At 32.7% G+C, this 288358-nt stretch overlaps 4 protein-coding genes and 1 long non-coding RNA gene across 7 annotated transcripts in view; all 5 read right to left on the bottom strand.

Annotated features, from left to right (window-relative positions):
- Positions 1 to 9351, bottom strand: part of LOC114329242 (uncharacterized) — a 112009-nt gene extending 102658 nt beyond the window's left edge. Inside the window, exons 1-2 of the mRNA XM_050647634.1 lie at positions 9000 to 9351; positions 3544 to 3871 (exon numbers count right to left, since the gene is read on the bottom strand). Coding sequence (XP_050503591.1) covers positions 3544 to 3871; positions 9000 to 9290 — 619 coding nt within the window. The 5' untranslated portion in view covers positions 9291 to 9351. The remainder of the gene's footprint in view (positions 1 to 3543; positions 3872 to 8999) is intronic.
- Positions 9352 to 63869: 54518 nt separating this feature from the next.
- LOC114329237 (glucose dehydrogenase [FAD, quinone]-like) lies at positions 63870 to 195729 on the bottom strand. Of its 3 annotated transcripts, none has more exons than XM_050647094.1 (5): positions 195563 to 195729; positions 90154 to 90332; positions 86810 to 87137; positions 70838 to 71714; positions 63870 to 64443 (listed from the first exon to the last, which is right to left on the bottom strand). In XM_050647094.1, the coding sequence occupies exons 1-5, from the start codon at positions 195672 to 195674 to the stop codon at positions 64077 to 64079; spliced, it is 1863 nt and encodes a 620-aa protein (XP_050503051.1). In that variant the 5' UTR covers positions 195675 to 195729; the 3' UTR covers positions 63870 to 64076. The 3 variants fall into 3 exon arrangements, with proteins under 3 accessions (XP_050503051.1, XP_050503052.1, XP_050503053.1); XM_050647095.1 differs by lacking the exon at positions 195563 to 195729 and adding an exon at positions 151210 to 151388; XM_050647096.1 differs by lacking the exons at positions 63870 to 64443; positions 70838 to 71714; positions 86810 to 87137; positions 90154 to 90332; positions 195563 to 195729 and adding exons at positions 106169 to 106588; positions 130680 to 131556; positions 144163 to 144484; positions 151031 to 151447.
- Positions 109887 to 117602, bottom strand: LOC126882262 (uncharacterized). Its single transcript, XR_007697249.1, has 2 exons — positions 117228 to 117602; positions 109887 to 116737 (listed from the first exon to the last, which is right to left on the bottom strand). It is a non-coding gene; the product is annotated as an uncharacterized LOC126882262 (long non-coding RNA).
- A 15019-nt stretch (positions 195730 to 210748) lies between the features above and the next one.
- On the bottom strand, positions 210749 to 214493 carry LOC126882660 (uncharacterized). Its single transcript, XM_050647633.1, has 2 exons — positions 213787 to 214493; positions 210749 to 213703 (listed from the first exon to the last, which is right to left on the bottom strand). The coding sequence occupies exon 2, from the start codon at positions 212078 to 212080 to the stop codon at positions 210749 to 210751; it is 1332 nt and encodes a 443-aa protein (XP_050503590.1). The 5' UTR covers positions 212081 to 213703; positions 213787 to 214493.
- A 21055-nt stretch (positions 214494 to 235548) lies between these two features.
- On the bottom strand, positions 235549 to 272268 carry LOC114332577 (glucose dehydrogenase [FAD, quinone]). The gene is made up of 4 exons (XM_028282399.2): positions 271746 to 272268; positions 256047 to 256374; positions 236085 to 236961; positions 235549 to 235967 (listed from the first exon to the last, which is right to left on the bottom strand). Exons 1-4 carry the CDS (start codon positions 272034 to 272036, stop codon positions 235601 to 235603), a joined length of 1863 nt encoding a protein of 620 aa, XP_028138200.1. The 5' UTR covers positions 272037 to 272268; the 3' UTR covers positions 235549 to 235600.
- Between the last annotated feature and the right edge of the window lie 16090 nt (positions 272269 to 288358).

The following is a 288358-nucleotide window of genomic DNA, read 5'->3' as shown; positions in this document are numbered from 1 at the left end:
ATAAAAAGTTTCTAGCATTAAATTTAAGCAAGTTACTCTCAAAATAAAGTTGGTCCTTTTGTTTTGGCAAAAAAAATCGGGAAGACCACCCCCTAATTAGCAACTTAAATGAAATTAATCGTTACCGCTCCACAAATTATTTTACTTATGTTGTGTTTATATGATTTGTAAGTTTCAGAGATTCAAAGTGCATATTTTTGAAAACATTTGGTTTTAAAGTAAAATTTTTAAAAATTTTAATTTTGAAAAATATGTTTTTTTTTCAAAATAACTTAAAAATTGTTAGAGATACCAAAAATCTCGAAAAACATAAAAAGTCAGAATTGCTTTTCTGAATACCATGTATTTTTTGTTTTTATGTTAGACAAAAATTGATTAAGATTTGGTGTTTCTAAATTTGCATAAATTCGTGATCAGTGACTCGTTCAACCCCTTTTAACTACAGGCCTTTCAAAAATAAGGACTTTGAACCGATGAAACTTACAGATCATATAAACAATACACACAGAAGTCAAGAAACTTGTGAAGTAGTAACGATTAAGTTCATTTAAGATACTAATTAGGGGGTGATTTTCCCAATTTTTTTAACAAAAAAAAGGACTAACTTTATTTTAAGCGTAACTTGTCTACTTTTGATGCTAGAAATTTTTTTTTATAAAACAAAAATAAAGCTTTTTTAAACACTTTAAATAAGTTGTAATGGGTTTTCCCCGAGATGTGCTTCATTTTTGGATATTTCACGTTAAAGTATTCCATTTGGAATTTGACGAATATGGACCTATTTTTCATTAGCTATAACTCTGCTTCTACTAGGTATAGAGACGTGATATATACACCATTTTTTTAAATTTTTTACAGGTTATATTTTTGCTAAAAATGTTTTTTCCACAAAATACTTACTATTAGAGTTATTTGCGAAAAACCGTCTAAAATCGTGGTTATTCTGTTGAAAAAATTAACATATTCACTGGCAAATAACTCGAAAAGTATTGATTTAGTGAAAAAATTCTATAGAACATGAGTTACTTAAAATTAGTCAGTTTATCCATTTCTCAACTTATTTTGGAAGAATATTTTTTCACCTACAAGAGGGGGTGGAAACCACCCCCAGGGCAAAAGCACATATGGGCACAATATCACTTTTTTTCTTTGACTTGTTAGCTATGTGTATGCCAAATTTCATGTCAATCCAAGCGGTTCTTGAAAATTTGGAGATTTTGTAATATTTTACCGTTAAATAACGTACCATTTCACTTATTTTGCAGTTTGTGAAACAACAATGTCTTTTTAATTTTCAAAAATCGACATTTTGAAGCTTCTTCAATGTTCTAAAAAATCAAATTTTGTAATTTTATGTCAACTATTTAGCTTTTTTTGTGCAAAATCGCGTTTTTTGCGCTAAATTGTTAATAATTAAAAAACGACCCCGAACTCTAGGCCGGAAACAGGAAGGTTTTCATCCTATAGGTCTACAATAACTAAAAAAGTTACATACATAGCCTATTTCTTGCTTATTTCCCTGGAGTATTTTTTATATGCGGTATGCTAATAATGATGTAGAATGTAGGTACTACTAGTACATTATTTCACGGTTTTTGCTGTAAATTTTAAAGAACCGCTTGGATTGACATGAAATTTGCCATACGCATAGCTAACATGTCAAAGAAAAAAAAAGATATAGTGCCGATGTGTGCTTTTGCACTGGGGGTGAGTTTCACTCCGTCTCGGGGGTGAAAAAAATATATGTCCAAGATAAGTCCCAAAATGGATAAACTGACTAATTTTAAGCAACTTTTGTTCTATAGAGTTTTTTCACCAAATCAATACTTTTCGAGTTATTTGCAAGTGAATATGTTCATTTTTCAACAAAATAACCACGTTTTTAGACGGTTTTTCGCAAATAACTCAAAACGTAAGCATTTTGTCGAAAAAAATATTCTTAGAAAAACTATCGCCTATAAAAAGTGAAAAAAAAACGGTGTATATATTAGGTCTCTATACCTAGCAAAAGCAGAGTTATAGCTAATAAAAACTAGGTTCATATTCGAAAAATTCCAAATAGAATAATTCAATGTGAAATATCCAAATAATGAAGCATTCTTGGGGAAAACACATTACAACTTTTTTAAAGTGTATATAAAAAGCTTTATTTCTGTTTTTATAAAAAATTTCTAGCATCAAGTGTAAGCAAGTTACGCTCAAAATAAAGTTGGTCCCTTTTGTTTTGGCAAAAAAAAATCAGGATCACCTCCCCCAATTAACAACTTAATTGAAATTAATCGTTACCGCTTCAAAAGTTACTTTACTTATGTTGTGTTTATATGATCTGTAAGTTTCATCGATTCAAATTGCTTATTTTTGAAAAAATTTGGTTTTAAAGTAAAATTTTTAAAAATTTTAATTTTGAAAAAATGCTTTTTTTCAAAATAACTTAAAAATTGTTAGAGGTGCCACTAAAAAAGTCGGCTTTACTTTTATGAATATTTTGTAATTTTTTGTTTTTCTGTAAGACAAAAATTGGTTAGGATTCGGTGTTTCTAAATTGGCATACACTCGTGATAAGTGGCTCTTTCAAGCCCTTTTAACTACAGCTCTTTCAAAAATAAGGACTTTGAACCCATGAAACTTACAGATCATAATATGATCAATACATACGCGAGTAAAAAACTTGTGAAGTGGTAACAATTAAGTTCATTTGAAATGCTAATTAGGGGGTGATTTTCCCGATTTCTTACCAAAAAATGGACCACCTTTATTTTGAGCGTAACTTGTTTACTTTTCATGCTAAAATTGTTTTTTAAAAAACAAAAATAAGCATTTTTTAAACACTTTAAAAGAGTTAAAATGAGTTTTCCCCAAAAAAGTGCTTCGTTTTTTGGTTATGGCACGTTAAAATATTCGATTTTGAATTTGACGAATATGAACCTATTTTTCATTAGCTATAACTCTGCTTCTACTAATTAGGTATAGTGACCTAATATATACACCATGTTTTTCACTTTTTTACGTGCTATATTTTTGATAAGAATTTTTTTTTCGACCAAATACTTACTTTTTGAGTTATTTGCAAAAAAACCGTCTGAAAACGTGGTAATTTTGTAGAAAAATTAACATAATTCACTCGCAAATAACTCGAAAATTATTAACTTGGTGAAAAAACTTTATAGAACAAAAGTTGCTTAGAATTAGTCATTTTATCCATTTCTAGACTTATTTCTGGGGCGAAACTCACCCCTAGGGCAAAAGCACACATCGGCACAATATCACTTTTTTTCTTTGACTTGTTATCTAGGTGTATGCCAAATTTCATGTCAATCCAAGCGGTTCTTTAAAATTTAAAGATTTTGCAATATTTTACCTTTAAAGAACGTACTATACTAATGTTGTTATTACTTTTACTTTTTATTATTATATTTTATCCCAAACTGCGACCCTTAATAAAAGACGATGTAAATAATGTTTAACAAAAATTAAATTGAAAACCGTATGAATATAAAATAAAATTTAAACTATTTTTAGTGTTAGACAAGATACAATACACACCTGAAATAAATCTATTAAGAAACATATAACCATCTCTTCCATACTGATCACTAACTCCTTGAACATGCATATTTTCTAGTTTCTTAAAATATTCTTTTACAGTGTCCCAACCCCATCCGGTATTTCCCAGAGCCTCCCAGGTTTCGTAATCTCTTTTATTCCCTTTGATGTACATCATGGCATTTAAAATGCTGCTGCCCCCTAGAGCTTTGCCCCTTGGCCATCTACACTGCTCGTCCTTGAATCCTAGGCAAGAATGTGGAGAGGGTTGCGTCCGATATTGCCAGTCTTCTTCTGTTCCTGATGCACTAAATAAAAGTGCTGGTATCTAAAAAGCCAAAAAGTAATTCAAAAATTAATTATTAGAAGCATGTTAAATTTGTTATTAAAGAGAAGAAAATGAAAACGGAAAACTAAGAATGAGATGATAAAAAAAATCATTGAAATATCAAGGATGCTATAACGAGGCAGTTAAACAGGTTATACGACATCCGAACTTTCGTTGATTATTTGAAAATAGGATTGTAGAAAAATCCTCTGACTTTATAACTGCGGCAAGAGCGTTGAAAATAACGTGTCATTAACGGAGAAAGTTACTACAAAATTTGATACGTCAGATTAAATTTAAAATTAAAACTGTCATGGCTTTAGTTCTCGACCACCTAAAGGCTTCTTTAAACGCTTATAATTTAGGATTTGTTATCCATTTTAATAATTCGTTCAGTTCTGACATTGCAGAAGAATCAAACAGATGCGAGAAATAATTAAAAACAATGTGTGTTGGCTTACTTGGGAAGCAAAAAGCTTAATTGTTAGGCGGCAAAAAAATAGTTAAAGGCTCGAGCCAAGAAATCCAATAAGTAGTAATTATTACATAGGGTGTCCCAAAAGTAGCAGAACGGACAAATTGTTCGCGTCATGAACATCGTATCGAAAAACTGAAAATATATTTGAAAAATTATTTTCAAAAATATATCGAATCACACTAAAAACGACCCCTCACTTCACACCCTGGAGGTGGGGTGGGGGTAACTTTAAAATGTTAAAGTTTTGAATTCCTCATGAAAGAATAAGTAACATGAGTTCGAAGAAACATTTTTTAGAATTGTTGATAAATAACGCTAATAAATCGTATTTTTCCGATCTATCAACAATTATTCTAAAAACTGTTTCGAATAAATGTTTCTTATTTTGCATGAGGAATCCAATTCTGCAGTAAAAATGGGGGTTGCTATTTAAGATTTTAAAGTTACCCCTACCCCACCACCAGGGAACAGGGAAGAGTGTCATGTTTGGTGTTATTCGATAGGTTTTTGAAAAATATTAAACAAGCATTTTTTGTTTTTCATTTGGAAGTGTATTTCTCGAGATATTAAACCGTTTCTATAATTTACCTATGGTATCACGATAAATCGTTTTTTCCGATTATAGCGCCATTTATCCAAATTTCGAAAAAATTTCTCGAATAAAGGTTGCTTACTTTTAGGTGAGGAATCCAAATTTGCAATAAAAACTGGGGGGTTTCCATTTAAGATTTAAAAGTTATTCCCCAAGAACACGTGGAACACGTGAACACGTATTTTTCAGTTTCTTGATCCGATGTTTATTTCACGAAATATTCGACCGTTCCTATATTTTTGGGACACCCTGTGTATTAAATCTTATTAAAATAAATAAATGTTATTAAAAAGTACATACTAGCAGTTTTCAAATGATAAAAAATGGGATTTTTTAAAGAACCCGTCAAAAATAGTTTTCTGGTTATTTAATTTTAAATATTTAGATATGAGTACTCGCCGAAATAAAATATAAATACAAAAAATATACTATAACCCACTTTTAATTAAAAAAGGTTTTGCTAGTAAGGAATTTATTAGATTTTTTATTAGCTTTAATTTTGATAATATGTAGTAACTTTTTTCACGAAACATTAAAATCTTTGAACTTTAATAACTCAAAATATTTTGATTTATTAAATTTTAATAACTTGATATACCTTTTAGCTTAGAATTTGTCCATCTATCGGTTTATGGTGTAATTTTTAATACAATAATTTTCACCCCCTGAGAAGGGGTTGCATCCACCCCCAGGGTAAAAGCGCAAGTTAGCAATGTCACCTTTGTTACCTCTATCTACTCACCATCTTTCATGAAAATCGACGGTTCAACGACATCGGAGATGAAAACCTTCAGTGACTCCACTATACAGTAACTCCGATACGTCTAAAGGTGGGAAACTATGTAATGTAATGTAAATTTATAGGTTCCTGTCGATAATTTTACACCTTTACTATACTAAATTTACAATTAAGATGCACTAGAAATAAAAAACCAAGACAGGTTAAATGTTATATTTACAATGTATATACATTTTATAAATCAAAAATCATTATTTGCAAATTTTATACATTGTAAATTATAATTCGGGAGTGCTCCTCGGAACATTCAACGTGTCTTGATTTGCTTTCTCCTACTTTCGTCGTCTCTTGTGATTATGTACAGGGTGGTTCATCTTATTCGCCTCGGTGTCTGTACGGAAAACCACTTGATATTTTAAAAAAATTTCTTCACAGTAATATACAGGGCCATTAATACTACAATCTAAAAATAATGTGAATTATACAGGGTGCTCCAAAAAAGAGTGGTATATCAAAGTTATATTTTTTCTTATGGAATGCCCTATATCTGATGGCATTACTGAATTGACCTTAAAAATAAGCTATACTTTTATAAGGGTTCCCTATACCTAAATACAGGGTGTTTTGATTTATTTCGATTTTTATGAAAATGTAAGGTTTTAGAAAAAAATAAATATCTACGAATCTAAGAATCAGTAACAAATTCCTTCTTGGATCTTAATAATAGACTATTTAGCATACTTAAACAGATACTTACTGCAACAAAATTTCGTACAGGGTGGTCAAAATATGAGATTGTTCTATTAACAGATTCAAGCTTTAATAACTTACTTAATTTAAATGTAACACCCTGTATCTTACTAGTCTATCGCGTAGAAAATATACTTATCTTTCAATTTGTATTAGGGTTTCCTACACCTATCTTTTTATAGGGTGGTCAAAATATTAGATTGTTCTATTAACAAATTCAAGCAGCAATAACTTACTTATTTTAAATAGAACACCCTGTATCTTACTAGCCTATCGCGTAGACAATTTATTTAGCTTTCAATTCTTATTAGGGTTTCCTATACCTATCTCCCTTCATTTGTTAAATATTTAAAGATTTCCTAATTTGCAAGCTTTAAAAATTAGAATTAAGTAAATATGTCGTGGTTACATATTATGTACAACACATCACCAACACCGGCAAAATACTTAGACATGATACTGTCAATAATAAAATTTTCATTGTTATCATGTAATCACACAGAGTGTTGTATTATTTTAGTTGATTTTGGCCTACAGGTGACATTGAATAATATGTTTATATTAAACTGCATACCCTATATTAGATGCCGTATTCTGGAAGATACTTAAATTATATTTCATTCCGTATAAGTATGTTCCATATCTTAAACCAATGGTTATTAAATAAATTTAAGAACACCACTTTTTGTTTGAATCTTTGAATCGCAATTACAGACAATTAAATGCAATGGCTACTATGACGAAAACGAGCCTATTGTACAAAAATATGTAAAAATGGGTATTTACAGAATAACATGGGAATTAACATTTACAGAATAACATGTGTATTGAGAATGTTTACATGGAATTGAAGTGATTTTAAATATCTTCCATTATAAAGAATAGAATATCGAGTATGTCATTTAAAATAAGAACACTCTGTGTGATTAAATAATAAAAATATGAATTTTATTAACGAAAGCATCTCGACTAAGATATTTAAGTATATTGCCGGTGTTGGTGATGTGTTGTACATAACCACGACATAGGTACTTAATTCTAATTTTTAAAGCTTACAAATTAGGAAATCTTTAAATATTTCAAAAATGAAGGGAGATAGGCATAGGTAACCCTAATAAGAATTGAAAGCAAAGCAAATTTTATACGCGATAGATTAGTAAGATACAGGGTATTCCATTTAAAATAAGTAAGTTATTACAGCTTGAATTTGTTAATAGAACAATCTAATATTTTGACCAACCTGTAAAAGATAGGTATAGGAAACCCTAATATAAATTGAAAGCTAAGTAAATTTTCTACGCGATAGACTAGTAAGATACAGGGTGTTCTATTTAAAATAAGTAAGTTATTACAGCTTGAATTTGTTAATAGAACAATCTCATATTTTGACCACCCTGTAAGAAATTTTGTTGCAGAAAGCATCTGTTTAAGTATGCTAAATAGTCTATTATTAAGATCCAAGAAGGAATTTGTTACTGATTCTTAGATTCGTAGATATTTATTTTTTTCTAAAACCTTACATTTTCATAAAAATCGAAATAAATCAAAACACCCTGTATTTAGGTATAGGGAACCCTTATAAAAGTATAGCTTATTTTTTAAGGTCAATTCAGTAATGTCATCAGATATAGTGCATTCCATAAGAAAAAATATAACTTTGATATACCACTCTTTTTTGGAGCACCCTGTATAATTCACATTATTTTTAGGTTGTAGTATTAAAGGCCCTGTATATTTCGGTGAAGAAATTTTTTTAAAATATCAAGTGGTTTTCCGTACAGAGACCGAGGCGAATTAGGTGAACCACCCTGTATATTGTAAAATCCGGAGATGCGGGATGCAGCCAGAAAGCAGTTTATTAACGAAAAGTCTTAGATTTAAAATATTGTTTATTATATTTTTATTTCAATTATTCTAATTGTTTAAAAGGTAGTAAACTTTGTATCTGGGGCTTTTCGTTGTTTTCCTCGTAATACGAGAGATGTCGCTAAATTGCGTCTCAGAGGTGGGTTCATTGCATTGCGATGGTTTGCCTTAAATTGGCAGAATTGTTTGTATTTACTTCAGAGCTGAGACTTCTGAGCTTCACTGATGAGGCATAAGGATGCTGAAATAGCTATATGGAGATGGTGGTCCAACTCTGAATCAAATATAAACAAAACCTGCCTTGATCTTTTTTATCTGTGTCTTGATTTGTTTATTTCTACTGCATCTTTATTATGATTTTAGTATAGTTTCATCTCTTTTTATTTCTCAACATATTATGTTTTCCAATCTTGTGCGTTATTTTGCCGGTTCTTAGCACACTGTACAACTATTGTATATAATTATTCTAGTTTAACACATTGAACGCCACGTGAGTTGTATTTAACTATTACGCCTTTTTTGGTCCAGGCGCTCAGTGAGTTAAATATAATTCGCATTAACATTGAGATTCTAGATGAGGAGCCTGAAGGCAAAATCAAAAAATTTTAATGTGGCGGTTAATGTGTAACTCAAAAGGGGATTTTAGGTCCAAATAATTAAATACCTTAATGTCTTAACTACAATATTTAAATGCTATACTTACATCACTAGTTGCTGATGGATATCCTCCAGCTTCCAGCACCAATACTCTCCAGTTGGGATTTTCACTTAGCTTATTCGCTACCACTGCTCCAGCTGAACCAGAACCTACCACTATAAAGTCAAACTCATCTCCATCTTTCAATCTGGGCGCATAGTCTTCTGTATAGTCGTTAGGGTTAGCTAATTTGCATTTGGAACTCATTAAACTGTTCAATAAAGTCATAAAAAAATATAATGACATGCCTTCTAGGTTTCCAGGACATGTGTCCTGCAAAAGAGACCCAATGTCCATCGTTAGCTTCTGTGTGTTTATTTTCTAAACTCGATAGTTTTCTATTCACTCTTCTTTTGATAAACAAAAGCTGTCTTTCTGGATTGAAATCTACTTTGCTTATATACACTGGTTAATGCGATCTTAATTGTAAAATGTTTTTATCGTTTTAAATGGATTTCTGTTTAATTTCTTTTATGATTTTTAATAAATTAATAACGATGAAGTTATAGTCCAGGAGTTGAACATTTTTGGTATCGTTCTGAGGAAAATGTAATCATTCAAATTTCTTTTTTAAAGTATTCTACACACTCAGGGCCCCCGTAACCGGGCGTGCAACGCGTGCGACGCACGCGGGCGCAACCACAAAAGGGCGCCAAACCGAAGGTTTGGTTAATACGAAATATTTATTTCAAATGAGGTAATCATTTTTTTAGACAATTTGAATTATAATTTTTTTATGAACACGTAGCAAAATCCCAAAAATGGAATATTGTGTTATTCTAAAAAAGTTCAAATAAAAGAGAGTTTTTAGCTTTCTACTTACTAGACACTACAGAGGAATCACTATTTAATTTTGTAGTAAAATTACAAAATTTAATTACAAGAGACATGAGAGGTAATGGGTATGATAACGTTGCCTATATGCGTGTATGATAAGGGTAGGATAACCCTCGAGCTTTTTTGTTCCACGCTCTGAAAATAGCTTAAATTTAGTAGTGAATGATGCAGAATATAAGTGTCAAATAAAATAGTAAACTTTTTTAATATTTTACAAGAACTTTACGTATTTTTCTCTTCCTCCACAAAAAGATAGGATATTATAAAAGTACATGTTCCTGGGATAAATCTAAAACCCCAAAGTGATACAAGATGTTCGAATAGGATAGAAGTTATAAATCCATTCAAATTTCATACAATGAAAATTTGTGAGAATCTTTTAGATATAGCAGATAATGATACCTTTAGCATAGAAAGTAGACAGTACTAGAATAATTGATCAATAGACCGGGAGATATTAGATAAAAGTTCACCAACGAATTTCTGAGTCCTGCCCTATGCAATACTACTGGAGGTGGTACTTACAATTTGTGGAAAAATCCATGGCTTTCCTGTGACATTTTCCTGTGAAAATTAGATTTTGCATGAAAAAAAGGGGCATTGCAAAGAATTTCTAAGTCCCTTCATATCCATAGAATTGCAACCCTTCTGTCCAAAAAATGTTCTTCATAAAATCGATAGTATCCTGTTATTCTATGGATATGGCAGGACTCAGAAATTCATTGCACCCCATTTTTTTTTATGGAAAATCTAATGTTCACAGGAAAATGTCACAGGAAACCCGTGGATTTTCGACAAATTGTAAGTACCACCTCCAATAGTATTGCATATGGCAGGACTCAGAAAATCGTGGCTGAACTTCTATCTAATACCTCCCGGGTACTAAGTTCGTTAAATAGTAGATCTGGTAATAATATCTATGATGTCTGGTTATGATAATGTTTTTGGTTTTTTAGTGATATTTTTACATTGAGTGACCATGATATTTAAAAAAACTGTCTTGTTCTTCAGCAAAAGCTAACGGATCCAGTAAAATCGGGGGCGGATATTGATGCAACTGATTTATTTAGTGAGATAAAAGCTTTCAAATTATTTTTATTACCTGACTCATCAAATTTCCTCTTAATAATCTTCAATATATGAAAATATCTAACTTCATCAGTCTTTGCCAAATATCACAATTTCATTAATAACACTCCTCACTTTAACTGTGTCTGTGGCTTCTGGTGAGGGATCCTTTTCAAAATTAAAGTTAATTAAAAATTATTTGAGGTCTACTATGCTAGAGGAATGATTATCTAATTTGGCAATATTTAGCTATATAGCAAAAGCTCGTCAATAAAATTGACTTTGAAGATATTATAAAAGAATTTGCTGCAGTCAAATCTAGAAACACACCCATTTAATTCAATTTAGATTTAAGGTATGGATTTCCAGATTTAACTAATTAGGTATATTGGTTTACTTGTTTTTTAAACGCTTTTATTTAGTTCAATAGTTTGCGTCAAATCTTTGGACGTTAATTTAACTGCCTTTACTCCAATGCAAATTAATGAAAATTTGCAGACATATGCATTCGAGGGAACAATTCACGAATAGTCAATAACATTTTTTTATATTTATTAATTGTTTAAATAAAAAAACGATTTGAATGGAAAATGCTTAAATTCTCTCGTTTTTTACAATGTAAAAACTTGAAACTTTTACGGATTATAGCTAATGATATGAACTATACATAATTTCACTTTTTACGTTAATTGTTTACGCTATGCTTCATAAATAAACAATAAAGTTTAAAATTTTTTGCCGATTCCGACTACTTTTCATGTTAATACACCATATGTTTTATACATATTTTAATAAACATGACTTCCTTTTTTTAACGTTTGAAAAGCGTAAGACTAAAAAGTAAAAATTAAAAAAATATGAAAAAAAAATTTTTTAAGAAACGCTTTTCTTTAGTTATGAGTGACTAAAATTAAAAATAGTAAAAAAAAATCAACCAAAAAGCAAAAAATAAAAAAAATTTAAAAAATCTAACACATTCGTTAAAGAAAAGCGTAGGGCGAAAACCGTTTATTCGGTGAAGACGCGCCGCGCCGCGCTTTTCTTTGACGAATGTGTTAGATTTTTTTATTTTTTTATTTTTTGCTTTTTGGTTATTTTTCAACGAAAACTTTTCGTTTATAAATTTGCAAAAGTCTGTGTGTTATTGCGTCGCCGCTCCTGCAATACTTAGAGCAGATGTATCGATGGATTCTTATGTAGTTTTGTCTTCTGAATCCAAATCTGAAAACGGCATTTCGATATCTCAAACCGTCTTCGAGATAATCGACCTCAAAATTTAAAATGTGACGTCACAATCCGGTTATCTCCTATCAGGCACTAAACGTCAGCTGAAATCTTTGATTAGGAAGTAGGCTACTTTTTTTTAATCTGAATTTGTTAAGCAATGGAAATGTTATTATCACAAACCATACATGTCATAGACGTTTCACGACCATGTTAATCTTTCGGATCGAATTAACGCCATCTCTTGATTGGAATGGGAACTAAATTAACAAATTTTAGTTACGTGGGAATTTCAAATTATAAATTTTGCGGGATTTTTGATGAAATTTCGCAGGAAATTAAAACAACAGAAAGACAATTCAATGTTTTATTCAATGTTTTACTGAAAACTTCAAATGTTCCAATTTGTTTTCAAAATGCTATAAACACTACTGCCATGTGTCACGTGAAAGCACTGATATTTTTATGTAATAGCGAGTTGAATGAAAATTTTTGAAAGAATCTTGTAGGATGATTGTTTAGATAAATACCTTATAATCTTTTACAAACTTCCAAAAATATATAGGCCCGAAATTTTGATGACACACTTGTCTATTGGAATAAACTGTTTCAGGATCTATTATATTGTTTTTTAAATGTGGAGAAACACAACACGGGATGATCAATGTAAACTAAAAATTCTACTCACAAAAACGTAGAGGAGGTTAATACAATTAATTAAAATTGTGGTTAAATCTAATTAAAAACGTAACACCACCATAAAACACCACGTAACACCATAAAATATTTAAGCCACAAACTGTAAAACATGCCCCGCTAACTCTAATAAAAAACATGTAATCGTATTTATTTTCCTTCCGTTTAGTCAGAGGCGCTGATGTCGGCATTGTGATTGGTGGAACATGACTTTTGACAAATCCTGCGCTATCTGTGAATCTGTAATTTGTGTTCGTGTTCGTTCGTTCGTTGTCGTTCACTTATTTTATAAGGTCGGTTATAAAATGTGTTTGGTGTTTGTGTTTGTGTCACCATAAAAAGCTGATATTCAGTCGTGTTTTTTGTTGATATTTTTGTTATTTCATAATCGAGTACCTTTTTAAAGGTAAGTTTTTCTGATTGTAGGTAGTGTTTATCCAACAGTTTTAAAATACACATTTTATTTCGCGTTTTGTTGTTGGGTCTAATGGCCGATCAGCTGTTGTGTGCAGCCGATAAATTCAACAAGTAAACATATATTTAATCGAAATTAAATACTCATATTTCTATGTAAAATGTCACATTATTCATTATTGTATAAATAAATAATTAAGAAACAAAAGTTGTTTGTGTTTTACCTTTATTGTCCACTTTAATAAAATATTAAATATTGGAAGTACCGTATGGAGGCTATGGTGTACCTAGCGTGGAGGCTAGATAACGCTACCCTTCCTATCCAATCAACAGCAAGAACGTTTAAAATTTCACACCTATCATGTCGAAGCTACAGACCACTTATGTGGAGGCCAGATTTGTAGTATCCTTCCAATTTCCCAGGTGCTGAAATACGTGACATATTTTTTGAAGGGTAAGATCGCATTCTACCAAATCAGACAACACTTTTTTCTATGCTGTAAAATAAAAAGTAAATAACAAATTAATTTAATTGTCAACTGCCAGTTGTTAAATATGACAAGAGAATTGACTGACAGCGACATCTCTGGATTGGAATGTTAGCTAATTTGCTGTCTTGACCTTGACAATTTACGTGAAACGTCTATGAGTATGTATGGTTTGTGGTTATTATTTATATTTGAGTTTGACACTTCGTTAATGTCAAACTAAATTTTAAATTATTTAGCTATTAATAAAATATAAATGACATTTTATAGTGAATTTAATTATTATAATAATATGTGTAATAAATGTATAAAAATACAATTTGAGTATATTTTGAAAGCAATAATACATATTATACTATATTAATAATGAATCAGTACAAACGATTATATTTAAATTTGGTAAATTCTCCACTCGACCAGCGACCAGCGCACACAACTCAAAACACAAGTACGCAAATACGGTTGCGTGAAGCGTGGCGCAAAGCCGTTGAATTTACGAGACTCGCTAGGTCTGTAGATCCAAGTAACGTTCATCAGTAAAAAGTATCTTTATCATGTATGTATTATTTATTTTACAATATTGGAAAATTGTTATTTAAAATGTAGTTTGGAATAAAAAAGTATGTTCTGATATATGAAATTACATCCTTCTAATAAAAAAAAATATTTGACGAATTTTCTCAAATTATGGATACCAACATCATTTTCATTTATAACTCTTGTATTTTTAATTTGACGAAGAAAAGTTATTCTTCATAAAAATCTCTTTTTGGTCTAAGATTTATGATGCAACCATCATGAATCAAATTTTATTAATTTTATACGAGGTATGTAAAAAAATATGAATTTCGAGTAAAGTATCTTTATAGTTCACAACATTTAAATTAGAATGATGTACTTGCACATTAAAACATAATTTTTAATTCTAAACAGTTTTTCGTAATAGCAATTTTCTATATTATGAATTTAAATAGGTATATAAACAAAGTTTTCGTTATGATAATGCTCGCAATTTCAGCTTGTTTATACTATTTTTAATTTTAGTAACTAAAGAAAAGCGTTTCTTAATTTTTTTTCATATTTTTTTTTTGCGTTCATCAACAAATCAGTTACAAGAAAAATAAAATTTGAGTTCCTGCAATTTCTGTTGTTTTATTACAAGTAAAAAATAAAAAATATAGATTTATTTCATAAGTGGATAATGGTAGATTTAAGGGGCGCTAAAATATGTGCCGCACGAGGGCGCCGTTCAGCCTTGCGGGGGCCCTGTACACACTCATCTGTCTGGCCGCTCTTACTTATCCAGTGTCCAGACGTTTCTTTTATTTTATGTCCCATTATACAGAGCACGTCATCAACATACCATTCATATTAGGTACTAGTTTTTTACATATTTGGTATTGTATGTATCTTATTTTAAAACGAACTAGGCATTTTAATGAGTGGAACACGAAGAACATGTCAAATGACAGGAATCATGTTGGTTACTAATAGCAGTCTGATTTTTGCATGACAGTTTAATGAAAGGGTAACAAATCAATTGGATGGTCTGTTCGGCAAAATACATGGGACGTTTTCGTAATTTGACGTTCCCAATTTTTAAACTGTTCCACAATTAAAACTTTCCCTGTTCCAGTGTTCCCGTGCATCAAAGTTTGTCCGACTAGACACCGTTAAGCTATTAACAAATTTTCAGCTTGCTATTAATCAACTTTTTTTTGGTACGCGGGATCCGGGCCTATTTATCTTTTTCCCTTTCGGAAATTATTAGTCGCTCTTCCTTCTATTCTGATTTTGCCGATTTTTGCAATTATTATAAATATATAATATCCTCGTTCCTCATACTTAGTTATGCCATTGTGAAATTCTAGCTATTCCAGATTTTCTATTCTAGCTCTTCCTATTACCATGTTTACTATTTACTTTGCTGTTACTATACGCTAAAACTTACGGCTACTTTTTTCATCATTGACTATCTTCTGGCTTGTTGGTTGTTTCGCGACTTATGTTACACTAACAGTGATATGACACTAAAGCTTGTAGCTCATTTATGAGCTGCGAAGCACGACAAAGCGCGGAGAAAAATGGTTGCTACGAATTTTCTTCAAGTAATTAATTGCTACGTTCATGTAGTTAAATATAATGGCAGAGAGAAAGTCACCAAATGGACGAAGAAGTATTGACAGACCAAGAAAAAGATGGTGCGATAACTTAAACAATTTAGGAGGCTAATATTGAAGAAAAAACAGGCTTTAAAGCCTACATACAAGAAGAAAAAAGAAATTAAATATAACCGCGCTTATCTGTGCGAAGCAACGCGCGGCGCAACGAAGAGAAGCGGCCGAGATCGCAACCGTAGAATCCTAGGCGAAGAAATTCTCTTCGGCGATTTGCGGAAGTCAAGTCAAGACACGTTATGACGACCGCGTTTACACTCTTTCGCCTCTTCACGGAATGGGATCAGTAGACTTTTTTGCGAATGGGGAACGTAGAAGACACTAAAAGTCCACTTCGACATCCAAAAGCCAAACCCCAGCTGCACCGAGCCCCCACAAGACGAGCTGTTCTTCTTCTGTTTTTCCTTGTTTTGGTTTTCAGTGTCGTTACCAAGCCTGGAACGAAGACCCAAGCTCATTTGAAGGAACAAACGGCTCTTTTCAGATTTTGGCATTTTTGTTTTTGGTAAACGCGTGGAGGTTAGCTATGGCTAGGTTCTCTCCCGTATAGGTAGGTATCATTGTGCAATGAAGGTAGGAAACCACAGAAAACTACCTTCCCCCTATCCTGTGTGGTTTGATTCGACTCTGAGATTTGCGGAAGCCACGCAGAAACTTTTGTCTGAATTTCGTTTGTCGACTGCTTTCGACATGTCTGTTACTAAAAAAACCTTCACTAACATCGCTAAAGTTGGTATTATACCTTCCTAAATTTAGGATCGCATGGGCGATTTAAATGGGCGTTTTAATGAGTGGAACATGTAGAATATGTCAAACGACAGGATTTATGACAGGTGATAACTAGCAGTCTGATTTTTGCATGAGAGTTTAATCTCTGTTCGGAGAGTTTAAGTCTGTTCTGTCGGACAAAATAAATGTGCCGTTTTCGTGGTCTGACCGTTCCAAATTTTTAAGCTGTTCCACAATTAAAACTGCCCCTGTTCCAGTGTTCCCATATATCAAAGTTTATCCGACTAGACACCCTTAAGCTATTAACAAATTTTCAGCTTGCTATTAATCAACTTTTTTTTCATACGCGGGATCCAGACCTATTAGGATGTTAGCATCCTAATTATTAAACGTATTTCGGTGACTGAATTTAGTGTCCTAAATCGTATCCTGAACATCGGATCCTAAATTTAGGAAGGTATAATACCACCTTTTAATGTTCATGTTCAGTTGTTCTATTGGTATTTGTATTTAGACCTGTAGGTACGATCTGTAGTGAAGAGAGTATGGATGACGAAATATTTATTTTGATTGTCCAAAATTATAAAGAAGTTTATGATATTCCCAAACAGAACTACCACAACCAGATGAGGCGTGATAATATTTGGGAAGAAACAGGCGAAAAATGTCAGCAGAAAGGTTTGGAAATTACAGTTTTAAAATGTCTTTGGTTTTAAAAATGACTCGTTTAGTTATTTGCATAATTAGCTATTCTAATTGGGAAATAAGCCACAATGTAACTTGAAAAAATGATTTTATTGACGTTTCGACTTCCACCTCGGACGTCGTTATCAAAATACAAAATATTAATGATATTTTTAATAATAGTATTATTAATTTTTCAAGTTAAATTGTGGCTTATTTATTAAATAGAACAGTTAATTACATAAATGCCTTCTATTCCAAACCGAACAACGTGCTGTACATCCCCATACGTAAGCGAAAAACCGTGCACATATTAGCGCACCTTTCAAAACTTTGCCGCGCCGTGCTTCGCTTCGCCGTGTTGCATAAATGAGCGACAAGCTTAACTGCGATTATCGACTTATCAGTTTAATGAGTCACACGCTCAAATTTTTTATGAAAATATTGCATTGTCGCATATGTAATCTTTGTGAGATAGACCGGACAGTATCCTTGCCCCCGTTAGCGAAATTATTCCGATTCGATTTTTTTGCACAAGCTTACTCAAAAAGAGGTCCTTATAACATATCCACAGGGTGCCGGGCGGTGCCGGGGTCGAAAAATTGTTTAAACAATTTTTTTTTAAACAAATTCACAAAAATAATTTTTTGATTTCAAACATTTTTTTTAGATAAATTAGGCCATTCTGAGCAAAAAACGTCACCTGGCATTTTTTTCTAAAATTGATTGTTGTCGAGTTATATGCGATTAAAAATTTGAAAAATGTGAAAATGGCCATTTTCAAAGCTTACTAACTCGATTAAAAATTATTATTATGAAATTCAAAAAGTCACCAAATCAAGTTTCAAACCCCTTGTTGAAGGTCCTGAAGAGATTTTTGTCAATATTTTCTTACTTATAAAGCTGTTATTTTTAATTATTAACAATTAGCGCTATAGTCCAGGATGTATCGTCGCCCCCGTTAGTGAAATCATTTTAATTCGATTTTTTTACACAAACTTACTCAAAAAGAGGTCCTTATAACATATCCACAAAATTGTTTAAACAATTTTTTTAAACAAATTCACAAAAATAATTTTTTCACTTCGAACAAATTGTTTTTACATAATTTGGGACATCCTGAGCAAAAAAGGTTTCTTGTTTTCTAAAATTGATTGTTGTCGAGTTATACGCGATTTAAAATTTGAAAAAATGCGAAAATGGCCATATAACTCGACAACAATTAATTTTAGAGAAAAATCACAAGAGACCTTTTTTGCCCAGAATAGCCCAAATTATCTAAAAAAATCGTTCGCAATGAAAAAATGATTTTTTTGAATTTGTTAAAAAAAATTGTTTAAAACAATTTTTCGACCACGGCACCGCAAGGCACCCTGTGGATATGTTATAAGGACCCCTTTTTGAGTAAGTTTGTGCAAAAAAATCGAATCGGAATAATTGCGCTAGCGGGGGCGACGATACAGTTGGACTGTAGCGCTAATTTTTTTAATAATTAAAAATAGCAGCTTTGTAATAAAATAATGACAAAAATCTCTTCAGGGCCTTGAAGAAGGGGTTTGAAACTTGATTTGGTCACTTTTTGAATTTCAACATAATCATTTTTAATCGAGTTATTAAGCCTTGAAAATGGCTATTTTCGCATTTTTCAAATTTTTAATCGCATATAACTCGACAACAATCAAGTTTAGGGAAAAATGACAAAAGACCTTTTTTGCTCACAATTACCCAACTTATCTAAAAAAATATTGTTCGAAATGAAAAAATATTTTTGTGAATTTGTTTAAAAAAAATTGTTTAAACAATTTTTCGACCACGGCACCGCCCGGCACAATGTGGATATGTTATAAGGACCTATTTTGAGCAAGTTTGTGCAAAAAAATTAAATCGGAATAATTTCCCTGGCGGGGGCGACAATACTGCCCGGTCTAAGAGAATAATTGGTGATGAACAGTTTGGTTTCCGAAACCATATAGGGACTCGGGAAGCTTGCATGCGAATACTCCTATAAAAGAGCATTGAGTTTAGGAAAAATAGTTACGTATACTTTATAGATTTCGAAAAAGCCTTTGCTAAAGTACCACATACATTACTATTTGAATGATTGGACTTAGCGAATCTGGATCCGTACAACATTATATTGCTAAAATATTTTTACTATAATCAGACCGCTTGTATTGTTCGTCCGCTATACCTTTTCCCATGCGTCACGATTCATTTTCAAACAAATTAAGCCAAAACATAAAGTGAAACGTACGCCGATGTGTGTAGTATATAGTATACAGTATACAAAATGTATATACACATCGACGTTCGTTTCACTTTATGCTTTGACTTAATTTGTTTGAAAATGAATCGTGACGGATGGGAACAGTTATAGCGGACGAACAATATTAAGGTGGATCAAGAAGTTTCAGCTAAACTTTATATTAAGCGTATGTGTTATGTTAAGGGATGTGTTATGTCACCAACATTGTTTAATGCCTACACCGAACCAATTTTTGAGGAAGCATTAAATAATCGTCGCGAAGTTGTTAAATCGGTGGTGAAAATATTAATAACATCAGAGACGCAGATGACACCGCCCTAATGACAGAGACTCTATGTAGAAGACCGACAAACCCTGTTGAACGCTGTAAACAACGAATTCACTGCAAAAGTCTCAACAATCAATGCAAAGAAAACAAAATGGATGGTGGTCGGAAAAATTAATATCGAAGACTCAGTACTAAAATAGATAATAACATCCTACAAAAGGTGGAACACTTTAGATATCTGGGTAGTTGGATTGAATGCACGGTTGAAAGTGATGAGGAAATTTTGATCAGAAGAGAACTCACACGAAAAAGCTTTTTTAGCTGGTGTTCTGTATTGTGCAGTGTATAAGTGTGTCATTGACCACACGTATTATAAGCCCGGCCGCACATCAAAGAAACATGAAACGTAAATTACGTTTATGGAAATAAACCACTGCTAAACAAATATTATATATCCGGCCATTTATGAGACTCTCCGAAAATAAAAATGTGTCATGAGCATGAATCACACTCGTTTCATTAGTAGGCGGACTTTGAGATGTTTTTAGCAGTGTTTTCTTTTCATGAAACATGTTTTTCGTTTCATGTTTCATGTTTTTCGTTTCATGTTTCTTTGGTGTGCGGCTTGGCTAAGAGTTGTGATGGTACACGACAACCCTCACGAAATTTTCCTAATTTATTTGTTATAAAAATAAGGTCATAATATTATAGTTGCAATTTGTATAATTTATTACGATAGTAGCAAAGTTCAAAGTATCGAACTCATTTGAAAGACTGCAAAGAAAGCACACGTCATTATTGGAATACGTATAGTACCTAACCATATATGGTCATACATATTGGCACTGTTTTTAACTATAACAGATATAAATAGGAAGGTCGAATACCTGAGACATCTTTTGTTGTCGTTGCACTCTGTCGCGCTAGTCAGGGGATCTAGTTACCGAGAAATGGGTTATCCGCGACCTATCTCAAGCTCAACGTAATGTAATTGTACATTTAATTATATAAGAATAAAGTTTCTGAAAAAGTTTAAGTTCGTTTGTTTGGGTTAGTGTCTTGTCTATCAACCCCCAACTTCACAAGTGCTACGTCAGGTCCGTTTTGTTATATGGATGTCAAACCACATGAGGATGTGAACATGAGGATGTGGACAACAAAAATAAAAAATCTTATATGAGAAGCGTTCGAGTTGTGGCGCTACCATCGCATGCTCAGAATCCTGTGGACAGAACACATATCTAACGAACGTGTGGTAGAGACCATGCACAAAGGGCGAGAATTGATCAACATCATAAAAATGAGAGAGATTCAATACTTTGTCACATAATGAGAGGACCTAAATAACGCTTACTGCGGTTGATCATTCAGGGCAAATTCGAAGGAAAGCGTTGGATCGGAAGAAAACATGTGTCCTGGCTGCGTAACATTAGGCCATGGACTGGTCGAACGATCGAGGAATTATTTTATACAGCTGCCGACAGAGAAAAATGTCATCAGCTTTTTAATACGACGGTAGCCAACGCTTGAAAAATAACACGACACACAAAGAACAAGAAGAACCGTTTTTATTTTAAAATATTTGTATAACATTACCACATACCTATGATATAAAGCTTAATTGAACTGTGTTTGGTGTTTTTAAATTTCTTCTTCTTCTTCCTTCCTTCTTGTATGTAGGCTTTAAAGCCTGTTTCTTCTTCAATATTAGCCTCCTAAATTGTTTCAGTTATCACACCATCTTTTTCTTGGTTTGCCAATACTTCTTCGTCCATTTGGTGACTTATCTCGTGCTATTCGTACTATCCTATTCTCTGCCATTCTACTAATGTGTTCGTTCCACTCCTGTTTCCGTTTTGTCACCCATCCATTTATGTCTTCTATATTGCATGATCTTCTTATGTTTTCGCTTCTCTCCCTATCCAACAGACTTTTCCCTGATATTCGTCGGAGTATTTTCATCTCTGTCGTTTCTAGTAGTCGTCTCGTTTTAGATGTGTCAGGTCGTGTCTCCGCCGTGTATGTCAATATAGGTCTAATTGCTGCTTTATAGATTCTTGCTTTTGTGTCTTGTCTTAGGTGTTCATTCTTCCAGATTGTGTCATTAAGAGATCCGGCCGCTTTACTTGCTTTTAAGCTTTGTTGTACTTCCTCTTCAACATCTCCGTAAGTCAGTGCATCAGTCAGTTTGTCTATTTCAAGCTTGTCAGTTCGTCGATTTCAAGATCAAATTGTGTTTAAGTCATAACATCCGAAGTAATGGAATCAACGATAAGTGTCAGTCAAAAGCGCAAACCTTCACTATCAATTGATGGTTATACATACTGTTTTCAAAAAATGTTGGCCAAAGATACAGTAAAACGGACGACATGTACTAAAAAACCTACAAAGCATTTGTGAAAAGAGAGAGATGTGAAAATACGATAATTGAATCAATATTAAATCATGACCACGAGAAGTTGTCTGCCGAAGTTTACAATAGAAAAGCCGTAAGCAACTCAATAAAAAGAGCAGCCGTGATGGAAGATCTCAGCGAAAAACCAATGAAGCTCATCTGTAAAGAACTTAAGAAGACAAATTATATAGAGACATTTACTATCAATGATATTAATAGGGTTAGACAAAATTTATATTATGCTAAAACCACTAATTCTTTAATTAAACTTCCCAAAATATATCTCAATTTCATAAACCTCTTGATACATTTTCTATTATTACAAATAGAAACGAAAATTTTATAATTAAAAATGACACAGATAATCATATAGGTCTGGATCCCGCATATGAAAAAAAATTGATTAATAGCAAGCTAAAAATTTGTTAATAGCTTAAGGGTGTCTAGTCGGATAAACTTTGATATATGGGAACACTGGAACAGGGGCAGTTTTAATTGTGGAACAGGTTAAAAATTTGGAACGGTCACACCACGAAAACCGCATATTTATTTTGTCCGACAGAACAGACTTAAACTCTTCGAACATAGATTAAACTCTCGTGCAAAAATCAGACTGCTATTTATCACCTGTCATAATTCCTGTCATTTGACATATTCTAAATGTTCCACTCATTAAAACGCCCATTTGGTGATACATAGCAGTCTGATTTTTGCATGAAAGTTTAATCTCTGTTCGAAGAGTTTAAGTCTTTTCTGTCGGACAAAATACATGTGCCGTTTTCGTGGTCTGACCGTTCCAAATTTTTAACCTGTTCCACAATTAAAACTTCCCCTGTTCCAGTGTTCCCATATATCAAAGTTTGTCCGACTAGACACCCTTAAGCTATTAACAAATTTTCAGCTTGCTATTAATCAACTTTTTTTTCCTAATATCCAGACCTAATATTGTTATATTAACATGTTTTCCAAAATTCCGTTTTCTTTCGACTGTTTCCATTTGGTATGTTGACGGAACTTTTGAATACTGTCCTCGTATTTTCACTCAATTATTTAGTATACATGGCTTGGAAAATGGACATTATATTCCTCTTGTCTTTTGTTTACTTCAAGATTAAAGGTCATTTTCATATTATCTCGCTTTGAAATACAATATCATATCATAGAAGAATGTTTTTAAAATGAATTGTCCTGTATCCAAATGTATTGTCTAAAATAATACCTTTAGACTTTAAAATTTCCATTCATAATAGTATCCGTATGGCATTTCCTGAAGCAGATCTTCATGGATGTCGCTTTCATTTGGGTCAGGCATGGTATAGAAAGGTTCAAACACTGGGCTTAGCTCCAGAATACCAGAAAAAAGGTGTTGACTTAACTGAAATTACGCATTTTCTTATTTATATTTTTGTTCTTTCATTCTTACATCCTAAAGATGTTAGCGATTTTTGTGCTATAGATTTGGCAGAAATTAAACCAGTCGATGAAAGAGTCACCCAGTTTTGTGATTATCTTGTTGATAATTACATATCTGAAAATTCGACATTTCCGCCACATCTTTGGGCTGAGCACTTTTTATTCTTACAAAGAACCACAAACTCATGCGAAAGTTTTCACTCCAAGTATAATTCTTTATACTGCCCTCATCCTAACATTAATAATTTTATTGATATAATTTTACAATTTCAAATAAATACCTACATTAAAATGAATTTTGTTTCGACACCAAAAATAATTGTTGCGGAAAGTACAGCAAAAATAAATTTTATAAATAAAGAAATGTTAGAATTAAGAGAATGTAAAATAAATAAATTAGAATTTGTCAAAGTAGTATTCTTATAAATTTAGGAAAAATATTTGGTAATTTTATATTTCTAGACACATTTTGTAATATTTTCCAAATAAGTTTTTTGTGATGTTATTTTTAATAAAAAAATCTGTAAAATACTTATTATGTTCTTGTATTTTTTGTCAAATTATTAATAACAAAAAATAATGGTTATTATAAGGGAGCGTTCAAGTATTACGTAACGCGATTTTTGAAGATTTTTGACCCCCCCTCCCCCCTACGTAACGCACTGTAATGGACGTTTACCTATTGCGTAACGCTATTTTCTAGATGTTGAAATTTATAAATACTGCCTAGTGTCAATAATGTTTAATACATAAAAGTTGAAAATAAAATAAATCAAATAACAAATTACCAATTTTGCCAAAAATTTACAAAGGGACGAAGATGTGGCAACGTCTCACCTTCAAATAAAGATTAGAAGCATGTAATGTATTTAGGGCTTGGGAGGCAATTCGTATATGACCATTTTAGCGACAGGTAAGAAACCGTTCTTCGGGAGGCATTTCGTATGCGGCCGGTTTCACAACCATAGGTTACTACGGGTCTAATCAAGGTTCTGTAGATAGTCATTTTGGTTCTTTTGTCTAATAATTTCGACGTCATCAACCTTTTTATTAGTATAGTATGTACGATTTCCACTGGAAATACGTGCATTAATTTCGCTATTTACGGAATTCTTCTGATTGATTTCTGTGCCCAGATATGTGAAGGCATCCACACGTTCAATACTATAGTTGTCTATTGTTATATCATTTTCATTCTCAGGAGTTCTTTTGATGGTCATGTATTTAGTTTTTGTTTCGTTTATTTTAAGCCCTCTTTTTTGTGCTTCAGGATCAATTTCCTTAAACGTTTCCCTTAGTCGTGTCTTGCTTCTACTAATAATGGCGACATCGTCTGCATATGCAGTAATTTGTACTGATTTGGTGTTTATATGGCCAATTCCATTGGTTTTTCTTATGACTGCTTCAAGAACTAGGTTGAACAGCATGGTTGAAAGTGCGCCTCCCTGTCTCACCCCCATGTTGATGTCAAACAGGGGAGAAAGTTCTCCATCTACTCGAACTGCGGCTTTTGAACCCTTCAACGTCATTTTTATGAGGCTGATATATTTTTTTGGTATACCTAGATTTCGGAGGTCTTCCAGCATTTTGTCTCTTTTCACACTATCAAAAGCTTGTCTGAAGTCTATATACATATTATATAGTTCTATGTCGTATTCATAAGCTTTCTCTTGTATTGTTCTAAGTATGAATATGTTGTCTGTAGTGGCTCTATTTGGTCTGAATCCATTTTGATAATCACCAATTATATTTTCAGTAGTATATCTTCAGGAGTATTCTGACAATCTACTGTAGATAATTCCAGAAAGGATTTTGTATATTACATTTAGCAATGTAATTGGTCTGTAATTCTGGCATTCCCTCTTATCTCCTTTTTTATAAATTGGCTGTATAAGACCAACTGCCCATTCCTCCGGCATTTGCTCCTTGGTCCATACCAACTTTATCAGGTAATGAATTCTTCTCCAGAGTTCGGGTCCTCCATATTTCAACAATTCTGCCGTAACTCCGTCCGTTCCTGGCGCTTTACTGTTTATAAGTTTCTTTATTATTTGAACTACTTCTTCATAACTCGGATTTTCAATGTGCTGCTCCGCCGTAAAATATATTGTCTCGTTTTGATCATTTCCATTGTCTGCGTTTAGGTTTTCCTCAAAGTATTCTTTCCATCTCATTATAATTTTTTGTTTCTCTGTGAGTAGTTCTCCGTCCTTGTCTTTGCATATTGTCAATTTTGGTATAAATGACTGTGTGCTTTCTTGTATCCATTTATAGAATTTTCTGCTCTCGTGTCTGTTGTTATGTTCTAGGATTTCTTGTACTTGTTTTTTCAAAGCCTCTCTTTTTTTTCTTCTGCATATTCTAGTTGCTTGTATTCTCTTTTCGTTATAAATTTCTCTACTATTTCTGGTGTTTCTTTGGAGCTAGTTAAGCCTAGCTTGTCTTTTTTCCTCTACTGCAGTTCTGCATTCATCATCATCATACCATTCCGCATTTCTTTGCCTTTTGGCTTTTCCGACAGTTTCCTCTGCAGATTCCGTTATTATTCTTTTAATTGTCTCCATTCTTCCTCTGCAGTATCTTTCTCTCTGATTCCGTTGAGTTTTATTTGGAGAGTATTTTGACATTCTTGTGTCTTTGTTGGACTTTTGAATCCCTCAACATTCCATTTTTGAATTTGGCTATTTTTCCCTTTTGCCACTGTCGCGATTTTCTGCCGCAATTGTGCCCCCACAAGATAGTGATCTGAGTCAGAGTTCGCCCCGCGATACGTGCTGACATTAGTTATGTCTGTTGTCCATCTTTTTGAGATGAGGATGTGGTCAATTTGATTGGCTTCATTGGTTCCAGGTATTCTCCATGTTCTTTTATGGATATCTTTTCTCTGAAAGTTAGTGCTGACAACTACATAATTATTTGCTGTTGCAAATTGTGCAACCCTAAGTCCATTTTGACTGGTTTCATTATGCAAACTATGTTTCCCAAATATGTTTACGAAAGTTTCTTCTTTCCCCAGCTTAGCATTAAAATCGCCTAATGTTATAACAGCATCGTGTCTTTGAATTTTATCACATAATTCCTGAAGTTCTCCATAGAATCTTTCAACCTCTTCTTCATCAGCCTCTTCCGTCGGTGCATACACATTAACCATTGTCACGTTATGCAGTTTACCTTTTAGTCTTATGGTGCAAATTCTTTCTGATATTGGTGTAAATGCGATAATGGCTGTTCGCAGTCTTTTGGTTACTATAAAGCCTACTCCTCTTTCACCTTGTCTCATTTCATTTCCGGAGTAGTATAGTGAGAACTTATTTTTACGAATTTCTCCCTGGCTCTTCCATCTGATTTTCTGCAGTGCCAATATTTCAACTCCGTATTTTTCAATTTCTTCTGCCATACTTATCATAGCTCCTGCCTTTAAGAGGGTTTGCACATTTCAGGTTCCAAATTTTAAATCCATAATCATGTCCATTTTTCTTTGCTGAGTTCGTCGTTGTGAGATACGTCCGTTTGTTTCATTAACCATTGTATTCGCAACAATTGAGTTTTACAGGGAAGGGTTGTTAGCCCTTCGCTCAACCCCCTATTCATCGGAGGACCAAGGCTCCCTTCTTCGTCAGCCCTGACCCCACCTTCCACTGGGGTTGGTTACCCAATCTCCAGTGGGTTTGCTCAGGTTACCGGTGTGTACCAACTTGGAGGTGAAGATAGGAATTGAGTAAGAGGACAATAATGATCAAACAACAGAAATAAGGGCCAGGATAGAAATAGACAAAAATGTGTTTGTAAAAATGAAGACAGTCTGCAATAAAGACCTTAGATTAGAATTGAGAGTAAGAGCTTTGACATGCTACGTGTTTTCGATACTGCAATATGGACTTAAAAGTTGGACATTGGAGCAAGAACACATAAATAGCTACAGTCATTTGAAATGTGGTGTTATAGAAGGTTGCTTAAAATAGCATGGACGCAGAAGAAAATGAACACGGAAGTATTGAGAGAAATGGGTAAAGAATACGAAATAATAAACACAATAAAAATAAGAATAAAAATGTATACCATTTTGCGAAGGCAAAACAATCTTACTTTTCAATTAGAATACGAAGCGGAGTCCAGTCCTCTGAATCGCGATTTTCGGCTCTTATTGGAGCCTCATCGGAAAGAACGTAGGCATTGTTCTCCATACCCCAATTGACCAGCGCCGAGAGTTTTTCCCACCCATTGCAACCGAAGTGAAGGTATTAGGTGACTAGCATCATCTGGCAATTGAAAGGTAAAGTAGTTTTCAATCCTAATAGGAAAATTAATAATATTGAAAATATAAAAAATATTACTAAAAGATTTTTAAATTGAAAACTTATTGGTACATTTCCCTGGTGACATCTCCAAGGCTTCTACAATTTGCAAGCCAAATGGATGCTGCAGTGAAGACAAAGGGAAGGAATTCTACACTATGCAATTCACATCCCCCGTCTGCAGCTCGGTAAAGTTCCAACGGAAAATGCACCTGGTTACTCTACGGAGTAATACGACTATAAAATAAAAATGTATACCATTTTTATTCAGTTGCAATGCGAAGGCAAAACAATCTTACTTTTCAATTAGAATACGGAGCGCAGTCCAGTCCTCTGAATCGCGAAGCCTCATCGGAAAGAACGTAGGCACTGTTCTCCATACCCCAATTGACCAGCGCCGAGAGTTTTTCCCACCCATTGCAACATTGTAGAAGCCTTGGAGGTGTCACCAGGGAAATGTACCAATAAGTTTTCAATTTAAAAATCTTTTAGTAATATTTTTAATATTTTCAATATTATTAATTTTGCTATTAGGATTGAAAACTACTTCATCTTTCAATTTTCAGATGACGCTAGTCACCTAATACCTTCACTTCGGTTGCAATGGGTAAGAAAAACTCTCGGCGCTGGTCAATTGGGGGTATGGAGAACAGTGCCTACGTTCTTTCCGATAAGGCTCCAATAAGAGCCGAAAATCGCGATTCAGAGGACTGGACTGCGCTCCGTATTCTAATTGAAAAGTAAGATTGTTTTGAATTCGCATTGCAACTGAATAAAAATGGTATACATTTTTATTTTATAGGCGTATTACTCCGTAGAGTAACCAGGTGCATTTTCCGTTGGAACTTTACCAAGTTGCAGACGGGGGATGTGAACTGCATAGTGTAGAATTCCTTCCCTTTGTCTTCACTGCAGCATCCATTTGGCTTGCAAATTGTAGAAGCCTTGGAGGTGTCACCAGGGAAATGTACCAATAAGTTTTCAATTTAAAAATCTTTTAGTAATATTTTTAATATTTTCAATATTATTAATTTTGCTATTAGGATTGAAAACTACTTCATCTTTTAAAAATAAGAATGTTACCATATATGAGACACGTAATGAGGGGACGGCGATATGAAATGCTAAGACTGATAATACAGAGAAAGATAAGAGGAGGAAGCAGTATACGAAGAAGGAGAGTGACTCATGGTTGAAGAATTTAAGAGACTGGTTTAAATGCAGCTCTGTAGAACTCTTCAAAGTATAGCTGTAGATAGAGTAATAATGATGATATCCAGCCTTTGATTGGGAGCGGCACTTAAAAGAAGAATGTCAAAACAGCATTTTTTTTATTTTACACATTTGACTGATCTAAAACACACATATTTACTGAGTTGACTGATAAAATGTGTCAAGAGCTTATCGACGCAAAATAAATTACTATAAAAAATAATAGGTACTATTAATACCATACCTCAAAAACTAAATTTATTCAGAGCAATTATAATGGTTGTGTATTAGATGTTATAAACTTGGAATCAAGTTTAGTCATATATTACGTTGATGTAGAACGCAACTTTTTTGTTTACCAAGTATATAATACTCAGATCAAAGACTTATGGTTTTGATATAAAATTGTGAAAAACATTTAATAATTTATTGTTTGTTCAATAGCGGTGATATGAGAAGTCAATAGGATCAGTGATAACTCATAAAATTAATAATCAATTTATTATTTTTGTAAATATCACTTTTGTTATTGGCTAGTGGAACAGTATATTTTTTAATATAGTACCATTACTACAAAATCTAGTTGTCTTATTTTAGAAAAAAATGGCATCTTCTTCTTCTTCTTTAAGTGCCGTCTTCCAATCGGAGGTTGGATATCATCACCACTATCTTTAGTTTATCTACCGCTGCTCTGAAGAGTTCTATAGAACTGCATTTAAATTAGTCCCTTAAATTCATCAACCATGACACTCTCCTTCTTCCTATACTCCTTCCTACTCTTATATTTCCCTGTATTATCAGTCTTAGTATGATAAGCTTAAATATCGGTGAATATGAATTTGAAAAGGTAGAACATTTTAAATATCTTGGAGTCTCAGTTAATGGAACTAAATGATAGAAATATCGAAATTAATGAAAGAATCCAGGTAGGAAACAGAACCTACTGGAAATACAGTAACTTCCTCAAAGATAAGAAGCTTACTCAGAATACAAAACTGAAGGGAACTTGCATAAATTTTTAAATATTAAAATAATATTAAAAAACATAAGGTAACATGATCTTAAAACGCTTGCATGCGAAAAAAACAAATATTTTTAACCCGTACGCTAATTACGGCGCTTTGAAAATTCTATAAAATTCAAATATCTTAGGAGGCTCTTGAACGTCCTTCTATTGGTCTGACGTCAGAGGCCACAGTCATCTACGTCTACGATTAGGTATTACGGGTGTATTACATTTTAATCGTATTTAAATGGATATTACCAGCTATTATTTGTATTCTTGTATAGTTCTACAATCAGTTTATTGACTCTAATGTGTTTATAACGTATAAGTATTATTACTCACGAGGGGTTTTCAAAAGAAAGCGATTCAGTACAACAGTTCATTTCAATCGTCTTTAATTGAAAATTCCTACGTATTATTTATGTTCATCTTATATATTGTAAGTAGTTCCCCAATCAGCTTAGTTTCAAACTGAAATTGGTACCATTATATGTATTGGTACCATTATAGTAAACGGTTTTCCCCGTGGGTTTCATCTACCTAACTCTAATCGAAGGATTTCGTATATCCTGGAAAAGATTACGGTGTAATTTGCATAATAATAAAGAAACTAAATTTTTATGAAGTTTATTATATTTGATTGTAATGTTTATTAGTACCTACTGGAGCCTTTCATTATTGTGTTCAAAGCCTTCTGAGAAAAGATTATGGTGATTAGCAGACGTACCGATAGCCAACAAAACCCTTCTTTACAAAGTTAATAATACGCATAAATAAGAAGAATCATTACTGTAATTTTACAAGTTAATATCTTTATCATCTCAGCTTATATTGGCCATTCCACGAACATACGCCTGTTTTGGATTACTTCGACAACGAATATTTTACTGTACAACATAAGAAGTACGAAAGTAAATGGCGCTAATAATTATTCCAATAAACAACAATGTAATTTGCAATTTACTTTCGTTCTTCTTATCTTGCACAGTAAAATATTCGTTGTCGAAGTAATCCAAAACAGGCGTATGTTCGTGGAATAGGGTATACTCACACAGCATCCCTCAGTAGACCGCAAGCTATAGTAGAAACATGACTGCAGACCGCATACTATAGTCGCACCAATACTTTTTAGTTACTCTTACTTTTATTACTAAGTTTTGTTTATTTTTAAGTTACTTGTTTCTTTTTTCAACACAAGAAACGACAAAAGTAATTTCATAAAAAAGAACTTTTTGATGCATCCAGGTGCATCCAGGCACTATACAGTACTTATATTGCGCAGATTTGTTTTCCATTTTGATAAAGTATATTACACACTAAATACACTAAACTACACTAAATACAATAACATAAATACCGAGCAAACGTCACAGTTATTCGACACGCACAACTGGCAATGGCAAACTGCATTCAAAGCAAACGGGCGAAAACGATAAATGTGGCCTGTGACGTCAGACCCAAGCTCGCGCTTTTGAAGTTGTTTGAAACGGAAATTTTAGGCGCGGAACTTTGATCAGATGTGGTACGTACACTATTCATTGTTAAGACGTAATATTTTGAATATAACATTTTTAAACATAAATTAACAATTTTATGCAAAAAATTTTTTAGTGCAAGTTCCCTAATAGGCCAGTAATCACATATGGTGCTGAAGTAATGTGTCTGACACAGAAAGAGGAAGAAAGATTGAGGATCCTAGAAAGGAAAATAATTCGGAGGATAGCAGGACCACTAAACTTAGGTAATAATGAATTTAGAAAACTCATGAACCACGAAGTAAGAGAACTTCTGAAAGGAGAAGACATCGTCAGATTTATCAAGGCACAGAGACTCAGATGGATGGGACATATAGAAAGGAGGAATTCAAAAGCCGTTATCAAGAAAATTGCCAAATGGAGACCTGTATCAGGCAGACCACGAGGAAGACCCAAAACTAGATGGGACGACCAGATAGTGGAGGACCTTGAGAAGATGGGAGTCAGAGAATGGGTAACCAGAAGCAAAAACAGGAACGAATGGAGGAAAATTGTAGAAGATAAGTCACGCAACCAATTGTAAAACGAAAATGTTAATGCGGATTGATTCACCGCGACAAACGAATCGGAAGAGCCCAAAGAGGGCGGAAATCACTCCGCTAGGAGTGTACATGCCATGATGATGATGATCAGTCTTAGCACTACATATCGCTGTCCCCTTATTACGTGCGTTAAATATTGTAACTTTCTTATTTTTATTGTGGTTATTATTTCGTATTCTTCGCTCATTTCGCGCAATATTTCCGTATTTGTTTTTTTCTGTGTCCATGCTATTCTAATCATGTAATCATCCTTCTGTAACACTACATTTCAAATGACTGTAGCTTATTTATGTGTTGTTGCTTTAATGTCCAGCTTTCAAGTCCATATTGCACTATCGAAAACACGTAGCAACTCAAAACTCTTATTCTCAAATCTAATCTAAGGTCTTTGTTGCAAAGAATTGTTTTCATTTTTAAAAACGCATTTCTTGCTATTTCTATCCTGGCCCTTATTTCTGTTGTTTGACCATTATTGTCTGAAATTGAGATTCCTAGGTATTTGTATTTATCCACCTTTTCTATTGGTATTTCCCAAATATATGCTCGTTTTTATATTTGTTTTCTTAGTTATTATCATGTCTTTTTTATATCCATGGGCTGAGGCTGTCACCTTGTCCAATGCCGACATGGATTTTGACTTTTCTTCCGTGAGCCCGTCTGTGGTTCTTATTTTTGTTTTGTTCTCTCTTTCTCTCCCGCTCTCTCTCTCTCGTTCTCTCTCTCTCTCTACGCTCTCTTTCCATCTCCTTATTGGTTTACCTATTCTTCTTTTTGATTGGTTTACGTGATAGTACCATTTTTGGCATTCTTTCCCTTCCCATTCTTTCAATGTGTCCTAAATATCGGATTCTCTGTACTTTGATTGCCGTCGTTATTTTTGGTTCGTTATATAGTTCTTTAAGTTCCTTATTATTTCTTCTTCTCCATTGACCATCTATTTTCACGCCTCCATATATAGACCAGTAAGGATCTGTGAAAAAGCGTCTATTTTTGGATGTGAAAGGTGGCATTCGGATTTTTGCAGATAAAGTTAGGTGACACCTTCAGTAATAATAATTGACTTATGCTCCTTCTCAAATATGCCCGGAACATTAATAAAAAAATTAAAATATTTAAAAATTTCGATTTTTTCCGCTTTCTTTGCTTATTACTTTAAAACGATTCGTTTTGGAACAAAGTCGTAGAGAAATAAAATAAAGATAATTGAATTTTGTATGATATACGACTGGTCAAAAATGTCTTAAGGTATTACCTTTTCTGCAATATAGCAATAAATACAAAATAAGGGGGCAAAATACGCCTGTTGTTATTCAATGTTTTTAACCACTTTGGTGGCACCCAGAACCTTAGTAATTCGCTTAGGAAATTCTTTGTAATATACTTAAACCGTGTACCAAATTTCATTAAAATCGACCTAATAGATTTTGCATAATAAATTTGCAATCTAGCTGTTTTTAAAAAAGTTCAAATTTTTTTAAATCTTTCTGAACAAAAAGTAGACCCTTTAGAAGTTGTCTAATTTCTTTACATATAAAGAGGTGCTCTACCTATCTAATACACTTTACAGAATTAAAATCGGATTACTTAAGGGGCCTCAGCAATGTTTTAAGTTTATAAACAAATAGCTTTGTTTAGTAATAAAAAAATTAATTTTTAGCAATGCAAATAATTAAAACCGGTATAATTTGACTTAAACGTTCAAATGCTGTCAGCAGAATTGCTATTTTATTTTTTAATCAAAAGTTATTCGCGTTCAAAAATTGCAATTTTTCGAATTTTTGAAAGTTCCATTGCGTTTATCTCGAAAACTATGCATCCTACGAAAAAACTTGTAAGAACATTTTTTGCTTAGAATTACCCAAGAAATACAAAAAAATGTTTTATTTTGCGAAAAATCGATGTTATGTAATTCCTCAAGTTCTTTGTTTATAACAATCTTATCGACATCCGGATCAACTGTCACCCAAAAAAATCGTGTTCTACGGGTCAAAAAATACATAAAAATCTTGGTTAAGTCCATCTAAATAAAGGAGCCCGTAGCACCCCCTCCTGGCCACAGGACTAATTTGTTTATAAGCCAAAAAATTGTTTATAACTTTCAAACATTGCTGAGGCTGCTTAAACAATTCGATTTCAATTCTGTAAAGTGCATTAGATAGGTGGAGTGCTTCTTTATATGTAAAAAAATTGACAAATCTTTGAATGTTCTAGTTTTTGTTGTGCAAGATTTTAAAAAATTTTAATTTTTTAAAAAAAGTTTAGATTGCAAAATTATTATTCAAAATCTAGTAAGTCAATTTTAATGAAATTTGGTGTAGGGTTTTTTCTAAGCGAATTAGGAAGGTTCCAAGTGTAACCTAAGTGATGGAAAATCATTGAATAAGGACAGGCTTGTTTTGCCCCCTTATTTTATATTTATTGCTATTTTGCAGAAAGGGTGATAAATTAAGACATTTTTAACCAATCGCATCTGATAGAAAATTTAATTATCTTTGTTTTATTCCTATACGACTTTGTTCCAAACGGAATCGTTTTAAAGTTATAAGCAAAAAAAGTAGAAAAAAAACTAAATTTTTTGAAATTTTTAAATATTTTTTTTTAATTATGTTCCGGGCATACTTGAGAAGGAGCATAAATCAATTATTATTAACGAAGTTATCACCTATCCGCAAAAATCTGAATGCCACCTCTCACATCGACCTAAAAACAGATCCTTACTGGTCTAATATTGCTCTTTTTATTTTCCTCTCCCATTTTTCTAAAAGGTGTATTTCTGATTTTTTAAGCACCCATGTTTCACATGCATATGTAGCAATAGGTCTGATAACTGTTTTGTAGATTCTTATTTTTGTTTTTCTTGAGACATATTTGGATTTCATTAATGATGGCAATGCCCCATACTTTTTGTTTCCTTTTGCTATTCTTGCTTTTAAACGCGCATGGATTTTCTCCTTCTATCTCCAATGTGAAATTGTCTTCTTTTTCTTTATCTGTTTCTCCCATTATCATGTATTTTGTCTTTTCCTTATTTAGGAGGAGACCAAACCTGCCATTTTTAAAAATCGTTTCCTGTGTGTTTATTTTACTTTTTCTAATTATTTCTTCCAGTATTACATTAAATAGAGTCATCGATAGTGGGTCTCCTTATCTTAATCCTTCCTTTGTTTCAAAATTATTTGATTTATGCCCCTTCCACGTTATTTCGTTTGTGGTGTTACTCATAGTCATTTTTACCATCCTGACGATTTTACTTGGTAGGCACATCTCTTTCATTAGTTCGTACATCTGTTGCCGCTTTACCGTATCGTAGACCTGTTTAAAATCGACGAACAGAACATATACTGCTATTTTATGTTCCTAGCAAGTAGTCTGAATTTCTTTTAACGCAAATATTTGGTCTGTCGTCGACCTATTGCCTCTGAATCCTGCCTGATATTCGCCCAATATCTTTTCCGTGTATTGATTTAGCTTTTTTCTTATGATGTTTGTCAAGATTTTGTAAACGACTTCTAGCAACGCGATACCTCTATAATTTTCACATCTCATTGTGTCACCTTTTTTATGTATGGGGCATATCCTTGCTATGGCCCACTCTCCTGGCATTCATTATGTTTCCCATATGCTTTTTATGGGGTTATGTATTTCTTTGTGTAGTCTTTTTCCTCCTGCCTTTATCATTCCACCGCTGATATTTCTGTTATTCCTGGGTTTTTATTGTTTTTTAGTGCTCTTATTTCATTTTCTATTTCTTCCTTCGTAGGTGTTTCTATTACTATATGGTCATCTTCAATTTCCTGGATTATTCCCCTTTCTTCTTCGTTGTTGTTTAGAAGTTGTGTAAGTGCATTCATAAACTGTGAAAACAGTCTATTATCTCATGACTTAATTATTTTCAGAGTTAAAGCTCTGACAGGTCGATTTTTATTTTTAAATTATGGTTTTTTGACGTATATTCCATAATAGTGACGTCATCGATTTTGGCGTGATGACGTCATCGATGATTTTTTAAATGGGAATAGTGGTCGTGTGATAGCTCATTTGAAAGGTGATTCAATTCTCTATTCAGTAATATAAACATTAACATCATTGTTCTGAAGATATTTTCTTGTGGCATTTTAAACCAGTAACATATCGAGTTAGTACATATTTAGTATTTTAGTATTATTTAAAATTTAAAATATCAAGTCAGAATTTGTTATTAGTTTTGAGAGTAAACTAAATGTAAACCCAAATACTTACGATGTCGGGATAGTATCACTAGGTTTTTCCTGGTTTTCCCTCGTGATTTACTATGAAATCTCTAACGCGAGAGTTTCAGTGCCACCGTTGCATTTGGTTGTCTTTTTAAAGACAGATCACATGCTATGCTTTTTTGTGGCGGATATTCTTGAGTTGGGATTGATTTCATGTAATCGAATGAACTATCTTTTAGTAAAGTCGTCCCAGGAATGCAACTCATCAATATTGGCAATATCATTTTAAAGTCGTCTACTTTAAAATGTATAATACGTGTCTGAATTGCCGATATAAATGAGTCAGATTAAATAAATTATTAGAAGAATTTTTTACTAAGCAACAACATTTTTGTTTATTTAGTATTATTTTGTATTTTGACAACGACACCCGACTTGGGCGTCGAAACGTTAATAAAATCATTTTTAGGTAAAATTGTGGCTTATTTCCCATTTGAATATACTTGATTATTAACATCATTATTTATACCAGGTGACCAAAAAAATAATTTTTGAATTAAATTAATTGCCACAAAAAAAAGAATATATGTAATTTATTTAACTCAAAATACATTTTACTGATGTCAGAAAAGAGAAAAAAATGTTTAATTGACAAATAAACATTGCTTTTCGCTTAAATTAAATGTTCCAACTGCCAAGAGGCAGGTGTGTGGCTTTTTGACATTTAATTTAAGCGAAAAGCAATGTTTATTTATGAAATAAACATTTTTTTATATTACGTGGCATCAGTAAAATGTATTTTGAGTTAAATAAATTACATACATTCTTCTTTTTGCGTCAATTATTTTAATTAAAAAATTATTTTTTGGTCACCCTGTATAAATAATGAGGTTAATGTTTATATTGCTGAATATAGAATTGAATCACTTTTTAAATGAGCTGCCACACGACCCCTATTCCCATTTAAAAAAATCATCGATGACGTCATCACGCCCAAATCGATGACGTCACTATTATGTACTATACCTACTTCAAAAAATCATAATTTAAAAATAAAAATCGACCTGTCAGAGCTTTAACTCTGAAAATAATTAAGTCATGAGATAATAGACCGTTTCCACACTTTATGAATGCACTGTATAAGTGAATGAATCAAAAAACAGAATGTTAAGAAAACATCAGAATATATGTAGCTGGATTTTAATTTCAGTACCCGGTATCCGGTATACAATGACAATTTACATTTCTATCAACAATGTTATTACAGCGATATTGTTAAAGATTAAGGCTATATAATATTAAAAAGAAATCAGTTAAATTGGACAACAGGTTTAGGAAATTCAAAACCTCAAAAATTACGCATTTTTAAGGTGGTGCGTTAATTTCTTGGAGAATAGGCCAGGGTAATAAGACGAAAATATACCCTGTTCATGACAATTCAACAGCCAGGGTACTGAAACTTTTTTTGACGGGTAATACCTATAAGAACAAATTGTAACTATTTCCTGCGTAGGATCTGCGGGCCATTTTTATTTATAAACAATTTAGTGTCAAAAAACGGCCTTTCTTCCTTTTTTTTTCAAATGACATAATGGAAAACGGTAAGACTTATGTTTTTCTTAGTACAAACATCTTCGAGAGAATGGAAAAAGCTTTAAAATGGGCTATTAAAAAGTTTCATATACTCATTTATTGTTAATATAATTGCGAAAAGAAGGTCGAAATTGCAAAAAAAATTATTTCGCAATAACTATTGTAAAAATAAGTGTACAGCTTTAAAATTTTTGTCAAATGAGGGTGCTTAATACGTGATAAAAATTTCAAAGCGATTCATTCAATTGTTTAAATTTTATTCAAATTGTTTATCCCAGAGAGCTTTTTTTCTGTAATATCATAAGTCAGAAAAAATGATTTTAGAATCATTCTACAGGTGTCAAATGAAAGAGCATGAGCAAAACTTTCAAATTGGTTTAAAAAAGTGAATAAAAATGTATTTATTAGTAATAAATAATTATGCAAAAGTATCGTCAATTCTTCTGCATAAACTTTTTGAATACCTTTTTTCAAAAAAATCTATTTTTTACCGTGTTTTAGGTACACAACAACCAAGTAATATTATGTATATGATAGTTGATGAAAAATTGTAATAATATATAATTTATTAAATAAAAAAATAAAAAGTTTATAAGGTAAAATTGACCATACTTTTGCATAATTATTTATTACTAATAAATGCATTTTTTATTCACTTTTTATAAACCAATTTGAAAATTTAACTCATGCTCTTTCATTTGACTATGTAGAATGGTTCTAACATTATTTTTTCTGACTTATGTTATTGCATAAAAAAGCTCTCTGGGATAAACAATTTGAATAAAATTTAAATAATTGAATGAATGGGTTTGAAATATTTGTCACATATTAAACACCAAAGAACTCTCATTTGACAAAAATTTCAAAGCTGTACACTTATTTTTACAATAGTTATTCCGAATCTATTTTTTGAAAAAATTGTTTATGTTGTTCTGAAGCTATTTCCTTGTGGCATTTTTATAATTAACTATTTAGATGGGAAATAAGGGACAATTAAATTGAAAAGAATAATTTTATAGATATTGGCAATATCATTTTTAAGTCTTCTACTTTATATGTACTCGTATATTATATGTCTGAATTGCCGATATAAATGAGTCTGATTAAATAAATTATTAGAAGAATTTTTTACTAAGCAACATTTTTGTTTAATTTAGTAGTATTTTGTATTTTGACAACGACACCCGATCGAAACGTTAATAACATAATATTTTTTCAATTTAATTGTGGCTTATTTCCCATCTAAATAGTTAATTATAAATTATTAATAAATAAAAATGGCCGCCAGATCCTACGCAGAAAATAGTTACAATTTGTTCTTATAGGTATTACCTGTCGAAAAAACGCTTTAGTGCCCTGTCCGTTGAAGGATCATGGAAGAAACCTTACTATCCTGAAGGAGAAGTGTATAATTCTCGGTTCGACTGTGAAGACGCAACTGAGGAAGATGAATAATATTTCCGGTAAAATTAAATCAAGTGAGATATTAAAGAGTAAGTTTCACTCTGCTTGTGAAGCAGCTGACGTGCCATCAAATCTGAATCCCATACGCGACTGTCCAAGTGTCCAACCAAACGAGATGGAATTCCACACATGATATCATTGGATTTGGTTTAAAAATAAGAACTGGCATTAACATATTATGCACATCTGTCACCGAATTGAATGCTTTTCAAATCACAGATAACAAATGGCAAATAATCAGTAGTAATTGCACAAGAGCTCTAAAATTATTGAATTTTTCCCGAGTGACACTTTGACAGTTGACACCAAAGGCGAGTGAAATTGTCAAAAGTGTCACGAGGGCAAAAATTCTATATTAATTTTAGAGTTCGAGTGCAATTTGTTGCAATTATTTCATGAATGAAACTGTTCAAAACCAAAATTTTATTGTAATTTATTTATGTAAGTACAAATTAGTACAATTAAACACAAAGTTTTTATAAATATTTGACGATTGAAAGTCATCACTTTTATAATTTTTAAAACATTAATTGTCATTAATGTCACTGAATGTATTTTTTCGTAGCAACGAAGGGCATCTGACGTAATATACTTAACGACGGGCAATTATCAAAAATTATCGATTTAATTCAGATTTCTGTAGCTTTCTATTGGTCAGAATCTCCTATGAATGAAATAATTTAAAAAAATAGATAAGTTTCTAATAAACTTTAGTTAGTTAGAACGTAGGCATGGATCAATTAGATCATGGGTTCAAACCCCACCAGAAAAGTTCAATAACCTTCAATAACGGTTACGATCCACACATCATAGACAAGTTCATTCATAAAAGACAGCTTAAGGTCTTAAGACATGCTGCGTTCCCTAGGGATTTGACAACCAAACCTATTTATGCTTCTATACCTTTCCATCATGATAGGCTATCTGGGGATATTGCAAATATTATCAAAAGATCAGTAGATAACATTCAAATTTCTTTTAAAGTATTCAACAACTTAGGACAATATCTATCCAATTCCAAAGATAGTATCAACTACATGAATCGTAGTGGTGTTTATAGACTACAATGTTCTGACTGTAATGGTACTTAGATAGGAAGAACTTGTAGATCACTTTCTTCTCGCTCTCTTGAACACAAAAAAGAGAGAACACCTCTACCTTTTCTCAACATCTTAAACATAAAAATCATACTTTGAATATCCCAGATGATGTCTCTCTACTTCACAACATCCCACAGAAAGACTTCTTAAAATTTGACTTTAACGAGAACCTAGAAATAATTAAATAAAAACAAAACAGTCCTAACTGTGTCAACCGCCATGTTTCGTTCAATCGGGACTTCCAACCACTCCATCGACAACTGTTTTCTTAACACATTTACAATATTACTTTCCACCCCTTTTACTGCTTCCTTCACAAGTTCACATTCACACTTATAATTGATTTAGTACAATCCATAATAATCTTCTTTTCATCTTCACCCATCAAACCACTTTCATCTATCCATAACATACATATCCACATTATCTAAATTTTCATCTATATACAACCCACCCCCATAATTCTACATATGACTTTTTTCACCCCATCTATTCAATCTGACATTACCAACATGTAACACTCATCTATATTAAAACCAAATCAAAAGTCTTATTTTTCTTTCTGGGTCCGTTCATGTTCCATTCTCATTAATTTCCTCATAGACATCTTGTACCTCGACACCGTAAGGTACAAGAGGACGGCTTAAGAAAAAAAAGAACATCTTGTATTCCATCCTCTCTTCCCCCTACTGTCAACTACATCTTATGCCGGTTTGGTTTCAAACCCTTAGGGATCCGGGCAGCCTGTGGGGTCCTTGGGAATTAGTCGCCTAAATATGAGCTTATTTTCTAATGATATACCCCCTAGAAGACATTTTTACACTTCAGTCACCTCTACCGTGACCTCTTTTTAAACTTACATAAATTCCAACAGTTACCAGTAAGTTAAATAAATTCGATAACTTTAAATCAACACAAAATTGCTATTCTAAATCCTGGGTCTATTTACAATAGGATTTGATATTACTGATTTTAGTTTTCGAATAAAAATTTTTGTGTAATGTGGTTTGCCTACCACCTCCATTGAGAACATACGTGAATAGATTTTTATAACTACAATATCTAATTTATTTTATTTTAATTGATTATTTATAACAGTGGAGTGATTGTTGTTACTTTTCTTAATAGGGCTTTTCATTCACAGTCATTTGTTTCGAGCTTCTGTCATGTGTGACATAATATTAATATATCTACGTCATACGTTATTAGTAGATACCTATGATACAAACCAAAGACGTATCGCGTAGATATATTAATATTATGTGACACATGACACAAGCTCGAAACAAGTGACAATCGATGAAAAGCCCTACTTAACAAGCTTTACACCATAGTCTTCAAATTTGACAGATTAAATTTTCAACTTCCTTTGGAACTGCCACTTCTGTCATGGCATCGTTCAAGAGTCCCCCCATGTTATCGTCACTTGCTACCATACTGTCATCATGTGAACACGTCGAATTAGAGCTCAGATGGTGCCTAGAGCATATTACATGGAATATTTTGAACATCCATGTTTAAGTTCGCATATTTCATCTATGTTTCCTTGACGGATTACTTTTAAAGGGATTTTACCCATATATTTTTATAATATTGTATTTTGGTGGTTAGCATGTTAGATCGCGTGAGTATAACCTACAACTTTACTTAAACCGTAGTCAAAATTTTAAAAAACTTTGCATTATCTTATCAGGTTATACTCATTTTAGGTAAGCACTGATAATGATTGGTCATCCAATCGAAAACTAGTTCTGTGATGTAGCCCTTTTTAGGGATTTTTAAATATATACCTTTTATAAAGGATTTTATTCGTTTTTTCTTAAAATGTACCTTTTTTTGTTACGTTGTTTTAAGATATGCAAAAGGCCAATGGGCAACTGAGAGATTTGCAAGACTCTTGCTGCAAGACCAAGACTAAGACTGTCTAAGTCTCGTCTTGGTCTTGCATTTGGTCAACACTAGCTCACTTAATGTATTGTTACAAAACTGTCTTGACTGTTCTATGATTTTTTAGGCACTAATGTTTAATTTTAGTTGACTTTATATATTTTTAATAACTTACAAACTAAACAAATGAAAAACACTGAATTTATATCTTATTTTACAAACTAAGATATTTAATTTATTTATTACACCAAATCGACTAATTTATCTAATGACAAATTCAAAAATACCGTGCCCGTTACATATCAAAGTACACCGACGGTTTCAAATTCACCACTAAACTCTAATTCCAAAAAGTCTATTTATATAGTTATGTACAATTAGTCTACTGATTTCCAGAAACATCGAAAGGTAAATATTATTTACAGAGCAATAAAAAAGGTTTATCGATGGCTTTCGAGATACGCCGATTGTAAACAAGTTTCTCTCGCCCACAAAAAGGGTCAGAGACAGTTCGCCGCCAGAAGCTTCCGGAATTGAGAGGGCCGGCCTGGGACCGTGACAGTATTTATTTTGAATCGCCATTCGTTCTGCATTAACTGATAACTCTCTTATATACGATACCTACACTATACACAAAGCAATAATATATTCGACTAATTTTTAAGTAATTAGTTTCATAAGTATTTTAATTAATCTGATATCATTTTTTGTTTCAGGTGCGTATACCACACAAAATATTATAATCCGGTAAGAATTTAAATAATATTTATTTCTTCAACATCAAATCGCACCCTCAGTGCAAAACTGCAGTAACTCAAAAATTTTATGAAAATGAAGTAATCATGGAATTCGATTGTAAACATGCATATCTATCCCCTGTAAAACGTTAGTAACTTTCAAATGCTTAACCGGCTAAATATTCAAATTCAAATTCAAATTCAAATTTATTCAGAAATATTTGTGTACAACATTTTACATTTAAATCTTATATTATTATTAGTATCGACTGACTCAGCACCATGCCTAGGCAAGAGTTGCCTGTTTTGCACTGTACTATGTCAATCGAAACTGTATAAATTGTACATAAAAGTAGTATTAAGGTTGGAACTAAGAAGTAACCTTCTAACTATCGAAGAGATAATGCAACAGAACAAGACGGACGGTAAACCTCTCTAGCTGCTGAATACTTTGTTAATTATAATACCAATATACGCCCAAATTCTACTCTGTTTATGCTGTCGTTCATACATTAAGACATTGCGTCCAAAAATAATTGTAAGTGGGTTTTTAGATAGGTTTTTATGTATTTTTTAAATTTAAATAATTTAGGTTCTTGTTTGATATGTATAGGTATTATGTTATAAAATTTAGGTCCAAAGAACATTAGGGATCTTTGTGTTACTGATTTTTTGAACTGCTGAATACTAATATCCATATTTGTTACTGATCGAGTTAATCGGTTGCTTTGAAATTTAAATTTTTTTGAGTTTATATAAACATTTAAAACACAGTTGTAGATGTAGAGGGATTTAACACTAAATATCTCGGATTCATCATATAATTTTTTTGTTGGATGCAGTTTTCTTTTTTTAAAAATTATTTTTAATAGAGTATTTTGAACTGTTTCTAAAATGTTAAGAGTTTTGTTAAACGCGCCTCCCCATGCTACAATACAATATCTTAAGACTGATTCTACAAGCGAGTTATAAACCATGATTAATTTTTTCCTGGGTAGAATATCTCTTAAGATATAAAATTTATGCATTAGAGCCCTTATTCGTTTACTGACATGAGTGATATGGTCTGACCAACGTAAATGTTGATCTATGAAGACACCTAAATACTTTATAGAGAAAACTTTTTCTATTGAAGAACAGTCACAATTTTGTCCTTGACATTTTGCGTTATGCAATTTTATATGAAAATTTGTAGGTTGGTCAACAATTGTTGGGCTAAAGGCGATATATTTTGTTTTATTAATATTTAAAGTCAGTTTGTTAAATTTTAGCCATAAGTTTAGCTGTTTTAGGTTCATTTCAGAGCTGGTTTTAACCTCCTCCCATGTTTTCCCCATAAATAATATTGCTGTGTCATCGGCATAACAAACAATGTGGCCGTTGAAACTATTAATTCTTGTGATATTGTTCAGATAAATATTAAATAAAAGTGGTCCTAATACTGTTCCTTGTGGTACTCCGAATTTTATTGTAGTTTCAGAACTTAATTCTGGGCCAATTTTTACTCGTTGAGCTCTTTCCGACAAATAATCTGCTATTAGATTTAGTGCAATTCCCCTAACCCCATAATTACTTAGTTTATCTAAGAGAATTTTATGAGAGACCGTGTCAAACGCCTTAGCTAAATCAAGGAAAACTACTACGCATTTCAATGATTCATCCACAGCTCCTATCACTTTCTCCAGTAGGTCAACTACAGCCCTTTCTGTACTTGATTTTTTTACAAAACCAAATTGCTTATCTGAAATAACCTTATTTATATGAAAAAATTCAAGCAACCTTTCTTTTAGGGCCATTTCAAATATTTTAGCAAAATTATTTATTAAAGAAATGGGCCTATAGTTGTTCAGTTTACTCGAATTTTCGGATTTAAAAATGGGGGTGACTGTAGATTCTTTCCATTGTAGTGGTATTTTACCACTTTGAAAACACAAATTTATAATATGAGTTAAAGGCTGTGAGATTAGATCATGGATATTTTTTATTGTTTTAGCATACAATTTATCCGGTCCAGGTGCACAGTTATTTTTTAACTTTGATATTAGTATTGTTACTTCATTTTTAGTTACTGGTTTTAAGAATAAGCTACATTCAACCTTATCATTAGCAATAAAATTATCAGGTATACTTGTCACCGGTATTCTATTTGCCATATCAGCACCAATATTAGAAAAGAAATTATTAAACATATCTGCTTTTTCTTTGTTATTACTTACAGTTATATTGTCATTAACAATTGATATGTGTTCAATGTTTTTAGATTTTTGATTCCGACCAGAGATATCATTTATAATATTCCACATTTTTTTTGTGTTTCCACCAGCTTCATGAATTTTATTTTGATAAAAGTCATTCTTGGTTTTTTTTAGTAGACTATTAAGTTTGTTTCTATAATTTTTATATTCAGCATTAAGTGCTGGTGAAAATTGTTTTAATAATTTCTTTTTAAGAAAATCTCGTCGTTTGATTGACGATACTAGCCCCACCGTTATCCAGGGTTTTATTTTTGATATTTTTTTATTCATACTTTTTACCTCCGTAGAGGTTTGTATGTAATTATTTAAGTTATTTATAAATGTATCATATGCAACTTGAGAATATATTTTGTTTACATAAATATCATTCCACTGTTCATTTTTTAGAAGCTGTTGTAGTTTTCCGATATTAAGGTTTTTAATTATGACTGGAGATTCAGGTATAGGGTTTTTTTTAGTTTGATTATTTACCAAAACGGCTGGAGTGAAGTGATCAGTCATGTCAGTGTGAAAAACGAACGGATCAATACTAATTTGCTGTTTTAGATTAGCTTGTGTTCTTATAAATATATGATCAATTATTGATTTTGTATTTATTGTTACTCTCGTTGGCTTGTTTATATAGGAAACAAAACCATTAGAATTTAATATATTCAAATAACTGTTTGTATAAACTTCATCTCTTTTTTTTTAATCAATATTAATATCACCTGCAAATATTTCAATATTTTGTTTTTGTATTGTTCCAAAATATTCACCCAAATCCCCTAAAAATTGTTTAATATCTGTTGATGGAAGCCTATAAAAAGCCGTTATACCTATTTTGCAAATTGTATTAGATAATTTTTTACTAGAAAAGGTAACCCTTAAAAATTTACTTTCATTGATGGGTAATATATTTACCGAGGCACCTAAATTATTCCTAATATAAACAACAACACCATCACATTTATTAGCTAATGATTCATTATAATGAATAGTAAAACCTGGTATTATATAGTTACTAAGATCAGTTATTTCTCTAGTTTCTGACAAAATTATAACATCGAACATGTTTTTGGACATTTCAATGTACACTAGAAGTTCCTGAAAATTTTTTTGTATACTTCTTATATTAAAGTGAACGATGCCCAAAGAGTATCTATCGCCGTCAGTCCTGTTCTGCATGCTATCCTCACATGCACATCATATTACAACGACAGTTTAACTATTTTGCGTTTTTGAACATAAGTTCCGTGCAAAACTGTTGTAACTCTAATATAACAGAGTTACAACAGTTTTGCACGGAACATTGCAATGGCTTCGATAACAAGCAATGAAAGGCACGAAAAAAGTAAGATATTTGTTATTAAAACGTTTTTATATACTTGGCTTGGTCGTTGTCACCGTCTCCGCAAATTTTGTAATCCATTTTAAAAATAGTTCTAAGCTACCTAGTTACCTGAAATTTTCAGAATAGCTCAGATCTAGCTAACAATGTAATATTTAACTTTAACTGCTATTATACAAGGTGATTGATTAGTGGGGTAAAGCTCCGACATCGATCCGTTGTAGTAATGGATAGCGATAAAAGTTAAAAACAAAAATTGTAGCCAACTTTGAGCTTCACATTACAAAACTAGTTAGAATGTTACAGGGTGTTCGATAACGTAGTGGCAGACCAAACTTATGTTTTTTTAAATGGAAAACCCTATATTTTATTTTATATTCGAAATGTTCGTAACTTCTCCATTACAAAAATATAAAGGTTTGGTATGTTATACAGGGTATTTACATAGTTATAACAAATTTTATATGAAAATCGTAACAAGTTCAACTCCTTCTAGGCCAGGAACCGAAGCTTTTCACCTCGCAATTTTTACAGAATGGATAGATTTGCTTGAAAATTTGAAAATAAGTAGTAGATAGACCAATGATCAAAATCTACATGATGCCTACAGGCGCTTTTACCATGGGGGTGGTTGTCACCCCATCACGGGGGTGGAAATTTTTTATTATATTTTGACCGCAAAAGTTGATAAAAACATTCATTCTAAGCAAAAAATGTTGTATACATTTTTTTGATCAAATTAACAGTTTTCGATTTATTTGCCATCGAAAATGTTAGTTTTATATCAAAAAAATCAATGTTTTGATAGGTATACTCATTTACGATTCACTCAATTTTTGCCGTAGAAAAAATTTTTGCAAACCAAGTTCTTGAGAATTGAATAACTTACAATTTTATATTGAAACATTTTTTCGTATCTCTGATGCTAATCTTTATATTCTGAAGAAAATGGCATTTTTTACCAAGCTACAAAAATTCGTTATTCGCTTTTAACTCCTGTTTTTAAAAACTAATCATTCTAAGCCAGTCAAACATTTAGAATCTATTAATAATACATAAATAAATAAGAATGAATAAGGCCAATGACTAAAAACACCGCTAACTTACATTATTATGCTTCCAATTGGATTTCTCCTTTTTTTTTCAAAAAAATATATTGATTTTTTAACCCTAACATTTTTAATTTTGATTCTAGAAGTTTGGTAAAAAAAGAATTGTTAAAATCCTCAGTCGCAAAAAGAGGTGACTTTGAAAGGGTTGGTAAAGGTGGTTTTTGCATGTCATTACAGGTTTTAATTGTCGATAGCTCACTCAATTTTTGCCGTAGAAAAAATTTTTGCAAACCAGGTTTTTGGAAATTAAATCGGCTACAATTTCATATTTGAACATTTTTTCGTATCTCTGATGCTAATCTTGCTATTCTGAAGAAAAAGCAATTTTTTCCAAACTTCAAAAATTCGTTATTTGCTTTTAACTCCATTTTTTTAAAAACTGTTCATTCTAAGCCGGTCAAACTTCTAGAACCTATTAATAATACATAAATAAAAAAGACCAAATAAGGTCATTGACTAATTTTAATTAGGGTGGTGATTAGGGGGTTGCTTCCAATCACTTTTTCGCTGAAAAAAATAGGGACTGACATTCTTTTCATTATAAGTTACTTCATTTTTGAGCTAGAGACTTTTTTTATTTCTGGAGATAGATATTTGTAATACTTTAAATTAGTTTGAACAAGTTGTCCTCGAAAAATGCATAGTTTTCTCGTCTTTTGACTTTGAAACTAAAATATTTAGCATTTGACGAAGAGCCAATATATAATAAAGTATAGCTCGATTACTATTGGTCTTAAAGAAAATCTAAAAACACCTTTTTGTTTATTTTTTCAAAAGGTACATTTTTGTTAAGTAAAGTTGTTTTGATAAAACGAAAACTTTTGGAGTTATTAGCAGAAAACTTAAAAACATTGATTTTTTCGATATAAAACCAACACTTTCGATAGCAAATAAATCAAAAACTATCAATTTTATTAAAAAAATGTATAGAACGTTTTTTGCTAAGAATGAACGTTTTTACCTAGTTTTGTGATTAAAATATAATAAAAAATTTCCACCCCTGAGATGGGGTGAAAACCACCCCCATGGTAAAAGCGCCTTTCAGCATGATATAGATTTTGATCCTTGGACTATCCACTACTTATTCTCAATTTTTCAAGCAAATCGATCCATTCTGTAAAAATTGCGAAGTTTTGTCCTATTTTAAGCTTCATTACTTGGACTATTCCCTGTATAAATAAAAATAAGCACAACGGCAATGGTCGCCAATGGTTTATTGATGCCATATTTTTTTATTTTTGTCCAAATTTTCATAAATGATTGATATTCCTAATTTTCTTTATATTGAATACAGGGTGAGTCAAAACGCAAGTACATTATTTTCTCAGTAATTTTAAATGAAACAACCTGTATTTTATATCACTATCGAAAAGTACTATTACCGTACTTTAATTTTTTAATAACATTCCCTATGTCTAAATTTATTAGTTTTTGAGATATTTTCATTTTTCAGAGCAAATTATTAATTACGGGTCTAAATCTTTCTAAATTTTAGGTAAGCCATGACTAAATTGTCTAAAACTGACAGTTTACGATTACTGATTATCAATCTGTAATCAAAGTTGGCTACAATTTTTGTTATTAAATTTTATTGCTGTCTATTACTATAACGGTTCTACGGAGCTTTACTCCACTAATCAATCACCCTGTATGGATAAATCGATTTTTTTTAATTTCAAACTATTTTAAAAAATGTGACTAATGCAATGATATTTTAAAGTACATACGTTAATAAATCGATATCTACAAATTGATGGTGGGTCAGTGGCATTATACTGCAGATCGAGAGGTCCCTAGTTCGAACCCGGCTGTTGCGTATCTTTTTTTAATTTTTTTAATAAATAATTAAAAATTGATATACTTAAAATTCATATTTTATAAGTTAATTATTATATATAAATATTATATATTCCAACAACCGTGGTATTATAAAAAGTACTTTTCCGCACGCGTGTTATTTTCCGCACGCGTGTTACTTTTCCGCACGCGGTTTTTACTTTTCCGCACGCGTGTTAATTTAGATATGTTAATATGGCCTTAAAGTAATTATAATACATGCAATAAACTAATATTTAGATATTATTTACTAATTTATTTCAAATATATCTTATTGTGTTCCTGTTTTAATGAAATTAACGCGATAATTCGATGAAATAAAATTATTTTGACATAATATTCAAAAGTCAAATCGGTAGACAATAACAGTCGTTTTGAATCATCGTCATGGAAACCAAGATCGTCGTCATGCTAACTAATTATATTGAAAGTTTGGTTTTGACAACCTTGTCAAAGAATTAATTTGTGTATGTATTTTCATATTAATTAAATTAATTGATTAAGATTTGGTAATTTTTAAAGACTCTTCTTAGAAAAAATATTGTTCCTAACTCTTACAGAAAGTCTCTTTTCCGCACTCGACTGCTTGCCGAATTCTCGCTTCGCGTCGTTCGGCAAACTGCAGTCGCGTGCGGAAAATAATGACTTTCTGCACTTGTTAGGAAAATAACTATTTTTATACTAGTGTAAGTTTTGGAATTATAAAATTTTAACAGTTAATACACCTACTAAAAATTCACATTTTATTCTTTCGAAACATGTGTCCTGTAAATAACAAAACCGTGTTATTATAAAAAGTACTTTTTTATTATAGTGTAATTTTTGGAATTTGAAGCATTTTATTTCATCAAATTATTTTATATTATCTCCTATAAATAATAAAAACGTTTTATTATAAAAAAATTCTTTTTTATTACAGTGTAATTAAATGTGTAGGTATGACAGTGTGTTTAATTTTAATATACGTAATATCTACGTAATCCATTAACGGCCGAGACAATAAACAAAAGATTTACGAGACCAATCTACTCATGTAAATTTTATGTCCTTTGTGTGACATTATATTTGCCATAAGATGTGTACGATGTCGTTTGACCATTTTTATTTGTTAGATTGGATTAAAAACACATAAATTAAGACTAATTATTTACGACCAAAAAGTATTTTTTCTCATGAAAGGAAAAACAGTTATCTTAAAACTTGTGTATTAACAATACTGACAGGTCAAAAATATCTATTCTCAGAAAACTTGCCAAAGAACAGCCAAACATTCAACAGGCCAAAAAGAAAGATTTGGTATACTTATGCCATTTGGGTATGATACCAGAAGACCACCATAGTTTTTATAAAAATATTTTGGCACAAGATGATGTACGAGAAGAGGACAACAACTAATAGTAAATGTGTCTACACTTTTTACAATTTTCTTCGTGCAAAAGTGTTGTAACTTTGAAATTCTAATACTAAATGTGTAGTGATTAACAATTTTCTCCATGCAAAAGTGTTGTAACTTTAAAATTCCTAATTTTTTTAGCATTCATATTATTTTATTTAAATTTCTATTTTTGGTCAATGTAATATAGGCTAAAAAGCATCTTATTTTTCTTCAAGTGCCATCTCCTAATCGGAGGTTGGATATCATCATCACTATCTTTACTCTATCCACCGCTGCTCTAAAGAGTTCTTTAGAACTGCATCTAAACCAGTCCCTTAAATTCTTTAACCATGACACTCTCCTTCTTCCTATGCTCCTTCCGCCTCTTATCTTTCCCTTTATTATCAGTGTTATCATTTCATATCGCGGTCCCCTCATTACGTGTCCCAGATATTGTAACTTTCTTATTTTTATTGTGTTTATTATTTCACATTCTTTACCAATTTCTCGCAATACTTCCGTGTTCGTTTTCTTCTGTGTCCATGCTATTCGAAGCATCCTTCTGTAACACCACATTTCAAATGACTGTAGCTTATTTATGTGTTCTTACTTTAATGTCCAGCTTTCAAGTCCATATTGTAGTATCGAGAACACGTAGCATCTCAAAGCTCTTACTCTCAGTTCTAAGCTAAGGTCTTTGTTGCAGAGAACTGTTTTCATTTTTACAAACGCATTTCTTGCTATTTCTATCCTGGTCCTTATTTCTGTTGGTTGATCATTTTTCTCTGAAATCCAGGTTCCTAGGTATTTGTATTTATCAACCCTTTCTATCGGTACATTTCCCAAATGTATGCTTGTTTGTATGTTTGTTTTCTTAGTTATTATCATGTATTTGGTCTTTGTTATATTCATTTTTAGTCCATATTCTTCACAGAAATCGTTTGTTTTGTTTAATAGTAGTTGGAGCTGTTCAGCAGAGCTTGCCATAATCACTGTGTCATCTGCATATCTTATGTTGTTAATAGATCTTCCGTTAATTATTATTCCTTCACTTTGAGATAGCAGTGCTTCTTCAAAAATGGCTTCACTGTATGCATTAAAGAGTAATGGAGACATAATACATCCCTGCTGAACTCCTCTCCTGATTTCAATTTCTGGACTGGGTTCGTTATCTATTACAATTTGTGCTCTTTGATTCCAGTAAAGGTTTGTTATTATTCGTAAGTTCCTTTTGTATATGTTTTTGGTCTTTAGAATTTGGACTAATTTTTCATGTCTTACTTTGTCATAAGCTTTCTCAAAATCAACGTAACAAACATGCACATTTACATTCATGTCCATGCATCTTTGAGCTAACACATTAAAAACAAATAACGTCTCTCTGGTTCCTAGTCCGTTTCTGAACCCAAACTGACTATCTATTATTCCTTCTTTTTTTTTTTATTTATACGACCATGTATTATTTTCAAGAATAATTTGAGAATGTGACTTATTAATGATATTGTTCTGTATTCACTGCAATCTTTAGCGTTTGTATTTTTAGGGATAGCCATAGCACAAAAGGTTGAGAGTAACCATTGTTTTGGTATGTTTCCTGTTTTGTACACTGTGTTAAACAAGTCTACGATAATGTCTATAGTGTAGGAAACAAAGGTTGAACCTTGCAAAATGGACACAAGTCCGGTTTTATTTTTTTTTTCTGGTATATCAAGGGGTACTAACTTTTTCTGAAAAAATTTCGCCCCGGAACCCCCCTTTTCACCCCTTTAAAGGGGGTAATTTGTGGTTTTTGCGGAACGTAGCCCTTCCTGTACCTCTTACAAAAAATTTCTTTTATAGAAATATGAAGAGGACTACATTTTCTACGATTTATTTCCAACAGTATATGTCTATCATCCACCGTTTAGCGGGGGTGGCGCCCCAAAGTTGACAAGTTTTAAAAAAAGATGTTTTTAAAAAAATATATATTTTTCCCTAACTGTAACGGAAATTAAGAAGAAATTCTACCGCAATTATTCACAAATAATATTATATATATTATATATATATAGGTTTCACTTAGGGTTATTTGCCCATTTTTAATTACAGGGTGTTACATTTTAAAAAACCCCTTTTTATACCATCTGAACCGTTTATGCTAGAGTAAAAAGACTTTCAGCGATTACCCATGTATTGGTGCTATTTACAAATTTGTATAATGCACCCCCATTTTTTCCCCGGAACCACCCCAAAAAAGAAAAATAATAAATAAAATGATTTTCTTGGAATCCTTCACACACAATGCCCTTTATTAATATGCTTCATACATCATTTTGTGCACGTTATTATTACCCATACATGGACACCAAAAGCGATTTCCTAGTGCAACCCCTGTAGCCAAAAAAAAATAAATAAAATGGGGGGTTCAAAATTTTTTTCTGTTTTTTGCTTTTTGATCCATATGGGCATATGCTTCATCAATAGTGCTTTTCAAAAATATATATGGTTATTGCAACATCCCTGCGGAAACCACCCCTATCCTTGAAAATATACTGCAGAATCTACCCCTATCCCTTGGCGAGCATGTTTTTACGATTTTTTTTCTCATTACCTATGCATTCTTTTTAAACAAAACTTATTACAAGGTTAAAGACCACTATTTACTCTAAAAATTAGGTCCTATTCATTTTTTTCGTATAAGCAACCGTTACGGCACAGTGGCGCCGTAAACCTCATATATGCTTTGGCGGGCTCCAGTTTTTGTTTTTTTTTTTCGTCATCTGTTCGTTTTATTGATAAAGTATTTATGTAAAATAAAACAACACAGTGTAACCTACAAATTATGACTTATGCACATTTTACAATCTTTGCGCCCCAAAGCCACAGTGGTGGCCCAAAATCAATTTTTGCATATTTTCGCCACCTACACGCATTTTATTGCCTTAATGATACCTTAATAGCACAATATTCACCCTTAAGTTGTTGCTAAGCAGTGGCCGATCCAGGGAGGGATGATCTGGGGGATTAGCCCCCCTCTCAAACCAAGTGATATTATATTTAAAGATTATTCATTTATTTTTATAGAAATTTAACCAATTGGCACCCCCTCTTAACGATGCTGGATCCACCACTGTCGCTAAAGCATAAAAAGTACGCCATTTTTATAAAAATAATAATATAATATAAGTATTTCTATAAAAATAAATGAATATTTTTATAATCTTTAAATATATCACTTGGTTTGAGAGAGGGGGGGGGGTAATAACCCCCATCACCCCTTCCTGGATCCGCCAGTACTTAGCGACCACTTAAGGGTGAATATTTTGTAAGGTAGCATTAATGCAATAAAATGCGTGTAGGTGGCGAAAATATGCAAAAATTGATTTTGGGGCGCAAAGACTGTAAAATGTGCATAGGTCATAATTTGTAGGTTACACTGTGTTGTTTTATTTTACATAAGTACTTTATCAATAAAACAAACAAATGACGAAAAAGAAAATAAAAACTGGAGCCCGCCAAAGCATATATGAGGTTTACGGCGCCACTGTGCCGTAACGGTTGCTTATACGAAAAAAATGAATAGGACCTAATTTTTATAGTAAATAGTGGTATTTAAACTTGTATAACTTTTGTTTAAAAAGAATGCATAGGTAATGAAAAATCGTAAAAACATCCTCGCCAAGGGATAGGGGTAGTTTTTGCAGTATATTTTAAGGATAGGGGTGGTTTCCGCAGGGATGTTGCAATAACCATATATATTTTTGAAAAGCACTATTGATGAAGCATATGCCCATATGGATCAAAAAACAAAAAACAAAAAAAAATTTCAACCCCCCATTTTATTTATTTATTTTTTTGGCTGCAGGGGTTGCACTAGGAAATCGCTTTTGGTGTCCATGCATGGGTAATAATAACGTGCACAAAATGATATATGAAGCATATTAATAAAGGGCATTGTGTGCGAAGGATTCCAAGAAAATCACTTTATTTATTAATTCTTCTTTTTTTTGGGGTGGTTCCGGGGAAAAAATGGGGATTCATTATACAAATTTGTATATAGCACCAGTACATGGGTAATCGCTGAAAGTCTTTAAACTGTAGCATCAACGGTTCAGATGGTATAAAAAGGGGTTTTTTAAAATGTAACACCCTGTAATTAAAAAAAGGGCAATCACCCTTAAGTGAAACCTATACCAAAAAATCAATCAATTATTTGTGAATAATTGCGGTTAGATTGCTTCTTAATTTCCGTTACGGTTAGGGAAAAATATATTTTTTTTAAAAACATCTTTTTTAAAAACTTGTCAACTTTGGGGCGCTACCCCCGCTAAACGGTGGATGATAGACATTATGCTGTTGAAAATAAATCGTAGAAAATATAGTCCTCTTTATATTTCTATAAAAGAAATTTTTTGTAAAAGGTACAGGAAGGGCTACGTTCCGCAAAAACCACAAATTACCCCCTTTAAAGGGGTGAAAAGGGGGGTTCCGGGGCGAAATTTTTTCAGAAAAAGTTAGTCTTATAATAAGCATCTCTTGATATACCAGAAAAAAAATAAAACCGGACTTGTGTCCATTTTGCAAGGTTCAACCTCTGTTTCCTACACTACTACAGCCTTATTAATAAAAATTGCTTAGTCCAACGTTAGTCTCGGACTACTTAGTCCGAGATTAAGCGAGTACTAACTTCATTTTAAGATTGTCATTAATAAACACGGACTAAGCTCGGACTAACTAAACCTTCCTTAGTCCTAGTTACAACAAATTTATGTTGGCAACCCTTGCGAAAAAGAAGAGAAATGGAGAGAATTTTGCGAAAAAGAAGAAAATGTAGAGGATTTAACCTCTCTTTCCTCTAAACCGAACAGCTGTTCGGTCGGTGCCATTTCTGCATAAATTTTAATTAAGTTTTGTTGGACTTCGTTCTGAGAAGGTGCTACTTGGTGTTTTGTATTTTATATTATTGTTTTGTATTTCATATTAACTGCTGTACCTTTTGAAAATCGGTATTTGACTTTAAATTTACCTTCTAATTCCTCTAAACTAAAGATTTTTTTATAATTTTGTATATTTTGATGTGACTCACAAGGGGAATATCGTTCCGCTGATTTCTATCCTCATTTAATTCGTCTATTAATTATCTTAAATCATTAATAAAATAATATCTCTCCATTATCAATAATAACATAATAATGTTATTATATATTTATTATACAAGCAAGCAAAAGCAAATAATGCATTTAGCAAGTTTGTAAGGTTATGAATACAAAATGTCAAGTTAGTCTCGGTTTAAACCTACTATTACCTCGGATTAAATTTTAGTCCGAGACTAGAGAGGGTTTAGCTTAGTCCATCGTTAGTCGCTGTTTATTAATAGGGAAAATGAATGGTATTGACTTAGTCCTCGGACTAAAGTTAGTCGGGCGTTAGTCCGTGTTTATTAATAAGGCTGCTAAGGTTTCCTCATTTATGCATTTTAAGCTTTCTACTGGGATTTGGTCTGGGCCTACTGCTTTACCATTTTTGCTCTTTTGTAATGCCGATTTATTTTTTTTTTTTAATATCTTGAAAAGCATGCAAAATCACAATTAAATGTTAATTTTTCTTAAAACTTGTGTCTTATTTCACCGATATTAGCACTAAAATAAACAAAATCGTCTTTATCTCGAAACTTACTTATTTTGACCTACTGCAGTCTTGCACTGAGAGTGAAGCGTTTTACGTGTCTGCTCTGATGGGATCAGGGATAGAACTAACTATAAAAATACTGGGGGGTCGAAATGGGGCTAGTAGAAGGAAGAGACACATAAAGCTTCTTTGCGAACGGCAGCTCATGGTTTGTGCGGTGGCGGGTCGTGGAATCGTTAGGGGGGATGAGAGGATTTTAAGATGACTAACTACCAAATAAACAAAGGATACTTACTCAGACTGGAGGACTTTCCTACTATTTAAAGAAATTTGGACGCCGTTTGAAAAATCCTCCGATACACATATTGGGTACTTACTGTGGTTCATTACAGTACTTACGAATACCAAATGGGGGACATTCATCTGAGATTCCTCTGTTGGGTCAAACTAGGCTACTTTTTACCATCTTTCTTTGGCTTCTATGCCATATTCCTTTTTTTTTTGTTACTCTAAAACTTATTTCACTTGTATTAGACATCTGGTAAATAATCTTCCAAAAAAAGGTTACATAAATAAAAATAGGTACATTTCAAAACATTTATATCAAACCTTTAGACTTTATTGTTACTTTGAGAATAAACATGTTCTCAAACTAGAAATGAATAATAAAAATATCTATAAATTTTTAACAAGACTTTTCCATGGACAATAAAGATTTTACAATCTTTTCTATTTCCAAAAATACACAAAATTTATTATTACACATGATTTTTACATAATATATTAAATTTCTATTTTATCGGGCAGTGTATTCAAAACAAGATTTGACTTATGGCTGTCAAATGTCACTGCCATTCTATCTAATTTACATCAAACTTTCCATGTTGAAAACAAACTATTAATATATTTAAAACCTTTACCAAATTAATATCCACTTGGAATTTAATCAAAAACAAATATTATTTCATACCTTTTTAAATGTCACACTTCGCACTTAACCAAAGATTTTCCATTCAGGACGGGGGAAGTATTCAATTCTAACGAAACAGGAAACAGGGCCAAGTTGAGACCAAATGACATCTCATCAGGAAACTTCAATACAGGAATTCATACGGGAACTGGATCATAACATCATCATAAAAACAGGAACACAAAAGACAGGAACCCGCACTTCTTTACCGGCTTAACTGCGTCATAAAACTCGTATTCTCGATTTTTACCGTAAATATCCAACAATGGATTGAAAAATTTCTACCAATATTCCATAATATTAACAGTACAAATTGCAAGTCCTGCGAGTCTGTGAGTTCTACGGGAACCAGTGTTTACCTTTCAAACACACTTTTAGAACTACTCTTTTTTTCGGCGGGGTACCTAACCTTCCGAAAATTCTCCTTGCGCGTCAAGCCGAAGCATTTCTCGACCGAAGATGTTGACGAATCGTCCGAGACAACTCAACGATCTTTCAAAATTCATACCAATAGTAACAAAGGATGCTTTGCGCTCAAAAGAGAGGGAAATATACTCGGGACTTTTTAACGAATTCTTCTGGAATAAAGATGTTTACAGAAATAAACAGGAAATTTCCTAACGTTTCCAAATGTTAAGCAATAATCCGTTGTACTTAGAAACAGGGGCGGTTCAGAATATTTATGGTAAACTACTTTATAAAATAAATGAGAAAAATAGATATTTTTCTTGAGATAGGATATAAAATTAATGAATGCTATTAACAAAACATTGTAGCAGAAATTTGTAATGCTACAAGGGTGCGAAATATTCAGAAAGTTTTGTTATTTTGTAACACCTCGTTGGTTTCATTCTTGTTAAATTACTCGCATCGTCATTGAAACTCCTAATTAATAATAATTTTCGTCTAAAATTATTAATGATTATAAAATTTATTTTTCAAGAATAAGGAGACAACTTGGTGGACTTTCCCAAATAGGTCTAGCTGTAAGTCGTCTTTAGGTATCAAAGAATTTTCATCTTATGGTTCCTTGCACCTATAATGCGTTGGCGAATTATTTTAAAGTCAGACGTCTGTGTTTTGCGGCATGCAAAAGCTCGCCAGTGTTTTTATGCCTGTCCAGTTCTTTATATTTCGTAGCCACGACATTTACTGCGACCTACTACCCTCTTGCCCTCAATCTTTCCTTGGATAACACAAGCCTACATTTTTATTTTCATGAAAAAGTGTTTTCCACCTACCTCTACCGAAAGTACACTTTTCCAGACCTGATTGTAGGGAGCAAAGTTGTACTTTTCCTCCCTAGGGAGGAAAAGTAAAAGTGACGTCAAGGTATTTCATTCATGAAATATAACTTATTGACGCCCTGTACAATATCTATTTTCTATTACGTAAGTATCTATACATTTTAACGTTTATTTAAAAACACTCTGTATTTTGCAGAATGGTAAAAAACAGTAAATTGTTATTCTGATTTAACAATGTTTACATTAATAATTTGACTTATATTTGACAGTTGACAGTTATATTGTACCTACTTGTTAGTTTTAGTTCTAATAAATTTTGTTGGTTAGTTACATAAATAAATTAAGTAAAAATGAAAAAATTACTTGTTATTTGAGGAAGGTGGAAAAACCATATGTATAACATGGGAGTAAAGTGCCTTTTCCTCCCTTGAATGATTACTGCCCTCCGCTACGCGTCGGGCAGTAAACTTCATTCTCGGGAGGAAAAGTAGCACTTTCCTTTCTTGTTATACAAATAGCTATTTAAGTTTGATAGGTGTCCTATAGTAAATGGGATGTGCTGATCACGAATCTGTGCTTAGTTTTTTTTCAGCACGTCAGGTTTTCAAGAAAAGTGTGTTTGAAATTTTTCATAGAAACTGTCAAAACTACTGATTAAATATTTATTGAAACTTTATTTAATACAAAGTTAAGCTCCAAAATTGACTTGTTTATACACAAACAATGCAGTATAACCTATGTTAGACAATCGTTGGTTTTTTGAAAAAAATAGTTTTTCTTTTTCCGTGAAAACTGCGTTTTGTAGTTTTCTTATGAATTTTTGTGGTCGAGTCCCTCTTCTAGGTCCAGAAGTAATCAGCCATAATTATTATTTCCCATCTTCCTTGGTAATGTCTTTCCATCTCCTTTATATGTTGATGGAACCCCTCTCCCTGCTCTTCTTCTGTCAACGTGGGAATCCAGAAAATGAAGCTTGACACTCATATGGCATCCCAGTTTTTATAATTTTCGACCATGTTGGCTACAATTTGTTTATAATTTGTGGACTTGTTGTTTCCAAGGAAACAGTCTACGCCTGCTACGAAAGAACTCCATGCTTCAGATTGATCCTGGGCCATTGTATTCTGGAACAATCTGTCCGATTTTAAGGTTCGAATTTCAGGGCCTACAAAAATTCCTTCTTAAAGTTTAGCTTAAGAAAATGCAGAAAATTTGTCGCTCAGATATTTAAAGCAGTCACCTTATTTATTTAAAGCTTTGACAAACTACTTCATCAATCCTAACTTTATGTGAAGAGGAGAAAAAGGAACTCATTGGGTCAACTAGAGTATCACGCTGTACATTTTTTTGTGGGCATTCTTTCTTAACATAAGCTAAATATTTCGTGCTCGTGCTCCCACTCACACAAAAAACACGGATACTTTGTGAATCCAGACTTCTGACCCAAAAGCATGGATATTATTTTGAGATCTCATAGAGATGCCAACAATATCTGTTATACTTTAATTTATTTCGGAACAGCTCAAGATTCTCATACTATGTTTCTTTTGGATGCACAGAGTGAGCAACAGGTACTGAGGCATTATTATCATTGTGCAACAAGACACCCTTCAGACTTCTCTTAGAACAATAAATAAATAACCGCCATGAGATGGAATCGTAATCAGCTCCCAGTTTCTCGACTACTCCAGGAATCTTAGTACAATACACCAGTGAGCCCTCTTGACAAAAATATTCCACGAAATCTTTTTCGCGATGCTTATACCATGAAAATGTGGTACCTGGAGCCAATACATTTTTATCCTTTAGTAGTGATTCTTAGATTTGTGCAGCATCCTTCGATAGGCCCAAGTCTCTCACTAAGTCATTTAGTTCAGCTTGGATGAACTTTAGAGGTTGGTCTATATCAGGATTGAATTCGTCTTCATCTGATTTTTCGTTTTAAATTTCATCTGATGATTGCTGTTGGATGGAGTAAAGAAAAGGTGGGGGAATGAGGAATTCAATTTACGAGATATCAATGAGGTACTTGTTTGCGCTAGTATATAATATCTCAAGGTATTTTTTTTAATTTTGTGAAACATTTTGACTTAATGGGCAGTGTTGCTATTCGAATAAAATTCACATATTGTATTAAAATATTTTCTATCGATCTATCAAGTATTTTAAAGAAATAATTTGAATGCAATTTACAAAATATCAATAAGGTACTTGTTTGAGCTAGTACATAATATCACACACGATTTTTTAATTTTGTGAAAAATTTTGACGTGATGGGCTTAAACCGAATTCATATTCAGAATCAGCGTACCCGTATTAGCTAAGGACACTTGTCAAACTCAAAACACCAAAAATCATGTCGGCCTGTGTAATTAGTTGAGATATTGCGTATTTTTGTCCTCTCAGAATATGGCCCAGGTATCCAATTTTTCGCACCTCGATCAAGTCGAGCAAACCTCTCTTAGTATTTGGTGTTCTTAAGACTCCTTCGTTTCTCATCATATCTGTCCATGGTATGCGGAACATTCTTCAGAAGGTCCACATTTCGATTACCCATTTTACTTACCCATTATTAGAAAATATTTTCAACGTTCGTGTCTCCATGCCGTATAACACTATGGACCATACATAGATAACACTTCCGAATAAACCATGAAGCTATAATAATATAATATATAAGAGTCGGTAATTTGGAATAAATTCAATATCTCAAATACTAATTGTTTTTTTGAAAATTGCTCAGACCTTGCGATTAGTATTTCAAATTGTCCTTTTTGACATACAATAATAATGTATACAGGGTGTTCCAATTTAGAGATATGACGTCATCGTTGATTTTCTTAAATTGCAACACTCATTTCGATAGCCATTTTGATTGGGTGTGTAAAGTTATACATAACTGCAAAATTTCAAATTTTTATTCCCTACCATATACAAGATAATAAAAAATAACAAAGTTATGTCTGTAATTTGGAATAAATTCAATAATTCAAATACTATTTGTTTTTTTGAAAAATGCTTGGGCCCGTCGATTTGTATTTCAATTTGTCATGTTTGACATATAATAATAATGTATACAGGGTGTCCCAATTTAGAGATTTGACTTCATCGTTGATTTTCTTAAATGTCAACACTGTTATTTTGATAGCTATTTTGATAGGGTGTGTAAAGTTACACATAACTGCAAAATTTCAAATTTTTATTCCCTACCATATACAAGATAATAAAAAATAACAAAGTAATAAAAAATAAGTAATCAAATAATAATTGAATTTAATTATTTCAATTAAGCAAATGCTCATAATGTTGCCCTCAATTATTGTCAAATGGTCAGTGGGCAATATTATGAGCATTTGCTTAATTGAAATAATTAAATTTCATTATTATTTGATTACTTGTTTTTCATAACTGTTATTTTTTATTATCTTATAAATGGTAGGGAATAAAAATTTTGAAATTTTGCAGTTATGTATAACTTTACACACCCTGTCAAAATAGCTATCAAAATGATAGTGTTGCCGTTTAAAAAAATCAACGATGCCGTCATATCTATAAATTGGGACACCCTGTATACATTATTATTTTATGTAAAAAATGACAATTTGAAATACTAATCGACGGGTCTGAGCATTTTTCAAAAAAACAATTATTATTTGAATTATTGAATGTATTCCAAATTACAGACATAACTTTGTTATTTTTTATTATCTTGTAAATGGTAGAGAATAAAAATTTGATATTTTGCAGTGATGTATAACTTTACACACCCTATCAAAATAGCTATCAAAATGACAGTGTTGCCATTTAAGAAAATCAACGATGACGTCATATCTCTAAATTGGGACACCCTGTATACATTATTATTGTATGTAGAAAAGGAAAATTTGAAATACTAATCGACGGGCCTGAGCAATTTTCAAAAAAACAATTAGTATTTGAGATATTGAATTTATTCCAAATTACAGACTCTCTCTGTATAATATGTATGGTCCATCCATTACCTATATATAATAATATGTATGGAATAAACCATGAAGCTATTGATTTCTGCTTACTGAAAACGATGGGAAATTAAAAAGACAAAATTGCAATGCTGAAACCATTAGGATATTCGCAATAAGCATTTCTTTACATAGAAATTAATTGATGCACGTATACTGGGTTTAAAGTTATATTTACTAAATAAAATGAACGTGGAGAAGCTCTATAGTCTAAGAGCTAGTGAACCCTCCGACTAACCGTCTTCCTCTAAGGCTAGAAATTTGTATAGTTATAATTCATAGCACACCAAGGCTAAAAACCATGACCTGGCAGGCATCAGCCCTGCACGCATATCTACCAGGTGAATCGAAAAGTGCATAGTTTAGGGGAAAAATAAACTTTCTCCTGTAAAGTTTAAATTTAAGTATGTGTTTGAGTAAATCATTTAGAAGAAATGTGTACAATGACAGACGATTCTGAAGAGCATAAGGCCTTGCCAGAAGAGGGGAAAGACTAGGGGTTTTTCCTTAAATTATTTTTTTTGCATCGAACAATTTTTTTTAGGTTTTTTGAATCATTCCAAACAAAAAATGTCTTTAGTGATTTTTCTCTTAGGTTAAGAGGCTACAGTAGCGATCAACAGGTAGCAGCAAACGCGTTTCAAGATTGCGGCTGTAATTTTGAATATTTTGTCGAGATATTTGGCACACATATTCGTAATATAATAAAGAATGGCGGTACAGAGCCCAAATTGAGAAATATATTATTATGTGGAAGTTACTCTGTAATTAAATAAACAAGAACAAAAAAATAAACTTTCTTGAAATAAACTTTTTTATCCCATGCCTAGATTTTGTGTAATCTTGGAACCACTAAACTTTTGTATTTCTAACAAGAAATCGAACATATTATATCTTTGATACTACCTACCTACTATGAAGACAATTAATAATTCGTCTATTCATAAAAGATAATTTACAGTTCGAGTAGTTTAAAATTCATGTGGACGTTATCTACTTCTCCCGAAAGTCCGACTAACAGTTAAAACAACCTTTTATGTAATATTACAAAAGGTAATCTTTTATATAATGTAATAACATTAAAAATTTAAACTAAAACTAAACTAAATACAACATTTGTGAAACATTTATAATTCAACATGTTTATCAGTCCAGTGTTTGCTAATCATTAGTCCGGCTTTATAACCAATCATCATAGAGGGCGCATGTGTATTACCACTGACTATATTTGGCATAATACTAGCATCCGCCACTCTCAAGTTGTTAATTCCAAATACTCTTAACTCGGGATCAACCACAGCAGTTCCATCGTCTGTGGGTCCCATCTTGCAGGTTCCTGTGGGATGGTAGACAGTTGTAGTGAGGTATCTTAGAGAGCACTTCCAGTATTCGTCTGAACGGAACTCAAACTTGTTACATTCTGGAAGATCGAACTTCACTATTTGTGGATCATGCATTTTCAGTGGGGAAGTTTCTAATAGTTTTTCCAAAAACCTGAAATTAAGATTTAGTTTTAATAGAAAGTTATATAATATAGAAACTACAAGGAAGGGTATAATAGTGCAGTAACTGTAGAACTAGATCGAGTACATCAAGATGACGCAAATACTAAAAGAAGCAGGAATTAACAACCTAGATCTGAAAATAATTATAATACCCCAGGCTGTGGGTGAAAAATAGGTCGATTTCAGGATATAATTCAGGAATTTTTGAAACCTATCAGGTGTTGTAAAGGACGATGCCAGGAATATCTTCTACTAAAATGTAACCAAAAATATTGTGCGCTTTTTTTTATTGCGATTTTCATTTGTTAAATCTGCAATTTTAATGATTTTTAATTTTGCAGCTTAGGATATTGATTTTAGAGAAAAACTTTTTAATAGAAAGTTATAGTACATTAAAAAACCTACAATTTGAGTTATGGTAAGTTTAATTTTGTTAATTGGTTATTCCAAAACAGCGAAAGATCCAAAATGGCCGTTTTTTACAATTGCTTAATTTATTGTACAAATATTTTTTTAAAACTTTAAAATGAAGATCTTTCAATTCCAAACATGAAAAAAAATTATAAAGCCAGATTAACGAATTTGTTGCTTAGATATTATAAATTGTTTATCTCAAGAAGTCAAATGTCGAAGGTTATAACTTTTTGAAAAAAAATCGTAGAGAGTAGTTGGTGAAACATCCAATCTCCTTCTATAGAGTTATATTTTCATATTCTGATGTAAATAAATGCGTAAAACATTTTTAAACCTCTAATTTTTGGGTTTGAAAATATGGGGGCAAATTTCGTTATAAACATTTAGAGCTGAAGCGGCCTTGTACATCCTATGAGTTTTTAACTTCAGATTATTGTTGCTGAAGATGAAACGAAGATTTATAAAAAAATAAAAAATTTCTACGACCAACTGAAGCCGAGATAATTTTTGGGTTTGAAAATAAGGGGGCAAATATCGTTATAAACATTTAGAGCTGAAGCGGCCCTGTACATCCTATGAGTTTCTAACTTACAGATTTGTTGCTGAAGACGAAACGAAGATTTATAAAAAAAATAAAAAATTTCTACAACCAACTGAAACCGAGATAATTGTTTTTTTTTCTTAAATCGTAGTGCCTTTATTTCTAACAATTAAGAAATTATTTTACAGTCATTGACTAAAGAAAGACTTATATTATCTTAAAATAAAAATTATTATAAAATATAATTACATTTAATTATTAAAAATTATTTTTAAAATCGGTGCTTTTGCGAGCGGCCGAATTTTGCAAATCTCCCGGCTCTCTTCAAATCCGCGCGCTCGGAAAATTTTTACGTAACTTGTATTACATTTTGTCAGAAAACAATTTAATAATATTACCATTATAATATACAGTCTATTTACCACTGTATTTGTTTTTCTTGATAAACTTTTATATGTGAAATTTCATTCCTGAAGAAATAATATTACAAAAATGATACACATATACATATATGAAATAGATAACTATATTTTTAATTTTTTCATTGTTATATAAATATAATAATAATGTTACTTCTTACTATAATATACAATATAAAACTTTTTCTTCTTGTAGTAACTATTCGTTTTGGATTTCACATATAAAAGTTTATCAAGAAAAACAAATACAGTGGTTAATAGACTGTATATTATAATGGTAATATTATTAAATTGTTTTCTGTCAAAATTTAATACAAGTTACGTAAAAATTTTCCGAGCTCGCAGATTTGAAACGAGCCGGGCGATTTGCAAAATTCGGCCGCTCGCAAAAGCACCGATTTTAAAAATAATTTTTAATAATTAAATATAATTATATTTTATAATAATTTGTATTTTAAGATAATATAAGTCTTTCTTTAGTCAATGACTGTAAAATAATTTCTTAATTGTTAGAAATAAAGGCACTACGATTTAAGAAAAAAAAAACAATTATCTCGGCTTCAGTTGGTTGTAGAAATTTTTTATTTTTTATAAATCTTCGTTTCGTCTTCAGCAACAATAATCTGTAAGTTAGAAACTCATAGGATGTACAGGGCCGCTTCAGCTCTAAATGTTTATAACGAAATTTGCCCCCTTATTTTCAAACCCAAAAATTATCTCGGCTTCAGTTGGTTGTAGAAATTTTTTATTTTTTTATAAATCTTCGTTTCGTCTTCAGCAACAATAATCTGTAAGTTAAAAACTCATAGGATGTACAGGACCGTTTTAGCTCTAAATGTTTATAACGAAATTTGCCCCCTTATTTTCAAACCCAAAAATTAGAGGTTTAAAAATGTTTTACGTATTTACTTACATCAGGATATGAAAATATAACTCTTTAGAGGGAGATTGGATGTTTCACCAACTGTCTACGATTTTTTTTTCAAAAAGTTATAGCCTTCGACATTTGACCTCTTGGGATAAACAATTTATAATATCTAAGCAACAAATTCGTTAATCTGGCTTTACAATTTTTTTTATGTGTGGAATTGAAAGATCTTCATTTTAAAGCTTTAAAAAATAAAAAAAAATTATTTGTACAATAAATAATCCAATTGTAAAAAACGGCCATTTTGGACCTTTCGCAGGCTGTTTTGCAATAACCAATTAACGAAATTAAACTTGCCATACCTCAAATTGTAGGTTTTTTAATTTACCACAACTTTCTATTAAAAAGTTTTTCTCTAAAATCAATATCCTAAGCTGCAAAATTAAAAATCATTAAAAATTGCAAATTTAACAAATGAAAATCGCAATAAAATAAAGCGCACAATATTTTTGGTTACATTTTAGTAGAAGTTATTCCTGGCATCGTCCTTTACAACATCTGATAGGTTTTAAAAATTCCTGAATTATATCACGTTTTTTCACCCACAGCCTGGGGTATAAATCATTACGGGGATGAGACCGAAAATCTCTTGATCTCTTGATGTCTCATCTCTTGAAGATGGACATACCGAAGATGTGAAAATCATGCGTGTAGTGAGGCAAGGCTGTATTTTGTCTCCTCTAATCTTCAATCCCTACTCTGAAACAATATAGGACTGGATCCCGCGTATGAAAAAAAAGTTGATTAATAGCAAGCTGAAAATTTGTTAATAGCTTAAGGGTGTCTAGTCGGATAAACTTTGATATATTGGAACACTGGAACAGGGGAAGTTTTAATTGTGGAACAGGTTAAAAATTTGGAACGGTTAGACCACGAAAACGGCACATTTATTTTGTCCGACAGAACAGACTTAAACTCTCCGAATATAGATTAAACTCTCATGCAAAAATGAGACTGCTATTTATCACTTGTCATAATTCCTGTCATTTGACATAGTCTATATGTTCCACTCATTAAAACGCCCATTTGGTGATAAATAGCAGTCTGATTTTTGCATGAGAGTTTAATCTCTGTTCGGAGAGTTTAAGTCTGTTCTGTCGGACAAAATACATGTGCCGTTTTCGTGGTCTGACCGTTCCAAATTTTAACCTGTTCCACAATTAAAACTTCCCCTGTTCCAGTGTTCCCATATATCAAAGTTTATCCGACTAGACACCCTTAAGCTATTAACAAATTTTCAGCTTGCTATTAATCAATTTTTTTTTCATACGCGGGATCCAGACCTAATATTAATTGAAGCTTTGCAGGAAACTGAAAAAGTATTGAAACTAAAACTGCAATGTGAATAAAACTGTATTCTACTACACGGGTACCGGCTAAACAGCATCATATATGCAGATGCCACCATAGTATTTGCGGATAACCTAGACTAGATGATCTACAGGTTCTTATGAACAAAAGCGCTATCATGGATAGCTAAATACGGTTAGCTATCATGGAAGATGATTTGAAAAGATGTTTGTTATGGCCAAAAACAAGTATCTTGTACTATAGTGAAGACAAGTAACATACAAGTCGAATATGTGGAAAGATACAGCTAAAACAAAATGGACAAAATTAAAACGCAAACATTCATACTTTACTATTTCATCATATCACCGCTTGTGGAAAAACGCTAAAAAAATCGAATTGATGATTTAAAAACTTTAGTACTATAACCTTATAATACTACAATCTATCAAATAAAAAACATATCTTCTAAGACATCATAGCGTTGAACACTTTCACCACGGGAAGTGATCATCGACTCTGAAGAACACGAATATGCATTGACCAGAAAAGAGAAAGAAATAAAAGATTTATAAAACAACCAATAATAGACCAACAAGGATTAAAAGAAAAAATGGTGAGGCGTTCAGAGAAATCATTAAGGAAACCTAATAAGGATACAACAGACATTTATGCGATTAACACTACATTAAAGAATAACCTTATACAAGCAGGAATAAAGGTTGCTAAGAAAACGAAACAAAGAGACAACAAAATAAGCAGAGAAAGGAGAAAACTTATGGAAACAAGATAACAACTTCTAGCAACAAACAGTAGATACAGCTCAGAATATAAAGAATTAAACAAAACCATTAAAAGAAAGGTAAGGGAAGACATCAGAAAATATAATGAAACAGAAATAGAGAAAGTATAATACAGCGGTACCGCGGAGTAAAATGTCTAAACCCATCACTAGGAAAAAACGTCATAATATCACTTAAAAACAAAAATGTAGAAGAGCAAAACCACTCAAGGAAAATAACAAATATATTAGAATCCTTATTTGGCGAATTATATGACACAAAACAAGAGCCTGATAATAACAAAAGAAAATCTAAAAAGGAAAATTAAAAATGTCAACTGTGAAATTCTATCAGATATAGACGTACATGAAATCGAAACCGCCCCATCAATCGAAACCGCCTCAATTGAAAAATACACAAAGCTGCCGGTCCAGATGGTATCCTTGCTGAAATGCTTAAAGAAGGTAACTAACCAAGCTATTATAGAGGAGCTAAAACTCCTATTTAATCGATGTCTGCACAAGGCAGAAATACCTAACGATTGGAATGAGAGTATTACAATACTATTATTCAAAAAAGGCAACAAAAAAGACTGAAAAAACTACAGACCTATCTCATTACTCTCACAAATGTACAAACACTTTATTAGAATTATAAAAAAACAGACTAACAAATATAATGGACAGTTATCATCCAGTTGAACAATAAGATTTCAGAAAAGGGTTTAGTAGGTACCATAGATCATCTCCTCACTATGAAAATATTGATAGAGAAAGCAAATGAATACAACCTAGATTTATGTTTAGCTTTTGTAGACTATGAAAAAGCGTTCGATAGTGTCGAGATATGAGCGATAGAAAAAGTCTAAATAACAGCAGAATAGTCTCCAGGTACAGGTAACTCTTACATAACATCTATCAAACAGCAACTATGACAGTCAAATGGGAAAACAAAACAAACAAAACTAATCCGATAGCAATCTCTAGAGGTGTAAGACAAGGAGATGTAATATCCTCAAATCTCTTCACCTTAGCTCTGGAAGACGTTTTTAAAGAACTGGAATGGGAAGACATGAGGTATCAACATAAACGGAAAAAACTCAATCACCTCAGATATTGCGATGATGTTGTTCTTATTACAACCAACCAAGAAAAATTAGCCACAATGCTGACTCAACTAGGACAAGCCAGAGAGATAGAATTAAAAATGAACAAGAGTGAAACATAAATCAAGTCAAATACAAATGACATAATAAATATAAATAACGTAAATATTGAGGTTGTTGACGAATACATATATATACCTGGGTCAAATAATCAAAGCTAATAAAGAGAACCAAACAATTGAAGTACAAAGAAGAATCAGATTGACGTGGGCAGCGTTTGGAAAGTTAAGATGGATATTAAAAAGCACAAAGATACAACAGTACCTAAAATGCAATACTCGCGTATTTGATCAGTGTATCCTTCCTATTCTGACGTATGGCCCAGAAACATGAACATTAACAAAGGCCAATATAAACAAAATATAAATAACTCAAAGAAAAATGGAAAGATCCATGTTGGGAATAAAACTGCAAGACAGAAAATCAAACAAATGGATAAGAGAGAAAACAAAAATAAAAAATGTAACTGAACATATAACAGGGTTAAAATGGAGATTTGCGGGCCACAATGCGAGACAGAAAGATAAAAGATGGAATGCTGAAATAAAAAACTGGAGACCGTGGACAGGAAGAAGAGGAAGACCTCAGATGTGATGGAAGGACGATATTGCAAAAGCTGCAGGAACTCACAGGAAGAGCGCAGCCAAGGACAGACAGATATGAAAAGATTTGGGGAAGGCCTATGTCCAAACTTGGATAGAAATGGGCTAAACAAGAAGAAGAACCTTATGGTAGTACTCAGTTATAACCTTATTGTGTCTTGGTCAGATCTCAGTAAAATAGTAGCTTTAGAAATATAATAGAAATACAACTTTATTGTATTTCTATTGAATGAATATTTTACCTTAAAGATTCTAGCATCACTGTCATATCCTCATCATTCTGATCTGAATAATATCCAGAATATATTAAAGGTTTTTCTTGGGCATTGCTGCTTTTTAGCATAATTTTTCCATGAGATTTTGGATTTAGTAGTGTAGAGGAAATTTGTAGGAGTGGCCTTTCTTTAATCCCATCATTTATATTTGCCAAGATCTCGTCTTTAAGTCCAATTGATGTTGGGAACGCTGATGCCGAATAACTATCGTTAATAGGGTACAGAATATAGTGATGTTGAATATTTGGATAAGGTGAGTCATGTTTGGTGTTTATGAAATCCATGAAATTGGTGATCACGATGGTTCCTAATATTCCTTCTTGGCGAGCAAAGTACTTATAGATCGTATCCAACTGATTGTCCATTGAGTGTATTTCAGGATTCAGCTCTACGAAATATCCGACGTGGAATTGATGATCTTCTAAGTGTTCACCAACTGGCAAATCTTTGATGAGATCGATTTTCACTTTTTGGAGATGATCTTTGGGGCCTACACCAGATAACATCAACAGCTGTGGTGAGTTGATAGCTCCACCAGAAACTATAACCTCTTTTTTAGCTTTAAGGTTTATTATTCTCCCGCCCACTTTGACTTGTACTCCAGTTGCTGATTTAGTTTTTGGATCTATTGTGACTTTCTGAACAAAAGAGTGTAGAGCAGTCAGGAGGTTTGCTCTGCTTTTAACTTGACCCAGAAATGCTCTTCCTGTATTAAATCTAATTCCATCTTTGATACATTGAAAAGCTATCAATGTTCCTAGGGGGTTCTCCGGGTTTTCCTCCTGTAGTTGAGGATATTTCAATTCTCTGAAGGCTTCGTGTAACGTATCGACAATTGGTTGATCTAAAACCAAAGGTATATTAGCGGTGATAAAAAATTAAATCATAAATAATACAGAGATACAACAATGACAAAATTAAAGGTTAAAGTTGCCCAACCAGCCGATTGGTATTATAGTGGAGTCACTGAAGGTGGATATGAGCTATTACCTCCGATTTCGTTGAACCTCCATCGATTTGCATGAAAATTGGTGAGTGGTTAGATGATATCTCAAGGAACAAAGGTGACTTGGTACCAACTTGCGCTTTTACCCTGGGGGTAGATGCCACCCCTTCTCGGGGTTGAAAATTATTTTATTAAAAATAACCCCATAATTCGATAGAGGGACAAATTTCAAGCAAAATTTGTTATATAAAGTTATTACAATAAATCAAAACTTTTTGAGTTATTAAAGATCAAAGATTGTAATTTTCCTTGAGAAAAATGCATGTTTTTGACCAATTTTTCATCAATAACTCAAAAAGTGTAAGTTTTTACAAAAAATTTATTATTATCAAAATTGAAGCTAATAAAAAATGAAATAAACTCCTTACTAGAAAAACCTTTTAATGTTAACTAAAAGTGATAATAAATAAAGTTAATAGGTAATTGAATGTATATTTTTTTCGGCGAGTAAAAAAGTCTAAGTATTCAAACTGAAATAACGGGAAATTGATGCATTTTATAACATAAACTTATTAAACATTTGTCAAAGTACTTAATAATATCTATCAAATGAGCCCCCGAACATGTTGATAGCGTTAAAATTTATGCTCCAAATTTTTTTCAAAATTTCTCTTATAAAATATTTTCCCAAAAATGTTATTGTTTTTTTTTTAATAACTTCGTTCATGTTTACGATATCAGGTTCATCTAAAAATTGTTTAAAAGTTAATTCCAAGTGCTATTTAAGCACGTTAAAACTAATCTTTTATACCCCTTACTTTTTTAAAAATAAAAGGTTAAATGACCCCGGTTGCATGGTTCCCACAGCAAAATTTAAGATTTAAATGTTTCTATCTCGGTTATTTTTTACCCTATAGAAATAGTAAAACAGGTAAAATATTTGGCACAGAAAAAAATAAAATTTGGTTATATATCATTTTTTACGAATATTGAGTATTTTTGGCGTTATTATCAAAAGAATATGAGAATTACAATAATTTTAAAAAGTATGATTTTTTTAAATTATATCTTTTTTTCAAAAATATGCATTCTAAACCGGTCAAAATTATCTAAAACATTACTTATGCTAATATAAAGAATTTCTTGTAAGGATTACTATAAATTTTCATTTTTGTGGAAATGGCGTATGTTTTATTTTTCACTTTTTCCTAAAAAATTCGAAACGGTGCTTTTATTTGCATTATAACTTGCTTAATTTTGACGCTGTTACCTTGTTCTGAAGCTTAATTGATAGGTATTTCGAAGTACTTTGACAAATATTTAGTAGGAATATTTTATACATTGCATCGTTTTTCCGTTATTTAAGCTTGAATACTTAGATTTGAGTACTCGTCGAAAAAAATACACATTCAATTGCCAATAACTCACTTTGAACTAACATTAGTTTAGTTCTCTATGTAATGAATGTATTAAGTTTTTTATTATCTTCAATTTCAGTAATAATAACTTTTTTGTAAAAGCTTATAGTTTTTGATTTATACATGAAAAATCGATTTAAAACATGCATTTTTTTACGAAAAAATAAAATCTTTGGTCTTTAATAACTCAAAAAGTGTTGATTTATTTTAATAACTTTATATGACAAATTTTGCTTATAATTTGTCCCTCTATCGACTTATGGTAATATTTTTAATAAAATAATTTTCACCCCCAAGAAGGGGTGGCATCCACCCCCAGGGTAAAAGCGCAAGTTGGCATCATGTCACCTTTGTTCCTTGAGGTATCCTCTAATTACTCACCAATTTTCATGAAAATAGATGGAGGTTCAACGAAATCGGAGGTGAAAACCTTCAGTGACTGCACTATTATAAGTTGTGTATTTTTTCGTATATAATATCACAAGAGAAAAAATTTTGCCGGCAATATTTTCGACTGGTATGAAAGTTTGTTGCCTGGCAATTTTAGCAATATTTTCGACTGGTATGAAAGTTTGTTGCCTGGCAATTTTCGCGAATTAAATTTTGACTTAAATCACGAGACGTCAGTCGAGTGATTTTGTCAAAATATCATAAGCGAAAATTACCAAAAGGCAACGAACTTGAATGAAACCAGGAGAAAATTTTGCCGGTAAATAATTTTCTCTCGAATGATATTCGACAAGACTATTTCACGAGACAATTAATGCACCATATCAACGAAATATAATCTTTATTTATTTGTTATTACCAGACACTTTCGTGACGGATCTGTCATAATTTTGTCGCTGAGAAATCACGTCGCTAAGGAGTTTTGTCAGTAGGAAACGATGCGTTGCTATGACGTTTTATCAGTTAAAAACAGTCTAGTGAAGTAGTCAATAACAAACTTTTCAGGGCGTGTCATGTAATGGTGCTCAATACCAACTTTCTTATTTTAAATACAACACCCTGCATATTATTAAATTTTTTTGTTTCGGACTAACTGTTTTGGAAATATTAAATTTTTTCAGATTTATTGCAATTAATTTGCTACAACATACTCAATAATTATTCTTATTTCTAAGTTGGTCTTAATAATGAGATACTAAGCAAAAACTATTTCAGCGTATGTTTACTGATATGAAATAAAATAACCGCATATAAAAAAGCAGTTGCTAATGTAATTGGCGATGGTGCCAAATTGGATACTATACTTGGGTTTGAGGAAAACCCACATACTTCTAGTCCAGCGTTTCCCAACCGCTGGGTCACGACCAACTAGTGGGTCGCGGGTAGATTTCAGGTGGGTCGCGGCGTGGTTCTTACAGTAGCTGAGTGAAGTACAGAGTACAGAATAGCCTATCATCATGGGTGAGGGATGGGTCGCGAATATGAAAAAACATCAGAAGGTGGGTCGCCAGACATAAAAGATTGAAAACCACTGTTCTAGTCGAGAAACAGCTCCAATGCTTGATGTCAACCATTTATGGAAGACGACTTTAATAGGAGAACAAATAATGATAGCAATGAATAGTATTTTTATGAACAAAGATAGCAATGTTACCCAATTAGAACATGTTTTGTTTTCTGATGAGTGTACGTTTATACTTCACGGGCATACTAATCGTCAGAATTTTCGCTATTGGTCTAGGGAAAATAGTCACTGGATGAGAGAAGAACATACACAATATGCTGAAAAGGTTAATTCATGGACAGGTATTGTTAGAGATCATACTATAGATGACCACCACACCCATAGGTTCCAGCGACTATGATATATATTTTCAGCAAGATGAAGCACCTCCCCATTACCAAATCAGTTCGGCAATGCCTCAGCCGAATATTTCCAAATTTATGGATAGGTAGGCGAGTATCTATGAAATAATCAGCACTATATCTCCTGATCTGACAAAAATAGACTTTTTTTTTATTATAATATCGCATCGACCACGCAGGGTCATTAGCGCATTTAAGTTAATGTAACAATAATTTATATAAACAATGTGTATATACATTTAATAATATGTTTGTTACAATTTGGGTTTTAGATCTTTTGAAGTATTTGACAGTCTTTAAGGTACGAAAGTATTTTTTTAGTATCTGTATTTTCTTCTAGGGCCTCTTTTAGGAAGTTGGGTATGTTATACTTCCATCGTTCACTGTTATATTTGGGACACTGGATTAAAAAATGTTTTACCGTTAGATCACTGTTGCACATTTCACACACTGGTTTATTTTTGCGTTGTAGTTAGTAGTCATGAGTAAGTCTTGTATGACCGGTACGGAGACGGGTAAGTATCACTTGTTCTCTTCTGTCTTTTATTCTTGGTTTCTAAAGATGTGGGTGTTTGTTGACTTTGTATAGTCTTGATGGGGTGTTGTTCCAAGTTTGTTGCCTTTTTTGAATTATTTTTTGTTTTAAGAGTGGTTTTAAATCGTTTTTCTCGGTTTCTAAAGAAACAATTGAAGTTCTTTAAGTTGTGAGTTTTGTTATTTTTGAAATTGGTTTCTTGTAAACATATTGAACTAGGTTTATGTTTTGAAATTAATAATTTTAACATTTCTAAATGGGTATAATACCCATTTATATTCCATTGAATTAGAGAGTTGAAGATGATGTATTAATAAGTGTCTGTTGATGCGTCGCTGTCTAAGTCAGTGTGAATGTCTTGCTTTACTATTTTATTTCTTATTCTAGTGCATTTGACTTTAATTTTTCGGTCCTTCAGGTAAGGGTATATGTCAGATAATAGATCTATGACTTCTGTTGTCTCTTCTGTGTACATTTTTGCGATATTCAAAGGGTCTGCTGCGTTCTCACCGTTTTCAAAAAAGTCTAATAACTGTTCGTAAGTTATAGGGTACTTGGAGTTTGGGTTGTCAAATAATATTTTAGTGTAACTTAGCATTTCCTCCAGTGTTTTTTTTTGTTGCGATATTTTGATCTGATTTTATTTTTTTTTTTATTTTTTGGTGTTATGAAAGTAGGTTCCTCTATAGATGTAGTAGCTGTTTGAGAGATTTGGCAGATTTTGCGTTTGTTTTGTGCTTTGTCTATGTTTATATGCTGTGTCTTATTTTCTAGGTCGATTTTAAGAGTGTTGTCTGAGTTTTTTGGATTGGTGGATTAGTTGTTATTTCAATCGGGCCTGCGTTTGGAAATTTATTTTTTGATGTTGGATTTATATCGCTTTCAGCTATTGAATCTTGGGATATTTGTGGTTGTGACAAAATCTGTCGTTCTTTGTTTGTTTGTGAGGAAGTAGTTTGGTCGTTTGTGGGTGATGTTAATTTGGGATTTAGTGTGGTGTTAGGTTCCGGTTTCTTTAATATCTGGGTACCTTCTTCGTGTTCTGTTCGTGGTTGTTCTTCTAGCTGACTATATTCTTCATTGGCAGAGTTATGTATGTTCGCTTGATGGTCAGTTTCTATTTGATTAATTGGAGTACTTAATGATGATAGAAGGACAGTCAGAATCTTGATGTCCGACCGTCTTACATCTGGAGCAGTTTAAACCGTCTATGGAAATGTATATTCGATATGATGTATGGTCGAAAGAAATTAGGAAAGAGTCAGGAATCGATTCATTTTCTAAAGGACTTATGAAGATTTGCCTTCTAAAGCTAAGCACGTGGCTGTATTCCGGGTCTTGCATGCCTACTCGTAGAAACGTCATGTTGGAGACGGATTTTATACCCATAGTTTTTAGGTGCTCTTCAATTATGCTATTAGGTATAGTATTAGATACACTAGATATGATTAATCTCTGGGCAGGAGTTATTAGTCTTCTTACTTCAATTTGGTTGCCGTCAATAATTACATGTTTGTGGGAGCTAAGAAATTGGTGAACTATATATGTAGACGAGAGGTAGATTCAGATGCGGTTGTTTGCGATTTTGGATGCCCAAATAACATTTTTGGGCTGTACTATTGATCCAACAGCTTTTACATATTCAAAAACTTGTATTTCTTGTATGGTTGAGAGTATGATACCTTGGTCTTTTAAAGGATGTTTAAAACTGTTTAATGCTTGAGAGTAAGAGGTATGTGACGTAGTCGGTGTATTTCATGAAGTAGTAGTCAACTCCGGTTCACCCATCGTCTCGTTGAAAATTTACATGCATTAGAACAGTGGATCCGAAGCCGGACCTGGCCACTAAACAAAACTTGACGGCAGCCTAATTACTTGAATCAGCAAAAAGTTGTTGTCGATAATCGATAAATTGGATTGAAATCGATAACATATTGCCTTTTAACTTCTGATTTTATGGTTAGATATAAATAATGTAATTTTGTATTTACTCACAGAATCGTTGGTTTTTTAAACACACTGTCACATTTAAACTTTATTTTGCAAACAGTATAACAATTAAATTATATTTCAACTTTTAACTACTTGAATTTATAAATTTGTCGGGACCGATATAAAGCTGTAAGATTTGCTCGCTATCAGGGCCGGACCTCGAAAATAGACTTCTTAGTCAAAAATATAAGTAAAATAGGAAGTGGTCGAATATAATATGAATTTTACGGAAATAAAAGGCAATTATCGAGCAGTGAGTTTTATTAAATCTCGCCCAATTATATTTTCACTCCTAGAGCATCTTCAGGGGCATTTCGTCAAAAAAGGAAGGTATCCTCGAATGTCATTAACATTTGTCTGAATGGTGGCAACTTAAATTAACATATAACAAATACTTAACATACACTAGACGAAGAACAAACAGATAAATTTGATTGCCGGTACTTGGGTACTTCTACATTTTGAAGATGGAAGTACAATTAATATATGTATGTCAAAAAAGCAATTAGCTGTTGCTTGACTATTGTTTTAAAAAGTACTATAAAATAATAAGACGTGTTGTCTATAGTATAGGAATTATTTAACCTATATTGTTAATATAAAGTGCTTTTATCTACTTTGTCATATTATGGTATAAGGTTTTAGTTTGTGAAAACTGTCATTAGAGATAGCAGTGACTAAAGGATTTAAAGTGTGCGTGAAGTAACAATGTATTTTAAACGGGATTTACTTTTTCGCACTGTTTTTGGACACTTTCATATAATCAAATATCCTTAACTTTCGCGTTGTCATGGTGATGACAATATAAGCAATAAATTACAACAAAGCTTTTGACAGTTTTGTGGTTTGAAAAAAGTTAGAATTTTTAAATGTCAAAGTTCTAAAAATTGTAGAATAGAAATGAATTCTTAAATAACTTTTGAACCACTGATTTTTAGAAAAAACGCAAAAACACGTCAAATAATACTTGAAGGGGGAGACATTATGCCATATTTTTAAGCTTGCCGAGAAAGGCACCCTCTAACCACCCGTATCATCTCTTAATTTTTTTAAATAACTACCACCTTTCTTTTTTTTATTTAGATTCTCCTTTTTGCACTGATTTCAAAATAACACTTGATGCTAAAAATGATTAGTTAATGAGAAAAATAAATACAAATTCAAGAAAACTGGATTGAAAAAAATATTTTTTTAACAATTTTATTACATACTAACCTCAACAAACGAGAGATCAAAACGGTCACTGAAATGGTGACTGGACATTGCCGTTTAAGAAATCACTTATACAAACTATGTAAGGTGAATGAACCATGGTGCAGAAAGTGTGAAATGGAAGAAGAAACTGCCATACACATACTATGCCATTGCAGTGTGCTAGGTGATGTAAGGCAGGACTTCACTGGTCAAATGAGGTTTGAACCAGAAGAGATCCTAAAACTACCAATAAGAATACTGTTGGCCTTCGTTGAGGCCACAGGACTTATTAAAGTTTAAGGAGAAGAACAGGGTTTGGTACAAAGGTCTTATGACCAAGTGCCAGAGACTAACGAGTCTTGCCTGAGTTAAGAAGAAGAAGGAGAAGATACTAAAATTTAGAATGAACATTTCACTAGCAAAAATTTTAACAATAATCATTCAAAATTGTAACAATAATTATTTAAAATTTCAGTTAGTCTTTTGTTGTTCAAATTTTTGGTAGTGAAATATTTTTTTCAATCCAGTTTTCTTACTTTTGTATGTATATTTCTCATAAACTAATCACTTTAAGCATCATGTGTTATTTTTGAAATCAGTACAAAGAGAGGAATCTAAATATAAAATAAAAAAAAAATGGAAGTACATTAAAAAAAAAGAATGTGTGTGTACTTTGTACGCACGTAAGAAGTTATACTTCTATTATATGATTATATGATTATAAACGAAATTAATATACTTTTTATTTATATTTTATTTAAATACTAAACTAATTTATACTTACTACTTCTCAAACATTTTTATTAAAACAGTGCCAAAAATTAAAATAATAAAAGAATAAAACACACACAAACACATTAAAAATGCCACAAATGATTTCTGAACATTAATTTTCGGAAAATTTTTTAACTAAATACGTATTTTCTGAAAATAGAATTATATAATAAATATACTTACAATCATAAAATGTATAAAAAAAAAATAAAAAATAAAAGTTTCTATTGGGATTCGAACCAACTTATCAGCGCGGTTGGTATTGGCGTTGTATTGGGGTTCATTCGCATTAAACGCTTCGCCACGGAGACACTGTGTCATTATGTGCGAAGATCGACTAACTAAACGGATTAAACTTTTGGCATTTTTGAATTAAATTATTTTGATTTTGAATTGAAATTATTTAGAATTGAAAAAATACAACAAAACATAGACTAAGAAAACAATATATTAGGTGAATATTGATAGAAATTTTGATGGTAATCAAATTATGTAAATAAAAGTATTACATACTATGTATTTTGGCAGGTTCAAATAGGTAGGTACCTATGATACATTTACAATTATTACGTACCTGTTGCTTTAAAAACTATTTAAAAATCACTACAACCACAATTATAAACTTTTTTGTTTCTGTCCTCACAACAATAAAACTAATATATTATACATTTGTTTACCTTCATATTGAACAATTATTTATTATTGACAGATCATTTCAACACCCAATCAGAGCCCGTATAACGACTAATATCATACTGTCGGTGTGCGCATGCGCCCAGATTAATATAAATTCACCCTCAATCTCAATCGCGGCTAAAGAAGTATAACTTCAAAAATTAAGGGATGGTGCCTTTCCTGGCAAGCCTAAACATGACATAATGTCTCTTTCTTCAAGTATTATTTGACGTGTTTTTGCGTTTTTTCTAAAAATCAGGGGTTCAAAAGTTATTTAAGGTAGATAGTTTTATCTGAACGTTCTACGTTCTGAAACGTTGGCCTAAACAAATATTTTAGGCCGCACCTACATTGGATCCGATTTTCTCCGATCAGATCAGATCCGACGTCGGCCGACGTCGGAATAGAAAATAAACCCATAGTATTAAATGGGGGTGCCTACATTGGATCCGTTTTTCTCCGATCCGATCAGATCAGATCAGATCCGACGTCGGCCGACGTCGGAATAAAAAATAAACCCATAGTTTTAAATGGGAGTGCCTACATTGGATCCGTTTTTCTCCGATCCGATCAGATCAGATCAGATCCGATATCGGCCGACGTCGGGAGTAGCTTCTCCTATTCTCATCGAGAAGTGTTTGGTTTCATTCCGATTGGTTGCAAGTTGAGTTGCAATTTTAGTTGCAAGTTGGTTGCAAGTTGGTTGCAAATTAGTTGCAAATTGGTTGCAAGTTGGTTGCAAAATGGTTGCAAACTGGTTGCAAACTGGTTGCAAACTGGTTGCAAACTGGTTGCAAACTGGTTGCAAACTGGTTGCAAACTGGTTTCAAACTGGTTTCAAACTGGTTGCAAGTTGGGGGTTGCAAGCTAACATGTTTAAATATATTAAATTCATCATCTCCTTAACACATCTTCATCGGAACTCATTGTCGGTGGTCGGTGGTCGGAAGATTACTGAACCAATGTAGGCACCCTCGCCGGAAAACCGGTCTGATCGGATCTGATCTGATCGGAGAAAGACGGATCCAATGTAGGCACCGCCTGTCGGATCGGATCGGATCTGATCTGATCTGATCTGATCGGAGAAAATCGGATCCAATGTAGGTGTGCACTTAGTGGAGACCAGACCACCAGGAAGAAGAAAGCGGGGTAGACCGCGAAGGTCATGGAATGAGAGCGTCAGGAGATCGATGTATGACCACAATTTACAAGAAGAAGATGCCTTGGACAGAGGGGTTTGGCAAAGGATGACGGGAATACGGCCAGATGCCGTTTACAATTGAATAATTATTGTACAATGGTACCCGTAAATAGATAGATAGTTTTATCTGAAAAGCACTGTATACAGTATGGTGAAAAGGTCTGGTAAATTCAATATTTCGTAAAGCGGCGACTTTAAGGAAAAATTTCAAAACAGGAAATTTTGGCATATATTTCATACGAGTAACGTCATCCGTATGGACGTGATGTCGTAATCGATATTTTTTTTAATGATACTAGGGGTCGTGTGATAGCTCATTTGAAAGGGTATTCAATTCTGTGTTCAGTAATAAAAATACCACTTAACATAATTCTTTACACGCAGTGTCGAACATTTTTTTTTTAAATTGAATTAATTGACAAAAAAATAAGAATGTATGTAAATTACATTTTACTATTGTTAGAAAACAGAAAAAAATATTTATTTGACAAATAAACATTGTTTTTCGCTTAAATTCAATGTTTAAACCAGCTCCTGCCAACCACCTGCCTCTTGGAAGTTTGAACATTTAATTTAAGAGGCAACAGTAGCGATCAACAGGTAGCAACAAACGCGGTCCAAGATTGCGGCTGTAATTTTGAATATTTTGTTCGAGATATTTGGCACACATATTCGTAATATAATAAAGAATGGCGGTACAGAGCCCAATTTGAGAAATATGTTAGTATGTGGAAATTACTGTATAATATTGGAAATAAATAAATATTGCAAAAAGGAGCATGTACCGTCATTAAGAAGCACAAAAAATACACTTTCTTGAAATAAACTTTTTTATCCCATGCCTAGATTTTGTGTCACATTGGATCTACTAAAAATCGATTTTCTATAACAAGAAATCGAACGAGACTGACTCGGCAACATTTAGCGAACCTATGAGTATAAAAATTATTGTTTTGATAGTATATTGTCACTGTCAGTGTCGAATTACCGACGAACTGTTGCCTCACTGTTGAAAGTTCGCAGAACTTTCGAAAAACAAAAATATTGATGACGCGCTGTTTACTCTTAAGCGATAAACAATGCTTTTTTGTCAAATAATCATTTTTTTTCTGTTTTCTGGCAGCAGTAAAATGTATTGTAAATTAAATAAATTACATACATTCTTCTTTTTTTGTCAATTAATTTAATTTAAAAAAAATTTTTGGACACTGTGTGTAAACAATTATTATAGGGGAGCAAAGTATGCTAAATGTGCAGTCACTCGAGCGTTATGGGGAACTATTGGGTTGTGAAGAGTAGGTCCTAAAACCAAAAAAGTTAAGTAAAGTTTTCCATTTTAGTGGGGACTTTCAATTTTGAATTTAGTTTTCCATTTCCAACAATCGTTTTTTTAGATTATAGCGCCATCTATCCATAATCCGAAAAAATGTTTCGAATAAAAGTTACTTATTTTTACGTAAGGAATCCAAATCTGCAATAAAGCATGGGGGCTCCTATTTAAGATTTTAAAGTAACCCCCACCCTACCTTCGTGGGGGGCTCGTGTATGGTGCCATTCGATACATTTTTCAAATATATTGAATAAGTGTATTTTTCAGTTTTTCGATCTGATGATCATTTCGCGAAATATCGCGGGATTCGTATTTAAAATATTAAATTTACCCCCAACCTCTCTCCACGGGAAGTCGCGTTTGGTATCATTCGATAGATTTTTAAAAACTATTGAGTACATATTTTTTAATTTTTCGATCTGTCATTCATTTCGCGAAATATTCGCTTTTTTCTTGTGAAACTTTGGGACTCACCCATTTCCTTTACGCCCCGCTCAAATCGTCAGATTTTTGAAATATCACTCTTTTACATGTATGTACTTAACTAACCTTATCTTAATCTGACAATTTCGAGTTTTTTTAAAGATAGATTTTTTTGGGTCCCCCTTAACGAATTCCCCTGTGTTAAGAGCCAATATATGGTAGAGGTACATCTGCAGGGTACCAGGTTTCTCCCCAGATGATACTCTAACGCGCTCGAGTAACTGCAAAAATCCCCGCTTGGGCTCCCGTACCATTATTATGTTAATTATTATGTTAACATCATTATGTTAATATTTATATTACTGAATACAGAATTGAATACCCTTTCTAATGAGCTATCAATCACACCACCCCTAGTCTAATTTAAAAAATTATCGATTACCTCATCACGTCCATATGAATGACGTCACTCGTATAAAATATATGCCAAAATAGGCAAAATATCGCAATTTAAAAATAAAAATCGACCTGTTTCATGATTTTTCCTTAAGGTCGCCGGTTTACGAAATATCGAATTTATTCCAGACCGTATGTTAATATATAAATATATTTAAAGTTTAAATTATGGTCTTGTTTGTTTTGTTAATTGGAATTTCGTACGTCGATTATTTATCTGGTTATCGACGATTTTGTTTATTTTGAATTAATCTCGTTTGACCATGCATGTGCCGGAAACAGAAAACGTCAGATAAATCTTTTGCACTAACACTATCGGTACCCTAATTTATTTTTATCAGTCTAGTTTATTTTAAGATTTTTTCCGCAGTGATAGTAGACTATTTTTTTTGTATGGTTCAGCGGGTCTTTATAGTTTGTTAAGTGTTAAGTTATCATTTTTAGCCTATTGAACAATTTGTATGCGTTTTAAACCTGATAATCATACATACAGGGTGAGTCATGAGGAACTGTACATACTCCTACCTCGTATAGAGGCTCCTATGGCGAATAACGAATGACCATTAAAAAGTGTCTGCTCCCATTGTTTAATAATATACAGGGCGAGTTTCGCATTTTGACAGAAATTTGTATTCGTCATAATTTTTGAACGGTCAGATCGATGTGTCTCTTGTTTTGGTCAGTCGTTACACTATTACCACCTAATCAACTGATTTATTCAACCTTGAAAAAAATCAGGTCCGGCTTCGAAAAAATTAGTTTGTTTGGGTCTTACAAAAAATTTCACCCTGTATACGCTTTTTGAAAACTATAATATGAATTTTACAAATTAGACAAATAAGCAATTAAAATGACAGATTTATTTTTTTCCCCACACGATTACTTAATTTTTTATAAAAAAATCAAATTTGACTATGAATTAAAAGTTTGGTAAAGTGAATCATAGATTTAAAAAAAATAACTTTTATTACAAAAATTAATTTTTTTTGAACAAATATTTAATTTATGTTACCACCCAATCAACTGATTTATACAAGCTAGAAAAAAATCAGGCCCGGATTTAAAAAATTAGTTCGTTTTAGTCTTAGAAAAAATTTCACCCTGTATACGCTTTTTGAAAACTCTAATATGAATTTTACAAATTGGACAAATAGGCAATTAAAATGGCATATCTATTTTTTCCCACACGATTACTTAATTTTTTATAAAAAATCAAATTTGACTATGAATAATTATTTTTAATCAAAAAATCTTTAATTCTAGTCCTCAATTCCGAAATGGCAGACGGTGACCCCTTCAGCATTCCCCATATGTACGCATCCGGTGGCGTTAGTTCTGGTGAGTTGCAACACCCAAAACGATCTCGCAGTATTCGAAGAGACTCACTGGCAGTGTGACAGATTGTCCCGTCCTGTTAAAACCATTGTTGATTTTAAGCTTGGACCGTCTTCGTGACTTTTTCCGTATGATCGAAAATAGTACTATAATAGTACTATAAAAAAAATTTCTGCAAAACTGAGAACCATCCTGAAGTACCTAACATTAACATGATATTCACAAACGTTATAACAACGTTCAGAAACCACTCAATACGTTTCGGCACATGACACATACAAATTTGAGGCATACGAATTTCAGTACTGTTTATTTTGCCGCATACCGTACATGTTATGAGAGCAACACAGAAAACATGGAAAGACTCATTATACAAGAAAAGGTGGAAGGCCGAAGGTCACGAGGAAGATCCCCAACAAGATGGATCGATTAAATTACAGGAATATGCAAAATACCTATGCATGAGCTAAAAGAAATGACCAGAGACAGAGATCTTTGGAGACGGACAATACACGACATCACGTCGACCACTACACTCCCTCCGGGGGGTCAGGAGTAAAGAGAAGGTGAACCGTTGGGAATACCTAGGACAGTACAGTAGTGGATTAAGTTAAATGTAAAATTCTGATTAGTCTTAGGATTAGGTGTATTGTTAATTGAATAAATAATAAAAAGAGAATGTGTGTGTACTTTGTACGCACGTAAGAAGTTATACTTCTATTATATTAGTTCAACGAAATCAATATACTTTAAACAGTTTATTTATATTTTAATTAAATATTAAACTAATTTTAATACTAACTACTTTCCAAAAAATTTTATTAAAATAATACCAAAAATTAAAAAAATAAAAGAATAAAACACACGCAAACACAATGAAAAATGAAACAAGGAAATGATTTCTGAACAATAATTGTTGACAAAAATTTTAACTAAATACCTACGTATTTTCTGAAAAAAAAATATAATAAATATACTTACAATCATAAAATGTATAAAAAAATTTAAAAAATAAAAATTTGCATTGAGAATTGAACCTGCGTATATAAAGTTGTTAGATTTTGAACTCACCGCACGCAGAACTTAGCTAGCGAGACATTTGAATGATGCGGGAAGATATAGCAACTAAACGTTTTAAACTTTTTTGATAGCTGCTTATTCTCTTAGTTTAATTAAATAAGTTTGATTCTTGCGGAATTAAAATATTAAAATACAACAAAATATAGACTAAAAAAGCAATTTATTAGATATGAAGATTGGTATAAATTGTATTGGTAATCAAATTATGTAAATCAAAGCATTACCCACTAGCTAATTAGGTACCTACATTTTCCAAATAGGTATGTAGGTCCTAATTTTTTTATTACAATACTGAAACATTTAAAACTACGTACCTGTTGCTTTTAAAAACTATTTAAAAAGTCACTACAATTATAAACTTGCTTTTTGTGTCTGTCCTCACAACAATAAAAACTAATATACTACATACAATTTGTTTACCCATAATCATTGACGTATTAATAAAATAACCGACATATTGAACAATTGTTTACAGGTCATTGTAATTACCCAATCAGAGGACGTATAGCGTTTAAGCTGTGCAGGGTACCAAGATTTTGATGATTTTGCGCACATATAAATTTACTCCCAACGCGCCTAAAGAAGTATAACTTCAAAAAATCTCTATCATATAAACTATCTTTCACTTTTGATTCAATATACTTTTTCTACTGTTCATTCTACGTATTTTTTGCTTACTATTACTTTTATTTTTTCTTTTAAATACATCTGAATATAAAATAAAATATAAACTATTTTTAGTGTTAGAGAAGATACAGTACACACCTGAATGATATCTATTTAGCGTCATATAACCATCTCTTCCATACTGGTCACTAACTCCTTCAACTTTCATATTTTCCAACTTCTTAAAATGGTCTTTAACAGTGTCCCAACCCCATCCTGTATTTCCCAGTTTCTCCCAGGTATCGTAATCTCTTTTGTTTCCTCTGATGTACAGCATGGCATTTAAAATGCTGCTGCCCCCTAGAGCTTTTCCCCTTGGCCATATACAGCGCTCGTCTTTGAATCCTAGGCAAGAATGTGGAGAGTGTTCCGTTCGGTATTGCCAGTCATCTTCTTGTCCTGAGGCACTAAATAGAAGTGCTGGCATCTAAAAAAACAGTTAAGCCAAAAAATAATTAAAAATTTAAAAATGAATAACCATTTTCAACTGCGGAACTTATTAAATATGGAGGTGCTACTCTGACTAATCAAATATATAAAATAATACTGAGAGCCTGGAATGAGGAACAAATCCCGGAAGAGTGGTGTATTGGAATCGTTTGCACGCTACACAAAAAGGGTGATCAATTGGAATGTAGAAACTATAGGGGAATAACCCTCCTTAATACAGCTTACAAAATATTTTCGAGTATCTTATATGGTCGCCTAAGTGCACATTCAGAGGAGCTTCTTGGAGAATATCAAAGTGGTTTTAGGCCTGGTCGATCAACAACAGACCAAATCTTTGTGCTAAGGAAATACTAACTTTGTGGAAAACACCAATGAATTCAAAATCGACACATACTATCTTTTCGTAGATTTTAAATCGGTCTATGAGAGTGTCCTAAGAAATAAATTGTATGAAGCCATGGATGAATTCCACATCCCTGATAAACTGATAAGATTGGTTAAGGCTACAATGCGTAAAGTCGTTTGCAAAGTCGAAATACAGGGCGAACAATCACAGGCGTTTGAAACGAATGTTGGGCTGCGACAGGGAGATGCGCTGGCGTGTCTCCTCTTCAACATAGCTCTGGAAAAGGCGGCCAGAGATGCCCAAATAGACAACAGAGGAAATATTTTTAATAAATCATCCCAAATTTTGGCATATGCAGATGACGTGGACCTAGTTGCCCGCACAACACGAAAACTAGAAGAAATGTATACCACCCTCTCAAATGCCTCAAAAGATATGGGCCTGAAAGTAAACGAGGAGAAAACTAAGATGATGGCATCAACACCCAACAATAGAGCCAGAAACATCGGTCACCAATTCACTGTTGATAACTCTACCTTTGAAGTGGTGGACAAATTCACATACTTGGGCTCCCTGATCAGCAAGGAGAACGTCATGACGGAAGAAATCAAGCGAAGGATAATCCTAGCGAACAAATGCTATTTTGGACTGAGTAGACATATGAGAAGCAGAAACTTAAATCAAAAAACAAAAATAACCATATACAAAACCCTTATACAACCAGTGTTGACATATGGATCAGAGACGTGAACCAGCTCCAAGGCAGATGAAAACCTTCTGCTTATATTTGAACGAAGGATCCTGAGAGGAATATTCGGTGGCATCTGTGAAAATGGTATTTGGAGGAGGAGGTACAACTACGAGGTATACCACAGATATAAACATATATTTGGTGGTAAAGACGTAGTATCTCTTATAAGAATAGGAAGACTAAGATGGGCAGGACATCTAGCAAGATCACAGCATAACAACTCCTAGAAGAATTCTTATGTCACAACCTGTGGGAAGTAGAAATAGAGGTAGGCCAAAACTTAGATCAAAGGGTGGTGTAAATGAGAATGGAAGAAAAATAGGCGCAGCAAACTGGCAACGGTTGGCAATGAATAGGACTGACTGGCGTAATAGACTTGGGAAGGTCGAGGCTCTTTCATAGGACTGTAGCACCATTGATGATGATGAACCATTTTCAACTAGAATATAATGCGGCTGTAGTTTCGTGTTGCAACGAAATTGAAAATGGATATTCATTTTTGATTTACATGTTTACTCTGATTGGAGTACGAAGGGAACCATTCTCGTTGGAACTTTACCGCGCTGAGCAGATGGGACGTGAATTATAAATTGTAAAATTCCCTTATCTTCTTTGATGAGACCATAAAACCATGGACGAGATGATCCGGCGTTTATAGGCTTTTCTTTTCTCTGTTTAAGATGTTCCTGACTATACAGGGTGTTCCAGACTAATTTAGCCACGCTATATCTCTTAAACGAATAGAGATTTTCGAACGGGACAAAAAGTGATCTATTCTACTTATAATACACCTTAATATGGCGTAGTAAAAAAATCATCCCCTAAATATTCATCCCTTAGTTAAACTTTAGAAAACTTTAATTTTTTAGTAGCACCCTGTATATTTTTTTATAGTTTTGGATGTGGTCTTCTGTCGTCTATTCAACAGATTATTATAGAAGCTTTCAGGTACTTTCGGCCCTCGGTAATAATGCAATCTTTCATTCTTCGTTTAAATTTTTCAAAAATACTTATTAGTTTTCTCAGGATTTGAAAAATTGGCATTTAAAACACATTGGCGCGAAATTGCGGACGATGTGATGGTAGTTGCAGAAAGTGAACAAGACCTTCAAAGTAATATGGAAATCTGGAATGAAACACTAAAAAGATGTGGAATGATTTTGAACAAAAAGAAAAACAAAGTAATGAAGATAGGAGACAATCAAAAAATGAGCATTTCTATTGAGGGAAGAAAATTAGAACAAGTCGACATGTTTGAGTATTTGGGCACTAAGATAGAAGATTCAGGAGATAAAGAAATGGAAATCAATTCAAGAATAGGAAAAGCTATGAAAACTTACTATTTAATGAACAAGGGTTTAATAGGAAAAAGGGAAATTTCACGGAAAACCAAGATGAATATACAAGACGATATTCAGACCAATCCTCACTTTCGGTTGCGAATCGTGGGTATTGACAAATAGACAGAAAAGTAAACTACAGGCCACCGAAATGAAATACTTGAGAAGAGTGAGGGGAGTCACAAGAAGAGACAAAATTAGAAATAATGTAATACGGGAAGAGTTAAACATCCAACCCTTGATTTCATTTATTGAACAAAAACGGCTAAGTTGGTGGGGACATCTCCAACGTATGGAAGACCATCGACAGGTTAGAAGAGTATGGGAAGCCAAAGCATGGAAGAAGGCAAAGAGAGGAAGGCCTAAAAAGACCTGGGACAAAACAGTTGGGGAACTGCTGATAAGAAGAGGAACCACTTGGAATGAAGCAAGACGAATGGCAATAAATAAGAAGAATGGAGAAAATAAAAAATATATCTAATATAACTGAAAAGAGGTTTAGTCCCAAACAATTAAATACAATGTTTTTACTAGAATATTTAAATCCTGTACTTACATCACTGGTTGATGATGGATAACCTCCAGCTTCCAGCACCAACACTTTCCAGTTTGGATTTTCACTTAGTTTATTAGCTACCACTGCTCCAGCTGATCCAGAACCTACCACTATAAAGTCAAACTCATCTCCATCTTTCAATCTCGGCGCATAATCTTCTGTATAGTCATTGGGGTTTGCTAACTTGCATTTGGAACTCAATAAGCTATTGAGTAAAGTCAGAAAAAAATATCCTGACATGCCCTGTAGGTTTCCAGGACATGTGTCCTGCAAAAGGGACCCTATATCCATCGTTAGCTTCTGTGCGTTTATGCTCAAAAATCAATAGTTAGTTGTCTATTCACTTTTATTTTGTTAAACAATATCGGTCTTTGTGGATTGAAATATACTTTGCTCAGATAGTTCGTACACTGCTTAATGCGATCTTAATTGTAAAAATGTTTAATAGTTTTAAATGGATGTGTTTAATTTCTTTTCCTATTTTTAATAAATAACGATAAAAAATTATAGGCCAGGTCTTGAACATTCGTAGCGTTCGTGGTAGCGTTCTAAAGAAAATGCAATGATCAAAATTTCTCTTTTAATGTGTTTTACAGACTTCTCTGTCTTGCCAGTCTTATTTATCCAGATGTCTCTTTTCAATCGCTTTTCGTATTTCATAATTGACGCATCGCATGCCTATTTTTTATTTATATTTTATGTTCCATTATACAGGGTGTAACGAAAATACAGGTCATAAATTTAATCACATATTCTGGGACCAAAAATAGTTTGATTGAACCTAACTTACCTTAGTACAAATGTGCATATGAAAAAAGTTACAACCCTTTGAAGTTACAAAATGAAAATTGATTTTTTCCAATATATCGAAAACTATTAAAGATTTTTTATTGAAAATGGACATATGGCCAAACTTGGACACCCTATAAAAATTTTATGGGGGTTTAGTTCCTTTAAACCCCCCCAAACTTTTGTGTACGTTCCAAATAAATTGTTATTGTAGTACCATTACTTAAACACAATATTTTTAAAACTTTTTTGGCTCTTAGTACTTTTTCGAAAATTCAGTTTTTATCGAGATATTTTAAATATTTGTCAAATCCACCACATATTTGTATATGGTTAAGTACGATTATGGAGACTTGGTAAAAATATGAAAATTTATGTATGATTTACATTTTTAGGTATATTTTGAACCGTATTAAAAAAGAAGCCATATCTCGATAAAAGTTGCCTTCTTGAAAAAATACAAAGAGGCAAAAATGTTTTAAAAACATTTTGTTTAACTAATGGTATCGCAGTAATAGTTTAATTGGAGCGTACACAAACATTTGGGGGGTTTAAAGGAACAAAACCCCCATAAAAATTTTATGTAAACATATTAAAAAAGAAGCCGCAACTCGATAAAAACTGCCTTAACGAAAAAATACTAAGAGCCAAAAAAGTTTTAAAAATATTGAATTTAACTAATGGTACCACAATAATAATTTAATTTGAACGTACAGAAAAGTTTGGGGGGATTTAAGGGAACAAAACCCCCATAAAATTTTTATGGGGAGCACAAATTTCACTATAATTTTTCTTTAAGATGCTCCTGCCGTAAGAATGCCACATATCTATTTTCAATAAAAAATCTCTAATAGCTTTCGATATATTCGAAAAAATCGATTTTAATTTTGTAACTTCAAAGGGCTATAACTTTTTTTATGCGCATATTTGTACTAAGGTAAGTTCGGTTCATTCGAACTATTTTTGGTCCCAGAATATGTGATTTAATTTATGACCTGTATTTTTGTTACACCCTGTAGAGAGTACATTATCAACATTGCATGTTGTGTTTATGTATGTGTGTCATGTTTAGGGGCGTAGTCGCAAAATTTCGCGAAAATGTGTTTTAAATGCATTCTTTTTTCGAATCCTGAGAAAACTAATAAGTATTTTTGAAAAATTTAAACGCAGACTGAAAGATTTCAGGGACTTTCGGCCCTCGGTAATAATGCAATCTTTCATTCTGCGTTTAAGTTTTTCAAAAATACCTATTAGTTTTCTCAGGGTTCGAAAAAAAAATGAATCCATTTAAAACACATTGGCGCGAAATTTTGCTCCTACAAAAGTGTTATGCGCCACAGCTAGTGTTATGCCACTGTTATAGAATTTTTATAATACAAAAACTTTTTTTTTTATTTTAGAAAAGTGGTCTTTTTTCAAAGTAACTTAAAAAGTATTATTGATATTGTTCGTCCGCTATAACTTTTCCCATGCGTCACGATTAATTTTCAAACAAATTAAGTCAAAACATAAAGGGAAACGAACGTCGATGTGTATATACATTTTGTATACTGTATACTATATACTACACACATTGGCGTACGTTTCACTTTATGTTTTGACTTAATTTGTTTGAAAATGAATCGTGACGCAGGGGAAAAGTTATAGCGGAAGAACTATACGAAAAATTTTAAAGAGTAAAAAAATGTTGGCTTTGCTTTTATAAATATATTGGTTTTATTTTGTTTTTCTCTAAAATAAAAATTGGGATATGGATGTTCAAGGTTTGCATATATGTACTCATGATTTGTGACTCGTTCAAGACCTTTCAACTATGTAAATACAGTGATGAGCGCGCTAATAACCGGCAAAATATCGCAAAAGTTGGAAAATATAATACATTGTGATATAAAAAGAGATGAAACTACTGGAGGTGGAAATTATTGCTATAAAACTATAAATGAACATTACATTACATAGTTTCCCACCTTTAGACGTCTGTGACAGGAGTATTTTATAAAATTCACCTGTCCAGTGACAGTCATACTCATCCGATACGTCTAAAGTTGAGAAACTATGTAATATAATGTTACTTTATACGTTTATATCGATAATTTCCACCTCTACTAGTTTCATTTATTTTTATCTCACAACTTAATAAATTTTCCATCTTTTGCGTTGTTTTTCCGGTTATTAGCGCGCTGATCCCTGTAGATCCCTTTTCAAAATAAAAGGGATCCTGAAAGGTCAAACATTTATATTATAAACAATACATTGTATAAAATAAATTGTAAATCTGTAACGATTAACTTCATTTGGGGTGCTAAATAGGGGGAGATTTTCACGATTTTTACCAAGAAAGGGAGCCAACGATAATTTGCTTAGTTTTGATGCTAAAAACGTTTATAAAAAATTAAAATAAAGCGTTTTAAAAAGATTTTAAAAAAGTTTTCCCTGAAAAGTGCTTAGTTATGGTTTATAAAAGTTTTGGTTATTTCACGTTAAAATATTCGAATTTAAATTCCAAATACACGATTTGGAATTTGACGAATAAGAACAATTTTTCACGAGCTACAACTTTGCTTTTACTGGGTCGGTAGACTTGATGAATGCACAATTTCTTTCATTTTTGTATAAGCTACATTTTTGCTAACAATAGGTTTGTTCTAGCATCAGTTTCAAACGGTTTGAAACCATCAGCGAATAGTGGACCAGCGCGAGTAGAGGGGATAGCACTGCTGACTGTATTATGTTCTCTCACTGACAAACTGTTTGCTGACGGTTTCTGACTAGTTTGACTGTTTGCTAGAACAAACGTAATATTTTTTCGATAAAATAATTTTTGGAGTTACTATTTCCGAAAAACCGGCTGAAAACGTGGTTTTTTGTTAAAAAATAAACACTCGCTAGTATCTCGAAAAGTATTGACTTAGATAAAAAGCTCTATATAACAAAAGTTGCTTATTAATAAGTCAATAGTCAAGTAGGATAATTTCCGGACTTCCTTTAAACCTATGTTTTTCACCCCAGCGCAGGGGTTATTTTCTATTTGCTGATAAAAACATAAATATAAGTGAAGTTAGACGCCTTTCTTTTCTTGTTTCTTCACATAATTTGACAAATTTGTCACATTTTTGATACGTTACGTCAAAATAAAGGATCCTTTATTAAAAGATTTTTGTCCTCTATTTTTCCTTAAATTCGGGCGGCCTGTATTTTATTACAGGACAAAAATAAAGGACGTGATACTGCGCTTGCGTATATGTCAAAATAAAGGATCTTTTATTAAAGGACGTTGTTAAATAGGGTTTCGATATCTCTCTATTAGAGAGATATCGAAACCCTAAGTTAAAACTTCCTTTATTACAGGATCTTTTAATAAACGACAAATACAGGATATGTCTAATGAGAGTTATCGGAAACGCAGTTTTGAGGAATCTCTTATTTTGACAAATGACACATTAAATATTTTTGTAAATATAAAAATAACATAAAATTCTATTTGTTGATAAAAATATAAATATAAGTGAAGTTAGACGCCTTTCTTTTCTTGTTTCTTCACATAATTTGACAAATTTGTCACATTTTTGACACGTTACGTCAAAATAAAGGATCCTTTATTAAAAGATTTTTGTCCTCTATTTTTCCTTAAATACGGGCGGCCTGTATTTTATTACAGGACAAAAATAAAGGACGTGATACTGCGCTTGCGTATATATCAAAATAAAGGATCTTTTATTAAAGGACGTCGTTAAATAGGGTTTCGATATCTCTCTGTTGTCACCGGCAAATAAAGGATCCTTTATTAGAGGATACTTTAATAAAGGACAAATACAGGACGGGTGTAAAAGAGTGGTATTGCAAACGCAGTTAAGGAATCTTTTATTTTGACAAATGACATGAAATATTTTTGCAAATATAAAAATAACTTATAAAATTGCATTTGTTGATAAAAATTAAAATAAGATAATTGAAAAGACTAAAACGTTAAATTTAATTATTTTGTCATTTAAAGATGTTTAGAGAACAACATCGCACCTTGAAAACAAAAGTGGCACTATACTGAAAACATCAATTTTTAGTTATAGCGATATCTGCATTACTTTTGACTAAACGCTCCTATTGCAGAGACTCCTGTTCTAATAGCTCGCATAGTTTCTCCTAGAAGTCGCTAGTGTCCCTTTTGACTTTTAGGTGTTTTGTCAATGTGGTAATTTAAAAAGTGGCACTCTATCGGTTTCGTGTCGGTTTCCGGCGGATTGTTGAGGGAGAAGCACGTTGTTGTAAGTAAAAAAGTGACTTTTTTTTAGTGCCGGTTTTCACGTAAATTTAAAATGTTAAGTTTCATTAAGTATAATTAATAGTTTGTTTACTTTTACCAAATAAACGATTTTTCTTTTTAATATGACACAATTTCGTTTTATTTTTCTCTTTTTTTATCATTTAGGTAAATATTAACTTGACCTTTTATTCTAATAATCAGAACTTTTATGTAAAACAAAAGTGGCACTATAAGGAATTTTTTTAAAGATTTTTTTCTAAATTATTAGGTACGTTATTAACTTGCCTTCTTCGGGAGAAACTAATTGTACCTTAATCAAACTGTTAAATAACATTAATTATAGTATTTAATTCGGTTATTTTAGTTTAACATCCATTACAGAACTGTTCGAAAAACTTTAAACGGTCATACTGAAATATCTAGATTTTGGGATAATGTCACTTTTGTTTTCAAGGTGCGAATATTATATCCCATAATACTCATCGTTCAATAATATGGAAGTGCAATTGGAAATACTATTTTAGGAGTTTTTAAATACTTTTGCATTATGGGTATTTAAAATGGGGAATTTCTGGAGAATATATTATTAAGGAATAGTGAATAGTGGATATCCAGTCCTCAAATATAACTACCTAATGACACCATTGCAGAATATTCAGACAGAAGTTGTGTTTTATAATCAATCACAAATCCCTTCAAGAATTGTTGTTGAAAGAACATTTGGTATTTTGAAGAGATTTCCCATTTTAACATATGTAATGAGATGCTATAATATCAGCTTGTTCAGTTTTACATAATATTGCAGTAGATAATAGAGAAAACGTTGAAATACTGGCAAATGAGTGTGCTGTTGATATTGATATATTAGAAGCTGTGGCAGTACATTTTCAACCAGGAGCTAATCTAATGCAACTAAATTGTGTGTGTGTTTGTTTAAAAATATTGTTCGACATTTAAAGCTAGCTTAAACTAATTTTATTTTTGTTGAACTGCAGTTTGTTAATAAATTTATAAATAAATATAAATATTATATTGGTGACTGATTTTAAGTATTTTATGATCATTAGCAGGTTTTAAATAATAAATTTATAAATATATACATGCTATTGGTGTTTGATCTTTTATCGTTTAAAATATGTTCATTACGATCCATTATGGCCCTCTCTTTTCACCTCTGGATAACTAGTTATCAGGAAGTTTATCTGACAGATTAGATACTAATAAATATCTGACAAAGAAAAACTAACTAGTTATCCGGAGCTGAAAAGACAGATACTAAGGATACTGTTATATAAACTTCCCAATAATTAGTTATCTGGAAATGAAAAGATCTTCTTCTTCTCTTCATTTGAATGGCCTTAGCTGCCAGGGCTATCCGGCCAGATGAAAAGATCTCTAATATCTAATCTGTCAGATAAACTTCCCGATAGACAAAAATATAGTAGAAGAATTAAGCTTTATGGTGGTTTTTTATTAATTTTTTGTCAGTGTTTAAATAGGGCTTTTAAATAGGGTCATATGTTAATGGTATATACCAATGATACAAACCAAAGACGTATGACGTAGACATATTAATATTATGTGACACATGACAGAAGCTAGAAACAAATGACATTCGATGAAAAGTCCTATAAACAAATACTGATGACTGATGGCATGAAATGGATCACAAACAAGAAGGTTCTAGGAAGAATGAAGAAATAATTAGAGATTGTGTTTACTATTAAACACATAAAACTGCAGTATCTGGGACACATAATAATATGAGAAATCAGCACCGTTACTCCCTTCTGCAGTACATATTGCAAAGTACAGTCAAAGGTAAGTGAAGACCCAGTAGAGGGACAATATCAATGGAACTGTTTCGAATCGTAGGCAATAGGAAGATTTCGATAGGAACCAAAAGAAGAAGATGGCATGAAAATGAAAGTGTATTAATACTTTTGATTAAAAACAATACAGGGTGAGGCAAATAAAGGGCCTATTAGAAATATCTCGAGAACTAAAGGCAACAGAATCATGAAAATTGGAATAAAGGGGTTTTGAAGGATGATCTATTAAATGAAAATATTTTCATCTCTTTGCAACTTCCGGTTATACCGGAAGTTGCTTATAACTTCGTTTTTTTAAATGGGACACCCTGTATATTTTTACATTTTTGGATTCTCTTTGATGTCTTCTTTCTTAAAATATCAGGTTTTGTAATATTATACAGGGTATTTTAAAAGATAATTACGATTTTTTATTAATTTCGTAGCAAAATTAACACCCTGTAGAATTGTAGTAGTTTGACATCTAAAACTCTACTTACGTTCAAATGATTTTTAATATACTCTACTATTGTTAAGAATCATTAGTATAGCTAAATTTTTAATTTTAGTATACAGGGTTGGTCGAAACTCGGAATGAGTATTTTCTGAGTTTTCTTAAATGGAACACCCTGTATTTTAGTATTGTAATGAAATGATATTTTATGGTACTTTTTTATTTCTTAAGCATTCCCTATACCTAACTGCTTTAATTTGTGCTTAATTGTTAATCGAACCAACAATCTTAACTACGTAGGTATTTTGATAGCTAAACCATTATTGGTAATTTTAAGGACCAGTCTGGATTAATATGTATTTATTTCTAAAAAATTATTTGGGATTGAGTATTTTCACGGCCAACCTAATAAAATAAAATTTTACGTATTTTTTGTTGCAATTAATGTTTAGCTTGATTCACCAATAACTCACAAATTAAAGCAGTTAGGTATAGGGAATGCTTAAGAAATAAAAAAGTACTATAAAATATCATTTCACTACAATACAAAAATATAGGGTGTTCTATTTAAGAAAACTCAGAAAATACTCATTCCGAGTTTCGACCAACCCTGTATACTAAAATTAAAAATTTAGCTATACTAATGATTCTTAACAATAGTAGAGTATATTAAAAATAATTTGAACGTAAGTATAGTTTTAGATGTCAAACTACTACAATTCTACAGGGTGTGAATGTTGCTACGAAATTAATAAAAAAAACGTAATTATCTTTTAAAATACCCTGTATAATATATTTTAAGAAAGAAGACATCGAAGAGAATCCAAAAATGTAAAAATATACAGGGTGTCCCATTTAAAAAAATGAAGTTGTAAGCAACTTCCGGTATAACCGGAAGTTGCAATAACCGGAAGTTGCAAAGAGATGAAAATATTTTCATTTAATAGATCATCCTTCAAAACCCCTTTATTCCAATTTTCATGATTCTGTTGCCTTTAGTTCTCGAGATATTTCTAATAGGCCAGTTATCTGCCTCACCCTATATAGATTCTAATTTATGTATGTATACACCGTTCTTAGGCGTCAACGCCCTTCGGTAGGGATCTATGGAGGAGTATCACCAAGCCGGAAGCCCTTATCCCTTCCCGTACCGCTCCTCCATAGGCCGATCAGACGCCAGTTTATTCCAGACCAAGCCGTAGACTCTATTGAGTTTTATACTACGGCGTTGGCCTTTTATAAATTTCATGACCTAGCTGAGGCTCGAACCAGCGACCGCAAATCGCAAATCCACTAAACTTGTCGATCGACTGAGCCCCAGCGAAGTCAAGATTCTAATTTATAAAAGATCAAATTTTCAAAAAATAAATACTTGAACCTTTGTTTTATTTTGTTAACCTGTTGTTATATTTTATTATTATATCTGTTGAATTGAACTCTATTTTGAATCTAGAATTTTAACAAATCCTAACCTTCATTAAAATTTATTGAAATTACCTCTTATATCTATAATAAATATTTATTTCTATACAAAAATGTAAAATATATTGAGTTTAAATGAGTTAACATATGTATTCTATGTCTGATCATTGTAATTAGGAACACTTTAAAATTATTTACATAATATTCCTTTTGACAACTTTTTGTAATCACTCAAGCTTCAATAAAATGTTCTTTTTTATATTCCTTTGGGTCAAAACATCAATAAATATATATCTGAGAATAATACTTAGAGTTCTTTTTAATAAATAAAGCCCAACATACAACTTTAATGATGAAACTTTTATCAAATATCAATTCCACAATATATAAATTATCAATACAAAGTACAAAAAAGCCACAAGATAAATTTAAAATACAAGTGAAGTTAGACCTTTCTTCACATTTTTGACACGTTATGTCAAAATAAAGGAACTTTTATTAAAAGAATGGTGTCCTCTAATTTTCCTTCAATACAGGCGGCCTGTATTTTATTAAAGGACAAAAATAAAAGACGCAATACTGCGCATGCTTATATGTCAAAATAAAGGATCTTTTATTACAGGCCGACTTAAAAGACGTTGGCAATAACTCTCTATTATCAAATATTGAATTTAATCCAAATAATATTTTAGTAAGTTTTGACATAAACAGTTTATTTACAAGTGTGCCATTAGATAAAACTTTAAACATAATCAAAACGAAATTAGAGAATGATAATGATAATACATTGACAACTAGGACAAGACTAAATGTATCAGCTATAATGGAGTTATTGACATTATGTACTAATAATACCTATTTTCAGCTAAATAATGAATTCTATAAACAAAATTTTGGTCTAGCAATGGGCTATTCTTTATCTCCATTATTGGCTAATATATGTATGGAGGATTTCGAAACTAATATCATTTCTAAACAAAATTTAAAACCCACAGTATGGTGGAGATATGTAGATGATGTGTTTTCAATAGGGCCTCATAGATCAGAATTATTGGATACATTCCTAAATATTATAAACGATCAAGAAGAGACAATAAAATTTACAATGGAAAAGGAATATGATAATAACACCCTATCTTTCCTCGATGTTTTAGTCTTAAAGAAGGATACTGGATATGAGACTCAAGTGTATAGAAAACCAACACATACCAACAAATATCTCAATTACAAACCAAATCACAACATCAACGTTAAAAAGGGAATCATTAAATCCTTATATGATAGAGGCAAAATTACTTGTTCTAACGAAAATTCATTCTTAGAAGAAAAACAATTGTTAACATTTGTTTTATTAAAAAATGATTATCCTTTATCGTTTATAAATAAGGAATTGTCAAGATTGGATCGAATCGAACAGAAAAACTTAAAACGGGATCCTATAGCATTTACAAGAAATAATACGAGGAAAATATGAATACCATATACAGGGTGTTTCATTGGGAAAGTAACATACGTTAACTGTAGAAAGAGGACACTTAGGCGGTCTCAAAAATACCATACTTAATGGGTCTTACTCCATTAATAACAAAGATACTGGGTGGTTTATCTACTTTGCCATTTTCTTAATTGGTTCATAACTTTTTAACCACACTGTATATTTATTTTATATTTGGCACGCAAATATCATTTAAGGTGTACAATAAATTAATTTATTTACAATTGTAAAAAATCCAGGTCCGGATTAAAAAATATTTGAAAAATGTTCCGACCCAAAAACAACACCCTGTACATTAAATGTTTTTAAAATCGATTTTCCAGTTGAAAAGAGGATAAAAAACCAAATTTGTGGTATACTTTGAGTTTTCGGCAAAATGATTTTTCTGGTCAAATTTTGAGTTTGAATTCTGAAATTATGTGAATTGCGAGAGCTCTAACTAGAAAAAAATTGAAATACAGCTTAAAACTTGTCAACCGCACTGTATATTGATTTTATATTTAACACGCGAATATTCTTTTAGGTGCCCAATTAATTAATTTACTTACAATTATAAAAAATCCAGGTCCGTATTAAAAAATATTGTATAAATGTTCCGACCCAAAAAAATACCCTGTATATTAAATTTTTTTTAAATGGATTTTGAATTTGAAAAGAGGATGAAAACTAAATTTAGTAGTATACTTTGAATTTTCGGCAAAATGATTTTTCTGGTAAAATTTTGAACTTGAATTCTGAAATTATGTCAATTGCGAGAGCTCTAAACAGAAAAAATTAAAATGCGACTTAATTTTTTTATTTAATACCATTATTTAATCTAAATTGGTAAAATGTTAACACTTCAGTGTTTTTTAATTATGTGCGACAAATAGTTTATGGCGAATATTCAACTTTAAATAATGAATAAATAATAAAGGGTCAATAAAAAATACATCAATTTAATCAACAAAGTATCTAAAAATTATAACAAACAGCGAAAATTTGCAGTATAATAACTATTCAAACTAAAGCACTTATTTAAAATTACCACCATAAGAAATTATTGTTATGTGTGCAAATGTTAATATTTTACCAATTTATAAAATAATGGTATTAATTAAAATTAAGTCATATTTTAATTTATTTTACTTTGAGCTTCGCAATGCACATAATTTCATAATTCAAATTCAAAATTTTACCAGAAAAATCATTTTGCCGAAAATTCAAAGTATACCCCTAAATTTAGCTTTTCATATTCTTTTCAAATGCAAAATCCATTTAAAAAAAATTTAATATACAGAGTATTTTTTTGGGTCGGAACATTTATGCAATATTTTTTAATCCGGACCTGGATTTTTTATAATTGTAAATAAATTAATTGATTGGACACCTAAAAGAATATTCGCGTGTTAAATATAAAATCAATATGCAGTGCGGTTGACAAGTTGTAAGCTGTATTTCAATTTTTTTCTACTTAGAGCTCTCGCAATTCACATAATTTCAGAATTCAAATTCAAAATTTGACCAGAAAAATCATTTTGCCGAAAATTAAAAGTATACCACTAAATTTAGATTTTCATCCTCTTTTCAACTAAAAAATCTATTTTAAAAAAATTTAATGTACAGGGTGTTGTTTTTGGGTCGGAACATTTTTCCAATATTTTTTAATCCGGACCTGGATTTTTTACAATTTTAAATAAATTAATTTATTGTACACCTTAAATGATATTTGCGTGCCAAATATAAAATAAATATATAGTGTGGTTAAAAAGTTATGAAACAATTAAGAAAATGGCAAAATAGATAAAACACCCAGTATCTCTGTTATTAATGGAGTAAGACCCATTAAGTATAGTATTTTTGAGACCGCCTAAGTGTCCTCTTTCTACAGTTAACGTATGTTACTTTCCCAATGAAACACCCAAGGACTATCCGAGAAACGTAAAACAATAGGAAATAAATTCAACATTTCAACAACATTTAAAACAACAAACACGTTAAGATCTATTCTATCTAAAACTAAACCTAACAGTGAACAAGAAAGAACAAAGAATTGTATTTATAAAATACCTTGTGAATGCGAACAATTTTATTTAGGTGAAACATCAAGACCATTAAACGTTAGAATAAGTGAACATCAGTCGTATATTAAAAATAGAGAATTTGATAGATTTCAGATATGTCAACACGCATGGGATAATGAACATAGAGTTCAGTGGAGAGATTCAAGTATAGCCCTGAAAGAAACAGGAACCGAATCGAATGAACTATCTTTCAATAAAGTCGTCCCAGGAACGCAAATCATAAATATTGGCAATATCATTTTAAAGTCTTCTTACCTTAAAATGTATAATATATGTCTGAATTGCCGATATAAATGAGTCAAACTAAATAAATTATTAGAAGAATTTTTTTACTAAGCAACAACATCATCATTCTCTTTGCCTTATCCCTATGCGGGGTCGGCTTCCCTAATTGCATTTCTCCACACAACTCTATCTTCAGTCACATCAATGTCAATCCCCTTTACCAACATGTCCTGCCTTATCGTCTCCCCCCAGGTCTTCTTTGGTCTTCCTCTCCTACTCCTTCCAGGAATCTGCACTTCAGCTATTCTTCGTATTGGGCGATTAACGTCTCGACGGTGAACACCAAACCATCTTAACCTATGCTCTCTCATTTTGGCATCAATTGGTGCCACACCTAGACTTCCCCTAATATACTCATTTCTAATTTTATCCTTCTTTGTCACTCCACTCATCCATCTAAGCATTCTCATTTCCGCCACATGCATTCGTTGTTCCTCTTTCTTTTTCACTGCCCAACATTCAGTTCCGTACATCATAGCCGGTCTTATGGCTGTTTTATAGAATTTTCCCTTCAGCTTCATTGGCATTTTTCTGTCACACAACACACCACTCGCTTCTTTCCACTTCATCCATCCAGCCCTAATTCTACTGCATGCATCTCCATCTATTTCTCCATTACTCTGTAATACCGATACTAGGTACTTAAAACTATTGCTTTTCACAATCGTTTCACCATCCAAAGATACCATTTTATTTGTTGTAACTCCATCTTTAAATGAACATTCCAAATACTCTGTTTTTGTCCTACTAAGTTTTAAACCTTTTTCCTCCAGAGCTTGTCTCCACTGTTCCAGTTTTTGTTCTAAGTCTCTTTCACTGTGTCCTACTAACACGACATCATCAGCATACATTAAGCACCATGGAATGTTACCCTGTAGATTCGCTGTTATCTGGTCCAAAACTAATGAGAATAAATACGGACTAAGCACAGAGCCTTGGTGCAATCCTACTTTCACATGAAATTTATCAGTCTCTCCCACACCTGTCCTAACACTAGTCGTTACTCCCTCATACATATCCCTCACAATCTTTACATATTCACCAGGGACTCCTTTCTTATTGAGTGCCCACCACAGAATCTCTCGAGGAACTCTATCATATGCTTTCTCAAGATCAATAAATACCATATGAGCGTTTGTTTCTTTACTCCTGTATTTTTCCATCAACTGTCTTATAATGAAAATTGCATCTGTTGTTGATCTACCCTGCATAAAGCCAAATTGATTCTCGCCAAGACCACCACCAAGTCTCTTTATCCTCAAACTTTTTCCTGACGTTTTCCCAAGTATTTCAATAGCAGTCTCTCTAATATTACTGGCCATTTTTCTCCAAATTGTATTAGGGCTTCCTTTCATGTTCCAACATATTTTTTCTACTATTCTTCTCCTGAATAGACCTTCTTTCTCATCTTTCAGCAGCCACCACTTGATTTTTTGTGATCTTCTCCGATATTTTTGTTGTTTCGCTTTTTACTTCGATGTCCAGAACAAGCAGCTTATGTTGTTGACTTACTGTCTCACTAACTATTGCCTTGCAGTCCTTGCATTCACGTATGTCTTCTTTCCTTATCATGAAGTAGTCTATTTGGGATTGATGTTGTCCACTTTTGTAGGTAATGAGTTGAGTTTCTCTCTTTTTAAAGAGTGTGTTAACAATCGCCATATCCAATGCTGTTGCTAATTCAAGCATGTCATCTCCAGCTTCATTTCTAGTTCCAAAGCCTAATCCCCCATGTATTGTTTCATATCCTGTCTTGGTTTGGCCCACATGTGCATTGAAATCACCTCCTATTATAACTTTCTCCTCTGCTGAAATATCACTCAGTACGTCTCCTAATTTTACTAAGCAACAACATTTTTGTTTAATTCATTAATATTTTTTTTATTTTGACAACGACACCCGATTTGGGCGTCGAAACGTTAATAAAATCATTATTTTAGTAAAATTGTGGCTTATTTCCCATCAAAACTAGTTAATAAATTGTGATAATAAACATAAGTATAATTCATTCATATTAAGATTATATAATTATATATAAGATTATATAAGATTATTTCATTCATAGGAGATTCTGGCCAATAGAAAGCTACAGAAATCTAAATTAGGTGGATAATTTTTGATAATTTCCCGTCGTCAAGTATATTACGTCAGATGCCCTTTGTTGCTATGAAAAAATACATTCAGTAACATTAATGACAATTAATGGTTTAAAAATTATAAAAGTGATGACTTTCAACCGTAAAATATTTATAACAACTGTGTGTTTAATTGTACTAATTTGTACTTACATAAATAAATTACAATAAAATTTTGGTTTTGAACAGTTTTATTCATGAAATAATCGCAACAAATTGCACTCGATCTCTAAAATTAATATAGAGTTTTTGCCCTCGTGACACTTTGACATAATTTCACTCGCCTTCGGCTCGTGAAATTAAAACTGTCAAAGTGTCACTCGGGAAAAATTCAATAATTTTAGAGCTCTTGTGCAGTTACTACTGATAATTTTACGATAATTTAATCCAATTCGCCTAGTCCGAGAATGTAAGGGAGCTTAGAGTTCTTTTAAGACGGCGCATTGTAAATAGTTTTTTTTAAATACCTTCAGAGAGCTTTTATTTAGAAAAACAGAAACTGGTACGCCTATTTATCTTCCATAGATCAATCGATTCCATCAATTGCGAATTTATAGTACCGGTCATAGGCGTCCGTTTTGGGTAAGTCGACGGTTATTTTATCGCGTAATTTTTTCTCTTTAATTTAGAGAAAAACGATTAGAAAACAAAAGTTGCTTAAAATTAGCCAGTCTATCTACTTCCGGACTTATTTTCAACGTTTTTCACCCCTGATAAGGGATGAAACTCACCCACAGGGCAAAAGCACTACTCTCTCAGTTAACTACAGGTAGTCAGTCAACTACTACTCTCCAAATATAATGGTTGGGTTTAATACCCATACCATGATCAAAATGTTTTGTGTTTGTACTGGTTAAGTGACAGTTTTTCATGTATTAATTAATTTTTCATCACCCGGAGTTGCACAGCAACAGCAGACAATTGAAACAGGTCTAGATATTGTAATGCAATTTTAACATCTAATATCCAATTTTCAACACGATGCACAGAACTCTAACTAGTGATACTTTTTTTTTATTCATTGACCGTTATCTCCGAAGATGACATTTTTGACGAAAGCGCTTAGCTAAGGATAATAAAATACATTTACACACTTTAATATACGAATTTTCTTCACTTCCTTTATTCATTCAAGTGTGTACAAAATTTATCAGTCTTTCAACTAAAGTTGTGGTGGATTCCTATATAATAGTGTAATCCTTAACAGAATAGTTGCCAAACCATATCCCAATGATAGTATTTCTCTCCAAATCAGGATGTTGTAAACTGAAAGTTGAACTAACAACTACTAAAACAGCCGTTTGTATAAAACTAAATTCTATATTTCAATAATTAAGACAAAATAATAATATACTATAATTCAGTGTGTTTATCACTCCAGTATTTGGTAATAATTAGTCCCGCTTTATAACCAATCATCATAGAGGCCGCATGCGTGTTAGCACTGACTATATTCGGCATAATACTAGCATCGACCACTCTTAAGTTATCGATTCCAAACACTCTTAACTCTGGATCAACCACAGAAGTTCCATCATCTGCAGGTCCCATCTTGCATGTTCCTGTGGGATGGTAGACTGTTGTAGTGAGATGTCTTAGGGAGCACTTCCAGTAGTCATCTGAACGAAACTCAAATTTGTCGCATTCAGGAAGATCTAACTGCACTATTTGTGGATCATACTTTTTCAGAGGGGAACTTTCTATGAGATTTTCCAAAAATCTGAAAATTGAATAGAAATTGCAAATAAGGCAAAATGATACCAGTCCCGACAAAGTGAAAGAATCTAAAACCGGCCACTCACAGTACTGCGGTGTCGTTCGACAATATCGTCAATTTCTGCAGTAATAATAGTATGATACAATTGATCCAAATAATGGCATAACCCAGACATCCAAAGTGAAAGTTATCTTCCAACATCAAATTGTTCTATATGGTCCACATAATGTTCAGAAAAAAGTCACACTATTTTGAGCGTCGGGTTTGGGGGCAGGTGGGGGAGAAACGGTAAATTCTTAGTTTTTGAAGTTATACTTCTTTACGTGCATATGAGGGTGAATTTTAATAGGATTAAAACCTTTGATCCCGGCGCAGTCGCATTACAACTTTGTTCTGATTGGATGTTCAAATGACATAACAAAAATTATCCAATATGGCAGCTGTGGAACTGTGGTTTGGTTATGTATGGTGTATGGTTGTTGCATTTTAAAATTTGTAGGAAGAGAAACAACAAACAAAAAATTAGTTAATGGTTATACTGCCTTTTTAAATAGTTTTCATATTATATTTTTGGACTTATTAACATAGAAGAGATGATTGTTGTATGTCAATGTGAAAACCCATCAAACTGTGACTAGTATGAGTGCCGCAAAATTACTGATAAAAAACCTATTAGCTCGAAGGCGTAAAGAACTGTGGATAACAACAATCAACCGGGACGATCTACGATCTCGCTTATTCAAAGCTAAAGAATCTTACACTGGTAAGTGTTTTAAAATAAGTAGATCAAATTTTGTTATGATATTGTCAAATTGTGAAACGTCAAAATATTTATATTTCATTTATTAACATTAATATTAATAATACAACTTGCGCAATTTGAAAAATGTGGTTTAAAAGGTTTTTTATTATAATTTTGTGTCTTTGGATTTGTCTTCCTTGGGCATAAAATAATAAAACATCTATTTTTTATTTCACTTGTCACCGTGATGTGTAAATATGTATATCTGACACGTTAACAGTATGTGCCTTGATGGTCTTGTTGGTAGAGCATTGGACCAGAGATTGAGAGTACGCGAGGTTGCGGGTTTAATTCCCGGACGATTCATACTTTTTTCGTTTTTTTTTTTAATATTTGGCATTGTTAAGTTTTGGTTAAATTTGTACGTGCGTACAAAGTACACACACATTGTTTTTTTACGTTTTTCGTCAATATTTTAAAACTATGCGGTTTAGCATGAACAACCTGTTATACCAAAGTGTTCTACATTTTTGAAATAAAAAAGGCCCTATACATAATCCTTATAAAATGAACGGTTCCAAAGTTACGGAGGTAATATAGTATAATTGGTCCAAAAAAACTCCTAACCCAGACATCCAAAGTAGAAGTTTTCCTCCAACACCAAATTATTCTATATGGTCCACATATTGTTTAGTAAAAAGTTACACCATTTTGAGCGTCCGGTTTAGAGGGGAGATGGGGGAGAAGTCGGTAAACTAGTAGCTTTTTTACGTTTTTCGTCAATATTTCTAAAACTATGCCTTAACGTAAACAATTTTCTATACAAAAATGTTCTACATAAAATTTAAAACAAAAAATGTCCGATACATATATACGTTTACGAGTAGACGTTTCGTCTACTGCTCAGTAGACATCATCAGTTCATCTACAAAAAGAGTGTTATAAGAAACAACATCCAAAAGAGAGGTAAAAAAAGCACTAGCGTTACCTTAAAAAGACATGTAGCAAAAGATAAGATATACATAGTAAAAAAACCTTATCCATGAACCAACGTAATGTAAAAGTGTATAACATTTAGGTGTATAGTTAATATTTAAAAAACTTTAGTACAGCCAAATACAAGACCATGTGGTAACAGTCACATATAAAAAACAAGTGAAAAAAAAAGCCGGCTTGATTTTTTAAAGTCAAGAATGAACCAAGAAAAAACCAGATTCACACTTCCAAAAACTTAGTAGTATTTAAGCATACTTCATTTTAACTTTAGGTAACATCATTAAATGACTTGAATGCTAATATGCAATTTTGAAAATTTTAAGTTAAATAGTTACCAACAGGTCATCTGAGCCCAACGGACACACAAAAGAAAATGGAGTTTGAATTATCAGGTGTAAACTGACATCTCGCCAAGAGGCAGGCAACCTTGAAAAATTATAACAAAGAGTGACTGACAACTGCAGTGCAGCGCGGTAAAATTTAAATTGATGTAATTAAAACAGTTATAAAAGTGTTTAAAAAGTGAAAGTAATATCAAGAAGTAATCAAGGGATGTACCTTATACCTCGTAGACAAGAATCACAGTTTATTTTAAACAAGTGAGGGCAATTCACACAATTATATGGAAAAGTGCCTACGTTAGTACTGGTTATCCAGTTAACTAACTAATATATAAGAGTACAACAGTATAACTCCCATATATCGCAGCTCAAAATGCAAGAAAAAATATGCAATAATCTAAGAAAATTTATAAATCAGTTTAGCAAATTGTAATTTATAATTAATATCAGTAATGCAAAATTTTATCCTATGGAAATTTTAAATTGTTCAATCTATTAAGTAAACTGTTATTATCAAAAAAAGTGGGAAAAGCTTGAAAAAACCACAAAAAAACTAACATACATATTGCAAAATTTTGACTGATATCTAATATATATCTGATAAACTAACATACCTAACTAACATAATTAACTAACATACCTAACTAACATACCTAACATACTGTAACAAAAATAAGAAAACTTCTGTTGGAGTGAAAGTAAAAAGAAAGATATACTCCAACAGAAGTAAGGAAAAAAAAAAAACTAAGTAACTAAATAGTTGGGATGAAAAGAAAAGGGTGCAGTGGCTTCTACGTTGAGAAGCCGCAATAGGAAAAAATACTACTTTGCAGTAGTACTGAAGAAAGGGGAATTAGAGGGGATAGAAGTAGAAGTGGGAAGAGATAGAGGCAAACTGAATAGAGTTGGCTAGCTATAGATGCAAGAGAGCAACTTGACACTCAAGGATGGATACGGCTCGTTTGCATGCCTGTCGAAGAACAGTAGCTCTATATAGATAGTAATGATGACTAGAAGATGAAATAATAAAATAAGAATTATATACTGAAAATGAATGGAGATGAATAATGACTAAAAACGAACAAAATAAATAAAACTAACTAATCATGGGCGCCATGAAAATGATCTTCGATCATTTTCCCAGGTACCTTACACTGCTTTCCAATATTAAATATATTAAACCTGTAATAATGAACATAAAGGAATAATAAAATAATTGATATACAAAATAAATACATATTTATTAAAAATAACTACTAGATTTTTGACAATCTCTGAGTTACACAAAGTGTATATCATGTGACTCTAAAATGACATAAGTTATACAAAAAGTCATCTCTAAGATAACAACAATAATGTTATCTGTTACAAAATTACAGGTATTAGTACCTCTTACTTACATATAGGGTACAAAATTACATAAGTCTTCTACCAAATGGTTATAGTACGCCTGCTACGTACAACTGAATTGAAACCGACAAAGATGAAAATAATACAAATAAATAGGCCCAAGCCTCACTAAGGGAAAATACAATAATGAATAAATAAAGTTAAATATACAATTGACTAAAGTAGAAATGAAGTTGAGATAAATACCGACGATGACCTAAATTAACCGAACAAATGGAATAAAGCGAATAACAGTAAAATATTTGGGAAACAAGCTAGTAATATTACAAAATAAATTTACCCGAATTACATAAACCAATATCAAAGCAATAATAAAGTATTAAAAACCTAATTTTCTCTAGGCTTATTCCTGTGCACAAGAAGTTACCGTAGATACAAAGTTTGGGAACCAAATAATCTAATATACAAATATGTCAAAAAAAAAACCAGAGGTAACCTAAATCTGGAAAAAAAACATAGTGTATTTAACAGATAGTCTGAAATATAAAAAAACCAATAGTTACTACAACACCTCACTAAATGTTCCCAAACAAGGTTGCGGTTGCATCCTAGAAAATGATGCACCAGGATGGTGCGACCCCATGACTCCTGTAGGCCCAGGTGCCAAGACGAAAATTGAGCTGGAACGCTCCCATAGCTTGTTCCCAAAAAGACGTATTCCCATGATGACTTGACTGTGGCTGTAGTGGTTTCCCTAGGTGTCAAAGGGCTATGAGTTCACCATGTGGTTACTCCAAAATGGCTAAAAAAATATTCCCAGTTTTATTTCTCATTTCAAACATGAGCAAAAAGTAAAGGGAAGAAGAAATAATTGAGGAACTTTTTAGAAGCAATAGTATAGAAAAACCGACCATTAAAAATGTAACAAAAACCAATCTCAAGTAACCTTGAACTATTTTGAGTGTGAATACATGAACAAATGACATGGAATTTGTAATTTGAATATGATTAATTTAAGGAAATATCTGTAAAAATATTGAATTTATAAAATATTGGATATTCAAAAACCTACAGAGAAATGATACTTATTTCCAATATTAATTTGAGGACTGCATATGTTTGGTTATGTCTAACCAAAAAAATATTAATGTATAATTTTCTTTGAATGAATACTCAATAATCGAATCTACATAAAATCCAAATAATGAGTTGACTAAGAAATTTTAACAATGGGACTAATATTTTAATATTCAAGGCTAACAAAAAAAATTATTATAAAAAGGTTTTATTACCGGTGATTTCTATTCCGATTCCAAGAGGGGTTGTTCTACCCACATGCCACCCTACTGTAGAAAACCATTTGTGGTAATTTTTTTCTTTTCACTGATGTTATAAAATAAAAAACCAACCGCCATTCTAATATTCTATGGTAGCAACCAACTTCACCTACAGCCACAGGTCAAGTGATGAACATTCGTCTCTCCTTCCAAGAGTACGACGTCAAACTCACCGAACGCGAAATAATTCTCGATAGGTGGAGTATGTTCCATCACCGAGGTATGACGTCACGTCAGTGGTCCTATACGAGGAATTAGAGAATTTAAATGGGAGAGCGAAGGAAAATAATTATAAAAATAATTAAAGAGTTAAGTTAGTAACGTGACCGTTACAATCCCCTTCTACTCGGGAAAAAAAAATGTATCAAAGAAATTTTTTTTTTAAACCTCAAAATATTAACAACTAAATTTACAATAGTCTAACAATCCACGTTTATTCGCAAGGTTACCACTAAGCATAAACTAATGGTCAAGGAAAAATAAATCAATACATGACTCAAACTCATACTAAAATGTTACTATGTTACTCTCTGCTACCAAATATTGACATAATATTGCTTAAAAGTCAAAACAGAACTAAATATTGCACTAAAGTTCATAATAATGCTAAGTGTCGAATTGGGCACCAAACCAAAATTGAACTATCCATGGACATCAGATTTATAAAGGATATATCCAAGGACGGAACAACCAGGAAAAGGTGTGAGCCAATTCGAACCATATCACAAGTAAATATATCAAAGTGAATAAAAAAAATCAGTAACTAAAATAAGTAAAGAATTGAACACCCAATCCAAAATTGAACTAACAATGGACACCAGATTCATAATAGTATATCCAGAGAAGAACAATCAGGAAGATTTAGGGAACAATTCTCACCAATGCCAAATAATACCAATACTGAACATACCAAAGGAATCCAAAACTCAATAACCAAAATAAATGTGGAATCGGACACTTAATCCAAAGTCGGACTATCAGTGGACACCAGATTCATAAAAGGAATATCCAAAGAAGAACGACCAGGCAAATTTATGGACCAATTCACACCAATACTAATCCACATAAACAGATCAGGTCTACGTACACCCACATCCGGTAATACGAACCTATCCAACCAAATACACAAAATAAATGAAGAATCGGACACTTATCCAGAATCGGACTATCAATGGACACCAGATTTATATAGGAGTATATCCAAAGAAGAACGATCAGGCAAATTTATGGACCAATTCTTACTAATACTAAATAAACTAAATTATTGGATCCAATGGTAACTAATACTGAACAAAATAAATAAATTAGGTCTACATACACCCTCATCCGGTAATATGAACCTATCTAAACTAAGTAATCCAAAATAAGTCAGAAAAAAAAATTACTAACAGACTAAGTAACACAGAGGTAACCAAACTAAATCAAAGGTAAGATAAATACCTAAAGTGTATTGACTAAAGTATTCTAGAAAATACATAACTTAATTCATGCTGGTATTCGCGAACTATAGCATGTTGCTACAACAGATGTATGAGAATAACCAGACTCAGATAAGGTACTAATAATGTAAGAATAAGTAAGAAAGAAAAAGAATAAATGATGAACTCATAAGTTCTATGACACTATGATAAGTGATAGGCAAAAAAAATATGTGATAGGTGATAGGAAAAAAAAATAGGATAAGTGATAAGAAAAAAAATTGACGAGAACAAGCACAATTTTAAATAAAACTGCAAATTCATGCGTTCTCACATACGTGGAATTATTCAGGAAATATTCCAGAATCTGAATAGCAACTAATGCCTAAGGAAAGAAGTGGGAATATACTCTGATGAACAACTCATTTGTCTAAACACTCCAAATACTGACTTAACAAACCTACTGCGTATAAGGATAGTCAACAACAAACATACTATGAAGTACGAGATAAAATATAAACTAAATACTTCCCTATCAAATTGTAAATATGTAACTGGAATAATTGGACTAATTAGACAAGAATAGTTAGGACATGCTGCAGGCATTTCCTGACCAGAAATATTATGATAAATAAACATCTGCATACTCAGCCATGAAAGACATAGATTACGAAATTTAATCGAACAGCACTGGCCACGTACCGAACAACAACTTCGAACCCACGTATTCACTAAATCCTAGTACACACAGACTAATTCTTAGAGGAAATAATATGAAAGACTTAAGAATTCACACATACTTACATCAAAATTCCAAACTAATTCCAGAATCATAATGTATAGGAAATAAGGGTCTGAATTATTATAATGTACTTAAGATATCTGTGACAAATGTCAATAGAGTAACCCAATAACAAATTAACAACCACATCTTTCCAATATGGCAAATGCAATAACAAGATATAAATATGATAAAAAATTAGTAAGTAATCAAATATTCAAAATAATATAACCTGAGATATGGTAGTGCAACATAGTTCCATAATAATATCCATATTAAACAAGAGTACTTGTATGAGTTCACCTATCCAAATATATATAAATATATAATAATCAACAACCCTTCTAACTTAAGGGTTAGGTGTGCAAAAACTAGACAAAAATACAAGTGAAGTTTTTATTAATTGGATAATCCTACTGACAGGATTAGCAATTAATAATATTGACTCATAATAATAATTAAAATGCACCATACCTAATACCAAAAAAAAATAAACTCATACATAAAGTACTACATAATAATTAAATTAATAAGTAATAAATAAAAGTCATCAAAACTAAGCCAAAGATGAAATCAAGCAATGTATGTGGGTACCTGCATTATCAGATGGTAAAAAAAAATCTGACTAAAATTTCTAACCATACTAACGATTGAGCTAAGCTAAAGACAAACAGAAGAAGAGATTAGCTTGAACGACACCGTTAAGTTAATCTTCTTCTGAGGATTGTTCTAAACTTAATAGAAAAAGTACCAATGTTTCTAACTAATAAAAGATTTATGTTTAAATCTCAACCTAAAGTATCTGATTTCTATGAGCATTATTTTATGGTACCCACATTGATATAATATTATTATCAACAATAATAAAACTAGAAACTGAGGTGGATAATGGAACTACTTTACTATACAATAATTATAATTGTTATGTTTAACACTACCAATTAAAGAAAAATAATTTGGATGACCATCTGTAATCATCCGAACCATGCGAATTCAACGTATCATGTGTAGAAGCTAATGTTGTGGACTGATTGTGCTTTATGGTGTGTGCCTGTCTTATCAAACAACCCAAATATCAAAAATAACAAATATAAAATATAATCTAAAGTTTGTGAGACAAAGATACATATGGAGAAAATATTAGCGACACACCAACAAATAAAAAATGCCAGCAAATATATAAAAATAATCAAATCAATAGCGTAAATAAAATACCTAAATACTGAAAATGATTTCTAGTTATGTATAAAATATAACCATACTAGAAAAAAAATGTATGCATATATTCAACGATTAATTGTACGCGCAAACGTACTACCATTGGTAGAAGGAATAAAAATTTAACTAATAGAACATAATGTCAGTTATGTATACTCAATCTAAATACATAAATAAGTTTCCAATAAAAATACAAAATCCAAACTAAGATATGAGCTGTACCACTAAAACTAAAAATGAGGTATCGAAATAAACTAATCAAAACCAAAAGCAGTATAAGTCTACATGTTTAGTATTAATAAAATTTTAAAGACCAAAAATAAATCAGAAATAACATGTATACAAAGATATCAAGAAGGTAATAATACAGAAAATTCCAATAAAAGAAAATTGAACTAAAAGAACTACTGTCTTAGAACCATAAAACGGTTGGCACCACGCATTGGGCAGCCAGTGTAACAAAATAAGAAAACTTCTGTTGGAGTGAAGGTAAAAAGAAAGATATAGGTACTCCAACAGAAGTAAGGAAAAAATAAAGAAAAGACTAGATAGTTGAATACTGAAGAAAAGAGAATGTGGGATGTGTAAAGAAAAGGGGGCAGTGGCTTCTACGTTGAGAAGCCGCAATAGGAAAAAATACTACTTTGCAGTAGTACTGAAGAAAGGGGAATTAGAGGGGATAGAAGTAGAAGTGGGAAGAGATAGAGGCAAACTGAATAGAGTTGGCTAGCTATAGATGCAAGAGAGCAACTTGACACTCAAGGATGGATACGGCTCGTTTGCATGCCTGTCGAAGAACAGTAGCTCTATATAGATAGTAATGATGACTAGAAGATGAAATAATAAAATAAGAATAATATACTGAAAATGAATGGAGATGAATAATGACTAAAAACGAACAAAATAAATAAAACTAACTAATCATGGGCGCCATGAAAATGATCTTTGATCATTTTCCCAGGTACCTTACACTGCTTTCCAATATTAAATATATTAAACCTGTAATAATGAACATAAAGGAATAATAAAATAATTGATATACAAAATAAATACATATTTATTAAAAATAACTACTAGATTTTTGACAATCTCTGAGTTACACAAAGTGTATATCATGTGACTCTAAAATGACATAAGTTATACAAAAAGTCATCTCTAAGATAACAACAATAATGTTATCTGTTACAAAATTACAGGTATTAGTACCTCTTACTTACATATAGGGTACAAAATTACATAAGTCTTCTACCAAATGGTTATAGTACGCCTGCTACGTACAACTGAATTGAAACCGACAAAGATGAAAATAATACAAATAAATAGGCCCAAGCCTCACTAAGGGAAAATACAATAATGAATAAATAAAGTTAAATATACAATTGACTAAAGTAGAAATGAAGTTGAGATAAATACCGACGATGACCTAAATTAACCGAACAAATGGAATAAAGCGAATAACAGTAAAATATTTGGGAAACAAGCTAGTAATATTACAAAATAAATTTACCCGAATTACATAAACCAATATCAAAGCAATAATAAAGTATTAAAAACCTAATTTTCTCTAGGCTTATTCCTGTGCACAAGAAGTTACCGTAGATACAAAGTTTGGGAACCAAATAATCTAATATACAAATATGTCAAAAAAAAAACCAGAGGTAACCTAAATCTGGAAAAAAAACATAGTGTATTTAACAGATAGTCTGAAATATAAAAAAACCAATAGTTACTACAACACCTCACTAAATGTTCCCAAACAAGGTTGCGGTTGCATCCTAGAAAATGATGCACCAGGATGGTGCGACCCCATGACTCCTGTAGGCCCAGGTGCCAAGACGAAAATTGAGCTGGAACGCTCCCATAGCTTGTTCCCAAAAAGACGTATTCCCATGATGACTTGACTGTGGCTGTAGTGGTTTCCCTAGGTGTCAAAGGGTTATGAGTTCACCATGTGGTTACTCCAAAATGGCTAAAAAAATATTCCCAGTTTTATTTCTCATTTCAAACATGAGCAAAAAGTAAAGGGAAGAAGAAATAATTGAGGAACTTTTTAGAAGCAATAGTATAGAAAAACCGACCATTAAAAATGTAACAAAAACCAATCTCAAGTAACCTTGAACTATTTTGAGTGTGAATACATGAACAAATGACATGGAATTTGTAATTTGAATATGATTAATTTAAGGAAATATCTGTAAAAATATTGAATTTATAAAATATTGGATATTCAAAAACCTACAGAGAAATGATACTTATTTCCAATATTAATTTGAGGACTGCATATGTTTGGTTATGTCTAACCAAAAAAATATTAATGTATAATTTTCTTTGAATGAATACTCAATAATCGAATCTACATAAAATCCAAATAATGAGTTGACTAAGAAATTTTAACAATGGGACTAATATTTTAATATTCAAGGCTAACAAAAAAAATTATTATAAAAAGGTTTTATTACCGGTGATTTCTATTCCGATTCCAAGAGGGGTTGTTCTACCCACATGCCACCCTACTGTAGAAAACCATTTGTGGTAATTTTTTTCTTTTCACTGATGTTATAAAATAAAAAACCAACCGCCATTCTAATATTCTATGGTAGCAACCAACTTCACCTACAGCCACAGGTCAAGTGATGAACATTCGTCTCTCCTTCCACGAGTACGACGTCAAACTCACCGAACGCGAAATAATTCTCGATAGGTGGAGTATGTTCCATCACCGAGGTATGACGTCACGTCAGTGGTCCTATACGAGGAATTAGAGAATTTAAATGGGAGAGCGAAGGAAAATAATTATAAAAATAATTAAAGAGTTAAGTTAGTAACGTGACCGTTACAATACCTAACTAACTAATTTGACTGATATCTGATAAACTAACATACCTAACATACATATTGCAAAATTTTTGACTGATATCTTGTCAAAATCTTATAACTACAATAATGATTACAACATTGTTGACTCTTTTCAATTTAGTGAATTTATTAATGACTTTAAGCTACCACATGGTTATATTTTGGTGAGTTTTGATGTAGTTTCATTTTTTACTAACCTTCCCTTGGCTAGTGTCCTTACTTCACTAAGAAATCATTGGAATATTATCCAACCTAATTCTCCAGTTTCCTGGGAAGTGTTTGCAGAATTGCTATAATTAGTGTTTGACACTAATTTTTTGGTCTTCAACGACAAGTTTTATTTACAAATTTTTGGGACACCAATGGGTTCCTCGATTTCACCCATCCTAGTGAATTATGTTTTGGATGATTTAGTCTCTGACCGTCTGGGTCATTTAGATTTTCAAGTTCCTTTTGTTAAACGTTATGTGGACGACCTATTATTAGCCTTACCACCAGACAAGACTCAGGCCACCTTGTCCATCTTCAATGGGTTTGATCCTCATTTGCAGTTCACATGTGAACTCGAGGACCCCATCAACCATAGTATCCCCTTCTTGGACATGCGTGTCACTAGAAGTGGAGATAACACACTTTGTACAAGTTGGTATAGGAAACCAATGGCCTCTAATAGGTTTCTCAACTACCATTCTTGTCATCCTTTTAAATATAAAATAAATCTTATTAAAGCTTTAAGCTGTGGGCTACATAGGTTGACACATCCGGTTAATCGAAGGGAATCCCTTCTGCTACTCAGAAGTATATTGGTAGATAATTCCTACCCTTCCTCCCTTATCAATAAATTTCTTTTTTCCCAAAGCTACGGTTCTTCTCTGAACGACATACCCAATGGTGACCAACTTAGATCAATATCGAATAATACTGTTAACATCACAATTCTGCCTACTACTAATCTTGGGACTCCTGTTTCCCAGTTTTCTTCACTTCCTTATTTTCCTCAGGTTACTGACAAACTTATTAAACTATACAAAAATAATAATATTCCTGTTAAGATTGCAATTAAGAACGCAAGAACAGTTAGAAATTTGTTCTCTAAGACTAAAACACCCTTATCCCCTTTGGAACAAGTTAATGTGGTCTACCACATACCTTGTGCTGAATGTGACGCATGTTATGTAGGGCAGACAAAGCGAGCTTTAAAATCACGTTTAATTTCACACCGTAGTGATATCAATTTGAAAAAACCAACTTGTGCCTTAGCCCAACATGCAATAGATACAAAACATAAGGTGGACTTTGATGAAACCAAGATCCTTTGCAATGAACGCAACCTCTCGAAAAGACAGTTCTTAGTGATGTGTTTCATATTAAAAACCTCTAATGTACTTAACAAGAGAACTGACATCAGTAACTTAGTCAAATATACCATGCATTGATTTTGTAGAATTAGTTGGTATTATTACACTCAAATTATTATATTGTAAAAAAGTTTTTGTGGTTTTGTCAGGCTTTTCCCACTTCTCTAATATTGATCTTGCGGAATCAGTCGATGTTATTACACTTAAATTATTTTATTGTAAAAAAGTTTTCTTGTGGTTTTTTCAAGCTTTTCCCACTTTTTTTGATAATAACAGTTTTTTTTTCTTCCTTATTGGCTTTGGATTACTTGATCCATTCAGCCACGATAGATAATAAATTACTGTTTGCTACAATATTCCAAATATAATACATTGCATTACATAATACATTAGGTACATGTGCGCACATATAATACTTATGCACGCACATACATACATACATACATATGTAGAAGTGGAAACATTTAATTGACCAGTAGGTATACTCCTCATTCATGGCCCTAACCAACTTAAATTAATTTACAAATAATTAAATCGACAAAAAAAAGATAATAACAGTTTACTTAATAGATTGAACAATTTAAAATTTCCATAGGATAAAATTTTGCATTACTGATATTAATTATAAATTACAATTTGCTAAACTGATTTATAAATTTTCTTAGATTATTGCATATTTTTTCTTGCATTTTGAGCTGCGATATATGGGAGTTATACTGTTGTACTATCTTATATATTAGTTAGTTAACTGGATAACCAGTACTAACGTAGGCACTTTTCCATATAATTGTGTGAATTGCCCTCACCTGTTTAAAATAAACTGTGATTCTTGTCTACGAGGTATAAGGTACATCCCTTGATTACTTCTTGATATTACTTTCACTTTTTAAACACTTTTATAACTGTTTTAATTACATCAATTTAAATTTTACCGCGCTGCACTGCAGTTGTCAGTCACTCTTTGTTATAATTTTTCAAGGTTGCCTGCCTCTTGGCGAGATGTCAGTTTACACCTGATAATTCAAACTCCATTTTCTTTTGTGTGTTCGTTGGGCTCAGATGACCTGTTGGTAACTATTTAACTTTACATTTTCAAAATTGCATATTAGCATTCAAGTCATTTAATGATGTTACCTAAAGTTAAAATGAAGTATGCTTAAATACTACTAAGTTTTTGGAAGTGTGAATCTGGTTTTTTCTTGGTTCATTCTTGACTTTAAAAAAGCAAGCCGGCTTTTTTTTCACTTGTTTTTTATATGTGACTGTTACCACATGGTCTTGTCTTTGGCTGTACTAAAGTTTTTTAAATATTAACTATACACCTAAATGTTATATACTTTTACATTACGTTGGTTCATGGATAAGGTTTTTTTACTATGTACATATTATCTTTTGCTACATGTCTTTTTAAGGTAACGCTAGTGCTTTTTTACCTCTCTTTTGGATGTTGTTTCTTATAACACTCTTTTTGTAGATGAACTGATGATGTCTACTGAGCAGTAGACGAAACGTCTTCAATAAATAGATGAAGTACAGTGGAACCCCGATAAGTCGGCCCTCGATAACCCGGAAGTCCGGCTAACCCGGACCGATTTTCATCAGATAAACATTTTGATTTTCAATATTTTGTATTTTGACAACGACCCGATTTGGGCGTCGCGAAACGTTAATAAAATTATTTTTCAATTTAATTGTGGCTTATTTCCCATCAAAATAGTTAATTATCAGACAAACCTTTCAACAATAAAAATGTATGTAATATAATATTTGAGAGATAATGTGTATGTGTGTAATTTGAACTATACGACAGTAAAAATGACTCATAGCACACGCCGCAGAAACAACAGGAACCTGTCTGTAGTACCTATTCCTTTTTATTTCAAACTGTCTTAGCATTGTTTAGGAAAGACTATTTAAAAAATTATTTTATAAACAATGGTCTTTAGTTTTCACTGTTCTTAAATAACATTACATCGTTGTGACTGTATTGTGTGTCTTGTATTGTTCGCTTCCGTTTGCTTACGTTTGTGTTTGGTGTTTTTTTTTTAGTAATTTTGATGTGTAGGTACTGTGCATATTTATAAATATATTTCATGTTATTTCAATTCTAACGGAGTTTATCTGTAAGTATACCGTATTTTATTAATTTTTACCATATTCTCCGGCTATCTCGGATTTTCGATAACCCGGATGGGCCGCGGTCCCGATTAATCCGAGTTATCGAGGTTCCACTGTAGCTGAATTCTTTGTCTCTTTTTTCACCCACTTGACCGATAAAACCCTACACTTACGAGTGCTCCTTTGTTATATTGGAATTGACGGTCGTACTCCTTTATGATATATACAGTGCTAGTCAAAAGTCCGTACCCCCCTCGTATCTTTTGATCGGTTATACCTATAATAGTGAAATTTGGAGGGAGGAAATAAACGGAGGTAAGCTTCTTAACTAGTCATGACAGGTGGCGTAATAGTGACAGATGACGTTACAGAACCACTGTGACCGATAATTTTAAATGGGATTTTATGGCAAGTGATACCTCATTTTAAAGGTATTCAAAATACCCATTCAATTATACTAATTTTTTTGGGTTTAAGTTGATTTTGATTTTGGTGAAAAAATTAAATAAATATCATATTGTATTTTCGCATTTAATTAATAAAAATTCAAATGTCCGCTTATGGGTTTTTTGTAAAAAAGATGACGTTTTTCAATTCTCTAGTAGTTTTTACGTCAACGTCAACCTTTTTGACAAGTGATCATAGGCGGAATTTTGAATTTTTTAAATTAAATGCGAAACTACAATTTTATATTTATTTCATTTATTCATCAAAATTAGCTTAAACTCAAACAAAATTAGTATGACTGAATAGGTATTTTCAATACCTTTCAAACGAGGTATCACTTGCCATAAGGTCCCATTTAAAATTATCTGTCACAGTGGCGCTGTAAAGTCATCTGTCACTGTTACGTCATCTGTCATGACTAGTTATGAAGCTTACGTCCGTTTATTTCCTCCCTCCAAATTTCACTATTACAGCTATAACCGTTCAAAAGATACGAGGGGGGGTACGGACTATTGACTAGCACTGTATATATATATATATATATATATCTATATATATATATATATATATATATATATATATATATATATATATATATATATATATATATAATCTTTATCCCTTCTACCCTGAGGTGTAGGGATCTGTTTCAGATTCTTTCATTATTTTTTGTTCTTCGCAGATTTCTTCCATATCTTTCTGTTCACTGTTAGTTTTTTGGCATCGTTCCATGTTGTTACTCTCTTTTCCAAAATATCTCTTATTACTGCATTCCATTGTTTTCTTGGTCTACTACGCTTTTTCCTTTCTATATTTCTACTTTCCCAGATTCTTTTTACAGGTATATTATCACTCAATTCTTTGAAGGTGTCCCACCAACCTAGCTGTCTTTCTTCTATATAGATTTCTAATGGTTCTATTTCTAATTCTTCTCTTATTTTTATATTCTTAACTCTATCTCTTCTTGTCACTCGCATTACTCTTCTTAGATATTTCATTTCTATTGCTTGCAGTTTACTTTTATCCCTTTTTGACAATATCCACGATTCACATCCATATGTCCGATACATAATTGTTATAAAATCTACGGTTTCAGAGTTACGGAGGGTGAAAAAAGGAGGTTTTCGATACTTTTTATATTATTTGGGCAATTGATGATGATTTTGGCTGGTGAGGTTGACGTTTCTTCAAGGGCTTATCACTAACATACCATCGACCACTGAATTAGCAAATTTTATTTACAAAACACAATCCTGTTAAAGAGAATTGCTATCATCAGCAATCATATTATAAATTGCCCAAAAATATAAAATGTATCGAAAAACTCCACTTTTCACCCTCCGTAACTCTGGAACCGTTGATTTTATATCAATTGTGTATAGGTAGGACCTTTTTTGTTTTAAATTTTATGTAGAACATTTTTGTATAGAACATTATTTACGCTAAAGCATAGTTTTAGAAATATTGACGGAAAACGTAAAAAAACTACTAATTTACCGACTTCTCCCCCATATCCCCCCCCCAAACCGGACGCTTAAAATGGTTTAACTTTTTACTGAACAATATGTGAACCATATAGAACAATTTGGTGTTGGAGAAAAACTTTTAATTTTGATGTCTGGGTTAGTCCTTTTTTTGGACAAATTATACTATACTACCTCCGTAACTTTGGAACCGTTCATTTTAGAAGGATTATGCATAGGGCCTTTTTTATTTCAAATTTAATGTATAACATTTTTGTATAGAAGGTTGTTCATGCTAAACCGCACAGTTTTTGAAATATTAACGAATAACGTAAAAAACTACGAATTTACCGATTTCTCCCCCCTTTTCTCACCAAACCCGACGCTCAAAATGGTGTAACTTTTTTTTGAACATTATGTGGACCATATGAAACAATTTGGTGTTGGAGGATAACTTTCACTTTGGATGTCTGGGTTTGGGTCTAGCTATATATATATATATAATAGCACTAAAGGCCTTAGAGGCCCATGGCTTGAAAAGTTTGTTCGTTCTTCATTTTTACTTTTCTTTAGGTACCTAGATCTTCTCTGGCTTGGTATGTGATTTTTCTCCATTCCTTCCTGTTATTCATTTTTCTTCTCTGACCTTCTAACCCCATTTTTTCCATATCTTTTTCGACCTCTTGCTTCCATCTATTTTTCGGTCTTCCTTTTCTCTTTTTGGAGGCTATGTTGTAGTTTAGTACCCTTTTTGGAGTCCTCGCGTTCGGCATCCTTTCTATGTGACCTCGCCATCTAAGTCTCTGTGCCTTTATCACTCCTATTATATTAGGTTGATTGTATAATTCCTTTAACTCATTATTTGATCTTCTTAACCATAAACCGTCCCTTATTATTCCTCCATATATCTTCCTCAGGATTTTCCGTTCCCAGATCTCCAGTAAACTTTGTTCATTTTTTGTCATTGTCCATGTCTCACTGCAGTATGTTACTATTGGTTGGATAGTTGTTTTGTATAACTGTATTTTTGCCTTTCTTGATAAAAACTTGCTTTTCAGCATTCCATTAAGCGCATGTACACTTTTGTTGCCTGCCATTATTCGAGCTTGTATTTCTTCTTTAATATTCGGTTTACGTGATATTATTGCTCCTAGGTATGTAAATCTTTCTACCATTTCGAATTCGTATGATGTTCCTTCTTCTACTTCTACTTTAAGCTTTTGTCCATTCCTGAACTGACCATCTGTCCATTCCATACATTTTGTTTTAGTTTCATTTATGTGGAGTCCCATTTTCTTCGCTGCTTTTACTATTCTCTGTACTATTTCCTGTAGCTCTTTTGTTCCTCTTGCAAGCAACACCACATCATCCGCAAATGCCAAAACTTGGTGTCGTTTTTGATATAGGAGTGCTTCTCTATTGATTGTTGCTTCTCGCATTATTTTTTCTAGGCATAAGTTAAAGAGTAATGATGACAAAGGATCGCCCTGCCTTACTCCTTCATTTACTATAAATGTGTCTGATGATTGGTTGTTTATTTTGACTCTATTTTCGGTATTTTCTAACGTAATATGTATCATGTTGCGTAACTTTCTGCTAACTCCCAATTCCTCAAGCGCCTGCTTTAAATTCTTCCTCTTTATTCTATCGTACGCTTGCTGGAAATCGATGAATAGCGCTATCGTTGGTAGGTTGTGTTCATAGCTTTCTGCTTGTAATTCTCTGATTACGAATATTTGGTCCGTTGTGCTTCTTCCTCGTCTAAATCCGCACTGATATTCACCTATTATATTTTCCGCTTCTTTTTCAAGTTTATCTTTTATGGATTTTGATAAGATTTTATATATGGTATTTAGTAATGCTACTCCTCTGTAATTACTACATTCTGTTTTGTCTCCTTTTTTGTGTAATGGGCAAATAATTGCTTCCTTCCAATCTTTTGGTATCCGTTCTATTCTCCATATCTCTTTTATGATCTTGTATATCCACTCGTGTAGCAATTTTCCACCATATTTCATCATCTCTGCTGTTATATTATCGCTTCCAGGACATTTGTTATTCTTCAAATCTTTTATGATTTCCTCGATTTGTTCTTTGCTGGGTGAATTATCTTCTATGTCTTCTAAGTTTTCATTTCCTTCTTCTGCTTCCATGTATTCTCTTTGGTTTGACTTATTCTTGCCATTTAGTAACTCGTCAAAATACTCTTTCCATCTCTCTACTATTTCTGCTTCACCGCTTATATTATTCCCCGCTTTGTTTTTAACGAATATTGGTTTTTGTTGGTATCCTCTTTTCTCATTTCTGGCACCTTGATACAGGTTTCTTATTTCTTTATTTCTGTAGTTCTCTTCTATTTCTTTTAGCTTATTTTCTACGTGTTTTCTCTTCTTTTCTCTCAGCAATCTCTTTACTTTATTTCTTTGCTCTATATATTTATTCTTCGTCTCTGTCGTTTCTTTCATTATCATTTCCATCCTTAATGATTTTCTTAGTTCTATTTCGTTTTGGCATTCTATGTCGAACCACTCCTTTCTCTTTTTATTCTCCTGTTTATTACACTCTTTTGCTGCTTTGTTCATTACTTGCTTTATGATGTCCCAGTTGTTTTCTGTTCGTTCTTCTGTTTGTATCTTTTTTAGTTCTCTTTCCATTGTTTCCCCATACGTTTCTTGCTCTTTCTTTGTTGCTAATCGAATTGGTTTATTTATATATTTCTTTACCTTTATTTTGTTTTTGTTTTCTGGTATCAGTTGTTTCATTTTGATGCCCACCATGTAATGATCAGAGTCGGCATCTGGTCCTCTGTATGTTCTTATCTTCTTTATACATTGCTGTTCTTCTTTTTCAATCAGCACGTGATCTATTTGGTTTTTAGTCTTTCTATCTGGTGATATCCATGTTTCCTTATGTATTTCTTTTCTTTCAAAATATGTGCTCATTATGATCATATTTTTTTCTCTTGCGAAATCTATGAGAAATTGTCCGTTCTCATTAGTTTCATTGTGTTTGCTATGCTTTCCTATTGTCGGTCTAAACACTTCTTCCTTCCCTATTTTGCCATTAGCGTCGCCTAAAATAATTTTCATATCATATCTGGGTATACTTTCGATTGTTCTGTTTAGTTCACTGTAGAAACATTCTTTAACATCATTATCTTTTTCTTCGGATGGAGCGTGAATATTTATGAGGGTGATTTTTTGGTATTTTCCTTTGATCCTGATAGTACATATGCGGTCTGATATCGGTTTAAACTCTACTATTGCTTCTTTTAGTTCTTTTCTTATCATAAAACCTGTGCCTAATATTCGATTCTTTCCACCGCTGTTAAAAAACAATGTATCTTCTATTTCTAATATATCATTTCCCAGCTGTTTCGTCTCCTGCAAGGCTACTATGTCAAATTGGAACTTTTCGATTTCTCTCGCAAGATGTTTAAGTTTACCTTCGCCATATGTGCCTCTTACATTCCATGTTCCTAAAAGTAAGTATTCTTTTCGACATGTTTTCTTGTTTTTTGGTCCGGTTTTTGTTTTTTTCCTCTTGTTTCCTTTTTTTGTATTATCACTATCCTTTTTCTGTGCTTGTTTCGTCAACGTTATTCCTATGGTACAGTTATTTGTTAGTTTTTTGATGCTGTTTTGATCATTGTGCCCTCTTTGTCGTTCCACTTCCATTCGATGTTATTTACCCATATTTTTTTTACTCCAATTTTGACTTCATTTCCTTTATTTCTTTCTTCCTGGGCAATGTTTCTAATTGTTTTCTGTATATCTCGTTCTTTTATGGTTGTATCTTCGTTGATATATACCTTGTGCTCTTTAATTTCTTTTAGCTTGTACTTTTTTTCCATTATTTTTCTTTTTTCCTCTTGGTTTTCTAATTCAATTAGACATGTTTTTTCGCCTAGCTTGTGAGCATTTCTTATTTTCACCTCTATTCCTAAGTGGTGTTTGATGAAATTGTTGATTTTTCCTTTTAACCGTGCTTGCTCATATGTGTCTATTGTTAGGCCGCTTATAACTACGTTGTTTATTCGTCGGTGTTTTTCCATAACTTCCATGTTTTTTGTTATTTCTCTGAGTCCCTCCTTGATCTCTTTATTTTCTTCTTTCAGTTCTGCATTTTCTTTTCTCAGCTCTCTGTTTTCCATAATGAGCTTTTCTATTGTTTCCTTACTTTCTTTTTGATTTCTTTTTATTTCCTTAATGTCATCGGTGAGGAGGCTCATCATTATTATTAATTGATCAATTTTTGACCCTCCTTCTGGATGTGTGTCATCACTCTCTAATTTTTCCATTTTCCGGCGCCAAACACTGTCTTCCACCTCAACAGTGCAGAGAAGACAGCGTCTACCGTATTTATTTTGTTTGTTTATTATCCGTTGTTATTTTCTGTGGTTATCCTGAAAGTCTACTCACAACGGCAACGTCGCAATTTCAACGGTCAAGGTTTCGTTTCTACGTTTTGATGTTAGACAAGCTTATCAATTGTAGCGATCTTACTTTTTATAGGTCCTTGGTATTATTCCGATGCTATTTCACCGATTTTAAAGTTTTTTCTTATCACTGTCCTTAACTTAATGTCTTATATTATTCACTAGATACTTCCAATAATTTATTTCCCGTTACAACTCTCAGAAATTGAGTTTATTGCAGACGACAAATAAAATATGTGTTTACGTTTTGACTACAGTGTTGCCCTGGGTCTAGCTATACCGTACTATAAAGCAGACTGGACACTTGGACAGTCTGTGTGCGGTCAAATTGTACGATTTGTGAAATTAAATTAAAAAGTTAGAGCTGTAAGGAAACAATGTCGATTAAATCTATCGAGATATGAGGTCTCTGTCTTTATCATTGACGATTAACGGTTATGATGGAAACATTTCTGTGTCTTCCGCTGTTCTAATAAGTTCCTCAAAACCTAGTCATGTCCAGTTTCTAATGTTGCGCAGCTATGACATTTTTTTTTATTTCAGTGTAACATTGTTTCTATATATTTTTTAAATGAACCAAATAGCGGGGTTTCTTATTTTGGTCATTTTAAATAGTTGTTTCTACATATTTAATATGTTTACACCTCAATTCGAATGCTTCTAACTCATCAAGGTTTTTCATTATTAGAGTCCATATTTAGTGTTCATATACATAGTAAACCAAGTTTCAATCCATAATCAAGATCCTTAATCCAGCTTGATCAATTGAAGAGTAACTGAGAAAAACGTATTAAATCCAAGATATAGATTTTTAGTGATCGACAAAAAACTAATTGAATTAAACTTAGTTAAACGTAAATATTTTATTGACTATAGAAATGTTGACATTATTTCTGACAGAAAGTTGAAGTGTTGTGTTCAATCTCGGAGTTTACAATTTTTAAAGCTTTCATTTTGTTGGATTTATCTCAATTTGCTTTAACATTGAATAGATTTATAGCATTTTTCTCTATATGAATGGATTTATTTCGTTTCTTTTAACAAATACTAGATCTTTTACACGAATAATAGATATAACGTCTTCTATTTTAGTAGATTAACATGCAGTGTCTGAGACAACTGCACAAACAACTCCCTCTAAAGTACGTACCTAAGTAAGCAAAATACACTCTTGCTCATAACAAAATGAGCAAAACATCTTTTTACTTCAAAAATGTCTGAAACTGGATTTATTGCTTTTTACTCAGTTGCTTCTCAATTACCGCTTTAATTTCTCGATCAAGGTCAACTTTGTATTGAATCCAGTAATCAAAACATTTGTAGTGATTTAACTGTGTTAATATATTTGCATTTATCATTATAGAGATAGATATAGAGTTTGACTGTTCTAATATTTTGATAGAATTACAGCATGGTAAAAATTTTCAATAGGCAACAACAAGTATGAATTTTTGGAACATCTTGTCATCACTGCCTAACAGAGTAATATAATATACAGGGTGATTCAGTGAAACGGTACGATTTGGCAACGCTGCTGACTATAAAATAGAGGAGCCGCTGGTTTGCGACGTAAGCGTTGTGAATCTTTTTTTTATTTATTTAACCTCATATTTTATTTACAATCTGTAAAACAAGTTACAATGAGTAAATGTTGTGACCACTAGTGTAGGTGACTTGGAGAAAATGATTCATTAGTCATTTTCTTTACAAATATTTTACATAGATATAAAATTGTTTGTCTCTGGGAATTACGGCACATATAACTGAAATCGCGATGGTAAATCACTAGGTGTATTTCGTCTAAGTCTTCGTCTGACTGGTTGTCTCATCAGGTTTCTGGCTAGTACATTTGGATGTTGTGTCAGTCTGTCTTCGTATTTCTGTGCGAAGTTAGTAATGTCTTCTTTCACTGTTGCAATTTCTAGATCGCGTCTAATAATATTATTTGCAACATACCATGGGGCATTTGTGATTATTCGAAGAACCTTCGACTGGAACCTCTCCAAGATTTCGATATTGGAGTTTGATGCAGTACCCCAAAGTTGGATCCCGTAACTCCATATTGGCTTCAAAATTGCTTTGTAGACAAGTACTTTATTATTCATCGAAAGTGATGATTTGTGACCAATCAGCCAGTAAAGATTGTGTAATTTGAGACTAAGTTGTTTACGCTTCATAAAAATATGTGTTCTCCAGTTTAATCTTTGGTCCAGTTGCATTCCAAGGTATTTGACTGTTGCTTGCTGTTTTAGTTGGTGGTTGTTGATATATACAGGAGGGCAGTGATCTTTACGGTTTGTGAAGGTAATATGAACCGACTTTGTTTCATGTGTTTGAAAAAGCCACCGTTTTAGCCAAGTTTGCATTTTGTTGAGGCTGGTTTGCAAAAGTTGAGAAGCTATCCGTGGTCCCTGATGTACTGACATCACTGCTGTGTCATCTGCATATGTAGCTGTTGTGGTTTGAAAGTTTGTTGGTAATCTTGTTGTGAATCTAGAGAGTGGGAAGTTTAGTTATCATGGAGACGTGGTCGGGTGAACAACGCGCATTTTTTGTGAAAGCTTATTACAAAAATGGAGAAAGTTTCCTGCGTGTACAACCAGCGTTCCGTTTACATTACCATTTGCCGCCCCGCGCTGCAGTTCTGTCTAACATGGCTTAAGAGTTGAGTTGGGAACTATGAAAGTATTAGATCAACTTCACAAAAAAGAGGTGGCAGTGTCAGAACTGTTCGCACACCACAGAATATTGAAACGATGCGAAATTTATTACACGCGAGTCGTCGCAGAGATCTTCAAGGACTCGCGTGTAATGAATTTCGCACCGCTTTAATTTCTGTGGTGTGCCAGCAGTTTTGACACTGCCACCTCTTTTTTGTGATGTTGAACCACTACTTTCAAAGTTCCGAACCCAACTCTTAAGCCATGTGAGACAGAACTGCACCGTAGGGCGGCAAATGGTAGTGTAAACGAAACGCTGGTTGTACACGCACAAAACTTTTACACTTTTGTAATAAGCTTTCGCAACAAATGCGCGTTATTCGCCCGACCACGTCTCCATGATAACTAAACTTCCCACAGTTCCCACTCTCTTAATTCACAATCGTCAGCAGCGTTGTCAAATCGTACCGTTTCACTGAATCAACCGTTACAATAACATTATGAAATCAAAGTAAAATCTGAATGGATAAAATATTATGAGTATATAATTTCCATTGAATGCATAATTTACCTTAAAGATTCCAACATGGCTGTTATATCCTCATCAGTTTGATCTGATAAATACTCAGCATAGATTAACGGTTTATCTTTGGCATTGTTGGTTTTTAAAAGAATTTTTCCGTGAGATTTTGGATTAAGTACAGTAGAGGTAATCCCTAAGACTGATTTTTTTTCAATCGCGTTATTTATGCTTGCCAAGATCTCATCTTTTAGTCCAGTTGATGGTGGAAACGTTGATGCTACATAACTGTCATTCATGGGATATAAAAAGTAGTGATGCTGAATGTTTGGATACTGCGAATCATTTTTGGTGTTAATGAAACTCATGATGTTGGTGATCATGAGAGTTCCTAAATCTCCTTGTTGATGGGCAAAGTACTTGTAGATCGTATCTAGCTGATTTTCTATCGATTGTATTTCGGGATTAAACTTCACGAAAAATCCGAGGTGCAATACATGATCTTCTAAGTGTTCACCAACGGGCAGATCTTTAATGAGATCGATATTTACTTTTTCAAGATGATGTTTGGGGCCTACACCAGATAGCATCAACAGCTGTGGAGAGTTGATAGTTCCACCGGAAACTATAACCTCTTTATTAGCTTTTAAGTTTATAATTTTTCCTCCAATTTCGACTTGCACTCCGGTGGCTGATTTGCTCTTTCGGTCTATTATTACTTTCTGAGCGAAAGAGTGCAAAGCAGTCATAAGGTTTGATCTGCTTTTAACTTGACCCAAAAATGCTCTTCCTGTATTGAATCTAATTCCATCTTTAATACATTGGAAAGATGTCAATATTCCTAGAGGATTTGTCGGGTTTTCTTCATCAAGTAGAGGTAACTTCATTTTTTTGAAGGCTTCATGTAACGCGCTGGCAATTGGTTGATCTAAAAAAATGTACATTAGCATTAAAAAATAATATATTACTAATAATATAGATGTAACACACAACAATAACGTGACACGACACGCATTTAAAAACGCGCTTTAAAATACTTGATACCCTTTGACAAAACTCCTGTGCGAGAATGGATTTTCCGAAATGCCAAATATTAAGAACTTATACAGAAACAAACTTTGTTAAGTATCTGTTACTGTAGATATAAAATCTAAAAATATAACCTAAAAAAATTGTAGGTACTCTTGCTGAATTTTATTCTATCCATTCCTTAAAATTCCAACACTGTATAAATAATTACACACACAACCAAACTTATATGGAATCATGTGATATTTCTTATTATTTCGTGCGAATTTAAAAAAACGAACACACGAACTCAAAAAATATTTATTTTAAAGCAATTTTGAACACGGTTAGAAGGCGTAAATTGGACTACTTTGGTCATATAATGCGTCACCCATAAAAATATGACATACGTCACCTTGTCATGCAAGGTAAAATAATGGGAAAGAGAAAAGTGGGTAGCCATACGTCTTCTTGGCTTAAAAATCTACGTCAGTGGTTTGGGAAAACTAGCACCGAACCATTTCGTGCGGCTGTAAATAAGACCATGACTGTTAATATGCTGGGAAACATGAGAGCCAACGATCGACAAGCGGTCTCGGCACCTTAAGAAGAAAGAAGAAGCAACAAAAGCCAAAAAAAAATTGGGTTACATGTTAGCACTAATAAAACCGAGTATATGAAGGTGTTAAGCAATAACCATGTAGCAAAACCCTAAGATCTAATGGTTGAAACATAACTTTCGAAGGCGTAAGAGAGCTGATATATCTAGGCTCACAAATCAACCAAAGTAATACAGTAACTGCAGAAATTAACAGACGTACAGTGCACAGATTATAAACATGCCGGTGGGGGATGGCGTCTATGCGCAGTATTATAGTCGGTGTGTGAGAGCGTAACGTAGATAGAGTCACGAATATAGAAGTGTTAAGGAGAATAGGCAGATAGAGGAAAATTGAAAATATAATAAAAGAAAGGAAATTGCAATATCTCGGACATGTGATGAGAGGCGAAAGATACAACATCTTGAGACTCATAATTTAAGGGAAAGATAGAGGGTAGGAGAAGCGTAGGAAGGAGACGCGTTTCCTGGTTGAAGAACCTGAGAGAATGGTTTGGTTGCAGCTCAAGGCAACTGTTTAGAGCAGCTGCCTCGAAGGGCAAAATAGCCATGATGTTTGCCAACCTTCGTCGCGGAGATGGCACTTAAACAAGAAAAAGTAATCCCCGAACAAAAAATCCCCACAATAAAATCCGGTCAAATAATCCCCACAAACTTTTTTGGACAGAATATCCCCACAAGAAATTCAGGACAAAAAATCCCCAAGAAATATTTGCTACCAAATAGTTCCAAAAAGTTTTACCGTAAACGCAATCGACGCAAATGTTTTTCACCAATTAAGATTAAGCATGAATTGTAATTTCGATTGCCAAATTTCGAATTCCAATTTCCTATTCCAACTGGTGTTCCCCAGTGCGGATTTATGCCAAAAAATTTAAATTTTACATGACAACAGACACAGAGTGAGTTTTTCAAAAATCGTAAAAACTATGGGGAATTAGCTAAGGCTGTGGGAATCATGTTGTAATTATTCGCTTAAATATTTTTCTCACTGTGCTTTGAATAACTCTGTTCAAGACATTGCCTATTCGTGATGATAACTGCTGGCCCTGAAAACGACAATCATTTTGATTGTAATGCAAAAAAACCTGTTCCTCTTTTGTAAATGTTACGCCAAAAATATTTAGTCGTATGTTTCAATTCAATGCAAATAAAATTCAGTGAAGTAATCGACATTTGCGTCGATTGCGTTCACGGAAAAACTTTTGAGAACTACTCGTCAGCAAATATTTCTTGGGGATTTTTTGTCCGGGATTTATTGTGGGAATATGTTGCCCAAAAAAATTTGTGGTGATTATTAGACCGGATTTTATTATATTACCGGAATATTTTATTGGGATTTTTTATCTAGAGATTATTTGTCCGTACACCAACCAGACCAATGAACTAGAATAGCTTTGACTTGTGCGACTTATGTAAAGCTAAGAGATGTTTTCAAATTAGCCGTTCCCTTCTGCTCAAAGAGAAAAGTATTTGATCAATGTCTACTGCAGGTTCTAACAGATGGTGCGGAAACTCTAACGCTCACTAAGACGTTCGCAAACAAACTTCGAACAACACCGAGGGCAATGGAACGGTTCATATCGGGATAACCCTGACCCTGAGATACCAAATAATTAACACCCGTGTTGAGCTGCCCCCCCCCCCAACACTTGCAAAAATTAAAAAACAAATCGCCCTGATTTATGAGCTTTCATATTGAGCTCGTTCCACTGAGCAGGAATTTAATATTTTAGTGGGGTGGGGGGGGGGGGTTGAGTCAGCCGCCCCCCACTACTTAAAAATAGGAATATTGAATCGATTTTTGCCGCCGAATTACGAGCTATTGATGAGCTCTTGAAATTATATAGTTTCGATTTTTGAGCTCATCCCCTTCACCCCCAAACAACCCAAAATGCTGAAAAAACTTAAAATATATCGTATTGCAGATATAATTCCTATAGCTTATATAGTCTAAGAATAAACTATAAATCACGTGCATTTCGATTATTGAGCTACAACCCCTTCGCAAGAAAACCACCCTATCTTCCCGGCTTGAGAGAGAGTTGTACTTAAAATGCATTAAATTAATTATTTGGCGACTACATATCATTTAATAATTTATGAGCTCCCAAATTACGCGCATTTAGATCAGTAAATTGCAATTTATTTTGTATAGTGCAGTCACTGAAGGTAAAAATAAACGATTACCTTCAATTTGCGGTGAACCTTCATCGATTTTCACGAAAATTGGTCAGGGGTTAGAGGATACCTCAAGAAACAAATGTGACATGGTACCACCTTGCGCCTTTACCCTGAGGGTGGATACCGCCCCTTCTCGGGGGTGAAAATTATTTTATAAAAAATAACTGCACAAATCAATAAAAGGACAAATTATAAGCAAAATTTGTTATATAAAGTTATTAAAATAAGTCAATACTTTTTAAGTTATTAACGATCAAATATTTTAATTATTCGTGAAAAAAAATGCATGTTTTGAAGCGGTTCTTCGTAAATCACTGAAAAACTGTAAGTTTTTACAAAAAAGTTAATAGTAGTTTAATTCGTATAGCTTATATTCTAAGAATAAACTCTTAAATCACGCGCATTTCGATTATTGAGCTACAACCAATTCGCAAGAAAACCATCCCATATTCCCGGCTTAGAGTGATTATTTGGCGACTACATATCGTTTAATAATTTATGAGCTCGCAAAATATGCGCATCTCAATGATTGAATTGCAATTTTCTTTCTATAGTGCAGTCACTGAAGTTAACAATCAACTATGACCTTCGATTTCGGTAAATCTCCATTCATTTTCACGAAAATGGGTGAGCGGATGATAGAGGATACCTTAAGAAACAAAATTAACAATACCAACTTGCGGTTTTAGCCTGGGGTATATGTCACCTATTCTCGGGGGTGAAAATTACTTTATTAAAAATAACCCCACAAATCGAGAGAGCGACAAATTCCAAGCAAAATTTGTTATATAATGTTATTAAAACAAATCAATAGTTTTTGAGTTATTAAAGGTCAAATATTTTAATTTTTTTGAACATTATTTAAAGCGATTTTTCATAAATAACTCATAAACTGTTAAGTTTTTACAAAAAAGTTTTTATCACTAAAATTGAAGCTAATAAAAAATATAATAAATTGCTTACTTGAAAAACCATTTAATGTTAATTTAAAGTAAGTTATAGGTAATTAAATGTATATTTTTTCTGCGACTATTCAAATTTAAGGATTCTTAAATAACGGAAAAGAGATGAATTTTATAATACTTACTAAATACTTGTCAAAGTACTTAGAAATACCTATCAAATGAGCTCCAGAAAAAGCTGATAGCATCAAAATTTATACTCCAAAAATTTTTCCAAAAAAAATGATTTTTTTTAATAACTCTGTTAATTTTTATGATATCAGGCACATCCAACTATTTGAAAGGTAATTTCAAGAGCTATAAAACTGTATTACATTTAATCTTTCAAATACTTTATATTTTTAGGATAATAGGTTAAAAGGCTCCAGTTACATTATTCTCGTAGTAAAATTTAGACGTAAACGTTTCTATCTTCGTTATTTTGATTCATACAGCAATCAAACGACAAGTCAAATCTTTGCTAATAAAAAAACTCAAATTTCGGTATCTATCATTTTTTACGTGTATCGATTATTGTTGGAGTTATTATCAAAAGCAAATAATTTACGAAAATTTGAAAAATTTTGATTTTTTTAAATCATATTTAAAATACTAACTCCAACAATACTCGATACACGTAAAAAATGATAGATAACGAAATTTGAGTTTTTTTTATTAGCAAAGATTTTACTTGTCGTTTGATTGCTGTATGAATCAAAATAACGAAGATAGAAACGTTTACGTCTAAATTTTACTACGAGAATAATGTAACTGGAGCCTTTTAACCTATGATCCTAAAAATATAAAGTATTTGAAAGATTAAATGTAATACAGTTTTATAGCTCTTGAAATTACCTTTCAAATAGTTGGATGTGCCTGATATCATAAAAATTAACAGAGTTATTAAAAAAAATCATTTTTTTTGGAAAAATTTTTGGAGTATAAATTTTGATGCTATCAGCTTTTTCTGGAGCTCATTTGATAGGTATTTCTAAATACTTTCACAAGTATTTAGTAAGTGTTATAAAATGCATCGCTTTCCCATTATTTAAGCTTGAATCCTTAGATTTGAATAGTCGCAGAAAAAATATACATATAATTACCTATATCTTACTTTAAATTAACATTAAATAGTTTTTCAAGTAAGCAATTTATTACATATTTTATTAGCTTCAATTTTAGTGATGAAAACTTTTTTGTAAAAACTTACAGTTTTTGAGTTATTTATGAAAAATCGCTTTTTAAAGCATGCATTTTCTTTCACAAAAATTAAAATATTTGATCTTTAATAACTCAAAAAGTATTGATTTATTTTAATAACATTATATAACAAATTTTGCTTAGAATTTGTCCCTCTCTCGATTTGTGGGGTTATTTTTAATAAAATAATTTTCACCCCCGAGAAGGGGTGACATATACCCCAGGCTAAAACCGCAAGTTGTAATTGTTAATTTTGTTTCTTGAGGTATCCTCTATCCGCTCACCAATTTTCGTGAAAATGAATGGAGGTTTACCGAAATCGAAGGTCATAGTTGATTGTTAACTTCAGTGACTGCACTATAGAAAGAAAATTGCAATTCAATAATTGAGATGCGCATATTTTGCGAGCTCATAAATTATTAAACGATATGTAGTCGCCAAATAATTAATTTAAATTATTTTAAGTGTAAAGAGCTGGGAATATTGGATGGTTTTCTTGCGAAGGGGTTGTAGCTCAATAATCGAAATGCGCGTGATTTAAGAGTTTATTCTTAGAATATAAGCTATAAGAATTAAACTACTATTAACTTTTTTGTAAAAACTTACAGTTTTTCAGTGATTTACGAAAAACCGCTTCAAAACATGCATTTTTTTTCACGAATAATTATAATCTTTGATCTTTAATAACTTAAAAAGTATTTACTTTTTGTAATAACTTTATATAACAAATGCTGCTTATAATTTGTCCTTTTATTGATTTGTGCAGTTATTTTTTATAAAATAATTTTCACCTCCGAGAAGGGGCGGTATCCACCCTCAGGGTAAAGGCGCAAGGTTGCACCATGTCACCTTTGTTTCTTGAGGTATCCTCTAACCACTGACCAATTTTCGTGAAAATCGATGGAGGTTCACCGAAATTGAAGGTAATCATTGATTTTTACCTTCAGTGACTGCACTATACAAAATAAATTGCAATTTACTGATCTAAATGCGCGTAATTTGGGAGCTCATAAATTATTAAATGATATTTACTCGCCAAATAATTAATTTAATGCATTTTAAGTACAACTCTCTCTTAAGCCGGGAAGATGGGGTGGTTTTCTTGCGAAGGGGTTGTATCTCAATAATCGAAATGCACGTGATTTAATAGTTTACTCTTAGGATATATAAGGTATAGGAGTTATATCCGCGATACGATATTTTTAAGTTTTCTCAGCATTTTTCTCTTAAGTTAAATCAATTAAAGGGTTGTTTGGGGGTGAAGGGGATGAGCTCAAAAATCTAAACTATATAATTTCAAGAGCTCATAAATAGCTCGTAATTCTGCCGCAAAAATCGATTCACTATTCCTATTTTTAAGTAGTGGGGGGGTTTTTCCCCCTCTAAAATATTAAATTCCTGCTCAGTGGAACGAGCTCAAACGGGTATAATTAACACAGAATTGCGGCGTAGATCGGGAGGAGTAACCGACGCAATGCACGTCTCGAGAACGAAGGATGGCAGATTGACAAAACGTATTCCACAAAAGTGGAGACCAAGACAAGACGCCTCTCGAAATAGACCACCAACAAGATGAACAGATGACCTGAAGCGGATCTACCAAAATTGAATAAAAGCGGCACAGGTCCGGGGTTTGTGGGGTGAACTACGGGAGGCGGACGTTCAGCAGTGGACAAGCATAGGCTGAATGATGATGATGATGTAGGAGAAGAATAAGGAAATTCTACAGTTTCCTGTTGTTACCAAATACTATTGGATCCATAAGGTATTGAATCTAATGCTTTTAGCATGGCACAGTTTTCTGAAATCCGTAAAATTTGTTCTCTGGTATTTAGGGTAACAGAGTTTGTTAGTTTTCTTCTACGAAGTAAAAAGTGAACAAGTCACTACAGTATAAATCAGTTTCCCCACAAGGATGTCTGATCGTTTAAAATTAAGAAAACGATTTTTCTGTAGTATGGTAAATCCATTCAGATGGATATATCATTGGTCCAAACTCCACATATTTATACTCTGGGCTAATAAGCAAAATACAAGGAAAAGTTGTTTATAGTCGATTCGCTAATTAGTCCTGTCGCCAGTGGGGGTACAACGGCCTCCTTAATTCAGATGGACTTACCCAAGTTTTTTTATGTATGTTATCCCGTAGAACACGAATTTTTTGGGTAACAGTCGATCCGGGTGTCGATAAGATTGTAATAAACAAAGAACTTGAGGAATCATATAACAGCGATTTTTCGCAAAACAAAATATATTTTTATATTTTTTGGGCCATTCTAAGCAAAAAATGTTTTTACAAGTTTTTTCGTAGGATGCATAGTTTTCGACAAAAACGCGGTTGAACTTTCAAAAAATCGAAAAATTGCAATTTTTGAACCCGAATAACTTTTGATTGAAAAATAAAATAGCAATTCTGCTTATCGCATTTGAAAGTTTAAGTCAATTTCTATCGGTTTTGATTACTTTCATTGCTAAAAACTAATTTTTTTATTGTTAAACAAAGCTATAAACACATAGTGATTGAATGGTGTTTTCAATGCATTTCTCATTTGAAATCGAAAGAGTAGGCGCGCATACATACAATCTCCACGTGGATTAAGTACATTAAAACGCATGCATTGGGCACGGGAAACACTATGTGTTTATGGCTTTAATCAAAACCGATAGAATTTGACTTGAACTTTCAAATGCAGTAAGCAGAATTGCTATTTTATGTTTTAATCAAAAGTTATTCGGGTTCAAAAATTGCAATTTTACGATTTTTTGAAAGTTCAACCGCGTTTATGTCGAAAACTATGCATCCTACGAAAAAACTTGTAAAATAATTTTTTGCTTAGAATGGCCCAAAAAATACAAAAAAATGCTTTGTTTTGCGAAAAATCGCTGTTATGTGATTCCTCAAGTTCTTTGTTTATAACAATCTTATCGACATCCGGATCGACTGTTACTCAAAAAATTCGTGTTCTACGGGTCAAAATACATAAAAAAACTTGGGTAAGTCCATCTGAATTAAGGAGGCCGTTGTACCCCCCGTGGCGACAGGACTAAATCTGAGACACAACTATCTACATTACAATCACAATAAAAATGCACTATATAGAAATAAACAAACCAAGACACGTTGAATATTCGAGGAGCACTCCCAAATCATAATTTGGGAGTGCTCCTCGTCCTTGTTTATTTCTAGTGCATCTTTATTGTGATTGTAGTGTAGACAGTTGCGTCTCAGATTAGCGAATCGATTATACATGGAATTGAATCTTATGATTCTATATATTAATAATATAGATATGCAAAGTCCACAGACAGTGTGCTACTTTTTTTATAAACAAAATGGCGCCTGAAAATCGTGTTTTTTTCAATATTTGCTCTATAACTCCAAATATTTTAACTTTACACCAAAAACGCCCAAATAAAAATTCACCGTAATTAAATTTTGCATAGAGACATGTTTTCCCGATTTACTTCGACGAAAACTTTCCTCGGAAAATGCAGATTTTTTCCAACAAAATCTTTCATTTTCAACTAAAATTTTAGGTAAGTAATTGTTTATCAATAATTAAATGACTTGGTAATATAAAAGCTCTTTTCGTATAGATTATAATTAAAGAAGCCAATGGAAATTGAATGAACAGTTTAGCAACAATTAAATTGTTAATTAAAAATTTACGGTCGCTCTAATAACCACAATAATAATTATGCATAAGAATAACTATGATTTTTGTATAAAAAGGCACTATACCTATCTAATGTACGTTACAGAATTGAAATTGCATGTTGGAGAAATAAATTCCCAACACTAATGTTTAGTAAAACTATACTTTATTTCAATATTTTATTTTGAATATTTTATTTAGTGGTTTGCGCCTTGTGTACACTTCACAAAGTTTTTTCTATGTTTTTATGTTCTATGATTCAGTTTACACAAGTTTACACAAAGGCGCAATATTCAAAACAAAAAAGTTCGTTGCCAAGGTTTTGTTAGATATAATAAAAGAATATAAAAACGGGAAAGTAGGGCTTGTGTCCGATCCGACAAAAATTATTACATTATGGTAAAAAGTTTGTATTATTGTAGTAAAGTAAATTAGTGAAAAGTGCCTTTAGTTATTCCTAGCTTCCGAAGTTTAAAACCAGTGAAAAATTATTTCTTGATGTTGAAAAAAAAACCAACATCAAATTGATCCAGTCGAGTATCTATGCGGCCTCAGGAATATTTTAAAATTATAAACAATTTTTTGGCTTATAAACAAATAGAATATCTCGGAAAATATTAAATTAAATTAAATCATGAAAACGGTATTGGAAAGAAGGCTGTAGGACTCATCTTAAAAGACAAAACGTTTAATTGTGATGAGTGGTTCCTGAGATATAACCGGTCAAAGTTGACCAGCATGTACGGCAAAGATATAAACAACAGGATCATAATTTTTTAACGATCACCTTTCTATTTCGATCGTCTTTCTCCACACCAATTTTCATATTTTTAAAATACTCATAACATATATTATTATGAAAAAACTATCGATATTGCGAGTGAAAAATGACAAAATTCCATTCAAAAATTGGGTTGGAGAAAATGGAATCTCAAAGTTCAAAATCGGTATACGTAAAAAAAACGCATTTTCTCGGCATCATATTGAGCAATTTTCTTCATTTTTTTCTTGTTCCCAAGTAACTCGAGTAGAGCCATCCAACTAACGCATTATTAAATGTTAAAGTTGCTTTTGTTTTTTTTTATTAGAAAAACAAGTCGCATCCACCAAAAGGTTATTAGCGACGGAACAAAATATAAATAACAAATGTAAACAACTACAGATTGTACAAAATGTTTATGGATCTTAGATAATTAACTATATTGTCACAGGAACAGGTTTGACCTAGAGCCTGTGGTAGAGCGTTTGGGATATTGTAGCGCTGTCTTTCTTGGACATATTTACTACAAATTATTAAAAAGTGTTCGACTGTTAATCGGACGTTACACTGATCACATATAGGTGGATTATTCTTTGTGATAAGGTGAGAGTACCTGGTATGTCCTAGACGTAAACGCGCAACCGCAATTTGTTCTCGTCTATTGCGCGACGATGGAAACCACTGAGACACATTATTTTTGATTTTATTCAGCTTAGAATTAGTTTCAGACCACTCATTTTGTCACAAACACAACACTTTATTTTTAAAATAAGCTTTTAAGTCACTGGAAACACACTTGTCTATCGGCTCCGAAAAATCACTTAAAATTGCCTCTCGTGCAGTCCTGTCAGCTTCTTCATTTCCTGTTATTCCGACGTGTGAGGGAACCCATAAAAATTGGACGCTTCTGCGATGTTCATGAGCTTGGGAAAGCTGGTATTTTAACAACTTTTCAAAAGGATGTTTCGGAAAAATGTGTTTTAATGAGTTTAGAGAGCTAAGGGAATCTGTTATGATCAGGGCTTTTGTGAGTGTAAGCTCGATAAGAAGTTTCACAGCACGGTATATGGCGTAGAGTTCAGCTGAATATGTGCTACATGCTGGGGGTAAACGGAAAAGAAGATTGTTTTCTGAAGAAACGATTGATGCCCCCACTCCGTTTTCGGATTTAGATGCATCTGTGTAGATTTTATGGTAGTCGGGGTACTTATTTATAAGGGCCTCGAACTTGGACCGAATCAGAGAATGGTGTGTATTTGATTTATCGAAATACTCCAGAGATGCATCACAGGTTGGTAAATCGATCAGCCAAGGCTCGGGGTATTTAATATCCGAGGAAAAATCAATGTTTAGGTTTTGAAGTACGGATTTAATTCTTTCGTAATATGGTTTTTTAGTATAGCGAATATCTTGGAATATGTTTACATATTTGTTTGTAAAAGTGTTTTGATATATTGGCTTTGAAATATTGCAAGCGACTGAGGCTGCGTGTGATTGAGCGAGGTACATGCGGCGGTGATGTAGCGATGGTTCTCCTAAAAGAGCATAAAATGCTGGATACAGGTGTAGTTGGGAAAGCCCCTAAGATTAATCTAAGACTTTTATTATGAATAGATTGAGATTCCATTTTCTCCAATCTAATTTTTGATTGGAATTTTGCTATTTTTGGCATTTTTCACTCGTAATATCGATAGTTTTTATTATTATGATATATGTTATTAGTATTTTAAAGATACGAAAATTAGTGTGGAGAAAAAGGACAGAATTAAAAAGGTGATGGTTCGAAAATTATGATCTTATTGTTTATATTTTTGACGTACATGCCGGTCAACTTTGGCCGGTTGTATCTCAGGAACCACTCATCACAATTAAACGTTTTTTTCTTTTAAAAGGACGAGTTCTTTCCAACACCGTTTTAATGATTTAATGTAATTTAATATTTCCCAAGATATTCTATTTGTCAAAGCCAAAAAATTGTTTATAATTTTAAAATATTCCTGAGGCCGCATAGATAGTTCAATTTCAATTCTGTAAAGTACATTAGAGAGGTATAGTGCCTTTTTATACAAAAATCATATTTATTCTTATGCATCATAATTAATGTGGTTATTATAGCGACCGTAAATGTTTAATTAACAATTTAATTGTTGCTAAACTGTTCATTCAACTTCCATCGGCTTCTGGAATTATAATATATACGAAAAGAGCTTTTATATTACCAAGTTATTTAATTAGTGATAAACAATAACTTACCTAAAATTGTAGTTGAAACTTCAAGATTTGGCTGGAAAAACCCGCATTTTTCCGAGGAAAAGTTTCGTCGAAGTAAATCGAGAAAACATGTCTCTATGCAGAATTTAATTACGGTCAATTTTTATTTGGGCGTTTTTGGTACCTATAAAGTTAAAATCTTTGGAGTTATAGAGCAAAAATTGAATTAAACACGATTTTCGGGCGCCATTTTGTTTATAATACAAGTAGCACACTATCTGCGGACTTTGCATACCTATATTATTAATATATAAAATCGTAAGATTCGATTCCAGCAATAAGATTGCTGGTAAATAACTTTTCCCAAAAATGGCCTATTCTCCGATAATCTGGCCAGACTATTAAGCGAAATTATGGTTTTGGTAAGACTGAAACACAGTATACAAGTCTTGTTTGCTTTTTGTCTTATACAAGCCTTGCGTGATATGAGTATTAAAGGGAAAACTAATTATAATCACAAACATTCTTCAGATAGAGCTAACACTCAATTTTTTTTAGAAATTTTTGGCGATTCAGCATGTAAATGGCAGGTATTGAAGGATATCTCATTACCTTCTAACCTTCTTTTGTTCGCATTAATAGCCACAGTAACTACAAAATCAGTAGAGCTTTTATGTTGATTTATAATACTTCCTGGGTGTAGAAATTTCGCACGCTAAGACATAGTCTGTGATGGCTTCTGAAACACATAACTGGCTCCTATTAACAAATACGTATGTTTGACGGCCCATTCCAGTATGAACGGAAATAAATCCAAATCTTTTGAAAAATTTGTTCGAATACGATAGGTAAAGATACCTAAGGCGTCATTTGTTTTAACCTATCTAAATGCAAAAAAGGACTTTTTACAGAGATAAAACATGTGACAACAGAAACGTGTGGGTATAACACTTACCTGAAGGATATCTGTTAAGCGTCATATAACCATCCCGTCCATACTGGTCACTAACACCTTTAGCTTGCATATTTTCCAACTTCTTAAAATATTCTTTAACAGTGTCCCAACCCCATCCTGTATTACCCATTTGCTCCCAAGTATCATAATCTCTTTTATTTCCTCTTATGTACATCATGCCATTTAAAATGCTGCTGCCCCCGAGACCTTTGCCCCTTGGCCATATACACTGCCCATCCTTGAACCCTAGACAATATTGTGAAGAGGGTTCAGTTCGGTACTGCCAGTCTTCTCGTAAGCCACTAAATACAAGTCCTGGTATCTAAAAGAGTAATAAAAGACAATACAGTCCAAAAGCAATTCAAAAGTTAATTATTGGAAGTCTTTATAGAAAACTCTCTGGAAGTTAAGAAAAGAAAAAGAAATGAGAAACAAAGAATGAAATTAATGAAACATAATAAATAATTGAAAGAACAATAATAATCTGACCAAATAGTGAAAAAGTTTATAATATATCCACTCCATTGCGAGTTGCATAAAGTCTCTGTTAAGAGCGTAGGCGCAAATATTTTACGGCTATCCCTACTTTTCTTTTTTTACACGGCAAATTACGTGTAGTAAAATTCTCACTGGTACGGAGATGTAAACATTACTTGACAGTGACATAGTCATCATTAACTTTTATAGCTTTTGAAAGTTCTTAGATAGCCGTATAACCTGTATAATCGCTTAAATTATTAATTCAGTTAGTTAATATGATTATTTTTTCACTACAATATACTATACAATAAAAACTAATAAGTAATCAAAAAAAGATAAAAAGTGATAAAGTGATTTTTTTAATAATATATTTTTAATTATGTATAACTGTTACTATGGAAAGCTTAGATAAATTTTAAACATATTTAACAACAAAATACTTGCATCACAGAATATATCCTGGTTGGATTTTCCATCAATAATAAACAATACTTTTTATTAATTTCACGTCTTAAATCAATTATGTATCAAATATAGTCGGAGAGATAGAAGCGGATTTTGCTCGTGATAAGTAATATGGACAAACTATACGGGGATATGTTGAATTAGTTGTGTACATGTTTTCCCCAACGGGCGGAAACCAAGTGGGGGACAAGGGTAGTTATAAGGGGTCAAAGTCGTGGTTTTTATTATATTTTTTTGTGACGCTCATGATCGAGATAGTGCACCAAAATTTGGGAATAAGGGTGAAACCAGAGGGCCACTCTGCAGCGCTACTCTGTGGATGCACAGAGTGGCTGAAACAGGCGATTTTCTAGCGCCGGCCACTACGCTGCGAAGTGGATCGTTTGGAAGGGTGCGGCGTTTAATGTAATGGGTGAGAAAAAACAGTAAGTTTATTCAAATGATAAAAACTTGCCCTCTAATATTTTTTTAAAAAAGTGTGTTCGTCAAAATCAGTGTTTGTAATGTCCATAGTTATAAATATTTTATAAAATTTCAACGCTTTTGAAAAAATACCAATAAACTTCATAAATGGAAGTAAGAAGAACCAGACCAAAACAACTATATCACAGAAAGAAGCACATAAAAAATCAAGCAGTACATCTGGTATCCTACAGGCGTAAAATAGTTTGATACAACCTGACAACTGAGTGAAAGAGGCCCTTAAGGAGATGATGACATTGAATATATCTAAAACACGACATCTCCATAATTGAAATGCGATAAGACTAAAGACTCCGTTAGTAATATTTTATGCCTAGAACTTAAAATATGTCGATGCTGAAATAATATTTTTAATGAACTGTATGCTTTTTGAATACAAGCCGACACATGTTTTTTAAATTTAAGATCAGAATCTAGGAATAAACCCAAGCTTTTGGACACATCAGTGCAATTAATTTTATTATTTTGCAACAAAATTTGAATATTTCTCCTAATACTATCTTTGTTTTTACCGAAAACCATAGCGGATGATTTAATAGGATTTAATTTTAGTTGATGTTTTTCAGATTCAATTACGAGTTTAGATAAATCACTATTAAGCTTTTCTGAAGCACTTGCCAAATCTGTAGGAGAGAATGTATAATACACTTGAGTATCATCAGCACAAAAATGAACACTAACATTATCTAAATTGGATGTTAAATTAGAAATATAAATACTAAAAAGAAGTGGCCCAAGGATAGATCCTTGCGGAACACCTCTAGATATATTTAATAAATCAGAAGCTCCACTGTTAGTTTCGACATATTGCTGCCGATTACTAAAATAACTTTTCAATAATTTAATCGCATCTAACGAAAATCCGACATAGTGTAAAATACCAAACAGTAATTCATGAGAAATAGTATCAAATGCCTTAGAAAAATCAAGAAGAATCAATACAGTACATTTATTCAGGTCTGTCCCTTTTAGAATATCATCCACAATATTTAGCAAAGCAGTGCTACAGCTGTAGCCACTGCGAAAGCCAGACTGGAAGGAAGGAAGTATTTTATATTTATCTAAGTGACTTTTGATTTGGAGATACATAATTTTTTCTAAAACTTTTGATAGTACAGGTAACAGACTAATAGGTCTTAATTCACCAAGCTCTTTTACTTCCTTTATTTTAGGAATTGGTAGAACTCTAGCAATTTTCCAAGCATCGGGAAAAACATTATTTGCCAAACAGGTATTAATTATGTCAGTTACATAACGAACAATGAGTGGGCAACACATAAGTATCATATCAATAGTGAGTAAGTCAGAACCTGTAGATTTGGATTTTATTTCTAATAGTAATTGATAGACGAATATTTCCCCAACAGTCTCAAACTTAAACACATGTGAAAAATTGTTTTCCACCTACCTCTACCGAAAGTATACTTTTCCGGACCTGATTGTAGGGAGCAAAGTTGTACTTTTCCTCCCTAGGGAGGAAAATATTTTTCCTCCCTAGGGAGGAAAAGTAAAAGTGACGTCATGGTATTTCATTCATGAAATCTAACTTATTGACGCCCTGTACAATATCTATTTTCTATTACGTAAGTTTCTACACATTTTAACGTTTATTTATAAAACACTCTGTATTTTGCAGAATGGTAAAAAACAGTAAATTGTTATTTTGATTTAAAAATGTTTACATTATTAATTTGACTTATATTTGACAGTTGACAGTTATATTGTACGTACTTGTTAGTTTTAGTTCTAATAAATTTTGTTGGTTAGTTATATAAATAAATTAAGCAAAAATGAAAAAATTACTTGTTATTTGAGGAAGGTGGAAAAACCATATGTATAACATGGGAATAAAGTGCCTTTTCCTCCCTTGAATGATTACTGCCCTCCGCTACGCGTCGGGCAGTAAACTTCATTCTCGGGAGGAAAAGTAGCACTTTCCTCCCTTGTTATACAAATAGCTATTCTAACATTATTATTATAAAAGTATAAAATATTCAGATCAAGTGGCATATTTGTTAGAGCATTAGACAAGAAATGAGAATTTATTTCATTGGGCCTATTCAAAAATTCTGGTAGAATATTGTTTTTCTTTGTACTGTTAATATTTAACTGATTAAATTTTTTCCACATTATTTTACTTGAATTACCCCCCAAAAAATTTACTTCTAAATAAGACTTCTTCTCATTGCGTAACATAATATTGGCTTGGTTCCTTAAAGTTTTATAATAATTCCAATGAGCTAAATTTTTAGTCCTTTTACAACGTGTAAATGCTTTATTTCTAAGTGTAATAATTAACTGAATATTGTCTGTGAGCCAAGGTGGCCGATTTTTCTGTATTTTAATTAATTTAGAAGGAGCTACAAAATCAAAAAGATCTGTTAAAATACTGTTAAAAAACATGACATTAAAACATTAAATACTGTTAATGAAAAACATAATATCTTAAGGGACCTAAAAGTGTCATTATTTGGCATTATCACAAGTTATTTTGATTTAAAACAAGTTTTTGATCAAATTTTATAGTGTAGAAAACGTTAAAATACCGTTTACATTTTCGTCCATTCCCAAAATACATCATCATCGATTTGGCTGAAAATTTGCCCACAGATAGCCAAAACATAGGACTTTAAGTGGTTAGAAGGATTTGAATTATATTACAATACCAAAAAATTACATGCAGTAATGTCAGACTCAAAAGTATATTAGTCCAGTCGGGATAGCATTTGACCTTGCATGCCGAGCTGCCCAAATTTTTTTTTTCTAATTTTTAGGGGAGTCCATAGTAGCCTAAATTTAAAATTACGAATGAATTCATCCGTTATGTTAGCCGCCATCTTGATTTTAAAGGAAAACCTGTTTTGCTCAATATCTCCGCCATTTTTAACTTTTCGACAAAAATGGTAGAAACTGAAATTGTTCCAAATAGATCGTATTTACAATTATTACAATTTTTTTTAACGATTTTGGTCGTGAGGTCGATATTTTCGAGTTAATTGTACTTACAGTAGACGCCTATATTTTTGACTATGATATTGCATGCAACTTTTTTGGTATTGTAGTATAATTCAAATCCTTCTCACCACTTAAAGTCCTATGTTTTGGCTATCTGTGGGCAAATTTTCAGGCAAATCGATTATGATGTATTTTGGGAATGGAGAAAAATGTAAAATACGGTATTTTAACGTTTTCTACACTATAAAATTTGATCAAAAACTTGTTTTGAATCAAAGTAACTTGTTATAATGCCATATAATGACATTTTTGAGTCCCTTCTATGAAAATATTATGTTTTCCATTGATACTTCATGATAGAAAATGCAAATTTGTTTAAATAAACACCAAATCACTGTAAAATCGCATAAAATAACATTTTAAGAAAAAAAGAAGAAGAAGATTTTTGACCTTAAATATCTTATTTTTACGTCCCGCAGAAACTATATACCAATTTTCAGACAAATCGGAGATCCAAAATTTTTTTTGCTCCAAAATTGAGTGATTTGAAATGGAATCACCCCTAACAATTTTTTCCATTTGTCTCTATCTTCAGCTGCTCTAAGAGCTTCGCAAAATGAGTTTCCAGCTGAATTCTTAATTTGGTCGGAACGTCTAGTGGTGATCGTCCTCTTGATCTTCTCCCGGAACGTTTCCAGAAACAATTAATCCCTCCAAACTATCATCACCTCTGCGAACCACGTGACCGAAGAATTGCAGAATTCGTCGCAGACATATAATTGTGGACAGCCCTTTTTTTAATTTCGAGTTGGTTTAGAATGGAAAGGTTTGTCCTATGAGATGTCCAAGATTTGCGCAGCATTCTTCTCCAGCACCACGTCTTAAAGGCATCAATTGTTTGGCGCTCTCTTGCGCGAAGAGGCATATCAATCATTTTATTTACAAGAAAGGATGACCTCAATGATATAGATTATCAAGAAGAAAGCTAATTTTGTTTGAAATTTTAGCGATCAATATATAAATAAACAAAAGCAGATGTACTTGACAATAATCAATAAGATCTCTAAAATACTCATTTAGTCCATGTGGTGAGACCGCTTCCGTCTGAAAAAATTTTTGATTCGGTTTCTTTGAGGATTCCTATTCAAAAATATCTCCTTTAAACAAATTGGAAGGTTGCCGGGCGGAATTTTTGGGCAGAAATTGTTTTATTGAAATTGTGAAACAATTTTTTTAAACAAATACAAAAGATCACCTTTTTTTGACCCGAAGAATATTTTTTTAGGTTTTTTTGGGTCATTCTAAACAATAAAGGTATCTTGTGATTTTTCTCAAAAATTGATAGTTTTCGAGTTATAGGCGATTTAAAATTTGAAAAATGCGAAAATACGCATTTTCAAGGCTTAAAAACTCTTATTTAAATTAGTATTTTTGAGGCTGCCAAGTACTTAAATTGTAGGTCAAACATTCATTTTCAAGATTCTGCAGACTGATCGGGTCTAACTTAAATTTACACCGTTGTTATTTAATTGTTAATTATGCGTGTCCATCCGATTTTTTTGCCGGTGCGGTGCGCACTATTTCCAAAAATCTCCTATTTTCCTCCGAAAAATATATTTTTTAGATTTTTCGGGATATTCTAAATAAAATAGGTTTCTTGTAATTTTTCTCAAAAGTTAATAGTTTTAAAGTTATAATAAGCGATTTAAAACGCATTTTCAGATTTTAAATCGCTTATAACTTTAAATCTATTAACTTTTGAGAAAAATGACAAGAAACCCATGTTATTTAGAATGTCCCGAAAAATCTAAAAAATATATTTTTCGGAGGAAAATAGGAGATTTTTGAAAAAAGTGCGCGCTGCACCGGCAAAAATATCGGATGGACACGCATAATTAACAATTAAATAACAACGGTGTAAATTTAAGTTAGACCCGATCAGTCTGCAGAATCTCGAAAATGATTTTTTAAACTACAATGCAAGTACTTGGCAATCTTAAAAATACTAATTTAAATATGAGTTTTTAAGCTTGAAAATACGTATTTTCGCATTTTTCAGATTTTAAATCGCCTATAACTCGAAAACTATCAACTTTTGAGAAAAATCACAAGATACCTTTATTGTTTAGAATGACCCAAAAAACCTAAAAATATATTCTTTGGGTCAAAAAAGATGATCTTTTGTATTTGTTTAAATATATTGTTTAAACTATTTCTGCCCAAAAATTCCACCCGGCACCCTTCAGATTTGTTTAAAGGGGACATTTTTTTTTAATAGGAATCCACAAAGAAACCGAATCAGAAATCTTTTCAGACGGGAGCGGTCTCACCACATGGACTAATTCTTCAATACACTGAATTATGAACCCCAATTGTATACAATTCACATTTGATGCCTGTGTAATGAAATCAAAAAACACAGTGTATTTTATGTTTGCAGAATTTAATGTCTTATGGATTTTTTCTATCAAAGCATTTTACTTACGTCACTAGTTGCTGATGGATATCCTCCAGCTTCCAGCACCAAAACTTTCCAGTTAGGATTTTCACTTAGCTTATTCGCTACCACAGCTCCAGCTGATCCAGAACCTACCACTATAAAGTCAAACTCATCTCCATCTTTCAATCTGGGCGCATAGTCTTCTGTGTAGTCGTTGGTATTACCTAACTTGCACTTGGAACTCAATAAACTGTTGAGTAAAGTCAGGAAAAAATATCCTGATATGCCCTGTAGGTTTCCCGGACATGTATCCTGCAAAAGAGACCCAATATCCATTGCTATTTTCTCTGGGTTTAGTATAAAAATTCAATGATTGCCTTTTTGGATAAAAAGTGCGTATCTTTAGTGTGTTGTACTAGCTCATGCGATTTTAACTATGTATTATTTTTCATAATATTTAAATAGCTTTTATTTCTTTGCGTACAGTTGGTACATACGATAAGGCAATAAGAATGATAAGAAAAAATAGGAATAACAATTACAAATAAAATAAACAATAATATTTACAGTTGTTGCTATCGCTGTAAATGTAATTGCAAATAAACATTAATACATTGCTCGTCAAAGAAAACAGGCCACCCACAAAATGGGTCATTTTTGATTTTTCGAATTTCGTAAACCTGTTGTCCGATTTATGTGATTTTTTTAATATGTTATATCCTTATTCTTTAACAATATCGTTCTCAGGTTTTTTTAACATTCTGTTTTTTGATTCATTCGCTTATGTTGGATAATAAAAATGTTAGGTAGTTTATTTAACAACTCGCCATTTTCTTCATCAATAAAGGGTGTTTCTAAATAAGTGCGAAATACCTTACGGGGTTCTTAAAGTCCCCTTAAATCCATCCTTTAATCCTTTAGTCCATCCGAATTACCCCTTAAAGTTTGTCGCACTTATTTATAAACTCCCTGTATTGATGAAAAACATGGCTTGTTGTTAAAATACCTAACTTTTTTTATTATCCCACATAAGTGAATGAATTTAAAAACGGAATGTTAAGAAAACCTGAGGCTATAGTTTGTTTCAATTTCAGTATTTTATAAATGCTAGAATATTCCACAGGGTGTGGTGAACTTTGAGCACAAAACACAGTTTGATTGGTATGCCTGGTATACCTGGTATACCTGGTTTTATTTTGAAAGATTTTTCTATAATATTTGTTAAATTTGAAGTAAAACGCGCCACAAAAGAGCTTCAAAATACAAACTCTATCAAAGTTACTCTTTTGTGGCCCGTTTTACTTCAAATTTAGCAAATATTATGGAAACATTACTTTTAAAATAAAACTAGAATTTTATTTTCCATCAAAATGAAAATACATTTTTGCGCCACGTAATATTCATATCAGCTGTTTTGTAGCAGGAATATTGTGTGCGCCACTCATTTTTACCGAGTGCAGTGGTTGTTTATTCTTGCATCAAGAGTTTTTCAAAGTTTTTTATAGATTAAATGGATGGAACTGAACGTAATGTTTCCACTGAAACATTAATTAATTAATTATTGAAATTGAAAAATTAATGAATTGAATGTAACCAATAAACCATTATCGCCCAAATGGTCTAGTGGTTACGACGCTAAACTTGTTATCTAGCAATTAGAGTTCATTTCCCAGCCATCGCAATATTTTTTTTGGATCTTATTTGTTTTGTGGCCATTGAATATACGAGATACAATACAGTAAGGTCTCTTTTTATGCGGATTTTTTTAATGCGATTTTGAAGTTGTGCAGCTTGTATTTCAATCAAAAATTTATATTATTAACAACTATTATAATTAATATTATTAACTATTTACATCCAGATATCGGTAAAGTGAGCGTTTGCAATTTGATTTGGGGATTTCACTTGTTACATGATGTCGCTATGACATCATTCTTAGTTTCACATTGAAAGGTATAACTTGTACCTAGTTGTTTTGAAATTAAATTTTCTCTTAGCGGTGCTTCGTTCATTTTTATAAGTGACGAGTTTAAATTTTGCTGATTTCAAGTTGCAGTATAGTATAAAGCTGCGTCCTCACTGGTAAAAATTTACAACGAACCAGGGCCTCGATTTTTGACCCTTCGCTTCGTTATCGAACGTATTCGTTTCGTATCTGTTTAGTATACGAAGCGAATACATTCGATAACGAAGCGAAGGGTCAAAAATCGAGGCCCTGCTGTTCGTCGCAAATATTTTCATTCTCGAGGTAAGAATTGTGCTCATTTTAGACGCACACAACACACACACTCCATCGGTTGTCGGTTTTTAAGCGAAGATAAAAGGATTTGCTTCGCATACGGTTTGCAGTGTGAAAGAACGATAAACAATTTCTCGATGGTCGTGCAGTTAAATTCGCGCCGCAAATTTTTGCGACAAACCATTAGTTCAATACGCACATAAAAATTTACCACTGAGGACGCGGCTTTATATGCAGCACATTTTTATTTCTAGATTGAAACGTTTAAAGCGAGTGTCGTCAAGCTTTACTTTTCATAAGAAGATGTTTTTGCCAACTCAATATCGTAAGTCTATTTTTTTTATTTCTTTTTTAAGATTTTATTTGAAATTTTGGTGGATAAACGTTTTGGTTTTATATGATTTTAGAAAATTACGGAACGTACCCCTCTTTTTTCAATGCAACTAAAGTCTTTTTTAATGCGATTTTTTTATATGCGCTTTTCTGTAGAACGTATCCACCGCATAAAACGAGACCTTACTGTATACAAAGATCTACAAGATCGTTAGTAATATTAAAATACTTTTATTCGGCTATTTTAATGACTTGAAAAACATTTTTGCCATAGGAAATCGATTTGATTACACTTATCTTATGACGCATGTAACTTACGATATTGAGTTGGCAAAAAGATTTTATTTGAAATTTTGGTGGATAAACGTTTTGGTTTTATATGATTTTAGAAAATTACGGAACGTATCCCTCTTTTTTCAATGCAACTAAAGTCTTTTTTAATGCGATTTTTTTATATGCGCTTTTCTGTAGAACGTATCCACCGCATAAAACGAGACCTTACTGTATACAAAGATCTACAAGATCGTTAGTAATATTAAAATACTTTTATTCGGCTATTTTAATGACTTGAAAACATTTTTGCCATAGGAAATCGATTTGATTACACTTATCTTATGACGCATGTAACTTACGATATTGAGTTGGCAAAAAGATTTTATTTGAAATTTTGGTGGATAAACGTTTTGGTTTTATATGATTTTAGAAAATTACGGAACGTATCCCTCTTTTTTCAATGCAACTAAAGTCTTTTTTAATGCGATTTTTTTATATGCGCTTTTCTGTAGAACGTATCCACCGCATAAAACGAGACCTTACTGTATACAAAGATCTACAAGATCGTTAGTAATATTAAAATACTTTTATTCGGCTATTTTAATGACTTGAAAAACATTTTTGCCGTAGGAAATCGATTTGATTACACTTATCTTATGACGCATGTAACTTACAAATTAGAATTTTCCCAGATATGAAGTATACATCTTTGGACGCTCCTACAACCGCTCAGTTATTGGCGTAATTCGTAGGTGGAAATTTTGAGTAATTGTCAAAAAACTAAAATTTTCAAAGTTGAATTTTTGAGTTTTTTGGCTATACTCAGCTGTGTATGTATATGTCTGATCCTGGCCATTTAGGCACCGTTTGGAAGCTGGATTCAAGCCGTATATTTTTTATGGGCGTATATTACTTCATATATTTGTGGTTTTCTTATCTTTTTCTGAACTTACCCCTCTTAAAACATAGAAAAAAAAATCCTAACGGTGTATCTTTTCCACGTATATAAACACACACCCACAAAAATTTGGGTCAAATTTCTAAGCTCGGTGACTTTTGAATGGTACAACTGATTTTCAAAATTAGACATGAGATATGTTCTCCTCCAAATGATATTAGCGTCAAACACGCCCATTCGTATATCAGAAAGTCGACAGAAAAGTGTAAACTTCAAAAGAGGGTCAGGCAGGGTTGTGTACTGTCCCCACTGTTGTTTAATTCAGATATAATCTTTAAACGTGCTCTGCCCAACGTGAAACATGGTGTAAGAATTAATGGAAATATACAGAGGAGTGAAAGAGCAGCCTAAAAAACATCTAGGCAGTGTTGCGGGACCAAAAATATAAATATAATAAAAGTTGATCTAATTCATGGCCGCATTTAATTGAACATTTAGTATATGTATTGTTTATTATACAATGTTAGTAATGTAATATTTTTTTTCTAGGTACGACATACTATTTAACTTTGATTGACAAAATTAAAACCAGTGAATGGTAAGTCATTCTAGATATCTTTATAATTTATAAAACTTGTTATTGGCTATAGTCCAGGTCGCATCTGTTTTGAGATGGACGTTGAGAGGTGACTCAATTTTTTTTGCAGAAATTGCTTTGAAAATAAATCAAATAATAATATTTGAGTTATCATCCCTCTCAAAAATGTTCGGAACATTGTTTAAATAGTCAAAATGTCAAAAAATTAAGGAAAAATTCGATTTTTTTCTTCGTTTTTTGATTATAACTTTAAATGTATTCATTTCTGAGAAAAGTTGTACTAACATAAAAGCTGCGTAATTAAATTTTCTACAATATAGAGTTGGTTAAAAATTTAAAAAATAGTCACCCTAGTTGCAAAATAGTAATAATTGCGAAAAAAACATACAAAATCAAGTATTCGCATTTTACGTTTTTCAACCATTTATGCTGCACATAGGACCTTCATATTTCACCCAGAAAAACTGTATGATACAGTAAAACAATACTGTAAATTTCATTAAGATCGGTTTAATAGATTTTGCAAAATAAATTTCACAATCCAGCTTTCGCAAAAAAAATTCATTTTTTCAAAATGTTACAGGACCGAAAATAAAGCAGATAGCAGGTTGAAATTTTTTTTGCTTATAGAAGTGTACTGTACTTTTCATTTGCAGTTTTGCAAAATTAAAATCGATTAATTACCACGGCGTCAGGAAATTTTTTAAATAAACATTAATTTTTGGTGCTACGCGCAGGAGAGCGGTGCTCGATTCACACAAGTTGATTTTCACCAAAATTTCTTCCAATCTTTATCTAATATATTATTTTCTTACTCTATATTTTGTTGTATTTTAATATTTTAATTCCACAAAAATCAAACTAATTTTATTATTGTTTGTGAAATATTGTCTAAACAATTGCATATGTTTAAAAATAATAAACTTTTATTCTCTAAGTTAAAATATATGAACAAAGAAAGTTTTTGTGAATAAAAGTGTTATTTCAAAGGATAGAGTATGTGTTTTTATTTTGCAATAAACAAATTTATTTATTTATATCGAAATATAATAAAGATTAAAATGTATCAATTATTATCAAAGGTCATTGGAATGCCCAATCAGAGCAAACTATCCGCTGTCCTGCGCGTAGCACCAATAATTAATGTTTATTTAAAAAAATTCCTGACGCCGTGCTGTTAATCGATTTTAATTTTGCAAAATTGCAAATAAAAGGTACAGTACACTTCCATAAGCAAAAAAAATTTCAATTTGATATCTGCTTTATTTTCAGTCCTGTAAAATTTTGAAATAATGAATTTTTTTTGCGAAAGCTGGATTGCGAAATTTATTTTGCAAAATCTATTGAACCGATCTTAATGACATTTACAGTATTATTTTACTGTATCATATAGTTTTTCTGGGTTAAATATGAAGGTTCTAAGTGTAGGATGAATGGTTTAAAAATGTGTAATGCGAATACTTGTTTTTGTATGGTTTTTTCGCAATTATTGCTATTTTGCAACAAGGGTAACTATTTTTTAAATTTTTAACCAATTCTATATTGTAGGAAATTTATATACCTACGCAACTTTTATGTCAGTACAACTTTTCTCGGAAATGAATATTTTTAAAATTATAATCAAAAAACGAAGAAAAAAATCGAATTTTTCCTTAATTTTTTGACATTTTGATTATTTAAACAATGTTCCGGACCTTTTTGAGAGGGAGGATAACTCAAATATTAATATTTGATTTATTTTCAAGCAATTTCTGCAAAAAAATTTGAGTCACCTCTCAACGTCCAAATGTACTAATATTTTTACAGATGCGCCCTGGTCTACTAGACTAGATCATGAATTGGTAAAAGAGATTAATCTATTAAATACTAGAATCCTAACTAAAATTGTTTTTCAGTAAATTAAAATATTCTCATAATTTTGTTACTGTTAAGGGGATGGGTACGTAGTTTCGGCTCTAATGCTATTTAAATTGGATTCATTTTTTTCAAATCCTGAGAAAACTAATAAGTATTTTTGAAAATTTTAAACGCAGAATGAAAGATTACGTTCTTACCGAGGGCCGAAAGTCCCTGAAAACTTCTGTAATGCTTATTTTAACAAGTTACAGGGGTGAAAAACTAAGAGAAAACGTAGTGATTTTTAATTTCAAATATCTCGTTCAAAAGAAACTTTTTATTTATTCTGAGGGACTTTCAGCTCTCGATAATAATTTAGTCTTTCATTCTGCTTTACATTTTTTTAAAATATTTATTAGTTTTTTCAGGATTTGAAAAAAATGGACACCATGTCCGTGGTGATATTTTCCAAATCGAAAATTCGCTATCTTTGTCATACAACGCACTGAGTCAAATAGAATATGAGGGCAAGACAGTGACAATTTTAAATATTTGACATGACATCGGGAATATTGTGAGTTGTTGATTAAATAATATTGATAGTGTATTTGATAAATAATTGATTTAAGACGTGAACTTAATAAAAATTTAATTGTTTGTTATTTATGGACAATCCAAGCAGATAATTGAAAAGGATATATTCTGTGATCCAAGTATTTTGTTGTTAAAGATGTTCAAAATTGTAAGCGTTCCATAGTAATAATATATTATTAAAAAATCACTTGTAACACTTTTCCTCTTTTCTCGATTGAGTATTGGTTTTTGTTGTACAGTATATAAACTATTACAATAACTGAATACATAATTAGTGAAAAAATTATCATATTTATTAACTGAATTAATAATTTTCAATTATACAAGTAACAGTTATCCAAGAACATTCAAGAGCGATATCGTTAAAGTTAATGATGACATTGTCAAGTAGTAATGTTTACATATCCATACCAGTGAGAATTTTACTACACGTAATTTGCCGTGTAAAGACAGAAAAAGTAGGGATAGCCGTAAAATATTTGCGAATTATGTACCGATGGCCTTAAGGGGAACGGAACAAAATGCATCATTTTGACGCATGTCAAAATTTTCACTGTGTTTTAAATGTATTCATTTTTCAAATCCTGAGAAAACTCTGAGAAGTATTTTTGAAAAATTTAAACGCAGAATGAAAGACTACTTTATTATCGAGGGCCGCAAGTCCCTTAGAATAAATAAAAAAGTTTATTTTGAATAAAATATTTGTATTTAAAAATCACACTATAATATAGTTTCTCTAAATATTATTTTCTCTTTTATTTTCACCCCTGTAACTTATCAAAATAAACATTATAGAAGTTTTCAGGGACTTTCGGCCTTCAGCAATAATGTAATCTTTCATTTTGCGTTTAAATTTACCAAAAATATTTATTAGTTTTCTCAGGATTCGAAAAAAATTAATACATTTAAAACACATTGAAAATTTTGACATGCGTCAAAATTGAATTGCATTTTGCATTTTGCTCCGTTCCCCTTAAGTTTGTTTTGTTCAGAAGTAGAGCTTTTATGACGATTAAGTTATTATAAATGTAAAGTGTAATGGCGGCACCACAGTTCGCTAGGTCTTACGTGTTATGCGGGTATGCTGTATGCGCCCAAATATTTGTCCTTTGAAGTGTGTAAAAAACCGACAACTGGACGGATAGGCGTATTTGCTATTCTTGTTTATGCGTTATGCGTACGAATAAAGCAAATATTGACGGATGAACCCTCCACACTTCGTGATATGTGGCCGAATAAGGTGCTTAACAAATAATAGCAAATAACAAATAACATGTAGGGCGTTAATTTGTTACACTACCATCCAAACATTTAAGTTTTTCACTTACTTACTCAATTATTCGTTGCTTCACACGTTTACCACATCCCAATCTGCATTGCTTTTTGTTGTATATGTTTCATCAGTGCGGTCTCTTTTTTTCATTGCTGTTTTTATTTGTCCATTCCACTGTAATCTAGGACGTCCTCTTATTCTCCTTCTATTTGGTTTTCAAGTTCTTAGCGGTATTCTTGTCCCGTTCATCCTTCGAGTATGTCTATAACAGAGTAATTTTCGTTTTTGAAGTTATACTTCTTTACGATCGAGGGTAAAATTTTATAATTCCCCGGCGCATGCGCAGACAGACAGTATGCAGTTCGTTGCTAATCTTTCAAATTATGTATGTATCATCGCAAATAAGTCATTAAAAGAATATATTAGTGTTCTTAGTAAATGTATTATTTATTATAATTTTTGTGTCGTTGGATTTGTCTTCCTCGGGCGTAAGATAATAAAATATCTATTTTTATACTTCACTTTGATCTATTTGTCACCGTGCTGTGTAATTATATCCGACATGTCAATAGCATGGGGCTTGATAGCTCGGGTGGTAGAGTATTGGACCAGAGATCGAGAGATCGCAGGTTCAAATCCCGGACGATTCATATTATTTTTTTTTATTTTTGGTATTGTTAAGTTTTGGTTAATGTTTGGTAATTATTGTTAATTTTTGGTATTGTAACTGTTAAGTATATTTATTTCGTTGAAATTATATAATAGAAGTATAACTTCTTACGTGCGTATAAAGTACACACACATTCTTTTTTATGTTATCATTTAGTGTCTCCTATATATTCATTAGTTCTCTAATTAGTTCACTTTGTCCATTAGTGTTAATCTGCAACATCTTCTCCAAAACAGCATTACCATTGCATTTATTACGTTTTCCATTCTTTTATCCGCAATTCAGTATGTTAGCATCCTACGACGTGGTTATCCAACTTTGCATGAGTTTCGGGAGCTTAGCTAAAATTAAACGGCTTGACAGGATAGTTTCAGAAAATTATCCCAATGAATAGTGTTTTTCTCCAAATCAGGATGTCAAGTGTAATCTCTTTTCTTTATCAAAATTTAAAAATTTACGCTGTTCCTCGTAGACTGGACTTGTTCAACAAGCAACTCAGATCTTGAAAACGCATGAATGTTCTCTACATTTTTCCCTGAAAGTTGAACTAACAACTAAAATATCCGTTTGTATAAAACTACATTCTATATTTTAACACTAAATACAAAATAATAATATACTATAATTCAGTATGTTTATCACTCCAATATTTGCTAATCATTAGTCCCGCCTTATAACCAATCATCATAGAGGGCGCATGCGTGTTAGCACTGACTATATTCGGCATAATACTAGCATCGGCCACTCTTAAGTTGTTAATTCCAAATACTCTTAACTCGGAATCAACCACAGCAGTTCCATCGTCTTTGGGTCCCATCTTGCATGTTCCTGTGGGATGGAAGGCAGATGAGGTGAGATATCTTATGGAGCACTTCCAGTAATCATCAGAACGAAACTCAAATTTTTCGCATTCAGGAAGATTGAACTGCACTATTTGTGGATCATACTTTTTCAGAGGGGGAGTTTCTATAAGATTTTCCAAAAATCTGAAAATTTAGTATTTTAATGAGAATTGTAAATAAGACCAAAATGATACGAAAGTCCCGACAAACGAAAAAGTTAAAGTATCTAATGGATTTCATAACCGATATTTGAACTTTAGTACAGGTTTTAAAGAGAAATAATTATTAAGTTTATCGTAACTGCACAAAAAGTAAGAATTATAATCTAGATCTAGCTTTACCAAAATCACAATAAAGGTATTCTCGAAAAACCCTCTTAAAAAAGTCGATTTTTTCGTCGAAAAACTGTTATTTTCAAGCGCGAATACCTCGAAAAATATTAGTTTTACGAGGAAAATGTAAAAAACATTTTTTTCTTAGAATCACATTTTCCATCGAATTACATGGTTAAAATTTAATAAAAAATTCCCACCCCCGAGATATGGTGGCAACCACCCCCAAGGTGTTAGCGTATGATAGCGGCATAATATAGAAAATGATCCTTGGACAATTCCCTACCTTCTGTGAAAATTTCAAGTAAATCCATGCTGTTCGAAAAAATTGCGAGCCAAAATGCTTCATTTCCTCAATCGACTATTGGGGCCGACCGACCGGCTCTGTCTCATCATACAGCTGACCGACTATATAATAATAACTTTTATTTATATTTAATTTAAAATGTGTGTACTGATTTTCAGCCTTAGTAAATGGATTTAATTACCTTCGTAGGAAAGCAACTTTGATACCCTCTTAGTAACCCCTGTTCTAAGTTTCGCTTGGCCGACCGCAGTATGTTTTTCTACACACTCACAGTAATCAACTGTGAAACATCTAGCTTTAGTAAATTCAAAGAGATTTTTCAGTGCTGCCTCTTGGTCTATTATGGAACTAAAGTATTTGAATTAGAGCTTCATTTTCCCGGCCCCTTTTGATTTCCCGGGAATCGGGAGTCGGTAATTTGGATTTCCCGGGAACCGGGAAATTTAAAAATAAAAAGAAGACATTGTTTTTGTTTTAGTTTTTTAATGTAATTAGTATAAAAACGGATAAATTTGATTACAAATTAAACATGTCTAGAAAAATTCAAAATTTTAAAGGAAATTTAAAAATAGAAAAATTATAAATTTGTGTTTAAGAGTACACAGTAGCGATCAACAGGTAGCAACAAAGGCGTTCCAAGATTGCGGCTGTAATTTTGAATAATTTGTCGAGATATTTGGCACACATATTCGTAATATAATAAAGGATGGCGGTACAGAGTCCAATTTCAGAAATATGTTAGTATGTGCAAATTACTCTATAATTAAATAAAATATTGCAAAAATGAGCCTGTACCGCCATTGAGAAAGACAAAAAAATAAACTTTCTTCAAATTAACTTTTTTATCCCGTGCCTAGATTTTGTGTCACATTGGAACTACTAAAAATCGATTTTTTTATAACAAGAAATCGAACGTCACTGATTTTCGCGCAACATTTCGCGCCTATATGTATAAAAATTATTGTTTTTGATAGTATAAACGTCACTGTCAGTGTCGAATTACCGACGCACTGTTGCCTCACTTTTGAAAGTTCGCAGAACTTTCGCAATCTTGGACCGCGTTTGTTGCTACCTGTTGATCGCTACTGTTTGCTCTTAATCTGAATTTTCGTTGTTTTTATTATTGAAATATGTTTTAAAAAACATAAATTGTGAAGTGTTTAATCTTTCAGGCTGGCTCTTTTTTTTGTACAGAAATTTGTTGAAATTGAAAACACACTTTCTTGTAGGTCTGATGCTTTTTAGTGCAAGGAGAAATTTTTTTAAACGTCCGGCTAGCTGATTTGCACCAATACAGGGTGTTTGGAAAATAATGGGTCATAGCTTAACCTTAGATTCCTGAGGTTAAAATAAGTCGATTTAAGCTAACTTACCTTAGTACAAAAGTTGATAACCGAAATACATGGTGTCAAAGTTAAACTTTTATTTTATTTATTCTTGAATACTTCCTAACAGACATGGGATAATAACACGAAATTTGGTAAGCGGAGGTTTTTTGGGATGAGAAATCTAAATTCCCCACCAAAAATGATGTATTAACCAGAGGGCGCCACATACGTCTTTCAGTACCTACTCATTTAATACGTTCAGTTTTTTTTAGCCCCCACACTACATACTATTTGAATCAAACTTTTTATTCTCTTAATATTTTTACTTAAAAAAGGTATACTACATTCATCTCGCTAAACTCAACTGTTTTCGAGATAAACGCATCTTAAATCTGCGTTACAACATTTTTTTGTGCATATCATTGTAGTTAGACCCGAAAAATAAACTTGAATAGGGAACTTGCATAAATTTTTAAATTCGAAAAAAATGTTATAAATCACAACAGAACATAATTTAAAACATGTATCAAAGATAAAAAAGTTTTGTTTGTCTTTCGTTTGGCCCCTAAAGACGATTAAAAATTCAAATTAAAACAGGTGGTCCAAAACGCCTCGTGACGTCACTTGGTTTTACATTTACATTTTTCCAATAAAGTAAACAGAATTTTAAGTTAGACGTTATAAACGTCAGTAGAAAATACATTTATGTGACGTTACAAGTGTTTTTGATCGTTTGAACTATTCATAGAAAAATTCGTACTTTTACAAAACGGTTTTATTTTCAATAGTAAACCTTCGTTCCTTTCCTTCAAAAACAGTATAAAACTACAATTTTAACAAACTGGTGTATATTATTACAATGCCATACGATAAATGTCATTAGAATATAAATATTTTTGATTTATTACACGACGATGAGCTTGCCAAATACCCAAGTAGGTGGAGGCCAATAAACTAAAGAAGGAGAAGAATAATATACCTAAATATAAGGTTGTGTCTAGGTATACGTTACCGTGTACGCAAATAAAAAAGTGTCAGTGATTTCTTATTTTTTATTTGTTTAGTGTTTGTTTTTAAATTAACTACGGATTGTGGACAATTATTTAGTTCTTTTAATAAGTTTAAGAACATTTTAAAACGGTACGAAAAAGATAAGAGACTATAAATTAATATATATTTTTTTTAATTATAAATGAAATAGTATGTATTACCGTAAAAGATTAAAATAAAAGGAAGACCTAAAGCTTTCACAATAATAATTAACTTGTTCTGAAGCTATTATCCTTGTGGCATTTTTGTAATCAACTATTCTAAATGGGAACTAAGCCACAATTTAACCAAAAAATGATTTTATTAACGTTTCGACGTCTAAATCGGACGTCGTTGCCAAAATACAAAATATTATTAAATTAAACAAAAATGGTGTTGCTTAGTAAAAAATTTTTCTAATAATTTATTTAATCTGACTAATTTTTGTATTTTGACAATGACATCCGATTTGGACGTCGAAACGTTAATAAAATCATTTTTTTAGTTAAATTGTGGCTTATTTCCCATTTAGAATAGTTGATTATAATAATTAACTTACGTATAAAAATTAGTTTAACAATATTTTGTACGTGTTATGTCAACTAAATACATATATTTATTTTGCTAACCTAAATATATACTTTAATAATATATACATTGATTTATTACAATTAAGTTTGAAACATCTCAATAGTTCTGCTTCCCTTCCTTTAACAAATATTTTTCTATCAAACACACGCTAAACATGTCAAAATAGCATGTACCAAAATATACAGTCACTGCGCACGCTAAATAATAACGTCACTGGCTTGATGAAGTTTAATTTGCGTGTACATACCTGACTTTTTATTTGCGTACACGTCAGCGTTTACCTAGACACAGCGAAATATAACCATAATAATAACTAATGTAAAACTATATGACGTCACGGGTCGTATGAACTATTTTATACCGCTGAAGACTTTAAATATGTATTTCTAAGTTATTAGGAGTTTTTGAAGCGTAAAATTTTGTAAATCTCATTTTTAAACAAAACTGAACATTATTAAGTAATAAAAAAAAATTGTGCAAGTTCCCTATTGTGTCAGTTCTAATATTTGTCATTGCATCGCAAATTATATTTGAAAAAATTTCCAATACATTTTTGTAAATTTTTATGGTTTTAAGTTATTTTTCGGGTGTAACTACAATGATAATATGCAAAAAATTATGTTGTCTCGCAGATTTAAACTGCGTTTATCTCAAAAACGGTTGAGTTTAACGAGATGAATGTAGTATACCTTTTTTAAGTAAAAATATTAAGAGAATAAAAAATTTTGATTCAAAAAGTATGTAGAGTAGGGGATAAAAAAACTGAACGTATTAAATGAGCACTGAAAGACGTATGTGGCGCCCTCTGGGCAATACATCATTTTTGGTGGCGAATTTAGATTTCTCGTCCCAAAAAACCCCCGCTTACCAAATTTCGTGTTGGTATCGCATGCCTGTCAGGAAATATTCAAAAATTAATAAAATAAAAGTTTAACTTTGACACCCTGTATTTCGGTTATTACCAACTTTTGTACTAAAGGATTGGTCCAGATGAGGTGGAAGCTGATCTTGATGCTTACAGATCCTTTCTCACTTCTAAAAGAATTATACACCTGCAAAAATCAAGGGAATGTCACCGAAATTACTATTCCGCTGCCTCTCCAAAACGAAATTTTTTAAACATCACGACGTGTTCTGAGGGACTAGAATCCTCAAATTGTTTTAGTGATAACAACTTTAGCATGGTTCTGATTAATATTCGTTCTATAAGATACAAAACTGATGAATTATTTTTGTTCCTAGAGGAATTAGGATTTCCCCCGGTAGTTGCGGTTACAGAGCACTGGCTTGAAGTCAACGAGCCTTTTTTTGTAGAAAAATACACCACAATTGCTAGGTATGACCGTCCAAGTTCAGCTTATGGAGGCACCCTAATTCTGTCTACGAGCAATGATTTTTCTTCGGTAACAAAATATGACTTTCTGCTAAGTGAAGCCTTCTTTGAGTTTTCGTTAATTTACAATAAGAATCTTAATCTTTATATTATTTGCATTTATATATCACCTAACTCTTCCGTGGAACTATTTTTTCAGAACCTGCTAAATTTGTTAGATGACCTGCCCCATAAAAGTAGAAAAATTTTATGCGGGGACTTTAACATTGATTATGCTGCTGCTAGTGCTACACAAATATCCTTGGTCAACATATTTGAATCGTATGGTCTAACAATGCACTTTGATTCTCCTACAAGGATTACAAAAACTTCATCTACCATAATTGATTATACTCTCTCAGATTTTTCACCCCTTGATGTCCACTCTACAATTATTAATGCTGGACTATCTGATCATGAAGCAGTTTATACGAAGTTTAATATCTTAAGCAAACCCTCCTCGAAAACCCGACGTTTAGGCAGGATTTTTTCCACCCGGAACTTTCGTAATTTCCAAAATTTATGCTTAACCTCTGAGTGGCGCTTTCGTGCTATGGACGTGGATAATAATTTCAGTGCTTTTTTAGATAAGCTTGTCTGTATCTTCAATAAAGCATTTCCTTTAATTGCAATTAAGCCAAAACATCGCAAACCCTGGACTACTAAAGGTATCCGAATATCTTCCAAGAATATGCGTTCTCTTCTCTATATCAGGAAATTTACTACGAACGTCTCTATCACTGAATATATCACCAAGTACAGGGCAACCTATCTTAAACTTATAAAATCAGCTAAAAAAGACTACTACCGTAACCGTCTGGGAAGCTCAAAAAGTGTTGCAAAAGATACCTGGTCCATAATAAACGATCTTCGAAATAAAACCCACACTGCTCAAACAATGTCCCTTCCAGACCCTGAAAATCTAAATGAATACTTTGTTAATGCGAGTAAAAATATTACATCAACTATTTTGCCACAACAAGATCCCATTCCCTATCTCCCAAATTTAAGAAAGGTCTCGAATTCATTCTTTATAAAACCAGTCGATAAATCTGAACTGCTCCAAACAATCAATAGTATCAAAAGCAAATCTTCCTGTAGTACTGATGGTCTATCGATAAAAATTTTTTCTAATCTCCCAGAAAATGTGTTAGAAGTCCTCATCTCAGTAATTAATGATTCCTTTGAGAAAGGTAAATTTCCAGAGTGCCTGAAGAGAGCCATCATTATTCCTCTTCATAAGGGTGGTGAAATATCTAATACCTGCAATTATAGACCTATTGCACTACTACCGGTACTCTCCAAAATTATTGAGAGGCTCATAAAAGCCCGACTTATGTCCTTTCTAGTTGAAAACAACATTTTATCACAAAATCAGTTCGGCTTTTTAAATAATAAATGCACCACTGATGCCATCTTTTCTGTACTACATGAGGTTTATCAAGCACTGAACAATAATCTTCACACTGCCACCGTTTTTTGTGACTACGCCAAAGCTTTTGATTGTGTAAATCATAACATTTTGATAAAAAAACTAAATTTCTACGGAATTCGAGGTATTTCTTTAGATTGGTTCCAATCTTACTTGGATGATAGGAAAAAACTGGTTAGAGCAAATGATACAGACTCTAGTCTCAAAAACATTGTATGTGGGGTACCTCAAGGTTCAGTATTGGGTCCTCTACTTTTCCTTATCTTTATTAATGACATCACTAGTTTAAAAATCGATGGAAAAATCTTTCTTTTTGCTGATGATACCAGTATCACTTGGAGCAACTCAAATATTGCAACTCTTCATGCTACTATAACTTCTGATCTACTTACAATAAAAACCTGGTCTGACTCTAATTTACTCTCGTTTAACGTAGATAAAACAGTAGCATTGTCTTATAAAGGAGCTCTTCAGCCCTTACATCTTAATAACAGCCAGATCAGTACCGTTGATTCTGTAAAATTTCTTGGTATTTTTTTAGACAGCAACCTTAAATGGTCCCACCATATCGATGTGTTAAGGAAGAAATTATCCTCAGCTTGCTATGCTATAAGATCGGTTTCGAATGAACTCATTTTAGCATCTTCCAAAATAACATATTTTTCTTTGTTCGAGTCACATCTTCGTTATGGTCTTCCTTTTTGGGGTTCTGGTACAGCTGCCCAATTCGATGTTATTTTCAAATTACAAAAAAGAGCAATTAGATATCTGTTTGGCCTCAGAAGAACAACACATTTTAGAAGTTACTTCAAAGATCACGGAATTTTAACCCTTCCATCTTTGTATATTTTAGAAACTGTTTGCTTAATTCGTAAATATCTACATGTCTTTCTACCAAGACCTAATCATGACTACTTCACGAGGAATTCTACGTTTGACGTCTGTTCGAAACTCTCACAAAATATTCATAAAATTCAAAGAAGTACGTTCCTTATTTATGTTATCGTTCATATGCGGCATCTCCCATCTCTGGTAACGTCAAAGTGACAATTACAGAACAGAAATATATCTCCCGTAAAAGAAGGTCAAAAATTATCTCGTTGAAGAAAAAATTAGAACAGTAGCTCCAGAAGAGACAAGTATGTGTCTCACTCCTCGTATAATATAGTGATAGTGGATACATAGTTATATCAGAAGACTCAAATACTCTCTCTCTCGTTAAGTATCACTACGAAAAACGACGTTAAAATTTTAGTCAACTTGGTTCCTCGTACAATTGGAGTGAAAGATTGCTGCATATCGAGGCAGAGGCAAGAGATATCCAGCTGGTGAGGTAAGGACATATTTATGAGCTCATAAAATAAAGGCCTAACGGACTATTTTCGTGCGCGGAACCATTTAAGAAACAATATCGTAGTTTTCTTTCATTCGTTCATTTTCATTAGTTTTAGTTTTTAATATATATGTATTACCGTTTTTTACTGTTCATAATTATTTATATTTAGGTACACATTATTTTATTTGCGTATATATCTTCTTCTTCTTCTTCTTCATCTTTTTTATATAGAGGGAGAATTAGTTATATATGTATATATTTTTCACTTTACTTTAATATTAATTGTTTAATTTAGAATAAATGTGTTGAAATTCTCGTCTCGTCAAATTCATTTCTCTAAATTTATCACTTTAAGAAGCAGTCTCGCTGGTACTTTTAGTGGTATCAGCTAATTACCTTTCTCAGCGAACCAGCACCTATAGAACCTGAGATTGGAACAATTTCATTAAAGTGGGGTCTATTTACCAGCCTCATGTGGGGTCTATTTACCAGCCTCATAACATGGTCCTTCGAGCCGGATCTGAGTAGATATTGGTGATTTGCTTATTTTGCTATTAATTTAACTCATTAAAGATCATATTAATTTTTCTCTCTCATTTTATTAAGTTTCTTTGTTTCTCTTATTATAAATTAACACATTTATTCTAAAGAAGGTACTTCTCTGAACTTTAAGAATGGATATTAAAACGGCTAAGGAAAATTGCAAATCCGCGAAAGCGTCTATGACCAGAATTCAGAAATGGGTTAATAGTAAATTAAACTCGGAAACTAATTTATTCATTGTAGAAAATAAAATGTCACTGTTAAAAGATGCCTTTGATAAATTTTCGGTAAATCAAGATATAATAGATTTAGCTACACCTGACACACAAGAACCTGTGGACAGGTCCCTTCAGGAGGATTTGTTTTCTGAGTTATCAGCTCGTCTAGCTGAGAAGATGAATCCTCAGAAGCACAGAGCCGTAATAGATTCAACTCAAGTACTAGTCAATAATAAGACAAGTACGGCACCTAGTGTAAAGTTACCCAATATTTCTATTCAATATTTCTCTGGTGACCCTAGTCAATGGTCAAATTTTTTCGATTTATTTTCTGCCCTTATTATAAATAATAATGAAATTACCGATGTACAACGTTTTATTTATTTAAAGTCATATCTTAAAGGTGAAGCTCTCAAAATGATTAATAATATAACAGTTTCAAATGATAACTTTCATATAGCTTTAAAAACTTTGAAAGATAGATATTCAAATAAATATAATATTATAAAAGCATTATTAAACGAATTACTCGATATTAAGTCTCTTAATAGTAATGCAAGCCATATTCAAGTACGCGAATTTTATATTCAGATAAAAAATACGTTGCAAGCTATAAATAATTTAACTCTCTCTGACTCTGAATTATTGCAATTGATTTTGATTAATTTTATTGATAGACATTTAGACTTTGGTACACGTAGGTTTATGGAATTTGAAAGAAAAGGCGAAAAAATAGACTCTCTTGATGAATACCTTAACTTTATAGATGAAAGATGTTCTCACCTAGAGAATCTAAACGTTAAAGAAAGGAATAAATCTCATTATAGAAAGGAGGAAACACAGGCCTCGTTTCATACAACGGTGGTAAATCGTAAAGCTAGTCCATCTTCGGGATATGTCAATAAATGCTCATTTTGCAATAATACGGGTCACAAAATTTACGCTTGTCACGCATATCAAGCACTCTCAATTCAAGATAGGTTGTCTTTTGTGAAACGATCGAAGCTTTGTATAAATTGTCTAGGACATTCTCATCTAATTGCTAATTGTACTTCGTCTCAGTTATGTGCTTTATGTCATAAAAAACATCATTCGTCCCTGCACCATTCGTCCAACAGTGAAGGCAACAGGAATATGGGAAGTAGAAGAGGCTTCGCTGATGCATCCAGAGGACAATCTCCTACAATTTCAGCTGACAGTCAGGTACAACGGAGTGCTACTATTTTAAATGACAATAGAGAAAATGATATTTCTCGAGCAGCGCTAGCTGTTAGCAGACCTCTAGTACAAAAGGGCTCTATTCTATTGGCCACATGTAAAGTAAAAATAGCAGATGCATTTGGCAATTATATCTCGTGTAAAATGCTGATCGATACGGCTAGTCAGCTATCCTTGATAAAGAGTAGCTTAGTAGAAAGACTAGGTTTTCAAACGTACGCAAACACAACTAGTGTTCTAGGAGTAGGGTCTCGGGTAGCTAAATCAACAGAAATGGTTGATCTCGTAGTTTATTCAAGTAATACAAAGAATAGTTTAAATATTAATTGTGCAGTATTAGAAAATATCACTTGTGAGTTACCTCAGGTAGAGATTGATATATCCAAGCTCAATATTCCTCTCGAGTATAGATTAGCTGATGATGAGTTTCACGTTAGGTCAGAAATTTCTATTCTCCTCGGAGCAGATTTCTGTTATAAACTTTTCTCGGATGGCATATTTCACCTAGGTAAAGGACTCCCGACTCTTCAAAATACCTTGTTCGGTTGGATTGTTGGTGGTTCTGTTGATAGAAAATATCATCGCCACAAGGATTATACTAATCCTTCTCGAAATTTGGGTCTAGTGAGTTATGCGTCTTGTGAAGAACAGGACCGACACGTATCGTTGCTAGTGTCAGAGGGAAATGATGAAAGCATTAACACTCTAGTGGAAAGATTTTGGAAGGCTGAAGAGATACCGATAATCCATACACCCGGGTCTGAAGCTGAAATGGCGGAGCGTATATTTAAAGAAACAACCAAGATATTGCCGGATGGCAGGTATCAAATCTCTATACCCTTTAGTTCTCAAAATGCGACGTCTAAACTAGGCGACTCTTATAGGATTGCGCAGAAAAAGTTTTTAAATGTTGAAAAAAGGCTGATTGCTAATCCCGAAGTATTTGCTCAATACCATTCTATTATAAATGATCATTTAAAGGTAGGAATTTCACAGATAGTCAAAGATCCTCATCCCGTGGTAGGTAAAGATCAACACTTCATTCCTCATTTTAATGTTTCGAAACGGAAACCGGACGGTAGTATAGGTATTCGTGTGGTTTACGATGGTTCTTGTCCTACTTCTAGCGGCATTGCTTTAAATGAAGTAATGTTAAATGGTGGCAATTTCCAGCCGTCATTGTTTTCAATTATATGTCGCTTCAGGATGTTTAAGTACGTTCTTACTGCCGATTTAAGTAACATGTATATGAACATTGCCATTGATCCCACACAACACGCATTATTGCGCATAATATGGCGCAATGATACCTCGGACCCATTTCAGATAATTGAGTATAAAAGGTTGTTATATGGGTTAAAATGCAGTTCATACATTAGTCAAAGAGTTTTAAAAGATATAGCGGACAATGCTCATGAAATTCCCTTTGCTACCAATGCGATTCTAAATCAGACATACATAGACGATATTTTAGCCGGTACCCAAACGTTAGGTGACTTGCAAGTGTTGTATGAACAATTGTCGTCTGTTCTGAATGCAACTTGTTTTTCTCTTCATAAGTTTAACTCAAATTCATCAGAGTTCTTGATGTCTAACAATCTGGTAGCTCGCGATAATGTAGAAATTCACACTAACGAATCTCAAAATAGTAAAGTGTTAGGACTGCATTGGAATCCGCAAGAAGATAGTTTTTATTTTTCTAGTCCTCGTCATCTAATTGAAGGTAAGCTTACTAAACGTCGCATATTGTCAATAGTAAGTCAGTGTTTTGATCCAATAGGCATCATTAACCCATTTGTTTTAAAGGGAAAGCTGTTAATGCAAAAATTGTGGAAACTGAAAATTGGATGGGATGACGTCATCACGGACGATTCCATCATTAAGGAGTGGTTAAGGTTGGTCAATGGCTTTGAATCATTGAATATGTGTAAAATTGCGAGATGGTATTTTCATAACAAGTTAATACGAGAACAGGAGCTTCATATTTTCTCAGACGCCAGCAAGGATGCTTACAGTACATGTGCTTATATAAGGTCCCTTTATCTAGATGGATCAGTCTCGTCAAGTTTGGTCGCAGCAAAATCTCGGGTAGCTCCTTTAAAGGAAATTACAATTCCTCGATTGGAATTAGCAGGACTAGTGTTAGCTGCTAGGTTATTTGCAACTCTAAAACAGGTTTTTGAGAATGGTTTATCCTTTAGCTCATATCACATATATTCAGACAGCATGATAGTATTAAGTTGGTTAGCCAGTGATTCGTCTAAATGGAAACAGTATGTTGCGAATAGGGTAGCATTAATTAAGGAATTGACTCCAGAGGTACATTTTCATCATGTACCAGGCTCAGGCAATCCTGCGGATATAAATTCTCGAGGTTCCTTTCCTCAGGAACTCTCAAATAATTCTCTGTGGTTTTATGGTCCTTCTTTCTTACAAGAAAGAATTATTGACTATTCAAATTTAAAGTTAATCCTACTAGACTCGTTACCGGAAGAAAAAACGGAACATTCTCGTTCACATCACGTCGCAATAGACGATGTGCTAGACTGGGTTGAATTTTTCTCGCGATTTTCTGAATATGAAAGACTAGTTAAGGCCGTTAGCTATGTATTTCGGTTCGTTCATAATGCTCGTTTCAAGGGAAGTAATAGTCGCTTGCAGTCAGGCAAGGTAGTAACCGCGGATGAACGACTAAATGCAGAAAATTTTATCGTTAAAAGTCTCCAAAGAAAATATTTCAAAGCTGAATACAAGGTTCTTTTAGACAATAGCACAAGAAGCTCGTCACGTATTTGGTCTCTATCTCCCTTCATCGATAATTCACGTGGATTTATATTGGTAGGTGGTCGGTTAAGCTCGTCTGAGCTGTCCTTTAACCATAAACATCCAGTTTTGTTGCCAAAGGACGACCACACAGTCTCGCTTTTAATAAAGTCTGTGCATATATCACTCGGACACGCTGGAGTTCAAGCTACTCTAGCTAATATTCGGCAACGGTTTTGGGTAATAAACGGTTTAAATGAGGTCAAGAAGGTTATTCACCGATGTATTCTTTGTCATAGATTTCGAGCAAAATTTGCTACTCAAATGATGGCCGGTATGCACAAGGACCGAGTTCAAATTTGTAGACCATTTTCTAAAGTTAGTGTCGACTATGCCGGTTACTTTTTGTTAAAAACCTCTAAGTTACGAAAGGCCGCTACTGAAAAGTGCTATATCGCCGTATTTGTTTGTATGGTGACAAAGGCTACACATCTCGAGGTTGTTACCAGCTTGTCAACCGATGCCTATCTAATGGCATTGAAAAGGTTTATAGCACGTAGGGGCAATCCTGCCCTTATATGGAGTGATAATGGTACAAATTTTTCTGGTGCAAGTAACAGATTCGTTGAATTGCACCACTTTTTTGCAAATAATGCAAACTCTAATTGCATCTTGGATTTCTGTGCAACAAATAGAATAGAATTTAAATTTATAGTACCTAAGGCACCACATTGGGCAGGTCTTCAAGAAGCCGCCGTAAAAAGCACGAAACGGCATTTATACCGAATAATGAAAAATCTCACAGTTACATATGAAGTTTTCTCTACAATCGTGACCCAAATAGAAGGAATTTTAAATTCGCGTCCTCTCTCCCCACTTTCTGAGGACCCAAATGATTATGGCTGCCTTACCCCTGGGCATTTTCTTATCGGAACTGCATTAACTGCTCATCCGGAAAAAGATCTCTCGCAACATAATTCGAATAGGTTGAATATATATCAGAAAATTTGTCAAGCTCGACAACTCTTTTGGAAAAGGTGGAAGTTAGAGTATCTTCATCAACTGCAACATCGACCTAAATGGTGTAAACCTGTTAAAAATATACAGATTAATGATCTAGTTATCTTACGCGACGACGATTCGCCTCCTCTTTGTTGGCCACTTGGACGTGTGATTGAGACATATCCCGGTAAGGATGGATTAGTCCGATCTATTAAAGTTAAAACTTCATCCGGGGAGTATGTTAGGCCCATTACACGTGTTTCACTTCTCCCGATTGATGATTCCAAACTCATGGAAGTTGGAATGTCATAGCCCAGGACATGATAGTCCAGTCATATTTGTAGTAGAGGTATTATGATTCAATTTTAGTTTTTAGCATTGTTACACAGTAGTATAAGATTTAGTTTACGTTTACATTCTGATCCATCTGGGATCTGGTCCTTCGAGATTTTTTTTTAGTTTATTAATTTATTTAGACATTTTGACAAGACATCGCCTTGTCAAGGCCGGCCAATATGTTCGAAACTCTCACAAAATATTCATAAAATTCAAAGAAGTACGTTCCTTATTTATGTTATCGTTCATATGCGGCATCTCCCATCTCTGGTAACGTCAAAGTGACAATTACAGAACAGAAATATATCTCCCGTAAAAGAAGGTCAAAAATTATCTCGTTGAAGAAAAAATTAGAACAGTAGCTCCAGAAGAGACAAGTATGTGTCTCACTCCTCGTATAATATAGTGATAGTGGATACATAGTTATATCAGAAGACTCAAATACTCTCTCTCTCGTTAAGTATCACTACGAAAAACGACGTTAAAATTTTAGTCAACTTGGTTCCTCGTACAATTGGAGTGAAAGATTGCTGCATATCGAGGCAGAGGCAAGAGATATCCAGCTGGTGAGGTAAGGACATATTTATGAGCTCATAAAATAAAGGCCTAACGGACTATTTTCGTGCGCGGAACCATTTAAGAAACAATATCGTAGTTTTCTTTCATTCGTTCATTTTCATTAGTTTTAGTTTTTAATATATATGTATTACCGTTTTTTACTGTTCATAATTATTTATATTTAGGTACACATTATTTTATTTGCGTATATATCTTCTTCTTCTTCTTCATCTTTTTTATATAGAGGGAGAATTAGTTATATATGTATATATTTTTCACTTTACTTTAATATTAATTGTTTAATTTAGAATAAATGTGTTAAATTCTCGTCTCGTCAAATTCATTTCTCTAAATTTATCACTTTAAGAAGCAGTCTCGCTGGTACTTTTAGTGGTATCAGCTAATTACCTTTCTCAGCGAACCAGCACCTATAGAACCTGAGATTGGAACAATTTCATTAAAGTGGGGTCTATTTACCAGCCTCATAACAACGTCTATATGCCAACCCCGTCCTCTGAGTTAGTAAAGAAATCTATATTATATTCCGCAAAAAAACTTTACAACCATCAACCTCTACAACTTAAATCTGCAGCATCTTTCCCCAAATTCCGTAAACTGACAAAAGCCTACCTACCTGAAAGACCATAATATTCAGTAGAAGATTTTCTTAATCAATACCTAAGAAATTACAGTACCCTTTGCACAAGTAGTATTTTTATTATCATTTTTTTGTCTATATTTGGGTGTCATATGCATCAGCTTAACTTTTAAACTTATTAATTACTAGGTAGACTATGCATTTGCAATTTACTTAAATTTTGCAATTGATTATTTCTGTTTAACTTCATTATTACTGTTGTTATTGTAAATATATTGACGATTTATGTAATTTTAGTAAATTGGATTGTTATTGTTTTGTTTTCTTGACTTTTATAAGCTTTGTCGATAAAATTGTACAATTTTTCATGACAATAAAGCATATTTCTATTCTATTCTATTCTAGGTAAGTTAGCTTAAATCGAGCTATTTTAACCTCAGGAATCTAAGGTTTAAGCTATGGCCCATTCTTTACCAAACACCCTGTATAATACGTATTAAATTTCCTATGTACATACTAATAATTATTCTTCATAAACATAATTTTAATTCAAAATAAATATTTATGTTATAATTCTGGATCATGGATGCTTCCAAATAAATCATATCGTTGCATAAACAAAGGAATGTTTATGCTGACGGATATAATGCATTCTTATTTAATTCCAAAATTGGAAGGCTTAAAATATAATTGAAAAATAAATATTTTAAGTGGAATAATTTAAAATGATTATTAAGCAGACAGAGATAATAATTTTATTAGAATCATTTATTCATTGTGAGTTTTAGGGCCGGTTGTTCGAACGTTAATCAACAATGATCACTATCAAATATTTAATTACTATCACCAACTGTCAATGTCAACTTTGATTGGGTTGCTGAAAACATAATTGATTATAATTATGAGATTAGTTAATCAATTAACATAACAATTATTAACATAATTGATTAACTAATTTCATAATTGTAATCCATAATTATGTTTTCAGCAACCCAAACAAAGTTGACATTGACAGTTGGTGACAGTAATTAAATATTTGATATTGATTATTTTTGATTAGCGTTCGAACAACCGGCCCATAGTCGAGGAAATGAAGCCGAAAAAATGGCAAAACCTCGCAATTTTTTCGTCCAGCATAGATTTGTACAAAAATTTGGGATTAGGATCATCTCACCCTGTACTTCATATTCTATATCATGCTTAAGGGCGTTGATTATTTTTAGGGGTGTAAACTACCCCTTATTGTCAAAAATTATATAAAAACATTGTAAACTTAATATGGGTAAGATTTGGTTTTGATTGGTTAAATATTGATTGTTTTATACTTTAGGATATATCATAATATTTCAACCCTTAAAAACCACCCTTAATAACATTACAGTTTTTATAAGTAGATATTTTAATAGGTCTATACAGAAAAAAAAAGTAGAATTAAAGAATTACAAAAACATTTATTTACACAAAAATACGAATTTACAAATATGTACAAATACAAATACAAATAGTTTTTTAGTCATCTTCCAGTATACGAACCGGTTCTGTGGTATTATACATACACTCAAAATTATCCATAAGCGAACTATCCGAAGTTTTTGAAAAAAAGAATCGTTTTATAAATATAGCTCCTTCATTTTTGGCGGTGAAAAGATTTTTCAAAAATGACTTTGTAGGATTTTTGAACAGTTATGAGACTGTGTAAACTAAATTCCGTAAGATCCCTCAGTTTTTAATTAGGGTGGGTTTAAAGGGCTCGAATAAGTGGGTGTTTGCTCGTAAATAGAGGTTTTAAACAGCTATATCTTACTAACTGTTCACTGTAATGAAAAATCTATGCACAAGAGAATTTTAGTTATTAAAGAAGCTACAATTTAGTAGTGTATCATTTTTTCGTATCTCCAGTATTTTCGGAGATATTTTGAAGTAAAAGGTAAAAACGCTGGACGGAAGGGCCGCCCGAGAACTTTATCGTATCGATCTATTATCGTTATCGTACTAGATACTGGCATTCTATAAAAATAACAAAGTTACTCGTTATTTTGATATTTTAGAAACACCTTGTATACTTGAAAATATTTTATGTTACGCATCATTAATTCCCGCATTTGAGAAAATGTTCGGGGACACACTATAGATTATTGCATAAATCAATAGAATATTAGTCATACTTTCATTTCAAATTAGTCCATTTTTCTGAGAAATTAATAGTTTACAATATTTGCATTTTACTGCATGGATTGTAATGAAATTTTGAGAGTAGCCCAAAGCCCAATCTCCTTATTCAAAGTCTATCCTATATACTATGGCGCTTTTATCATGGGGGCGGTTCTCACCAATTCTCGGGGATAGAACATTTTTATTTTCGAATTGCACGGAGAAAAAGGAAGAATTTTAATAAAATTTAAAAATGCGCTCTATAATTTGATCTTATTTTTTTCACCCGTCCCACTTTTTGAAAGTAGAAATAACACTATATTAAGAGGTATTGCAAAAGAAAAACAATGCATTTAAATTCTGGTGAATGAGGGGTTAAATGTATGTACTTCTCATTTTTCCTTAAAGTACATTAGTCATACATTTTTTTGCACCATATCTCGCTTAGTTTGAATGTAACCGACATTTAACGGTGCTCGTTTTAAAGGCCTTTTCAAACACTACAAAAGCATGAGCACTTTGAGCATGCACCAAAAAACAAACTCTTTTTACCTACCATATCTCTTTTTGTATTATAAATAGAAAATTTACGAAGGAACGAATCTCTTTGTTATTTATAATTAAAAAAAATATATATAGTGTTTTTAGTTTGATGCATAGTTTTTAAGGTATTCACAAAAAACCGTCCGAAAATGTCATTTTTACATGAAAATGGCCAATTTTCAACTACGCATAACTCAAAAAGTATGAGTTCTCAAAAAAAAGTATAGATCAGTTTTTGCTTAAAAATAGGTTCTCTAGCCACTTCCATGTTTATTTTGACCAATAAATTTTCCACCCCCTTGAAGGGGTGGGAATTGCCCCAAGATAAAAGCGCCATAGTATATAGGGTAGATTTTGTTTCTTGAGCTATTCCATACTTACTGTGAAAATATCAAGTACATCGATGTAGTAGGATGGAATTCGGAGCCAAATACCCTCATTGACTGCCCTATAATAATGCTCTGCTATGATCGCGTGAGAGGGGACACACACAAGATTCTAGCAAAATTTCAATTTTCTGTAACTTTTCGAGTTTTTGAGTTACAGCAACGAGTTTTATGTCATTGGAAAAATAATTTTACATTCTTTCAAAATATGTAGAAATATACAGGGCGTATGTAAAAAATTAAGATTTTTTTTTCATTTCCGGTTAAACCGGAAGCCATATTGTGGGTAAAATTTATTGTGCTAATAGATAACAAAGTACTATATATGTCTGCCAAATTTCAAATTTTAGTTTCTATTACAGAGGTAGTTACGGGCACTCGAATATTTTTTTATAAAAAATTCATAACTCCCCTCCTATGAGGAGTTAAGAAATCTGACCAATGTTATTCAATTTACTGATAGGATATCAAAAATATATCAAAAAATAAACAAATTCCTTGGAGTCATTTTTGAGAAAATTTAGTTCAAATTTATGTCAAATTTTGACCCCTTAAATATAGGCAACCCATAACTTTTTCTGAAAAACGATAATATTCTTGTTATAGCCCCATCTTTAGGCTATATAAATATTTTTTCAAATTAAATTTATCTTAAACAAGTTTTTAGATTGGTAGGGAAATGTATCGGGTGGGCGGTCGGCCATGCTGGCCGCCATTTTGGATTTGGAAATGTCAAATTCCGTATTTCTATTTACCTATCGATGAGCTAACTTTAAGTTAAATTTCATTCGTTTCGGTCAAAATTTGCAAAAATGGGCCCCAAATAACCCCCCTATTTCGGCCCCCCTTTGAGAGGTTTTTTTCAAAAGCTTAGTTTCTCGACAAAATTCTCTTAAACTTACTCATACCGAATTTCATCGAAATCGGTCCAGTAGTTTTTGCTGGGTGGTGGCGACATACGTACGTACAGCCGGTTCCTAAAAAAACTGATACGACTCTTAGTAAGATTTCATCATGTTGAGCAGTGTATTTGATTGATCTGACATTATATTTATTATGACAGACAAATAATAAAATAAACAAACAACAAACAACTGATTCATGAAAAAACTAATAAGTATTTTAGAAAAATTTAAACGCTGGATGAAAGATTACATTTTATTACCGAGGGCGGAAAGCCCCTTAGAATAAACAAGCAGTTTCTATTGAATGAAATATTTGAAATGAAATATCACACTTTTTTTTTATTTTCAGCCCTGTAACTTATTAAAATAAATATTATAAAGTTTTCAGGGACTTTCAGCCCTCGGTAATAATGTAGTCTTTCATTCTGAGTTTAAATTTTTCAAAAATATTTATTAGCTTTCTCAGGATTCGAAAAAAAAATGAATACAATTAAAATACATTGAGAATTTTGACATGCGTCACAATTTTGCATTAACTCAATGTAAAATTCTAAACTGTTGAATTCCAGCTTCCCTAATTATTTAACATCAAAAGACATTAGAAACTATTTGTAGATGATTCAAATCTGTATTGAAAACAACTGTTAAAATTGGTCTACGTAATTAAACATATTCCAAAATTTTGTAAAAATGTAATACATTTCAGTTTTCAGCCCAAACTTAGGCCACACACAATGCAATAATGTTCACATTTTTGAACTGTCAATATTTTTATTTTATCATCTATTGTTTAAAAACAATACAGTTAATAATATACCCTCAGTTGCGGAGAAAGTATTAATAATAAAGATTAATAATAAAGTCTAATAACCGTGGAACAGAATAAGCTATCTGACAAATTTTAATATTTGGCAGTGACATTGATAGTATGTAAATATTAAGTATTTATCCTTCAAAATACACTGCTCAATTTTCTACAAAATACGCGTCAAGAGTCGTATCAGTTTTTTTTGGAACCAGGTGTACATACGTAAGTACATACTTCCGACATGTTTTTTTTATTTGCTTTTTAGACTCAGGGGGACTCAAAACGTCGAAACAAAGTGAAATCTGAAAAAAAATTTTTTGCACGATCCTATAACTTTATCTATTATACTCATACTGCGTATGTAGTACGATAAAGTAATATCTATTATACTCATACTGCGTATGTAGTACGATAAAGTAATATCTATTATACTCATACTGCGTATGTAGTACGATAAAGTAAAAATGGGAAATTCCAAAAAATGAATTTTTCTTTAAACTCCAATTTTTCTAAAATTAAGCCTTTTAAATAGGTCAAACTTCTTGGGTGTATTGATAATACAAATATAAAAGGAATTACAGAAATGTGAAGACCAATTTTTAATCAGAAGGGTAGTTAGGGGGTTGTTTGCACTGATTTTTTCATAGAGAATAGCAGGTACCGACCTTTTTTTGATCATAAGTCGCTTAAGTTTCTGACTAGAAAATTTTTATTATTTTTTTTTGAAAGGTCTAACTGTATACTTGAAAAAAGATTATTTAAGTTTTCCTCGAAAAATGCAAAGTTTTTCCGTTATTTTAATTTGAATATTTCAAATTATGCATTTGACGAAAAAAGCTAACTTTTAACATGCCGTTTTTCGGTTTGTATTGGTCTTAGCGATATTACAGAAAAATAATTTGGTTTGTGTTACTAAAAGATACAATTTTGATATTTACAGTTTTTTTGATTAAATGCATATTTTTCGAGTTATTCTCAAAAAACCCTCTAAAAAAGTCGATTTTTTCATCGAAAAACTGTTACTTTCAAGCGCAAATAACTCGAAAAATATTAGTTTTACGAAGAAAATGAAAAACCATTTTTTTTCTTATAATTACTTTTTACATCGATTTACATACTTAAAATGTAATAAAAAATTCCCGCGCCCGAGATGGGGTGGCAACCACCCCCAAGGTTTTAGCGTACAGCGGCATGATATAGAAAATGATCCTTGGACTATTCCCTACCTTCTGTGAAAATTTCAAGTAAATCCATGCTGGACGAAAAAATTGCGAGCCAAAATGCTTCATTTCCTCGACTATTAGTAATATCTCCGCTCATAATTTAAAAAAATCCCAGGAAATTTGTAAGAATTGCTGGGAATCGGAATTTCCATTTTTTACTGATTTCCCGGGAATGCAACTTTAATCTGAATGGATAAGCTGTTATAAGTCAACAGCTTATTTCAGAAAGGTACTCGAGTCATGTTATGTAATTAACTTTCGAGAAATATGCAAAAAACTATCTGGATCTGAAGTCCTTTCTGTAGTAAATGAAAAGTACGCCATACGATTTCTCTATTATAATAGAATGAACCGGGTCCCTTTCTACCATCATAGAATGATGTTAGAATGTCGACACACATTATGTGTCGACCATCATAGTGAATGAATCCACTCGTTAACAAAAAAATAACAAAAAATTGACTCGGGTCCCTTTCTGAAATAAGTTGTTCAAGTGTATATTTCCACTGAATGTATAATTTACCTTAAAGATTCCAGCATAACTCTAATATCTTCATCATTTTGATCTGAAAAGTATTCAGGATAGATTAACGGTTTATCTTTGGCATTGTTGGTTTTTAAAAGAATTTGTCCGTGAGATTTTGGATTAAGTATAGTAGAGGTAATTGCCAGAACTGACTTTTCTTTAATCGCATCATTTATATTTGCCAAGATCTCATCTTTCAGTCCAATTGCTGGTGGAAACGTTGATGCTATAAGAGTGTCATTCATGGGAAATAAAAAATAGTGATGTTGAAGGTTTGGAAACTGCGAATCATTTTTTGTGTTAATGAAACTCATGATGTTTGTGATCATGAGACTTCCTAAATTTCCTTGTTGGTGGGCAAAGTACTTGTAGATCGTATCTATCTGATTATTTACTAATTGTATTTCGGGATTAAACTTCACGAAAAATCCAAAGTGCAATCCATGATCTTCCAAGTGTTTGCCAACGGGCAGATCTTTAATGATATTGACATTCACTTTTTCAAGATGATGTTTGGGGCCTACACCAGATAGCATCAACAGCTGTGGTGAGTTAACACTTCCACCGGAAACTATAACCTCTTTCTTGACTTTTACGTTTATAATCTTTTCTCCAACTTCGACTTGTACCCCGGTTGCTGATTTACTCTTTCGATTTATTATTACTTTCTGAACAAAAGAGTGCAAAGCTGTCATAAGGTTTGATCTGCTCTTAACTTGACCCAAAAATGCTCTTCCTGTGTTGAATCTAATTCCATCTTTGATACATTGAAAAGCTGTCAATGTTCCTAGAGGATTTGTCGGATTTTCCTCATTGAGTAGAGGTAATTCCATTTTTTTGTAGGCTTCATGCAATTCGCTGGCAATTGGGTGATCTGAAAAAATGTACTTTCGGTTTATAAAATAATATATTATGTATTACTAATAGAGATAACACACAACAACAACGTGATACGACTTTTGACACTGGTCAAATTCTTGTTTTTTAATAAGCTACGTATAACAGCAAATACGAATGGTGTTATTTAAAATTTATAACACGGGTTTATCCCGACCTGTTGGTGGAAGAGTGAGGGATGAAGCGTTGAATAGTCAGAACTGTATTGACAACTGCCTTTCCAAATTGCTTTATAGGCCTAGATCCCGCGTACCAAAAAAAAGTTGATTAATAGCAAGCTGAAAATGTGTTAATAACTTAAGGGTGTCTAGTCGGACAAACTTTGATGAAGGGGAACACTGGAACAGGCGAAGTTTTAATTATTATTGTGGAACAGGTACAGGTTTCGAACGTCAGACTACGAAAACGTCGAATGTATTTTGTCGGAGAGAACTTCCAATTTATTTGTTACCCTTTCATTAAACTCTCATGCAAAAATCAGACTGCTATTTATCACCAGCATAATTCCAGTCATTTGAAATGTTCTACGTGTCGGACTTATTAAAACGCCCAATATATTAGTCGGACAATTTTTTTTTCATACATTATATAAAGTTTGCTATTGTATAAACATAAAAACAACCTGCTAGATGCTGCTAGTTTTCACAGTCCTAAACTTGTCAGGATGACACGTTCCACAATTAAAAGTTTCCCTGTTCCATATAACAGAGTTTGTCCGACTAGATACCGTTAAGCTATTAAAAAATTTAAAGTACTCATGGTAGTGCCGACAGAAGTGAAAACTTATTATAGTGTCTAAATTATGGGCTCAATGCTTTTTCTTCATCCAAAAAAAAGTGCTAAACCTATATTATATACGCGTTGCGTGCGTTCTATGCTATTTATCTATACATATACATAATATATATATATATATATATATATATATATATATATATATATATATATATATATATATACGTACGAAATTTAGTTCGGGAAAGTGATGACGGTCGCAAACATAATACTCTTTCCCAATCTAAAAAGTGCAAAACGTCCCTAAAAAAGTTTTGGCTTCACAAATTTGTTTCGTCGAAGCAATGCCGGTCGCTAATTCAATACTTTTTCTCCATCTAAAAAGAGCACGACGTCTCTAAAGAAGTTTTCACTTCAAAAATTTATTTCGTTAAAGCAATGACGGTCGCTAGTTTAATAATTTTTCCCCAACGAAAAAGTGCAAAACATCCCTAAAGCAGTTTTTACTTCAAAAATTAGTTTGTCGAAGCAATTACGGTCGCGATGACGGTCGCTAATTCAATACTTTTTCCCCATCTAAAAAGGGCACAACGTCCCTAAAGAAGTTTCCACTTCAAAAATGTATTTCGTCGAAGCAGTGACGGTCGCGAGGACGGTCGCTAATTCAATACTTTTTCTCCATCTATAAAGAGCATGACGTCTCTAAAGAAGTTTCCACTTCAAAAATTTATTTCGTTATAGCAATGACGGTTGCTAATTTAATACTTTTTCCCCATCGAAAAAGTGCAAAACGTCCCTAAAGCAGTTTTCACTTCAAAAATTAGTTCGTCAAAGCAATGACGGTTGCTAATTTAATACTTTTTCCCCATCGAAAAAGTGCAGAACGTCCCTAAAGCAGTTTTCACTTCAAAAATTAGTTCGTCAAAGCAATGACGGTCGCGATGAAGGTCGCTAATTCAATATTTTTCCCCATTTAAAAATGTCACAACGCACCTAAAGAAGTTTTCACTTCAAAAATTTATTTTCGTCGAAGCAATGACGGTCGCTAATTCAATACTTTTTCCCCATTTAAAAAGGACAAAACGTCCCTAAAGAAACTTTTGACTTCAGAACATTATTTCGTCGAAGCAATGACGGTCGCGATGACGGTCGCTACATCAATACTTTTCCCCCATCTAAAAAGTGCACAACCTCCCTAAAGAAGTTTTCCCTTCAAAAATGTATTTCGGCCAAGCAATGACTGTCGGGATGACGGTCGCTAATTCAATACTTTTTCCCCATCTAAAAAGGGCACAATGTCCCTAAAGAAGTTTTCACTTCAAAAATTTATTTTCGTCGAAGCAATGACGGTCGCTAATTCCATACTTTTTCCCCATTTAAAAAGGGCAAAACGTCCCTAAAGAAACTTTTGACTTCAAAACATTATTTCGTCGAAACAATGACGGTCGCAATGACGGTCGCTACATCAATACTTTTTTCCCATTTAAAAAGTGCACAACCTCCCTAAAGAAGTTTTCCCTTCAAAAATGTATTTCGGCCAAGCAATGACGGTCGGGACGACGGTCGCTAATTCAATACTTTTTCCCCATCTAAAAAGTTCACAACGTTTCTACAGAAGTTTTCACTTCAAAAGTTTATTTCGCCGAAGCGATGACGGTCGCTAATTCAACACTTTTTCCCCATTTAAAAAGGGCAAAACCTCCCTAAGAAAGTTTTCACTTCAAAACATTATTTCGTCGAAGTAATGACGGTCGCGATGACGGTGACTAATTCAATACTTCTTCCCCATCTAGGTCGCTAATTCAATATTATTTTCCCCATCTAAAAAGTGCACAACGTCCCTAAAGAAGTTTTCACTTCAATAATATTACTATTATTATACGTAGATTATAATAATATACGTACAAAATTTATTTCGTCCAAACGATGATGGTCGCGATGACATGACGGTCGCGAAATCAATTCTTTTTCCCATCCCAAAATAGATTGTACATCTATTTTAAATTTAAATATTTCTGCACAATTTATATATACATACACATAAGAATTATACGTACAAAATTTATTTCGCCGAAGAGATGACGGTCGCGAAATAAATCCTTTTTCCCCAACCTAAAATAGGTTTTTCATTTATTTTAAATTTAAATACTTCTATACAATTTATATAAACCTACACATAATATACCTATATAATAGGTATGGTCACGAAATCAATCCTTTTTCCCCATCCTATAATAGGTTTTACATTTATTTTAAATTTAAATACCTCTACACAATTTATATATACATGCACATAATATATAACATAAGCGACGACGGTCGCAATGACGGTCGCGATGACGGTCCGAATTCAATGCTTTTTCCCCTATCCAAAAATCGAACAACGTCCCTAAAGAAGTTTTCCCTTCAAAAATATATATACGTACAAAATTTATTTCGCCAAAGTGATGACGGTCGTGATGACGGTCGCCAAATCAATCCTTTTCCCCCATCAAAAAATAGGATTTACGTTTATTTTAAATTTAAATACTTCTACACAATTTATATACACATACGTTATAATATATGTATACGTATAATTTTTATTTCGCCGGAGCGATGACGGTCGCGATGACGGTCGCAATGACGGTCGCGAATTCAATGCTTTTACCACATCCAAAAAGTGCGTTGACGGTCGCAATGACGGTCGCGAATTCAATGCTTTTACCCATCCAAAAAGTGCACAACGTCCCTAAAGAAGTTTTCCCTTCAACAAATTTTCAGCTTGCTATTAATCAACTTTTTTTGGTACGCTGGATCCAGGGCTATCAGTCTGTCCACGAAAATCCTGCTCATAACAATACATATTATGTTTTGGCCAGACCTAACATTATACCATTACTCAAGAGATACCCAAAACTGGCTTCGACAATACCACATACTCTTTGTTCCTAAAAACGATAATCCTCCACACTTGCCGCAGGCTCGCTCAATAGAGGATTTTTATCAGGAAAGTTTATCATGGAGGCTGGGAAGCCCAAGACGAAGAACAATTAAGACGGCGAATTTACGAAAAACAGCAAAATTGATCTGAATTCCGTCCAGGACGTCAAGAGAGACATTGGAAGAACTTTACGCCTAGTAGAACACTCCATATAATAATTCAATAGTACCTATAGTTTAGTTAACTGAAGCGTGCCATATGCAAAACGCTGTAAGTGCCACTTTTTCACAAATGCGGATTATAAGCTAAATAGGTAAGTAGTGTATGCCATGCTTTACTCGCACAATAAAATTTATATCGATGGCGCTTTGTCCAGCGGCGATATAACGAACTAAATATCAAAACGTAGTAAGTGCCAACGAACAGTTGCTTATTTAACATAACCTAGCAAAGCTTTTGGAGCGGTGTTTGGGTGTACTATTTTCGAAAAAAAAAAATGGATATTCCTAAAGATATACGTGCCAAAAAAAGAAAAATTACTGGAAATGTAAGAGAAGATGTAAAACGCAATAAAAACTCTGGAAGTCCATACCTATGGATTTGGTGCGTATAATGGCAAGTGCGCGTTTAAAAAATCCATTTGTAATTAAATGCACTACCAGATTTTTCAACTGGATGGAAATTGCAAAAACTACCCTAGTAGCCTCCACCCTGGGCATCTCTCAAGCTGTTATGCTGAAAATATCTAAGAACAACTTAGAGCAAATTGAAGTTAAAACGTGGTACTCGGAGGTCGCACCATGGCGCAAAGTGCGTGTGTTTAACGCAAACGCAAACGTGTTTAAACGGCGCAAAGGTTACACCACAATAATATTTTGAAAATTTAAACATTGAATTTGTGGAACAGGTACCCCGTAAATGGAACAAAGAAAAAATTAAGAAATTGGAAGTATGATCCCTTTCATTTCACCCGCCAATCAAGAATTTTAGCAAAAACTGGTGGAGAGTCAGGAGGCCCTACAAAGTGAATAAAAATAAGTTAGAACTTATAAGTTTATAATAAAATGTTTTGTATTAGCATTATAATATTAACATTGTATTTAGAAAACTGTTTTGTATAGTAAAGGCGTCAGAAAAACAATACATGTTCATCTTTTGTTTAAAATACGATTTTTACCATCCATTATACATGTGCAACTTTATTGGCACATACTGCGCTTTGGTAATTAATGGCAAATAACAAATGTTTTACCAATGTTTCCATTAAAGTATGTGTTTTATTACTTGCCTATATCTAAAATGATATCAGAAATAGCTACAAATATTTTGTATTTCTTAGTAAGCTAAAACCAGTGATGTGGGAGAGAGGGGATATGACATAAGAGATGCTCTGGTGTTTACTAAATGGGACCACTTGATTTGACACTTTTGGGGAAGACAATATGGCGGCGGGCAGGTTTTTTATGTTATACGTGGAATATATGTTATTAATTAATTATTAAAATTATTAATTATATATATATATATATATATATATATATATATTGTTATATTTCTATTTGATATGAAAATTAAAATTTGATAATTGTAAACAAAGTTCAATTTAATATAAAATATTTTCAATTTTCTCAACCACGGGCATATAAATTTAGAACAACCTGTATACAACAAATTGTTATGTTTAATTTTAAGAAGTGATTAGAAGAAGCTTACGAAACTCGGGACAATGCGTCGAGAATAAACAAAGTGAATGGCGCGTACCATTATCGTTGTTCGCGGAAGGTTCGATCATTAGCCTATGCTAAATAAGACTCAGTTGAAATAGATAATAGGTCATTATCGTTGTTCGCGGAAGGTTCGATCATTAGCCTATGCTAAATAAGACTCAGTTGAAGTAGATAATAGGTCATTAAATTTTGTAAATAGTAGAAAGTAATTTTAGAATGGGAATTAACTATTTTTTTTGGAAATCCATTAAGCATATTTAAAAAGATTAAAAATGGGTTTTGAGGAATACTGCGAATGAGAGTTGGTGGTGGAAGGTTGATTTGTGAATCTGGAAGGGATATTTAGAAAGTAGGAATGCATGAAAAATATAGATCAGAATGTTTTGAGCTGTCGAGAAGTGAAGTCCAGTAGTAGACGGTAGTGTACGGAGAGTGAGAAAGCCGGTGTAGTTCCGTGAGTGTGGAGTATTTATCGTGGAACGAGAGGTAGGCCAGGTTGAGAGTAAAGAACCTCCTTGAGCCAAGAGTGTCCCAGTAGCTGATTGCAGTTTCGAAAAAGGTAGAACACAGCATCACGACAGAAGCAGGAACGAGAGCTATACGAGCTAGTTTTTCAAAGGAGAACATTACTGAAAGCCAGGACGAGGTTTTGATCGCAGCCAAGGATAGCAGGAAACGGGTCTTGTGTGAAGACATTCTCAGTTCACCAGAAAAAGGTCAGTCTCATTTGTTTGGACATGAATGCATGGGTTTTTCGTATTAAATACCACATTATAAATTGAAGAACATAAACAATAATATCAGAAAAGCTTCATCAAACTTAAATAGAATTGTTGCTAATAAATCCTAATAGTTAAATGTTAATTTTAACTATTTAGAATGGGAAATAAGCCACAATATTATTAAAAAATGATTTTTATTAACGTTTCGACGCCCAAATCGGGTGCCGTTGTCAAAATACAAAATACTATTAATATAAACAAAAATGTTGTTGCTTAGTAAAAAAATTCTTCTAATAATTTATTTAATTTGACTCATTTATATCGGCAATTCAGATACATATGATACATTTTAAAGTAGATGACTTTAAAATGATATTGCCAATATTTATGAGTTGCGTTCCTGGGACGACTTTACTGAAAGATAGTTCATTCGATTACATGAAATCAACCCCAACTCAAGAATATCCGTCACAAAAAAATCATAGCATGTGATCTGTCTTTAAAAAGACAACCACATGCAACGGTGACATTAAAATTCTCGCGTTAGAGATCTCACAGTAAATCACGAGGGAAAACCAGGAAAAACCTCGTGATACTATCCCGACATCGTAAGTATTTGGTCTTACATTTAATTTACTCTCAAAATTAATACCAAATTCTGACTTTACTATAATTTTGTTTAAATTATAAATAATATCAATAATACATGGGTATATAAGTAATACTAAAATATAAAATATGTACTAACTCGACTATTGACTTACTAATTGTGGTATTTTCTTTCTATTGATATATTTTGTGACGGATATTCTTGAGTTGGGGTTGATTTCATGTAATCGAATGAACTATCTTTCAGTAAAGTCGTCCCAGGAACGCAACTCATAAATATTGGCAATATCATTTTAAAGTCATCTACTTTAAAATGTATCATATGTATCTGAATTGCCGATATAAATGAGTCAAATTAAATAAATTATTAGAAGAATTTTTTTACTAAGCAACAACATTTTTGTTTATATTAATAGTATTTTGTATTTTGACAACGGCACCCGATTTGGGCGTCGAAACGTTAATAAAAATCATTTTTTAATAATATTGTGGCTTATTTCCCATTCTAAATAGTTAAAATTGTAAAAATGCCACAAGAAAATAGCTTCAGAACAACATTAAATGTTAATAAAAACTTTCAATTGGAAACCAAAAGGAAATAAGATTCCCATTTGTAAATGTTATGTTTAAGAATAATAAGATCTAGCAAATATTAAGCAGTGATTGCCATTTAAATAAAATAAACAATACTTTGATTATAATTGTAACCCATATGTGTGTATTATTTTACTCTTTTCTTTCCTATCCCGATTAGGAACCATTGAGAAATACTTAGAAGCCACGTAAGTAAGTAATTAATTTATAATTCGCCCTGAGATTGAAAACATATTGATATGTGATCAGGTTAATTAATTAGATTATTATTAATGCATTGATTAAATTAAATGACATATAAGAATATTATCTCATATCAATAATCAAGATCACATCAATATATATATATATATATATATATATATATATATATATATAGTAATGTTTGAATAACGGCAATTCGGTCAGTTGAAAGAAAACTCTATTTGTTTTAAGTCTCAATATTTCGTCACTATTTGGTGACTTCTTCTTCGATAATATTTGTACAATATATATATATATATATATATATATATATATATATATATATATATTGTCATGATTTTAAGATACCAAATTGATAGAATAAGTTAAATAATAAACAATTTAATGATTTTGCACTGCCAAAGCAGTTAAGTAAATATTTTGATATAGGTTTTGTTCGAGAGACGTGATTGGTTTGGAGAGTTGAATAGAATGAGAGTACTAAAGGGAATTGAAGTTAAAGTTGCATTTTAATTGATTTAATAGTTATAGAATGAATTTATTTAGAGTTATACAGTTTAAGTAACAAGAAAGTTTGAAATAGACCGTACTATATAAAGGAAGCTATTTAAAAGGCATAGAATGTATGAATTTGTTGCTAAACATGCAATAGTTTGAAATTTAGTCTTACCAAAAGAATAACTTACAAATTTGTTCCAGGATGACCTTGTTTCTGTTTAATAATCATAAAAATTTATTTTTTTCTAAAGATCACTTGGAGAAAATGTTCATTGATGTACTACGGTCTCCATGATTTCGTTAAGTTTGTAAATTTATGAAAGTATCTTAGAAGAGGCTCCAATCTAAAAATTTAGAATAATAGTTAGATCAATTTTAGATTTTATTAATGTTAATTTGACCAAAATATTGAAAATAGCTCATTAAAGTTCTAGGTTTGGGAAATGTCAGAATTCGATATCAATTTTAACAAAGAAAAATGATTTTCTGAGATATGGCTAATGCACTATCGATTGGTAATTTATTTCTGAATAATATGAAAGTTATTTCAGTACTTTATATGTATTAATAGTGAAAATATTTGGACTTTAATTTGTAGAGGTAGTGATTAAAGGTATAGAAAGTGTACGGACAGTGTTCGCTTAAAGTAGCTATAAAAACTTATTGGGAGTATCCTCAGATATGCAAAATATATGAAAAAAATCTATAAAGTTCAATGAATTCAATTCCTTAATTCAATTTTACTCAAATAAGAGAATAAAATCACCATTTAGGCATATATTTCCAAATTTTAGATAAAAAATACCCTTTTGACTAAATGTCATAATTTGTAAAATTATCTTATTGGTTCATTTAAATTTCCAAAGCATGAATTATTAATTTATTTAAATATGATTGGCTGTAAAAACGACGCCAAGCTTAAAAATTTGAATTTAGCAGAAGGTTCGAGATTTTCAGAGGGAACAGACGCTTTGTGAAGCTATTCCCAAAAGATTTGGATTTTAAAATATAAATTTTCGGAAAATGTAATCAAAAAGTAGTAAAAAACAAACATTAAGAGTTACTTTTCGTATGGAAAGTGTTTCCAAGCAGATTTGACTTTCGAAAGTTACTAAAAATAAGATTGTAAGCTGAATGGACCTGGGGAGATCCGGAATTTCAACGTATAGCAGCATCTGGGAGTGTTGAAACAGTTCGAACATCTTCGATGGACAATTATCAGGTGACATTACAAAACTTTAACATGATATCATGATTAACAAAAATTTAAAGAGAAAAGCATGCATAATAAAAATAAAAATTTAATAAGTTTAGTATCATTTACCGCTTTGGTAAAATAAATTTAAGAGAGAAATATTCCTTACTTACATAAATTGGTTTATATTCCATAATCACACAAATTTTCAGAGTCATTGAACTTCCATTTTGTTTTCATATCCCTTCATGTGGCGAATTAAAAATATATAAACCAGAGTATGTATCATATACATGTTATAATATTAAACATTTAACACTATTCTATGTATTTACCGAGATTGATGTTGCATTAAGCGTATTTGTCTTTCATTTAAATATATTTACGAAATTTTTCATCACAGTGTGGTCTTCAATTGTTTTTGGTTACATATTTTTACAGTTTTGTCCTTAATCCCTCTTATAGAATTAATTTCATCCCACACCTCTAAAGAAAAGAGTTTCCTGCAATATATGGATTCAGACATTGACTGAGCTGGTAGGTACAACAATTTCTCAATAGATGGCGCCCAATAGATTCGATACAAATCAATAAATAAAAATTTCAATAATGATATAACAAAATGTGTTTAATAATAATAAAAAAAAAAAATTGTATAAATTAAATATAAAATAATTAAAATTATAAAATTAAATTAAATCTTTTAATAATTTTATTAAATCATTAAATAATAAAAACTAAATAAAAAAAAAATTAATTATAATAATTATAGTTATTATGAGTCATCATCATTATTGTTATCATTATTAAATATATAATAATTGGCTCAACCAACGTGAGAAGAAATAAATAAATAAATAAATAAACTATTATTATTAAATATATAATAATATATATATATATATATATATATATATATATATATATATATTTATGTAATATAAAATAATTTTATAATTATATACTTTATATACTTTATATAGAACAGAATATACTACCAAACAGTTGTTCCGCCATATTGACTTGACCGTGAAAGCTCCCTCCCACATCACTGGCTAAAACAAAACAAATTAATGCGCCTCCTGTAAAATTTTTAAAATTGCAACACCGGCCTTTTGCATTTGTCACACTTCAACTAATGAGTAATTTATGATAACTAGTTAGTTTTTAAATAAATTTTTTCATTAAGGAAAAATTCGATATTTATTCTGTGCCAAAAGTTTTAGGACATACTTTACAGGTAAAAAAACAGAAAAAAGTTGTAAATCTTTTTCGAATCCATGTCGTGAACCCTGTCTTTGTCCCTACTTTTCCATCTTTTCTTGAGCTTTTATAAGTTTTTGTGTCTTATTTTACCGTTTTTATAATTGAAATGAGTATACATCATGCTTGCTCCAAACAACGAAAATTGAAATTACAACCTTTGAAAAATTAATCTCTCTTGGAGAGTCTTCAATCAATGCAAGATGATGACATACATAAGATAAAATCATGAGTATAACTGAAACGTATTGGTATAACACTTACCTGAAGGATATCTGTTAAGCGACATATATCCATCTCTTCCATACTGGTCGCTAACCCCTTTAGGTTGCATATTTTCCAACTTCTTAAAATGTTCTTTTACAGTGTCCCAACCCCATCCTGCATTTCCCAGTTTCTCCCAGGTATCGTAATCTCTTTTGTTTCCTTTGATGTACATCATGGCATTTAGAATACTGGTGCCCCCGAGACCTTTGCCCCTTGGCCATACACACTGCCCGTCCCTGAAACCTAGACAAGATAGTGGAGAGGGTTCCGCTCGGTATTGCCAGTCTTCTTCTTGTGGGCCACTAAATATAAGTGCTGGTATCTAAAAAAATAATAAAAGACAATACAATACAAAAAGAAATTATTGTTCCAAAAGATAATTATTGGAAGTCTTTATAGAAAACTTTATCTGGAAGTTAAGAAAAGAAAAAGAAGATGAGAAACGACGAATGAAATTAATGAAAGATCAAAAATAATTGAAAGAACAATAATAATGTTATGATGAAATAGCGAAAAACGTTTAGGAATATAAGTATGCGCGTGTACAGCCAGGATTGTTACCTTGTTACTTGAGCGTTATGGGGACCTATTGGGTTGTGAAGACTAGGTCCTAAAACCAAAAAAATCTAAGTTAAGTATTCCATTTTAGTGAGGACTGTTTTTTAATTTAATTTTCCATTTCCAACAATCGTTTTTTCCAATTATAGCGCCATCTATCCATAATTCGAAAAATTGTCACAAATTAAAGTTACTAATTTTTACCTGAGGAATTAAAATCTGCAATAAAAAATGGGGGCTCCTATTTAAGATTTTAAAGTAACCCCCCAACCCACCTCCGTTATGGGTCGTGTTTGATGTTATTCGATAGATTGTTAAGACATATTGAACACGTATTTTTCAGTTTTTTGATCTGGTGTTAATTTCGCGAAATATCGAGGGGTTCCTATTAAAATTTTTAAAGTTACCCCCCACCCGTCTCCGTGGGGGGTTGTGTTTGGTATCATTTGATACGTTTTTGAAAAATATTGAACATGTATTTTTCAGTTTTTCGATCTGATGTTCATTTCGCGAGATATTCGCTTTTTTTGTGAAACTTTGTGGCTCAATAATTTCCTTGTCAGATTTTTTAAATATACAATGTTCTACATGTTACCTTATCTTAATCTGACGATTTCGAGTTTTTCTAAGGATAGATTTTTTCTGACCCCCTTAACGAACTAACCTATATTAAAAATGGAGGGGTACATTTACAGGGTACAAGGTTTCTCCCCATGTCATATTCTGATCCTACCTTCGACGTGCTTTGCAGCAGGTTCGCGCTTGAATGTAGTGAGCAACGGTCAACAGCTGTTCCCATTTTCTTTTGTATATTACTCCGCGATTCAAAAACATATTCCGGTGGGCATCACTTTACGATTTGACAGACAGAAGAGAAATTGAAAATATAAGTTGAAAATACTTTAAACGCGTTTTTCCCAAAAATGCTCTTTTCAAAGGCGGTAGACATTGTAACTCAAAAACTACTTGACCCTTGGCGTTTGGGAGTCGGACAACGATATAATCTAAACAATTTATTGTGAACCATAATTGTATTGTTAAATAAAATTCAGATTTGATGCCTGTGTAATAGAATGAAAAATACAATGTACATGTTAGCGCATTTCAATGTCTTAAGGATTTTTTTACTTAAGTCTTTTACTTACATCACTAGTTGCTGATGGATATCCTCCAGCTTCCAGCACCAACACTTTCCAGTTGGGATTTTCACTTAGCTTATTAGCTACGACTGCTCCAGCTGATCCAGAACCTACCACTATAAAATCAAACTCATCTCCATCTTTCAATCTGGGCGCATAGTCTTCTGTGTAGTCATTGGTATTACCTAACTTGCACTTGGAACTCAATAAACTGTTAAGTAAAGTCAGGAAAAAATATCCTGACATGCCCTGCAGGTTTCCAGGACATGTATCCTGCAAGAGAGACCCAATATCCATTGCTATTTTCTCTGGGTTTATTATAAACTCAATAATTGCCTTTTTACATAAACAGTGCTTATCGTAAGTATGTTGTACTAGCTTATAAAAACTATAAATTGTTTTTAGTAATGTTTAAATGGCTTTTACTTATTCGCCTACTTCATTTGGTAGATACGATAAGATAATAAGAATGATAAGAAAAAATAGGACACAGTTAAAATTGTCGTTATTCCTGTAAATGTAATTCTAAATAAATATAATTATTATTAAAGCAGCTTTTTATAGCTTTTTTCACATTGTTCTGCCTGTCACATCATTAACTTGAGTTCAATTTCCACCAATACATTATGGAGATCTCTACAAAGGTGGCGTATATTCATTTTTTACTTTTCTATTGAATGGTTCTAGTGCACTAATGCCTGTTTGCATTAACCAATCTTAAGCTCCAGCTTAGCCCAGCTCAGCTTACAAATAGGGCCGCCTTAAGTCTCACTTACGTTGCACCATAATTTTCGATTCTTATTTAAGCACGTCTTAAATAAGACAAAGTTTAACATGCAATCCACGTGGTAATCCATTGTGGCATGCTCAAAATTGATCTAAGACTCAATGGTGCAACGCGTATGTTTCGTAAGCTGATCTTAAGGCACGTCTTAGGGCGAAGTCCCATGTATCCGATCTCCGATATCCGACATACGGAATCCTCTTTTCTACGGATAAAATCGTCTCTGTTCGTAGTAGCTAGTATAGCAGCTGTCACATGGTTGCGATTATCGGATACGAAAATCCGTATGAACTCTCAACTGTTCATGGTCAAATGTCAATTTTTTTTATTGTTTGACCTTTGTTATTTGTTTGGTTTGGTTAGTAATGACAATATTGTTGTAATTTGTAATTGTTATTATGCTTGATACTATAAATATTATTTATTATATTATTTATAGTATCATTTGATACTATAAATATTATTTATTATATTATTTATAGTATCATGTTATTATGGATAACGTTGAATAAACAATGGAGGAGATGCAAGAAACTATGGAAGAGCTGAAATATTTATCAACATCATTTAGCTCCATTTCCTGCAATAAATTATTAAAAGCCCCTTGTAACTTTCTTTGTTTAAATATTTCACGAACCCAATATGTTATTGTCCGCATTGTACGTTTTGGTTTGGTTTGGTTTGTTTTCACGAATTAAAATAAGCAGACATAATAATGACGGATTGATTGCTAACATGACTTAGTTTGTATCTTTTTCGATTAAAAAACTAATTATAATTAATATCCTTTTTTCCTCTTATTTTATCCCTAATTTTTCTAGCCTCCATCACTTCCTCTTTCTTTTTTGTTTGTTTTGTTTCAAATTAGTTATAATATAATTTACTACATTACAGATGATATTTAACGTAGGACACGTTAATGTTCTTTCACTTGTACCTCATTTTCATGAATTTAAAAATTTGGTTGTTAATGCTGATTGTGATATTGTGGGCGTCACGAGACATGGTTTCACGATGGAATTAATGATATAATGGTAACTATTGATGGCTATTCTTTTGCTCGACAAGACAGACCAGCAAGAGCTGGTGGGGTGGGAATGTATACCTATTAAAAATAACTATAAATTCGAAATTATTTTATCAGAATATAATGAGTTGTTTGAATACATATGGATAACGGTTTATATTGGGAAAGTTTTGTATGCAATTGTTACCATATACAGGAAACCTAAAACTAATTGTTCGTTATTTTTAGAACACTGCGAGGACATGTTTTCTTCAATTTTTTCAAATTATGATAATATTATATGTGTTGGTGATTTTAACATTAATGTTCTTGACCTAGAAGGTAATCGTACTGCGAAATTTTATGATATTTTGGATACTTTTGATTTAAAGCAACTCATTAAAGAACCAACAAGAGGCATCTCCTTATTAGATCTTATTATCACAAACATTGATATTAAAGAATGTAATGAATATGTCGATATATACATGATTGCGGATCATGCGGCAGTTCTTTGTAAATTTAATGCCGAAGGTACCGAATCTCGTATTAAAAAAAGGGTTAACTATCGAGATATTAAAAATATTAATTATAATAATTTTTTGAATGATCTTCAGTTAATACCTTGGCATACTATATTTCGAACAGATGATATTGATGTTAAAGTATCGCATTTACAAACTTATATTCTGTCAGTTCTTGATGTACATGCGCCTTTAAAATCAATTTTAGTCAGTAATGTAAAGCTACTCTCCGTGGATTACTGGTAATATTAAACATTTGCAAAAGTTACGTGACAATGCATTAAATAGATTTAGAAGAACACAATTACCGGAACATTGGTTGTACTACAAACAATTTCGAAATTATACAACTACTGCTATTAAAGCGGAAAAAAGGGCTTACCTTAATATGAAATTTCAGAATTCGAACTCAAAGGAAAAATGGGCCGAATTAAAAAAACTTAATATATCCAAACAGAAAAAAAAATGAATTACCTAGGCATTTAAAATCAGTAGACGATATAAATAATTTTTTTTATTAATAATATAAATATAATGCCAGGTAGTAAAGAATTACTCAACTATTATGCTCATAACGTAAAAGAGGGTATTAATGATAACTTCAGTTTTTCGTATGTTTCTGAAGAGCTTATTAAGGATATCATTTTTTCGTCTTATCTAAAGCTTTTGGCAATGACCACTTAAATATTACAATTGTTCAGTTGTGCTGTCCTGTGATTATTCCTATTCTAACTCACATAATAAATGTTTGCATTGAAAAAAGTTACTTTCCTTTAGACTGGAAATTTGCAAAAGTTATACCTTTGCCGAAAATCACCTCACCTAAAGAGTACAATGATCTTAGATCAATTAGTATTTTACCTACATTTTCAAAAATTTTTGAACGAGTTATGGAAAGTCAGATTAAAAATTTTTTAAGCACTAATAAAATTTTGCCAGAAAACTAATCGGGTTTTAGACGTAATCATGGGTGTGCAACTGCACTTGTTGATGTTGTTGATGATGTTATTATATCTTTAGATTTGAACAAGGTTACTCTTCTTGTTCTTTTAGACTTTACTAAAGCCTTTGACTTAATTAATCATGATATATTATTAGCAATATTACAGTTCTATAAATTTAGTGTCAGTTCCAGGAATCTTCTTGCCTCTTACTTACATAAGCGTAAACAAATTGTTCAGATTGATGAAATGACTTCCTAGTCTAGTGAAATAAAGTCAGGTGTACCTCAGGGAAGTATTTTGGGTCCATTATTATTTAGTTTGTATACGTCAACATTTCCTGAATGTCTTAACTACTGCAACTATCACTTATACGCGGATGATATGCAAATTTATTTGTCATTTGAACATTCTAATGTATTAGAAGCTGTTGAACGCCTAAAAACTGATTTGTTCAATATTTACAAAACGGCTACTGACCATGCACTTAAAATTAACCCATCAAAATCTGTAGCATTATTGTTTTGCAATGAAAATATACGTGAATCTATTTTGGCTAACGTTTCACTTGAAATCAATGGTACAAATATTCCTATAAAATTAAATTCTAAAAACTTAGGCCTTTTATTGGATTCGAGACTAAGGTTTAAAGAACATATATCTCTTAAATTGAAGGCAGCTTATGCAACTTTAAAAATGATTTATGCACAAAGACATTGTTTATCACAGGACGTCAAAAAGCTTTTATGCGATTCATTAGTTTTATCACACTTTAATCACTGCGACGTTGTATATAGACCGTGTTTAGACAGTACTGATTCACGAAGGGTTCAAAAACTGCAAAACTCGTGTGTGCGTCTGATTTGCGGTATTAGAAAATTTGGCAGGATCTCGAGTAAATTCAAACAATTAAACTGGTTAAATATGTACAACAGACGGCAATTACATTTTAGTTGTTTATGTCATAAGGTATATTTAAAAAAAATCCCACCCTATTTATACAACAGGTTAACCTTCAGAACGGATATACTCAATTTAAATATCAGACGCAATACTATTCTTCGTGTTCCTAGACATAACAAGGTATTATTTCAGAGAGGTTTTTCCTACAATGTCGCAGTTTGCATTAACAACTTATTTAAATTAGATTCAGGTTTATTAACTACATCAGCATCATCATTTAAAAATCGATATAAGAAGCATCTGTTAAATTTACAAAATATATGAACAACTTTTGCGTAAAGTTTTAAACCAACTACTCTCCCTTCCTTTGTCCCTTCGTTCTTTGTTCCTTTCTTCCTTCTACTTTTCCACAATTCCTAATATCTTTTTAATTATCGTTTTAATAATTATTATATTTATTGTTAGCTATGCTCTCGTTTCACTAAATACGTGTTTTAATATGGTAGGCACTGGTGGAAGAACAGAAGTGGACTGGGTAACTGGTCCACGACTGAACCAGTTGTAGCCTTTTATCCACTAACTCAATGTATGTAATTTATTGTAAGCATGTACTATGTTATTGTGGATAATAAATGTATTATCCAGATTTAGCCATACGGCTCACACTCCCTCTAAGGGGAAAATTTACTCATCCCAGATACCTACGGTATCAAAAGGATTGAGCTGTGGTGGGACTCTTTCCGTGTTTTCGAGCCCTACGTGACTTGGTATGCTGGAGTTTCTCCCAGAAATTTTCGTACGCATCTGGCCGTCGCAAGTAGTACAGCTTTCTGCATGGTCTTATAAAGGTGTTCATTTAGACCCAGCTTTTTTATGCTTTCGAGGAGGGTCTTCGGAATGACTCCAGTAGTAGACATAATAATAGGTATCGTCTGGGTACTTTGCATTCTCCATTGCCTTCGTATTTGAATTTCCAGATCTCTGTACTTGGTGATCTTTTCAGTAAATTTACTACGTAGATTATTGTTGTTAGGAATCGCCACATCAATGAGGGTTGTTTGTCTCGTTAATTTATTGACTAATACGAGATCTGGTCTATTGTGTGCCACTGTTTGGTCTGTGAGCACAGTGCAGTCCCAGTATAGCTTGTAGTTGCCATCCTCAAGCATACTCTCAGGGACGTATTGATAATACGGGAGATGGTCCGTTTGGAGAAGTCCCAGCTTGATAGCTATCTCTTGATGAAGGATTTTCCCCACTGCGTCATGCCGTTCCTTGTATTCAGTTGCAGCAAATGCCTGGCAGCCCCCTGTAAGATGGCTGGATGGACATCCATATCGGCATCTGTCGTTTTGAACCTGAGGGTCTTTGATGATATATTTCAGGTAATTTCTGGTTGGTATAACCTGATCCTGAATGGCCAGTAATGAACCCTCCGTTTCAGGGAACATCTTTCCTGATGTCAACCAATAGTTCGACGCTGTATTGTCGACATAGTCTTGGCTGACCTCATTGGGATGTCGCCCGTGCAGAGGTTTACCCATCCAGGTGCGCATTTTTTCGTCTTTAGTGAGGTGGTTTATGAGCATTTCTGGTTCCCTCAGATTGATCGGTGTTGTGTCATCTACTGCGCAGATAGCGCGATGTAGAGTAGATGTCTTCAGATGTTCTTAAATTAGCAATTTGTTTATCTAATTGCTCACCTATATCCATAAATCCTCTTTCTTCTAAACTCCGTGGTAATGTCGTTCTTTCTACTGCACTTTTAGGATGGTGTTTTTGTGCCTTTGTGAGGTGTGTTCGTACTTTTCGCTGAAGATGTGTGTGTTTCTAGATCTATTTTTGTCCACTTAACAATACCAAATGAATAGCTAAGTGCGGAACAAGCGTAGGTGTTTAGTGCCTTAAACAAATTTTTACTGTTAAACTGTGAACGAAGCAGCTGTTTTATCCTTCGTATAAACTAAGTAGTTATTTCAGTTTTCATTTGCTTATGGTCAATTTTGCGCGCCTGCTTTACTCCAAGATATTTGTATATATCGTTTTCACCCATGGTCTCGATGTTCTGGCCATTTTGCATATCGAATCCACCGGGCTGTACCTTTCCTCTGACTATATTCAAAACTCGGCACTTGTCTAGGCCGAACTGCATATTAATATCATTAGAGAATGTTTCTACTGTTTTTAGCATCTGTTCTAGATTGTCTCGAGTAGAAGCCATTAATTTCAAATCATCCATATACAACAGATGATTGAGCTTCGCTACTACAGTATTGTTGTTTTTAATGCTAAAACCTGAGTCAGTGGAGTTTAATAGCTGTGATAGAGGGTTCATAGCCAAACAGAACCACAATGGACTCAGCGAGTCTCCTTGAAACAGGCCCCGGTTGATTGCGATATTTTCCGTTTCGATATTGTTTTCACCAGGTATTTGGAGGTGAATTGTAGTCTTTTAACTTGTCATTATATGCCTTAAAAAAGTCACTATATTATCATCGACTTTGTATATTCTTAATATATCTATAAGCCATTCATGCGGCACTGAATCAAAGGCCTTTTTGTAGTCAATAAAGGCAGTAAAGAGGTTCCTAAGAGGCAGTAAAGAGTCGATGATAAGTTGTTCTTTACAACCCATAGAACCCTTAGCGCATCCTTTCTGTTGAGGCTCTATGATATTGTTTAGAGCACAGTGTTGGTAGATACGCCGGGTTATACAGGATGTGACCAATTTATACAAAGTTGGAAGACAAGTAATTGGGCGGTACTTGGCTGGATCTTGGGTGTTATTTTGATCCTTCGGTATTAAATAAGTGGTTCCCTGAGTTAGAAATGATGGTATTTCCTGCGGGTTAGAAATAACATGATTAATTAATGTTGATAAGCACTCATGAATGCTCCAAAACCTCTTAAGCCAGAAGTTCTGAACTCCGTCTGGTCCAGGAGATTTCCAGTTATGAAGCTCTTTGATAATATTTGAGACCTCTTCAGTAGTGAATGGTTCGTAGTTAGCTGTGACGTAGTGGAGACAGTTGTGCGTCGTATCTTCTATCCAATCAGCATTGTTGTTAAGAGCAGCTGGTGTGGAAAGTTGATTTCCCCAAAACTCATGAATCTCTTCTTGGCTTGGATAAGACTTGTCGGCACTTTCTACGGTGGAGTTGAGTTTTCGGTAGAACGCCTTCTCAGAGTTCTCAAAAAGTGCATTGTCACATTTTCGGTTGTTACTAACTTTATACCTTCTTAATCGACCTGAATAGACGGAGAGTTTTTGTTTTAATGTATCCAGACACTGTTGGGCTGTGTTATTTTCTGGATCGTATCTCGAGTGTCTTGCAGTGCTCCGCATTATTTCTTCAGCTCTCTTAATGACTTTTCTACTTGTTACACCTCTTATATATTCTGTTACTTGACCAATATCCCTACGCAGTAATTCAATTTTTCCAAGCAGTCTTTTTTCCCAGGGTGCAGTTCTGTTACCAGTCCTTCCGTTATTAGTACCCCGTCGTGTTCTGTTCTTATTGTTATTATTATTATTATTATTATAATATACTGTTTTATTAACTTTACGAACATAACTTTTTCGATTAAAATCCATGTTTCAATAAATTGAATGCACAGAAATAAAATGAGGTTACGTTACAATTACAAAACGTCCGTTTTATCGGAAAAAGTTAAAATAATTTCAACTTTATCCGATGTCGGAAGCGTAGTTAAAACTTTCGGATGAAATTCGGCGCGAAAATATTCTGATTCAATTCTGACCAATGAGAATACATTCGTATCAACGTATCGTCGGAAATCGGATACATGGGACGTCGCCCTTAAGCTTAAGATCTGTTGGTGCAACCGTGCAACCAGGCATAAATCAAGTGGTCTCATGACAGCTCTTCCACAATGTTATTATGGCCTATCGCTAACAATTTTGTTATCTTGAGCGTCTATGCAAAATCCTTCTTTTTCTTTAGTTACCATTTCCTTTGGTGTCATCTTAACTTCTTTAGTGGCGAGTGGGATGGTTGCTGGAATTTTTTTTGTATTTTGGGCTGTTTGTCTTCGTTTTTCGAAGCTCTAATTATATCAATTCTTTTATGTTACGTAGCTAGGTCACAACCACGTTGCCTTCTATCTTCCTGTAGAAAGTTAATCTGTAATGCCTGAATATGTCCGTTTTGCGTTTTTTGAAGTTATACTTCTTTAGGCGCGATGGGAGTGAATTTTACATCAAGATCCTTAGTGCCGGACGCACGCGCGTTATACCTTTGCTCTGGTTGGGTGTTCAAATGACATGTCAAAAATTATCCAATATGGCGGATGTAGCACAGCTGTGGTTTGATGTGGTCTGTTTTTGTGGTTATGGCTGTTGTGTTATAAAATTTGTGAGAAGAGAAACAACAGACAAAAGTTAGTTAATAGTTATACCGCCTTTTTAAATAGTTTTCGTATAAATTTTTGGACTTATTAACATAGAAAAGATGCCAGGTGTGGAAGCCCATCAAACAGAGAAGTGGAGTTTTATTCTGTGACTGCGGTTTTCAATCACAAAATTACTGATAAAAACCGATTATCTCGAAGGCGTAGAGATCTGTGGATAACATCAATCAAGCGGGACGATCTCATACAAAACTAAAGAATCAGAGAGTCGAGTAATATTGTAGTGACTTTTTAAATAGTTTTTAAAAGCGACAGCTACGTAATAATTGTAAATGTTTCAGTATCCTAATAAAAAATTTCATAGGTACCTACCTATTGGGAAAATTTAAAAAGAACCTACCAAAATAGTATGTAATGCTTTGATTTACATAATTTGATTAACATCAAAATTTCTATCAATATTCACCTAATATATTGTTTTCTTACTCATGTTTTGTTGTATTTTCTTTCAATTTCATTCAATTCTAAATAATTTCAATTCAAAATCAAAATAATTTGGTTAAATTCAGAACCGTCAAAAGTTTAATCCGTTTACTTAGTTGATCTTCGCACGTGATGACACATGGTCTCCGTGGGTAAAAGTTTAAGGTGAATGAATTTCAATACTAAAAATTATCACCCTTCCACACTATCACAACGAATGTGGATGGAGCGACAAAAGCATTTGCGGCTAGCTTTTAAAGTTAACAGTGGAGACGGAGTGGGTCCGTTAGCTAAAACTATTTAAAAATGATGGATTTTAGGGCGCCAGTCAACTCGTACTACAAATGCTACAAGAGTTCCCCGATTTACCAGTTGACCAATAAATCTCGTTATAGGTTTACTTACATTTATTTATTAAACAGTTGCGACACAAATAAATATGAAAATAAACAAGTCCAGTCATTGGTAGCATAAAGTGGCTAAGGAAATGAATATCAAAATAATTTAAATTTACAGATTAGAAATATTTTAAACATTGGCGATGCTAGTGCCTACCCTATAGTTGCCGCATGAGCTCATGAGTGCCACTAATACAAATCTAAAAAGTAATGTACTATAATGACCTCTATAATAAGTTATATGTATATAAAGTTGAATGTATGACTATCCCCAATAAATTTTAATAATAATAATAAAAAAAAGGAACACGTTAATTTGTTAACAAAAAAAGAACCTAAAATATTTACTATCATTAAATAATATAAAATAAATAAGACAAATGAATTTAAATGTTTAACATTGTTATAAAAACCTGATATCCTCCATAGTCTGGTAACAAACTACAATTCGTTAGTAGAAATCTTCTTCACCACATATACTTGTATCCAATGACGACTCTTAGCATCCAAATGTAACCAAAAACATCCACAAAAAGTAAAACCAGAAACCATATACAAAAATCCAAAAACGAAAACTCCAAGTAAAACGAATCCACAAACTCCAAAAAGAAAAATAAAAATAAAAACCCCTAAAATAAAAACAAAACTCATTAGACACTTATTACAATCAATTTATTTAAACGTTTATTCTCGGTTGCTAAACCCATTGCCTACTCAATTCCCAATTGACAGTTGCATCCATCGAAGTAATATTGTCATCTCGTACGGTGCTATGAATCACTAAATCTGTTCCATATCAATAAATATATTTCAACTAGGTTCTTCTCGTAACCCCCTGGTATAATATAAATATTTCAATAAGTTTGTTACTGATTTTATTTAAACAGGCTTTTACCACTTATAACATAGCCTAGAAGTTAGCTTGCAATGTCATCTACATTGTAGGAGGCTTAGCAACAAATCAAGAATAAACCCCTAGCCAACGGGCTTCAATAAACACTAAATAAAATTAAGACACTGGTTGTCTGTCCCTCAATACATAAAGAATCTAATCATTGCATGAATTACTTACCGCTTAAGCCTATCGGGGTTTTTACTACGGTCAACCACGCTATGCTCTCCTATGGAGCTTCTCTAATCCAAATAATACTCCCTATATAGACCTCATACACAGCGCTAGAAAAATAGAAGACCCACATAAGTACACTGGGTTGATAGACCTTAAGATTGAACCAAAATTAATCGAAAATTATTCATACCTGCCTAGCGTGCGAAGTGACCACGTCTTTGAACAAATAATCCCTTTTCGGCTTGGGCTAAATACTAAAATATCCAATACACACTACATCTATTATCTAGCCCCACTATGTGTAATAGGTAAATTTATCCAGGAAAGCCAGATGCCTCAAAATAATTAGCATACAAATTTTACCTAAATTACACGATCCAAAGACGCGTCCCCATCAAATTCAAAAAAAAAGGACGCTCGCCAGTCAGCTATGAGAAACGCCAACTTCCTTCCGAACACAGAAATTCAAAAACATAGGTAGTCCCGTGAACCATAGAACAAAACTGCCTCGGTTTGACACTAGTCGTGACAGAATTTGAAACGACTTCAAAAGTAAAAGAAGCAGATTCTAACCTCAAATGATTAGTAAATAATATAATGAAAGCATAAACTATTTTACATTAAAAGGTGATAAAAAGTGAATAATAATTTCCTGGTTAAAACCAACAATTGAAATTGAAATTTGAAATTATTGGAGGTTTATTTTAACAAATTTATTGCAAGCAAGGATATTTATCTTTCTTATATTGAAAAGAGGAAAAAGGAAGAATGCAGTCTGGATCGGAAATCTTAAAATTGATCATGTTTAAATATGAAATACTTAAGGCAAGTAGTTTCTATTAACATTATTTATCAATCTGTACTAAATGAAGCGGGCTTGCGGCACAGGTTTGCTGGGTAGATTTTTAAACGTAACAATCCCCCCCTCGCTTCCAAGAAATTTAGCCCCTAAATTTCTTCACACGGACAAACCCTGCGACGACGGAACCATTGTGCTATTGACCAATGATACTAATGGTTAATGCAAGAGTGACAAACTAACCACGACTCAACAAAATGCCCATAAAAAAAATTCATGGTTACGAAATTAGTAACAAGCACGAACACGAATGCTGCTACAAAACCTACACCTAATCTAAAGAGTAATCCATCTTCTTCCACACCACCGTGACAGCACCCAGAAACGAAAACGTTCCTTTCAGATCTGAGGTAGAGGCCCTTTTCGCTGTCGGATGGAATTGGCTGCGCCGTTGAGACTCACACTACCGCCTCTCAGAAACTTTCAAAAGTTCCCTGAAAACAGACACCTCACAGAAGCGTGCCCAAGAATCCTTGGGGAAGAGATGACTCTAAATACAACTAAAAAAAATACAACTTAATACCTAAATCAATCAAAACAAAGTAAAAATAATTAATCCTCTGACTGCGCAACGCTCTAACGTAGAACAATATATCGATCAAAAATATATTCCGCAGTGAAATGTTGAAAATCAAAATCAAGCGTCAATGAAACCTAAGTTCAAAAACAAGGGCGATGTGATGTTTACACCAGGACGCGTGGCCGCATTGGGGGCTTTTACCCCACGAGGGATCAAACTCGGTACCGGGAATTCTTTTAGAACATGTGACCATCTAGAAAGTCCACATGTTCCAGCCCCCACGATACAGGGCAATAATTCACTGTTAAGTGACCACGTATGGTGGCTCAAAACGAACCGAAGTGACATAGTCGGGTACAAACGAATCTGGATCTGGACCAGGCTTAAGATCTTTAACGTGCCAAACCCCTTTACTATTACCTTGACCGTCTTTCAACTCATACGTCCAAGGAGAAATCTTTTTCTTGATGAAAAATGGTCCTACAAATTTAGGTGCTAACTTATACGAGAAGTGTTTAGCCGCATCTGAAAGAACATGGTTTCTCCTCCACACTGGCTGATGAGGAAAATACTCTACATGTCGACAACGCAAATTGTAGCGGTCACAACTCTTCTTGCCAGCAATCTCCAACCGATTTCGCACATCCGTATACATTTTCTTAAAGGCCTCATTCTTAGAGGTCTCTGCTGTCTGAGCACCATCTTCCAAGTCTAGCTTAGTGGCGTAGTCATCTCCAGAAAGCATCATATGACGCCCGAAATTTATGAAGTACGGGGTCAGTCTAGTTGTCTCGTGCACAGAAGTACGAAGCGCGCAGGCAATTTTATGTAGGTTGATATCCCAGGTCTGGTGATTGTCTGAGACATACATCGCTAGCATCGTCTTCATCGTACGATTCATTCTCTCAGTAGGGTTCGCTCTAGGATGGTAAACGGCAGTGAATTTAAGTTTACATTGATATAATTCCGCTAACTTAACAAATTCCTTACAGCGAAATTGTGGACCATTATCCAAAATTATAGTCTTTGGAACTCCAAATAACAGGAAAACCTCCTCCTCAAGCTTCTTAATGACGGTGGCACCAGTAGCTTTTCTAAGAGGGAACAGTAAGGTAAATTTGCTTAAATAATCCGTGACGTTCAATATGAAGTTATGGCCTAGCTTTGAACGTGGCAAAGGCCCTACTAAGTCCAGAGAAATCATCTCCCAAGGACGGTCAACTTTCGGGTGTGATACCATCTTGTCAACAGGTCGATCTTGAGGTACCTTGTGGGCGGCACAGGTGTCGCACCGGCGAACAAATTTGGCTATGTCCCACCTCATTTTAGGCCAATAATAGCGTTCAGCTATCCTAGAATAGGTCTTAAAAACTCCAACATGACCAGAAGTAGGTGGTTCATGAGCCGCAGAGATCACACCCTGTCTATCCTTCTTTGGCACCACTAACTTCCAAAAATCAGAAGGGGCCGACAGTTCTGGATATCGCAATTTTTCGTATTTCCATAATTTGCCGTCAGATTCCCTCCAGTTACTAAATTTAAGGGGACTATCCTGAACCCTTTTCAACATTTTATGGTATCAACGATCCTCGCCCCGTCCTCCAGCATGTATGTCATCATTGATATCCACTAAATCCACAATAGGTACCGATCTGGAAAGCATATCGGGCACAACGTTATCTTTGCCCTTTCGATGAATGATTTTGAAGTTGTATTGCTGAAGACGCACGGCCCAACGCGCCAGACGACCAGTTAAGTCTTTCAAGTTTTGTAACCACAATAAGCTACAGTGGTCCGTGACTACAGTAAACTCCACTCCTTCTAGATAAGGTCGCAACTTTTCAATAGCCCATAGCACTGCCAAACATTCTCTCTCAGTGGTAGAGTAATTACGCTCCTGACGAGTGAGAGACCGACTCAGGTAAGCAACAACACGGTCACCATCATCATACGACTGTGTAAGAACAGCACCAATGCCATAGCCTGATGCATCTGTTTGCACCACGAAAGGTTTCGAATAATCCGGGCATCTCAGAACTGGAGCAGCCACTAAGCATTCTTTAAGTCGCTTAAAAGACTTATTACACTCCTCAGACCAAACAAACTTAGAGTTTTTCTTTAACAACGCAGTAATGGGAGCTATGATCGATGAAAAGTCGGGAACAAATCTTCGATACTAAGAAAAAGTCCCAACCACACTTCGAACTTCTTTTACACTCTTGGGCACCGCAATCTCCACCATAGCTTTGACCTTATCAGGGTCAACATGCAATCCATTCCGATCTATGACATATCCTAGGTACTTTAATTCCGGCCGACAGAATTGGCATTTATCCATAGAGATGGTGACTTTGGCCTCTATGAGGCGACGAAATACCTCGTCTAAAATGGTTAGGTGTTGTTCAAAACTTTGGCTCACGATTATCACGTCATCCAAGTAAACAAACACATGTGGTTCGAGGTCGTGTCCCAACACATTGTCGATCAAACGTTGCCAAGTGGCAGGGGCATTATGTAGACCGAATGGAAGACGCTTAAATTGAAATAAGCCCCGATTAGGCACGGTGAAGGCTGTATATTGCTTGGATGACTCAGCCATTGGGACTTGCCAGTACGCTGACTTTACATCTAGACTGGTCAAATATTTAGCATCTCGCAACTTATCTAAGGTGTCAGCGACTTGAGGCAATGGATAACTATCGCGTACTGTTACCGAATTCAATTTACGATAGTCCACGCAAAATCTAAATTTTCCATCTTTCTTCTTAATTAATAAAATGGGCGATGACCAGGGACTATTACTAGGCTCAACTACATCCATTTTGAGCATCTCATCCAATTCCTGATCAATCTGTGCTTGTACTACTGGGTTGACTCTATAGTACCTCTGCTTTATAGGGGGTCCACTAGCGACGATCACGTGTTCAGTTCTTTCAGTGCAGCCCAGACCGCTACCCATCAAGGCTACATTGCGATCTATGATCGCCTGCAAACGACTCTTTTCAAGAGAGCTAAGTAATGTCCTACTACTCACGTGTTCGACCTCATTACCCACCACTGGTTCCTTTGAAAAGTACCATTCATTTGTACGTAAGTTAGGTACCAAGCCCATATTCCGCCAGAAGTCACAACCAAGAATTAGTAAGTGTGGCAGATCGGGAACAACCAGCACTTCCGTTAGTCGAAACTCGTCCTTCAGTTTTAGTGGTAGGTCTATAACACCAATGCTCTCGCAGCTAACACCATTTGCCACCCTACAAACAGATGCACGACTCCTATCCAATGTTAATCCCAACGATTGAGCAAATGCGTAACCCTTACTTCCTAAAACTGACCTGTTAGCACCCGAATCTAATAATCCTAATATCGGTTTGCCATAAACTTCCACACTGATGTAAGGTCTTGCATCATCTTCGCTAAACGATTCTAAAACATAATCTAATATAATCTTAAACTTATCGGTCGAAGATTCCTTCACACCACACCCATTTCGACCATCTGAACGTGATGTAATTAGTTTTCCGATGGCTTACAATTAGGGCAGGTTCTCATTGTCACACCCTCTTTTTTACAACGGTAACAAAACTTTCTACCAGGTTCGGTACATCCAACAGCACGATGACCTGGCTTGTTGCAACGGTAACAAACAATCTGAGCTTTCGAGGTAGACGGATTTTGTTGCCTCCCCTTCGATGAAGAAGTCGATGCCTGGCAAGTGTCCACACTGCTGCTCGACTGAACTTCGATATAGGCCAGATCTGGCTCCATGACGTTGCCACGACGAGTGGGCTGAACAAAATTCTCTATTGCATCCTTTCTGGCTTCCAATTTCTTCCCAAGTTCACGTAGATGCGCTATCGAGTCTATTTCTACCAGAGCGAGTTGATTTTGATAATACGGTGCTATGTTTCTTAGCAGGATCTTTAGTTTGGTGTCGTCAGATACGGGGCACGTCAGTCGATTAAAATATCCCAACATAACTGCTATAAAGATTCCCATTGATTCATCACTTCCTTGAGTTCGCCTTCTGATCTCATCGAAGAGTTTCTCATCGTAGTTTGGTGACAGATACTCTTCCCTTAGCAATATCAAGAATTCGTCCCAGTTACTGACTTGATCACGATACGCCAAATAAAACTGATATGCTTTCCCTGAAAATAGATCTATACCCGATTCCAGTAAAGTTTCCTTTGATACATGACGCGCAACACGCAATTCTTCAACACGCTCTAAAAAAGCACTAAGGGACATACCTTTACGATCACCAGAAAATTTCAAGTCCCAACGACTAGGTGGAACGGACTTAACGTAAGGAGAAGCAGCCGTCACCTTAGGAGAAGCCGAAGCTGCAACCGGGCTAGAAGCTTGCGTAATCTCAGTAGCAAAGTTTTGTGTCTGATCGGGGCTGAAACAGCTAAGTTGAACAGGGACTGTGGATTTCGCCTGCATATGTTCCGCTTTTTCCGTAAGAGAACCCATAAGAGCGTACGCGGAAGCAACTAATTGAGGTCGATCTTCCTCAATGTCCGGAATATTATCTATGCGGTTTAAGACATGGTTCAACTTTACCATATATTTAATAAAATCATTACTTGTTTTAGTACCTTCAAATGCGTTCACAAAAGTCTCCAATTCAGCCAATTTACCTCTGACTGCCTTTATGTCTTCCTCTGGTGTAAAAGGATAATCCGGGTATTTCACGCTATCGCCACTGCCTTCCAATCGTATCGCGCTAGCAAGGGCATGGCGCATCTGTTCTACTGTACCTACAGCTATTCCACGAATGAGAAGCTCATAGTTGAGCTCGTCTTGACTTAATCGATTGACTTGTAATCTACGCGACATGATGATGACAAAGTTATACTAAATTCAAACACAAGCAAATAAAAGATATAATCCAACCACTATTAGCAAAACAAGACAGACCTTGATTGCGCTTGCCAAACCTCACGAACAATAAAGAAGAATAGGAAAAAGGGACAATATTATAAGTAATATAACTACAAAGTTCTAAGTCTTCGACCGTTCCTGTAAAAAAAAGATAATTAAAAAAAAAAATTCAAAATATCAAAAACAAATGTCTCAAATCAATATCAAAATATTTTGTCAATTCGTCAAATAATCATGGGAGGAACTATAGCAACTAAATGATTTCTAAATTTACCCCACTGGTTATCTAAAACTAAATCGCGATTTTCAGATACCAGCCACTAGAAAGAAAAATCTATATACAGCTATAGCAGTTCCTCAATTCAAAGTCATTAAAATTAAAAACGTGATCAAATTCAACATTTCAGTTCAAATCTGGGTTTGGTGTTTTTCAAGAAGATAAGTCTAGTGTTACAACCATTCAAGAAGAAATATAAGCAAACCATGCCCCATATACGTTGGGCGCCAAAATTATCACCCTTCCACACTATCACAACGAATGTGGATGGAGCGACAAAAGCATTTGCGGCTAGCTTTTAAAGTTAACAGTGGAGACGGAGTGGGTCCGTTAGCTAAAACTATTTAAAAATGATGGATTTTAGGGCGCCAGTCAACTCGTACTACAAATGCTACAAGAGTTCCCCGATTTACCAGTTGACAAATAAATCTCGTTATAGGTTTACTTACATTTATTTATTAAACAGTTGCAACACAAATAAATATGAAAATAAACAAGTCCAGTCATTGGTAGCATAAAGTGGCTAAGGAAATGAATATCAAAATAATTTAAATTTACAGATTAGAAATATTTTAAACATTGGCGATACTAGTGCCTACCCTATAGTTGCCGCATGAGCTCATGAGTGCCACTAATACAAATCTAAAAAGTAATGTACTATAATGACCTCTATAATAAGTTATATGTATATAAAGTTGAATGTATGACTATCCCCAATAAATTTTAATAATAATAATAAAAAAAAGGAACACGTTAATTTGTTAACAAAAAAAGAACCTAAAATATTTACTATCATTAAATAATATAAAATAAATAAGACAAATGAATTTAAATGTTTAACATTGTTATAAAAACCTGATATCCTCCATAGTCTGGTAACAAACTACAATTCGTTAGTAGAAATCTTCTTCACCACATATACTTGTATCCAATGACGACTCTTAGCATCCAAATGTAACCAAAAACATCCACAAAAAGTAAAACCAGAAACCATATACAAAAATCCAAAAACGAAAACTCCAAGTAAAACGAATCCACAAACTCCAAAAAGAAAAATAAAAATGAAAACCCCTAAAATAAAAATAATAAAGAATAAACCCCTAGCCAACGGGCTTCAATAAACACTAAATAAAATTAAGACACTGGTTGTCTGTCCCTCAATACATAAAGAATCTAATCATTCCATGAATTACTTACCGCTTAAGCCTATCGGGGTTTTTACTACGGTCAACCACGCTATGCTCTCCTATGGAGCTTCTCTAATCCAAATAATACTCCCTATATAGACCTCATACACAGCGCTAGAAAAATAGAAGACCCACATAAGTACACTGGGTTGATAGACCTTAAGATTGAACCAAAATTAATCGAAAATTATTCATACCTGCCTAGCGTGCGAAGTGACCACGTCTTTGAACAAATAATCCCTTTTCGGCTTGGGCTAAATACTAAAATATCCAATACACACTACATCTATTATCTAGCCCCACTATGTGTAATAGGTAAATTTATCCAGGAAAGCCAGATGCCTCAAAATAATTAGCATACAAATTTTACCTAAATTACACGATCCAAAGACGCGTCCCCATCAAATTCAAAAAAAAAAAGGACGCTCGCCAGTCAGCTATGAGAAACGCCAACTTCCTTCCGAACACAGAAATTCAAAAACATAGGTAGTCCCGTGAACCATAGAACAAAACTGCCTCGGTTTGACACTAGTCGTGACAGAATTTGAAACGATTTCAAAAGTAAAAGAAGCAGATTCTAACCTCAAATGATTAGTAAATAATATAATGAAAGCATAAACTATTTTACATTAAAAGGTGATAAAAAGTGTATAATAATTTCCTGGTTAAAACCAACAATTGAAATTGAAATTTGAAATTATTGGAGGTTTATTTTAACAAATTTATTGCAAGCAAGGATATTTATCTTTCTTATATTGAAAAGAGGAAAAAGGAAGAATGCAGTCTGGATCGGAAATCTTAAAATTGATCATGTTTAAATATGAAATACTTAAGGCAAGTAGTTTCTATTAACATTATTTATCAATCTGTACTAAATGAAGCGGGCTTGCGGCACAGGTTTGCTGGGTAGATTTTTAAACGTAACAACTGCGCTGATAAGCGGGTTCGAACCCCAATGGAAACTTTTATTTTTTTTTATACATTTTATGATTGTAAGTTTATTTATTATATATTTTTTTTTTCAGAAAATACGTATTTAGTTAAAAAATTTTCCTACATTCAGAAATCATTTGTGGCATTTTTCAATGTGTTTGTTTGTGTGTGTTTTATTCTTTTATTATTTTAATTTTTGGCACTGTTTTAATAAAAAAATTTGAGAAGTAGTAAGTATTAAAATTAGTTTAATATTTAAATAAAATATAAATAAACTGTTTAAAGTATATTAATTTCGTTGAAATCATATAATAGAAGAAGTATAACTTCTTACGTGCGTACAAAGTACACTCACATTCTTTTTTTCTTGATATGTATGAGTTATCGATCGCTAATCATCCGCCCTAAAATTTCATGGGCTTATGAAATTGCTTTATTAATTTCGAAAAAGCTTTTTACAAGGTCAAATGAAAACTGAAAACCATTGACAGCCGTAATATCAAAGTAATTTCAAAACCCTACTGTAACCAGAAAGTCAAAATAAGAATTGATGACCAAACGTTGGAAGAAATAGAAATTCTTGGAGGTTTAAGACAGGGCTGTATATTGTCACCACTTCTGTTTAATATAATATATTATAAAGCGAAGCCGTCTTCCCAGATGCTTTAGGAGAGTGTAAGAATGGGATGATCATAAATGAGGGGTGTAAAATCAAAGTCGGCAATCTCCCATTTCCATAATTTTGGGAAACCGCGATAAATAACTTTATAAAATTTGGTTTGTGATCGGATGTCCAGAAAGAGGGGCTTAAGAAATTATTTCTTTTCCTTTTTTTTTTAATATTTTAGTTTGGAGATTGCCGTTTTTGTTTGCAATGCTTGGAGATTGACGAGTGTATAAGGATATTGCCAGTTTTGAAACTAATAAAACATGATTGTGCCGGCTACTTAGTGAAGAAAAATATATTTTGATATTGAACAATAATATAATATTATGTAAATGCAATTTATACATATGTATATCACTTAAAATAAAATATCCGGAAGTTCGGGTATATATTCACAGGTTTCGACGGAGTTCACGACATTCACAGTTGATCACATGCGAGCGCTACGTGGTTCTTATTGGCCGCAGCGGAGATTGCCGTGTTTGGTACGCACTCAGCTATGGAGATTGCCGCTTTTGATCCCAATATGAATTTTTCACTGCGATTTGTCTACCGCTTTTGGTTCTTACAAATAGTGTTATCTAACAGATAATAAAAACGCTGGACGGAAGGGCCGCCCGAGAACTTTATCGTACTACCGATCTATTATCGTTATCGTACTAGATACTGGCATTCTATAAAAATATCAAAGTTACTCGTTATTTTAATATTTTAGAAACACCTTGTATACTTGAAAATATTTTATGGTTCTACGCATCATTAATTCCTGCATTTGAGAAAATGTTCGGGGACACACTATAGATTATTGCATAAATCAATAGAATATTAGTCATACTTTCATTTCAAATTAGTTCATTTTTCTGAGAAATTAATAGTTTACAATATTTGCATTTTACTGCATGGATTTTAATGAAATTTTGGGAGTAGCCCAAAGCCCAATCTCCTAATTCAAAGTCTATCCTATATACTATATACTATGGCGCTTTTATCATGGAGGCGGTTCCCACCACTTCTCGGGGATAGAACATTTTTATTTTCGAACTGCATGGAGCAAAAGGAAGAATTTTAAGAAAATTTAAAAATGCGCTCTTTAATTTGATTTTTTTCACCCGTCCAACTTTTTGAAAGTAGAAATAACACTATATTAAGAGGTATTGCAAAAGAAAAACAATGCATTTAAATTCTGGTGGATGATGGGTTAAATGTATGTACTTCTCATTTTTCCTTAAAATACATTTAGTCATATATTCTTTTGCACCATATCTCGCTTAGTTTGAATGTAACCGACATTTTAACGGTGCTCGTTTTAAATGCCTTTTCAAACATTACAAAAGCATGAGTACTTTGAGCATGCACCACAAAACAAACTCTTTTTACCTACCATATCTCTTTTTGTATTATAAATTGAAAATTTACGAAGGAACGAATCTCTTTGTTATTTATAATCTAAAAAAATTTTATATAGTGTTTTTAGTTTGATTCATAGTTTTTAAGGTATTCACAAAAAATCGTCCGAAAACGTGTCATTTTTAAATGAAAATGGCCAATTTTCAACTACGCATAACTCAAAAAGTATTGAGTTCTCAAAAAACAGTATACATCAGTTTTTGCTTAAAAATAGGTTTTCTAGCCACTTCCATGCTTATTTTGACCAACAAATTTTCCACCCCCTTGAAGGGGTGGGAATTGCCCCAAGATAAAAGCGCCATATTATATAGGGTATATTTTGTTTCTTGAGCTATTCCCTACTTACTGTGAAAATATCAAGTACATCGATGTAGTAGGATGGAATTCGGAGCCAAATACCCTCATTGACTGCCCTATAATAATGCTCTGCTATGATCGCGTGAGAGGGGACACACACACAAGATTCTAGCAAAATTTCTATTTTCTGTAACTTTTCGAGTTTTTGAGTTACAACAACAAGTTTTATGTCATTGGAAAGGTAATTTTACATTCTTTCAAAATTTGTAAAATATACAGGGCGTATCTAAAAAATTAATATTTTTTTTTCATTTCCGGTTCAACCGGAAGCCATATTGTGGGTAAAATTTATTGTGCTAATAGATAATAAAGTACTCTATATGTCTGCCAAATTTCAAATTTTAGTTTCTATTACAGAGGAAGTTACGGGCACTCGAATATTTTTTTATAAAAAATTCATAACTCCCCTCCTATGAGAAGTTAAGAAATCTGACTAATGTTATTCAATTTACCGATAGGATGTCAAAAATATCTCAAAAAATAAACAAATTCCTTGGAGCCATTTTTGAGAAAATCTAGTTCAAAGTTATGTCAAATTTTGACCCCTTTATAGGCAACCCATAACTTTTTCTGAAAAACGATAATATTCTTGTTATAGCCCCATCTTTAGGCTATATAAATGTTTTTTCAAATTAAATTTATCTTAAACAAGTTTTTAGATTGGTAGGGAAATGTATCGGGTGGGCGGTCGGCCATGCTGGCCGCCATTTTGGATTTGGAAATGTCAAATTCCGTATTTCTATTCACCTATCGATAAGCTAACTTTAAGTTAAATTTCATTCATTTCGGTCAAAATTTGCAAAAATGGGCCCCAAATAACCCCCCTATTTCGGCCCCCCTTTGAGAGGTTTATTCAAAAGCTTAGTTTCTCGACAAAATTCTCTTAAACTTATACCGAATTTCATCGAAATCAGTCCAGTAGTTTTTGCTGGGCGGTGGCGACATACATACGTACGTACGTACGTATGTACGTACATACTTCCGACATGTTTTTTTTATTTGCTTTTTAGACTCAGGGGGACTCAAAACGTCGAAAAAAAGTGAAATCTGAAAAAATTTTTTTGTACGATCCTATAACTTTATCTCATACTACATATGTAGTATGTACTCATACTACGTATGTAGTACGATAAAGTAAAAAACAACAGATGGCGTCCCTCACTCAAAACAAGAAAAAGTGGAGATTGCCGCCTTTATGGTGAAATCGCTAATAATTTAAGAGGTGCCGATGACCCTGTCACATTTACTTCAACTCTACAAAGTCTGACAAACATACTGGAATGGCTAAACGAAATGTGTACATATAAATATGGTATTAAAATCAATTTAAAGAAAACAAAATTCATGGTCATTATAAAACATACAAAAGACAACGAGACGGATCATATTAATAATATCCAGATAGAAAAAGTCGACAAATCCAAATAACTAGGAACATTGGTTCGCAAACGCAAAAAAACACAAGCCGTACTGAAATAGCAAGGACAAACTTTGTGAAAATGAAACATCTATTATGTAGTACAGACCTAAAAATGGATCTAAGGTAGGGTTACCAAATCATAAACTTCAAAAAACGGGACACATTCAAGGAGCAGTAGCACACCTAGGATTTTTCTCTGAGGGGAGGGGGGTTGGCTTGGGCACCGATTTTTTTTTGTATTGTTTGTGAAAGACAAGTTACATTTTCCTACTATTTTTTATATTTCCTGAGGAAAAGGGGTTTAACCCCCAAACCCCTCCACCCGTGGGTGCGCCACTGCCAAGGAGGGTTTAGGGCTATACCCAAACAGGTGGGGGCGATTGAAACATGGTGTTTTAGCTAATTTGTACGATCAAGACATTGCGAAACAGAGAGAATACTAAAAACTCAGCCAGAATGACATGGATCAACAACCCGTCAGAACAAAACAGGAAAGAATACAAAATAGCGAGAAACAAAGCCAACTTAACAAATAAAAAGAAGAAAAATGACCGGTTTTGCTGGAGGATATTGAAAAAGGCCGAAAAAACCATAAAATAAAACAATTTTACAAAAAAGTCAGAGCAACAAAAAATTAAAACAAGAGGGATAAAAAACCAAAAAGGAGACATTGTATTTAAAGACAAACAGATTAGCAGAATATGGGAAGATTAGATATTACGAAAAAATGCTATTGACTATGAAGGAAACACACTGTGATGAAGAAGTAAGGCCGTACAAGATAACGACGAAGTAGAAATTTTTACGGAGGAAGTACAGAAACATATATTATATTAAAAACCTAGGAAACGGAAAAGCAGCAGGAGAAGATGAAATAGCAGTGGAATTAATAAAATACGGAGGAAGAGAATTACATAAAAAAATAAATCAGCTAATACAACAAATATATGGACAAAACAGACTACCAGATGATTGGAACACATGCACCTATTATAGTACCTATATATAAAAAAGGAGATCGGAGGAAGTTTATTAAACACCACCTATAACATTCTAATTAGCAAACATACTAAACATGAGACTTAAATCATGCGCTGAATGAATATTAGGAGAATATCAGAACGGGTTCAGATCTGGGAGGTCGACGATTAATTCCATACATGAAGTGGAGCAAATAATTCAAAAATCGAGAGAATACAACAGAGAAATACAGCTAATTTCATATATTTCAAAAGCGGTTTTGATACAATCAATCGGACGAAAATGATGGAGGAGTTAAAGAATGTTGGAATCCCAGAAAAATTAAGACACACTCTAACAGTGAGACTGTTAAACGCTAAAGAACACCAGAGCAAGCATCAGTTTTGACGGAACAACTTCTAAGGAGATCAATGTAAATAAAGGCGTGAAACTAGGTGACTCTATGTTCCCGAGAGTATTTTTTAATCTGGTATTGAAAGTAATTTATATGGAGGACCAACTTTGCAAACAAAAACAATATTACAGATCAACTTCAACTAGTAGCATATGCAGATGATCTAGTCATCATAGCGAAGACGAAGATGACACTTATAAAAGCAGTTGGAACATTAAATAAGGAAGCGAAGAGAATAGGAGTAGAGATAAACCAGCACAAAACAAAATACATGACGATAGGAAAAGATGACACCACATCTCAGAAATATCTAATAACACAGAACCATAAATTTGAAACTGTATCCACCTTTAGCTACTTGGGTGTAACAATAGGGCAAACCGGAAAATAGAGAACAGAGGAAAGAATTTTGAAAGGCGGAAAAACATATGGAATGAACAGAAATCTGCTGAGGAAGATAGCCTTCTGAAATTTGAAAGAAAAATAATGAGAACAATACTGGGCCACAATGTAACAAGAGAGGGAGAAATAAGAATGAAAACAAATGCCGAAATGGAAGAAGAATTAAAGAGAGAAAGTATAGTCAGATGCATAAAATCAACCCAACGCAAATACGGGACATTTAGGCGTCCCGAGAGACTTTTTCGGGACCCCGGGACAAATCGTTAAAAAACGGGACAATCCCGTTTTTGCGGGACGTTTGGTCACCCTAATCTAAGGATAAGGTTTTTGCGCTACTACGTTTTTACAACTTTGCTTTATGGATTTGAGGCCTGGACCATAAAGCAATTAGAACGTTAACGCGTTAGTGTTATCGGAGAATGCTACGAATATCATGGGTAGACAAAATTAATAATATTGAAGCCCTTGATAGGGTTAATAAGAGGGAAGAAATTATACAGACAATTAACAGGCGAAAGCTTGAATATTTCGGTCATAGAAGTAGTAGGAGTTCGTTATAGCGTTTGATTATAGAGGGAAAAATAAAAGATAAAAGAGATGTAGGAAGAAGACAAACTTCCTGGTCGGATGTCAATGGTTTAGTTTGGGATGTCGGATGAAAATGATTTAGTCTGAGCTCTAACCAACTATTTAGAGCTGCTGTAAGTACAATAAGAATTGCCATGTTGATATCCAACCTTCGATAGGAGATGGAACCTTATGAAGAAGAATGGGATTTTTTTAACTGGCAACGGAACACCCACATCTCCCCATGAATCCATGTTGGGTAGACGATATTAACGGTTGGGTGCTAAACACTATTAAAGAGTGGAAATAAGGTATTAACAGCAGCATAAATAAATTTGAACCATAGAAAGAACCATAAATTTGAAACTGTATCCACCTTTAGCTACTTGGGTGTAACAATAGGGCAAACCGGAAAATAGAGAACAGAGGAAAGAATTCTGAAAGGCGGAAAAACATATGGAATGAACAGAAATCTGCTGAGGAAGATAGCCTTCTGAAATTTGAAAGAAAAATAATGAGAACAATACTGGGCCACAATGTAACAAGAGAGGGAGAAATAAGAATGAAAACAAATGCCGAAATGGAAGAAGAATTAAAGAGAGAAAGTATAGTCAGATGCATAAAATCAACCCAACGCAAATACGGGACATTTAGGCGTCCCGAGAGACTTTTTCGGGACCCCGGGACAAATCGTTAAAAAACGGGACAATCCCGTTTTTACGGGACGTTTGGTCACCCTAATCTAAGGATAAGGTTGTTGCGCTACTACGTTTTTACAACTTTGCTTTATGGATTTGAGGCCTGGACCATAAAGCAATTAGAACGTTAACGCGTTAGTGTTATCGGAGAATGCTACGAATATCATGGGTAGACAAAATTAATAATATTGAAGCCGTTGATAGGGTTAATAAGAGGGAAGAAATTATACAGACAATTAACAGGCGAAAGCTTGAATATTTCGGTCATAGAAGTAGTAGGAGTTCGTTATAGCGTTTGATTATAGAGGGAAAAATAAAATATAAAAGAGATGTAGGAAGAAGACAAACCTCCTGGTCGGATGTCAATGGTTTAGTTTGGGATGTCGGATGAAAATGATTTAGTCTGAGCTCTAACCAACTATTTAGAGCTGCTGTAAGTACAATAAGATTTGCCATGTTGATATCCAACCTTCGATAGGAGATGGAACCTTATGAAGAAGAATGGGATTTTTTTAACTGGCAACGGAACACCCACATCTCCCCATGAATCCATGTTGGGTAGACGATATTAACGGTTGGGTGCTAAACACTATTAAAGAGTGGAAATAAGGTATTAACAGAATTGAATTGAAAACAGAACAATGATGAAAATAGCTCGAGATAAATTTCCAACATGACGATATCTACGGTTGACGTAATATCGATTTATAATATCTACTTTTTTCGGTGGGCCGACACCGAAAAAAGTAGAACGACAATAAAGAAGGAAGGAGAAGTTTTTTTATATTCTTGTAGGTATGACAACTAAAAGTTGTTTAAAAACATTAGACAAAATAAGTTCTCAATCCAGTAGCACAGAAAACGACAAGAAATATCGTCCTCACGCCACTAGACTGACAACAGGTGGAACTTTCTCTGGTTACAACCTCCTTTGATACAACCTCCTACAACCTTTGATTTTCAAAAATTATAAACCATACGGGTGCCGAGACGAACATTAAGATGAAGAAATTTTAAATAACTCACGTACCGTCTGCTCAACGTGGTAAAGTTCCAACGAGAAAGCTTCCTAAGTACTTCACAAAAGAGTAAATGAATTAAAAATGTATAAACATTTTCAATTTCTTTGCAAGCCGAAAATGCAGCAGCATTATACTCTAGCTAAATCGGAGAGTGCAGGAAGAGTCCATACCGGTTTCGGGGATTTTTTCCCCTTATCAGTAGTCCCATATCCTCTTCTCTCCAATCCAGCCAGGTACCTCGCTTTGTGCCTTTCCGGATTGCAAAGAAAGAAATGCCACGGATATCGTAGAGACATCTACCAAGAAACAAAATAAGTTCTCAATCCACTAGAACATAAAACGACAATAAAATATCGTTCTCATACCACTAGACTGACAGCAGGTGGAAGTTCTCTGGTTACTACTCCCGTGACTTTCAAAAATTATAAGCCATACGGGTGCCGAGACGAACATTAATATGAGGGAATTTTAAATAATTCACGTCCCATCTTTACCACGCTGAGCAGATTACATTTTTGAAGTTATACTTCTTTAGGCACGAGGGTGAATTTTTACATTCCCTGGCGCATGCGCACACCGACAGTATGGTATTAGTTGCTACATCTTTTAAGTTATGTAGCGCAAGTAAGGTGTGCGTGAAAAGAATATATTATTAAAGTTCCAACGAGAAAGCTTCCTAAGTACTCCACAAAAGAGTAAATGAATAAAAAAGAATGTGTGTGTACTTTGTTCGCACGTAAGAAGTTATACTTCTATTATAATATAATCTAACTTCATATTTTGATTTCAACGAAATCAATATACCTATCTACTTTAAACAGTTTTTTTGTATTGTATTTAAATATTAAACTAACTTTAGAAGAAAGAATACCAAAAAAATACCTTACCAAAAATTTAATAATAAAAAAAAGATATGACTTTGTCCGGATTTGAACAGGGGATCCCTCGATACCTAGGCGAATTATCTACCGATCAGCTACCACCGCTTTTGTATTCAGTCGATCATTTCTCGGACATAATTACAATCACGGTGACAGATATATTAATTGAAAATAAACATTTTCAATAATACTTATTAGGAGGAAGACAAATCCACAGACATAAAAATTATAATAAATATATTTACTAAAAACACTAATAATATTTTCTTTTCACGCACACCTTACTTGCGCTACATAACTTAAAAGATGTAGCGACTAATACCATACTGTCGGTGTGCGCATGCGCCAGGGAATGTAAAAATTCACCCTCGTGCCTAAAGAAGTTTTTATTTTTTTTATTTAGCGTATGGACTTTCTCAGTACGATAAATACACAAATATAATTTCCTTGCTTTTCTTTATCGTACTGGTTGCCAGGAGAGCTTAGCAGCTAGTTTGGCGTCCAAAAATTGATAGACCATTTAGCGTTACCCAGGGTGCACCACGTGGAGGCGATCTATCACTACACCCCGCCTAAAGAAGTATAACTTCAAAAATGTAATCTGCTCAGCGTGGTAAAGATGGGACGTGAATTATTTCCCTCATCTTAATGTTCGTCTCGGCACTCGTATGGCTTATAATTTTTAAAAGTCATGGGAGTAGTAACCAGAGAACACCTGTTGTCAGTCTAGTGGTATGAGAACGATATTTATTGTCGTTTTATGTTCTACTGGATTGAGAACTTATTTTGTTTCTTGGTAGATGTCTCTACGATATCCGTGGCATTTCTTTCTTTGCAATCCGGAAAGGCACAAAGCGAGGTACCTGGCTGGATTGGAGAGAAGAGGATATGGGACTACTGATGAGGGGAAAAAATCTCCGAAACCGGTATTGACTCTTCCTACACTCTCCGATTTAGCTAGAGTATAATGCTGCTGCACTTTCGGGTTGCAAAGAATTTACATTTTTTACAGAAAACATTTTTAATTCATTTACTCTTTTGTGGAGTAGTTAGGAAGCTTTGTCGTTAAAACTTTACCACGCTGAGCAGATGAGACGTGAATTATTTAAAATTCCCTCATCTTAACGTTGGTCTCGACACTCGTATGGCTTATAATTTTTGAAAGTCACGGGGGTAGTAACCAGAGAACTTCCACCTGTTGTCAGTCTGGTAGTATGAGAACGATACTTATTGTCGTTTTCTGTGCTACTGGATTGAGAACTTATTTTGTTTCTTGGTAGATGTCTCTACGATATGCGTGGCATTTCTTTCTTTGCAATCCGGAAAGGCACAACGCGAGGTACCTGGCTGGATTGGAGAGAAGAGGATAAGGGACTACTGATGAGGGGAAAAATCCCCGAAACCGGTATGGACTCTTCCTGCACTCTCCGATTTAGCTAGAGTATAATGCTGCTGCACTTTCGGCTTGCAAAGAAATGGAAAATGTTTATACATTTTTTATAAACATTAGACTTCTCAACACTGACTACATTATAGTAATATTTACAATTTTTTCTTTGGTCACTACATGTTTCACTCAAAAAAAATTATCTTAGAAGCAATCTCTCAAGATCCCAATTATTCTTTCAACAAAATACCCAGAAATGCATGCGAAGCATGCCTCTTTAAAAAAAACGGAAATTTACTAAAAATAGAAACAAAAACATTATACAATCACTCAAGATATGAATTTAATCACATTGTCCTGATTACTTTATTGTAAACAAAACAAAGAAAAACTATATTGATATCAAGGATTGATTAGAGGGTATACAGTTGAGTCCATGGTTTTTTACCCGTGCGTCATTAATACCTAGCGAGATAAACACAGCAAACCAACATTAAACATATGGTCTTATCAAAGCAGTCCAAAGTCCGTATAATCGAACGACTGCAAAAATTAAAACTGGATCAAGGATGTCTGAGGGATTTAAGGCCACGAATAGAGTAAAGCACGATTGGTGTATTTCGCCTACCCTTTTCAAAGTTAATCTGGATCAAGCACTTAAACTGTGGAAAAGAAAATGTAATGACATGGGAATCCCTCTCAATGACGAGACAATACTATACACTTTATGTCTCGCTGATGACCAAATTCTGATGTATTGGAGGGACAAAGCAGTCCATTACATTAGACGATGAGGTAGAAATTAAACATTGTCATGAATACAAGTACCTGGGCATGAAGATAGATCAAGATGGAACACTCGATGCTGCAATAAAATACAGAAACATACAGGGTATAAAAGCCATATTATTGATGAACGGCATTCTGTGGGACCAAACAATATCTAAAGGGAACAAGCAGCTCATATCCAATACCATACTTAAAAGTATAATCATATATGGTAGTGAAGTTTGGCCACTGAAAGAAAGAACTGAGAAAATGTTACTAGTAACAGAAATTGACTTCTGGAGAAGATCAGCAGGCAAATCAAGAAGAGATCGGACACCAAATTAGAGAATACGAGAAACGATGGGAGTAGTCTATTGTTTATGTTCAAAATAAGAGATCTAAAAAGAACTACAACGTTAACGGGATTTTATTGTCTCATATGGTCAATGGATCCCTAAATTTGAAAAAACCGCAGAGTGCTACCATTTAAATGGGTGCGTTTTTGAGAAAGGGGTGAACTAGTCCCTAGGTACAGGGAGAAGTAGAGTGAGTTCTATGCACTTTTGGTACAAACACCTCTACAGGAAAATTGTTCCAGGTTAAATTTACTATCGAAACATTACCTTTTAAAGTCAAAAATATTTTTTTTACAAAAATATATTAAAAAGAAAAGCAAGAAAAAAACACGAAAGAAAGCAATTTTGTTTTTTGCCACATAACTTTTTTCCACAGGGACATAGGTATAGGGATTGCTTTAGCGAAAAATAACTTCCATCCTTCCTCTTTAAAATGAAGTTTGGTAAAAGTCTAGCATTTACAGTTTACGAAATAGGATTTTTCAAAGTTTGCCGCTCACAGCATTTTTGGGCCATTTTCCCTATTATTTCGCAAACATTGTTCTGTAACTTATTTCCACGCATTTATAGGTATATGCAATGGTACATTTTGTAGAAAGAGAAGTCAATTACCTGTAAAATCGTCTATTGTATAAGATTATGCGGCTCTTTTTAAGCAAGATATGCTATTTCAAGGTTTTTTACTTTTAATGATTTTTGATATTTTAATGATTATTTTTTTAATTTCTCATTATGACTTTTTTTCTTGTACATTTAGGTATATACATTGTGCAATAAAAAAAGCTTATTTGCTTTACTTTAAAATGGTGTATTGCAAAAAATTCTTGGACTGTTTTTAAACAAGATATCCGTAGGATATCCAAGAGTATCCTTAATTTGAGAAGAATTGTTTTTATTTTTTTTTTAATTAGAAGAATATAATTGCATACTGTAACATAATTTTTAATTCCAAATCACTTTTCTTAATACATAACACTTTTCCATATTGTGAAATAGGTGAATTTGTGAAAAGGTACTGTACTCTTGAGCGAAATTCATATTTTGTGACACCTCGTACACTATTGACAAAATTTTATGTCTGATGATTGCATCTGAGGTTTTAGTCTGAGGTTATAACGAATATTTTTTTTTATAAAGTTAGTAATAAAAAGGTTTTCCATAATATGGTTCCAACTTAGTGGAACCTATTGCATGTGTATAATATGTCACATTTTGAAAAAGCCTATCTTGTCTAAAAATAGTCCTAGAATTTTTTCCAATACACCATTTTAAAGTAAAGAAAATAAGCTTTATTTTTTATTGTACAATGAATGTACCTAAATTTACAATAAAAAAGGTATAATGAGAAATTTAAAAATAATCGTAAAATATATCAAAAATCATTAAAAGTATAAAATTTGAACAACCATATCTTGCTTAAAAATAGTTATCCAGCCTTCTACAATATACCATTTTAAAGGTAATTGACTTTTCTTAATACTAATTGTAACATTACATATACCTAAATCTACGTCGCAAAAAGTTACAGAACAATGTTTGAGAAGTAACAAGGAAAATGGCCCAAAAATGCTATGAGCGGCGAACTTTGAAAAATCCTATTTCGGAAACTGTAAATCCTAGAGACTTTTACCAAACTTCATTTTAAAGAGGAAGGATGGAAGTTATTTTTAGCTGAAGCAATCCCTATACCTATATCCCCGTGGAAAAAAGTTATGGGGCAAAAAACAAAATTGCTTTCTTTCGTGTTTTTTTCTTGCTATTCTTTTAAATATATTTTTGTAAAAAGAAAATATTTTTGACTTTGGAATGTGATATTTCGATAGAAAATTTAACCTGGAACACTTTTCTTGTAGATGTGTTTTTACAAAAAGTGCATAGAATTCACCCTAATTCGCCCTGTACCTAGGGACTAATTCACCCCTTTCTCAAAAACGCACCCCTTTAGCACTCCGCGGGTTTTTCATACTTAGATGTCCATTGACTATATGAAACAATAAAACCCCGTTAACGTTGTAGTTCCTTTCTAAAATACATAATCAATAGCCTAGAGTCACACATACAATAATTGATGACATATAACAAAACAACTCATATGGTACGGCGATGTACAGAGAATGCCAGATGATAGAATCCCTAAACACATTTTGGCGTGGACACCACAAGGGAGAAGGAAAAGAGGAAGGCCGAGAAGGAGCTGGAGGGAGGATATTGAAAAAGAACTAGAGGAAAGAGAAATTGTCTTCCGCTCATGAAACTAAAGACAAATCAGCTACCGCCTGTTATTAAGTAAAGTAAATACGATGTTATTTTATGAACGCTTCAGCTAGACTCAGTACATCGAAATTAGATAAGTACAAAAGGACGCTTGGAGACGTTTTCAGATTTTAAGTATAATTTGTGACGTTTCTGGTTCATTTACTTGTGGCTATCTGTTTGTTGGATTTTTTGCTGCTTTTTCGGCGTCAAATGAGCCGAGCCTCGAGCCAAGCCGAGCTAAGCTCGAGCTTGTGACCATTCCTAGAGTCATTTAGTTCAGAGAAATAAGGAAAAAAATATCATGTTGGTGACACAACCCCCTCCAGGCCGAAACCAAATTTTTTGAGTAGTGTGGACATCTATAATAATATCCTATATGTTTCCTGCAGCCGATTTTGATGATATACATAGTTATAAACAAATGAAGATCAAAAAACGCTAAATTTTCGCTTTTTTCGTCTATTGCCAAAAGACTAACCATTTTAAACAAATTTGGAAGTAAGAAACTCATAAATCATATAAAAAACTTTAATATCGCGTCCGCTGAATATGTCTATCCTTATTGGTTGCTTAGAAAATTGCAAAATAATTCATAAATTTTGAGTTTTTATAAATATTCATAACTTATGTAAAAATTAAATTAGAACCTTCTTATTACACGGAATGCTGGGACTTCTGGTGGTGCTTAAATCATACACTAAATTTCATAACAATTGGTCGAATAGTTTAAAAGTGATTTAATTTGTTTATCCCAAATTTATTTTTTTTGCAACACTATAAGTCAGAACATGATGAAGTTACAGTAACACTTTGGATAGTTTATGAAAGAAGAAGATTTATACTAATAACTTAATAAAAAAAATTACAGAAAATAATTCTAAGTATCGCAAAATTATTTTGCAAGAACATGCCGATTTTTTGCTTATAAACAATTAGAATAACTTTTTAATTATTACCCGTAGAAAAATTATTTTTTCATATTTAGAAAGACTGAATTTTTATACAAATTTAAAAAAGAAAAAATTATTCTAGGACAATTAGGGACGAAGTTGCCCCCCCCCCTTTTTTAATTCACAGCAGCTTTCTTTATAACAATTACAAAATCAAATCAGTCACATTTGAAAGAACATACTTCAGAGTTTTAATGTACCAAATATAAAAAATATATGCTTTCAAACAAATCGTCCACAAAGCTTCAAAATGTGACCCTTAAAATCGGCCGGCCTTGAAACTTGGGAGATCGATGAGAAGTAGGAAGGAACTGTTAGCTGTATCTCTTGTTCTCGCCTATGGATTTCGACGTTTCTTTTTTTAATTTGTTTGTACTTTTGCGTACAGTACGAGTATGCATTATTTAAATAAATTAATTGTTATATACACCATCAAATTTGTTTAAACAATTTTTTTTCAATTTTTTTAAATAATATTTGAAGTAATTTTAATTACAAAACATAAATATTTATGAATAATATAATAATACATAGTTTTTTATTAAACTTAGTAATAATTTAAAGTATGAAAAACAAATTATCCCATTCAATTGTTTCTTAAAATAGTATTGGTCTATGGAAATCAGAAAATCTCAAATAAACTAAGTTTTATTTTTTTGGTAAACATGCTATTAGATGAATGAAAAACTGAAGTTACAGAACCACCAAACAAGAGATAAACGTAATTGATTGGGGTTGGAAATTAAGCTAAGAACCAGAGTACTTGTTAGTAGAGAGATATAAATAGTTTATAGTTTATATAACCAAAACCTCAATCTTTCTCTATTATCTATTTTGGAGTTTCTTTTTTTAATCTGTATGTACTCTTTGCGTACGTTACGGATATGTTTTTTGTTAATAAAGTGGTTATTTAATTTACTATGTAAATTGAGTAAACAATTTTTGGAAATTCTTTTACGATATTGTTAGGATAACTTTGTTGTCAATCATAGGAGTGGATCATATGCACTCGACTCTACAATAACTTATAATAAATAGGTATCTGATAATTGTTACTATTTTCATAAAAATACAAGTATTCCTAGATAAATCTCCTTTAATTTTATTTTAATAGTCTTGTTATCATACCAAAATGTATGAAATATCTTAATTTTTGTTTTTTTGCAATCTTAAAATTATAACTTTCAATGTTGTAAGATACAATTATTACACTATTGTAGAAAATTTCTGAAAATAATTTTGTTCTTTTTATCCTCTCTCTAATTTTGTTACATTTCATTTTTCGTTTATCTAGTAGCATGTTTATCAAGAAATAAAACCTAGTTTATTTGAGATTTTTTATTTTCAGTTCAATATTACATATAAGCCAATTTTAGATTTAGGAATAAGTGAATAGGATTAGTATATAATAATTACAGGGTGTAACAAAAATACAGATCATAAATTTAATCGCATATTCTGGGACCAAAAATAGTTCGATTGAACCTAACTTACCTTAGTATAAATATGCACATAAAAAAAGTTACAGCCCTTTGAAGTTGCAAAATGAAAATTGATTTTGTCCAATATATCGAAAATTTCTAGAGATTTTTTATTGAAAATAGACATGTGGTATTTTTATGGCAGGAGCAACTTACAAAAAAAATATAGTAAAATTTTGACACCTCATAAAAATTTTATGGGAGTTTTGTTCCTTTAAACCCCCCCAAACTTTTGTGTATGTTCCAATTAAATTATTATTGTGGTACCATTAGTTAAACACAATGTTTTTAAAACTTTTTTGCCTCTCAGTACGTTTTCGAAAAGTCAGTTTTTATTGAGATATTTTGAATATTAGTCAAATCCACCACATATTTGTATATGGTTAAGTACGATTATGGAGACTTGGTAATCGTATGAAAAATTTATAATTTACATTTTTAGGTATATTTTGAACCATATTAAAAAGAAGCCTCATCTTGATAAAAGGTGCCTTATCGAAAAAATACTAAGACACAAAATAGTTTTAGAAACATTGTGTTTAACTAATGGTACCGCAGTAATAGTTTAATTGGAACGTACACAAACATTTGGGGGATGTAAAGGAACAAAACCCCCATAAAATTTTTATGTAAACATGTTAAAAAGAAGCCGCAACTTGATAAAAACTGCCTTATCGAAAAAATACTAAGAGGCAAAAAAGTTTTAAAAACAGTGAGTTTAACTAATGGTACCACAATAATAATTTAATTGGAACGTACACAAAATTTGGGGGGTTTAAGGGAACAAAACCCCCATAAAATTTTTATGGGATGCACAAATTTCACTTAATTTTTCTTTAAGATGGAACATGTCATAAGAATGATACATGTCCATTTTCAATAAAAAATCTCTAATAGTTTTCGATGTATTGGAAAAAATTGATTTTCATTTGGAACTTCAAAGGGCTATAACTTTTTTATGTGCACATTATTTGTATTAAGGTAAGTTAGGTCCAATCGATCTATTTTTGGTCCCAGAATATGTGATTTAATTTATGACCTGTATTTTTGTTACGCTCTGTATAACTAATATGTACGTTTTACATAAAAGTTACATCAAATATTATTTAAAAATTGAAAAAAAAATTGTTTAAACAAATTTGATGGTGTATATGTTACAGTTCAAGTTGATTCTCAGTTAGAGTTGACTCCAACTAGTTGGAGTCAACTCCAACTGAAACGAGCAGTAAAAGTTGATTTTAAAAATTTAAATCAACTTTTACTAGTTGGAGTTGACTCTTCCTGGATCGATTCAGTAAATGTTGATTATACGAGAATCTCAAGTGCATTTTTAATGAGTGTGCGTTTTTTTGTTTTGACCGTTTCAACTGCATATTAGTATAGTCTGTAACGTCGCCCCCGTTAGGTAAATTATTCTGATTCGATTTTTTGCACAAACTTACTCAAAGAAATACATCCGTATAACAATCCTTATAACAAATACACAGGGTGTCACGCGGTACCGCGGTCGAAAAATTGTTTAACCAATTTCAGTAAAGTCAGTCAGAAAAGTGACTCTTTATCGAACGAGTCTGATATTACGAGCAGAGGAACAGACGCGTTCGATAAAGAGTATTGAGGTGGTGCGTACAAAATTGTATCTTCAATCATAAAAAAACATTAACACTTACTTACAACTTTGAGGAATTTTTTTTAATTCTTCAGGTAAAGTAACATTCTTCTTTCAATACAACAAAGTGTTACTTTACTGCCGAAAATGAGGGCAATAATGAATGATTTTAGTGACGTTTGGCGATAAACAATGATTTTAAACAAATTCGCAAAAATATGTAATTTTTTCACTTCGTACAAATTTTTTTTAGATCTGTTGGGCCTTTTTTCTCTAAAATTGACTGTTGTCGAGTTATTAGCGACTTAAAACTTGAAAAACACCAAAATAACCATTTTCAAGGTTTAATAACTCGGTTAAAGATAATTATTGTGAAAGTCGAGCGAGCGGCCGTGGAGTAACGGCATAATCGCTGGTCTCATACGCCAGTGCACGTGGGTTCGAGCCCTGCTAAAGACAAACCATTTTCATTTCCAATAATGACACGAGCCATGACACGAGCCGTCTCACCGTGCCTCGGAAAGCACGTTAAGCCGTCGGTCCCCCTGGGCTAGTGTAAATCGACACTAGTTACTTGAAACAGGGTTAAAGATGTAACTGGCGCCGGAACTGTCCGAAAGTTTTCAAATTTTAAATCGCGTATAATTCGACAACAATCAATTTTAGAGAAAAATCTCAAAATACCTTTTTTTTTGCTGAGAATAAACCAAATGATCTAAAAAAAAATTGTTCGAAGTGAAAAAATTATTTTTGTGAATTTGTCTAAAAAATTGTTTAAACAATTTATCGATCAAGGTACTGCCTGGCACCCAGTAGATTTGTTATAAGGACCTCTTTTTGAGTAAGTTTGTGCAAAAAATTCGAATCGGAGTAATTTACCTAACGGGGGCGACGATACAGCCTAGACTAATTTGAACATATTCAGTAACATTTAATTTCTAGAATCGGCTGTTTGTGTGAATCAGAATCAACTTTTACTAAATGGCATTGGGAAGAGTATACTTTTCCTAGTTGGAGTCTACTTTTACTAGTAAATGTTGACTATAAATCTTCATTTTATATTTATAATCAACTTTTACTGAAACCAGCCGTTAGAGTTGACTCCAACTAGTTGGAGTCAACTCCAACTGGATAATCAACTTGAACTGTAACATATATAACAATTAGTTCATTTAAATAACGCATATTCGTAATGTGTGTAAAAAGTACATACGAATTAAAAAAAGAAACAACGAAATAAATGATCGAGAACCAGAGATACAGTTAACAGCTCCTTCCCCCCTCTCATCGCTATCCCAAGTTTCAACGCCGGCCGATTTTAAGGGCCACATTTTTAAGCTTTGTGGACGATTTCCTTGAAAGTTAATCTTTTGTATACTTGGTACATTAAAACACTGAAGTATTTTCTTTCAAATGCGGCTAATTTTATTTCTTAATTGTTATAAACAAAGCTGTTGCGAATTAAAAATAGAAGGGGGTTAACTTTGTCCCTAATTGTCCTAGGATAATTGTTTTTCTTTCTAAATGTGTATAAAAATTCAGTCTTTCTAAATATGGAAAAATAATTTTTCTACGGGTAACGGTTAAAAAGTTATTCTAATTGTTTATAAGCAAAAAATCAACATGTTTTTGCAAAATAGTTTTACACTATTTAAAATTATTTTTTGTCATTTTTTTAAAATTAAGTTAATAGCACAAATCTTCTTCTTTCATAAACTGTTCAAAGTTTTACTGTAACCTTATCGTTTTCTGACTTATAGTGTTGCAAAGAAAATTAAATTGGGATAAACAAATTAAATAACTTTTAAACTATTAGACTAATTGCTTTGAAATTTAGAATATAATTTAAGCACCAGATGTCTCAGCATTCCGTGTAATAAGAAAGTTCTAACTTAATTTTTACATAAGTTATGAACATTTATAAAATCTCAAAATTTATTACTTATTTTGCAATTTTCTATGCAACCAATAAGGATAGACATATGCAGCGAACGCCATATTAAAGTTTTTATATGGTTTATCAGTTTCTAACTCTCAAATTTGTTTAAAATGCTTTACTTTTTAGTAATAGACGAAAAAAGCGAAAATTTAGCGTTTTTTGATCTTCATTTGTTTATAACTATGTATATCATCAAAATCGGCTGCAGGAAACATATAGGTTATTAATATAGATGTCCATACTACTCAAAAAATTTGGTTTCGGCCTGGAGGGGGATGTATCACGGGAAAAATCTTATTTCTCTGGACTAATTGGTCTAGAAAGTGTTTTGGTTTTATCAAAAGTGCCGGGTTTTAGATATAACGGTCAACATGCCGCGTCAACATATAAAACCCGGCCATCCGAGTGGAAATTTAGAAATTTTAAGAATTGCCGCGACTCAATCCATAAAGATGCCCTTCTTCTTCTTAACGTGCCCTATCAAGTCCCCTTGACGTTGGCGATTAACATGGCGAAACTGTCTCTGTCTCGAGCTATTCTAAATAGGTGTTCTGCTTTCTTTATTCCTGTCCACTCTCGGATATTCTTCAACCAAGAGGCCTGCTTTCTACCAATTCCTCTGCGTCCTTCGATTTTACCCATCATAATAAGTTGAAGAATATTATACCGGTCTCCCCTTACTACGTGTCCAAAAGAGGCCATCTTTCTATATTTGATGTTATCAAGCAGCTCGCGGGTAGCATTTGCTCTCTTAAGGACTGCCACATTTGTCAGCATAGCCGTCCATGGTATTTTTAGAATACGTCTGTGCAGCCACATTTCAAAGGCCTCCAAACGGTTAATGGTGGATATTTTTAATGTCCATGCTTCGACACCATACAAGAGGACTGACCAAATGTAGCATTTAATCATGCGCTTTCGAAGTTGAAGTTGCAAGGTATCATTACAGAAGAATGACCTCATTTTTAAAAATGTCGTGCGGGCTATCTCGATTCTACATTTTATCTCTTTATCTGGATCTAGTTGTTCAGTAATATGGCAACCAAGATATTTAAAACTGGGTACTCTTTGAATCATATGACCATCAACATATAACCGTGAATCTTGATGGGCCAAACGGCTAAATACCATGTACTTTGCCCCATAAAGATGCCCACAAACGTTAAACATATAAAACCCGGCCATCCGAGTGGAAATTTAGAAATTTTAAGAATTGCCGCGACTCAATCCATAAAGATGCCCACAAACGTTATGTATGCAAAAATGGGTATCCATCTTTGTACCAGCTTCGGGAGCTTAGCTAATATTAATCCACTCAACAGAATAGTTTCAGAAAATTATCCCGATGAATAGTTTTTCTCTTCGGATCAGGATGTCGAGTGTGCCACGTTAACTGGACTTGTTCAACAAGCAACTCAGATCTTAAGAACGATGAATGTTCCTACACCTTCCTCTGAAAGTTAAACTAACAACTAAAATATCGGTTTGAACAAAAATACATTCTTTATTTTAACTTAAACACAAATTAATAATATACTATAGTTCAGTATGTTTATCGCTCCAGAATTTGCTAATCATTAGTCCCGCTTTATAACCAATCATCATGGTGGGCGCATGCGTATTAGCACTGACTATATTCGGCATAATACTAGCGTCGGCCACTCTTAAGTTACCGATTCCGAACACCCTCAACTCTGGATCAACCACAGAAGTTCCATCGTCTGAAGGTCCCATCTTGCAGGTTCCTGTGGGATGGTAGAGTGTTGTCGTGAGATGTCTTAGGGAGCACTTCCAGTAGTCATCTGAACGGAACTCAAATTTTTTGCATTCTGGAAGATTGAACTGGATTATTTCTGGATCATACTTTTTCAGGGGGGAAGTTTCTATAAGATTTTCCAAGAATCTGAAAATTTAATTAAATTTAAATGGTAAATGAAAATAAGGCCGAAATTATATGGAAGTCCTGACAAACGAAACAAAGGTAACGTGAGTATGTATTTCCACTAAATGCATAATTTACCTTAAAGATTCCAGCATGGATGCCATATCCTCATCATTTTGATCTGATAAGTATTCAGGATAAATTAACGGTTTATCTTTGGCATTGTTGGTTTTTAACAGAATTTTTCCGTGAGATTTTGGATTAAGTACAGTAGAGGTAATTGCCAGGACTGATTTTTGTTCAACCGCGTCATTTATATTTGCCAAGATCTCATCTTTTAGTCCACATGATGATGGAAAACCTGATGCTACAAAACTGTCGTTCATGGGAAAGAGTAAATAATGATGTTGAATGTTTGGATACTGCGAATCATTTTTGGTGTTTATAAAATCCATGATGTTGGTGATCATGATAGTTCCTAAATCTCCTTGTTGGTGGGCAAAGTACTTGTATATCGTATCTAACTGATTTTCTTTTGATTGTATTTCGGGATTAAACTTCACGAAAAATCCGACATGCAATACATGATCTTCTAAGTGTTCACCAACGGGCAGATTTTTAATGAGATCGACTTTCACTTTTTCAAGACAGCGTTTGGGGCCTACACCAGATAGCATCAACAGCTGTGGTGAGTTGATAGTTCCACCGGAAACTATCACCTCTTTCTTAGCTTTTAAGTTTATAATTTTTCCTCCAATTTCGACTTGCACTCCGGTGGCTGATTTGCTCTTTCGGTCTATTATTACTTTCTTAGCAAAAGAGTGCAAAGCAGTCATAAGGTTTGATCTGCTTTTAACTTGACCCAAAAATGCTCTTCCTGTATTAAATCTAATTCCATCTTTAATACATTGAAAAGCTGTCAGTGCTCCTAGAGGATTCACGGGATTTTCCTCGTTGAGTAGAGGTAACTTCATTTCTTTGAAGGCTTCTTCTAATGCACTGGCAATTGGTTGATCTGAAAAAAAGATGTATTTATTAAACCTCACAAAAGAATATAGAGATACAGGGTGTTTCATTGGGAGACGGAAATACTTTAATGGTGAATAGAGGTCACCGAGGCCGTTCTAGGTATACTAAATTGTTTGCCCTACCGACTTTTATATCCGAGTTACAGGGTGTTTTATCGATTTTGCTCATTTCTTTCCAAAGCCATAACTTTAGAACCACCCTGTATATTTTTTTAATATTCGGTACACATATGTCTCATTCAAAACCCAAACGACCGACATACTAATCACAAGAAAAATCCAGGTCCGGATTAACAAAAAATTATAATGTAATTGTGACCTTAAAACAACACTCTGTATATTGAAATTTTGAAAATCTGTCTGCAGATTTGAAAAGAGCACAAAAAACTAAGTCTAATGGTTCGTTTCGATTTTTCGGCCAGACAATTTTTTGACTTTAATTTTGAAATTATATTGAATTTTTTAAGAACTCAACATTAAAAAGCAGGTGTTATTAACTTATAATTATAAATTATTAAAGTTATTGAATAAATACTTATTTTAAAATGAATCAATACTTATTTACCACATTGAAAGACCCATTAATCACAAGAAAAATCCAGGTCCGGATTAACAAAAAACATAAAGTAATTGTGACCTTAAAACAACACCCTGTATATGGACATTTTCAAAATTTGTTTACACATTTGAAAAGACCACAAAAATCCGAGTTTATCGGTTCACTTTGATTTTTTGTGCAAAAATTTGTTAACTTTAATTTTGAAATTAAATATATTCAAATTTTTAAGATCCCTGAAATTAATAAGCAGGTTTTTAATAATAAATCATTCAAGTTAATGAATAAATACTAATTTTAAAAATAATCAGGTATTATTTACTGCGTTAGAAGGACTCACTTACTAATCACAAGAAAAATCCAGGTCCGTATTAACAACAAAATACAAAGTAATTGTGACCTTGAAAAAACACCCTGTATATTGAAAGTTTTAAAATACGTTTGCACACCTGAAGAGAGCACGAAAAACTAAGTTTAATGTCCCGCTTTAATTTTTGTGCAGACAATTTAATGACATTACTTTTGAAATTATATCGAATTTTTTATTATGAGTTCCCAGAGTTCTTAAAAATTTCGACATATTTTCAAAATTAAATTAATTAAATTGTCTGGCCAAAAAATTGAAGCGAACGATTAAACTCAGTTTTTTGTGCTCTTTTCATACCTATGTGCAGATGGATTTTGAAAATTTTAATATACAGGGTGTTGTTTCAAGGTTACAATTACTTTATATTGTTTTACAAACTGGAACATGAAGTAAAAACCACTTCTATGTAAAAGGTATATTTACTAAAAATTTTTAGAATCCCAATGGATTCAATAAAATGAGTTCATCAGAACGTTTTCAAACCTATCGGTCCATCATCAGTGAATTTGAATACTTGCAAAATAGCCCCAGAACCAAACAATGGTTGTGTTTATAAATAAATCTACATTATGTTAAAATAAATTTAAAATGGCTAAACGCCAGTGTTCAGGGATTAAACCTCTGGGAACATGGTGAAACTCTACCCGAGGACCCAATCAACCATCTTCGGTCAACGATGACTACTAAGTCTTAGACTTAGTAGTCTTAGACTTAGTAGTCATCGTTGACCGAAGATGGTTGATTGGGTCCTCGGGTAGAGTTTCACCATGTTCCCAGAGGTTTAATCCCTGAACATCGGCGTTTAGCCATTTTAAATTTATTTTAACATAATGTAGATTTATTTATAATCACAACCATTGTTTGGTTCTGGGGCTATTTTGCAAGTATTCAAATTCACTGATGATGGACCGATAGGTTTGAAAACGTTCTGATGAACTCATTTTATTGAATCCATTGGGATTCTAAAAATTTTTAGTAAATATACCTTTTACATAGAAGTGGTTTTTACTTTATGTTCCAGTTTGTTTAACTATAAGGTATACAGCCAACCCAGGGAACTACCCCTTTTTAGTTTATATTGTTTTGTTAATCCGGACCTGGATTTTTGTTGTAATTTGTAAATGGGTCATTCGAATGTCGTAAATAAGTATTAATTATTTTAAAATTTATATTTATTTAATAACTTTAATAATTTATTGTTAAAAGTGCTTTAAAAATCTGCTTTTTAATTTCAGTGTTCTTAAAAGTATCAATATATTTAATTTCAAAATGAAAGTCATTAAATTTTCTTCACAAAAAATTAAAACAAACCGATAAACTCAGATATTTGTGGAATTTTTAAATGTGCAAACAAATTTTGAAAATTTCAATATACAGGGTGTTGTTTCAAGATCACAATTACTTTATGTTTTTTTGTTAATCTGTACCTGTATTTTTCTTGTGATTAATAATTGGATCGTTCCAATGTGGTAAATAAGTATTGATTAATTTTAAAGTGAGTATTTATTCAATAGCTTTAATAATTTATAATTAAAAGTTAATAATACCTGCTTTTTAATGTCAGAGTTCTTAAAAAATTCAATATAATTTCAAAATTAAAGTCATAAAATTGTCTGGCCGAAAAATTGAACCGAACGATTAGACTTAGTTTTTTGTGCTCTTTTCAAATATGCAAACAGATTTTCAGAATTTCAATATACAGGGTGTTGTTTTAAGGTCACAATTACTTTATAATCTTTTGTTAATCCGGACCTGGATTTTTCTTGTGATTAGTATATCGGTCGTTTGGGTTTTGGATGAGACACATGTGTACCAAATAATAAAAAAATATACAGGGTGGTTCTAAAGTTATGGCTTAGGAACAAATTGGCAAAATCGATAAAACACCCTGTAACTCGGTTATAAAAGTCGGTAGGCCAAAAACTGTAGTATACCTAGAACCGCCTCGGTGACCTCTATTCACAATTAAAGTATTTCCGTTTCCCAATGAAACACCCTGTATAATAAACGATGAAGTAGTTAAAACTAATCCATCTACAATTAACTCAATGTCCACAAAAGTACCTGTTTGGGCAGACATTTTGGAGAACCTCATAGTTGGGCCTGTTTTTCTCAATGCTTAACCATTAGAGATAATCCAGATGAATTCGGTAACATAAATAACGTTTCAACAATATGGTGCTCCTGTACATTATTATGGTGCAGCAAAATGTTACCTAGATGAAGAATATCGTGGTAGATAGATTGAACGACGAGGTTCGAGAGAATGACCAGCTCGGTCACCGGACCTCATAACATTAGATTTTTTCTATGGGGTACTTGAAATCTAACGTTTACGCTACAGTACCCGACAGTATTGACATTTTGAAACAACTAGTTGTTGAAGAATGTAGGGCAATTTCCTCCGACACATTTGAATCAGTGCGACAAGAATTTGGCAATAGGATGCATTCCTGTCATGAAGTAGGTGGGGCAGATTTTGAACACCTAATATAAGAACTTGTCTCTAAATCTTTAATAATTAAAATCGAAACTACCTACTAAATTATTCATCAAAATTTTAAAAATACCCTTAAATATACCCCTGAAATCGACCATTTCTCTGCTATTTTAAGCATGTCCAAAAAAAATCACTTGTCATCTACATACCATATCCCTTTTTGTGTTATAACTAGAATATTTATGACGAAACAAATCTCTTTAATTTTTTATAATATACAAAAATGTTTTATACACTCACCGGCACAAAATTCCGACACCCAATATTTTTGATTAGGTTTGACAAGTTATAACTTTATTATCTGTGTTCCGATTTTCAAGATTCTTGCACCAGTTTGTAGGTACATGTATTGATATCGTTTGGTATTATTCCGGTAACACAAAAATTTTCCTTGCATGGCATTATACAGGGCTGAATGGAAGCATTGTATTTTCTCCTAAATTTAAAAAATTCTGTGGAAAATTGGAAGAGCTGATTTTGTTTCATAGTGCTGTAGTGCATAGTATCCCGGAGGCATCACTAAAATTTTGTTTTTTGAATTATCCGCATATCTCTTTTCTTGTAAGAGCTGAACCATTTTATGTAAATAAAAACACTGATGGACTCATAAAATAGAGGTTGGATTGATATAATTAGAATGGCCCGCATGCAGCCCAGATCTCAATCCTATTGAGCATTTATGGAATGAATTATTCGCCGTCATCGCAGGCCTCCAGAAAATTTGGTACAGTTATGGCCCTGGTAGAGGAATATCGGGCTATTCTCCAGGCAAGGATAACACATCTTTATGCGATGCCAAACAGATTGCGAGCAGTTGTTGCTGCAAGAGGTGGACATAACCGCTATTGAATTGTTTTGTTTTGTTGTTAGTTTTTATTTGTTAATTTTAGTGCATTTGATACGTTTAATTAAAAAAACCTTCAAGCAGTGTTTTAATTTACAGCTCTTACAAGAAAATAGATATTCGGATAATTCAAAAAACAAAACCTTAGTGATACCTCCAGGATAATACAAAAAGAGTATGCAACAAAATCAGCCCTCCAATTTTTCCACAGAAGTTTTTAAAATTAGGAGAAAATACAACGCTTTCATTCACCCCCGTATAATGCCATCTAAGCAAAAAATTTGTATTACCGGAATAATAACAAACGACATCAATACATGTATGTACCTACAAACAGATGCAAGAATCTTGAAAATCGGAGTACAAATAAGAAAGTTATAGATTATCAAACTTAATCAAAAATTTTGGGTGGCGGAATTTTGTGCCGGTGAGTGTATAATATAGTTTCTTTCATTAGATGCACAAGGTTTAAGGTATTCGCAAAAAACTGTCCGAAAAGGTGTCATTTTTCAATGAAAATAGCAAAATTTCAACAACGGATGACTCAAAAAGTATGGAGTTTTCAAAAAAAATTAAACAGTTTTTACTTAGAATTAGGTTCTCTAGCCACATCTGTGGCTATTTTGACCAAAAAATTTTCCACCCCCGAGAAGGGGTGGGAACCACTCCCAAGATAAAAGCGCCATAGGTTATAAGTATAGGGTAGACTTTGTTTCTTGAGCTATTCCCTACTTACAGTGAAAATATCAAGTAAATTGATGCAGTGGGATGGAGTTATGAGCCAAGTGCCCTCACTGACTGTACTAGTTCCAGTATAAAGGGAAATAATTTTTCCACCTACCTCTACCGAAAGTATACTTTTCCGGACCTGATTGTAGGGAGGAAAGTTGTACTTCTCCTCCCTAGGGAGGAAAATATTTTTCCTCCCTAGGGAGGAAAAGTAAAAGTAACGTCATGGTATTTCATTCATGAAATATAACTTATTGACGCCCTGTACAATTAGTCTGGGCTGATTATCGGAGAATAGGCCATTTTTGGGAAAAGTTATTTACCAGCAATTTTATTGCTGAGCAATTTTATTGCTGGAATCGAATCTTATGATTGTATATATTAATAATATAGATATGCAAAGTCCGCAGATAGTGTGCTACTTTTTTTATAAACAAAAGGGCGCCAGAAAATCGTGTTTTTTTCAATTTTTGCTCTATAACTCTAAAGATTTTAACTTTAGACCAAAAACACTCAAATAAAAATTCACCGCAATTAAATTCTGCATAGAGATGTGTTTTTTCCGGTTTACTTCGACGAAAACTTTCCCCGGAAAAAGCGGGTTTTTCCAACAAAATCTTTAATTTTCAACTAAACTTTTAGATAAGTAGTTGTTAATCAATAATTAAATAACTTGGTAAAGTAAAAGCCCTTTCCGTATATATTATAATTCCAGAAGCCGATGGAAATTGAATGAACAGTTTAGCAACAATTGAAATGTTAATTAAAAATTTACGGTCGCTATAATACGACAATAATTATGATGCATAAGAATAACTATGATTTTTTCATAAAAAGACACTATACCTATCTAATGTACTTTACAGAATTGAAATTGGACTATTTAAGCGGCCTCAGGAATATTTTAAAATTATAAACAATTTTTTGGCTTATAAACAAATAGAATATCTCAGGAAATATTAAACTAAATTAAATTATGAAAACGGTATTCAAAAGACAGCGGCAGGACGCTTCGTTTAAAAGAAAAAACGTTTAATTATGACGAGTAGTTCCTGAGATACAACCGGTCAAAATTGACCGAAATTTACGGCAAAGATATAAAAAATAGGATCATAATTTTCAAACCATCACCTTTTTATTTTTGTCCTCTTTCTCCACACCAATTTGCATATCTTTAAAATCCTCATAACATATATTATTATAATAAAAACTATCGATAATACGTGTGAAAATTGCCAAAAATAGCAAAATTTCAATCAAAAATTAGGTTGGAGACAATGTAACCCTCAAAGTTCAAAATCGGTATATGTTAAAAAAATGCATTTTCTCGGCTTCCCATGGAGCAATTTTCTTCATTCTTTTTTTGTTCCCAAGTAACTCGAGTAGACCCATCGAACTAACGCATTATTAAATGTCAAACTTGCTTTTCTTTTGTTATAATAAACTAATTTATTTATTATAACACAATATTTTAATTTGTTTAAATAAAAATTGTTTAAATAATTATACAGCTTTCAAATGAGAATATTTATGTTTTTAACTTTAAAAGGTACACTTGTAGTAAGTTTATCTAAAAAAAGCCTACAACTGGAAAAAATATGTAATTTTCTGTTCTCCGGAAAAAGCGGGTTTTTCCAACAAGATCTTTAATTTTCAACTAAACTTTTAGATAAGTAGTTGTTAATCAATAATTAATAACTTGGTAAAGTAAAAGCCCTTTCCGTATATATTATAATTCCAGAAGTCTATGGAAATTGAATGAACAGTTTAGCAACAATTGAAATGTTAATTAAAAATTTACGGTCGCTATAATAACGACAATAATTATGATGCATAAGAATAACTATGATTTTTTCATAAAAAGACACTATACCTATCTAATGTACTTTACAGAATTAAAATTAAACTATTTAAGCGGCCTCAGGATTATTTTAAAATTATAAACAATTTTTTGGTTTATAAAAAAATAGAATATCTCGGGAAATATTAAACTAAATTAAATTGTGAAAACGGTATTCAAAAGATAGCGACAGGACGCTTCTTTTAAAAGAAAAGACGTTTCATTATGACGAGTGGTTCCTGAGATACAATCGGTCAAAGTTGACCGGAATTTACGGCAAAGATATAAACAATAGGATCATAATTTTTGAAACCATCACCTCTTTATTTTTGTCCTCTTTCTCCACACCAATTTTCATATCTTTAAAATCCTCATAACATATATTATTATGATAAAAACTATCGATAATACGTGTGAAAATTGCCAAAAATAGCAAAATTTCAATCAAAAATTAGGTTGGAGACAATGTAACCCTCAAAGTTCAAAATCGGTATATGTTAAAAAAATGCATTTTCTCGGCTTCCCATGGAGCAATTTTCTTCATTCTTTTTTTGTTCCCAAGTAACTCGAGTAGACCCATCGAACTAACGTATTATTAAATGTCAAACTTGCTTTTCTTTTGTTATAATAAACTAATTTATTTATTATAACACAATATTTTAATTTGTTTAAATAAAAATTGTTTAAATAATTATACAGCTTTCAAATGAGAATATTTATGTTTTTAACTTTAAAAGGTACACTTGTAGTAAGTTTATCTAAAAAAAGCCTACAACTGGAAAAAATATGTAATATTCTGTTCTTATAAAAAAATTAATCTATTATAACAAAACAAAAGCAAGTTTGACATTTAATAATGCATTAGTTCGATGGCTCTACTCGAGTTATTCAGGAACAAAAAAAGAATGAAGGAAATTGCTCCATGGGAAGCCGAGAAAATGCATTTTGTTAACGTATACCGATTTTGAACTTTGAGGGTTACATTTTCTTCAACCTAATTTTTGATTGGAATTTTGCTATTTTTGGCAATTTTCACACGTATTATCGATAGTTTTTATCATAATAATATATGTTATGAGGATTTTAAAGATATGAAAATTGGTGTGGAGAAAGAGGACAAAAATAAAAAGGTGATGGTTTCAAAAATTATGATCCTATTGTTTATATCTTTGCCGTAAATTCCGGTCAACTTTGACCGATTGTATCTCAGGAACCACTCGTCATAATGAAACGTCTTTTCTTTTAAAAGAAGCGTCCTGTCGCTATCTTTTGAATACCGTTTTCACAATTTAATTTAGTTTAATATTTCCCGAGATATTCTATTTTTTTATAAACCAAAAAATTGTTTATAATTTTAAAATAATCCTGAGGCCGCTTAAATAGTTTAATTTTAATTCTGTAAAGTACATTAGATAGGTATAGTGTCTTTTTATGAAAAAATCATAGTTATTCTTATGCATCATAATTATTGTCGTTATTATAGTGACCGTAAATTTTTAATTAACATTTTAATTGTTGCTAAACTGTTCATTCAATTTCCATAGACTTCTGGAATTATAATATATACGGAAATGGCTTTTACGTTACCAAGTTATTAATTATTGATTAACAACTACTTATCTAAAAGTTTAGTTGAAAATTAAAGATGTTGTTGGAAAAACCCGCTTTTTCCGGGGAAAGTTTTCGTCGAAGTAAATCGGAAAAAACACGTCTCTATGCAGAGTTTAATTGCGGTGAATTTTTATTTGGGTGTTTTTGGTCTAAAGTTAAAATCTTTGGAGTTATATAGCAAAAATTGAAAAAAACACGATTTTCGGGCTCCATTTTGTTTATAAAAAAGTAGCACACTATCTGCGGACTTTGCATATTTATACTATTAATACATACAATAATAAGATTCGATTCCAGCAATAAAATTGCTGGTAAATAACTTTTCCTTGTATTTTGCTAATTAGCCCAGAGTAAATATCTATTTTATATTACGTAAGTATCTATACATTTTAACGTTTATTTAAAAACACTCTGTATTTTGCAGAATGGTAAAAAACAGTAAATTATTATTCTGATTTAACATTGTTTACATTTTTGACTTGTATTTGACAGTTGACAGTTATATTGTACCTACTTGTTAGTTTTAGTTCTAATAAATTTTGTTGGTTAGTTACATAAATAAATTAAGTAAAAATGAAAAAATGACTTGTTATTTAAGGAAGGTGGAAAAACCATATGTATAACATGGGAGTAAAGTGCCTTTTCCTCCCTTGAATGATTACTGCCCTCCGCTACGCGTCTGGCAGTAAACTTCATTCTCGGGAGGAAAAGTAGCACTTTCCCCTTGTTATACAAATAGCTATTTAATATGTTTCTAAAAATTTTTTAGAATAAACGTTGTGTAGTTACCTGACTTGTTTTGACCTATCTGATACAAATACGGAACCTCAACTGTTTTTTACAAAGATCAAATAGATAATGATTTTACGGAAATGTTGAGTTTTCAAAAGTATGAGGCACCTATAAGATAAAATCCGTGACCAGACACCTCGTAACGCGACAGTTCGTAACCGGACAGTTGGTAACGGACAATTCGTAACAGCGACAGTTCGTAACGGCGACACTTGGTAACGGCGACAGTTCGTAACTATACAAATTCGTAACGGACAATTCGTAACGTCCAAATTGAGTTATTATGTTTATTTTTTTTAACGTGGAAACTAACTGTTATTACAGTTATAATTGAAATTATGTTTATCAATTTAACGAATCAGTACGGATAAACATGTTTAACACATTTTATATTTCGTGTTTCAGAATATTTAAAAGTCTTTAAACACAAACAAATATATTTAAATACATAGAAACTTTTAACATTATTTTTAAAATTTTATCACTCTTATTGTTCCTTAAATTTGCATATACCTAGACAAAGGAACAATGAAGTACTTAATTCCTGAAATCTTTTAATATGACAACCGTCTTTAGACATTCCAAACTTTTTAAATAAACATTTTGTAAAGGAAAGATTATAACTACCTATTTTTATAATAAACCTTGTGATTGGTAGTAGCTTTGTAGTCCAGAAAGCCACTGCGCATCCGCTAGGAAAAATATTCTAATTCGGATTTTTTGCACAATCTTACTCAAAAAGGACTCCTTTTAACAAATTTGCATGTTGCCAGGACCAAAAGGTGGTCAAATAATTTTTAAACGTTTTTTTTTTTTGTTTTTTTCCTAAAATTATTATCTTTTACATGGAAAAAAGTTTTTTAGGTTTTTTGGATCATTCCAAACAGAAAAGGTCTTTAGTGACTTTTCTCTAAAAATGATAGTTTTTGACATATAAGCGATTAAAAATTAAAAAATTGCGAAATCGGCCATTTTTAACCTTCAAAAACTATGTGAAAAACTTAAAATTTGAATGTTGCCAAGGTAGGTAGATATTCTTCAAACATCGATTGATGAAATCCCGAAGAGTTTTTTGCAATATAGCATAACCACTTCGTTTTTTAATGTTTAATCACGCGTGCGCGGCACTATTTTCCACCGTTTCATGTGTATACATTCTGGTGCAAATGAAAGGAATAAATTCGTGATTTCGTAAACCGGCGACTTTAAGGAAAAACCCCGAAACCGGTCGATTTTTATTTTTAAGTTATGATATTGTGGCATATATGGTATACAAGTGACGTCATCCGTCTGGGCGTGATGACGTAATCGATAATTTTTTTAAATGAGAATAGGTCTCGTGTGGTAGCTCATTTGAAAGGTTCTTCAATTTTATATTCAGTAATGTAAACATTTACATAAATATTTATACAGGGTGTCCAAAAAATTTTTATTAAATTAAATTATTTGACAAAAAAATAAGTAGAAGGACACCCTGTATAAATAATTATATAAATGTTTATATTACTGTATAGATAATTGAAGAACCTTTCAAATGAGCTAGCACACGACCCCTATTCTCATTTAAAAAAATCATCGATTACGTCATCACGCGTAGATGACGTCACTAGTAAACCATATATGCTACAATTTTATAACTTAAAAATAAACATCGACCTGTTTCGGGATTTTTCCTTAAAGTCGCCGGTTTATAAAATAACGAATTTATTCCTTTCATTTGCACCATACTGTCGGTGGAAAATAGTGTCACGCACGCTTGATTAGCAATTAAAAAACAAAGGAGTTTTGAATATCATATTGCAAAAAACTCTTCGGGATTTCATCAATCGATGTTTAAAGAATATCTACCTACCTTGGCAACATTCAAATTTTCAGTTTTTCACATAGTTTTTGAGGGTTAAAAATGGCCGATTTCACAATTTTTCAATTTTTAATCGCTTATATGTCAAAAACTATCATTTTTAGAGAAAAGTCACTAAAGACCTTTTCTGTTTGGAATGATCCAAAAAACCTAAAAAAACTTTTTCCATGCAAAAAAGTAATTTTAGGAAAAACAAAAAAAAACGTTTAAAAAATTTTTGACCACCTTTTGGTCCTGGCAACATGCAAATTTGTTAAAAGGAGTCCTTTTTGAGTAAGATTGTGCAAAAAATCCGAATTAGAATATTTTTCCTAGCGGATGCGCAGTGGCTTTCTGGACTATTGTGGCATTCAATCAACGATTATAGTTGATAAGAGGGATGGTTTGTAATACTTTAGTACTTGGTCTAACTACTTTTATTATATTCTGAAACACGAAATATGAAACGCCTTAAAAATGTTTATCCTGATACTGATTCGTTAAATTGATAAACATAATTTCATTTATAACTGTAATAACAGTTAGTTTCCACGTTAACAACAATAAACACAATAATTCAATTTGGAGGTTACGAATTATTGTCCGTTACGAATTTGAATAGTTACGAACTGTCGCCGTTACCAAGTGTCGCCGTTACCAAGTGTCGCCGTTACGAACTGTCGCTGTTCCGAATTGTCCGTTACCAACTGTCCGGTTACGAACTGTCGCGTTACGAGATGTCATGGAACCGATAAAATCATAGTCGTTATCATATACACCAGGGAAATAAGGCAAAAATATACCATGTTCGGGACACTTGAGCAACCAGGTTGCAAATGGGTTTTTGGGTACTATATATCTAATACATTATAAATACAAAAATGCCCGTCACAGTTTGGATGAGAAATTTAGTTATTAACAAACAAGGGTCAAAAGGGGGGTTTTTCGTTTAAATCGCTACAGGTAAAAATAGGGTGTTTAAATATCTTATTTATAATATTTTTCTTTTAGTAGATGAGCCAAGTTTTAAAATAGCGCTTTTGAATTTTGGTCTGATCATTTGTTGCTTCGGATATTGCAAAATAAAACTAAAATTTCGAAAATAAAAAATTTGCTATAACTTTTGCGAAAATGAATTTAAGACTTTCATATTGCATGAAAAGTTGAGTCAAACAGTCCGCACAATGCAAAAAATTTTTTAAGACGATTCGTCAATTAGTTTAAATTTTATTCAATTTGTTTATCGCAAAGAGCTTTTTTTTCGCAATGTTATTGTTCAGAAACTAATAATGATATAGCAACTCTGTGAAAACAATATGAAATAACAATAGTCATATTATGTTCAACGCATTTAAAAAAAATCATTAAAAAGTCATTTTTATCACTCAAAAAAAATATTTTAGTAAAATAGTCATTTTTGGCTTATAAACAATTTGAATAACTTTGTTAATATTGACTGTAAGCTAAAACTACACTGGGATTTGAAAAACTGGTATTTTTATACGAATTTTCAAAGAAAAACTTTTCGCCTAGGTTAATTACGGTCAAAGTTAGCCACTTTTTTTTATTTAATTGACGGCTACTTTGTTTACAACAATTAAGCAACCTAACTTGAGCTATTTTGAAGTTGAAGATATATAGTTTATGTGTAAAAGTTTGAGTAAACTTTGAACCTCAACAGAGTCGTTACTAAAGTTTTAAAAATGGCGTCCGAACGGAATTAATTCGTGGTCTGTGGAGGGGAATTAATAAAATCCGAGCACTCAAAAAATGAAATTGATTCTGCAAATATATGCTGCGATTAATATCGCCAGAGCTTGTTGATGAATTTTGATCATAATTTTTTTAATTTGTATGTACTCGTAGTCTTATAGAGTACGTTATGTACACACATCCCCACCTAACATTACAAAATGTTAGGGGGAACTCCCCTTATCACTCAGGGATATGAAAAATAGATTTCGACCGATTCTAAGACCTACCGAATATACATATATAATTTCATAAAAATCGGTCAAGGGGTCTCGGAGGAGTATGGAAACTAACACTGTGACAGGAGAATTTTATAGATGTAAATATATAGGTGACTATTAACAAATAGGGGTTGGTGATAAAAGAGTGAAAATTAAGGGTTGAATGTATTTTTTAATTCTACATCATATAAAATTAAAGTAGATAATTTTGTCAAAAAAAATGTCAGGGGGGCAGCCCCCTCATAACTTATTGGTATAAAAAATAGGTTAAAACCTCTTCTCCGTCCTATAGGATATACGTGTAAAATTTCATAAAAATCGGCCAAGCCGTTTCGAAGTAGTATGGTAACTAACACTGTTACAGGAGAATTTGATGTATATAGAAGTAACTGCGAATTAAATAATAAAAGTGGCTAACTTTGAGCCTAATTAACCTAGGCAAAAAGTTTTTTCTGAAAGTTCGTGTAAAAATACCAGCTTTTGAAATCCTAAAGTAGATTTACTCTATAGTCAATATTAACAAAGCTAGTCAAATTATTTATAAACCAAAAATGACTCTATTTTACTAAACTTTTTTCGGAGTGATAAAAACGACTTTTTAATGATTTTTTTCAACACTTTGAAAACATAACTATTCTTCTTGCATGTGGTTTCCACAGAATTGCTATGTCATTATTATTGTTGTTCTGAAGCTATTTCCTTGTGGCATTTTTATAATTACGTATTTTTTATGGGAAATAAGCCACAATTTTACTAAAAAATGAATTTATAACGTTTCGAAGCCCAAATCGGGTTTCGTTGTCAAAATACAAAATACTATTAAAATAAAACAAACATGTTGTTGCTAAGTAAAAAAATTCTTCTAATAATTTATTTAATCTGACTCATTTATATTGGCAATTCAGACGTATATTATACATTTTAAAGTAGAAGACTTTAAAATGATATCGCCAATATTTATGAGTTGCGTAAATTTATATTTAGTAAAATTGTGGCTTATTTCCCATAAAAAATACGTAATCATTATTATTTTCTGAACAATAATATTGCGAAAAAAAGCTCTTTTTTTGAAATTTTGAAATTTTAGTCTTATATTGCAATTTCCGAAGCAAAAAATGATCGGACCAAAATTCAAAAAGTGCCATTTAGTCTGGGCTGATTATCGGAGAATAGGCCATTTTTGGGAAAAGTTATTTACCAGCAATATTATTGCTGGAATCGAATTATAAGATCCTATATATTAATAATATAGGTATGCAAAGTCCTCAGATAGTGTGCTACTTTTTTTATAAACAAAATGGCGCACGAAAATCGTGTTTGTTTCAATTATTGCTCTATAACTCCGGAGATTTTAACTTTACAACAAAAACACCCAAATAAAAATTCACCGTGATTAAATTCTGCATAGAGACGTGTTTTTCCCGATCTGCTCCGACGAAAATTTTCTTTGGAAAATGCGGGTTTTCCCAACAAAATTTTTAATTTTCAAGTAAAGTTTTAGATAAGTAATTATCTACCAATAATTAAATAATTTGGTGACTTAAAAGCCTTCTTGGTTTAGATTATAGTTCCAGAAGCTGGTGAAAATTGAACGAATATTTTAGCAACAATTCATTTGTTAATTAATAATTTACGGTCGCAATAATAACCAAAATAATTATGATACACTGATCAAACTTTGAAATCTTATAAAGACGAGATGCCTATTTAACATTTTCTCGACAAAATATTAATTTTTAATTTTTTTGCATAATCTTTAAATGTTTAAAAAAATAGTTATAAACAAATTAACGTTTCTCAGAAAGTTTTTTTTTATATTATAATTTTAAAAAATAGCTAAAATGCTTATTTCAAACATCTTGAAAATGAATGCTTTAAAACTTTTTTGCAACCATTTGCAAAAAAGTTATGAAACAGCAAAGTAAACATACGATTACTACGGTGTTTATAATTTTTTTTAATTCTTTCAAAGCGTAGAAGTGAGTTTAAAGTACAAGCTAATTATTTACAAAAAAATATCGATTATAAGTTTAATGGTTATATTTTAATTAAAGATTATAAATATATTTTTTTGTAATTTAGACGCGCGAAAGTAGAATAGTACAGTACTGTAGTTAAAATTTTCACTCGGAGCGACGACCGGCGGCCGCGCGACGTACACTTTTAATAAATAATGTATGCTGCGTGTCAGTCGCTGCGAGTGAACATTTTAGCTCCGACTCTGTATCAGGCCTACTTTTGCGCTAAAAATTACAAAAAAATGCACTAATTTTTGACATTCTTTGTGAGTAATTAGATTGTACCATAGACTCACTTTTAAGCTTTGAAACAATTAAAACAAATTATAAACAACGGAGATATTGTATATTTACTTTGCTGTTTCATAACTTTTTTGCAAATGGTTGGAAATTTTTTTAAAGCATTCCTTTTCAAAACCTATGAAATACGCATTTTAAGTATTTTTTAAAATTAGAATATAATAAACAATGTCTGAGAAATGTTAATTTGTTTATAATAATTTTTTTTAAACATTTATAGATTATGCAAAAAAATGAAAAATTTATATTTTGTCGACAAAATATTAAATAGGCATCACACCTTTATAATCTTTCTAAGTTTGATCAATGTCTCATGATTATTTTGGTTGTTATTGCGACTGTAAATTGTTAATTAACAATTGAATTGTTGCTAAAATATTCGTTTCATTTTCACCGGCTTCTGAATTTATAATCTATGCCAAGAAAGCTTTTATTTCACTAAGCTATATAATTATTAATAAATAATTACTGGCCCAAAAAAATTATTTGAAAATTCGAGATTTTGTTGGGAAAACCCACATTTTTCGAGGAAAATTTTCGTCGGAACAAATCGGGAAAAACATGCCTCTATGTAGAATTTAATTGCGGTGAATGTTTATTTAGGTGTTTTTGTTGTAAAGTTAAAATCTTCGGAGTTATAGAGCAATAATTGAAAAAAATACGATTTGTCGGCGCAATTTTGTTTATAAAAAAAGTAGCACACTATCTGCGGACTTTGCATACCTATATTATTAATATGGAGGATCTTATAATTCGATTCCAGCAATAAAATTGCTGGTAAATAACTTTTCCATGAATTTTGCTAATTAGCCCAGAGTAATTTTAAACCTTGGCTGATCTACTAAAACACGAATACTCTATAATATATATATATATATATATATATATATATATATATATATATATATATATATATATATATATATATATATATATATATAGTTTGAGTTAGATTCTTGAACCTTAATATATTTTATTAATTTGGTTTCTTGGGTTTAGGTTCATAAAAAAGAGAGATGGCTATGATGTTATGTCATATTTATTCGACGTTTCGGCTAGATATCCATGCCTTTTTCAAGAATTATTATTACATGACTAAAAAAACAATTTATCAACGATACAATACTAAAATTTAATAAAAGATTTTGACTTACCCTGCATGCAAAGTTGGTAGTGAAACAAATACATAAATAGATAAATAGATAAATAGACGTCACAAAATAAAACAATTAATTACAATTAAATTAATTACAATTAAATTATAATTAAAATAAACAATGAATTAGTCAAAAGATGGGAAAAAAGTGCTAGATCTCACCAAATACCGCTAACTCACTTAAAATACATAATGCTGTAGGTCCAAAAATATACGGTCTACCCAAAACACACAAAGAAGGTATGTCTCTGCGCCCTATTGTCTCATGTATTCAGTCTCCTTTTGAAAACCTCTCAAAATATTTGAAGAACGTTATTTCTAATGTAATTAATAAAAATCCGCACTATCTAAAAGACGCTGATGACTTGAAATCAAAATGTCGTATCTTTATACACCAATGTTCCAAAAGCTTTAGCGAAAGATATTATTAAACAAAAATGGAATGAAATTAAAATGTTTACGGACATTCCTCTAGACGAATTTCTTTTAGCAGTTGAGACAACATTAAACTCAACATACTTTATATATAAAGACAAATTCTTCCAACAAACAGATGGATGTGCTATGGGTGCTAGCATATCTAGTGCTATCGCTCAACTAGTTTTAGAGCACCTAGAAGAAATTGTCCTACATAAAATAGATTTCGATATACCATTTTTCTACCGTTATATAGATGACTGTTTGACTGCAGCACCAGAGGATAAAATGGGTATTTTGTTAAACGAATTTAATAACTTCCACCCAAAACTAAAGTTTACATTGGAAATGGAAAAAAAATTGTCAAATCAATTTTCTGGACCTGACTTTACATAGAGAAAATAGCATCATATCCACTTCATGGTACACCAAAAGAACCTGGTCATCGAGATATCTGAATTTCAACTCTCATCATCCCCTGTCCCAAAAGAAATCAGTAGTTATCGGCCTCGCCGATAGAGCCATCAGATTGTCCGACCCTATCAACAGACCTCAGGCCATAAAAAAGGCAAAAACAGCACTGACACTTAATTCTTATCCCCATCAACTCATAGAAAACACTTTTAAGTCGCGACTACATACATTCTACAATAACCAGAATAACAATAAAACTAACAAGGTAAAGAAGAATTACACGTCTCTTCCTTATATAAAGGGGTTATCAGAACAGCTTGCAAATCTCCTATCTAAACACAACATCAGAGTTGCTCATAAAGGGTACAATCTACTGAAAAGGAATTTCACACAACTAAAAACAAAAACCCCTCAACTAAAAAAATCGCACGTGGTATATGAAATTCCTTGCTCAGATTGCGATGGGGTATACATTGGACAAACCAGCCAGCTACTCAACTCAAGAATACGTTCGCACAAATACGACAAAACTAACTCAACGGCCCTCACAAAACACGAAAACGAGAGGAAACATAAATTTGATTTTGACAACACCAAAATCTTAAAAACCGAACATAACAAAAAAAAGAGGGAGCTCCTGGAGTCTATAGAAATAAAAGAGAACAACAATGCCATAAATGACAAGAAGGACGTCCAAAATTTAAACCAAATTTATTTTAACTTAATTTGAACTATACAAAAGAAAATTCAGCACGCCCATGATGCGAAATCAATTAATTATTTAATTGATGTTTCAAACATCGATAAAACATCACACTAATTTTGACACATTATATTTTAAACGTAATGACTAGTGGGTGTATTCCTATGTTTTACCATTGTTTTATTTTGTGACGTCTATTTATCTATTTATGTATTTGTTTCACTACCAACTTTGCATGCAGGGTAAGTCAAAATCTTTTATTAAATTTTAGTATTGTATCGTTGATAAATTGTTTTTTTAGTCATGTAATAATAATTCTTGAAAAAGGCATGGATATCCAGCCGAAACGTCGAATAAATATGACATAACATCATAGCCAGCCATCTCTCTTTTTTATGAACCTAAACCCAAGAAACCAAATTAATAATATATATATATATATATATATATATATATATATATATATATATATATATATATATATATATATATATATATATATATATAATTACCCTATTTGTACCTGTAGCGATTTAAACGAAAAAACTGACATTTTTGACCCTTATTTGTTAATAACTAAGTTTCTCGTCCGAACTGTGACGGGCATTTTTGTATTTATAATGTATTAGGTATATAGTACCCAAAAAATCCATTTGCAACCTGGCTGCTCAAGTGTCCCGACAAAAACCTTATTTCTCTTGTCTAATAGTAGATGTAACAGAAACCTGTCGGTTTCAGTGTAAATCAGTGTAAGAGAAACCTGTTGGTAGAGGTCCCGTCATTTGGGATAGCACTAATTTGCATATTAATGGACTGTATAAAAGTAAAAATTTGAAGATGCTTTCTAAACCACGCCTTGGCATTAAATAATTTCAATACTCAGTAGCAAATTTCAAAGTCAGTAAGGTCAGTAACCAATCACCAACTTTAAAGACGGTTCTTAGACCATTTTTAAATGCGCCATAATGTGCAAATCAGTGCCTTCCCAAATGACGGGACCTCTAACACTTACCTGAAGGATATCTATTAAGCGTCATATAACCATCCCTTCCATACTGATCACTAACTCCTTTAGTTTGCATATTTTCCAACTTCTTAAAATATTCTTTAACAGTGTTCCAAGCCCATCCAGTATTTCCCAGTTCCTCCCATGTATCGTAATCTCTTTTATTTCCTTTGATATACATCATGGCATTTAAAATGCTGCTACCTCCAAGACCTTTGCCCCTTGGCCATATACACTGTTCGTCCTTGAATCCTAGACAATTTAGTGGAGAGGGTTCCGTTCGGTACTGCCAGTCTTCTTCTCCTCCTGAAGCACCAAATAGAAGTGCTGGTATCTAAATAAATAATAAAAGACAATATAAGCCAAAAGCAATTCAAAAGTTAATTATCAAAAGTCTTTATAGAAAACCCTCTCTAAAAATAAAGAAAATAAAAATAAAATTAGAAACGAAGAATGAAAAGATAAAAAATAATTTAAGTAAGAAAACTACCCACTATAACATTTATTGACTTCGAAAAAGCATTTGATATTGTGGAACACTGGGCAGTAAAGAATTCCCTACAAAGCGGAATAGACTACAGATATACTGACTTAATTACAAATATATATGATAAGGCAACAACAACTATTAAGCTAATGAAACAAACGGAGCCTATTAAAATAAACCGAGGAGTAAGACAAGGAGATACCATCTCGCCCAAGCTATTCAACCAAGCGCTAGAAGATGTGTTCAAACAACTACACTGGGATGGCTTGGGTATAAACATAAACGGGCAATATCTGAATCACTTACGATATGCTGATGATATTGTATTAATAACAGAAAGAAGTGAAGAATTACAAAGAATGATGGAAGAACTAGATAGAGAATCGACAAAGATAGGACTGAAGATGAATTACAGTAAAACAAAAACCATGACCAATCAACAAGAAGAACTAATAATTACAGTGGCACAAACAAGAATAGAACAAGTAAAAGAGTATATATATATCTAGGACAAATCACTAGATTAAATAAAAGAAATCAAACCGAAGAAATAAAGAGAAGAATAAGATTGGGCTGGGCATCATTCGGAAAACTGTCTTATATTCTAAAGAACAGAAAATACCCGCAAACAAGAGTATTCAATCAATGTATACTCCCTATTCTAATATATGGCTCTCAGACATGGACGTTTACAAAAGAAAATATGGAAAAAATAGCAAAGACAGAAAGATCCATGTAAAGACAAATGCTGAAAATGAAACTATCAGACAGGAAAAGAAACGAATGGATCCGTAACAAAACAAAAGTGAAAGATGTCTCTACCCAAGTAGCAAAGCTTAAATGGAAGTTCGCCGAACACACCCTACGGTAGAAGGATGAAAGATGGACTAAGATGGTTATACATTGGAGACCGTGGAACCACAAACGAAAAAGGGGAAGGCCACAGATGCGATGATCGGATGACCTGAAGAAACACACTGGGTCAAATTGGATGCAAATTTCCCATGATAGAGAGGCATGGGGCTGATGTTTGGGGCTGATTAGGTAGATAGAAAAAAACTACACTCACCGAATTTAACCGCCCACCTTTTAATTCTTTCAATTTGCCAAAATTGTCAATTTGGGACTACATGTTATGAAATATACTGTGAAAAGTACCTTTGAGAATGAGAAAATAATGAAATTATTGAAAAAAATTCCTTTATCAAGGGATGCTTAGCAAAAATCAAATGTTTAAAAATCTTCGAAGAAAAGTCAAACATACATAATCTTAGAAATCATAGTCTAATTAAAAAAATTATGAATATTAATATGGATGTTGCCCCTCTGGCCCTTAGGACTTCTTGGAGCCGGTTCGGCAATATATTCATGATGTCCTGGATATCCGGTTGGGAAATATTGTGGCAACCCTCTACCGCAGCTGTCTTGAGTTGTCCGAAGGATGTAGGGACTGAACTAACAAAAATAGCAATCAAAAAATAACGTAAGTGGTCGGAATGGTAGAACTATACTATATATGTATATAACCGGTTCTATAGCGTTCTACGCCTTCCGGTTTAGCCCGGTTACAGATAAATGAGAAATTTAAAGAGATAGACCAATTGGTGTACAAGTGGTATTACCACTTGTACACCAATTGGTCTATCTCTTTAAATTTCTCATTTATCTGTATCTAATTTATCTGTGGTAATACCACTTGTACACCAATTGGTCTATCTCTTTAAATTTCTCATTTATCTGTAACCGGGCAATACCCAATCGCCAGGCCTGTCGATCTAGCCAGTCTCTTTCTTGTAGATTTCTTTCTGACATGGCTTTTGTAATTCCTTGTTTCCAGGAGGTCGGTGGCCTTCCTCTTTTTCGTTTTTCTGGCGGTATCCATCTCATTGTTATTTTTGGAAGTCTTTCATCTCCCATTCGTTGAACGTGTCCATACCAAGTGAGTTGGTTCCGTTGTACCTCTTCCACTATTGTTTTTTCTGCCTACCTACTTTTTCTCTGATATTTTCATTTCGAACATGGTCAAATTTCGATATTCTGGCAGCTCTTCTAAAAAAATCCATTTCGATAGTAAGCAGCTTATTTTCGGATTTTTTGGTCATTTGCCACACTTCGGAGCAATACGTTAAAATTGGTTTCTATCAAGAACTATACTAAATGTGTATTTTCAAAATGTGGGTGGTTTAAGAACAAAGCTTAAGGATTTAAGCCAGGCAGTATCCTCCGATTACAATGTGATTGTTTTAGTCGAAACTTGGTTAAATTTTGAATTCCATGATGCTGAATTTTGGTTAGATGACTTCAGTATTTTTAGAAGTGATAGAAATGATAATACTAGTGTCAAACAACGTGGTGGGACTGGTGGGGGAGTATTACTAGCAGTAGCTAAACATTTGGAAGTGTGTGAAGTTTTTGTTCCTCAAAATAGTGTTGAGCAAAAGTTTGTCTCACTTAAGTGCCAAGGTCAAACTGTCGTATTTGGTGGTGTTTATTTACCTCCTGCATCTGGCAGGAATGTATATGTTACAGTTCAAATTGATTCTCAGTTAGAATTGGCTATTCCTAGTCAACTCCAACTAAAACGAACAGTAAGAGTTGATTTGAAAAATTTAATTCAACTTTTACTAGTTGAAATAGACTCTTCCTAACCCTTGTTAGTAAAAGTTGATCGCGGGAAAAATAGAATCAACTCTTACTAGTTTGGGTTGACTATTCCTGGATCGATTCAGTAAATGTAGATTATACGAGCATAATCTCACGTACTTTTTTGGTGAGTGTGTGTCTCTTTGTTTTGACTGTTTCAACTACTTATCATGATTTGAACATATCCAGTAACATTTAATTTCTAGAATTGGTTCTTTGTGTGAATCAACTCTTACTAAATGGCATTGGGAAGAGTATTCTTTTTCTAGTTGGAGTCTACTTTCACCAGTTAATGTTGAATACAAATCTTGATTTTATATTTATAATCAACTTTTACTAAAACCAGCCGTTTGAGTTGACTCGAACTAGGAATAGTCAACACCAACTGGATAATCAACTAGAACTGTAACATAATATATCGATCACTGTGACAACATTGAATATATATGTATATAATAACATTCCGGGTTGTAAATTAATAATTTGTGGGGATTATAATTTTCCTGATGTAATTTGGGGTAACAGTCTTTACGGTACCACGGTACAGGCTAACCAAAACTCACCAGCTAACGATTTATGCAATATCATTCATAGACCAGGGCGGATCTGTGAAAAAACGTCTATTTTTGGATGTGCGAGGTGGCATTCGGATTTTTGCAGATAAAGTTAGGTGACAACTTCAACAATAATAATTGACTTATGCTTCTTCTCAAATAGGCCCGGAACATTAATAAAAAAATTAAAATATTTAAAAATTTCGAAAAACATCGATTTTTTTCTATTTTCTTTTGCTTATAACTTTAAAACGAATCATTTTGGAACAAAGTCGTAGGGAAATAAAATAAAGATAATTAAATTTTGTATGATAAACGTCTGGTTAAAAATGTCTTAAATTATTACCTTTTCTGCAAAATAGCAATAAATAAAAAAGGGGGCAAAATAAGCCTGTTTTTATTCAATGTTTTTCGACCACTTTGGTTGCACCTAGAACTTTCGTAATTCGCTTAGAAAATTCGGATCCCGGTGAATTCGTAACTATTTTAATCCCCCATCCTAATTACAGGCCAACTGGTAACTCTGGCGCGTAGCTAATTATTCGGTAACCCACCAAGTACCGGTGAATTTGTAACTTTCTTTTCTAAGTAATTACTAACGATGTTGATAATCTAATACCGGTATTCCAGGTATGTACTTGTATATAAATTACCCTCTTTGAAGGTGGTGTAAAAGTTATTCATCATGTAGGTATTGTCTCTTGGACGAGTTACATGAGAAAGTCGAAATAAATTTTGTTAAAATGGCTGAAATACTTGTAACAAATTTCGTAATGAGTCAACGTGGATGCCAAAGAATTGTTTATAACTTTGAAAGAGTGCTGAGGCCGCTTAGATAATCCGATTTTAATTATGTAAAGTGTATTGGATAGGTAGAGTGCCTCTTTATATGTAAAAAAATTAGCAAACTTCTAAATGGTCTACTTTTTGTTCAAAAAGTCTCTAAAAAATTTGAACTTTTTTAAAAAAATTTAGATTGCAAAATTATTATGCAAAATCTATCAAGTCGATTTTAATGAAAGGTGGATGATTTAAGTACATATCGCACACCTAGTTTAATAGTGCCACAAGTGCAAAACACTATTCTCGATAAATGAGCAAAACGTTCTGTAGCAAACGCGTTATGCCCTGTAAATAATTTATTTTGAGAATGACTGGCTTCAAAATTACAATTTAAGTAGCAAATTACAGTTGAGTCCGCGAGTCTTCACCCGTGCGTCATTAATACCTGGCGAGATAAAACACATACTTTTTATCTAGCATCATTCTCTTCCATGCATGAAACTCATGACAAACCAGCTGCCGTTTGTTATTAAGTAACAACACATGTTATTTTTATGAACCATCTAGACTCATTGCATTGAAAAGAGATAGGTACAAAAAATGACGATTCGGTATGTTTTCATATTTTAAGCACAATTTGTTTGACGTTTCTGATTTGTTTAATTTTGTGGCTGTCAGTCAGTTGAACTTTTTGCGGTTTTTGTCGAATTTTTGCGTTTTGAAGTTTCTTTATATTACACAAACAGTTGTTTTCACAACTAATTTTATATTGGGCTTTGAAATTTTAAGGTAAATAATTATATTTAGGCAATTAATATTTAAAACATACAAAGCTAACGTCATTCACACAGTAAGAAATGACTGTGTTTAGATTTCCGTCAAAGTGAATAAAATAACAAAAATAAAATATGTTATTGGATTTTTTTATAAATTGTTTATTTATTTATTAATCAATAATAATAAAACATTTATTAAGCTACTTCAAATGTAGCTGTAATTCTGCGCAAAAATTTTGAAGCAAAACTTACATTTGACATTCTATATATTTGATAACGTCAAATTTTATAATAAAACCCGTAAGCGGAACAGTAGCCACTTTCTGTCAGTTGTTGCGTGAAATAGATTTCCGACTTATTTCGTATGCTTTAAGTGATGACGCACGGGTAAAGACTCGCGGACTCAACTGTATACAGTTATTCGCTGGATCTTATTACAATTTATATAGTCCAGAAAGCCACGGCGCATCCGCTAGGAAAAATATTCTAATTCGGATTTTTTGCACAATCTTACTCAAAAAGGACCCCTTTTAACAAATTTGCATGTTGCCAGGACCAAAAGTTGGTCAAAAATTTTTTAAACGTTTTTTTTTGTTTTTTTCCTAAAATTATTTTTTTTGCATGGAATAAAATTTTTTTAGGTTTTTTGGATCATTCCAAACAGAAAAGGTCTTTAGTGACTTTTCTCTAAAGTTGATAGTTTTTGACGTATAAGCGATTAAAAATTGAAAAATTGCGAAATCGGCCATTTTTAACCCTCAAAAACTATGTGAAAAACTGAAAATTTGAATGTTGCCAAGGTAGGTAGATATTCTTTAAACATGTATTGATGAAATCCCGAAGAGTTTTTTGCAATACAATATCAAAAACCCCTTTGTTTTTTAATTGCCAATCAAGCGTGCGCGACACTATTTTCCACCGTTGCATGTGATGTGTATACAGTATGGTGCAAATGAAAGGAATAAATTCGTTATTTCGTAAATCGGTGACTTTAAGGAAAAATCCCAAAACAGGTCGGTTTTTATTTTTAAGTTATGATATTGTGGCATATATAGTATACTAGTGACGTCATCCATCTGGGCGTGATGACGTAATCGATGATTTTTTTAAATGAGAATACGGGTCGTGTGCTGGCTAATTTGAAAGGTTCTTCAATTCTCTATTCAGTAATATAAACATGTACATAATTATTTATACAGGGTGTCCAAAAAATTTTTATTAAATTAAATCATTTGGCAAATTGACAAAAAAATTAAATTATTGGACACCCTATATAAATAATTATGTAAATGTTTATATTACTGAATATAGAATGGAAGAACCTTTCAAATGAGCTAGCACACGACCCCTATTCTTATTTAAAAAAATCATCGATTACGTCATCACGCCCAGATGGATGACGTCACTAGTATACCATATATGTCACAATATCATAACTTAAAAATAAAAATCGACCTGTTTTGGGGATTACGAAATAACGAATTTATTCCTTTCACTTGCACCATACTGCATACACATGCAACGGTGGAAAATAGTGTCGCGCACGCTTGATTGGCAATTAAAAAACAAAGGGGTTTTTGATATTGTATTGCAAAAAACTCTTCGGGAGTTCATCAATCGATGTTTAAAGAATATCTATCTACCTTGGCAACATTTAAATTTTCAGTTTTTCACATAGTTTTTGAGGGTTAAAAATGGCAATTTCGCAATTTTTCAATTTTTAATCGCTTATATGTCAAAAACTATCAACTTTAGAGAAAAGTCACTAAAGACCTTTTCTGTTTGGAATGATCCAAAAAACCTAAAAAAATTTTAGGAAAAAAACAAAAAAAAACGTTTAAAAAATTTTTGACCAACTTTTGGTCCTGGCAACATGCAAATTTGTTAAAAGGGGTCCTTTTTGAGTAAGATTGTGCAAAAAATCCGAATTAGAATTTTTTCCCTAGCGGATGCGCAGTGGCTTTCTGGACTAATAGTATTTTTACTACAAAAGCGATATTACGTAGGTCAAAATTGTTGACGTAAGAGAAATAAACATGGCAATAATGAAAAGTCACATTCTAATGTTTTGACAGTTCTCTTACGTCAAAAATTTTGACCTAGGTAATATCGCTTTTGTAGTAAAAATACTATATTAAAATTGTGAAGAGAGTCATTTATAAAACGATACCTAGGAGATACGGCGGCAATATAATGAAAAAATCAATTGATTTTTGCAGTTGTGGCCGTATTGAACGTATTGAATAATTACATCGGTTGTATTGTGGCAGTGTATATTATCGCCACATCTCCCAGTTATGGCCATATTGCATTTTCAAAATCTCCAAAAACCCTACAGTGAAATACCGAAGTAACTTACTTTATACTTATCCAAAACAATATTTTAGTTCAGGCTGTATTGCACAAGATGGGGCAATATTTTACAGCCTTAACACAAAATTTGAATTTTTTGCAGTTGTGGCACAATTGAACTAGGTGTGCGATATGATAAGGATTTTCTATGCGAATTACGAAGATTCTAAGTGCAACCAAAGTTGTTGAAAAACACTGAAGAGGCTTATTTTGCCCCCTTATTTTGTATTTTACAGAAATTCTAATATTTTTGGACATTTTTAACTAGTCGTATATCATACAAAATTCAATTATCTTTATTTTATTTCCCTACGACTTGGCTCCAAAATGAATCGTTTTAAAGTTATAAGCAAAAAAAGTAGAAAAAATCAATGTTTTTCGAAATTTCTAAATATTTTAATTTTTTTATTAATGTTCCGGGCATATTTGAGGAGGAGCATAAGTCAATTATTATTATTGAAGTTGTCACCTAACTTTATCTGCAAAAATCCGAATGTCACCTCGCACATCCGCAAATAGACGTTTTTTACAGATCCGCCCTGGTCTATACATATCATTCTGTTTCAATTATTTTATTAAGAGATTTCAATTTTTGTTATTTTTTTATAGGTACATTTAATACACAACATGTTTTTGAGCAAACCAAGAACCATACGCTTACATAATATGCTATATGCTATATTCCCCGTGTTGGCTTAATCCGGTACTGTTCAAATTTATTTCTTACCTTTTACCTATCTACCTGCGGTATTAGAAGTAAACAATGGTTTCGAATTCACCTGTATAAAGTTGCGAGTTGGGAGGGTCAGGCAGTAAAAAAGTTACGAATTGGCCGGTGTACATTTTGATTTGAAAAAATTTGTCATTAAGAGTTACGAGTTGGCGCGTGTCCGAAAATTCGAACAATATACTTAAATCGTTCACCAAATTTCATTAAAATCGACCTGATAGATTTTGCAGAATAATTTTGCAATCTAAATTTTTTTAAAAAAGTTCAAATTTTTTAAAAACTTTCTGAAGAAAAAGTAGACCATTTAGAAGTTTGCTAATTTTTTTACATATAAAGAGGTTCTCTACCTATGTAATACACTTCACAGTATTAAAATCGGATTATTTAAGCGGCCTCAGCACTGTTTTAAAGTTATTAACAATTTTTTGGCTTATAAACAAATACAGTGAGGACGTTTGAGTTGGCATAAATTCATTTTCTAGAGAATAGGCGTCTCTGGTGTTAAATCCCGAAACAGGTTGATTTTTATTTTTAAATTCAAATTTTTTGGTATATATATCATACTAGTGACGTCATCCATCTGGGCGTGAGGACGTAATCGATGATTTTTTTAAATGAGAATAGATGCCGTGTGATAGCTCAATCGAAAGGCTATTCAATTTTGTATTCACTAATATAAACATTAACATAATTATTTATACAGGGTTTGAATTAAAAAAAAATTTGAATTAAATTAATTCCAATATTTAGATTACGTCATCACACCCAAATGGATGCGTCACTAGTATGATATTTATGCCAAAAAATTATAATTTAAAAATAAAAATCGATCTGTTTCGGGATTTATCTCCAGAGTAGCCCATTCTCAAGAAAATGAATTTATTCCAACTCAAACGTCCTCACTGTATTTGTTTATAAGCCAAAACATTGTTTGTAACTTTAAAACAGTGCTGAGGCCGCTTAAATAATCCGATTTTAATTCTGTAAAGTGTATTAGATAGGCAGAGAACCTCTTTATATGCAAAAAAAATTAGCAAACTTCTAAATGGTCCACTTTTTGTTCAGAAAGTTTTTAAAAAATTTGAACTTTTTTAAAAAAATTTAGATTGCAAAATTATTATGCAAAATCTATTAGGTCGACTTTAATGAAATTTGGTGGACGGTTGAAGTATGTTGTAAGAATTTTTTAAGCGAATTATGAAGGTTCTAAGTGCAACCAAAGTGGTTGAAAAACATTGAATAAAAACAGTTTTTTTGCCCCCTTATTTTCTATTTATTGCTATTTTGCAGAAAGGGTACTAATTCAAGACATTTTAAACCAGTCGTTTATTATACAAAATTCAATTATCTTTATTTTCTTTCCCTACGACTTTGTTCCAAAGTCAATCGTTTTAAAGTTATAAGTAATGAAAGTAGAAAAAAATCAATATTTTTCGAAATTTTTAAATATTTAATTTTTTTATTAATGTTCCTGGCATATTTGAGAAGGAGCATAAGTCAATTATAATTATTGAAGTTGTCACCTCTCTTATCTAATCTAACCTAACTTTATCTGCCAAAATCCGAATGCCACCTCTCACATCCACCTCAAAACAGATCCGTCCTGGTCTATAATCTTTGTGACTTATACCAGGTTAATACGATATCTCGGCGAAATGTTTTTCTTGATTTAATTTTTTCTAGCATTCCTGATATATTTGTTTCTGTACCTCTGGATCCGTTATTTGAGGAGGGATTTCATATTTCATCCTACACCAGTCAATTTTGACGTAATTGTTGATTTAAAATAATCTGTTCTTAATTATAAAGAATAGGTACTTTTTTGAAAAAAAAAACAAGATCCTTTGTAAAAGGTATATTTAAAATACCCCAATAAGGGTTACATCACAAAACAAAACGTTTTCGGATTAATAAGTAATCCATCATCAGTGTTAAGCCCTAAAATAGTAAGTATAACCTAATTAATAATAGAAAATGTGATGAAAGTTTACTAAGGTTAAGAATTGACACAGGCCATACTTACAATAGCATGCATGCGTGAGCCACCAAAAAGTTATGGGTGAAAACCATTTGAAAGTTATAAGATGTTAAATGATACTACATATTATTGATAATGATGATCGATGTTGCAAATATTCCTGGATATAACCCAGGGCAACACAGGACTCTAACCCACGTGGATATGATTTGCAAGGAATGAACCTTACATATTGAAAATTGAGTGTCAACTGAACTGACAGGTAAAAGAACTTCAGAAATATGTCAGTGACAGATTAGATTGTCAATGCAACGTTATGAATTATTTTGTTACTTCAGCCAATGAAATTTAAATTTTATGTCGATGTTAAAATAAAACATTATCAAATATCCATATATTGGTGTTAAAATTATATAAAATTATATAGTTAAAGTTGTGTAATATTTGACGATTAAACATATGAATATGTCAATAATTGATAAATAGGTACTACGAGTTTGCAGTCAGCAACACATTAATATCGTAATGGTGATATACTTAGAATTTTTTTTTGAAAGGCCTATTACGTAATGCGTGTAGGATATCAGAATTTGTTTAATATTGATTCTAAGATAGTGATTAAGGTGTGAGTGTTTTGGTGACTGATAATTTGATCTAAGTTGTTGAGTACAGATGAACTTGAAAAATTAGAAAGTGATGGTATATTTCGTTTGGCTGAAGAAATTTTGTAGTTAAGTGCGAAAGAGAATGAGACTAAAAACACTTGATAAGACTGATAACCCAAGAGACTCAACCACAGATCGACCCAAAACGAATGGATGAATAATGAAGAAGGGTGTAGGATCAGGGTGGGAGGATGTGGAGATAAACAATGTAATAAATAAAACGAATAATGTAGAAGTCTGTCTAAATTACTGTAGAAGTGAAATAAAATGTAAATAAAATGTATTGAGAGTTTGAAGTAGGATGTTGGGTATAGAAAATTTGTATAGAAATAAAATAGGTTGGATGATAGTGAAAGTCTGATGATAAACATAAGATGAGAGTATATAGATGATATGTGTTATGAAAAAAGTTGTCGGTGTAGGGGTTGAAAATCTCGATTAAAAGAAACATGAAAAGAAACTCGATTAACACAATTAGGACTTTTCTGCTTCTCTTTAACTATTTCTAAGTCCTCATACAGGTCCAATCTTAGGAAGTTTTTTGAGAGATGTTGTGTAACAATGAGACGTCTTCTGGGATGTTGAGAGTATGTTTATTTTGTATGAGATGTTGTGAGAAAGTTGAAGTGTTCTCTCTTTTAGTATGTTCTAACGAACGAGAAGATAGTGATCTACAAGTTCTTCCTATATATGTAGCATCACAATTGGGGCATTGTAATCTATAGACTCCACTACGATTCATATAGTTAATAGGGTCTTTAGAATTGGTAAGATACTGTCCTAGATTATTTGATACTTTAAAAGAAATGTGAGTGTTATCAACTGCTCTTTTAAGAAGGTATCTGATATCACCGGAAAGACGTTCATGATGATACGGTAGGGAAGCATAGATGGGTTTAATGGTCAAGTCTCTGGGGAAAGCAGTCTCTCTCAAGACTCTAAGGTGTCTTTTTGGATGAGTTTGTTTATAAGATTAGGGTCGTAACCGTTGTTAAATGCTATTTGACGGAGAATATTGAGTTCTTTATTATAGTTAGATGGAGATAATGGAATTGTCTCTAGTCGGTGCACATAACTGTGAAAGGCTGCATATTTATGTGACATTGGGTGATGAGAGGATAACGGTATGACATGATCAGTCTGTGTAGGTTTTGTGTAGATACTGAAATCGAAATGGTCGTTTAATCTGGAAATGGTAAGGTCAAGAAAATTAATTGATTGGGAAGACTCTAGTTCCATAGTGAACTTGATGTTTGGGTGAATTTGATTAATTTTAGAAAGTAATAGATCAGCTGATTCAGAATTACCTGAAATAAGGACTAAAATGTCGTCAACATATCAAAACCAATGTAGTATTTCAGGGTTTTTTATGATAAGTGTGGATTCTAAATGATCCATAAAAATATCAGCTAGAAGAGGAGACAAACAACTGCCCATAGCTAGGCCATCAGGTTGTCTGTAAAAAGTATTATTAATAATATTACAGTATTTAATATAGTAAAAAATCAATGGGAAAATCCCAAAAGTTGTTGTTTATTTAATATAGTATTTAATAATACTTTTTACAGACAACCTGATGGCCTAGCTATGGGCAGTTGTTTGTCTCCTCTTCTAGCTGATATTTTTATGGATCATTTAGAATCCACACTTATCATAAAAAACCCTGAAATACTACATTGGTTTCGATATGTTGACGACATTTTAGTCCTTATTTCAGGTAATTCTGAATCAGCTGATCTATTACTTTCTAAAATTAATCAAATTCACCCAAACATCAAGTTCACTATGGAACTAGAGTCTTCCCAATCAATTAATTTTCTTGACCTTACCATTTCCAGATTAAACGACCATTTCGATTTCAGTATCTACAGAAAACCTACACAGACTGATCATGTCATACCGTTATCCTCTCATCACCCAATGTCACATAAATATGCAGCCTTTCTCAGTTATGTGCACCGACTAGAGACAATTCCATTATCTCCATCTAACTATAATAAAGAACTCAATATTCTCCGTCAAGTAGCATTTAACAACGGTTACGACCCTAATCTTATAAACAAACTCATCCAAAAAAGACACCTTAGAGTCTTGAGAGAGACTGCTTTCCCCAGAGACTTGACCATTAAACCCATCTATGCTTCCCTACCGTATCATCATGCACGTCTTTCCGGTGATATCAGATACCTTATTAAAAGAGCAGTTGATAACACTCACATTTCTTTTAAAGTATCAAATAATCTAGGACAGTGTCTTACCAATTCTAAAGACCCTATTAACTATATGAATCGTAGTGGAGTCTGTAGATTACAATGCTCCAATTGTGATGCTACATATATAGGAAGAACTTGTAGATCACTATCTTCTCGTTCGTTAGAACATACTAAAAGAGAGAACACTTCAACTTTCTCACAACATCTCATACAAAATAAACATACTCTCAACATCCCAGAAGACGTCTCATTGTTACACAACATCTCTCAAAAAACTTCCTAAGATTGGACCTGTATGAGGACTTAGAAATAGTTAAAGAGAAGCAGAAAAGTCCTAATTGTGTTAATCGCCATGTTTCTTTTAATCGAGATTTTCAACCCCTACACCGACAACTTTTTTCATAACACATATCATCTATATACTCTCATCTTATGTTTATCATCAGACTTTCACTATCATCCAACCTATTTTATTTCTACAAATTTTCTATACCCAACATCCTACTTCAAACTCTCAATACATTTTATTTACATTTTATCATTCAATATTCTTATTTTTCACTTCTACAGTAATTTAGACAGACTTCTACATTATTCGTTTTATTTATTACATTGTTTATCTCCACATCCTCCCACCCTGATCCTACACCCTTCTTCATTATTCATCCATTCGTTTTGGGTCGGTCTGTGGTTGAGTCTCTTGGGTTATCAGTCTTATCAAGTGTTTTTAGTCTCATTCTGTTTCGCACTTAACTACAAAATTTCTTCAGCCAAACGAAATATACCATCACTTTCTAATTTTTCAAGTTCATCTGTACTCAACAACTTAGATCAAATTATCAGTCACCAAAACACTCACACCTTAATCATTATCTTAGAATTGTACATTTTGTACATATTAAACAAATTCTGATATCCTAGACGCATTACGTAATAGGCCTTTCAAAAAAAAATTCTAAGTATATCACCATTACGAGATTAATGTGTTGCTGACTGCATAACTCGTAGTACCTATTTATCAATTATTGACATATACATATGTTTAATCGTCAAATATTACACAACTTTAACTATATAATTTTATATAATTTTAACACCAATATATGGATATTTGATAATGTTTTATTTTAACATCGACATAAAATTTAAATTTCATTGGCTGAAGTAACAAAATAGTTCATAACGTTGCATTGACAATCTAATCTGTCACTGAAATATTTCTGAAGTTCTTTTACCTGTCAGTTCAGTTGACACTCAATTTTCAATATGTAAGGTTCATTCCTTGCAAATCATATCCACGTGGGTTAGAGTCCTGTGTTGCCCTGGGTTATATCCAGGAATATTTGCAACATCGATCATCATTATCAATAATATGTAGTATCATTTAACATCTTATAACTTTCAAAGGGTTTTCACCCATAACTTTTTGGTGGCTCACGCATGCATGCTATTGTAAGTATGGCCTGTGTCAATTCTTAACCTTGGTCAACTTTTATCACATTTTCTATTATTAATTAGGTTACACTTACTATTTTAGGGGGGTTAACACTGATGATGGATTACTTATTAATCCGAAAACGTTTTGTTTTGTGATGTAACCCTTATTGGGGTATTTTAAATATACCTTTTACAAAGGATCTTGTATTTTTTGTGATTTATGGTATACAGCCAGCTACAGGAATTTTATTTTCCTCGTGGATTTTAATACTTTTTTGATTTTAAAAATGGGGATTATGTTGCTTTAAATTATTATTTAGCAGAAGTTGACTGGAATTTATTATTTCTTAACAGAAGCATTAATGACGTGGTTAAAGATTTTTATGATATTTTATTTTATTTAATCGAGAATCTCCTGGGCAGACAGAATAACCAATGAAGAAGTACTAAGAAGAATAGAAAACAGCAGGGAGATACTGGATTCCATCAAAATAACAAAACTACAATATTTGGGTCATATAAAACATAAAACGTCGTGTTTTCTGTTCGCACACTTTAATCTCTTAAGGATTTTTCTACATAAGTCTTTTACTTGAACATGGCAAACAGAGCAGCAGGATGTCTCGATACACACAATCTGGAGAAACAAATACCTCACAACTGAAACGAAAACCAGGATATATAAATCAACAATGAGACCGATAATGACGTACACAGCGGAAACAAGAGCAGATACGGCGAAAACACAAAGGATGCTGGAAACAGCAGAATTGAAAGTCTTACGAAAAATAACAAACCATACTCTAAACTAAAAGACAGTAAGAAGTGAGGAAATATGAGCGAGATGTGGAATAGAAGAAATAAACATATGGATCAAAAGAAGAAAAATAGAATGGAATCAACACATAGAAAGAATGACAGAAAATAGAATAGTACGAAAAGCAAGAGACAAATCGCCAAATGGAAGATCATTGGAACGACCGAGGCAAAGATGGTCAGACAACGTCAATTGAGGCTAACAAACGAAGTAAAACAGGCATCGAGCCTATTTATAAAGTGAAAGAAGAAGAAGAAGTCTTCTACTTACGTCACTAGTTGCTGATGGATATCCTCCAGCTTCCAGTACCAACACTTTCCAGTTCGGATTTTCACTTAGCTTATTCGCTACCACCGCTCCAGCTGAACCAGAACCTACCACTATAAAGTCAAACTCATCTCCATCTTTCAATCTGGGAGCATAGTCTTCTGTATAGTCGTTAGTGTTACCTAACTTGCACTTGGAGTTCATTAAACTGTTCAATAAAGTCAGAAAAAAATATCCTGACATGCCCTGTAGGTTTCCAGGGCATGTATCCTGCAAAAGAGCCCCAATATCCATTATACATATATAAGATATCTGCGTTTACTATCTAAACTCACTAGTTGTCTATTCACTATTCATTTGGTAATCAACACTAGTCTTTTAGATTAGAACAATTAATCTTATCTTAAATATTTTGTATTTACTGATGGGATTTTAGCTATAAATTGATTTTAATAATATTTAAATGGCTTTTATCTCTTCGATGGTAAATGCGATGAGATAATAAGAATGATAAGAAATTATAGTGCACAGTTAAACTTGCTGCTGTCGTGGTTGTAAATGCAATTGCAAATACATAAACGTAATTAATAAAACAGCATTGTTCAGCTTTTTCTACGTCGGCGTCTCTCTGTTTTTCGCTGATAGACCAGGGCATATAGCACAAAATAAATCGATTTTTAAATACAGCAACTACAGACTTGCAACTTTTTGCATTTTGTTCAGGATGATGTCAGAAAAAAAGTCTGCCATAGAAAAATGATAAATGATAAAATGCATCCAAAAACGTGTTAAAATAAGTGTATTAGGGGCAGATTTTGTTACTCGGTGGTTTCTGGGGTCGCTGAAGACGAACACGCCATCAGAACAGACCACTGGAGCACCGGGTGCCCTGGTTCACTGCTAAGGCACGTCATCTGAAGTTTCGAGTGTTTCGGCACTAAATTGATGCAAACAAAATATTTTGAGTTTTTGGGGTAGCTGAACAAGAATACGCCTCCAGAACTAACACCCCGGGTCACGTGGTGCTCAAAAACCCTTCAAATTCCAGAAAATAACATACCTCAGCAGTTACCTTGAGCACCAGATGTTTCGCGGATCGGTTCTAATGGCGTATTCGTATTCAGCGACCTCAAAAACCGCCTAGTAATCTATTTTAATGCATTCAAGGCCGAAACCCTTCGAAACTGCTGAAGATAACGTGCATTGGCAGTGACCGTGGACACCAGATGCTCCGGGGATAAATTGGGATGGCGTATTCGTGTTCTTCTTCTTCTCTTGTACTACTCCTATCGGAGATTGGAAATCATCAAGGCTATCCTGACCTTGTTTACAGCTCACTTAAAGAGTTCATTAGTGGTGCTGTGGTGCAGCCAAACCACTCTCTCAAATTCCGCAACCATGGCGTGCTTCTACGGCCTGGATTCCGTTTCTTTCTATTTTTCCTTGCATTATATTTTAAAGTAATGCGTATTTATGTCCTCTCATCAGGTGACCCAAATACTCGAGTTTTCTTAATTTTATCGTTAACAAAATTTCTGGATATTTTCCTATCCTTCCTATTACTTCAAATTTTGCGACTCTTTCAATCCAACTTATCTTCAGTATTCGACGATAACACCACATCTCGAAACTTTCCAATATTTTTTATGTTGTTCTGTTTGAGAGTCTAGGCCTCGGCCTCTACACCGTATAATAGCTTGTTAAATACGTAGCCTCTTAGCATTCTTAATCGTAGAGAGATGCTTATATCTGTGTTGCAGAAGAATTTTATCATCTTGATGAACTGGCAATTTTGATACGTTTTTTTATTTCATTTTTTTGGTCTCCAATTTCGTTTAATAAAGTTCCCAAGTATTTGTAACTTGATACTTTTTCAATTTGAATGCCGTTTATACTAATATGTGCTGGTTGTATCATGTTTTTATTGAAAACCATATACTTGGTTTTTTCATATTGATATTTATGCCATAATTGTTGCAACCAATATTTATGTTTGTAATTAATCGTTGTAATTCTTCTACTGTTCTTGCAATTAGTACAGTGTCGTCCGCGTATCAAATATTATTTACAACCTCTCCATTAATTACGATTCGTCCGTTTCCTTGCAAAAGGGCTTCCTGGCAGATGCTTTCACCATATACATTAATATCAGTGGTGACAAAATGCATCCCTATCGTACTCCTCTACGTATTTCTATTACCTGTGATGTCTCATTTTCTATTTTCATGTTAGCTTTTCATCAGCGGCGTGGGCAGCGTTTGGAAAATTAGGATTGTGGCCTGCCTATATAAACGGTGGGCGGCATTTGTGTAGCGTAAATGAAAACAAAAGCCTAGACGGTTAAATGAAATAAACAAAAAATATTTGACATAACGCCATTCGTGCAAAACATTAAGTAGCGTTAAATAAAATAAAAAATAAAATAAAAAAATATATTAAAACAGTGTAATTATGTAGGTCATAGGCGTGATGTTCTATTCCGCTACTTTTGGGGATGCTCCGGTAAGCTACATTCTTCAGAGATTTAAGGGGTGGGTTTTAAAATAACATTAATAATTAAAAGGTAATATTGGGCGCCATTAATAAATCAAAATAAGAATACTGCAATGATCCAAAATTAAAGAAAGTTACTTGCAATGTCGATCCATTTAATGTAGGTTGGTACTTACCATTGCGGTCGTAAATTTGTCTGTACTTCTCTCCAACAAGAAGGAAAAGAGATAAAGTGTGCAAAGAAAATACCAATAAAAGTTATCACATAGTAGTCGTTTATTAAAAAAAAAATAATAATAAATAAAAATGAATTGAAATGATTTTGATAAAGTTAAGTCTTTCGCGAGATTGTTCGAAGAAAAAAATAAACAGTTTATTATGAGTACCTGGTGACCTCGACTGCATTGATGATTAGAGCTACATGGATCTGGTTTAGCTCAACTGGAACGGTTGTTGCTCAACACTTTTCACTTAACACTTTACAATTGTTTGGATTAAAGTACTATTTCACAACATTTGTAGTATGAGAATAGAATTCCAAAGTTTTTGTTTTATTAGCAAAAAAGGTAACTGCTAATGGTTGATTATTATAGAACATTCCACATTGGAACGATGTAGGCACTGTTCATTTGAACATAGTAAAAATTTTGTTAAAAAAAATGAGTTTTTTTATCTTATTATGAAGTTGGAGAAACTCGTTCCGCGAACTTGTATTTATTTCTTCTTAAGAACAACATAACGAAGCTATTCTTTCTAATACTCTAGACAACTAGACACAAAACATACTCTCGTGGTGTTCACTATACCCAACGTTTTTTTTTTTCTAACTAAGAAAACATACTGAATCGGAATTCACTACATCTCATAACTCACAAAACCAAAAACCGTCTCCTAGTCCAAATCGGTCTGTGACTGTACACCTTCATCGATAGATGTTGACTTATCTTCCGTGCCAATTTCTGAGCCGGTTCCTTCCTCAAAAAAAGAATTCACCTCCCATTTTAACAAACATCAGATAGTTTTATCCAATAAAAAACCAGGGCATCTTTCTAAGACCATCCCACTAGGAGTTGTAAACCAATCAGGAATACTTACTTTCCGTAAACAAGTTTTTCCGTTCTCACAAAATTGCTGAGTCTATTACAACGGCCAAATCTTGAGAACTCAGACACTTGACGATTTTATCAATGCTTAAAGAATCTATTATATCAACATTTCAGCTGTAACATAAATATTTCCCAGTCTTCATGTCTCAGAAAGTTATTAAATTCTTTTGATACTAGCCGAAACACACACATCGTATTCTTTCTGGGTATTTGGACGGCCAACGAAAAATATATTATCATCACATATCGTGATATCACATATCAACACTTGCATATAATTCATTCGTCACCACATTGATTGATTATATTTATTAGACGTAAATTTGAGCTGATTATATTTATTAGACGTAAATTTGAGACCGTTACAAGATGGATACTAAAAACCTGTACTAAAGTAGAGATTTGCGGGCGACAATGCGAGACAGGATGATAAAATATGGAATGCTGAAATACAAAACTGGAAACCGTGGACAGGAAGAAAGGAAGAGGAAGACCTCAGATGCGATGGAAGGATGATATTGTAAAAGCTGCAGGAACTCACTGGAAAAGCGCAGCCAAGGACAGACAGATATGAAAAGATTTGGGGAAGGCCTATGTAAAAAGTTGGATAGAAATGGGCTAAAGAAGAAGTTAGCTTTCTGATTCCAATATATATTGAGAATTATTCGCAAATCTTTGTTATCTATGCTCTTTCTTTCAATAATGTCTCTTAGCTTATCATGGGGTACTCTGTCAAACGCTTTTTCAAAATCGATAAAACATGCATGTACTTCTTGTTTAATGTCTAGGCATTTTGTGTAAGAACATTCAAACCGAAGAGAGCTTCTCGAGTACCTAGCCCTTTCCTGAACTCCATCTGTGTATGCGCTGTTTCACATTATAAGAATTTTGACCGTACGATGGTTGAAATTTACATAGTGGCTCGAGCAATCATATGGAATCTTACTCCCTTCGCCGAACGTTTCAAGCGGTGAAGGGAGAAAGATTCCATATGATTGCTCGAGCCACTATGTAGATTTTAACCATCGCACGGCCAAAATTCTTATAATGTGAAACAGCGCTATTACTAATGTCTGACTCCAACTTTTGAGTATTCGTGTTCAGTAACCTCTAAAATCCACCGTGTAATGTGTTTGCATCAATTAAGTGCCGCTCTCGCTCGAAACTCCAGAATATGACGTAACGCCAGACACCAGATGCTCCGGGTGTCGGTTTTGATGACGTATTCCTTTTCAGCAACCCCAAAAACCGCCCGAGTAACCTATCTTTAAGCGAAGTTCCTACAGCCTCTGCCACTTCTCGCATTTCGACCGCCATCTTTTTCTGTCCATCCATTCGTCTTCTTTGATGGCTCTATCTCTCATGATGTGCCGTACATTTTCTTCCCAGGCAACTGAAGGCCTTCCCCTCCTTCTTCTTCTTTGTTGTGGTATGTAATTTAAAGCTTTCTTTGGCCATCTATCTTCATTCATTAGTTTCACGTGACCATAACATACTAGTTGTCTCGTTTTAATTCAATCTACACTGGAATATACAGTCAACTATTTATAATGGGAAATAAGCCACAATTTTACCAAAAAAAGATTTTATTAACGTTTCGAAGCCCAAATCGGGTTTCGTTGTCAAAATACAAAATACTACTAAAATAAACAAAAATGTTGTTGCTAAGTAAAAAAATTCTTCTAATAATTTATTTAATCTGACTCATTTATATTGGCAATTCAGACGTATATTATACATTTTAAAGTAGAAGACTTTAAAATGATATCGTCAATATTTATGAGTTGCGTTCCTGGGACGAGTTTACTAAAAGATAGTTCATTCGATTACATGAAATCAATCCCAACTTAAGAATATCTGTTACAAAAAATATCATAGCATGTGATCTGTCTTTAAAAAGACAACCAAATGCAACGATGACACTAAAATTCTCGTAAGTACTGAATGAAGCGATAAAGAAAGCCAAGACAAGAATGAGAAAACTAACATTAGGATACTGGCAAATGAAACGGACTCAACTATCGGAGCTACTATTCGCAGACGACATGGTATTGATAGCAGAAAACTGAGAATACCTACAGAACAATCTTGAAATCCTAGAAGAAGAACTATCAAACATAAATATGAAAATTAATACAGAGAAAACAAAAACAATGATAATTTCAAATACGAGGAAGACACGCGCAATAGAATTAGACGGGAAACAACTAGAGCAAGTGGAATATTTTAAATACCTAGGAGTAATAATCGAAGCAAATGGTAAACAAGACATGGAAATAAACGAGAGAATGGGACGAACAAAAATCCAGAGTCAATGCTATGGAAATGAGGTTCCTGAGGAAAATAGCAAACAGAAAGAGGACAGACAAAATACGAAACGAAACAATTAGACAAAACCTAAAACTGGAACCAATTAATGAAAAAATAGTGGAGGGACAACTTAGATGGTTCGGGCACGTGTGTAGAATGTCGAACAAGAGGCTTACAAAACGAGTGTTCGAAACGAGAGTGCAGGGGAAAAACAAAAGAGGAAGACCAAGAGTTATGTGGGTAGATGAAATCAGGAAAGAAGTCGAGAAGAAGGGATTGACATTGGAAAATGCAAGAAACCTAACGCAAGATCGGAAAGCATGGAGACTACAATGCCAGACTCAACTCCACCAGCCTTACACCTAAAGGTAGAAAGGCTTAGGACTAAGTAAGTAAGTAAGTAAGTAGAAGACTTTAAAATGATATCGTCAATATTTATGAGTTGCGTTCCTGGGACGACTTTACTAAAAGATAGTTCATTCGATTACATGAAATCAATCCCAACTCAAGAATATCTGTTACAAAAAATATCATAGCATGTGATCTGTCTTTAAAAAGACAACCAAATGCAACGATGACAGTAAAATTCTCGCGTTAGAGATTCCATAGTAAATCACGAGGGAAAACCAGGAAAAAACCTCGTGATACTATCCCGAAATTGTAAGTATTTGGTCTTACATTTAATTTACTTTCAAAAAACTAATACCAAATTCTGACTTTAATATGTTTAAATTATAAATAATATTAATAATAAATAGATATACAATAAGTAATACTAAAATATAAAATTTGTACTAACTCGATATGTTATTGACTTACTAATCGTGGTATTTTCTTTCTATTGACTTCCTCTTTCAGTATGGGTAACCACATCCTACTGCATTCTACCGAGGAATTTGCAACACAATTGGTTTCATTTAGCATAATTAAGGCCGGTTCTTTGCGAGGCCGACGAATTTGCGATTTCATGAAACCAATTGTGTCGCAAATTCCTCGGTAGAATGCAGTAGGATGTGGTTACCCATACTGAAAGAGGAAGTCAACAGAAAGAAAATACCACGATTAGTAAGTCAATAACATATCGAGTTAGTACAAATTTTATATTTTAGTATTACTTATTGTATACCTATTTATTATTAATATTATTTATAATTTAAACATATTAAAGTCAGAATTTGGTATTAGTTTTTTGAAAGTAAATTAAATGTAAGACCAAATACTTACGATTTCGGGATAGTATCACGAGGTTTTTTCCTGGTTTTCCCTCGTGATTTACTATGGAATCTCTAACGGGAGATTTTTACTGTCATCGTTGCATTTGGTGTGCTGTATTTAAAAATCAATTTATTCCTGTTTAAGTGCTAAATGTCCTGGTCTATGAGGTGAATAGTTCAAACGAACTGACGATGACGTTCAAAACTAAAAGAATTGTAATTTGAATAATGTAAACAGTACATCAAAACATGATACTCTAATTCTAATTGTTTATTTCTGACACATCCCACCGTTTGAGTAATAGTGTTAATATGTACGTATTTTTATTGTAATAGAATAAATCAGTGGAATTCCCTACATCATTTCAATCTAAAAAAAAACGCTTATTTCTCGAGATGACTGACCACGGGTCGTGAATGGCTAATTTAGATCTTACTTTATGTTTTTGATGGTGCTGAAAACGAAAATGAGGTTTATTTTGAAATTTGAGTGGAGGAACATTGTCAAAAACGCAATTTTACCCTAAAAATAAAAAAAGATAAATCACGTTTTTCTGCGTTTGACTCACTACAACTATGTTTAGTTTTAATATTTTTTTCTTAAGTTTTTACAGCTTATATTTAAATTTATGAAGACTATGGGACTCGTTGTAAGCCTTCAGGACCTCGATTTTTGACCATTCGCTTCGTTATCGAACGTATTCGCTTCGTATCTGTTTAGTGTACAGATAGAGAATGATCTATAACGAATCGAAGGGTCAAAAATTGAGTTCCAGTCTTATTCTAATAAAAGTTATGCAGTTTTTAAAAGTAAAAGGTGATGATTTGTGAATTGCAAAGTTAAATCGCAAGAGTTGAGTGACCAAATTTGACATTTAGCTTTTTAATCTCAATTTATGTTAAAATATAGAGTACAAAGAAGTTTTCTGGGAAGTTTTAGATCAAAAGGTTTCATAAAAAAATGTAATGCTTTTTTATTTTTAGGTAAAATTGCGTTTTTGACGATGTTCTCCTACTTATAATTCAAAATAAACTTTATTTTCATTTTCAGCACAATCAAAAACATAAAGTATGACCAAAATTAGCCATTCACCACACCGTGGTCAGTTTTTCGAGAAATAAGCGTTATTTTGGGAGTGTATAACGGCGGTATTAAAATTTGCACCATTATTGTATATAAAATATTTTGATATAAATCTCCCCCGGAAACTTCTTTGTACTTTATATTTTAACATAAACGTTATTAAAAAGCTAAATTTAAAATTTTGTCTCGAAAATTCTCGAATCTGCATCTTTTATTTTAAAAAATTTATAACTTTTATTAGGATAAGATTGAAGGCTTGCAATAGGTCCTCCTTGCAAAGTAAAAAATATATGCTACAAAAATTTCAGAAAAAAATATTAAAACCGAACGAGTTATAGCGAGTTAAACGCAAAAAACGTGATTTCTTTTTTTATTTTTAGGGTAAAATTTCGTTTTTGACGAAGTTCCCCCACTTAATTTAAAATAAGCCTCATTTTCGATTTCAGCACCATCGAAAACAAATGAGAAACTTATTTATTGTACAAAATAAAAACATTTAGGGGAAAAAATTCCACAAAAGTATATGAGTTTAGCACACACTCCCATTACTGCATCTCCAGTAATTCTTCTTTTTTAAAGAAATAATGCTCATTTTTATGCAAGGTACGAATTTTGTTGTTGTATTTTTTCTACTCTGAATCCTGTCAAAATGAATCTTAGTTGAGCGAACCGAGTTTATAAATTGCTTCAATGAGTTATGTCCATGTCCATAGTATTACACAATCATTTCGTCAATCGACATATTGTTTTTCAAAAACTTCATATTTTTTAAATTTAATATTTATCATATTTAGTATAGTATAGTTAGACCCAAACCCAGACATCCAAAGTGAAAGTTATCCTCCAACACCAAATTGTTCTATATGGTCCACAAAATGTTCAGAAAAAGTCACTCCATTTTGAGCGTCGGGTTTGGAGGGGAGAGGGGGGAGAAATGTGCAAATTCGTAGTTTTTTACGTTTTTCCTCAATATTTCTAAAACTAAGCGGTTTAGCATGAACAACCCTGTACACAAAATTGTTCTACATTAAATTTGAAATAAAAAAGGCCCTATGCATAACCCTTCTAAAATGAAAGGTTCCAAAGTTACGGAGGTAGTATAGTATAATTGGTCCAAAAAAAGGCCTAACCCAGACATCCAAAGTAAAAGTTTTCCTTCAACACCAAATTCTTCTATATGGTCCACATATTGTGCAGTAAAAAGTTACACCATTTTGAGCGTCCGGTTTGGGGGGGAGATGGGAGAGAAGTCGGTAAATTAGTAGTTTTTTTAAGTTTTTCGTCAATATTCTAAAACTATGCTTTAGCGTAAGGAATGTTCTATAGAAAAATGTTCTACATAAAATTTAAAACAAAAAAGGTTCTATACATAATTGTTATAAAGTCAACGGTTCCAGAGTTACGGAGGGTGAAAAGTGGAGGTTTTCGATACTTTTTATATTAACCGATTTCTCCCCCCTCTCCCCTCCAAACCCGACGCTCAAAGTGGTGAGACTTTTTTCTGAACATTATGTGGACCATATAGAACAATTTGGTGTTGGAGGATAACTTTCACTTTGGATGTCTGGGTTTTTGGTATAGTTATATCATAAATATTGCCCAAAAAATATAAAAAGTATCGAAAACCTCGAGTTTTCACCCTCGGTAACTCTGGAACCGTTGATTTTATAATAATTATGTATAGATCATTTTTTAATTTAAATTTCATGTAGAACATTTTTGTATATAACATTGTTTACGCTAAAGCATAGTTTTAGAAATATTGACGAAAAACCTAAAGAAACTACTAATTTACCGGCTTCTCTCCCATCTCCCTCCCAAACCGGACGCTCAAAATGGTGTAACTTTTTACTGAACAATATGTGGACCATATAGAACATTTTGGTGTTGGAGGAAAACTTTTACTTTGGATGTTTGGGTTAGGCCTTTTTTTGGACCAGTTATACTATACTACCTCCGTAACTTTGGAACCATTCATTTTAGAAAGATTATGCATAGGGCCTTTTTATTTCAAATTTAATGTAGAACAATTTTGTATAGAGGGTTGTTCATGCTAAACGGCATAGTTTTAGAAATATTGGCGAAAAACTTAAAAAACTACGAATTTACCGATTTCTCCCCCCTCTCCCCCCAAAACCCGACGCTCAAAATGGTGTGACTTTTTTCTGGACATTGTGTGGACCGTATAGAACAATTTGGTGTTGAAGGATAACTTTCACTTTGGATGTCTGGGTTATGCCATTTTTTGGATCAACTATACTATACTAATTATCAATATTTTATCAAACATGATTCATAGGGCTTTTCATCGATTGTCATTTGTTTCGAGCTTCTGTCATGTGTCACATAATATTAATATATCTACGCCATACGTCTTTGGTTTCTATCATTGTTGTTACCAATAACGTATGACGTAGATATATTAATATTATGTGACACATGACAGAAGCTCGAAACAAATGACTGTGAATGAAAAGCCCTATACAAAAATTTTTATGCAAATCACAATAAACAGATGTAAAATTTATAAAACACAACGATTTTTGCACAAATTTAGATATAAATCAATACTAAAGTGTAGCATATTTTGGTACCTATCGCTAAGTCAAGTGACTTATTTATAGGACAGTAAAATAAACTTTATACTGACGAATCAACAACGTATAATTTCGAGAGTTATTTATGATTATTGGTTATAATAAAGCTTACAACAATTATAACCCTTTGAAAGATAAGAATGTGCCGAAATAAAACTTTTATTATTACGAGTATGTGTAAATAATCTGGACAAGGTCAACAATTTGTCAACAATAATGTTTATATAACAGCCTAAAATATGCAGGGTAAATTTTACTTTAAAAAAAAAATTAATGTTTAAAACAATTAAAATTTTAGTGTCCTATAAATGGGACGTTGGTCTATAATGGGTTAATTTTTAGAAACTTGTGCGATTCTGTCGTGACGTTTAAAAATAGTGACTGCTCAAGGTTCAATAACGGCAATTTTAACAGAAGTATAGATTGCCCTTAATAATTTGGCGGTGGTCAGCTTTTAGGGAAATCGCTTGAATATATCATTTAGTTTGTTGTTCCAGTTTCTTACATTCTAATCGAATTCGTTTGTTTGTTTATTCTTCTTCTTCTTGTTTTTATTACAGATCTGCCGATCTGTTAATTCCGTTGCTATATTTCCTAAGAGGTAGATTGTCATCTATCTCTACATCTCTTTGGTGGTTTCCTCGGTGGTCGCATGTCAGCTGGTTTTCTTTTTAGCGCAAATCTTGGTGGCCTGTTCTCCACCATCCTTTTTATATGATTGCACCTTCATCTTTGTCTACCCCATCTCACTACATTTTGTATGCCGCATTGTCCCTAATGATCCCTGATGTTTCGTATTCTGTCCCTTTTTATTTTCTCTGATATTGCCCTTACTATCTTCATTTCGGTTATACGTAGGATACTTTTGGCTTTATTGGTGTCTTCCCGTGATTCTATTTCATACCTGATTACGGGTCTGTTGCAGGTAGTGTTGCCCAAATGCAAGACCTCGACGAGACTTAAACAGTATTGGTCTTGCGCCAGTACACCTGGTCTTGGTCGTGGTATTTCGCTCCCGGTCTTGTTCTTGGTCTTGATCTTGCAGCAACAGTCTTGTAAGTCTCGCAGTTGCCCATAAGCCCATTGCATATCTTAGAACAACGTAACAGATAGGTACATTTTAAGCTTGAATATCATAGCCATAGTAAAGACCAACCAAATTAATAAATATCTAAACAACTGACACCGGTTGGGGTTTGAACTCACGATCTAAGTGATCCGTGCCTATGTTCTAACTAACTAAAGTTTATTAAAATCTTATGTATTTTTTCGAGAATTTGCCATTCACTATCTTTGATTTGAAAAGCATTCAATTCGGTGACAGATGTGCACAATATGTTAATGTCTTTTCTCATTTTTAAACCAAATCCAATCATATCATGTGTGGAATTCCATCTCGTTGGGTTGTACAGTCGCGTATGGGATTCAGATTTGATGGCACGTCAGCTGCTTCACAAGCAGAGTGAAACTTACTCTTCAATATCTCACTTCTTTTAATTTTACTGGAAATACTGCGTAATTTTGTTATGGTAGGGGAGACCAAGCGAGGATTTTTGCAGTTACTCGAGCGCGTCAGATTATTACATGGAGAGAAACCTTGTACCCTGAAAATGTACCTCTACCATATATTGGCTCTTAATGAAGGAAAGTTCGTTAAGTGTGGGGAGCGAAAAAAAATCTATCCTTAGAAAAACTCGAAATCGTCAGATTAACCCGGCACCTGCCACGTGGCTTTGAAAGGCATCAACTGCCACGTGGGGTGCTCACAGCACCCCTTAAAAATTTTCTGTGATCTACTTGTTTATAAACAAAATAATGTGTTGAGTTACACAGGAATATAAAAAAAACATGTTTTATTAACTTATTAGCTACTAATATATTATAAAAGTTAAAAAATAAAATTAAAAAGGTGTTATAAGCAAATTAGCAAGTATCAACCCATAATAAATTAAGTGAAGTAAAATATCTAAGAAAATTAATATTTATTGATTATCGAGACTATATTAATAATTTAAATCAGTTATTACAATAAAAACATGTAACTCTGACCTGTTTATCAAAAACACAAAAAAATTTAAAACTTAAACTACCAGATGATGACACCCCCATTCGACTTTAGAGCTACAAGTTCAGAATGACACTAAATAACCACTTCAAAAGCAAACAGATCTATGTTATATAATATTATAGAAAGCTACTATGACGCACAGCACGGTTAACAAACTTGAAATACCAAATATGTGATGAAAATGTGTTATGGGGTGCTGGTAGCACCCCACCTGGCAGGTGCCGGGTTAAGGTAAGGTAAGTTAAGTACATGCAAAACTGTATATTTCAAAAATTTTACAAGAAAAAAGCAAATATTTCGCGAAATGAATGACAGATCGAAAAATTAAAAAATACATGCTCAATATTTTTCAAAATTTTATCGAATGATACCAAACACGACTTCCCACGGAGAGAGGTGGGGGTTTTAAAATTTTAAATACGAATCCCGCTATACTTCGCGAAATGAACATCAGATCGAAAAACTGAAAAATACACTTATTCAAATATTTTTGGGGTACCAAAAACGACCCCTCACGGGTGGGGAGGAGAGTGTGGAGGGATGGTGGGGGGTTACTTTAAAATCATAAATGGGAGCCCCCATTTTTATTGCAGATTTGGATTTCTTACGTTAAAAGTAACTTTTATTCGAGACATTTTTTCGAGTTATGAATATATGGCGCTATAATCTAAAAAAAAGATTGTTGGAAATGGAAAATTAAATTAAAAATGGAAAGTCTCCACTAAAAAGGGCAAACTTTACTTAACTTTTTTTGGTTTTAGGACCTACTTTTCACAACCCAATAGGTCCCCAAACCGCTCAAAGGGCTGCACATTTAGCATACTTTGCTCCCCTACCATTATAACTGTACTCAAGTCAGCAATGTTTGGCGCATATTTTTCATCTTCCTCAGTTTCGTCTACTGTTGTTCTTGTCCGTTATTTTCAGTTTCACTGCGTAATGCTAAGGTCTTTAATAAATCTTATACACCAAGGTTCAAAATGTGAGCAAAGCACCGGAAATGTTGATTATATGAATCGAAGTGTGGCAGCTTTACCCAGTTCATACATAGCTACATTTGGTATTTGCAATTGCGTTGTCGACCGTAATACGCTGTATTTTATCTTTTTTGTCGTATTCCATTAAAAGTTCGTGGAAAATTAACTACTGGTTACTGTTTACTCGTTAATATCCAATAACCTGAGTTCCAAATAGCAAACAGAGAATTATATACTTCTCCAAATAATTAACGCACCACCATAAAAATGGGTAATCTTTGATGTCTCGAATTTCCTAAATCTGTTGTCCGATTTAAGTGATTTTTTAATATGATATAGCCTTATTCTTTAACAATATCGTTGTAATAATATTGTTGCTAGGCGGGCAAATTGTCATTGTACACCGGACACCGGCTGTACCAATCAAACCAATTTTTTTTCAAAGTTCGCATCATCCTGTGGAATATTCTAGCATTTATAAAATACTGAAATTAAAACCCAGCTATAGCTATAGTCTGAAGTTTTCTATTCTGTTTTTTGATTCATTCACTTATGTTGGATAACAAAAAAGTTAAACTTAGATATTTTAACAACTAGCCATGTTTTTCATCATTACAGGGTGTTTTTAAATAATTATGGTAAGCCATTCTAAATAAATGGGCCATGTTACCCGTATACGCGCCAATGGTGAATATTAAATTTTTAATTGTATATGTCAAAAAAGCGCAATAACTACCTCTTAAAACCAAAACCTTGCATATCTCAACCGGTTTTAGAGCAATAAATAAATCGTCAGTTTGTAAGAAAGATGTCAACGCCCCCTATTTTAAAAAGTACCTAACTCTTTTGTTATCCAATATAAGCGAATGAATAAAAAAACATAATGTTAAAGAAAATATGAAACCATAGTTGGGTTTTAATTTCAGTATTTTATAAGTGCTAGAATATTCCACAGGTCATAGGGTGATACTAACTCTGAAAAAAAACACAGTTTGATTGGTACACCCGGTATACAATGACAATAATTGACCTGTCTAGCAACACTATAATTACAGCGATATTTATAAAGAATAAGGCAACATATTAAAAAATTCAATTAAATCGTACAACAGGTTTAGGAAATTCAAGATATTAAAAATGACACGTTTTTAACGTGGTGCGTCAATTTATTGGAGAAGTGTATGTATATCGTTATTAAATAATATTTCGGTACATATTCTGTTTACACGGTAGCCGGCATTATCTATTATTTTGTCTCGTTATAATACTTTTAAATATTAGCCGTGCTCTTTCGGCAAATTTTGTTTAAACGAGTGATCTCATTGCACACTTAGCAGAAACAATATACAGAATAGTCTTATTTTATACCGATACGATTTGTGGTGTTTAGATTCCTAGAAAACTAATATTGAAAAAATAATTACTTAATAGGTATATATTTTTTATCAGCTAAGGTGACACATTTTTAAAAAGTTTCGATACGATATTGGGTATTACTGTCGGCGTCGCAATGCAAGAATGTTATCAGAGCGAAGAAGTCGTCTGCTGAGAAAGAATGTACAAAATATTTTATTTTTACATTGTAATAATAACCTCTGAGTACGTGTCAAATGTGTCAAGTAATCTGTAATGGATATTTTTATTCGCTATGTATCTTGGAGTCTCAGTTAATGGAACTAATGATAGAAGCATCGTAATTAATAAAAGAATCCAGGCAGGAAACAGAACATACTGGAAATACAATAACTTCCTCAGAGATAAGAAGTTTACTCAGAATACTAAACTGAAAATTTACAAAGCAGCAATTAGACCAGTAATCACATATGGTGCTGAAGTAATACGTCTGACACAGAAAGAGGAAGAAAGATTGAGGATCCTAGAGAGGAAAATAATTCGGAGGATAGCAGGCCCACTAAACTTGGGTAATAATGAATTTAGAAAACTTATGAACCACGAAGTAAGAGAACTTCTGAAAGGAGAAGACATCGTCAGATTTATCAAGGCATAGAGATTCAGATGGATGGGACATATAGAAAGGAGGAATCCAGAAGCCCTTATCAAGAAAATTTCCAAATGGAGACCTGTATCAGGCAGATCACGAGGAAGACTCAAAACTAGATGGGAGAACCAGATAGTCGAGGACCTTAGGGGAGTCAGAGAATGGGTAACCATAAGCAAAAACAGGAACGAATGGAGAAAAATTGTAGAAGATGCCAAGTTACACAACCAATTATAAAACCAAAATGTTAATTCGGATTGATTCACCGCGACAAACGAATCGGAAGAGCCCAAAGAGGGTGGCAGTCACTCCGCTAGGAGTGTAGATGCCATGATGATGTATGTTTATGGTATTGTTCGTAATGCGCATAAGTCCAATTTTCCAAATTTTTGTTAGGTACAATTTTTTTCTGTTTCTCATAGGGTGTCTAAGAATATAGCCGAACTAATATACTCCCTAAAACGACCCTCAGTTCTAACTGCAAGACGCAAGAGTCTCGCAGGCTTAGCCTTGTTCTTCTTGCTCAAGTCATGCACATGCACAGTAAGTCTTGGTCTTGGTCTTTCTAAAATTAGGCAGTCTTGGTCTTGCGAAAACGCAAGAACAAGACTAAGACCGAGTTTGGGCAACACTAATTGCAGGTATAATAATTATAAATTCAGGCATGTGATTTTGTCGTAGTAATTGGACGCCAGGTATTTGAATTAGTTCAGGTGTTCTACGCATTCATAGAGCAAACTATGTATATCAATTTTGCTATATCTAGGT

This window comes from Diabrotica virgifera, chromosome 3 (assembly GCF_917563875.1).
Source record: "Diabrotica virgifera virgifera chromosome 3, PGI_DIABVI_V3a".
Taxonomy (NCBI): Eukaryota; Metazoa; Arthropoda; class Insecta; order Coleoptera; family Chrysomelidae; genus Diabrotica; species Diabrotica virgifera.
The sequence above is the reverse complement of the archived record's forward strand: the minus strand, read 5'-3'. Positions and strand labels throughout refer to the sequence as shown.

Excerpts from the sequence above, each read along its gene's own strand:
- LOC126882660 (XM_050647633.1), bottom strand. The coding sequence starts at position 212,080 with ATGTCGCGTAGATTACAAGTCAATCGATTAAGTCAAGACGAGCTCAAC.
- LOC114329237 (XM_050647094.1), bottom strand. The coding sequence starts at position 195,674 with ATGGATATTGGGTCTCTCTTGCAGGATACATGTCCTGGAAACCTGCAG. Across the intron at positions 87,138-90,153 it reads ATCCATCATCAACCAGTGAT|ATGCCAGCACTTCTATTTAG; the intron begins GTAAGTACAGGA and ends CTGTTTTTTTAG. Across the intron at positions 64,444-70,837 it reads GTGATGCTAGAATCTTTAAG|GTTTTTGGAAAAACTATTAG; the intron begins GTAAAATATTCA and ends TCTTAATTTCAG.
- LOC114332577 (XM_028282399.2), bottom strand. The coding sequence starts at position 272,036 with ATGGATATTGGGGCTCTTTTGCAGGATACATGCCCTGGAAACCTACAG. Across the intron at positions 256,375-271,745 it reads ATCCATCAGCAACTAGTGAC|ATACCAGCACTTCTATTTGG; the intron begins GTAAGTAGAAGA and ends TTATTTATTTAG. Across the intron at positions 236,962-256,046 it reads GCTTAATAGATATCCTTCAG|ATCAACCAATTGCCAGTGCA; the intron begins GTAAGTGTTAGA and ends TCTTTTTTTCAG.